Consider the following 288,358-nt stretch of genomic DNA (forward strand, 5'->3'; position numbering starts at 1 on the left):
ATATTGAATGGATTTTTATAAGTTGTGGTATGTATGGGTTCTTAGCGTAAGTATTTTACTGAAACATTAAAATTACTGCTAATCAAAACCACGACCTGACATTATCCGTGCAGTCGATAACAACGACGGGGATGACAGGTTATGGTTGTGCTTTGTATTTTGTCAAAAGCTAGGGGCTTACACTTTTCAATTACGCGGGGGCAGATAATCCTTAATTCCTCGTCGGTTATTCCCTAGTGAATATATACGCAGTCAAAGACGGTTAATCCTTTACAATCCTCGACGGGAACTGTGTCGATTGGGTACACATGGCGCATTTGGCAAATACACATGAAGTCCACGTGCACCGAGTCACTCTCAACCGCAGTCCCCTGTTCAAGGGAAATGGATTCATCCGTTGCACACAGACCGCCTGCTGACTCGAAACGCGGTGTTCACACAAATGTTTTTCTTTGTTGAGCAGCAATTTAATACATATGTATTTCAAACTGTTTTTCAAACATGCATCCTTGATGAATACTGCTTTTACCCCACATAAACACACTTGAATTGTTATTTTGCTGTTATAGATCTATATGACGCGGGCGGATCCAATTGATAATGAATATACTGTCGAATTGAAATTTATTGACTTAAAACCGAATTAAGAGTCATGTGTCCTGAAAACACAACCAGACAAACATTAAAATGAAACTGATGATTGAAATGTACAAAGGTTTTGTAACATCTGTCATCATTTTGGAACGCCGAGTTCAGGTTGCCATAGCAACTGCGACATTGATTATACCTGTTGCTGGGCTTCTCCTTGAATGTACGCACCTGTTCGGAATAATGACTTCTGACCCTTGTAAATGGGTCATGGGCGTGACTGGTCACATGTCACATAGGCGCCTCTCAAATTAAGCTATGCAAAGGTGATAGTTCACGGTCGTTCACAGAATGGAGTTGCACGAGTGGAGCAACGCGATCGCGCGGTAGGGGATTCCCCTCAGATTAGCAAACACTGGAAAAACCCAGACTCTCAACGGTGTCTTTCGTTATTGTCGATTTTTGGCCCCTAATATCCATATTAACAATAAATACAAGTATTTTTTACTGCTTTAATACACAAATAAGGGTTGGGATGCGTTTAAATACTTTCATCTGATATATGGCATAGAGTATTTTCCACTTATACTGTCGATATTTACTGCCGACCTCGATGGACAAGTGACAATACCCACGCGTTCGGAGAAATAGAATTATTACACATTCTCCAAAACATTTTATTTTTAAAACACGTAAGTGTCCATTGACTTCAAACTTAATTTTACACGTTTTACATTTATTTTCGATAATTTTTTAGACAAAGATTATATTGACGCTGTGCTAGAGGTTAAAGGTATTTGGGAATTCCCCAGAAAATTTCCCCGCCGAGGTTGTGTGGGAGTAGGTGTTTTGGGATGGGCTTTTAGAAGCGGATATTCAGCATGGAGACAAGGCACTGAGGTAATTTAAACCACGATCAAGCCAACTTCGGATCTAACGTTAGTAATACAAGTTAAAGGTGACTGCATGTCGCATAAAGATCTATATATAGATTGATATATGACGTCACTACTGAATGCTCCATGCACAGGTTGGGAGACGGCCATGTTTTTGCGCACTGAGACTGTGAACGTACACATTTCAGAAAGGTTTAACTTTTGAGGTGTACGTTATGTGAACATTTTCTTTATATATTTGGGAAGGGGTATATTTATTTTCAATGAATTAAATAACATACTTCTACCTGAAGCAAAGGAAATGATTGAATGCCCATGACGGATTGAAAAGGAATATGGGAGTGATACCAATACAGTATTACAGGCACTTTTTAATCTGAACTTTTGCACATACCGTCGATGTGGTCAGTGATTTTAACTGCAGCACAAGTGGTGTTACCGTTTAGATTTAAGTAAATGCACAGATCGAATTATTAAATTACTTGAGCGGCGCGGAATCATTTGGTAACACGTCACCAACAGAAATCACTATAGAGATACGTGTCAACCGACCTCAGGGAGATATATAGGGCTCTCGCCTAACATTGTGGATCGTGCAACGTAACTGACTATTAACAGTGTAGCGGGTTAATAGTCTGCGTAAATTTAAGATGTCATGAAATAGTTTTGCTTTTGCTGCCCATCAAGTTTAATTTGTGAGGATCAAATCCCAGAACCGGTCATTGAAAAATCCCCCATATACAACAAACTCATTTCAACTAAAATTGGTTTAAATATTTTTATGAATTTTTAATTTTGTGTAATGTATACATCTTTTCAAATTCGATGATTAATATAGCAAATTAAAACAGTCGAACATCGTGAAAAATCTCATTAAAACTCTCTTTCTCTATCCATCACAGATATATATTACACGCATGAAATTAAACTCACACACATTCTCTCCCATATCGCCATGAACATATATTAAGACACACAAACACCGACACACACAACTTCGTACATAAACGTATGCAACTGCATTTTTCGTAAACTTTACGCCCACTCGCATGCATATTATCACCTCCACTGCCAAATATACATACACAAAGTCACAAACATCCACTGTCGAACTTACAAACACGTACAACATTCATAAGCAGAAACAATAGCGAAACCCATAAGCATGAACGTGTATGTTAACACAGGCACAGGAATTCATAACCCCGTAGATGACAGACATAACGAAAATAAAATTTTGTTTATATGTGCATTGAATCAACATTGAACATATCATATTTATCCAAAAAGATCGTATTCACATTATCAGTATAAATATATGATGCATTTCACTCCTGTTGTATCCTGTCAACACAAGAGCGCAGTTTGACCTCGTAACCACACACACACACACACACGTACACACACACACACGCGCACGCGCAACTCACAACGGCCATCAAACTATCAGGTTAATATGCCAGGCGTTATATAGCAGGTATAGACAGAGTATTAGTGTTCATCTGTAAGGGTCACTCCCTTAGCAATACCAAACTTATATTCTACTTTCGTTTTGAACCTATACAAAATGGCGGACCTGTTACAATTTACAAATTGCACATTTGGCAATTAACATTGATCAGGTGAAAGGTATATTTAGGAAATATGTTATGCTGTTTTCTCTTGATGCTAAGACCGAGTTGAATTACATATCTTAAATGCTCACGTGGCGGCATTGTCTCAAGAAAGCGGATCAGTTTGAAGCAGATCCGGTTTAAGAGGTCGGATTGTTCAGGAAGTCGTTATGACCCGGATCTGGTTATGCATAAACAGTCACGAATACATGTAGAGTTATGTACACCAAGTTTTGTAGCTGTTTGATTTTGTGGCGAGTTTTTATGTTTTTTACTGTTTGCATGATAGCAGAGAGTGACAATTAGCTACTATAATGATATTGAAGCTACCGCAAATACAGCGGAGTTGATCCCGTAAATCAATTATGATTGTGGCGGGTATTATAAATGTACTGAAAGCATGCAGCATCGACTGTGACTGCCGCGGGTCTACATATTAGGTAGCAGTGGCACACTGATGTTGATGTTTGACTTGGGATGTTGTTGGTGTCGTGTTGGTGGGATGACTATGATGTTGTGGGAGTAGTAAATATTAATGGGTTCAGAAGTTGAGCAGATGTTAAGGTGGGTGTTGAGATTTGGTTAAATGTTCATGCTGATGTTAAAAAAGGGTGTTGAGATGGGGTTATGGAGCGATTGTGATGTTAAAGGTGGGTGTTGGGGTGACTTAGGGAGTGACTGTGATGTTAAAGGTGGGTGTTGAGATGGGGTTATGGAGCGATTGTGATGTTAAAGGTGGGTGTTGGGATGACTTAGGGAGCGACTGTGATGTTAAAGGTGGGTGTTGGGATGACTTAGGGAGCGATTGTGATGTTAAAGGTGGGTGTTGGGGTGACTTAGGGAGCGATTGTGATGTTAAAGGTGGGTGTTGGGATGACTTAGGGAGCGATTGTGATGTTAAAGGTGGGTGTTGGGGTGACATAGGGAGCGATTGTGATGTTAAAGGTGGGTGTTGGGATGACTTAGGGAGCGATTGTGATGTTAAAGGTGGGTGTTGGGATGACTTAGGGAGCGATTGTGATTTTAAAGGTGGGTGTTGGGGTGACATAGGGAGCGACTGTGATGTTAAAGATGGGTGTTGGGATGACTTAGGGAGTGATTGTGATGTTAAAGGTGGGTGTTGGGGTGACATAGGGAGCGACTGTGATGTTAAAGGTGGGTGTTGGGATGACTTAGGGAGCGATTGTGATGTTAAAGGTGGGTGTTGGGATGACTTAGGGAGCGATTGTGATGTTAAAGGTGGGTGTTGGGATGACTTAGAGAGCAATTGTGATGTTAAAGTTTGGTGTTGGGATGACTTAGGGAGTGATTGTGATGTTAAAGGTGGGTGTTGGGGTGACATAGGGAGCGACTGTGATGTTAAAGGTTGGTGTTGGGATGACTTAGGGAGCGATTGTGATGTTAAAGGTTGGTGTTGGGATGACTTAGGGAGCGATTGTGATGTTAAAGGTGGGTGTTGGGATGACTCAGGGAGCGGTTATGATGTTAAAGGTGGGTGTTGGGGTGACTTAGGGAGCGATTGTGATGTTAAAGGTGGGTGTTGGGATGACTTAGGGAGCGATTGTGATGTTAAAGGTGGGTGTTGGGATGACTTAGGGAGTGACTGGTGTTAAAGGTGGGTGTTGGGGTGACCTAGGGAGCGATTGTGATTTGAAAGGTGGGTGTTGGGGTGACTTAGGGAGTGATTGTGATGTTAAGGATGGGTGTTTGGATGACTTAGGGAGCGGTTGTGATGTTAAAGGTGGGTGTTGGGATGACCTAGGGAGCGATTGTGATGTTAAAGGTGGGCGTTGGGGTGACTTAGGGAGCGATTGTGATGTTAAAGGTGGGTGTTGGGATGACTTAGGGAGTGATTGTGATGTTAAAGGTGGGTGTTGGGGTGACTGTGATGTTAAATGTGGGCGTTTGGATGACTTAGAGAGCAATTGTGAAGTTAAAGGTGGGTGTTGGGGTGACTTAGGGAGTGATTGTGATGTTAAGGATGGGTGTTTGGATGACTTAGGGAGCGGTTGTGATGTTAAAGGTGGGTGTTGGGATGACCTAGGGAGCGATTGTGATGTTAAAGGTGGGCGTTGGGGTGACTTAGGGAGCGATTGTGATGTTAAAGGTGGGTGTTGGGATGACTTAGAGAGCGATTGTGATGTTAAAGGTGGGTGTTGGGATGACTTAGAGAGCAATTGTGAAGTTAAAGGTGGGTGTTGGGGTGACTTAGGGAGTGATTGTGATGTTAAGGATGGGTGTTTGGATGACTTAGGGAGCGGTTGTGATGTTAAAGGTGGGTGTTGGGATGACCTAGGGAGCGATTGTGATGTTAAAGGTGGGCGTTGGGGTGACTTAGGGAGCGATTGTGATGTTAAAGGTGGGTGTTGGGATGACTTAGGGAGTGATTGTGATGTTAAAGGTGGGTGTTGGGGTGACTGTGATGTTAAAGGTGGGCGTTTGGATGACTTAGAGAGCAATTGTGAAGTTAAAGGTGGGTGTTGGGATGACTTAGGGAGCGATTGTGATGTTAAAAGTAGGTGTCGGGAAACTAAGGAAGATAGTCTGATGGTAAAGGTGAGTGTCGTAATAAGTCAAAGCGGTGTTACACCAAACTCACACTAATATTAGAGTTAGCGTCGAGAGTTAATATAGATTGTATCTTTGTTGCGTTGAATTATATGTGGGGAATATTTAATGACAAGAAATATAAAAATCAACGTTGTTCATCTGGTATAAAACCGGCTTCATTGATAATAACTGGTTCATCATAACCCGGCACAGGGACAAGTCCGCGTTGTGCGTCAAGTATCAAATAGCCTTAGTTAAGCACCACGCCTATATCCGCCTATAAACGGAGCCTTGGTCGTAGCGGCGAAACGGTCATGGCACTTGTCGTGGCTTGCATTCTGAAACAAACCTGTGGAGGGATTAAGGAAGGTGTATCCACAGTGTTATGACACTCCTAGGTAGGCGACATACCCTTGTATGTAAAATCTTAATTTTGGAAAAAATAATAATTTTACATATGTGTACTTTTTCATATCGCGTCAATTATTTACATGCCGCCGTCATGTGTCTTGAATATGGAAGTCATCTGTGTTATGACAGTTATAGCACTACCACTGTTGCAAATCAATGCTAAAGTCATCTGTGTTATGACAGTTATAGCATTACCACTGTCGCAAGTCAATGCTCAAGTCATCTGTGGTTAGACAGTTATAGCACTACCACTGTCGCAAGTCAATGCTAAAGTCATCGGTGTTATGACAGTTATAGTGTTACCACTGTCGCAAGTCAATGCTAAAGTCATCGGTGTTATGACAGTTATAGTGTTACCACTGTCGCAAGTCAATGCTAAAGTCATCTGTGTTATGACAGTTATAGTGCTACCACTGTCGCAAGTCAATGCTAAAGTCATCTGTGTTATGACAGTTATAGCACTACCACTGTCGCAAATCAGTGCTAAAGTCATCTGAGGTGTGAGAGTAAAAGCGCTACCACTGTCGCAAGTCAATGCTGAAGTCATCTGTGTTATGACAGTTATAGCGCTACCACTGTCGCAAGTCAATGCTAAAGTCATCTGTGTTATGACCGTTATAGCGCTACCACTGTCGCAAGTCAATGCTTAAGTCATCTGTGTTATGACAGTTATAGCGCTACGACTGTCGCAAGTCAATGGTAAAGTCATCTGTGTTATGACAGTTATAGCACTACCACTGTTGCAAATCAATGCTAAAGTCATCTGTGTTATGACAGTTATAGCACTACCACTGTCGCAAGTCAATGGTAAAGTCATCTGTGTTATGACAGTTATAGCACTACCACTGTTGCAAATCAATGCTAAAGTCATCTGTGTTATGACAGTTATAGCACTACCACTGTCGCAAGTCAATGCTAAAGTCATCTGTGGTTAGACAGTTATAGCACTACCACTGTCGCAAGTCAATGCTAAAGTCATCGGTGTTATGACAGTTATAGTGTTACTACTGTCGCAAGTCAATGCTAAAGTCATCTGTGTTATGACAGTTATAGTGCTACCACTGTCGCAAGTCAATGCTAAAGTCATCTGTGTTATGACAGTTATAGCACTACCACTGTCGCAAGTCAATGCTCAAGTCATCTGTGGTTAGACAGTTATAGCACTACCACTGTCGCAAGTCAATGCTAAAGTCATCGGTGTTATGACAGTTATAGTGTTACCACTGTCGCAAGTCAATGCTAAAGTCATCTGTGTTATGACAGTTATAGTGCTACCACTGTCGCAAGTCAATGCTAAAGTCATCTGTGTTATGACAGTTATAGCACTACCACTGTCGCAAGTCAATGCTGAAGTCATCTGTGTTATGACAGTTATAGCACTGCCACTGTCGCAAGTCAATGCTGAAGTCATCTGTGTTATGACAGTTATAGCACTACCACTGTCGCAAGTCAATGCCAAAGTCATCTGTTGTAAGACAGTTATAGCACTACAACTGTCGCTAGTCAATGCTGAAGTCATCTATGTTATGACAGTTATAGCACTACCACTGTCGCTAGTCAATGCTAAAGTCATCTGTGTTATGACAGTTATAGCACTACCACTGTCGCAAGTCAATGCTAAAGTCATCTGTGTTATGACAGTTATAGCACTGCCACTGTCGCAAGTCAATGCTAAAGTCATCTGTGTTATGACAGTTATAGCACTACCACTGTCGCTAGTCAATGCTGAAGTCATCTGTGTTATGACAGTTATAGCACTACCACTGTCGCAAGTCAATGCCAAAGTCATCTGTGTTATGACCGTTATAGCGCTACCACTGTCGCAAGTCAATGCTAAAGTCATCTGTGTTATGACAGTTATAGCGCTACGACTGTCGCAAGTCAATGGTAAAGTCATCTGTGTTATGACAGTTATAGCACTACCACTGTTGCAAATCAATGCTAAAGTCATCTGTGTTATGACAGTTATAGCACTACCACTGTCGCAAGTCAATGGTAAAGTCATCTGTGTTATGACAGTTATAGCACTACCACTGTTGCAAATCAATGCTAAAGTCATCTGTGTTATGACAGTTATAGCACTACCACTGTCGCAAGTCAATGCTAAAGTCATCTGTGGTTAGACAGTTATAGCACTACCACTGTCGCAAGTCAATGCTAAAGTCATCGGTGTTATGACAGTTATAGTGTTACCACTGTCGCAAGTCAATGCTAAAGTCATCTGTGTTATGACAGTTATAGCACTACCACTGTCGCTAGTCAATGCTAAAGTCATCTGTGTTATGACAGTTATAGCACTACCACTGTCGCAAGTCAATGCTCAAGTCATCTGTGGTTAGACAGTTATAGCACTACCACTGTCGCAAGTCAATGCTAAAGTCATCGGTGTTATGACAGTTATAGTGTTACCACTGTCGCAAGTCAATGCTAAAGTCATCTGTGTTATGACAGTTATAGTGCTACCACTGTCGCAAGTCAATGCTAAAGTCATCTGTGTTATGACAGTTATAGCACTACCACTGTCGCAAGTCAATGCTGAAGTCATCTGTGTTATGACAGTTATAGCACTGCCACTGTCGCAAGTCAATGCTAAAGTCATCTGTGTTATGACAGTTATAGCACTACCACTGTCGCAAGTCAATGCTGAAGTCATCTGTGTTATGACAGTTATAGCACTGCCACTGTCGCAAGTCAATGCTGAAGTCATCTGTGTTATGACAGTTATAGCACTACCACTGTCGCAAGTCAATGCCAAAGTCATCTGTTGTAAGACAGTTATAGCACTACCACTGTCGCTAGTCAATGCTGAAGTCATCTATGTTATGACAGTTATAGCACTACCACTGTCGCTAGTCAATGCCAAAGTCATCTGTTGTAAGACAGTTATAGCACTACCACTGTCGCTAGTCAATGCTGAAGTCATCTATGTTATGACAGTTATAGCACTACCACTGTCGCTAGTCAATGCTAAAGTCATCTGTATTATGACAGTTATAGCACTACCACTGTCGCAAGTCAATGCTAAAGTCATCTGTGTTATGACAGTTATAGCACTGCCACTGTCGCAAGTCAATGCTAAAGTCATCTGTGTTATGACAGTTATAGCACTACCACTGTCGCTAGTCAATGCTGAAGTCATCTGTGTTATGACAGTTATAGCGCTACCACTGTCGCAAGTCAATGCCAAAGTCATCTGTGTTATGACCGTTATAGCGCTACCACTGTCGCAAGTCAATGCTAAAGTCATCTGTGTTATGGCAGTTATAGCGCTACGACTGTCGCAAGTCAATGGTAAAGTCATCTGTGTTATGACAGTTATAGCACTACCACTGTTGCAAATCAATGCTAAAGTCATCTGTGTTATGACAGTTATAGCACTACCACTGTCGCAAGTCAATGGTAAAGTCATCTGTGTTATGACAGTTATAGCACTACCACTGTTGCAAATCAATGCTAAAGTCATCTGTGTTATGACAGTTATAGCACTACCACTGTCGCAAGTCAATGCTAAAGTCATCTGTGGTTAGACAGTTATAGCACTACCACTGTCGCAAGTCAATGCTAAAGTCATCGGTGTTATGACAGTTATAGTGTTACCACTGTCGCAAGTCAATGCTAAAGTCATCTGTGTTATGACAGTTATAGCACTACCACTGTCGCAAGTCAATGCTAAAGTCATCTGTGTTATGACAGTTATAGCACTACCACTGTCGCAAGTCAATGCTCAAGTCATCTGTGGTTAGACAGTTATAGCACTACCACTGTCGCAAGTCAATGCTAAAGTCATCGGTGTTATGACAGTTATAGTGTTACCACTGTCGCAAGTCAATGCTAAAGTCATCTGTGTTATGACAGTTATAGTGCTACCACTGTCGCAAGTCAATGCTAAAGTCATCTGTGTTATGACAGTTATAGCACTACCACTGTCGCAAGTCAATGCTGAAGTCATCTGTGTTATGACAGTTATAGCACTGCCACTGTCGCAAGTCAATGCTGAAGTCATCTGTGTTATGACAGTTATAGCACTACCACTGTCGCAAGTCAATGCCAAAGTCATCTGTTGTAAGACAGTTATAGCACTACCACTGTCGCTAGTCAATGCTGAAGTCATCTATGTTATGACAGTTATAGCACTACCACTGTCGCTAGTCAATGCTAAAGTCATCTGTGTTATGACAGTTATAGCACTACCACTGTCGCAAGTCAATGCTAAAGTCATCTGTGTTATGACAGTTATAGCACTACCACTGTCGCAAGTCAATGCTAAAGTCATCTGTGTTATGACAGTTATAGCACTACCACTGTCGCTAGTCAATGCTGAAGTCATCTGTGTTATGACCGTTATAGCGCTACGACTTTTGCAAGTCAATACTAAAGTCATCTGTGTTATGACAGTTATAGCGCTACGACTTTTGCAAGTCAATGCTAAAGTCATCTGTGTTATGACAGTTATAGCGCTACCACTGTCGCAAGTCAATGCTGAAGTCATCTGTGTTATGACCGTTATAGCGCTACGACTTTTGCAAGTCAATGCTAAAGTCATCTGTGTTATGACAGTTATAGCACTACCACTGTCGCAAGTCAATGCTTAAGTCATCTGTGTTATGAAAGTTATAGCGCTACCACTGTCGCAAGTCAATGCTAAAGTCATCTGTGTTATGACAGTTATAGCACTACCACTGTCGCAAGTCAATGCTAAAGTCATCTGTGTTATGACAGTTATAGCACTACCACTGTCGCAAGGCAATGCTAAAGTCATCTGTGTTATGACAGTTATAGCAATACAACTGTCGCAAGTCAATGCTAAAGTCATCTGTGTTATGACAGTTATAGTGCTACCACTGTCGCAAGTCAATGCTAAAGTCATCTGTGTTATGACAGTTATAGCACTACCACTGTCGCTAGTCAATGCTAAAGTCATCTGTGTTATGACAGTTATAGCACTACCACTGTCGCAAGTCAATGCTAAAGTCATCTGTGTTATGACAGTTATAGCACTGCCACTGTCGCAAGTCAATGCTAAAGTCATCTGTGTTATGACAGTTATAGCACTACCACTGTCGCTAGTCAATGCTGAAGTCATCTGTGTTATGACAGTTATAGCGCTACGACTTTTGCAAGTCAATACTAAAGTCATCTGTGTTATGACAGTTATAGCGCTACGACTTTTGCAAGTCAATGCTAAAGTCATCTGTGTTATGACAGTTATAGCGCTACGACTTTTGCAAGTCAATGCTAAGGTAATCTGTGTGTTACGACAGTTATAGCACTACCCCTGTCACGAGTCAATGCTAAAGTAATATGTGTGTCACGACAGTTATAGCACTACCACTGTCACGAGTCAATGCTAAGGTAATCTGTGTGTTACGACAGTTATAGCACTACCCCTGTCGCGAGTCAATGCTAAAGTAATATGTGTGTTACGACAGTTATAGCGGTACCACTGATGCAAGTAAATGCTAAACTCTTTGAGTGACGAAAGCTTTTGCGCTACGATCCATGATGCATAAAACACAAGTGTGTGTCAATGCACCCCAACTGCGTGGACCGTTGCTCATACTTTTATGCACCGGTTTGCGTGGCCCAGATTCTGTTATTTGCAATCTGCCTTGATTAAGCCATAATTTGCTGTCTGTGACCCAAAACCTGATTCTCTCATTCACACCAAATGTACTTACTATGACCCTACCCATCACGAAGACATATTTCAACAGCGTAATGACTCCCTTTCTTAACCTCCAAAACGTGTTTTCTATTTCCCCAAGATTTGTCACACATGATTCTATTTTCGGGTATGCGTCATCCCTGTTACAAGCGGCAACGGTAATCTCTCGTATTCAACTCAACTTGACACGATCACTAGTAAACGTCATTGTCTAAAAATAGAATGACGTGGCACATCTCTTCACAACGCAATAAGCTCACCCTCACAAGTCCCAACTATTGCAGTTTCATGTCTATTGTGGTCCCAGAAAGTATGCCTGGATGGGTTTCAGCTTTCTCGAGGTAACTCCAAGTATTGCACAAACGCGATAAAGACCAAAATATAGCCAAAATGTATGCATGCGTCAGTTGAGGGAGACGTAAAGAAAACATGTTTTATGATTTCCTTGTTACTGCCTGCCATATGCAAGACATTTACAAAACTGCCAAACTCGGTTGCTATGGAATTCCAGACAATGACTGTGCTTACTGACACATAACGTTTAAATCTCGTTTCATAAAACAGTAAATTACAGTTCAACGAGTTAATGGGCTAAACATGAAATGATACTCGTTACTCAGATAAGACCAAATAATCTCTGATCAAAATTGTAAATAAAACAAATTCTAACGTTTTTGCGGTAAAACGAGCGTTTAGCAACGTATAACACATTGGTACTATACTAAAACTGCGTCCAATAGACAGCTGGTTCCGACCAACTCTACCACTGAAATAGTTATGAAAGCAGTGTTCAACCCTTCTTAGTCTCTGTATAAATTAAATCAAATTTGATTGAGTTTGCATTGTGATAAGATTGTTCACAACCGACCTATGCCATTCATATACTTCCTTGTAGTAACAATGCTTATAGTTAATTTCAATATATTTTCATTGCATCCTCTACAACTGTTATCACAAGGATGTTCCCGTCGAACCCGGCATTGTATTTTAGTGTATACATTTAGTCGAATCAATAGAAGAGAAAGGGAATGTCAAATGAAATGACAACATGACTGTAACTTATAATAGAAATACCGCATTTTGGGACCGACCATTCCATATTCGGGCAGGGGCTGGTGAAAACATATTGTGATTGTGTTTGGAGACTTAACCAGATATTCTATAAACATTGAAATGAGCCTAAATATTTTTTGTAAAAGCTATTATTTCGTTCAAACCTTCATATTAACCCGACATACAAACCATAGTTTTGACTGCATATGACCGTATTGGACGACGCACAGATTGAGTGTACTTCCGGGATTGGGGTACGAGGGTTGACTGATAAGTTCTGAGCCTCACATAGAAACACTTGACCTAAAGACATAAATTTGTGTTCTTTTCCTCATATAATTCCCTTTCACATTGATAAACTTAGGCCAACAATATTGGAGGGACTTTATCCCAGTTTCGTGGAAGTCTTTCTCTTGGCTGTTGGGACGGTCGGGTAGTCTAGTGGCCAAAGAGTTCGCTCTTCACGCCGAAGACCTGGTTCGATTCCCGACACGGGTACAATGTGTGAAACCCATTTCTGGTGTCCCCCGCCGTGATATTGCTGGATTATTGCTAACAACCATACTCACTCACTCACTCTCTTGGCTGTCCAAAAGGTCCTTCGCAGCTGCTATGCTGTTATCGTTCGAGTTGAAATGTGATCCGGTTGGAGCTTTCTTCAGGTTGGGAACAGATGGAAGTCTGACGGGGCCAGATCAGGAGAATAGGGTAGGGGCTGAAGGTGTTCAAAGCTACGCTCGTGTATTGTAGCCATGGCAATGACTGATTCGTGCACTAATGCATTGTCCCGTTGAAAGGGTACACCTTTTCTCAGCTTCCCACGTCTCTTCGTCATAATGTCATCCCGAAAGTGCCCCAAAAGTGCAGAATAATATCCGTTATTGTCTGGTCTGGAAGATAGTCCACCATGACAACAACCTCGACAATCCAGAAAAAACGGAGGCTATTGCCTTTCCAACTAATGGGACATACTTTGCCTTCTTTGGTGGTGGTGATGTCAAATGCTTCCAATGTTTTGATTGTTGTTTGGACATGGTCACAAATCGTTGCGAGAACCTTTTTGGATCAGCTTCAAACAGAGCCTGATTATCACGAGACATGTTGTACCCAACGAGCTGAAACTTTCTTCATTGCCAAAGTTTAATGGAATGTACTCTACCCAGGGAAATGCCTCCTGAACGAGCAATATGACGCTCAGTCATTCGCCGGTTATGCAGGATGGGGGTCGTCTTCAAGGCTCTTCTTGTCACGTTTAAACTCTGCTGCCCACCTCTTTATGGTATCCTTCCCAAGCGTTGTACTCATATCCCCACGAATGGCTTTTAGTGTTACTCAGCAACCCCACTCAACATATTCTGCAAGTACCTTATCACAGAACGTTCAAGTTCGTCCATTTTCCAAAGACCACAGACCCCGGCTCAATGTACTGGCTTGTCACAGCAATACGATTTGCTCAATTGTGGATATATCTCTTTGACCTCATGTAAAGTCCACAACAAAAGATTTCACTATGAAGCAACTCCTTCCCTGTGAGAGTCAAAACTTATCATCAGCACTATTCCATATGTCCGTCATACAGATGCCAGCTACCTCAGATCAGATGGAAACCTAGAAGGAAGACCATGACAAACGTTAAAATTACCAGTTTGTACATCACCATGACCACGAATGATAAATAACGTTATTACTGCTACCTTCGTGCCAAATGCGAAAATACATAGTGACATTATGTATTGTGTATAAAACTGATATGTTTTGACATAATACATAACCCACTCATAGGTTAAATTGCTTCAGTTTGTTTGTTTTTAAAAATGGTGATTTTATGATGACTGGCCATCATAAAACGATTTGTGTTGGCTACCTTGTTTGATAGAGTAATGAATAAAACGTTGTGAAAGCTAAACCTTCTATCTGTTTAATATAAAGACTACAGCTGTGTTAAAAAAGAAGACTGGATTCACTTATCATTATTAGTCATCACAACTATCGACTGTGACAAAGTTGCTCAAATATGTTTTTCAAAATGTGTGTCAGAACTTTTTGTCTGAATGTCTGAAGCATATCCCGGATATCATATGGTCGGCCCTACCCCTCGCCCCACCCCAGGTGGATGCAAACACTAAAATGTCTAATCGATGGTCATAAAACATCAATACCATGAAACACAGTTATTCATGGTGGTAATCACACATTTCCGAATAAACGAAACATACAGACATTTCATCTCACAGTCCTTCTTGATACAAACCAACTGTAATTAAAGTTTCAACAGCTAGATCTCCAACAATTATACAAAACAATTGCTTTGGTCATCAAGCGATCTCCATCGCTAACAACATCTAAAGCTGCTCTGTTCAGGCTGTTCTTCATCATCATTGATTGTACTACTACTACTCCTACTACGACAACGACGACGACGACAACTACTACTACTACTACTACTACTGCTACTACTACTCCTACTACGACAACGACGACGACAACTACTACTACTACTACGACTACTACTACTACGACTACTACTACTACTACTACGACGACAACTACTACTACTACTACTACGACTACGACTACGACTACTACTACGACTACTACTACTACTACTACTACTACGACTACTACTACGACTACTACTACTACTACTACTCCTACTACGACAACGACGACAACTACTACTACTACTACGACTACTACTACTACTACTACGACTACTACTTCTACTACGACTACAACTACTACTACTACTACGACGACGACGACCCCCTGGGAAGGTACGTAAGTCCGGTATCATTCAAAGTATTTTTTCATTTTGCTGTGATTTTAATCGTAGCATTTTTGTTGATTTAAACTGTTTGGCTAATCTTTCTGATCATCGCCAGTAGCCCGAGGGATGGTGTAAATCCTGCTGGGGACCATGTAGGTAGCAGAAGTACCGTAAGTCCCCATGGTCCCTAGTATGGTGGCCTAGCTTCGGTTGCTGGCGATCTACAGCCCGTTTTTATACTGTGTCGTCTGATTTAATTTGATCGTTTTATTGCTCTAAAATTAGTTTTTAAAATTATAATCTGTGATATATTGCTAATTGTTGTACTGTCCTTCGGCGACAGGTTTTTATATATAATATAAATGTTTAACTTGTTCAAGTCACGATATGGCTGAAATAGTGCCGATGTGACTTTAAATATTAACTCACTCACTCATTCACTCACTACGACGACGACGAAGACTACCACCACTACTACTACTACTACCACCACTACTACTACAGCCACTACTCCAGTCTTTGGGTATCGCTCGGTGGCATCACACAGACACTCGCATACAGTTGGTGTATGAAATATACTTTCAGGTCTGAAGATCTGCTCCGGCAGGGCAACCTGTGAAGGGCGGCATGTTAGACTGGAGCCGACTCGCATACTCTCACAGCCCAGACACTTCCAGTTATCCCGAGGTATAGTATTTGGTTATTAAGTTGCATATTTTCCTGCAGCACTTGGCGATTTTAGTGAGTGGTCGAAGTCACTTCAGCTTGACAACAGTGTAAGAAGCTAAATCGAAACGTCACTTAATGCAATAAACCAGTAGTTATCCATGAAGCTGTATACTCTTGTACTGTATACTCACCAACTTCTAAAATGCCAATAAAAAGTCATAAGATATGTTTTAAATTCATCCGTCCGTTTGAGGTGAGTTGGCATTATTTCGGGTTGAAGATGTAATGTGCATCTCAATATGAAGATTCTGTAATAATAATAACATTTTATGTTTCACCTCATTATGTTGAACATGTTCTGGGGCACATGTGGTCTAATGGTCTAATTTGCAGTGTTGAGTAGTGTCCCATAGCCATAGCAAAATCCGTTTGAATCCTAGATTCACCTGTCATCAATATACCACGTCTGTGATGTTCACTTAAAGTATGCCGTCATGCGGTGATATAACTGAAATACTGCTACTTTCATTTCCGTGTGACGCTTTCTAATGATTATACCTACCCTTCCTTTCAGCACAGGGGAAGAGATGGAAGCACCCCTTTTTATGAGTATCTCCTCGAATCTTCTGATTATAGAGATCGAGAAACCCGTCCTGGAGGAGTGATTATTTACCTAATACCTCTCTTTCACGCTTCCCGTATGTTGAGAGAGGAGGATGACACCACTGGCGAGCCATCCAAATTATCTCCATCAATTCCAACGTTGCCTAGTTTACCTGAGTTTGATAAGATTTTGTCTGATGATGTTCCTAAGCCTCGTCGTCGATCAAGATCTCCAAGGAAGGTGCTAAGAGTAGCTTCTGAGTCGAAATCTGTCCATAAAGTTAAAAAACAACGACAGCTCCTCCCTAAACCACCTGAGAAAACAACCTCACCATTAACTAGTCACTCTCCATCTTCCTTTTCTTTTGAGTCTTCGGGTATATTTGTAGACATATCCGATGTTGAATTTGATGAATCAGAACTCACGTCAACAATAATACCTCATGAGCTTTCAGACATATATGGTGAGTTCACGGAGCCCACACCCAGCACAAGTCAACACGATATAGATGTTTTCAAAGCAGTGACAGAGCCAGACTCAGAGGAAGATTCAGGCCCAAGTATCTCAGGCTTTAGCAGGAAAAGACACAGTGACATTCCTCTTATTTTGGACCTCTCTTCATCATCTACAGAGGCATATCCTGTGTTTGAACGAAGTTCAGATGAGGTTGTAAAGACTTTTGTACATGCAAAAGAGCAAGAAGGAAATCAAGAGCCAGGCCCAAGTGTCTCAGGTTTGAGCAAGGAAAGACCCAGTGACATACCTCTTACTTTTGATATCTCTTCATCAGAGGCAGAGGCGTCACCTGGGTTTGGAAGAACGTCGGATGAGGTAGTAAAGGTTTTCGTATATGAAGAGGACCAAGAGGTAAAGCAAGCAGCTGCTGAATCCGAAAAGTCTCAGTCTGTGTTGCCGTTGATTAAAGAAGAACTGAGGACCAGGATTCAACTGAGACGACTAATATCCGGGGATGGAGACACAGAACCCGATATTAAAAAACCTTATAAGGTGAATTACTGTCCCATAACTCATCTATCCCAACTTACCGATGTAGTCGTTCATCTTCTCCTTTGAATGTGTCACAAAACTAAACGTCACTACATCACTTTCAACACTTAACACTGAGAGCATAGCTTTGGAATCATACCACTCCACCGGATACCTGAACCATTATCATATCTGTATCAACATTAAAACACTTGTAGAGAAAATGCATGATAATTTAAAAAAGAAATGCACCATATAGCATATATATGCTTCCTATATGCCTATATTTCCCTCCTCTGAAATGGCACTCGCCTTTGTGGTACAAATATGTCATCACTACTAATTATGTATCATCCCTGATAACAATGCCATGCATCAATATATGGCTTGGGCTATGATTGGAAAGGGTGACAAATATTGTGAAAGAATTAAGGTAGTTGAGGGGAAGTTGTGTGTTTGACAGATAAAAGAAACGTATTTGCAGAGAAGGTATATTGCTGGGAATAACAGGATATCAAACACTCTGGGAAGTATGACACGGTTTTGCATGGCACGTGTTACCAGGCAAATGAGGCAACTGATGAAATACTACATAAATGGCCATTTCATGGTACAAATACCTTTATCACTCACTTTGAAATCTCTAGTATGGCTTTCTGAGGCAAGTAACTTCACTGTTAGGTGAAATGCTTGGTCATATATGCGTTAGTTATAGTGCCCTACAATCTTTTGTATGTGAATATTCTCCAACACATGCAACATGAGAAGATCGACAGGATGGAAACAGGTAAGCCTACACAAAGATAATGACAAGATGAAAACAGTAAGTATGAAATAGAATGGTTTGAACGCCGCCCGTTACTATATAGAGCCCCATTACTCTTTATGAGATTCCCACACAAAATGCTGTTATCTTTGGAGACAGTGGAGATATTGGTACAAACCAAACTGAGGAACAACGGATACATCCGATGGATAACCAAGGGAAATGCAAAGAAGTACACACATAAAGTTTAAATAAATCTAGAAAGGGATAAGTGAGGTACTTGATTTGAGGGAAGGTGGGAATGTAACCATCTGAAAGAAAGTATTGTATTTACTGCATTAAGATTTTAATTAATGTCTTCAGATGATGATACCCAAGATGGCAACGTTGAATGCATGGCTACACCGATTCAAAGTATAGTTGGTGTATTAGTGTTTTAAGTTGAAAAAAATACGCAAAATAAGGTTTCATAGTATTGCTGTGAAAAAAATGGCGTTCTTCATGGCAAGCTTTCAAACGAAGTGCGAAGCTCCCGGTTAAGCATACAGGTAACATAATTCTAAAGATACCAAACAAAAGAAATATCTTATGTGTTATTATTTGTCATCATATTTAAGGGACTGTGTGCATGTATGATATTGCCAAGCCAAAATCTCCGTGGAGCCAACGTTCTTAAGAAAGAAATCACGTTTGAATATGTTAGTACGACATGCTACTGGCTAAATAAAGTAATCGTCTCACAGGTGAGGTATGGTTACCTTGGGTAGGGCCGGGATGTGTTTATTTCCTATTTTGGGCACAGGTGTACAGAGATATCCGAGGTAAGAAGGGATGTTATGTTATTCTGTAGAAATATGGAATCATGTATGTATTGCATAAGGTATTGTATGTATGTTTTCATGCATGTTTCCCCTTTAATATCAGATGTTAATTATTGTGATGATGATAAAGAACAACGTGAAGGTTTCATACGCCGTGTCATGACACAAACGAGATCAAGCTATTGCTGAACATGACTTATTGCAAGTGAATTTAGGACTTCACATTGCCCTGAGACCATTGTATTGTGTGGATGTTGTGTTGTAGTCAGTTCACTCTTCTCAATGGTCTTACGTGTTACCACTGAAGCTGAAAGTGAACACTCTGATTCTATTTGAAATTCAAACTTACTGTTTCAGACTGAATATGTTGGATAAATCTTTGCTCTAGAGCTCGTTATTGTGTGCACTTACCTGTTTGCTGTTTATCACTGTTATTTTCGAACTCATTAACTTTGCTAAATGATCTAGGCAACGACATGGGGTTGCCCAATCTTGATTATTGTCAGCACTCCAACATGCTGCCAGTATCTGTGCTCCAATTTGAAATACATGTATGTCTTGATGTAATGACACAACTTGTATACATGTTTACAAGGTAAGTATATATGTATACTCACACGCAAAAGAAACGCAAGTCGAGTATGCAGTATACATGTTATTTATTTTCAACAGTAAAGACAAGAAATACTAATAGGGCAAGATTGACAAAAAATTGACTGAAGACAGTTTAATGGATTAAAAGGCAGATGACATAATTGTTTTTTTCAAATGTTAAGCGCTTACACAGTTTCGAGTCAATACCCAAAATGTCAGTCAATAACTGGTGTGACCACCATTAGCGTTGATCGCTGCCACACATCTTCTGTACATTGAGTGGATCAGACGATTTGTGAAGGCCCTAGGGATCCTCCTGCACACATCCAGAGCAGCTGTGCGTAGTTCATCGGCAGTTGTAGGGACTGGGCGCACATTGTGCAGACGCCTTTGAACCTCATCCCACAAGTGTTCGATGGGGTTCAGATCAGGGCTGTTGTGTTGTTGCAGAAAGGCCATGGTAGCTCTGGCAACATGGGGACGAGCGTTGTCCTGCTGGAAAATGTGTTGTTGATGTTGTGCAAAAAATGGAACAACGTGGGGTCTGATCACTTGGTCGATATACCGATGAGCATTGACGCCGCGTCCCCGACCTTGACCAACATTCAGAAAGCACATGGGTCCAAGTCTCGCATTAAGTCCAATCCCTGCCCATATCATGACGCTAGGTCCACCCGATGGATCCCTTTCCACAACGTTTCTGTCAGCGAAACAATCACCTCGACGCAGCCAAATTCTGACTCTTCCGTCTGCATGGGCGACACAAAAGCGACTTTCATCAGAGAAGATGACACGCCTCCACTCACGATGACGCCAATTATGTGATGACTCTGTGCCCACTGAAGTCGTGCTTGTCGATGCCGTGGTTGAAGAACAGGATGACGTGCTGGTCGGCGACATCTGAGGTTGTTGGAACGGAGACGTCGGATCACAGTGTCCCGGCTAATGTGTCGATTATGTGTTCCTATGGTCTGTCAAGCCCTTTCACTGCAGTTAGGAACGGATGCCGCTGGTGTTGACGGGTAAGCTACCGATCTTGTCGAGGTGTGCTGACCCTAGGACGACCGCTCCGAGGAAGGTCATCTGTGGTCTGTGTAGCATTGTATCGATGCAGGAGACGGTAAATTGTGGTTATGTTAACGTTGAAATGACGGGCAACATCTTGCACAGACTCTCCAGCTTCCAAACGTCCGATAGCCTGGTTTCTCCGAATTTGAGTTAGGCGTGGCATTGTTGACCAAGGAGTGGTAGGTCCAAGAATCGGCCACAGTTTTATACCCACTACAGTTCGTGACAGTTCGTGCATTTTCGATTTCGCGAGGAATGGGTGCATGATACCCACATATTCATTGAAATGGTGCGTTTTGGCGATTCGTTTTTTATGTTCCGTTTTTACTCGGGGCTTCCAAAATGCAACCAAAAATATTGATAACACCATCAGGTTTAACTACATGCTAAAACTCGTATCAATTTATGGTTCCGTGTTTGTTACCTATTTGCTTAAAACCACTTGCGTTTCTTTTGCGTGTGAGTATATATCATACAGCACCCCAAATGAAATGTATTTGCTCAAGCTATATGTATTGGGTATTGGGTATCCTGATATAAGAGAAAAAGTGCAGTTGAAAGAATATAGATAACTTGCCGATAGAGGCAGGATTGGCCACGGACCCTCAAGCTATGGATGAAATTTCTGAAAACAATCAAAGTCAGGCGACACCAATGATTGTATGGGCAGGCAATAAAGGTAGTTTCAGATTCCTTTATGATATTTAATGCACAGACAAGTGACTTTACACAAACATACATTCTGATTGATTAAGTAGCTGCTAATGATTAACCTTAAGGGTCATGTCGGTTCCAAAATTCTAAACCGAGGTAAGTGGGTAAACAAGTCTAGCAAATATAAGAATGGACTTTTGCCAGTGAGAATATTATGACATTATCATAAGTATGTAAACGAGGCGAGACGCATCTTTTTGAGACATGCAAAAAATGTGAATAACAATACGCTTGCAGCTCTTGCACATACATCATTCTCAATGGCGAGCGGTCGTGGTCATGCTACATTCAGGTGATTCAAGCTTGGAAACAAAGCTCCTTGAAATATAAGTTTCATTGAACTCTACTTGTAGCTGTAGCTGTAACTCTAAAGTCATTATCCCTATAACATTTTAAGTTGTACAGTATCTGATGTGACGAATGAGACAGCTGGATTTGATATCCATATAGAGAGTTATGATATACTGAATAAATCTATCGTTTAGTTTTAGTCTGCATTGAAAAAATGAAATTAATATGATAATAATTTGCAGTACCAGAAAGCTTGATTATGTAAAGGCTTGATAATGTGTGTCAATCTAGCCGTGGCACTTAATTCAACATCTTAACCTGGACTTACTACAGGCTGTGAATAAGAACCTCTTAACCAAGGCAAGACTCAAAAAGCAAAGAAGAGACTTACAAAGTGAGATCCAAACCATTCTAAAGAAACAAACTATCTATATGGGAATGCTTTGCCTATTTCCTTGTCCCAAGAATTGAATCCTTTGAAGTTTCACCTTGATATTCTTTGTTGTCTCTTATAAGAGGATAGAGAAGAAAAGAAACAGTTTAGTTTTGCCAGGTGAGTCAACGAAAGTAGGATGGCCAGGTCACCATAATGACATATGACATTATCTGGGACGAGATCACACTTTTGATGTGAGATTGTTCCTATTGGCATTGCGTTGATTTAGTAGACTTTGTTGAATTATGCATATTGTCACAGAGCTCCACCATCCCTAAATGACCAATCAATTGCTAATAGATAATTTGCATACACTCACATTGGAGTTGTTGAAGGGTGGCCTTACCCGTCACTTTACTAGGTATGCTACACGACTGAAGTCCTCGATTTACACGTCTTTGTGTATTTTGGTTTTCACCTTTTAGACAAAAGACCCCCCTGTTTCAGGTAAATCTGGCTGTATTGCCACCACAAATGATGATAATAATTGAGATCTATATGGATGGTGGCTAAAGGTCTGTGACAATAACTGACCATGTAGATAAATGTTTATTGTGTACAATGTTCGTTTGTATTGGTGTTACGAACACCACGGACGTTCATAAAAAATGAAGGATGTTTAGTTGCGTTTACACTTCAAAGAGTAAAGTGCCACTTAAAAAGGTTAGATGATATTGATTAAGATACCACGCTTTATCATGTATATATCATGTATATATCTACCCATCTTGCACATATTTACACGGGTTGATTGTGGACATTACATGCTGTCTAAGAGGTATATCCAGAAGGAAACTTTAGTCAGTTGAGCAAATTGTTTCGCAGTGACAAGTCAGTAAAATAAGCAGGGGCGTATTACCTTTGCAAAATGTGAGGAACGGTGATGATCAAGTTCTTGCCAATTGTTGTTTGGACTGGAAGAGGTGAATCAAGGTTTCATCCATAGTCACAAATCGTTACACTCGCCTTTCTGGATCAACTACAAACAGAGATAGATTACCATGAGAACTCCTTGTTTTTCTATCAGATGTCAAAAGATTGGAACCCAACGAGCTGATACTGTCTTCATTGCCAAAGTATGTGTGATAATGGAATCCTGGTAAATGCCCACTGAACTAACGATATGTCACTCGATCATTCTCTAGTCGGTCATCAACATATTATGGATTCTCTTGATAATTTCTCTTATTGGGGACGTAACAGGCTTACCAGCACAGGGTTACCTTCAAGGATCTGCCTAGTGACAGCGAAACAATTTGCTCAATTGACTCAAACTTTTGTTGATATACTTCCTTGACATCATATTATGTCCCAAACAAAACTATGCAATTCCTTCAATGTGAGGATTATAACTTAACAATCAACTCTTGTATATTAACAATAATCTTTCTGAGGGGCTGTTTTAGACGGGGCATTCCTTTCCCTTCTTTCTCTACCTGTATGCGAAGAAGATTCCTTTCAGTGTTGTGCCTTGTATATATCAACGTATAACAGCTATCTTTGTCAGTATTGCAACCTTCTTGTTGTGACAACTGCATGGGTACTATCATTCTGTTTCATTAATTATATGGTTTTGGATAACAGGCATTTTCAGACATTTCAGCGAGGTGAAATTTGAAAGTCCTCATTCCACAACTAATCTCTACTCTCCAGGCTCTAGATCTATATTAGGACCAACACAATCTGGCCTGTTTTATGAATTACCATGGGTTTAGGTTTGGTTGACATGGTGCACATATTTATCAATTCATTAAGTTAAGGGTTGAAAAATGTCTCTGAAGAAGATATGCATGAAGACAACTGTCATGAATCAAAACCACAGTTAATTCTGGATGTTTTGAAACTTCCAGGAAGCATTTTCACATTTACATGTAACATGAAAAGCACAACATGTAGTTGTTCAATCTCCTAGGAGACTATATTTCTTGCAAAACCTACATTATGATAGCATCACAATTGTACCTGTACAGTCTAGAAGAATATGCTACTTTGACAAAAACAATTGCAGCTGTACAGTCTAGAAGAATATGCTACTTCAACAAAATGTAAATGTCAGAAAAATGCACCTGTTTAGATTCTTTGAATAATGTCTTAGTTGAAATAGTGATTGTAGCTGTAGACTATATAACTCTAAAGTCTACTTACTCCGTATTTGATCTCACTGGGGACCTTTTTGTTGCAACTTTATCAGATGACATTAGATGAATTGAAAAAACGTGAGAGAAAGAAGGAACAGAACCGACGGGCGGCTCTGCGATCAAGACAGAAACAAACAGATCAAGAGATCGCGATCACACAGGTAGATATCGGCACTAGTTATCATAACTTATTTCTATGTCAGCAGCCGTCAAATAGCTGTAATATTGCTGATTCCTATGTTAATGTGAATGTAAGCTCACCATTCATCATGGATGTCTGTTAACAAAGGACGAAGCTGATTAAAAAATATATGTCATTATTTCTTTTTCAAAACCAATTTTACAAAACAGATGACGCATATGATCATCAAGGTAGCATTTTCAAAATTTCAGCTTGAAATATCGACACCCAGATTGTAGTTGTAGAGGTGTTGGAGTGGTAGATCTGAAACGCAAGCAATGCATTTAAGGAACTCAGTGAAAAGAGAATTGTAATATTATCTTATTTAAAAAAATATTAACTATAATCTAAAACTCACGTACCCGACTGCCTTGGAGCTTGGACAATTGGAGTCAAATTTACTTTCAATCTGTTATTTGAACAGAGGCACCGTGATCAGCTGAAACGGAATGGGGTTTTGGAAAAGGAAAAGGAAGAATTGAAAAAGGAACGCCATTGGTTGGTCAAGCAACTTGAGCATCATATCACTACTGAATGTGTGCTGCCACGTTGTGCCACAGATATGGTATATGTCCAATGTATCAAAAGTGGTCATCTTCAACAAAGTTAATGGTGTCACCAGCAATGCATATGTTCTGCACTCAAGCATGCACATTCATATACACCCATGCTGTTAGATACTTTATTGCTGTACTTACCGTTTTGCACACGGATGTCCTTTACCCCAAATAAGGAATCATCATTTAAGAATTGTGTCTGTACATTACGTAATGTCAGGAATTTATGAAACAGAAAATATATTTTTTACTAGTGGAATGGAGGTTGATGATAAGGATGTTATGAACCATATATATGTATCGTCTGCAGAATATATTGCCATTCTCAGGGACAACGATATGAATTCATTTATCAATTAGACACCTAGACAAAGAAAGGGCACCCAATGAAGCCAGTTTAGATCCTTAAAAGGATCACGTCAAGGTGTTACGCAGAACTAATACAAGGTCCAGAAGAACCTATTAGGAGATGAAAAGGAAAGACAAGAGCTGGCCACAGAAAGCAGACCCTGGTCATTAAACCATCCTATTACATCAACTCCAATGCTTCAAATACACCAGACACTACCAAGGATGGAAGGGCAGTTTTAACGGGCTGTTCTGGGTCTCGACAACACGAACAGAAGTGGAGGACCCGATGGAACAGAAGAAGCTGCATCTTCCCAGCTGCTTTAGGGATGGACCATTACATTTCTGAGAGTGGGAGGGCGTCCAGTGATCTTTTTAGAACTGAGTACAAATTATTCTTCCAACTCGTCAGCCCTAGAATATCCAATGGTCAGCTCCTTGGTTTCAGCTTGATATTCGTGGTATGCTTTTATTGTTACAATTCTTTATCAAGCAATGACTAAATTTAGAACATCATGCTTCAAGTCTAATACTGATCTCATCACCAGGTGATTGACATATTTTGTTAATAAATGCCATATGATGTTAATTTCTATGATTTCTAACAGTCTGCAGAACATGCTTATCCTTTTCGCAAACACCTGGTGTCACTTTACAGTGATTCATTGATATAATGTTCACCTATATTTTCCTTTTACGCCCAATGGGATCTGTTTCGTCAAATAATCGATAACTAATAATCTCGGGCGTTGACGTTTATATTCGCGCATGTGTTCTAAATGAAGTAGACATGGTTCAGCAAAGAACTGCATCTCAGATGTAAAATGTCATACACAACAAGTTTGATTTTATCCACAAAAGTAATAATCAAATATGAAATTAAAATGAAAAGAAAAGTACTTTGATGCATTCGTCTGGCATTTGAATATCAGGAAATTAATTTTGTTATGCTCAAATAATCAATACATTTATCAAGAACATATTATGAAAGCATGGTTTAGGGTCGTTTTAATAAGGGCTAAGCTCAACTATGTTTATGTAGGACATAGTTTCTGGAGCACCCTGGGTGGGTACATTGAATAATGTAGATATGGGTCTTCTTGAACTTGTGTAATAGTTTCGTTGGGTAATGGGATGTATTTGTTCATTCGTCATAACTTTATTAATGTGTTGAACATTTGTATATGATTATATAATGGTTTATTCGTAAATTTGACCAATATCTACGATGAAAACAGTAACTTCATTTATTGACATAATAGAAAACATACTCTGACATAAGCGACAGTGTCGTCACGCATTGTAAGGCACACTAACTCCACAATTAAAGATGTATCGTTCAATATTTTATTATCATGATTTATATCCTCTTATAGTTTAGATATTATTATTATTATTATTATTATTATTATTATTATTATTATTATTATTATTATCGTGTTACCACCAGAGTAAGAAATATTAAAAATATATTTCGAATCATATTACAATACGTAGAAATCAGTCGTGTCTGGTTGTCGAATATTAGGTGTTCCGTTAAAAGATGGCGTATGTTATTCAAGAAGGAATGTAATATATCAATTCAATACCGCGTAACACATGAACTGTTGGAGAATTGAACAAAATTCCCTTCCCGTCCTTTCTGTCCAATGTATTAAAGTTGAAATCTTTGGTTTGTAAAATCGGGTTATATAGTTTGAGCCACTAGTGATAAGAACATAGTATTGTGTTGTGACCTGTTATCAATAATAAACAAAGACTCATTAGTTAAGCTTAATGTTTGAAAACGCATATATGTAATAAGATTCGTTGACAAAAGCAAAGGAATTGTTTTGTTTTGAAATATTCATTTTGTTGTTGACATATTCTTTCTTCTGTTTCGTGTGAATTTTGTTGTGTTTGAACTTCGATTCAACAAATAGTAAAGATTGAATCCAGGTAAGGACATTTGGGAAAAATTAGGAATTAATGGAATATTTTGAATATAAGCATGCAGAGGTTTTTAACGTGGTCATTATTTTGTTAGTTTTAGTCATATATGACTTACATCGCGTACGAGATCCGAAGGGAAGTGTTTTATGTAAGTTATAAACTGGAAAATCTGAAACAATATTTATCAACAATTTTCTGTTTCATACTAGACTGACATTACGTCCCAGAAATAAAGTTAACTTATTTAGAAATATATATCTACAACATTTTTAAAACTCATCCAAATGAAGCCCAGAACAATCCTTGAGCCGAGGCAATCCACATATGCCAAATCTAGTCTTCTCTTTTATTAAACGTATTGTCTGGGGTCCTGGGGGACAGATTTTTTTCCAGATAATTTCCATGAAACGGCCATAAAATATCTCTTGATGGACGACATCTATTTGACAGAGAGATTTTGAAAAGCATGGTGAAGTATGAGCTTTTCAGTGGCCTAGTGGTTCGCCCACAAGGCTAAAGATACGAACGTTGCAAGTTCGATCCATGCAAATATAAAGAAAACTTTTGTTATTTGGTTTTACATCATTCCTCAGACATACATTGTATTCAAATGCAAAATATATCACTAGCGAGAGACATTAATGTGTCACAATATCACCAGAACTTGTTTCCATAAAATCCCTGGGGTGTTATATCATCCCAGTACATGTTATGTGATCCGATTGGATAACAAAGGACAACGTAACTGAAGGTTTAGAAGTTTAGTCAAGTCATGAAATATTTTACAGAAATTTTAAAAGATCAAAAATTGGGTTAAATATGAGAGTGAAAATACACGGTGGAAAGGATAACCCAATACAGTAAAAAACTCCGTGCTGGACTCAGTATTATATATTAATAGTGTTTACTGTGTGTGTGTTACTGCTAGTAGTTCGTTATGCAATTTCTATAGTGACAATGAAATTTCCAGAAATAATAATTATACTATTAATTTAGACATTGATTCAAACATATATAGGTAGATTCAATTTCAACATTTTATAGCTTCCTTAAGTTTGAATTAGTTAACAGACACAGTATTCAACTGATGTGTTTATTAACAACACATGACCAATTCTTAATGAGGTTTTGATGAGGTTAGGAGGTGAAACTGTGGGAAATTGATTGATGCTAGGCTCTTTCGAAGCATATTATGGTTGGTAGGATGGGTGTTAGTACCACTCTTCAATGATCTTCTATCGACCACAGGATAGACATTGGGCGAAGGGACAGAACTTCATGTGTGCAACATTCTGTTTGTGTGCTATTTGTTTTTTTCTGGTCAGAAATTGGCAACATATATTCTAATGTTTTACTATCTGGTTCTCAGGTTAAAATTAGGTTGAAAAATTCAGGTCAGAAATAAGAAAATATTATTTTTAGTTTTGCCTTACTACGGTCGTAGCAAAGAAGCAGGGGATCGTTATTCCAAGGGGACAGTTTTTTTATTTCTATTTTGTTAATAGTCAGCTTTCTTCCAAAGGCTGGATGGTGGTTCATGTCTGAGTCGGTCGGAATAAAACTTCTCAAATTTTAGTCTGATCAGTCTTACAAATCTATTTACACACCATGGCTATCACACAACTATGTTATCGTATATGCATCACTGCAAATCGGCAATTTTATATCTGAAAGTAATTACATTATAGTATATAAATTCATTTCTTTTGATAAGTTTAGCCTCACTGAATGTATTGTTATAAACAGTTTATTTTTATTATGATGATTAGCCAATGTGTTAATTTTATATCCTCAGCACATGTCAGATCTTGTTTTTGCATCGTGTTTCTTAATTGTCGTAATGTCAACAAATTTATCGATTTTCATTTCTTCCCGCTACAATGTTTTTCCTTTCAGAGAAACAATAACAATGCAACTCATGGGTGCCTTTCAATATTTAACATCATGAAACATTAGCTAACCAACTCTAAAGTCGTCTTCGGACCTGACGAACTTCAAGAAACATTCTCTTCACGCTGAAGTTAGTTTGTTTGTTGTTTAACGCCACACTCAGCAATATTCCAGCTATATGACGGCGGTCTGTAAATAATCGAGTCAATCCAGTGATTAACATTATGAGAATCGATCCACGCAATTGGGATACGGTTCAGCGAGCCTGTCCACCCGATCCCGTTAGTCGCATCTTACGACAAGCATAGTCGGCTTTTATTACGACCCATGTTCGATTCCCTACAGGTACAATGTAATGATTTTTCTGGAATATTGCTGGAATTTTTGGAATATACTCATTCACTGATTTGGTAGTGACGCCCCTGCAACTTTAGGTTTTGTTGTTGTTTGTTTTTTGTTTAACGCCGCACTCAGCAATATTCAAGCTGTATGACGGCCCCTGCAACTTTAATACCTTGACCTTGTTATCAGAGGATTCGATATATAAGTCTTCAAAATATCCGGATTTCGTTACGGGGATTTCCTTATATCAGAATGTCGTTACATCCGGACCTCGTTATACCGGTTTTTCGTTATATCTGGACCTCGTTATGCCGTTTTTTATTTATAACCGATATGTATCTATTTATGAGTATGCAAAAAAAACCCATAAAAATTCCGAATCCATCGTGCACACAACTAAAAAAGGAGCGTTGACATTCAGCATTCACTCCCGACATGACGAGGTCGTATGTGTAACGGAATGTAGGCGATAAGGACGTCGCCTGCAAAATCTTAACCGTCTCACTAAACTTATTTAGTCACTTTTATCACGATAATTAACCCGACATGCTTGATTGAACATGAAAAGGTTGACGCTAATCACTGAAGTGAGAACCCTTTGTTATCATTTTGAAAAAAAATAATGTTTTATTGCAATTGTAATAGAATTTTGATGTTTGAATTTGTATGAATTTTATTATTTCCTTACCTGACAGAGGTGTTGTGAAATAGGGCAAATTATGTGTTAATGATATGATGTTTGGTTTACATATGAGATCGATTATATTTTTGTATCGTAATGAAAGATCGAATGTTTGTTGGATGCCGTTTTAGGTATTTTTGATTCTATTTGATGCATTGTGCATTTGTTTTGTGTAAATATTTAAAGATGTGTGTCAATCACTGATATCATCACCCGAACTGTCAAATAGATTGTGTAGTCACCGTAAAAGGCGACTATGCTTGTCGTAAAAGGCGACTAACGGGATCGGGTGGTCAGCCCCGCTGACTTGGTTGATGCATGTCATCGATCCAAATTGCGTGGATCGATGCTCATGATGTCAATCACTGGATTCTCTGGTCCAGACTCGATTATTTACAGACCGCCGTCATATAGCTGGAATATTGCTGAGTGCGGCTTTAAACAACAAACCAACAAATGATGTATTTCACTGTGAAAAAGCAAAGTACGAAATTATAAGAAGAAAATATAATTATTGCAGTGATTGTCTGGAATGTTTCGAGATTGTCTTGTAATGTCTTTAAATTTTACATACACATTCCCAAGACTAATCCGGGGTGGAGTTTACTGATGAACAAAGTCCAGATTTACAATGACAATCAAGGAATCCCTGCATTCCGGACGTTTTGTAAAAAACGTCTCTCTTTATAAATACTTTCAAACTAATATTACTTTTTAGCTATGATTCATGCATCCGTCCGGATTAACGAAGTTTCAGTGTTTTTTGCTGTTTCTCCATTCAGCCTAATTTCAGCTATTCTACTCCGAAACGATACATGTAGTTCTCTTAGTGAAGATCTGAGAGCAACTCCATAGGGGAACGTTCAATTCAGGCTACAATTCTCGGTGCGAATATAACAGGGGGGGGGGATGATTAGTGATTATGGAAAGAATACATTTTTTGTTGCCTATTAGTCCTTATACATCCTCCATAAGTCAGTGTAATATATCTCCATTCTGTTATGATATATACCATGGATCAACTCGCTGCCACAGTTTTCTTCAATTGGAGAACATGGAAATTGTGACTTGCGGGTGTCTGTATTTGGTAGCGAATGGGTCCAGTATGGAAAACTGTAAGGGACATTCTCGCGATCTCGCATTCTCGTGTTTTCGGCATATTTACCTCGTTTCCAAAGGCCGAGATCGCGAGAATGCGAGATCGCGAGAATGTCCCTAACAGTATTCCATAGTCCAGGGTACTTATTACAATAGAATGGAGGTATAATACCCTGGATAACCAAGGATTTCATTTTAAGGAACATAATAGTTGGTATCGATGGGGATTAATTCTGAGAGATTTAATCTTGGTGCATGTGAGGCATGTTTTAGATTTGTACTAGTGTTCATTGGCGTCTTCAATTTTAGTATTTAATGTTAACATGTGATTAAAGTATGTGTACCGAAACAGGGAAACCGTAACACAATCTTACCTCGTATTTACTCTGCGTGAGTTAAAATTAAAATTTAACGCATATCAGAATTGTTTCAGCCACATAGCGATTCTTCCTCTTAGTATAGAACTATGCTTTTTCCCGAGGCAAGGGAGTTAAGGGTCTTTTAAAGTCAGTTAACTCCCTTGTCTCGGGAAGATGAAAACTATGTATAACATTCCCTTATTTACTACATAATTAAATAACAAAGTCGAATTAACATGATTTGTTAAACACCAATTTCTTTACATTTGTTTCTATTATAAATGAGATGGAAATAAGTGTATATAACACATGTCTTACGGCGGCCTGGGGGCAGGGGTGGCCCAGTCGTCTTAGGCGCCGCGATTCGCTGTGCAGAGTTGCGTCTCTTGGGCACGCCAAAAACCTATGAATGTGGGTTCGAATCCTGGTTCGCCCCAATTATGTTTCTAGGTTTGTCAGCACCATACCCGTGCTCTTGAGTTTCACCGAAGTAGTAAACGTCTGAGACCTGCATCACATCGGGCTTTCCTCCCATATTCAGCTGACACGCCGTGATATAACTGGAATACTGTTAAAAGCGGCGTTAAACCCAACTCACTCACTCACTACAGCGGCCTTGGATGGCGGACTAGCCTTGTGGTCAAAGCATTCGCTTGTCGCACCGAAAATCTGTGTTTGCTTCTCTTTCTGAATACAGGTGAAACCGCTACTGGCGACCCCTGTCGGGATTCTGCTGTGATATTGCTTCTTAAAGTCTTTTAAATATGTCCGAATACTCTAAATCGTCAACGTAAGAGCTGGATATAAATGCTGGTAGTCTGTTATCACACCCCAGCTTGGGATATTGATCATGTAAACAATAAATGGTTTTGCCTGTGTGAGAGTCCATTTTTTATACGCTCATATCATTTAACGTAGCTGGAATATTGATTCGGTGGCATTAAACCAATCACCATGAACTCGATATTGTAATTTTAACGCCACACTTAGCAATATTGTCTGGCCCAGATACGGCTACTTACTGACCGCCGTCATATAGCTTGAATATTGCCGCGTTAAGCAACAAACAAACAAACAAACATTGGGCGTAAAAGGCAAAATAGTGGTCAATATTTCATGAATGGATCGCTGAAGGTCCTGCTTGATAGGTAGCACCTCCACTTACATAATTTGCGTTAAGAAGCCAGTCTTTGTTTTTCATTATTTTAATCAGATTTGTGTTAAATTACATTCATATTCAAATTTAAACGGCAACAGAGAATTGAGTTGAAAAAGCTGATGCACAGATAAAACATGTACCAGAAAGCTGTATTATTTCAAGTTAGAGCAACACCTTCGTAAGAGCGTCCATGCTTCTGTGTGTGTTTCTCATCTCCCGCCGCCTGCAAAGATCCCTCCCACCGGAAGAATGAAATTATTGTTTAATCCTGAATTACCCGCCGTCCATCTTTATTTGTATGCCGCTTCTCGAAAAAAGTATCAATTTTCACAATGCGTTCAAAGTGCACTGTTGAAACTTGGAATGGAAGCAACTGTTTGCTACTCTTATTTCTGTGTTGCGATATAGGATTCGCCACCACTATAGTTCCGATATAAGGGGGGGGGGGGGGGGGGGGGGTTGGGGAGAGCTGTGTCGTTGTTTGAGAAAGTACATGGCATGAAAACCTGAGACAATTGCAATCACACAGACGGCCCCTCTGTTATTTGTGAAGTTCAGGGTTTGTGCAACCTTGGCAATGAAAGTAGACATAGGTTACTACCACTTTTGAAAACCTCTTGACTACTGCCTTCGGTGATTCTCTCAGCGAAAAGAGAGTTAAAGTAACTTTGTTCCTCAAAAGGCTTGACTCCAACCATCACAGCCTGTTCAGACGTCTCTTCCTCACCTGTACGCCTGGTTCACTTATAGTCAGCCAAATTGGTAACATTTGCAGTGATTCCATCTATTCATTTTGTCATTTATAACTTTATTATTACCAATATATACGAAACCGTAGCCGAAACATACCCGTTAGTTACCACTTTAAAAAAAAGCAGTGTGTGGTTCAGCTTACTGTCTTATTTCAAGAAGATTGCAGACATTGATTCCTATTTGTTTGCAGAAACTTCAGTGTAAATAGTGCTCATAACATTAAATAGTTCTGGGAGTTGCGAGACATCTGCGAGATGTAGTTTGTTCACTAAGTTGACTAGTTGTCCTATTTTCGTTCAGCTGTGAAAATCGAAAATCAACATTTGTATTACATCCATGTAAATATTGTAGGAATTTACTGTACGAATGCTTTTAAATATGAAATCTGCATCCTTTAGGAATGCATATTTTGCATTTCTTTGTTGTAAAATGTATACATTACTAGATCAGGGTCGTCTGTCATTCAAATTTGATAAATGAAAAACATGTATGAGAAACTATCTAGATCTAAACCTGTGTAGAAAGTTTTCGCCTTGTACAATATGTACAATAAATGTACAATATCCGGTTCCAATTGCCCGAGACTGCATGTCAGAAGATATATACTTGTTTTATAATTAAAGTTATTTCAGAACTGACGCGAACCGGTGTTTACTGACTTGGAATAGGACACCGGTAGGAATGTTTATTAATCACAATATGACTTTATGGTGATGATTTCTTTTTATCTACATGTGCTTTCCTCTTGGATAGATGTTTTTTTTCTACAAAGTGGGAAATTTCAGTTTTTCCGCTTCAGCTTGCTCACAATACTCGACCAGACATATTGTCTAGTAGCTAAAAGCAATTTTCGATTCTAACCCTGCATTGAGGTCCCTCAGTATTTTATTGCTGATTTTATAAGTTAAAGATATGTAGATCAAGAAACAACTAGATGCCAACTTGGCACCCTTGAGCATTTTGATTAAAATGTGTTTTATATATACCCTTGGAAATCTCAAGCAGAGGACCGTCTGGAGGCAAAAGAAGTTGTTTGGTAAGTAGCACAAAATGGAGTACTTCCTGTACAGATTGTTAACATTAGTTACTTTTTTCTACCTCATTTGCACAAATGATATGGCACAATGATAATTCATTTTTGTTGTCCAACTGATTTATGACATAAACATTGCAGGAATGCAGAGTAATTGAATGAGAGATAAGTGGGAAAAATAATTCAGATGAAAATGCAAACTAGTGAAGTGTCGTCTGCTAGGCTAAGCATACCAATGTTATCAAAAGCTGCATTAAACTTCATTTGTTGTTGAAATTTGAAACATCTATCTATATATGCATTATAATATTCATGTTTGCAAACGTGCATTTAAATTGTCAAATATTTCCTATTGATTGCCAAAGCCTTGAATAGGTATTGTGCAGCAAGGACCCTTGTTTTCCTTTTCTTCTTTTTTTCTGTGCACGTGTGTTGTAACAAAGTGATCAGCGTCTGAGACCAGCTTTACTGTTAGCATTCCACCGATACTGGACTTCAAGCCGTGACACTACTGAAATACTACTCGAACCTCACTCACCCAAATAGAATGTCTAAATCATTGACTGTACACTATGCTAATATATACTGCCAGGGAGTAGATAAAGCGCCTGCCCTGAGAGCGGAAGGTCGGTTGTTCGATCCCGGTCGCGTCATAACAAAATATGTCAAAAGATGGTACTTGTTGTTATCCTGCCTGGTTCTTGGCATTAAGGGGATATAACGAGAACTCATCGGTTAAACTACGCAATAGTATCTCAGTCTCAGCTAGTACGTTATAACCGGCATTATTCCGGACTAGTTCACGCACGCACGCGGCGCTATGGAAGTGCATTAATCTTAAATGGGAAACGCCATTTTACCTCACTTCACCTTATATATTACATGTTCATTTTTCCCCATTTGGATCATAAATAAAAGAAGCGGAAAAGGGAGCCGACATGAACAGGATAACCCTATTTCAAATAGGAATGGCCCAGTCGCCTAAGGTGCTGCGATTCGCTGTGCAGAGTTACTTCCCTTGGGCACGCCAGAAACCTATGATTGTGGGTTCAAATCCCGGTTCGCCCAAATTATGTTTCTAGGTTTGTCAGCACCATACCCGTGCTCGTGGGTTTCACCGAAGTTGTAAACGTCTGAAACTTGGTTCACTTCGGGCTTTCCTCCCACATTAAGCTGACACGCCGTGATAAAACTGTAATACTGCTAAAAGCGGCGTTAAACCCAACTCACTCACTCACTCACTATTTCATTGTGTTCGAGCGTGTGCAGGCAGAAAAAAAAGGTGACAAAAGCCTTTCGAAGTTTTTAGTGTCCTTGTGCAATAAAATATTACTTTGTTGTTTTGCGTGCAGATATTTGTTGAGGACTCTGCGGTGTACTGCAATATACAATTTCTGTTCCTCCAAGTTTCTTAAATGTTAGGCCTTTGTTTTGCTTTGACTTTGTTGATTGATCCGCCGACCCTTAATTTCACAAATGTGGAACTACATTATACATTTTTGGACAGTCATATTTTTCATATTCCGGTCGACTGTTATATTTCACAAGAAAAAACATACAGCGTCTTCTGGCTCCGTAACGTAAAGAGGGAAAGTCTGTAACATACGAAAATCTAATGGTGCCACTTTGGTAGTGTATATTTGGTTAAAATCGAATTTTCTCGTTATTTCAATTATTTTTTTATTTTCTCGAAATATCGAAGTAACGAGAAAAAAAACCTCGAAGTAACGAGAAAGAACCCAGACTTTCGAGAAAATAATTGAAATAACGAATTTTCTTTTAAAAATAACAGAAATTAATTCTACCAAAGTTCACCATTATGCTTAGTTGTAATACTCGTTTCAGCTGATTACTGGTTCCGGATGTGTTTGCTTTAATGGTTGTAAATCTGCTATTTATATCTTTACTCTTCCGACTTTACAATTACTTTAAAAAATATGTTTTTGGTAATTTTATTTTCTTCCACCTCCAATCCGATGTTTTTGAGAAAAAAAATCCGTATACTAAGTACTAAAAAATATAAGGCCTTGTCCTTACATGCTGTCAATAACAATTCATCTGTATAACTCGCCTGTTTTGTTGTTGTCATTATACATTGTTTATTGTGCCCAGTAACAGCGTTCGTGATTACAAGTGTATATTGTATACCATTCTTTGTCCTGTTTTCTTTTCCTAAACTCTCGACCCTTGAAGGTCCGGGGTAGCATAGGTCTTCAGTAACCCATACTTGCCGTAGAAGGCGACTATGCTTGTCGTAAGAAGCGACTAACGGGATCGGGTGGTTAGGCTCGCTGACTTGGTTGATGCATGTCATCGATCCAAATTGTGTGGATCGATGCTCTTGATGTCAATCACTGGATTGTCTGGTCCTGACTCGATTATTTACAGACCGCCGTCATATAGCTGGAATATTACTGAGTGCGGCGTAAAACAACAAACCAACCAACAACCTAAATTCTCATTTTGAAATGACAAATAAAACTATAATTGTATCATTTATAACGTTTCCCGATGAAACAAGACCATTATCGTGACGTGCATGACGATGGAATTATGATTCCATTTTGAGTTTTTGATAGAAACATAATTGTGTCTCAATTCTATTTTATTTGTGATACTTAATAAATGTAAAGCGTTTCAAAAGCCTTGTGGAGAAAACGTAGGCTTTTCGTGCCGGAAATCAGTGTTCGATTTACAACATTTATACAACATGCAAACTCTTGGAGTGTGAGTGAGTGAGTGAGTTGGGTTTAACGCCGCTTTTAACATTATTCCAGTTATATCGCGGCCCCAAACTCTTGGAAAGATTGATAACATACAAACCCAATACAATGTACCGTGATAAACCGCATGCATGGTTGCAGTGGCTTGCAATTCCTTGTATACTGATATAAAAATATGAGACAAGACATTGCAATAAATTACGGAAGCCTTTTATACGGAAACCTTTTAGGACCGTTTGTCTTTTTCTTTTTTTCTTTACATTTCAAGACACTAAGTTGAAATTTAAAGAAACTAAGTTGAAATTACAAGATACTAACTTGAATTTTTTCAGATACATAAGTTGAAATTTCAAGATACATAAGTTGAAATTTCAAGTTATAATCTTACAATTTCAAATTATTATTTTGAAATTTCAACTTAGTATGTATTTTGTAATTTAAGCGTAGTATCTTGAAATTTTGATATAACATCTTGGAATTTCAAGAAAAAAAGCCCCTAAAAGGCTTCCGTAACTTCGGGTGTGAACAGTCCCGGGTTGTTTTCGGGATACACACATGTACAAAGGGCGAGGTAGGATAAGAGCCCTGTTACGTTGGTTGGTTGGTTTGTTGTTTAACGCCGCACTCAGCAATTGTTACGACGTAAATTGTAATAAAAAGGTAAATTGTAATACTTGCAGCAAATTGTAATAATTTTGACGTAAATTGTAATAACAACGTAAATTGTAATGATATTTGACGTAAATTGTAATACGCAAATTGTAATAAAAATTGACGTAAATTGTAATAATCTCTACTTGCGGTAAAATGTAATAAATTCTTACGTAAATTGTAATAACCTTACTACCGTAGTGTCCAAGACGCCAATTAACTAGAAATGATCTTTGTCAGTTGAGCTTGCGTTTCACATGTACAATTCGAGAAATACTGTGTATGATGACACACGTACAAAACTCTTAAGTAAGGGATGGTTGGTATATGCTTTATCGTACAATCGTCATTAAAGGGTGGTGTCAACATCGATAAATTTAAATGACTGAAAGATCCATCCTAGGGTTCAAAATGATGGGTTACACAACCGTATATTCGACAAATAACTTAATTGTGACATATTGTTCAATACTCTTATAAGGCTATTCAAGATGTTTTTTGCATGACTTGCTTCAACAGTACTTTGACCAGTTCGACACGACTGAACGAGTGATGACGAAGTGTACAAACACAGGCTGATCAACCAGTGTGTCGATTTGCAGTGGAAACGCTATACGAGTTGATAAGGAGTACATGATCCTTTTCTTGAAACAAACGAGGGAATTTAATCATATTTATATTTTGACGAAGAATTCAAATACAACAAATGAGTTGACAGATCCCGTGCATACACAAATAACATCCGGTATCTTCGGAAAACTCTTGTACAGTTTGCAAGAGTATACGAATTATCATAAATTTCTTGCAATCAATTGCTGAAATATATCTGCTTGTATCCAAATGGAAATGAATTGAAAATTAATAATGAAAATATGTTTGTCACTAAAGTAAATTTTCTCTTTGACCTTGAAACGTACTTGAAGATCATTAAACTCGACAATCGTTGGTGGATTGCGCCAAGAAACCTTGATACGAAATATATACGTACAATAATCCCCTGAAAACATAACCTCCTCTGAAAGATTAAGAGGATTAAAGTAATTTGGGCTAACATCAAGCACTGTAATAACATACTCTCTTAAAATTCCAATGAAATGACTGTTAACTTACCAAAAAGTCAAATTATATTTTGCTCCGATTGTTCTAATTGCCTACCCTTATAAAAAAAATTCTGAAATTGAGTTAAAACTTCTTAATTTGAGACTGCAATATATGTCTTCAGAGGGTATTTCATACACTATGTAACAACTGTTTTACCCCATTTCAAACTTGGTTTCATGCTGAATCGCTCTTTTCAACTACGGCTAACACACTTTAAATTCAAGGAAAGCATCCTAAACATATATTTTTATAAATAAATACATTGTGTTGATAACCACTTACTTAACTTACAGAAATAACACTCCAGTGAGTTTATATATATACAACAATGTTCGATATATCAAGTTTCAAAAAGTTCTCACACCCCACACTAAGTCATATTTAATGACGATTGTACGATAAATGCTGTACCAAACTTCCCTAAACAGTTTTGTACCTTTGTATATATATGTACTCCAACTGTTCGGAGTATATCTACAGGTTTGTGTTTCTATTTTATCTTTTAAAATACGAGCTCGTATCTTACTTTGTTCATTTGCTTCATTTTGTATAACCTTTAATTGCTCGTATCAGCATTTTTGTGGGACCTCTCACAAAGTAATGTCACTCATCTTTCACTTTGAACTATATGAAGAAGTGCAGTCATAGATCTGATACCAATGACATTTAGAGGTCGTATTTACTGGCATACATACATACATACATACATACATACATACATACATACATACATACATACATACATACATACGTAAACACACACAAACACACACATACATACCTATGTGTGTATGTGTTGTTATGTGTGTGTGTTGGTGTGTATATGTGTGTTTGTGTGTATGTTTATATGTATGTGTGTGTGTATACTGATGAGGGCATAGTATCGGAGATAAATATAATTTGGTTTCTTAGTTAGTCACTATTCTTTTCATTGCATTGTTAAGAAGGTATGCCATAATTTCAATATTTTATTACAGTGCTTGCTGTTAGCTGGAATTATTTTAATCCTCTTAAACCCCCCGAGAAGATTATCCTCTGAGGTAATTTTTGTCCGTGACAAAACCCTTTTCATGATAGATTTTCCATCCTTTCAATTTTGATCAAAACAGATATATTTCAGCAATAATTGATTGCAACAAATTTATTATACATTCTGATGCTCTTTGAAACTCAACAAGACATGCCCGAAGATACCGGATATTATTTGTGTATGCTTTGAATTATGAGTTCGTGCCGTTATCATGATGGATTCTGTTTTTGTTGTTTGGGCAAGGAGTTATTATCCCAGCAAAAGTTGTCAGTAAGTTGTTGTTAGTTCTTCATGACATATGAAAGGAATCCAGACAGGTACATTTATTCATTAATTTAATTAAATATACTTCTTCCTATGAAAGGAAATATTTTATGTTATATTAATGATCCATATGTTAATCATACATTGCTACAAATATTGCATAAGTTAACATGGTTTGCATTTATTTATTATTATTTCTTTATCTGTGAGAAGTTCACAGAGATCGAGAGTACACAATACCTAATAGTATATGCAATGTAGGTAAGGAATATCCACGCCCCTCTTTTGATATTAATAAAAACATGGTATATAATTTTATGTATTAAGTATTCTCCTTTCCCATGCATGGGAAATCTATGCTGCATTTGCTGACGACTGTTTTTTTTCCTTTGACATTGCACAGGAGATCTGACACTCATTTGTTGAAATTTGAATTCTTTGTCAAAATATAATGTATAAATACGATTGAATTGTCTCGTTTGTTTCAAGGAAACGGTCATGTGCTCCTTACCAAATTAAGTAAACCTCCAATGCAAATCGACATAATTTCAGGGTCCGGTTGCACAGAGCTCTCTTCGGTAACTCGTAACTCAACGTTATTGCGATGGACGCCTAGCTAAGCTACTATTGGATGATAAATCAATTAACCTATTTGTCGAATAGACGTACCTAATGTAATCCATCATCTTTAACCCGAGGATTGATCTTTCAGTCATAAATTTCGATGTGTACAGTTGCTAGAGTATCATTCTAACAATACAGACATGACACAAGCTGCACGTAAAATAATTGATAAAGGTAGTCCTTGCGGGTTCAGATACCTACATGTACATCGCCAAGGACATTGTCATTATTTGCTTTACATCCTCCGAGCAACGTTAAAAAAAATTGAAACTTGAATAATAATAAATTGATATTATGTATGTGAACATGTATAAATCAGCTTGCACACAGACTACTGCAGAATGACATGTCATCCATTTGCTAGTTTAGTTTAGTTTAAACATATTTTATTCACAGAACAAAATCAGAATTTTATTGGGGGCAAGTTCTTGCAACTTAGTAAACCCCTCTCCGCATAAAAGATGTACAAATATACAGTTGCAAAATAAATAAATTTGCTTCAGTCAGTAAAAGTCAGACTTTCCACATTTACACATCAATATATTTGTGTAAGTTTGTTACGTTATAATTATTCCATTGTGTATATTACTACCTGCTTTACCAATTGAAATATGATTCCATTAGGTTAAATATGAACAATTATGATGAAAATCGTCAATAGGATATATATATATTACAATTAAGTACAAAACACAAGGAGTATTTCTCAAATAAATAAGAAAACTAAGTTCAATCTAGTAATAAATCCTTTTCTGGACAACCATAGAAATGAAATTCCAATGCGTTTATATATACATATAATTATACAACAATGTACGATAACGACCTCAATCCTCCCCCACACCCATACTTTAATGACGATTGTAACTTATAAGCATATTACAATTTACGTAAAAAGTTATTACATTTTACCGCAAGTTGAGATTATTACAGTTTACGTCAATTTTTATTACAATTTGCGTATTACAATTTACGTCAAATTTTATTACAATTTACGTTGTTATTACAATTTACGTCAAAATTATTACAATTTGCTGCAAGTATTACAATTTACCTTTTTATTACAATTTACGTCGTAACAAGCCCTTTTTGGCCCAACGGAAAAGATCAAATTTTAAAGTTTCGGAAAAACTTTCAAATATTTGTATAAAATTTATCAGACATGTAAAAATGGTTGCTTCCTTTTTACTTTTGGACTTTTGACTTGATCAAATATATAAATATTGTTTAAAGGAGTGAAAAAGTCAGAATTTGCGAACAACAAATGAGTTTTTTTATCACATATTTGAACTGTTTTTATCAACATGTCCTATGGAAATTAGCTGGGGTCAAAGACTTGCTCATGTTTAAATGTATAATTTAGAAAACGCTTCCTTGAAGCCTCTAAAATCAGCATTTTAACAGAGTTTATCTTTATCTATGCATTTTGCGTTGTCAAAAGTTACAAACATGTAATTGTTGGAATAAACAAAGTCTCCATATCTCATTCATATGTGAACAGATCAGATAAGTTTCATACCAATGTATATGCTATTTTTCTCAGTTCTATTATTATGCAGATTCTGTGGATCCAAAACGGCTCTTATACCACCTCGTCCTACATACTGCAGAGCAAGGATAAGTTGAGATATGACCTGACAATTAACCCCGTATGATTATGTATGAGTTCCGCCCACTGGTGCGGACCATTGTGAAGAAAGGGGTAGCGGATGGTCCGCGACAAATAGTACGATGGATATGTGCATGTCCTTTCTCGGATAACAACGAGTTCTAGTGGGGAGTTCAAAAGCACATAATACTACTACGGGGGCGGTCGGGTAGCCTAGTGGTTAAAGCGTTCGCTCGTCACGCCGAAGACACGGGTTCGATTCCCGACATGGGTACAATGTGTGAAGCCCATTTCTGTCCCCCCCCCCCCCCCCCCCCCCCCCCGTGATATTGCTGGAATATGGCTAAAAGCGGCGTAAAACCATACTCACTCATTCACTCACAAATAATACTACGTGCTGATGTGAGGTACCGGTGGCTGTGAAAACGATGACAGCAAATTTGCATAGATAACAACAACTGAGAAGTATCGTGACAACGAAGGGAATTCATTTGCTGTAAAAATGAAAAACATGCGTACACCCTCTCTACCTGTCACAAACCAAGCATGTTGTCCATATCCTGTGCACCGTCTTCTTGTCTCAAACGCGTTTCGCGAGTTGGTTCAACTTACCCTGCATTGCAAGTACCTTTCCGTTTTGGCCGTTCCCGTATTTCATTCCATGAGTAAAATCATATAAACAAACGGGACCAATCGTGTTCCGACGACCAGTCACTATCCAAAGTCGCCTTCCCTAAGTCTTGTTTGTTACTTCATTGTGTACAATGATAAAACAACAAGCTTGATAACGAATAAATATTTAATAACAACAACAGTGTATAGAACAGTACAACACAGCGGATCAGGGTAAACAGTCGTACTGGATATTACCTCCCCTGACCTTGCAGGAACAGAAGCGGTAGAGGGTTCGGCCCATCCTGTAGTGAAAGAACGTCCCGGCGTCATGGCAGTCGCCGTAAACGTCCCGGCAACCTGGATAACGAACATATTTTGTGGTGAGGCGAGGTGAAATGGGGTTCAACGTCGCGTCAAAGATTATTGCACTTACATAGCGACCACAGAGGCTGTCCACGTATTGTTAGGATATATAAGTGAGTGCGTGAGTGTGTTGGGTTTGACGCCGTTTAAATAGACGCTATGGTGTAACCTAAATATTGTTAAGATTGATATTAAAAGTGGCTTTAAACGCTACCGTAAATATTTAAAGAAAGGATGGATTATAATGGAATTTTGCATGACGATGTTGTTTGATATAACATGTAGATGATAATAACAAATACAGCGGTGAGTAAATTCATTACGAAATGCTCGTTAAACGTTAATAGAAATAGTACACGGTGTTATATTTTCAGCCAGAGCGTTGTAGCATTAAATTATGTTGATCAGTAAAGAATATAATGAAATATAATTTGTAAAGAATGTAAATGTTCATGGATATTACTGACAATAATAAAATAATTCGTAAAAAATGCTGAAGATATTCATTGTTTTTACACATGCGTTGAGGGATATTATTTGATGAGGATAAAAATGTGATAATGAAAAGTGTAAATAATACATAATTTATAAAAGACGTAAAATGGATTGCAGATAATAAGGACAATTTAATTATTCCTAAATGATGTAAAATAATCAAATGATATAAAGAGAACAATTTACAAAGGATGTAATATTCCCTCCATGTATTCATAAAAGAACAGAAAATATCCAAATTACAAAAATGGTAAAGGGAGTAAAATGAATTAAGGACATGATATATTGCAACGGGCGTAAAATATGTTCTTAAAAAAAGTGAGTGAGTGAGTTGGGGTTAACGTCGCTTTGAACAGTATTCCAGTTATATCACGGCGTGACAGCTTAATGTGGGAAAGCCCCGCAGGTCTCAGACGTTTACCACTTCGGTGAAACCCACGAGAAAGGGAATGGTGTTGACAAACCTAGAAACATAACCAACAACCATAGCTTTTTGGCGTTTCCAAGGGACGCAACTCTGCACAGCGAAATGCGGTGCATTAGACGACTGTATCCCCGTGGCCCGATCGTGAAAAAAATAATTATAATACTGAATTATTTTTTTTTCATGTAAACTATGTTAATATATGGAAATAGAAAAAATGAAGTTATAAACATTTAGTATATGAAGCTGACTCACGTCCCCCGAGCAGCACGGACTTGAAGACCACGCCCATGTGCATGTCCTCCTTTCTGCAGATATACAGGTAGCAGTTGTGTATCCAGGTGGTGCCTACCTTGTAGCACTTCCTCTCAAACTGACAGCCTGGGAGAGGGGACAACGATAGTTCGTCACAAACTCAATAAATATATATCTTTGCAATGTGAAATTATTCATTATTTCTATACACTAAGTGAGTGAGTGAGTTTGGTGTTACGCCGCTTTTAGCAATAGTCCAGCAATATCACGGCCGGGGACACCAGAAATGGGCTTCACACATTGTACCCATGTCGGGAATCGAACCCGGGTCTTCGGCGTGACGAGCGAACGCTTTAACCACTAGGCTACCCGACCGCCCCTCAATACACTAAGATGTAATTGTCTTAAGGATGTATGTTTTGTGCGGTAATACATTACGGGTCCCAGCTGTCATGAATATGTTTGTTTGTTTGTTGTTTAACGCCGCACTCACGCACTCAGCAATATTCCAGCTGTATGACGGCGGTCTGTAAGTAATCGAGCCTGGACCAGACAATCCAGTGATTGACATCATGAGCATCGATCCACGCAATTGGGATACGATGACATGCATCAGCCAAGTCAGCGAGCCTGATCACCCGATCCCGTGAGTCACCTGTTACGACAAGCATAGTCACCTTTTACGGCAAGCATGGGTTGATGAAGGCCTATTCTACCCCCGATCATGTACATATAATTATGTCAGTCTTTGTATGGTGCCAAACGGGTCAATATCTACCACATTTATCATAACGTAATCATCTATAATATCACATGATCGTTTTTTATTCAAAGTTTTTAAGATATTACATTTTTTCTGATACTACATCGATACGTTTTCAAGCGCGGATACAGTTTTTTGGAAAATGAGGGATGCATTTTTTAATGTGACAATTACCGTTCAGTAATCGTGTACTTTTGTCGAAACTATATATACATTTATCAAATGAATTTGGTCAAAGTATTGTAAAACTATTTCCTTTAGTATACCCGACCACCTATACCATTTCCGAATGTAAAAATGTTTAGTATGCTTTAAAAAAAGAGGGTACACGCTTCCAGATCCGCGTATGTAAAACCACGTATCAAAGAAAAGAAAGAGGACTTCTCAGGGTACCTTCACCAACAACGACGAACCTGACCCGGCCATCAATCTCCAGGCACTGTTCTAGTGTACACACACTGGTTCTGTAGGAGTGAAGGTCCCAGCATCGTCGTCCCTCCCGGCACTGAGAACCTGTCAGTATCAACAGGCATTGGTTTGTTATACAAAATACGTTTCATACAACCAGCAAACCATTTTGACACAAAGAACAGTCGCTAACAGAATTGTGTACTGTAGACAAAGAAATCATTATAAATTTTGTTGCAGAAAATTTAAATCCATTTCACGTAAGAAATCAGTTGAAAGATTGCATAGAAGCATAAATAGTCAATCTAGCTTTTGGAAACAGATAAGATCATTACAAAACAAACCCAGACAGAAGAATCATATAACGAAAGCAGAATGGCTGTGCCATTTTAGAGAGGTTTTTGAAAATGACAATGTTTTTTCTCCTCACTTAGATGATGAAAATGAACTCAGTTCTAATCAGTTTACAGATATTGATGCATTCATACTAAATTCTACGATAACTGAACATGAAATTACATCATCAATAAATAAGTTAAAAAAAGGAAAATCCGCCGGGCCCGATCAAGTGCTGATAGAAATGCTTAAATGTTCCCAATTAGATATTATGCCATTTCTTCATAAATGTTTCAACAAACTCTTTGATAATCAAATATTTCCAAACAGTTGGTCTTGTTCAGAAATAGTCCTTCTACATAAAAAAGGCGATCCGAGAAACCCTGATAACTACAGGGGGATCTCATTAATGAGTGTTCTGGGGAAAATTTTTACCTCTGTTTTGAATAACAGGCTTACTAACTGGGCAAATATGAGAGATAAGATACCGGAAGTTCAAGCTGGTTTTAGAAAAAATTATTCAACCGTAGATCATATTTTTACATTATATGCTGCAATTCAAAAATGTCTAACACGTCGTAAACACAAGGTTTACGTTGCTTTTATTGATTTTAAAAAGGCATTTGATACAGTTGATCGTTATAAATTATGGTGTTGTTTAAGAAAAGCTGGACTACAAGGGAAGATGTTTAATATAATACAATCAATGTATTCAAATATCAAGTCATGTGTACGTAGTGATTATGGTGTTACTGATTTTATCGATTGCCCATCTGGTTTACGTCAGGGATGTATACTGAGTCCTCTGTTATTTTCGTTTTTCATAAGCGAATTATATTATGAAATCTCAAGTAACGGCAAGCATGGTATACAGATGTATCCTGACATCCTTGAACTTCTTATGCTCCTTTTTGCCGATGATGTTATTTTACTATCTGACACTGTTATTGGTCTACAGAATCAGTTGAATGTATTAGATAAATATACTAAGGAATGGAATTTATCTGTAAATTTAGATAAGACAGAAATTATAGTATTCAGAAAAGGGGGTCCTTTAAATTTTAGGGAAAGATGGTACTTAAATGGACAACAAATTAATGTAGTTAATGGTTATAAGTATCTCGGCACAATGTTTAATTCAACACTAAATATGAACAAATGTGTATCTGACTTATCACTGCGAGGGAAACGAGCTTTACTTAATATAATGTCTGTTTCACATAAACTTGGAGTTATTACTCCAAAAGTATTTTTCAAATTATTTGATACTCAAATACAGCCAATTTTATTGTATGGATCTGAAGTGTGGGGTTACCGAAGATATGAATGTTTAGAAAGAATTCACCTACTGGCATGTAAAAAGTTTCTTCGCGTTGGAATAGCAACACCAAATAATATGATATATGGAGAATGTGGAAGATACCCACTTTACATTAATTCACAAATAAAGTGTTTAAAATATTGGTTTAATATCATCCGTATGCCAGAACATCGGCTTCCGAAAAAAGCTTATAACATGCTCTTTCATTTAGATAGTATCGGTAAGGTTACATGGGTATCGCATATTAGGACACTATTATTCTCACATGGATATGGGTATATATGGCTTAACCAATCTGTTGGTGATCAACATTTATTTCTAAATGATTTTCGTAAAATAGCAATAAATATGTTCTATCAAGGGTGGCAATGCAACTTGGAAAATAGTTCACGTTATGATTTGTACAGAACATTTAAGACTCTATTAGAGCCAGAAAAATATCTATCAGTTTTAACAAATAGTCACCTAAGAAATGGATATATTAAATACAGACTTGGCTTGTCAAAACTTATGATTAACTATGGACGGAATATATCACTTGAAAGAATACAAAGAATTTGTCCATTCTGTAACTCTGCAATAGAAGACGAAATACATTTTACCTTTGAATGTCCTTATTATGCAGAATTACGTACTAAATATATACCAGAATGTTTCTTATCTAAGACAAGTAGAATAGCTTTTGTTTCTATTTTGTCATCGAATGATGCCGATGTAATGTTTAAACTGTCTTTATTTGTAAAACATGGGATGGAACTACGAAATAACATGTTGAGTGGAAATTCATAATTTTAATTACCTCACCCTAGAAAGTCCTCATGATTATCACCGATTGTTAAATGAATGTTATATTTATATAATTTTTGTTGTATCTCCCAATCTGTAAATTCTCACCCACTGTATTTATCTGAACTTGTATATGGGCCGATGGCCTTTGATACAATAAACATCTTTGACTTGACTTTGACACCCAACGTTATAAATGAAACTCTTTAGGTTGGTTGGTTGGTTTATTGTTTAACGCCGCACTCAGCAATATTCCAGCTATATGACGACGGTCTGTAAATAATCGAGTCTGGACCAGACAATCCAGTGATTGAAATCATGAGCATCGATCCAAGCAATTGGGATCGATGACATGCATCAACCAAGTCAGCGAGCCTGACCACCCGATCCCGTTAGTCGCCTTTTACGACAAGCATAGTCACCTTTACGGCAAGCATGGGTTGCTGAAGACCTATTCTACCCCGGAATCTTCACGGGTCGAAACTCTTTAGGACGTTCACATAGTGCATATGGTATTCAGATAATTTGAACCTTGAATTCTGTTAATTAAAAAAAATGTGTAATTCGTTATTGAATTGGATACTCTTGTTAAAAGTCAATATATCCAACTTCGATTTATCCTGAGATGACTTTCTCCTAAACATTTTATAAATGCAAACATACTTTGTATCGTTGCGACATTGTTGTACACATCCCGTTTAAACATTATGCTACATGAATGAAAGGTAAACGGACGATAACTCATGACTTTAACATATTTGCGTTTATGAAGATATAAACGAAAAAAATGTCTAACATTACCGAAAATGTCTAAACTCGCAAATATACAGACCTATGTAAATCCTTGTTGTTCAATGTCAGGTTTTATCAAGCTAACTCGCTCAAACTACGTATAAAACTGGTTTGTTGTTTGTTTGTTGTTTAACGCCGCACTTAGCAATATTCAAGCTATATGACGACTGTCTATAAATAATCGAGTATGGCGCAGGCAATCCAGTGATTGACATCAGGAGCATCGATCGACGCAAGTGGGATAGATGACATTTATGAACCAAGACAGCGAGCCTGACCACCTGATCCCGTTAGTGGCTTCTTACAACAAGCATAGTGGCCTTTTGCTGGAGTGGTGAAGACCTGTTCTACCCCTAACATGAACAACTGTACCGTGGTTGATGACTTTGTAGCCGCCATACTGGCATCTGTATTTTACGCATGGCCCCGTCCTTTCCAACACGAACACCTGCCCGTGACGAAACGCCTTCGCCTCCACGTTACAATCGTCGTCTACAGCAGAAAATAAATGATCATATGTATTTTTGTACATTAAATCGGATTTACCATTATGTCCACTACATTGTTCCCTGAAGAAACAAAATATTTCTTCAAAATCTTCTTTTCAGAATGACTACATTTTTTTCGATTTTCTTCCCCGTGGGCAGAGCGCTAACTCAAACTCAAAAGCAATATGGCGGTTGAGTTAAGACAAGAAAAGATAACCCTCCCGTTAAATTCAGGACAATCTTGATCTTCAACATGCTGAAAATACTAAAATTAAAAACAAAATTTTGTCAATTAAAGCAAAATAATCTAAATGTATTGTCGCTCCGAAAATGAATTAGTTTTAAATGCATTATACAAAAAGACAACAAACTACAAGTGCCATTCATGAAGGCACTGTTGAATATTGTGAGCACAATAACGTTGTAGATAGATCAGCGACAGTGCCCCAATAGGATTAACATTCGTATCTCGGCTGCACATGTAGAGCGAGTGAGTGAGTGAGGTTGTTACGTCACATCGGCAATATTTTCAGCCATGTAGAGTCGAATGAAAAAGGATCAATTCGAGAAACCCCACCTTAAGCTGACACGCCGTGATATAACTGAAATACCGTTAAGAGTGCCGTTAAACTCACTCACTCATTCGACTAACTTGTTATCCAAGTCGTGCCTTAGTCACCCTTAGCGTAATCACTGCAATGACGTCATAATGTCTTACAAGTTCTGTTTTTCTTTTGTATGCGCTGGTATCTCCACCACCGTAGCTCTACACTGTTGGTCAGGCCGAAAACAGTTTGTAACACCAGCAGCAGTTGCAGCAGCATCACCCTCAGCAACGTCTCTGTGGCTGCAACATCACCATACGGGTGTCATACAACGCCACGAAATATCTCCGTCATACGTCGGAGTATTAAGGGTACCCATTGTCATATCCCCGCTTCATGGAAATGAAACACGTCTAACCAGAATTAGGACAAATGCATGCCTAAAGGTACTCCAGAATCATTGTTGACGTGTAAAGATTACACCAGGTGTGTCCATACATTGAGGAACAGGACAATGTGCACATCAAACTTGTTCATACACTTCGAGAAGTATATCCAACGATGAACACACAATGTCTTTTAGAAAGTGGTCAAATGTAAATAAAGCGACAAAACCCTTTCCATATCCAATAGAATTTTTTTGCATAAAGCAGAGTCGATTGTACGATTCCGACTTTATCATGAGCATGTGTTTATGAATCTCTATCAAATAGTAATGATACCAGGTGTTCGCGAAACAGTGAGCGTATCCTGCCCCACCCTGACACGCGTCACAAACACATGCAAATGCAAGTCAATTGTTCACCTGAAAAAACACGGGAACATATGGTACAAGTCAACATAGGGAATTGCATCGGACATCAATTTTGTCACTGATGCGTCAAATGGCTGAGCAGGTCAGATCGCTGACCTCGTGTGCTGTCGATTAGGTGTCGCCATCGTATTCCAACTTATGACACATGTTGCTCTTATTACTAATCACTGGATTGCCTGATCCAGACTCGATTTTTTTCGGGGGCGTCATCATATAGAAGGAATACTGACTGCAGCGTTAAACAAACAAACAAACAAACAAACAAACAAACAAACAAACAGCACATTCCAGAAGAAGGCACACCTTTTCCTGACCTCAAATATACCCAATCTTACCCTTGCTACTGCTACAGGTTAAACATGAATGCAAATATGGCAAAGATTTGTGCCTGCTACAGATTGCAAAATTACTCAAAACAAAAGTTCTTTGGTACTCAAGGAAGTAACGCATTTATGCAACAAGGAGGAGGCACATGCTGTTCACTGTTCACTGGAATAATCCAACAATGCTCACGACCTGTTCTGCAGTAGTACAATTGATACATCCACTCCTCCAAGCGTACACTCACAACGTAAAGAGAACCAGTCCTTTCTTCAGCAATACACTACATCAGATCATTCACACAATCCTCGACCATCTCTCAACACTGAGAAAAAGTGTACAACTTGAAGGTCTAGAAGCTGGCAACGTTTAAAACGTTTATCATGTTAATGTGTGTTCTCTGCTGTGTCTCGTACCTTACACCTGCAATGTTGTTAATGCTAGCGCGATAAACATTCCTGACAGCGTCTTGATACTAGGTGGATTGAAGATGTCAGACTTCAGTTTACTTTAATGTCCAAACAAAGCAGAACACGCGAAAGCAGGAAGATACGAACTGGGAGCGTTTTGAGTGTAAGCTTATTTTCTTTTATCTGTCCTGTTAAAGTGAAGAACTTTGCCCGCACCTAAAAGACGACCTTGTGTTTCCGAGTTTTTTTAACCCATTTTCTTTCGAGAATTCTGGAAAACATATTTCAAACATATTTTCGCTACACGTTTCTGTAGTAACAAAACTGACAGAATCTTGATACCTTAGGTAACGTCAGTCGTCCCCAGTATGGCTCAGAATAAATATTATTGCAGTGAAATCTTTTTAAACCTAACGGTACTGTTCTCAATGAATTCAGCCAGATAAACGAATACGTGGATTAAACAGCGTAATATTCTCTATACAGTAGATGATCCAAGCAGAATCGTTAGGAAAGCGGGATTTCCGGAGTAGCGGGGTCCGGACTAAGGGCGTTCACAGTATTCGCTACATGTTACCTCGGCAAAATATTACGTTTGAAATACCCAGTATCACTACAGTACCCTGTTCTCTTTGACCCGTTGTCTGTTCATGTAGGTAAAGGTATTTCTAGTAGGAACGGACTCACACAGAATAATTTGGATAGGCATTTGACTACCCTATTTTAATAACTTATATGGGAAAGTTAAAATTAGAATAATGTTACATTTACATCTATATGAAACAAAACGTTAGCAAGGATATTAAGATTTTTGTGAACGTCAGAGACTATACTTTTTGTTTACCATGAAAAATGCCGTGCCCCCATACACAAAGCAACATAAAAACCTATCCTTAAAATCAGAGTACATTGCCAGATTCTGATTCTGACTAATAACAGTGCCACAGTATCATGGGATAAATATTTTGGTTTGGGCATATATATCTTGTCTTCATGGTGTTATCAAGGTTCTTTTGAAACACGTTTTTATTAGGCGTCGTACGCATTTAGTTTTTGATGGGGATGTTGAATATGTAGTATATTATTTAACATAACTTGGTATACAACTTGTGTTGCACAGTGGGAGATTTATAATGCTTATTAACATTTTACCAAGTGACATATTTGCCGAGTTAAGCATATTTACAACACATTCGTGTTATATATCTCCGTCCCGCGACATGACACTCGGTGCGTCGCTAATGGTTTATTCTCTTCATGTTGAAGTGTTGTGTCAAATGAAAACTTAAAAGAAATACGATTTAAAAAATATAGCCTTGGTTCGGTCTCCTCATTATCATTTTGTTATTTGTTTATTCTAAATATGGTTATGTTTTCAGAGAAACAAAATATTGTTTACAAAATAAACTCCACGCTTTCATGTTCACATAAAGGTCATTGTAAGATAAGTTGATTAAACAAACGTTATAATTTCAATACGACTTACAGATACTCTATCTTGAATTTAAGAAATCTTGAAAAAATACAAAATTGTAATGTTCACATATCTAGAATAAAACAAACAAATATTTATCAAAATAATTTTTACTAAATAATGAATTTATTACAACAGTGACTGTCTCGAATAAAAAAATGACATATCTAGAATAAAACTTAAAATCTTTATCACAACGTTTTTACTTTATAATGCATTAACTTCCTCGAAGAATAAATTGAAAACTTAACATTGACCCAATTATAACATTTAATCTTTATCAATATTTTTGAAAATAACTAATTATTCTACAGCAAGTTACTTGACTGGAAAACAATGCTCTGTTTATTAACGGCGGCTGACCCAGTGGCCCCATTACAGATATGCTTGTCATCACAGTTGATCTTGTCACGGTAGTATTACACATGTAACGAGTCCTAAACTGTGACATAAATGTCAGCACTGGTACAGACCCTTGTGATACACCACGACCGGGAGCAGTGAAATACTATGCATTGATACGACACCTTCTTGGCCATACGGTGGAAACTATGTCACTTTAACACGTTATACTCAACCAATTACCTTAAACAATCGCTACACATTCTTTACATCTACTGTAAGTACAACACCGACCGGTGTACTACTACTACTACTACTACTACTACTACTACTACTACTACTACCACCGCCGGCGCCGCCCCTCTACTACTACTACTACTACTACTACTACTACTACTACTACTACTACAACCAATTCAACTACCATTATACCATCAATATTACTACTACTTCTACAACATGACCACATTTACAACAAACACAACAACAACAACTACTACTACTTCTACTACTACTACTACTACTACTACTACGACGACGACGACGACGTCCACTAAGTACATGTTCTTTCACTACTACTTCTTCAATAACAACTATCCAGATAACACTGACAATGTCGATACTACTTCTACTATTATAAAACGTACAGGCCACTCTTCTTCTACGCGTTCAACATACATAAAGAAAGAAAGATTTAATTACACTTAATTTGAAACACCCTACCCAAAACACACATTAAATAGACACAATCTTACTTTACCTTTTTCGCACGCTGAGGATGTACTCAAATGATGTCAAAAGAAAAAAAAACATATCTAAACTATAAACTTTAAAGGAAAAACGTCACCTTTCATTTCATGAAGCCTTTTCCTGTTTTCAAAAACCACAATAACCTCCAACAATGTTGTATCGTGTTTAAAGTGACTGTTTCGCCTGAGCGGTCCTTTTCTCTCGACACGCATTTAACCCTGCCATTGCCTCGTGGAATGATTCAAGGCAGTGTGACAATGAGTAGTAAGACTTGTTATAGATAATACCAGGAAACCGAATTGGGCGGTTCTTTATCTGTCATCGGGACGATGGAATAGGATGGCGTGTTGCTCTACTTTGGCCCTCTAGCCCCGCAACCAACAAAGCCTATATAAGACAATAATTACTGATGTTATCACAGAGACGGGTTATGTTAATGTTAGCTCTCCCTGAATATTTACATTCTTGTAATGGGAAAACCTTTGTGTGTCACATATTTGTACTTTGATCTTGGCGCTACATATATTTTGGGTATCTTTTTTAATGAATCTGGCACAGTGCAATGATTCTGATGCGAAAAATATTGTTAAATAGGCTTTGTGGACGTGTGTCACATTTATGTAATTATCAAAAACAATGATGATGATGACACGTGTCTTAAAAATAGAACAAACACAATGTACATTGGTACTATCATTTACTGACCAAGAAGCATGCGAAAAATGTTTAATGATGAAATTTGATCTTTGCTACCTAATGGTGTTGAAGACATTAAGTAAAACTTTCAGTGAAGCCCCGTTAGTCTTGGAACCTTTATTCTAGACGATTCTGGGGTAGTCTAGTGGTTAAAGCATTTTCTCGTCAAGCCGAAGACCCGGGCTCGATTCCTTACATGTGTAGAAAGTGTGAAGCCCATTTTTGGTGTCTTCTGTCGTGATATTGCAGGAATATTGCTAAAAGTGGTGTAAAACCATACTCACGCACTCAGTCACTCCAGACAAATTCTGTTTAAACCATATAACGTAATTAAACCGGACGATTTCACCTGGGACACAAGTCTGTCCGGGATAACGAGGTTAAACTGTAATAAACGATTGTGACATATGTTTTTTCTAATAAATTAAAGTATCGATTACTTATTCTGAATAAACATCCCCGACAGTGTGCGGGTTCACGCTGACAATATCAAGGTGAATTTACATAAGCGTCAGTCGACATATCACGTCACAGCGCAAGTACGGAAATTCGAATCTATCTTGTCATCCCTCCTATAACTAAAGGTTGTTTGTAGCCATTTCGAGCTCTTCAAATTATTTAGTTTGCATATCACAAAACCCATCTCTGTGTGGTGCCAACGCAGGTCAGCGTTAAATATACACTTCTTCCTCACAAGTGTGAGGTATGTTGCCACTGCATAAATGTCTCGATTTCCTGTTTCACATCATGGACGTTTTATTGAAATGGACAGACTGAAAAAAAGGGAATTGTTTTCGGCGTTTATTTCGGTCTAAACCAGATATTTGAGGCGTCACAAATTTGTAAAGAATGTTACATAAATGTCAAACATCACCTAACCTGTTTTAACCGAGACACATACCACGTCCACGTGAACTGAGTTTTTTGTGTATGCCAGTATATAGGTCAGTTGATATTGATAAACTCGGGTTTTCATTTAGAATGAGAGGTGGTGAGTTGTCTCGTGGTAAACGTCCGCACGTCACTCCTAACACCCAGGTTCGATTCCCATCGTGGGTACAACATATAAAATCAAGCGCGGATACAGCTTGTTTGAGCTGGATCTGCAACGTATGCAAATTCTTGGTCTTATCCGTCGTGATGTTTCTTGAACAAGGAGTGAGTGAGTGAGTGAGTGAGTGAGTATGGTTTTACGCCGATTTTTGCAATATTCCAGCAATATCACGGCGGGGGACAACAGAAATGGGCTTCACACATTGTACCCATGTCGGGATTCGCACCCGGGACTTCGGCGTGACGAGCGAACGCTTTAACCACCAGGCTACCCGACCGTCCCTCTTGAACAAGGATGAAAGTGGTGAAAGAAATCATTCGCTCAATTAAAAAAACAATTCCCCTTTTCCGTTACGTACCTTGATGAAGGTGAAGTTGTGTTAAAGAAATACCATTGAAGTTTTCTTTGTTGCCCAACCAGTAATCTGGAAAATGCTATCATGTTGCAGCAGCGGTTGTTTGTCAATAATACACAAGATGCAAAATATATAATATTAAGGCAAAATGCCTCATCTATCGCCGATTTAGACAAAATGTGTTTTAAAATGTATGCTTCGCGAAAACGCTTTTTAGACTTTGCTTAATCAAGTAAATTTACCAAATTTCTATTTTTTCCCTTATTGTACATTTCATGGTTATGTTAAAAATATAGAAAACATATGTACTATATGTTTAAATCTATAGTGTCTCGACCTATACTTGTCTTGAATAAAAATATAAACATGTTTGTATGATGTATACAACTCATGTAGTTTATGTGTGACACCCATTCATTCATTCATTCATTCATTCATTCATTCATTCATTCATTCATTCATTCATTCATTCATTCATTCATTCATTCGTTCATGAACACATTTCTGATTAACACGATTTCTGAAAAACGTACATAGTAATATCCCTATGATTATATATGGATGTCCCATTTGTAACCATTTGGAAAGAAGATTTCCGGATTAACGGGGCCCGGACTAACTTAAATACAGAACATGACGTAACAAACTCAAATATATTTATACTTACAGAAAGAAACGAAGATGTTTCAATATACAGTTTAGCATGAATACCCCACTCAGACACAGTATACTGACTCAGAGCCGACCAGTCCTTGTTTTAGTCCTTTAATGCCGAGCGCCAGGCAGGGTAAGATCAACTACCATCTGTAACGTCTTTTTCCGCTCTCCGGGCGGACGTTATATCACTACACCGCGGAGGCGGTCGATTAGAGTTCGGAACGTCTGCAAATATATAAATGGTCATTACTCATATCCGTGATTTGCTCATCGTGTTAATCCATTTGTTTTAACTGCAGACAACTCGGTCGGGGTACTAGAATCACAATATGAAAAAACCTTTTAGATCATCGATTCATTTTTGCCATTTTCTTTAAATCTTTGATGATTATGTGTGTTTGGTTTTTAGCATTATTCCATCAATATCATGACCGGAAACACTAAAACTGGCTTTATTGTTGTACCCATGTTGGGAATAGAACCGTAATTTGGACATGGCGAGCGAACGCTTTACCCATTAGGCTACTAAACGTCTGGCTATTGGTATACGCACTCGATTGAGTTTGACATCAGTTTTCAGATCAATGTACTGCAGCTTCAGTTTAAGGGTCAATGCAACGAGACACATAAAACCTGATTTGTTTGTTTTAACAAAAGAACAAGACATATATTTCTCCACATACCCAACATATACTACTCAAAGGAAGTAAAGTGTCACCCCATTCCTTCATATTACTAGACATGACAGACTTATTATAATAATATGAAATAATCGAGTGGTCCTTAACTTATTTTAGGAATTCACAGTGAATTAAAAAAACAACGTTGTTTGTTTGTTTGGTGTTTAACGCCGCACCTAGCAATATTCCAGCTAAATAACGGCGGCCTGTAAATATTCGATTCTGGACCAGACAATTCAGTGTTTGAGATCATGAGCATCGATCCACGCAATTGGGATACGATGATATGCATCAACCAAGGCAGCAGGCCTGACCACCCGATCCCGTTAGTCGCCCCTTACAACAAACATAGTCGCCTCTCAGGGCAAGTATGGGTTCCTGAAGATCAATTCTAACCCAGATCTTCACGGGTCTACAACATTGTAGTATTTTCAGCATTAATATATAAATGTAACAATAATGAGGCATTGGGGTAGCCCAATGGTTAAAAGATAGCTCCTCACGCCAAAGATCCGGGTTCGATTCTCAATATGTAAAGTGTTATTAAAAAACGGCATTAAACCTTACTCACTCCCTCACTATTACAAAAATAAATATTGAAAACAAAATGTTCGCCAATAAACCCGTTTCTGTCTTGAAGCACAAAACTATGCGTCTAATGGTATTCCTGTCATGTGCTGCTGTCCAGCGTCATTACATGGTTTCCCTTCTCAAAGGTCTAATGTAAACGATACATATTTCCACGAGCATTTCCTGCTATTTTCATATTGTCACTCATAAAGCAAATGTCACTAATTTAGGCTTCCGCTCGCCGTAACGGCCAATGCAGGCAAGTCGCGATGAGGCAACCATGGCTGGTGTTATGCAGCGTGGGGCAAAGGTAACGTATAAACTCATGCCTCACGTGCAAACAACGCCATTACGTGAATTGCCAGCACGTGCAAAGTTGAGCCATTTCCCTGATCGATTGACTGTTTGCACATAACGCATTGTGTTTAAGGTCGGGGATGTGAATTAAAATTAAAGTCGTTTAGAGGAACATTTCGGTGTGCATGAGCGTATGAATTTGTTATAATTGGAATGAGTTGACATCGTTGTATTTAAATGGTTGTTGGGGGATTGGTTTTGTTCAATTATCTTCCCACACTAATAATAGGATGCAAATTGTTAAGAGCATGTGAAGGTGAATCATTGTGAAATTATACCACGCACATGACGGTACGTAGATAATTTGTGGTGTAATGTAAATATATTATACAATTATGTTTTCAACTATAGAAAGATCTCTCTGTAATTCAAAACGTCATCATAGTTTTATGCTAAAAAGCTCAGAGAAAATTTAAACAGAACACAAAAAAACCTATTAGTCTTCTTCTCATATTCTTAGTGTCACGCGTATATTATGCAGTATATTTTCAACTGTAAAATGATATTCCAAACTTTATCATATGCAGATTTGTTTTTCTCATGTTAAGCTCAGGGACATTTTTGAAAAAAGACACCATCTTCCATCTCGTAATCATAGCGTTAGTTGGATTGTCTTCTTCTGGTGTAAAAACGTTCGTATCTCAGGATTTATGTGCGAATTTGTTGTCAAGCCGCTTTCAACAAATTTCAGCCATATCACAGCGAGATGGTGTGAAAACGTGGAAACTAAACCTGTCTTCGTTGGGAGGAGTCAAGGCTTTAACCGCTAGGCTAACCTATACTATCCTTCTATCACAAAGAACAAGTAATCAGTCACATCCCAAACTTATATATTCAAGCTAATTTGTTAAAGTAATGTTACTATGAGACTACATTTCTATCAGAATGTGTATTCAGTTCAGAATTAATCATATTGTTCAGGCATTTATCCATATCCGACTAGTCATCTGAAGCCAATAGAGGGCAAAATTGATTGCAGATGATATTTTTTGTATTTTTAATGTAAAGCTATCTATCATCTGTTTGAATAAAAAAATTACGTCGCATCGGCATTATTTCAGCCATATAGCGACGAGACCAAGTTCATATATTTACAATTTAGTTATTTATACAAAGTTTTAATTAAAAACAAGTTGTGAAACATATTTGACCATACAATATTTAAAAACAATTTATGAAACATATTTGAGCATAAGTTTAATAAATTTGTTGTTTTAAATATAGTGAGTAAAGTATAGATGAATTGTTCTGGGCTCATTTGGATTTTATTTTTCATTTTTTTTGTTCGACATAGTACAGAATTTCCAAAACCTATCGGGGGAGTTTGGGGATTTCTGTATTATCCCGTTTCTATTTCTAGATTAACGAAGAGAGGTTAAAATACTATGCTAGTAACCATACAATTTTGTTGATAAAACTGATAAAAAGTTGACATGTCCTGAGCTTTGGCTGAGACTGAACACGCTGAAACCACTTGTTATATTTCACTCCTTCCAGGTGCATAGTTGCTTATAACCTCACCAAGGGGGCTTATCATGGGCGTCGAGAACATAGTTCAGTCCAAAACAGTTAAAAACCTTTAAAACTTTACTTTCCCAGCGATTTACCTTTAGGTTTTGACCAGGAGTGGATTTTGGAAAAAGTTCTGGAATCAGATGTTCTTTCAAGTCAACATCAAAGTCTTGCAGCCTCAATATAAACTTTGTGCTGCGGATCTAACGAACCCATATCACCCCTGGAAGCGGGACAAGGCGTATTTCACAAACACCAAGAAAAGCTCTGCATGCTTTGTATTGCATTGTATATATTTCTCAGTATTTGTTAACGACAATTTGCATCATCCGGATTAACGAGGTTTCACTGTAGATGATTCGTGTTTAGACGTAACCTCGTACTTCCCATGATCTCTATTGACCTTACTTATTATGTCTAATCTCTCTGGCGAGAACAAAGTCCAAATTTCAGATAAAAATACATGTATATGGTAATTTACACAGCAGGGATACATGAAAGACTGATATTAAAGTGTTACTTTTCAATAGACGCTATGAATAGCACATACTTGCATTATTTATGGTGATGAGACATATTTGATAATAAATCACACTTAAAAAGAACATAGCAGTGCTTGCATTTTCTTTTTATACTGTAACTCATGTTATTGAAGCGTATATAGATTTAGTTTTAATATGAAGTTAATCATAGATAATAAATAAACTTTTAAAACGTATAAACAACACAATTAACTTTTGAAATTGTGATTTGAATTGAGAAATTTCGTTTTCAAAATTTCAGTAATGTATTAAACCCATTGCTAATGAACAGAATATTGAAGTCTTCACAATCAAGTATTGGAATTGATAGAACCATGGTATAAATATTTAATCATAATTTTTGGTCAGTGGGATAATTTTGTAACTAAAGTATATCAAAGAAACTATCAATTTATTCCCTCTTTAAAAACAGATTCTGTGGAGAGCAATACTTATTAGATGTGACACTAATAATATTTCGAATTGCACTTGCAAGATTCAGATGTGGTTCACACGAACTCTTTATCGAGACGGGAAGATATATGGGGGTCGTGAGAGAACACATAATTTGTTAGTTTTGTGATTTAAACACTGTAGAAAATGAATACCATTTCTTCCTACTTTGACTGTTGTATGCTGAACTCAGAAAAAGTTCAGTGATAAATATTATATCCGTTGTCGAAGTCCACATAAATTTGTTTCATTAATGTCAAGTATGAATGTAGTAAAAACGAAAAAGCTGTCAATGTACATATTGCATGCTATGAAGCTAAGAAGTTCCAAATGTGTCACCTTTTAAATGTATGTACACCCTTTACTATGTAACATGTATTATAGGCCTATGGCCTCTCAGTATTATGAATAAACAAATATACTAACTAAAGTGTAACCTCAGTCTTAAAAATAATCGGGTGCCCATACACCAAGGATCATAATCAGCGCGAATCTGGGAATCGAATCCAGGGCTAGATCAGCCAGGAATGGCGCACACTAGTAGAGCGACACCAAGCTATATATCCTGCTACTGAGTGAGCAAGTGAGTGAGTGTTTGTTGTTTAACGCCGCACTCAGCATTATTCCAGCTATATGATGACGGTTTGTAAATAATCGAGTCTGGTCCAGACAATCCAATGTCTGACATCATGAGAGTCGATCCATGCAATATGGATGCGATGACAAGCATCAACCAAATCAGGAAGCCTGACCACCCGATCCCGTTAGTCGCCTCTTACGACAAGCACAGTCGCCTTTTACGGCAAGAGTGAGTGAGTGAGTGAGTGTGAGTGAGTGAGTGAGTGAGTGAGTGAGTGATGCAGGTCTTAGGCGTTTACCACTTCGGTGAAACCTATTTACCCCTATGTACCCCTCGAGTCCTTCAATATCCACTTTTAAATCATGGAGATTTATAATACATATCGTTTGATGTGGCAGATCTCGGACGGTACACGAGGTGTTGTTTACAGGCACTTGTTACTGTATTGACAGACCCATCCTCACAGGTCTCTATAAAATGGGTGCCCCGTTGACAGTGAGTACTTTCCTACTCCCACTTCACAAGGTAAGGTCTATGATGTCGCATATACCCCGTGAGGTAATATACAAATGATACAAACTTACTCATAATCATAATTATGAAGTTAACTTAGTATTCTTATAGAGCTTGTATCGACGCTAGCAGTAAAATTCGCACACATAAATCTTAACTGTTAATTGCTTCGCTGAAATAGTATCAGTATTAGTAGTAGAAGTAGTAATAATAATAATAATAATAATAATAATAACAATTCGTTTATGATTTTGATCATTATTATCCCATCGTTATAATTATCATTATCATGATTACTTTCAATTCAATGCTATTCAGATAATGATTTGATTGTTATAATATGTTGCAGCATGGACCGCCGAACACTGCTACTGGTTACCCTGTTGAGCGTTGTTACCGTCGCTGTCGCCAAACCTCATTTCGAGGCCGCGGCGACGCACGACCGTGAGCATTACCGCATTAGCTTGTTCCACGATATCGCCATGGGGGGTTCTCGCAATGCCGGTGCAGCAGGCTCAAATCTGTCCCTTAAAAATCCACTCTTCAGTGCTTATAGCCTAGGCTCGGGCCAAAAACTCTCCGTCTCAGAATCGACCAGTGAAGATTCCGGGGTAGAATAGGTCTTCAGCAACCCATGATTGCCTTAAAAGGTGACTATGCTTGTTGATGCATGTCATCGATCCCAATTGCGTGGATCGATGCTCATGATATTAATCACTGGATTATCTGGTCCAGACTCGATTATTTACAGACCGCCGTCATATAGCTGGGATATTGCTGAGTGCGGCGTTAAACAAACCAACCAACCAACAACCAACCGTCTCAGACTCATAGTCCACATCTTAAACTACCATCGCTATTAGCTGACTTGTATGCTTGTGTCTGAGTCGCTGTTAATTATACATTACGCTTGAATGTTACTCAACAAGTGATTGAATGTACATTTTTAGTAACAATACTGACCCGTGAAAACCCGGGGTAGAATAGATCTTCAGCAACCCATACTAGCCGTAAAAGGCGACTATGCTTGTCGTAAGAGGTGACTAACGAGATCGGGTGGCCAGGATCGCTGACTTGGTTGATGCATGTCATCGGATCCCAATTGCTTGGATGGATGCTCTTGATGTCAGTCACTGGATAGTCTGGTTCAGACTCGATTATTTACGAGTGATGAAAAAAACGTGCTTTTGTGCATAATCGGTTTACATGTTCAAGTTCTGGGCTACTGAATGTCCTGCTAATTCTGACCCCGTTAATCCTCGTATGCGATTATCGCCATTTCAATGAGAACTGGACCATCTGGAAATCGTTTGACATCCCTTAGATGTGCCAGACTGCTATGGTCCTGGGTTCGAATCCATGGTTTGTCCTAGCTATCATAGGCGGATCCAGGGGGGGGGGGGAGGGGGTCCCGAGTCTCACCGTATAAAAACCAAATGTAATTTGTTGTAGGCAGTAAAATTGGCTGGGAGAGGATTTTGAGATATTTGGGACCCCACCCTTTTAAAATTGCTGGATCCGCCCATGCTATGACTCTTGTTTGTCGGCACTACACCGTGATCGTCGGTTTTGTCCAAAAGTGGCTGCATCAGTCAGGACTTTCCTCCCACATCAAGCTGAGACTCCGTGATATAACCGGAAAACTGGCCCATGCAGCTCACTCACGCTAATAGATTTTACTGATAACAGAATCTTCAAACTCCGCGAAGTACCTTACAATGACAGTTTGAAGTGTGAAGTTCCAGTATTAGCGAGGTCGGATTAATGAGAGTTGGATTAAAGGGTGTTCGATTAACAGGGTTTTACTGTACACCGTCCATATGAGGTTTCTACTTAAACACGTGAGGGCTGTATTGAAGGGTTTATATTTACGAAGTTCTGATGTATAACATATAATAGTAGACTATTAAACTCGTTCATGAAACACGTTCAAAGGTGAGGTGTCCGCAAAGACGAAGTAGGAGTAATGAGGCTAGATTAGAGGGGTCTGGATTAACGAGGGTCTGATGTATAAAATCTACGTGCAGAACCTGAAATCTCCTTCATGTAACAGTTCGAAAGATGAGGTTTCCGCATAGACGAAGCCAGATTAAAGACGGTTGTATTAAAGGTGTATGAAATAGCGAGGTTCTGATGTTTCCAAGTTGAGAATGTTATTGATTCCTGCATGACCGGTAGATGGCCACTGCATGATGGACGGCATCAAGATACAGCACGGGGACGAGTTCACCACCAAGATGAGCGGCCCCTGCATCGTATACATCTGTGAACACGGAGGATACCATCCTATTCGTTTCGGTCAGTATTCCCAGTCAAGTTTTCGATGTGATTTCATAGTTCCAGCTTCTGTAACCTATTTGCAACATTTGATGATGAAGATAGACTGAGGCTAGAGAAAGGTACCAACACATGCACCGAAACATCGCTTTAAAATCCATAATCTGTCGATCCTGTCTTTACATTTTCTCGAAAAAACCCTAACTTTTTCTGGTTTCTTTCTATTTTCTATTTATGAGATAGAATTTGGTGCTCTAAGACTGAACATGTTAGACTACAGTATACCGTTTCAATATCAGCCTTTGTCCAACCAAAATATGACGTTATCCATGAAGATTAAAACTCAAAAGTATATATCTCATATTTTAATCATAACTTGTGTGCAGTAAGGGTAGACCCTAAAGTATCATGCTGAATTAGCATTTATTTAGTTATTTATCATTTGTTCGTTCGTTCATTCATTCATTCATTCATTCATTCATTCGTTCATTCATTCATTCATTCATTCATTCATTCATTTATTTATTTATTTATTTATTTATTTATTTATTTATACAATGAAACTGACCATTCTTGTGTGCAGTAAGGGTAGACGTATCAAGCTGAATTAGCATTCATTCATTCATTCATTCATTCATTCATACAATGAAACTGACCATTCTTTCCACCCAGCTTGCGAGGACCAGAGCGGCACTTGTCGCCCCGAGGGCTACATCCGCACCATCGGCTGTTCCCGGCAACAGTGCATCAAGAGCAATTTCAACATCGGCTTCCGCAATCTCCAGGAAGGTAAGCACTAACTGTGTGCTCTCAATGTAAACTACAAGATCTATTTATAGCAAGAGGGATAGCGCCGGTGATAAACAACACTTCCGGCTGTCTGTCGTCTGTAACGCCTACAGACACTTTGAACGTCATTACAACGTGGACGACAGCGGTAAACATAAACATCACTTGGGATGCAGAAGCAATTAAAAGCAGATTTTTGTTAGATTAGGATTAGGGATTAAAGACACCGACGTAGATTTCCGTAAAAACAGATACTAAGGATAACATTAAGGGGTTATAATCTGGAGTTACCATTATCGAGGGTGCCAAACCCCACCTTCTAGGCATCCTACATACCACATAATTTGTCTTGGCATCCGATCTTATAACTCTTGAGTCATGTCAGTATACACAGACGGATTTTCACAGAGAATACATGACCATGCGCGCTCATACGACAAGGGCTAAATATTTTGACGATTTGTCACGCTTTGCAAGAAGAAAAAGACGAAAAATATATATCAATTTTGAAATATTGGCATACCAGAAACACATTTCATGGCATCCATCGTACTGCACTGTGGTATCCGGAATACCACTAACAGCGCCGGGCATCTGGTGTACCAAAAGGGGGACCGTCTCCGTGGTCTAGTGTCCGCCCGGTTCGATCCCCGGCCGCGTCATACCAAAAGGCGTTAAAAGATGGCACTTGTTATTATCCTGTCTGGGGCTCGGCATTAAAGGGCTAAAACAAGGACTGGTCGGCTCGGAGTCAGCATACTGTGTCTGAGTGGGGTATTCATGTTAAACTGGGGCATGGTATCTCAGTGGGCAAGCACTACAAATCGGCATCAGCCTGGACTAATACAAGCACTCTCTCTCTCTCTCTCTCTCTCTCTCTCTCTCTCTCTCTCTCTCTCTCTCTCTTTCTCTCTCTCACACACACACACACACACGTCGTTATAAAAGTGCAAAAATCTTGGACGCGACGGAAACTCATGTTCATCTCAAATCACATCACCAAAATGGGGTTCATTATTGCTCTAATCTACGTTATTTTCTATTCTTGACACTCCCAGTGGCTCAGTATCTAAAGACCCATATTTAAAAGAGTTCTGGGTATATTTTTCTCTGCTTGCATAGGGCCATAAACCATTAAGGGGCGGGGCGTTTCTCTTTATAAGCTTAAAATAAGCAGGCGTATTTTTTAGACTCGACACATGTTAGTTACACCCTTCAAAGATAACTGTCGGTGATACTCCACGATTTTTTCAGAGAAATGCCTATTTGTTTGTCATTAGAAATATAATAAACATTCCATTACATCAGGGCTTATTAAAATAGAAACCATTAATGCAACAGAATCACAGCTGGGGTCTCTTGTCCAACGAGAGATCGTCATTTGATCACGTGACGTACATTCCATTTCATATAATATGTCTTGGGTTGAACATTTAAGGTGCAGTTCATATAAATGGTGATATTTGTCTGTAATAAGATGAAATATTTACCGGAATATAAAGGTACTGCCTTGATAAAAGGAAATACACACGTTCGCCTGGAATCGTTTTCGGACGCTGTAGATTTATGTCTAAACAGTGTACTGTCACATTTCCTCTGTATATGGCTTTAAAGTGGAGGCCATGTCTTGAGCATTGGGTTTCATTTGACAATATGCTAAATAGAGTTATCTCCCTTTACACATTGTCTGTTTCGCATCATGAGTGAGGACCTTTTCACTTCATATTTAGTTGAAATGTATAAAATAACATTTTAAGAAGAATCACTTCAAAGGATGCGTATGGTTCATGAATTGACCGTAGACATATATTACCATGGGATGCATTTTATGTCAGTGTGATATCAAAATACATTTGTTTGTTAAAATATGACCGAAAATGAAAAGTCCGTCGTATTTACAAATAAAAAAAATAAATAAAAAATAATTGGTTAGCCTTTACAACACCCTTGCGTACTATATGCGGCATCTACAATAGTAATGTTGAAATGTATGAAATACCATCTTTAATCATTCTATATACTATATTTGCGTTTTTCAAGTTTCTGATATAGTTTTTTTTCATGTATATTTGTCAAATAGAATTTATTGTTTTAAAAATTCTTTGATGCAAATGTTTTAAAATCTTATACTTTACTTTCGGTTAATTCTTTCCGAAGTTCAAATTGTTTTAGAATGAAAAAGCGTATATATTCACGATTCCACATTATATATGAATTCAGAACAATGTAACAATATTTCGAAATACCAATGACATTTCATTACCAATGACAACAACTCCCCCCTTAAACAACAACACCACAACACGGAAACAAAAAACATCCCCCCCCCCCAATAAAATAAAATAAAATAAAATAAAATAAAATAAAATAAAATAAAATAAAATAAAATAAAATAAAATAAAATAAAATAAAATAAAATAAAATAAAATAAAATAAAATAAAATAAAATAAAAATAAAATAAAATAAATAAAAAATAATTAAAATAAAAAAACAACATTATTTTTAAAAATAAAATAACAATTTAAACAACAGAAATATCAACAATGAAAACACATTGAATTATTCAAATTAACAAACCTAATATAAACCAAACAATCCTCCCTCCGCCAAAACAAGAAATAAAATAAAAATAAACTATACAACAAACCAAAACGCCCTTTCAAGCTGATGACACAAGTATTTTTCTATCCTGTCTGTCGCTGATCCACAAAGTGTGATTGTTATACTTCTGATATGTTCTGTATCTTCCATGCATGAACTGTTGTGTGTTTCAGCGTGTCAGGCCCGGGACGGGTCCTGTGTTGATATCGGAGGTGTGTGGACCCACAGTTGCCTCACGTACAGATGCATCAAAGTGCTCTTGGGCACACAAGAATTCCCCGATCTTCAACTCTCCAGCTGGGGTAGGTTACTGTCGTTTATTCTCTGGAATATTCTGATTTTAATCAAAAGTTCAGCAGTATTACGGCGGGGGACACCAGAATTCACATTTAAGCCATTTTTTGATTGGACCTGGGTGTTTGGCGTGACGGTGAGAGTGCTCGAACAACTCTGTGTGATGGACCTATAGTTATATCATTCTTATACACGCACGGCTCACATGTACTGACACGTGTCTCTAATGTGAAACTACCCCCGAGTGAATTAGCAGTTCCAGCAGAGGACATGTACACATGTGGGCTGAGCTTTGGGGTCCGCGGAATCCACATAATGTTAGAAATAGGCAAAACATGTAGAAATCGTTTTGAAAATGATCACATGTGTTCATACAAGGGAGAATAACTTTTGAATCTTTTGTTCCTGTAACATACTAAATGTGCAGGCAAGGCTAAAACATTCCGATTTCAGAGGATTTCCTGAAGCATTGTAAAACTATTTCAATATAAACAAATCTGATTTCCTTAGGAGGTGTCGGTAAACACAGTACAGACACATGGTTAAACGGCAATCTTTGGTGAAGGAAATGTTCATTGTTAGATTGTTACTAAAATAATTCTTTTAAACTCATATTTGCCATACGTATGTACTGGATCATTAGACAAAGTATACGAAAGGAAAGAATGTTAGGTTCATATGTCTGATAACTTTCTTACATATATTTCAAAGTTTCCCGTAAATCGACTGTTCCAGTGGATCAAAGGGCTTTTTTTCTACCTCATTCTTTTATATTATTAATATAATCACATTTGCTTATTCGGAGCTCACATTTGACAAAAGCATAACAGTTTCTGATTACTCTAATGGCTTAGAGACAGTATCTCAGTTCCATGCACAAGGCAGTAATTACATCTTCTAGATCTATACTGGATATGCACAACAGCCCATGGAGCCTGACCCTCTTAATGGTTCAGACATATCCTTTGATGTTTCGCAGTTGAGGCGTGTGAATGCAACCACATGCCTCTCAACTGCACTGATTGTTTAGGTGTAAGTCGCCTGCATTTGAAGACTGCCCGTAAAACAGTGATGGGCGAAGCAGTGGTTTGGGGCTCTACGCCGTGTCAGAAGCTGACAAATACTCGGTGAAACCACGTTAATTCGCCTCCGTTGTCTGGTAGACAGAGCGTCTGCTCGGTGGTTCGATTCCCGGCCACGTCATATCAAAAGACGTTAAAAGATGGTACTTGTTCTTACCAGGTCTGACGCCCGCCATGAAGGAGATAAAAAATGACTGGTCAGCACACGCACGCACGCACGCACGCACGCACGCACTCACACACTCGTACATGCACGTGCAGTAACCTTGAACGTGACGTTAAACCTCGATCTGACAAATGAAATGATCGATTCTCATACATGAATTAAAATGTGGACAGAAATAGCGGTAGTTTTAATAATCTTTTTTCAGGCTGCCCCAGAAACGACCAGTGCATACCTGCCAACGCTACCACTATGGACGGATGTTCTATAATAAAGTGTGAACAGAGGGGACAGTACTATGGGTTGTATCCACAGAAGCACGGTAGGAAGCACGTTTTACTAGCCAAACTCCACCAAACCCCATCAAACTCCATCAAACCCCACCAAACCCCACCGTCAGTCTCCATCAAACCCCGCCAAATTCCATCAAACCCCATCAATCTCCGACAAACCCAATCAAACCCCGTCAAACCCCATCAGTCCTCATGAAACCCTGCCAAACCCCATCAAACTCCATCAAACCCTATCAATCTCCATCAAACCCAATCAAACCCCGCCAAACCCCATCAGTCCCCATGAAACCCTGCCAAACCCCATCAATCTCCAACAAACCCAATCAAACCCCGCCAAACCCAACCAAACCCCATCAGTCCTCATGAAACCCTGCCAAACCCAATCAAACCCCATCTAGCCCCGCCAAACCCTAATTAGTCTCCATCAAACCCCTTCAAACCACATCAAACCCCGCCAAACAGACACTTTCCCCTCGCCTTTATTTGTAAATGTATTAATGCTAAAATGGCCTAATTCATATACTCAAAAGTGTGTATGTAAACACGTCATTCATACGCACCGAGTGGGTTTTCTTGGCATGTCATCGTACCACAACGGCGTGGGAGTTGATAGTAAAATCAAACACTAGACTATAAGTTTATCCGGACTCGAATATTCACAGGCTGATGTCAAATAGCTAGAATACTGCTGAGTACGTGGTAAAAGACACAAACAAACTATAGGTATGTGTACCTCGCTTAAGCATTATGAGTGAGTGAGTATGGTTTAACGCCGCTTTTAGCAATATTCCAGCAATATCACGGCGGGGGACACCAGAAATGGGCTTCACACATTGTACCCATGTCGGCAATCGAACCCGGGTCTTCGGCGTGACGAGCGAACGCTTTAACCACTAGGCTTACCGACCGCCCTCTTAAGCATTAAGACACGACCTCTATTAATGGAGGTCATTATTACAAGATGGTGTATGCGGCCTTTAGATTATTTGTTGAATGAGTTTATTGTTATCGTGATGTATGATCGGCGTCTTGACACCCACACTGTATTTGAATCGATTTCTCTGCCGATCGATATCATAAATATCAGCAACAGAAGGGCTTTAACCTTGGCTGACACATATCGAGTCCTCTAACATTTCCCCAAGTAATATATCGATCACTGTTAACCTTAATTTAAAGGGTGAACATAATAGGATTTATTATTGATGGTAGCTGTGATAACGACAATTTGATCCGCTAATGTAGAGTTGAAAGGAATTTTGTTAACGTATGCAAAAACACCTTATAATAAGTACAGAGAAAATCCGTTATTTCAGTAGTCTTCCCTCTGAAATCGGCGGGGAAATATGATGTACATATTAACGAATGATGTTTACGGAGTAATGTCACTTTGTATACGGGGAATGTTTCCAGGGGTTTCCGGATTAACGAGGTCCGGACTAATGGGGTGTCACTGTATCTATGCAATATCAACTATCAACCGTTAGGTATGAATAACAGCGAATTTTGCTATTTATTTTGTAAAGGAAAAGATCGTTTAACAATCTTTTAGAATGGAATAAATGCCAAATTGTATTATATGACAATGTTAATATGTTTTCAAACCACGGACGCGAGTAATAAATGAAACACAGCGACTATGAAAATGTTACATGTTAAAATAATAACAGATCTCATAAAAATTGCAGATCGTGTTTACTGGAGTGTTACTATGACAACGTGGTCGCCACATCTTTGCCCGAGTGTGGGCCTCGTTAAACCTATGTTTAAAGGGACATTTCTTCGTGTGGTGATTCGGTCATTTGGTCAGTTTGACCTCGGACGGTACTGTCCGTATTTAAGAGGTTTCACTGTATGTCTGACATAACACATATGCGCTTTTTGTTACACATAGCAACATTGCCATCACCAACCAGATGACCCGAATACAACTACACATTTGCCCCCAGTGCAATCCTCACAGTTTTACAATGTAAGACATTTAAATTAAAATAGACTGTGGTCCACATAAATTATACCAGACGTAACCATCAAATATTATAATATATAAATAAATAGAAATTATTATGTAACTACGGTTATAACGAACTCAAAAGGACCACAAAATTTAGTTCGTTATAACCGTAGTTCGTTATAAGCACATTTACAGCATGGATATACAGCAAATGGACGGGTTCGTTACAAACGTAGTTTACTGCATTATTTATTTATTTATTTATTTATTTATTTGACCTCTGAAATTGGATGGTTCGATTTTTCGGTTGTTTCAAACTAATTGTGTAGTCCCAAATGAGAAATGCAAATACAAAATTACCCCGATTAGCCGAACCGAAAATATGAGAACCTACCGTGCACAACCATCAATGTCAAAATACAAATGCTATTTCACTTGCAGAGCGGGAAACATTCCGCATCCCATCTATGGGGGGATGCCGGAACATTAATTGAGTAGAGCTTTCATAGGCTAATTATCTCTGTGTACGATATAATTAATAGTGATTGGCGTTGAGAATCTATTTCGGATGTCTCAAACACTCGAATAATATAATTCGAAGTTTTTTGAGTCGTTTCGAAGTCGACACAACGGTGTTCGTATCTATTTATAATTCACCAATACCAATGAAATATACATTTATTTAATTAATGGAAAATTGGGAGCAATTTTGTTTCCAGTGCGGGGATATTTTTTCGCAAATATTTCCGGCTCCACTAGGTGATGAATTAATTGGCCCTTAAATTCAGTAACATTGTTCTTATAATTAAATCTTGGGTACAGGGAATGTTATAAAGTATTGGGGTAAAAATAAATTTCTAAAAATAGAGAACACTTTAAAAAAGAAATGCAAAATAAAGAGAAAGAAATATGATCAAAACATGATCAAAGTCTTACCTTATTTGAGTGGTTATCCTCTGTTGTACAGTGTATGTCCGATGCGCTCTTCAGGTATCGCGTCCAGAGGCGGTTACTTCGTACATGGTCAGACCAGGAGCCGCCTCACGACATCATGATCATCCTCATTCATTGCAGTTAACGTTAAGCTTAATATAGACCCTCTCCTGTATCAGAAACTTACGAAGTCTAACAAGCTACGTAAAGTGGAGTCATTATTTGAACTGACAAAACCATTCCTCCGCTCTTTTAAAAGTGGTAAATTTAATTCTACTTGGCGTGTAAGATTAACCCGGAGATTTGGGTCCCTTCACCGCGTATGAATGATAGGAACATCCGCACTTAGTCGCCTGCCTCTTCACCACTTCTGTGCATCTGCTACTTCCGCCAGACATGCTCCATTTCATCAGTGTCAGACGAGCTGCTTTAAATCAAAGCGGAACAGAAGATAAACCCCGTCATGCCTGTATTGGCCGTTCCCCTGGAATGTAGGTCACGGGGACGGTTAGTACGAACCACTTACATGATAGGTAAAGAAAACAGGTTGCTATACAAGGGATACAATTCTAAGAATCCCTTGTTGTTGTATACATCTGACGCAACACATGTTAATTTATATGACGGTAAATAGTGAGCGTTCCGACTCAATATGTGTTTTGGGTTTCACCGTTTTTTGACACTTGCGGAGTTGGTTAATTAGGCTGTGGAGATAACTGATGTTCTGGTTTCGAGAGCAATTATGAATCTGGAGTTTAAAAGTTGTTTGTGTCAGTTATGAAGGCACACCTGCGTCTTCATGTCACTTTGAGAGTAAACATACACACACATCACTATTCAGGTGTTTCGTTACGCTTATATATACTGGCGCACTGCCCCGTGTTTAGAAAACACCGCTGTTTCTAATGTGTTTCTGTTTAAAATGAAGTTTCCAGGTCGAAACTAGTTCATTTTCCTGATGTGAAAAAATCGGTCACAATACATTATTTGCCTGTTGTTTGTTGTTTTGTGGAATGTTAGACAGTGGTAGGTGAATAAATGTATATTGTTTCGTGACTAAGATATTGTTTATCGTTTCATCATAATTTCTCTCGAAGAGTGTTGTTTTCAAATAGAATTCAAATTGGCATGATTTAGTTTAGATGTTACAAGCTTGTTAGAGTAACATAACATATATGTAACAGACCTGTAATGTTACTCTAACACATTTTATACTTGTAACATGTATGTAATGTTACTCAAACAAACTTGAAACATCTGTTATGTTACCCTAACAAGCTTGTAATATGTATGTTATGTTACTGTAACAAGCTTGTAACATGGATGTTATGATACTCTAACAAACTTGTAACATATATGTTATGTTACCTCATCAAAATTGTAACATATATGTTATGTTACCCGAACAAGCTTGAAACAGGTTTATTATGTTACCCTAACAAGCTTGTAACATGTATATTACGTTACCCGAACAAGCTTGTAACATCTATATTATGTTACCCTAACAAGCTTGTAACATATATGTTAATATGTTACTCTCACGAACTTGAAACATATGTTATGTTACTCCAACAAACTTGAAACATATGTTATGTCACCCGAACAAGCATGTAACACCTATATCATGTTACCCCAACAAGCTTCTAACATATATGTTAGGTTACTCTCACAAACTTGAAACATATATGTTAGGTTACTCTAAAAAACTTGTAACATCTAAACTAAATGATTCTATTTATTCATGTATTACGCATCATATCAAAGGTCCAAACGGCTAGTTGCCAGCCATTTGAACATGTTTGACAATGTTCAGACCAATATATTACCTTTTCCTTTTCTGGATTGCTGAACCATGGCCTCTGTGTGTTTGTGAAGGCATCATTTTCGTCCGGATTATCGGGGTCCAGACTAACGGGGCTTTACTATAACGAGTTGAGGTAAAATCAGGTTTAACTTCGCGTTCAAGATTATTGCAGTTATATAGCGACGTGCATGCACGGGTGTGTATGTGGCTTCTTGTTCTATCCCAGACTAATTTTATAGTGCAAGGTCACTGAGCCGATCAGTCTTGTTTTCGCCCCCTTATTGCCGAGCACCGGGCAGGGTAAAAACAAGTACCATCTTTTAACGTTTTTTGGCATGATGCGGCCGGGGATCGAACCCGGACCTTCCCCTCTCTGGGCGGACGTTCTACCACTAGACCATGGAGGCTGTCTCACTATAACAAAACATTAGATATCAGTAGTTCCTACTTTTATAATGGTATTAAAGGGGATGTTGTAACTGTGTACTTTATGAAAATAGTCTTAAACGTTTTCGTATTTTCACTGAGGGTAGGGTACATACAGGTATAAGAAAGGAGCGATATATAGGGTCCACCGGAAGCGTTCGTTAAATCTCCGTAAGGTCACTTGAAGAACATTTGTTTGTACGGGCCTCACATGTTCTGTGTTTAGGATGTCGCCACGACGGATCATGTCATGATGTCGGCAGCAGATGGACGGTAGACTGCAACACCTACACCTGCCACGCCCTTGACAACCCCAACGGCGTTACAACATTGTCGGTAGAAAACGTGGATGCCAGTGAGTATATAGAGAGAAGTTGTTTATTTAGGTCTCACTTTCTGTACAGTCATATCCTTATTCCAGACGCAAGAAAGTCTTGAAAGTATTTATCAAAGTCTTGTTTCCACCCTTGCCACATCTAGCCCGCCTTCCTGTGCTAAATGTGATAAGACTATCGCACATATCAGAGAACGTTTCACAAAATCAACATCCACGACTGGTACACCTTCGTATGGAAGTGGGGGCACGGGTGGCCCAGTCGTCTAAGGCGCCACGATTCGCTGTGCGGGGTTGCGTCCCTTGGGCACGCCAGAAACCTATGATTGTGGGTTCGAATCCCGGTTCGCCCCGATTATGTTTCTAGGTTTGTCAGCACCATACCCGTGCTCGTGGGTTTCACCGAAGTGGTAAACGTCTTAGACCTGCATCACTTCGAGCTTTCCTCCCACATAAAGCTGACACGCCGCGATATAACAGGAATAATGTTAAAAGCGGCGTTAAACCCAACTCACTCGCTCACTCGTATGAAAGTGATTTACTACTGCCTGTCTTTGTTGGCCCACCTTTTCATCTTTTAACACCCAGCCTATGGTGCTGACAAACCTAGAAATATAATCGGTGCGAACCGGGATTCGAACTCACAATCATAGGTTTCTGGCGTGCCCAAAGGACGCAACTCTGCACAGCGAATCGCGGCGCCTTAGACGGCTGGGCCACACGTGTCCCCATACGAGATAAGAACAGCGATCTGATTGGATATCGCGTTTTCATTACAAGGGGCACAACTCATGTCCTACACGAGGTGGCGCCAGTGTCGAGCCCAGAAAAGTGGCCTTGATGTGGCAAGGGTAGAAACTAGACTTTGCTACAGGCTAGTGGACACCCTTGCCTCAAAAAGATGAGTTATATCATGCAGATTCTTCTTGGAATTAAAACAGGTTAATAATTCAGTAAATGGCTTAATGTACAGAAACCACCCGGAGGTTATGAGAGACTATATAACGCGTCCATGCAGCGAAGCACAACTTAGATAATGAACACATAGTCCCCGAAATACTCTTCTTCACGTCGGCCTTTAAGAGGTCACCAAACAGCTGACGTGCCCCTCTTTGGGACTCATGTATGTGAGTAGGGTGATATCTGTCTATTGGAATTTGAAAATAAAATAAGGTGAGGTGACATTGGGTTCAACGTCGCGTCCAAGATTATTGCACTTATATAGCGACATGCATGCACGTGTGTGTGTCTGCTTTTACTAGTCCGGACTGATGCCGATTTATAGTGCTATCACACTGAGATACCATGGATACCCCAACATGAATACCCCACACAGACACAGTGTACCGACTCCGAGCCGACCAGTCCTTGTTTTAGCCCCTTAATGCCGAGCGCCAACAAGGGTAACAATAAGTACCATCTTTTAACGTCCTATGGGATGACGCGACCAGGGATCGAACCCTGGATCTTCCGCTCTCCGGGCGGACGCTCTACCATTAGACCACGGAGGAAAATAAAACAAAGATATATATAAGGTTATATAAAGATTTTGTTATGCAACCGTCAAGCTGAGTCGAACCCTCAAGTCTCCCAAAGCTGAGTATAGGCTGCTAGAGCTGAGGAGGGGATGAGTATAGGCTGCTAGAGCTGATAAGGGGGACGAGTATAGTTTGCTTAAGTTGGCATGGGTGACTGTTCTGTAAAAGGAGGAGAGACAAGAGAATAACCCAAGCTACGATATACGAAATTCAACGATGAATTCACTCGGAACAGGGAATCAGTAACTCTGAGTAGCGACAGTTTGTTATTGGACGAATTTAACCTTTTTATCGATGAAAGAGTATTTAAAGTTATCTGATAAAAGACCAGGGTGTATTTTTAATTGTAATTTTCTGTACGTCTAGAGTGCAAAGATGTTCATGGATCCTGCCACGCTCCCGGAGACTCATTCGAGTTCGACATAGCTGGCACCGTGTGGCCGCACTGCACCTGCGCAGTCAACGGACCAACTATAGACTACAGCTGTCATTCCTAAACGCCGTCGCTTGACATAATATAAGGCCAACGTGACCTCTCAGAGTCCATTCCAATTCCTTATAGTATAAAGAAATGTTAATATTCATCATCCGATCTGTGATGTGTGACAACGGATTAGACGGCAGGACAAGTAATGTAATAAATATATTAAAGTCAGATTAAATCGCTTTGATTTATTTTCACGCGTTAAAGAGCTGTTAATTCTAATGTAAGTATAAAAGCATCAACTCAAGGCGTAACAAGCGGGAAAAGTACTCAACCTATTACTATATAAACTGTCGGGGTAAAAGAGAGTATACACCCATGTTTGAGTGTGGCTAAAAGGCAACAAACAGAAATGGTCATTCGATGGTGATGTATTTGATACGAGTGTCATAGATGTGTTTTGGAGCCTAAGTTTACAGTCTTTCGGCGACAGTTTTCAGCCTTATAACGTTTTGATAACGTTTGAAATGTGTTTGTAATTTTCAAGTGTTTATATTCTTTTGCCTGGCGGCTTTGTGTGATTATCATACACACATACACATTGACCTTCCTTTCAAACTGGGGCGGTCGGGTAGTCTAATGGAATGAATGCCATTATAGGCATATCTACACGGGGACATACATAATGGAAATGGGTTTTAAATTGCACTTGCAAAATTGATATACATGTCAGTCTTGGCATCGGCAGTGTTATGGGATTCGGGCGATAGGGTGGTCTTGTGGTTAAAGCGTTCGCTCGTCACGTGACCCGTATTCGAATCACCACATACTTACAATGTGTGAAGCCCATTTCTGGTGTCTCCCGCCGTGATATTGTTGGAATATTGCTAAAAGCGGCGTAAAACCATACTCACTCACTTCTTTAAAACTTTGAAAACTGTCCCGAAAGCGTTCCGATTCTCCCAAATACGATCCTACAGAGATCAGACAGTAACCGGACAGTGAACCGACAAAGACGGTTCTCATTCGGCAAGATCTGGACGCAATCTGGACTCAATCGACAAGAAACGGCAATGAACAATTCATGCCCGTTAATCACGACAGCGTCCTGATCCACAGGACACCCTCCAGACAACACAGGACATTGTTACGATTTAGATCCGATACAGCAGTATCTGTCACGACATAGTCACGAGTTTCCCGAATGTTACAGGACGCACCATACTGTCGGGAGTGCTTGGCCGACCACTCTGGACATTCCCGAACCGTAGGACTCTGTTACGAACGTATACGACTGCGTTCAAACAATGATAGGACATTCCAGATCACTTTTCGTGTCGTAGCGCTGTCTGATCTCAAACGGGAGCCATAATCGGCACTGTGTGAACCTGGCCTTAGCGAATCGAGTTGACAGGCGGTCGCCGATTTCTCGTAGGCTGCGATTCGATGACACTGAACGTAGCACTCCTTGGTCCTCGGTTTTGAATGAACACAAATAGCGGACTTTGCAGTCTTATTAAAACCAGATATTTTAATCTAATACAATACCTATATCCGTGAAGAGCCGAGGATATATCCATAGGAGGTGGCGTATAGGGACCTTTCTGATCAGCTCATCAGCGTCGAGGCTTCTCGGTACGAGCGAGTGTAGCATTCAGACAAGCACGTCATATTTCGAATATAAACGAATATAATCGGGATGTTCCGATTGCCAAAACAATAAACCCGGTGGATATTATTCTGGATATCTGTACACCCTGTCGTTTCTGAGCGTCACTGCAACTTTGCCCCAAAGGGTTCTAGGATCGAAATGGCTAAATCGAGGTGGTAAAGAATTGAAGACGAATTGTTTTACAAAACTGACGTCTGACTGGCTCAAGAATCCACCTATCCTTCATTTAGATTCCACCCGTCAAGATCCGGGGTAGAATAGGTCTTCAGCAACCCACGCTTGCCGTAAAAGGCGACTATGCCTGTCGTAAGAGACGACTTACGGGATCGGGTGGTCAGGCTCGCTGACTTGAGCATGTAATCGTATCCCAATTGTGTAGATCAATGCTCATGATATCGATCACTGTATTGTCTGATCCAGACTTATTATTTATATTCCAGCCATCATATGGCTGGAATATTACTTAGTGCGGCGTTTAGTATCAAACAAACAAACAAAATATCATTTGAGATTCGGCGGTCAAAGTTCGCCCACGGTTCACCTGACCTGACCGGTGTCGTTAAATAATCGAGGGGGCGGTCGGGTAGCCTATTGGTTAAAGCGTTCGCTCGTCACGCCGAAGACCCGGGTTCGATTCCCGACATGGGTACAATGTATGAAGCCCATTTCTTGTGTTCCCCGCCGTGATATTGCTGTAATATTGCTAAAAGCGCGTAAAACCATACTCACTCACTCACTTAAATAATCGAATCCGGGTTTCTCCACATAAATCAGTGGCTGACAAGGATACACGCCTTCGGATAACAGTGACACGTAATCAATCAGGTCACACAATGCAGACACATGGTTCCTGCCATTCACCTGCTTTTTACAGAAATGTATACCCGCCACCATGGACCATCAATTAGGCCTATATTTGAAATAGTTGGTTCTGGGTTATGTTTTTTAGCCGATGGTCAAAATGAATATAAAATGAATTTCATTAAACATTTTGTTTAGATTGTTGGACGGGTGAAATACGAGCAAATAAAGTAATGAAAGTGTTCAGGTTACTTCCTTCCAATCAGGGCGGTCGGGTAGCCTAGTGGTTAAGCGTTCGCTCGTCACGCCGAAGACCCGGGTTCGATTCCCGACATGGGTACAATGTATGAAGCCCATTTCTTGTGTTCCCCGCCGTGATATTGCTGTAATATTGCTAAAAGCGGCGTAAAACCATACTCACTCACTCACTTAAATAATCGAATCCGGGTTTCTCCACATAAATCAGTGGCTGACAAGGATACACGCCTTCGGATAACAGTGACACGTAATCAATCAGGTCACACAATGCAGACACATGGTTCCTGCCATTCACCTGCTTTTTACAGAAATGTATACCCGCCACCATGGACCATCAATTAGGCCTATATTTGAAATAGTTGGTTCTGGGTTATGTTTTTAAGCCGATGGTCAAAATGAATATAAAAAAAAATTTCATTAAACATTTTGTTTAGATTGTTGGACGGGTGAAATAAGCGCAAATAAAGTAATGAAAGTGTTCATGTTACATCCTTCCAATCACAAACATGACGAATAAAGAAATATTGTTTTGCACATATGTGAAATAATGTAACGGCGGACCCACAAACCAAGTAATTCAAATAAAACTACATGGATTCAGCGCATGTATGCCAACATCTGTGGACAAACACTCCAGATAAATAATGATTGACGCGCTGCAAATGTGTCGATATGTAGAACAATGTGTGTATGCAGATATCAATTACACTATGGACTGTATGTAATTAATATTGTTTGTGGCTTTACATTTGATATGTCAGTCTATCAAGCTGTTGATATATGTGAAAGAGACTGATTAATAGACTCAACTCTGAGCATGCTCATGTCAAACTCAGCAAATTTATATATCAGTGTGTAGATCTCAGACATTCAGAATCGGTTAGCGGACAGAGTGAGTGAATGAGTGAGTGAGTGAGTGAGTGAGTGAGTGTTGTGAATCCAGATGGAAGTGTATGATGCTGACAAACCTAGAAACATGATAGGGGAGAACCAGGATTCGGACCTACAATCCGGTTTCTGGAGTGCCAAATGGACGCAACTCTGCATAGTGAATTGCGGGGCCATCGACGACGGTACCACCAGTGCCCCCACAGTTTATTTGAAAGCGTTGAAAATGAAACAAAGGCTTGATATACTCTCCACAATTTTACAATGAGGTGGGTATGTGTCGGTGAGTGGGTGGCTTATGTTGTGTGACGCCTGTTAAACATCATGTCAGTAATATCACAGTGAGTCATCTGAATGCTTTCATTATAACTGTGAGTCATATGATTCCATATCACGTGTTTATCCATTGGGTAGGGGAGGTAGCTCTGGTCAGTTGATTGATCAATGATTCATCTATATTCCGGATTCCGGATATCCGTGTATCTAGAAACTGTTTTTTGAAAAGAGATAAGAGAGGTTTGACTGTACTCTTATCTCCACTATTAGTCTAAATCGAATAGCAGCCGCAAATACAAAATATTTATATTCAAGATTCTATGTTACCATGAAATCTAGGCTTAACTCTGGGGTAACTCCGGCAACCTATGCTTGTGCTAAGAACCGGTTAAGTAGATCTAGAAGCCAGGCTCGGAGATGGTTTGTATGCTCCACAGAGGGCTGAGAATGAAAATCGAGTGCACACTGATCCATTGACCGAGTAATACTAATTTAGCGCTACAAGCATCCACATGGTGAATGGAATTTGGCGCATTATACATGCACATATTATTAATTTATTTTTTTTTTTTGGGGGGGGGGGGGGGGGGGGGGAATTTGTGGTCACCAGCGGACGGGACTTGTCACCATCCTTGGCAACCTCAACGGCAAGGGAAGGCGTTCTCCTACTCTGCGCTATTACCAATCCTTCACCAACAACAACAGGGATTAAATACTGTTACAGCTTGATAACGCTATCCACACGTTGCAAGGGTCGTCCAGGATTTCTTGGCTGCGCACAACGTCGCCGTTATACCATGGTCAGCACGCTCACCACTCCATGGAAAACTTGTCGGATCATCTGGATCGCCAGATCAGAAGGCACCCTCATCCACATTAGAACAGTCACCACCTGAAACTGTGCTGACGGACGAGCGGCCACGGATTCCCAATGACGTCATCAGGCGGCCGACCATAACGATGAGACGGCGCGCAAGAGTTTGAGCTTTTCTCCAGATGGCTTGTGAAAAACGGAAGAAGCACACTTTCCCTTCTCCTCTTGCTACATTCTTCTGGTAACGGTAACAATCAAGAAAAATTGTGGTTTCCCCTTCTGAGACAAGACAAAGTCAACTGTTCTTAGCCAAAACTGATTAATTAAATGTTAAAAAGACAAATGCATAACGTGATTTTAGGATATTAAAATAAACTGGCTTCTAAATAATCTCATGCAACTGGTTTCCATAACAGGCCGCTGTAGTTCTTATGGGAGTAATCCTCTTGATGTGCATTCTTCATCCTAAAGCGAGGCTTACATTTTCGAGCTATTTCTCTTGGCTGGGTTTTTCTATACATCAATATTTAATGAATGTTTTAACAGCAGTGTCGTGTGTAAAAAAAGCCTTCCATGTGACGCTTTTAGATCGCGTGTTACTTTAGGTCTTCCTGTCTTAGAGAACTGCTCGATGGTTTCCTTTAACTCGAAGTACTGTTGAACAGCGAACATATACTACAGACCGCCTCCGTGGTCTAGTGGTAGAGCGTCCGCACGGAGAGCGGAAGGTCCGGGGTTCGATCCCCGGCCGCGTCATACCAAAAGACGTTAAAAGATGGTACTTGTTGTTACCCTGTCTGGCGCTCGACATTAAGGGGTTAAAACAAGGACTGGTCGGCTCGGAGTCAGTACGCTGTGTCTGAGTGGGGTATTCATGTTGAACTGCGGCATGGTATCTCAGTGTGCTAGCACTAAAAATCGGCATCAGTCCGGACTAGTACAAGCAGCCACACACTAACACACGTCAATGCACGTCGCTTGTAAGTGCAATAATCTTGGACGCGACGTTTAACTCAATTGCACCTCACCAACATATACTACACTGACGGCCAAAAGAAACTTAACCATATTTTTAAATCACTCTAGTTTAAAAACCACAGATAGATGCATGAAAAAACATGTATTGAAATGATCAAAATCTCATAGAAATCAACAGTTAAAATGACAGTCAGACATCATCCGATATTGGCATGACAGTTGCTCGAATTGAGGTGGTAGTAAAAACAAGCTTTATACGCAATGGGCAAAGGGCACACACATCTAAAATCGCCCAAGTTCAATGATGCGTCACATTAATAGCGTGTATGACCACCCTTTGCTACAAGACGCGCAAAACCATGATCAGTTCTTGTCGGTTAGCTGGAGAATGTGGTCGCTGTCGAACACGACGATCCATGACATCCCAGATGTGTTCTATGGGGGACATGTCTGGGAAGTGTGCAGGCCACGGCAACACGTTGACGTTGGCTACAAGGAAGTTCTGTACGATTCGGGGTGTATGGGATTAGGCGTTGTCATGCCGATAAAGGACACCACGCGGCAGCTGTTAGGACATGGTAGGACATTCGGACGAAAAATGTTATCCATGTAACGCTGAGGTGTCACATTTCCGTTAACGATAACCAGGGAGTTCACACCTGGCCAAAAATTCCTCCCCACACAATAACACCTCCTATACCATACGACCTGACCTCATGAACGCATCATGCCGCCGTTCGTTCTCCCCTTCGTTCATCTCAGAACAGACACAATCGGCATTCATAAGTGAAGACGACATTCTGCCTGTCACGTTGCTGCCAGCAACATACAGTCCGGGCCCATCTCAATCTTTGATGTTGCGCTGTCAATAACTGTCCTCTGTAAGATCTGAAAGCCATTATTCCTTGAACCCTTAGTCACACGCCCACTGTCTGTCGACTAACCATATGCCCTAAGGCATTCGTCGCTGAAGACATCGCTGTCAGGAACCTATTCCGAAGTTGCAAAGTATGCAAGTACCGGTGTTCATTGGGCGTAGTTACCCTGGGTCTGCCTGTTCTTGGCCTGTCCAATATCTACCCGATCTGTCTGCAACATTGCTGTCTGGTAGTTAAAGTGTTCGTCATGCCGAAGCCCAGGTTTCGATTCCCCACAATGGTACAATCGGTAAAGCCCATTTCTGGTGTCTGTTTTTCACATATCGATATCGAGTGAGGGAGAAAATATTTTTTTATGCCACGTCAGGAAAATTACAGCAAATGTTTCAAGAATTCAGCGTCGTGGGCCGCATCTCAGTTCACCCAGATTACTATTCTATATCAGACAGCACCATACCCGTGCTCGCGGGTTCCACCAAGGTGTCTACAACCTGCGTCAATTGGATGTTCCTCCCGCATAAAGCTGACACGCCGTGATATAACTGCAATTCTGTTAAAATTGGCGTCAATCAAATCTTACTCGCTCACCTCAAAAATATAATGAAACATTCTGTTCCATGAAACATCCAACCTTTTGTTCCAATTTTAGATACCGATACAACTGTTCAAGATTAAACAGTTAGATAAGATAACGACCAGGTGTCTCGGTGCTTGTGTAGGTAGTTCAGCAAGTCGATTTCGTACACAAAAACGTTCCAGCTGTTTTCATAACCATGGAATACTCTCATCAAAGGTATGGCTGTTGTTTGCCACTGGCGTTTTTGCTAATGTACAGGTTTTGATTAGCACTCAGTTTCATTGGAAATTGATGGGACAATCCAGGCATACAACACGTGTGCTATGACAGATACCTTCAGCCCGTCAATCAACACAGTACATGACAAAAAATGGCCACTTTACTAAGTCAATTTTGTTGAAGTATATTTCACGTATGTTACACACTATCAATTACGGAATGTTACAACATATTGAAGGTACTGAGTGTACATTAAACAGTCAATTCATTGTTTATGTACATAATGTATTTGTCAAATATTTGGTCAATTTGTGAATGGTTTTAGTATTGAAAGGGTCGTGATCATGTTACACAATACATGTATATAATAAATAATGAAAAATGGGTCCAACTTTAAAACAGAATAGTAACAAGTAAAATCAGATTATATGAAAATATCTAAGTCCGTGCCTCTACCAATCGGAAACCTTGCCTTACGGACGATTACTGGGGGGTGGCGGTGTGTGGGGTGTGGAAGTCACATACAGAAAGGCCATTAGATCTTACCCAGGTTGCGTTAATCCTATTCAGTGTTAATCCGGACGATTTTCTTGGAACTGTTCCGTTCGGATTAGTGGCCATGGCCTTCAACTGTACAAGGAATCTCGTTGACTCGAAGTCCTAAAGACTTTTAACAAATATCGAGTAATGCGTAATTCGAGTTGTGCCATATATATCATATGGCCAATAAGGATTATGTCGTGACAGACCAAATTACATCCTTTCAAGCGATCTATCGATTTTTAAAAGGGTTCGAAAAAAAAAGGTAAAATGCTGATGAATCATAAACTTTTCAAAGCTAACGTTCTTACGTTAATGATTATATTTTAACATAATTTGGTTTTATCATTTTGCTTACCAAGTATTTAAAACACATTGGCAAATCCCAGCGTTAAACAACAAACAAACAAACAAACATAGTGAAAATAAAAAAAACCAAGTTTAGCATCATTTTGATAAATACATGTATCTGCAATAGCATATTATATATGTGACTCGTGGATACTTCTATTAAATAACACAAAGGCAAATATAAATAACCCTTTAACATTTGTCTTGCTTCATCTAATTACTATTTCAGCTTGGTTTGGCTCGGGTTAACAATTTGTCTGTTTGGGCCACATTTTGCTGCTTGCTCGTCGGGAGACTCCGGTAAATATCACTAAACAACATCTGTGATTTGTGATACAAGCGATTGTGTACCTTAGCGGTGTCAAGATCTACTGTTTGTACAAGACATACGCATTTAAAGAAATATAATTTAGTTGATCATACCTCCATGTCAGAATGATGAGATCTGATTGGTCCACGTGATCTTGATAGAATAATGTGTAACCCGCCATATGTAATATATTTCTCAGGGGGGCATTACAGGAATCACGTGGATTTATGAAAGACAGAATAAATCCCTAACACTCCGCTTCAAAGCAAAATTCCGCACGCTTTTCCGAGTCAACGGAAGTTCCGTGACCTAGCACAAGTTGACCTCAGTTCAATCGGACATCTGTTTTTATCAATTTTGAATTTTGTGTTATTTCTTTACCAATGTCACATTATAACTGGTCGGTAAGATAAATTCGTTATAGCAGGACCACTCGGCGCCCCCCCCCCCCCCCCCCCCCGTTTTATCCTGCTTCAACTTAAAATATCGCTCTGACATTTATGTTTAACAATGCAACACACACACAAGTATTACGTACATAGATGCTGCTAATATCTAAACGTAATTTAACTCTCCCTCCTTCCCTGACACATCTTAAAATGTCACGGAACGGAATGCTTACATTCATGCATACTGTTCCAGTTTATGTAATTTACTAATATACGTTTATTGCAATCGGTTACAGGATGGACTTGTCAAGTCGATGGCAAAATATATAAGCAGGGCGAAAATTTCACAACCTCCCTGGCCGGTCCATGTGTCATCTATACGTGTTATGGTGGCGCTGTGCAGCAGGTCAAGGCCGGTAAGTCTAGGTCAAGGTCAAGGACAGAATCCAATGACAGTGAGTGAGTGTGGTTTTACGCCGCTTTTAGCAATATTCCAACGATATCACGGCGGGGGACACCAGGATTGGGCTTCACACATTGAAACTATGTACTAGGGATTCGAACCCGGGTCTCGTGACGAGCGAACGCTTTAACCACAAGCCACAAGCCATCTTCCCGAGGCAAGTGAGTGGACTGACTATAAAAGTCCAGTTTCCACCCTTGCTGATCTAGGCTGGTATTATGGAGTTACATTTTGGCTGGACTAACGAGTCTGCACATAGTCCAATCAAAATCGTGCAACCAAATCAAAATCCGGTTTGTAAACTGTCGTGCAGATTTCGGTCTATTGCAGGATTTGCAAATCATGTGCACCGCCAACTCGTTGTCAACAGATATTTTCCAAATCTTTTCATGTTTGTCATCAAGGTGCTCCCATGATTGGATGCACTTCGCGACCTTCGTTAGACCCGTTTTATCACAATGTAGATCTTGATTATCGTCTTGACTGGGCGCTGCCATTTTGTTTGAAGCAAATGCGAGTTATACGAGAGGTGGAATCTGATTGGTTCGTAGGAGAGGCATAGAAGGGACATTACTCGCAATAGCCACTAGTGGCGCTACGATCGAGCACAGGGATTCTAGCATAGTTTGGCAAGGGTGGAAACTAGACTTTTATTGCCAGTTAACTCACTTGCCTCGGGAAGATGATTGTAAGCGAGTCTCATGTGCTTGTATGACACGAAAACGTATTAAACAGATTCGACATGACAACATTTCTGTTGAAAATATATCCAGACCCTGTAAATACACTGCATTCTATACCTTCGATTGGCTGTTAAAATTGTATAGATCATGACACAGTTTATTGTTCGTGTGTTCGTTGTTTTGTAAACAATTCAGTGACTGATATTATGAGCGACGATCCACGCTGTCGGAGTACAACCATAACAAACAATCAACAAAGTCACCGAACCTGACCACCCGATCCATTAAGTTGCATTGTGCGACCAGGATAGGTGGTGACCAATTCTATCCCGGAATCACACGGGATCAGCAAAATTATTATTGTTACAAACCAACGCTTCGTGGCCTCTACTTGTGCTTCATCAACCAGCACGTTTGTATTTTAGGCTGTGATCACAACGGCGTATGCATGGACATTGGTCAGTCTTGGACCAGCCAGTGTTTGACCTTCCAGTGCCAAGTCAACAATGGCGTCATCGGAATCCATATCGTAAACGGAAGTATGTATTGCTGTGAATAACATTAGTATAAGTCACACATAGTATTTTGTTTATCAAACGTAAATTTTGAAATTTCCAACTAAAACTGTCTATCCTTACAAATATTGATGCAGAGTTCTTCTTAGACCTTCCAAAATGCTCAGTTACATGGAAGAATAACGGAAGCTTGACAGGTCTTTGATAGCCTTTGAGAAGTTGGTAGAGTACACATTGGGTAGGTAGATGCCCTGGTCTCTTTGCATATCTATTCTTTCTTGAAGGTTCCTTTAGTTCAATGGTTGATCTTGGTGTGAGAATGTCGGTTTGTTGCCAGAAAACATCGTGGTCAGGATTGTTGATGAGGTGTTTGACAGTTGACAGTTTGACAATTTACCTATACTCTATGCCTTTCTTCTTTTAATACCTCGAACATCCATGTAATTCTTTGGCAATATCTACACATGACATTGATGTCATTTTGTTAAATGTCTGAGATACCACCGACATACCTGCTGAAACGTTGGGACAAGAACACTGTGTGTTTCATAGCACATGATGAAAAAAAGCTGAAGCAGTAATTGAAAGGGTATTAATTGTGTAACTATTCTCGGGGACAGTCAGAAAACATGTCATGATGGTTATCGATTTCGGTTCCTTTAATTCGGTATGAATATGTCACTTCGTGAAAAAATTGAATGTTTTTCGTCAGAGAATCAATACAGGATGATATTTGATAATATTGCTTTATATATTGAAAAGTTTGTTTTATATGGTAAGCGGCGCTTAACCTTTCCAGGTGCATAACATTTTCAGTTATCCAAACGGCGTCCTGTCATTAATCCGGTGCGGACCAGTCAAACCAGTGGATGATAGCTTGAGTATACGCGGTGCGATTACACACAGTATACTATAATTGCATTCTGCTCATTTCGACATTGCCGTTGACATTTACCTTCATGCATTGTACACTATATTAGTCTATTGACTGTGTTTTTGTCAACTGTGACCATTTTACAAAACGCAGTTCCTTAAAGTGCTTAGAGTACCCAAACAATTTTTGCATTAAGGGTGCAAAGTTCATGAACCCGTGATGGGATGTTATAATTGCTATAATTATCTACTACAGGTTGTGCGATCGCCGGCACGTGTCTCGGAGTGAATGAGATCTTCCGCCAGGGCTGCTTCAACTACACCTGTGACCTTCACATGCACGGGCGACATCGTTCCTACAGGGTGCTGCTAAAAGAATGGGGTATAACCAAACTATAACAACTGTTGTCTGTTTACACTGATGTAAATATTTATTATCTGTAACAACAACAGAAGAGGATCTTTTTTATAATAATAATAATAATAATAATAATAATAATAATAATAATAATAATAATAATAATAATAATTTTCTGCTCTTCTATATTAAAACATATAGGTCTGTTATGTTATCTGTATAAAAGGAAATGAATAATGTATTACACCGCAGTCAGCGATATTCCAGCTATATGACCAAGGCCTTCAAGAATTCGAGTCTGGACGAGGCAAACCAGTCATGCTGTTGCTGTGCTGCCAACCTTTTAATACAGTAAACACAACTGAATTGGTTACTACATATATCGTAAATCATGACAGTAGATTACCGTAAGAAGTCAGTGACACACTGCCACCAGCTCTTTTCCCAAACTATACGATGGCGTGTCACATGAGCTTTGTACCTTTAGGTATGTTACTTCACGTTACTATGCAGGCAAGCAGCTCCAACACATACAGAGGTTTACTTATTAGAGATGAATGTGGTGGTGTATTGCTTGTGCCGATAATTGAGTGATGGTACATGCATTACACCACCCGGATCAGATGATGGACACAAGGTATTACATGACCAACATCAGCAACGCCACCTCCCTATCCCCGCCCCCCTCCCCTCCAACACATACAGAGGTTTACTTATTAGAGATGAATGTGGTGGTGTATTGCTTGTGCCGATAATTGAGTGATGGTACATGCACTACACCACCCAGATCAGATGATGGACACAAGGTATTACATGACCAACATCAGCAACGCCACCTCCCTATCCCCGCCCCCCTCCCTGATCAATTGAAAAAGGAAATTTATAAAGTTTCAAATATTTCTAATGAACATAAGTAGAACCATGTAAACATATCTATACATTTGTAAATCTAACATATATAACAATGGCGGCAATTAACTACAACGACCCCATAGTGCATCTGTGTATTGCGAAAACCAACCTCGTTCCCTGGGTATGCTGCGCTGGCGTTACACTGTAGCTTCAGCGCAGCATACCCAGGGAACCAGGCTGTGCGAAAACCTTAATAATATATACTGAACATTTAAAAACTTCACAATCCTAAAATTTTAACATTTTGACCAGTTATCATTGTGGGCCCTTATTGTGTATTTAAACAGTAATGGCCACGTATTGTCTTCAGATAACACCCGTTTTTGTGCAGGTGAATCGATCAAAATCATGTGCACAGCACTATAGTGGCAAAAGTGGTTTTTCACGTGCAACTGGTCACGTGGCCATAATACCGCACGTGTTTTCAGCCATACTTGTTAGCAGTCATTAACAAAAAAAGAAAAACACAGGAAAACAAAAGTCTTTACGGCCATTTATCATGCCACGCCTTTCAAATGTGCAACGTGAACGTGCCATCGGTATGTTGCAGACGGGAACGTCCGTAGCTGAAGTCGCAAGGACGATGGGTTGTAGTCGACGGACTGTTTATGATTTACAGACGCGTCTACAGCAAACGGGTACCACCGCTGATCGCCCTCGGCCAGGTCGACCACGTGTGACGTCACATGCAGAGGATCGTCAGATTGTCTTACGTCACCTCCGTAACCGATTTTTGACGGCTACATCAACCAGAAATGAACTGTTTAGGGGTAGACTGAGTGCGCAAACTGTTCGAAACCGTCTGAGAACTGCTCACCTTCAAGCACGACGGCCATACTGCGGGCCGATTCTGACTCAATTACACAGACGTCAACGTCAATTGTGGGCACAGCGACACTTACGATGGACTCAGAGGAATTGGAATCAAGTCGTCTTCAGTGATGAATCCCGATTGAATCTTCGATTTGCTCATGGTAGGGCGAGGGTATGGAGGCGCCGTCATGAACGTTACGCCCAGTGTTGTGTACAGGAAGTTGACAGATTTCGAGGCGGAAGTGTCATGGTGTGGGGTGCTTTCTGTGGCAATGCACGTTCCAGGCTTCTTGTCATCCGTGGCAACCTCAACGCTGCTGCTTACCGCAACCAGGTACTGGCACCAGAACTTCTGCCTTTTATGGCAGCACATGGACCCGGTTTGATCTTCCAACACGACAATGCCAGACCCCACACAGCAATTTTGACAAGGAATTTCCTTCAGAATGCGGGAGTTAACGTCATGGACTGGCCGTCAAGGTCTCCCGACTTCAATCCCATCGAACACGTCTTGGATGCTCTTGGCAGAAGTCTGCGCACTCTCCAGAACCAACCACAGAATTTGCAAGATTTTGGCACCATTTTGCAGCAACAATGGCGTCGTCTTCCCAATCATGTGTTCACAAGCATCACAAGGTCCATGCGGAGGCGTTGTGTGGCAGTTGTCAACGCACATGGTGGCCATACACGCTACTGAACTTGTGTGCCATCAGATTCTCGTGCTTTGGACTTATGATTTAAACTGTTGATGTTATTACCGAATACCGTAGGTGCTTGGAACAAATTATGGTTACCACCGTTAATTAAAATCCTTCTTTGGACATTAATGATTAAAAATTACCTTCTCTGATACATTTGTCCGTTGTATATCATATATGGGATTACTTTTAAAAATGTGAAGTTTTTAATTTGTTTTTAGTATATTCACGGACTTGTATATAGGTCCGTGGTATATTACAGACGGCGAAAAACGACAATTAGTGTTTAAGTTTGACAGTACTATACAGTTTAGTGATCTTACATTGATCTGTAGTATTCTACATGGTAAAAGTGCACCGTGTACGACAAGAATGAGGTGTTGGGAATCTCATGGGAAGGATGTTTTGTGGATCTATACTGGCCTGGGATCTCAGGGGAAGGATGTGTTGGGGATCTATACAGGCCTGGGATCTCATGGGAAGGATGTTTTGTGGATCTATACTGGCCTGGGATCTCACGGGAAGAATGTGTTGGGGATCTATACAGGCCTGGGATCTCACGGGAAGCATGTGTTGGGGATCTATACAGGCCTGGGATATCACGGGAAGGATGTGCTGGGGATCTATACTGGCCTTGGATCTCATGGGAAGCATGTGTTGGGGATCTATACTGGCCTGGGATCTCACAGAAGCATGTGTTGGGGATCTATTCAGGCCTGGGATATCACGGGAAGGATGTGCTGGGGATCTACACTGTCCTGGAATATCACGGAAAGGATGTTTTGTGGATCTATACTGGCCTGGGATCTCATGGGAAGCATGTGTTGGCGATCTATACAGGCCTGGGATCTCACAGAAGCATGTGTTGGGGATCTATACAGGCCTGGGATATGACGGGAAGGATGTGCTGGGGATCTATACTGTCCTGGGATATCACGGGAAGGATGTGTTGGTGTTCTATACTGGCCTGGGATATCATGGGAAGGATGTTTTGTGGATCTATACTGGCCTGGGATCTCATGGGAAGCATGTGTTGGGGATCTATACAGGCCTGGGATCTCACAGAAGCATGTGTTGGGGATCTATACTGGCCTGGGATCTCATGGGAAGGATGTGCTGGGGATCTATACTGGCCTAGGATATCACGGGAATGATGTGTTGGGGATCTATACTGGCCTGGGATATCATGGGAAGGACGTACAGTAGTAGAGAGTCCTAAATGTATGTTACCAGGTTTCACAGTTTGAAGTGTTATCAGTACAGACTTCTGTATGCATGTTACAGGATGTACCAATGGAGTCAAGTGCCTCCCCGCAAACTACACGGAGACCTCCAACTGTGTGACGAGGCGCTGTGAAGAGCGGAATGGCAGTGTAGGCCTGTTTGACATCAGTCAAGGTAAGATGCCGGACCAGACTCCCAAATGCCAAGCAGTTAATACAAATCACCTGGGTGAACAGGACCGGGCACTGATCCGACTCAATCATGAGAATATTGTCAAACAACGATCCTATCTAAGATGCCCATTCATGAAATACACCCCGCCCTTCGTTTCGAGAACGAGGTGATTCAGTTGTTTTAGTAAATAATTATTCTTGTTGATTGCGTTTCAGCATGTAATTATTTATAAGTTGTTTGTGATTTTTTTGTTATTAATATGTGTTTAACAAGAAGAAGAAGAAGAAGAACAACAACAACCACCTGTAAATAGGAAATGTAGATTATGTAATGATTTTTTTAGACTGTCCAATACCTTGTCAGTGGATGCCCAGCGGGACAATCACAGTATCTTAAGCGACACAGCGTGACTCCATCCTTTTATTACTATGATACGCCCCAGAATATTTAGAGTGCGTAATAGAAAATGATAATTATACAATTCTTTCGAATAGGGGCACATACAGCATCAGGCGTATTCAAGCCAACAAACCTGATCTTGTTACTATTGCTAAATCCAATGAACTAATTATAACTATTTAATTCTCTGTCCTTGACAAGCTTCAGGACAAACATGGCAACTATATGGATCTCGCTTACAAAATGTCACTCTTGCATCCCAAGTACGAACCCAGCGGGCAAAATAATGATGAATCAATGTTGAATAATGTTGAATCAATGTCAGTTTTAAACATATTTTCAATATAGAAAGGCCAGTGTCTAGTCAATGTTGGAAACAATGTCAGATTTCGACATGTTTTCAAATACCGAAACAAATGCCAATGTTGAAACAATGTTATTTTTCAACGTATCAGTCAAATTTCAGCATTGACTCCTCGTTGTTCTCGGCGCCTTAGGTTTGGAACCAGCCAAATCTGTTGACTGATATTGGGGGAGTACCCTGGTTTGCTGCCATGAATACAGCCCTCTGACCATCTGGGTAATGCAGAATGCTGCAGTGTTGGGGAGTCTTCACATTCTCCGAAAAGTCCAGGGTGCATTCGATTGGCAGCGCTTTCTGGGAAAGTCCAAATTGCTGTCTGGGCTGCGTGTAGAGGTGGAAGGGCCCTGAGCTGATGATAATATCATATTGTTTATCGCAGGTGTGTAACTAAACTTGCCAGCACTCGTTTGCTACGCCGGATGCCTAATACTTCAGTACATTTATACCTATAGTGGTATGCCGAATACACCAGTACAGTACGCTGGACGCCATGGCATGGCTATCTGTTGAAATTCACTTTTCGACTTTGTGTGTCGTTTATGGGCATACGTGGTCATGCATTCAATGTGAAAATCTGATTTACTTGTTCCAAATGCGTACACTGATATGATTCAAGAGTTCTTAATTGCAAATTAAGGGGCGTGTCGGATGCCTATAGAAGGGGACGGGGTGTGGGGTGTGCTCTTTTAGGGTGGGTAGTACGCCAGATGCACGTAAGTATTTGATTCCTATTTAATATCAATAATTTTATGGCAAGTAGTCGACAACAAAACACTACACAATCTGATTCCGTCATATGTGTAAGCATGTTTTCATGTCAACATTAAACCTGATACTTGTGTTGGAGTACCAGAAAGGTCACCATGATCTTGTTGCGACAGGTGATGCCTCCATATACCATCGAGGGACGTCAAGGTCGATACGTATAAGAGTAATATTTTGAAAAATGTCCAAGTTACGCAAAAGCCTTAAGAGAATGTCAGTACAGACGCCCAACCTTCTCTGCCAGATTTGTGCATTCGTCAATATGTCTTTCAACATGTAAGGGTCTCCTAGTTGTCAAAGTCAAGTTTTCTTTCAATAACCAAGAGACGACCTTCGTTTATTCATCAGTCGACAAGTGACAGTCTGTAGCTGGTCCCGAGCTCATACTGCACGTGCTTCACGTAATAATGTTTTCCAAACTGCTAATGATATTACATTAACGATGTCTGTTGACCAAACAAAACTATATATTTTACACTGAGGCGCAATAATTGTTAGAGTTTCGTCTCTTAAGGGTTGCTTTAAGCTCATGATCGTGAGTTCAAATCCGAGATTCCCCCTGATTATTTAAGGTTTTAAGTTTTAAGGTTTCTCAGCGTCATAGCCTTGCTCGTGGATACACTAAAGTAACGAGACCTTCATCTCTTCTGGCTTTCCTCTCACATCAGGCTGACACGCTGTTATATAACTGACACACTGTTCAAGGCGGCGTTATACCTACGTGTTATACATATATTATAAGGACCCATGTGGCTCTATAAGGCGTGACAGGACCCCAGGATGCGTGTTCGAATCCAAACTTCGCTCAGATTATGATCTTCCTTGGTCTTGCCACCAAACATCATTCCATTCTCAGTTCTAGCAGCCTATACTCAACCCCTTGAGGGTTCCTTAATACTCGTGGCCAGTGAAGATCTTGAGCAAACCAAGCTTGCCGTTAGAGGCGACTAACGGGCTCGCCGACTTGGGTGATGCATGTCATCGTATGCCAATTGCGTAGATCGATGCTCATGATGTCAATCACTGGATTGTCTGGTCCAGACTAGATTATTTACATCTTGCTAAAAGCCGCTAAGGCCAAACTCACTCACTGAAACTTAACCACACCTGTTTGAATATAATCATTAAAATAATTCTTCTACATAATTACTTAAATATTATGTGATGTCTTTACACTGATTTTTGATTGACGCACACTGTGAAAAGAAAATTACTAGTATCACAGGTAAGTTTTAGATTTTAAACACATATATTTAAAACTTTCTCAAAATGTCATCGTATCCCAATTGCATGGATAGATGCTCGTGATGTCAATCACTGTATTCTCTGGCCCAGACTCGATCATTCACAGACCGCCGTCATATAGCTGGAATATTGCTGAGTGCGGCGTTAAGAAAAACAAATTCTAAAAAAAAATCAAAGTAGTAATTTAATGTTTTATAAGTTCCTGCTTTCAACATTGACATGAAAAATATATTGAGCGGCGTAATGGTATACAGCTGAAGTATTTAATCATGCACAACCAGCACAGCTAGAGGGCTGCGACAGGCTCACGGTCGATTTTGGACCAATTACAAATGGTTCACGTGAAGTCGAGCCTGTCCTTTGTAAGACACCACCTGGTACTCATTGAGATCTCGATTACAAATACATTTCAAATATAAGTCAATATTTAAGTAAGCTTTAGATGATAACATATTAATTTCGAGTGAGGTTTTGCCTTCAAATCACAATCTGGCTGTTACACTATGTACAGAGAGCGGAGAATTAAATGATGCTTGGTAATGATGCTTCAAATATCAGTTCAGCTGATTTAGATACATAGCAGTATGTATGTCACATAATGCTGAGTTAAATAACCAATAGTTATCTGCAGACCGATAACCTTTAGGGATCCGAGTAAGTACAGGGGCTCACCACTCGAATGCTGGTCGTATGAGGCGACTATGTGAATCGGATGGTCAGACTCGGTGATTTGTTTCACTGTACTCATGTATGTACGAGGGGCGTATAATAAGTTTTGCAACTTCAATATAAGACCAAGTCATCATTATGTCCTCGTCATCCTGGAAGGGTCTTACACGTAGGGCAGATTTAATTTGCCGGAACAGGAAAAAGGCACTAAAAAGGGCTAAGTCTGGGTTGTACAGTTAAATCACCAACCCTACAGCCAAGACTTATCCCCCAGTGACTATTTCCTGTTCCGGGAAATGAAATCTGCGCTACGTGGAAGACGCGTCCAGGATGCCGAGGACATAAAGGCTGTATGTATGTATGTATGTATGTATGTATGTATGTATGTATGTATGTATGTATGTATGTATGTATGTATGTATGTATGTATGTATGTATGTAAATTGTTTTTGTGTATGAATTTTGTATGAAATTTCTAAACTTGTGATTATATTTTCGTATATTAAACCCCACTTCAGACCTGGATTTATTAGCCAATCTTATATTATATTAGATTCAAAATTTACCCCAGACACAAGAAAAGCCAAGTGGGAACCTTTAATAGGTAATCTCAGTGGTGCTACCACTAATTATACCTGTCATAAGTATAATTCATTAACTGAGCATCAAGCGAATAACAACAAACAGGGGTAAGGTTATAATTATGAGTATTTGAACTGAACTTCATTATTGCACGTATCAAATGTGTACACATGTTTGCTGTATACTAAAGTACATAACTGGTCATACCCATTTACTTTAATGGTCTGTTTTATTATGCCCTGCCCAAATGAAGTTTTGCAGGTGATGTAGACACGTGGTACGCCCGTCACGTTTCGTCTCCGGGGCATAACTCAAACACCATGCAATATTTATTCATGAAACTTTGTATACACATCAGGCATACACTGAACTTGAGCCTCGTGCTATTCAGGAAATTATTTGCCTTTCCATGACAACAAGTTTCATCATTCTGATGAAATACAAACATTGTTTGTCAGGCACGGGGAACATTGACAGTTTCACGAAGAACTATGTAAACAAAACGTCTGTTGAAGACTAAAACTGCTACTACACTATGAGACATCTCCAGTCCCAGCAAGACCGTCATACATGCTGTGACATTTGTTCCACTACCAGTAGTTGGCTATATAAATGTGACAGTCAGACGCAGTGTCAATGTGACAGTAAATGCAGTGGAAATATATCAATGTTTTGGAAGTGGATCACAACATGTCAGGAATCAAGTGATGATGGCAGTTTTTCTGATGACAGTGGCATTGATGCATTCACAACTCGCAGACTAATCATGTTAAACGGCTCGCAAAGTTGCGAAAAGCATGTCTGACAAACACCTCCAAGCCGTCGGAAATACAGTCTCGTACTTTGGACATGTCTTGTGACTTCATAGGATCTTTTAGTTTTGGGAGATATTCATGAACTCGTTCGTCATTCTTGAACCCTTGACCATTGTTATGGATCTGGACTGTCAACTTCAAGATGTCCTCTGCATGACCCATATCGGTGTGCCTCCCTTAACTCTTCCTTTCGTTAGCTGCTATGTCATACTGCCTGCAGATATATTTAGTTGTCTGTGAACTCTGTCCTTTCTGTAATTTCTTCCTCCCGATCCGGATGTTGCTTTGACTCATGTTTTTGCAGAGATATTGGTCTTTAGTAACTGCATTTGAGTTGCTTTGATGTGGATTCATATGTTGGAATAGATGTAACGTTTAAAATGTGTTAGTGTGATGAATATAGATAAGATTGCATATAAACTTGGAGAAGATTAGTCGTTTTATAGGCGTACGCTCTCAGCTCCAACAAGCTTTCTTCAGGCTTAACATACATACCAGGTTCATTAGACTGGTTTTTTTTACGGTCATTTCACTTTTATCAGGAAAGAAATATTGTATTGAGAAAATAAATATATGTTAAGAAAATCATAGATACAAATGAATGCACCTTATTTTATGCGTCGTATTTCTGTTCAAGCTTGCCAGACACCAAGCCATGAGTGCGTCAAGCCAGGGGAAACGTATGTCGATAAATGCCGCACTCACAAGTGCAAACAACAAGTATTCCTTGGCATAAAGGTCTTCTCCTTGGAACCTACGAGCGCATGTGAGTCTTTCGTAGTTGAGTGTTATCGCGACCGGACATTCTCGAACCGAGGACCACTTTATACCGAAAACTTCATCCACGGACATCCGTTGATTACATAGATCGGGTGTACAGGCATGTCCATGGTTTAAAGGTTGATGATGTGGATCGTTTTTGTTTTCATTCACTCTATCTCCTCGTCCAGTGACGATTATTTACAGGCCTCCGTTATATGGCTGTAATATTACTGACTAAACAACATTCGCCCACTTTCTCACTAAAAAACCTTGATCTGTCTTCAGTATGTTAGTTCTGTGCATTGCTCCGTTTTCAGTGTGCGAGGACGCTAACGGCAAGTGTCACGGCGCTGGCGACGTCTTCAGTGTCAGCATGAATAACCACCTTGTCCACAACTGCACCTGTCAATTGGCCGGCATCAGCCCCCACTACAAATGCAGTGATGCGGTACCTTAAGACAAAACCATGGCGGTCGTCTGTATGTGGGATATCTTTCGCATGTAATAATGAACAATAAAATAGCTTCCTTTCAACTCATAGTTAAACATTGTTTCATCTACATGCCAGTTTGAAATATCCAGTGTGTTATATCCATTCTTTTATGATAAATACCCTTGACCCATTCACCACCACAGCTTCGTTGCGGAAGTGACGTCAACACCCCCATATATCCAATCTCTAACTGAGCAGATAGATTCTCTCGCTTGTGAGAGTAATGTGATTGGACGGCTACTTTTAGCATCGTGCTATTCGAATCGTGCTCAGAACAAAGCTGTGCTAGCGAATGGGTCTTGGCTATATATTATAATAGAATGGAGATAAAACCAACGGTTTTGCTGGAGACAATGCCATTCGGCCCTTGTCATTATTTTAACAAAGGTTCATATGACTTTCTTCAAAATTATTACTGGGCGGTGGGGTAGCCTACTGGTTACAGTATTTGCTCGTCACGCCAAAGACCCGGGTTCGATTTTCCACATGGGTACCATGTGTGAAGCCCATTTCTGGTGTACCCTGTATATTGCTGAAATATTGCTGAAGCGGCGTAAAACCACACTCACTAATTCACTCTAAATATGAAAAATTATTTAACAGCAGTTAATCAATATCGTAGAAAATGAACCGATCTGGACGCTGATAGTCGAGATCATCGAGGATCAGGCCAGGTGAAAGAGTATTGAAGTATTTCAAGTTTACTTCTATCATATCAGTGAACATAACAACCAGTAAAGGTTGTTGATATTGTTATATGGCAGTGTGTTTTGTTGTTGGATAATAATTGTGGCTGCGTTGCAATGTTTCTGTTGAGATTCAGTAGAAGTTCATTGCATTGTATTTGGACAATGCTTAGTTGTCAGGAATGTAGTACAATTTAATGTAAGCAGTGGTGAGGAAGTTATTATATTTATGAGACGCTAGAATTATCTGTAAACTTCCGGAATAGTATGGATGGATGTCAAACGTTATGGAAACATGTGGAATATTCTGTGATGTGATGGCACTGTGTGGAAAGTTCTAGAAGCTAGTTGAATTATAGAAGTGGAGCGGACGCGTACATGTCTCATCTCACATTTGATCTGGCATTACATCAAGACCAGCTTTTTTTGTATGAAGATCACTATTCACCCAGGATTCCTAGCCGAGGCCTATCTCGGAAGCTTGACAACTGTTGCGGCGAGGTGATAATTATTCTTGTCTTGTCGTTTCCACTGCTCTCGCATTTTATACTGCCATGAAATATTGTACTTCCGCTCTATTGTGTCATTGTAATCGCTGTCAAGTAATTTGTTTTGATTTGTTACTCCTCGTTAATTTTGTAATACAAATATTGATTGTATACAATTTGTTGTTTGTTTGTTGGTTTGACACTTAATTCATATAAATTTGGGAAATCGACACGTAACAATGTAACTGCTTTCGTTCATATGTATAATGAGGTATGGATACAGCAGGAGTATAATGCGTTTTCAGAGTCACCCCCTACACTGTAAAAAATGTGTTTAGATTGTAAACACAGACATGACGTGTTTTGTTTAGATTTAAACTTGATTAGGAATGTGTTTATATCCTAAACGGAATACACACTTGGTGTGTTCTATCTAAACGGAGAAAACCATGACAATGAAAGTATATTTGATTACTAAAATGTCCCTTATACATGTGTATTTATATAGTTACCACTAACCTACTAAGCCACCGAGGCTTCCACAAAAATGAAAGTCCGACAACTGGTAGTCTAGATCAAGTACTTTGTGTACCCCTCTGATAAGCGTAAACTGGCAATTCTAAATGTCCTTGTGTATACGTACCTTTAACGTTGTTATTGATTTCTTCCGTAAATTGACATACACGTCTAAAGTATATGTTGTCCTCAAGCCAAATGTTTTTGGCCACCCATATTTTCAAACCAATAAACACTTAAATAATAATAAGAGATTAAATCTCTCATTCATTAATATTTATTTTTGCATCAACCACACGATGGTTATAAGTAAACAGAATGCATATTTGACTTAATTATTGATTTCATATATATCTTGACCCCATTTTAGCCTTTGATGTGTTATCCCAACAATTAATCCACCTGATTCGCCACAACAGTGAGACATTCTATGAAAATATCCATTATTACTGCAACAGTTAATCTATTCAGCTGTATTCTATGTGGCATCTTGGTCATTGATCTTTACTCTGAGTCGGAAGCTATGCAGCTACTGGCGACAGATGTCGCCGTCATTATGATTGGTTGAAAACAGGCATGTGACGCTATTTCAAGACTGCACATTAGTTCTTATCTTAACTTGCCTGGATAGTAGAACCCTTGCAAGTTGCATGTTATTTCCGCTGGAAAGGTAGGTACATACGTAATTAAATACTAGTATTTAATAATAACTTCCTGACATTTTAACTCGTTTACAAACTCGCACATGGTGTTTATGTTAATTAATAATTAGAAATATTCTGCAAATAAATTAAATAATGATTAAAAGTATGTTAGCCCTTTGTCTAACAGTCTAATGTAATCATGAAGTTTGCATGTGAAAATTATGCCTTTCCCGATTACGTGGAAGAGAAATATGATTGATTACAGAAAATGTGTACTTCGTGTATTTGGCTGTGACATATAACAGACACACATAACGGTCATAATCACGCTATTTATATTATTGTGACGTTTTCCTTGGAAGATTAAAACATCAATTTCAAGTTCTGAAATATAAACATCAACACGAGAGAATAACTAGTCTCGATTATCCAACGAAACAGATTCCGTTGGTTGTACAGGCTCAAGTAATACATGTTATGGTGAAATAACTGTTTATTATTTCCCTTATAGAGATAAACAATTTGACTTTTGTTTTAATTTAATAACAAAAACAGCATCTTACTTTAATATTAGTTTATGTGCAGTCAGAAGATTTATCAAGGCCATACAGTCACTAAATTATCAATTATGAATAAATGTGTGTGAACAGATGCGTTTGCCTTGCGGTATACAGTGTCAAGAGTGTAACCATTTCTATTCTACGATTCCTACTATATCATAAGCATAAGTATGAATCACTATCAAATAGTGATGATATCAAGTGTTCACTGAAAGGTGAGCTCATCCTGCCCTACCTGTGGCATCCCTCACAAATACATTCAAAGCAAAATCAAGAGAAGAAAAACACCACGGGAGCATATGGTACAAGTCAAAACTGGGAATTTCATCGGACATCATTGTTCTCATGGATGCGTCAACAAATTTCACTGATGCGGAAATGTCCTCCACATGTAAAATAAAATGATTTGAAAATTTTGCTGAGACCTTGCATGAAATACTGATGAAGAGACTTTTGATGAAGAGTCATATGTCATTCTTTGAAATCTTCATAGAATGATCATGCTTTAAATTTGTTGACGTATATTGTAGACTGAACATGCTCTTCCTCGTGCCACTCCTGGTCAACCTCATCGTGGTGAGCGGTCAGAGTGAGTATTTTACTTATATCTGTTTGTAACTAAACTCCCAGGCAAAAGAAATTATACGCCCAGGTTTGAAGGTGACTCAAAGTGAAAAAAATGAAATGGTTATTCGAGTGTGATGTATTTGATACAGGTACCACAGTTTTGTTGTGAACCTAAAATTGCAGTGTTTCAGCGACTGTTTTTAGCCTAGTAACGTTTTTTATAACGTTTGTAACTTTTGTGCAAAATCAAATGTTCAAGTGAATACTTTCTTTTACCCTGCAGTTTATATAAAATTCGTAAAATGTGTATACTTAACTTTAACTTTGTGCTTGATCAGTAACCCATGTATACTGTGAATCTTTGATTCGAATTCCCATAACTCGATATCGTATAAGACGATGTAAATGTTACTTCTAGGACTGTAATCGGGACTACGGTCTAAGCTGGACCAACTGTTGTCTCGAACTAGACATGTCTCGAAATATTGTCGATGATCCCCAGGATTTCGAGTTTAAGAGATTGTTCGCTATGTACCGAGGCGTACATATATATTATTGATGTGAACTGAAATAGTCACTCAACATTTCTTGTCCATTTAGTTTTAAATCTATATACATGTATATTTAGAACATTGGTTATAATTATGGTTTTGAAAACAAGAAGTAATACCATAAATATGAATTATTATGTCGGCAAATATTTGCATGAAGCATTGAAGTTTTGAATTAAAGACATTTGTACATCTCTGTACGGTTTATCCTCGATAATCCAGTGTTATATCTCCATTCTATTATAATAAATATGCTGGACCTTTTCGCCATTTTAGCCTCATTGAGACAGGTTAACGGGGTTCGAATGACACGACGATACAAATAGCCATCCAATCAACCATTTACTGTTCTTGTTTAATGAATTGAAAATATTTAATTTACGTATTGAAACAAGCGGCACATTCATCAGTACCAAATCCACTCGCCTTGTTGTATTACGTCTCAAATACAATGGAAATTCATTCGATGAAATATATTGAGGTCTCACTCGTACCAGGTACGATTTAAAGTATGGAGATATATGCCACACTCGCATTGAGAAGAGACATTTTCATTGGTTGTTGAAAGCTCACGAGCGAGAGAAATTGTATGCTAAGTAAATGATTGGAGGGACTGAGATGTGCCTGTTTGTTTAGCGGAGCCATGCAACATCGGCGGAGTTGTGTACCAGCCCGGAGAGAGGTACATGGCACCAGGAGGGATTCCATGTAAAATGGTAAAATGTGGAAATACGGCTGACATCGAGTACGGTATGTACTAGTATCTGTTTCCGTAGATTTGGTAGAAATCTGACAAGTTTTGTCTAATCGTCCCTGGATTTTATCGAAGGCGCTACATTGTGTTACCGTTGACGATTTGAATGTAGCATTCAAATGTTGAACATTAATTTTGTATAATTGAATATTTAAATTGGATCTTGGTGACAAATTCAGTAGCAGTATTACTTTCAGGACATTATCCCGTCGTGGTATAGTGTGTGTGTGTGTGTGTGTGAGTGTGTGTGGGTGTGAGTGTGAGTGTGTGTGTGTGTGTGTGCGTGCGCGCGCGCGCGTGTGTCTGCGTGTGTCTGTCTGTGTGTGTGTGCGCGTGCGTTTTCTATCAAGCTTCAATTAAGAACCTCCTGTTCAATTAAAGGTCATTTCCATGCGCGTTGTTGAAACTGATCAGCAGTACATACCTCAGTGCTATTTTGGTTGGTGCTTCGTAATGCACAAGCAAGATACTTTTTAGACAAAAGCTAAAATAGATGCACCAAAGGTTTTACGTCAACACGTCATCCACCTTGAATATACATGTGAATGTACCTACTTTACCATACACAAAAGGAAAAGCAACAATCAGAGTGACTTGCCGGGCGCGGATACAAGGCCCCACCAAATCCACCCCCTCCCCCACCCTTCCTTGCCCCCAGAAGGCCCGGGGCTTGAGCTGGACTCAGGAACATGTGCACTCTTGTTGTCTGCGTTCTGTTTGTGTTGTTGCCTGTGTTGTTTGTGTTGTTGTCTGTGGTGTGTGTCTTCTTTTCTGTGTTCCGGTTGTGTTAGACCGCTTCTGTGATATCATCAGGTTCTGTCAAAATGAAACATACGGAACAGATGCCATCTTACACTTTGCATCACCCGGTAAGATCTAAACGTTTATTATTGGAAACTGTCGCATTCCTGAGTTAGAAACAAAAGAGTAACTATGTGATGTACAGTTTCAACAAACCAGCTGAGACATCTCATGATTAGTCTCGCTTTCACTAAGGGGCCGATAATATCTTGTATGGGGTTGGAAGGCTGGGAGTTTGGTTAGATAATATTTAAGACAGAATACAATTACTTTCTCTGAAAGGAAGATACAAACTCATTTTTTACCCAAACAACAATTACAAAAAATGGTGTAAAACTGAGCCAAATTTTGTTTCTAGTATTACAACAAACCCCGACCCCACCTCCATAAACACGGAAATGGTCGATCCCTAAGTGGTAGTTGAGTTCATTGAAACTGGACTTTTATAGTCAGTTTACTCCCTTGTCTCGGGAAGATGGGTGCAGGGCGAAAAGAATGAATGTTGTTGAATGCCAAGGTCAGCAATATATGCAGCTATATCACGATGGCCCGTGAATAATCGAGTACGGATCAAGCAAACCAATGAAGGCAATCATGAACAACGCTCGGAGTACGATGACAAATTTAGCAAATTCCAGAGCTTGACCATCCGATTCCCATTTTTGTCTGCTCGAATGACAAACACGGGGTATTAGGGACTAATACTGACCCACACAGACGATGTACAATGTGTATTAGCACATCGTCAACCTAGATGTTTATGATAGACAAGTATAATCTGTGCTCTAATAATCTTGCGTAGCTGGTTGTTCGAGAAGATGTGTTTGAAAAAAAAATCTTCATTATTTCACCACTGTTCCTGAAAACAATAACCCTGGACAAAACCCAACGACTGCTAATTTTTCTTTAACGACTTCCGAGTGCCCAAGAAGCTGTAACCACTGAAAATAATCTTCATCCTCACTCCACCTGGATGAATACATTAAGAACCACGAGAATCACGTTTTCATATAATCCGAGCCAAGTTTAACGTTAAATACATTTTTTCAGTGTGTGTGTTTTCAACGGTGTTTATCAACGGAGGGAAACAAATACCATGAGTAGCCATCAGTACACGCGGGTTAGCCCTGGGAAGTTACTGTAGTCATGTTCTTGTATGTTGGTGGGTGAGAAGAAATATGACAGCAGCAAGCCAAAATGAGTGGCTTTTAATTAACATTGGAGCTTATCAACGATAGCATAGAATGTCGACCTACTGGACGATGTTGATCGATTAACATTAATAAAAAAAGATTGTACCATGTAATGTGTTGTTTAGTTGTCTTACACTTTCAAGTCACATTTTTCCTGAATTAATCATATGTTGTCATCTTTGGTGAGGATTTGAAAACTTGTGAAGAGGCTTGGCTTAAACGTTTCTCTCCCTGAAGACCATCAGTGTCTACCAGAATCCGGTCACAATTCTCTGCAACCACTGGTTACCTCTGTTGCCTTGTGTTTACCAGTGGTAGCCATTAGTACTCTGGGTATCTGTGTCTGGTAGCCATGGAAGTAACACGTGTTACGTCTTGTAACCAGGTTGTAGGAGCCAGCTGAACTCCACCCAGTGCCTGAAGCCTAACGATGTGGAGGAGATGGATTGTGTGACCTACACGTGCACCTATCACCCGGATGTGGCGCACGGTGTGCTGACAAAGGACCCCGTTCAAGAAACCCGTGAGTTTGAAAGTCAGGAATACCGTGTCAGAAGTTCCTTGTGGAATTTCCCGGGGTTCCAGTGTATGCCATTATAATGACATGTCGTTATGTATTGTGTACTGGTACATACCAAGATAATATCTAGCATAACGATCGTGTCCTTTTAAATAATTAAGGTCTAGCAATACTATAATATCCCTTTATTATCTACTATCACACGAATACCCTCAGTTATCTATCCTCACACGAATACCCCAGATTGTCTGTCCTCACACGAAAACTCCAGATTGTCTATCCTCACACGAATACCCTTGATTATCTATTATCACACGAATGCCCTTGATTATCTATCATCACACGAATGCCCTTAATTATCTATCATCAGACGAATATCCCTTAATTATCTATCATAACATGAATACCCTTGATTATCTATCCTCAAACGAATGCCCATAATTATCTATCCTCACACGAATGCCCTTGATTATCTATCATCACACGAATATCCCCTGATTATCTATCATCACACGAATACCCTTGATTATCTATCCTCACACGAATGTCCTTGATTATCTATCATCACACGAATATCCCTTGATTATCTATCCTCACACGAATGTCCTTGATTATCTATCATCACACGAATATCCCTTGATTATCTATCATCACACGAATACCCTTGATTATCTATCCTCACACGAATGCCCTTGATTATCTATCCTCACACGAATGCCCTTAATTATCTATCATCAGACGAATATCCCTTAATTATCTATCATCACACGAATACCCTTGATTATCTATCCTCACACGAATGTCCTTGATTATCTATCATCACACTAATATCCTTTAATTATCTATCATCACACGAATATCCTTGATTATCTATCATCACATGAATACCCTTGATTATCTATCATCACACGAATACTCTTAATTATCTATCATCAGACGAATATCCCTTAATTATCTATCATCACATGAATACCCTTGATTATCTATCCTCACACGAATGTCCTTGATTATCTATCATCAAACGAATATCCTTTAATTATCTATCATCACACGAATATCCTTGATTATCTATCATCACATGAATACCCTTGATTATCTATCATCACACGAATACTCTTAATTATCTATCATCAGACGAATATCCCTTAATTATCTATCATCAGACGAATATCCCTTAATTATCTATCATCACACGAATACCCTTGATTATCTATCCTCACACGAATGCCCTTGATTATCTATCATCACACGAATATCCCTTAATTATCTATCATCACACGAATACCCTTGATTATCTATCATCACACGAATGCCCTTAATTATCTATCATCACACGAATACCCTTGATTATCTATCATGACACGAGTACCCTTGATTATCTGTCATCACACGAATGCCCTTAATTATCTATCATCAGACGAATATCCCTTAATTATCTATCATCACACGAATATCCTTGATTATCTATCATCAGACGAATATCCCTTAATTATCTATTATCTCAAGAATACGTGTACAGTATTGATCATAATTATATAAAAGGCGATATCTTGCTCTCGCGAAAACGTATAAAGAGTCAACATTAATTACTCACGGATTTTAACATCACCATGTTACTCATTATATCAAAGTATTTCAATGTTGTTTTATTTCCTCGCCGTTTCAGCATGTACATGCTCACTATGGCTGATAATGTTTTGCTCTAGGTTGCAGCATCGACGGGAAGTGCTTCAGTGCTGGCGAGGGGCCCAATCTGTGCACCAAGTGCCTGAAGAATGACGATGGCACCACGGGAATACTGGCAGGTATGGTATTAATATATTCGTAGTGGCACGGATAGAGGAGAACATATTTCAGCAAGTCTTGCAGGTTAGGGAAATACATTATTTGCGTTTCACTGATTCCCTCCTTTTGTTCCACTGTGGGCGAAGCGGGCATTGGCAACTCTACTATATGAAGGTGACGTTGTCAATTCCTAATTATAATTGGCGTTATAGCCGCTTTTGAGTGACGTCGTGATAACAATGACTGATGTTAGTGATTGACATCCATCTAGATTTTCTTACGAAATTTTACTCAGGTAATAAACTCATATACAGAATATCGAATAATTAACTAATATTGCCATAACTAATATTGTCAATACGGAATTACTGATAACCTATCCCTGGTGACTTATGACTATGATGAAAGATAGTCTGTAATAACATGTACAGTAAAACCTCTTGAATGCGAACGGTAGCACTCCCCCTGAAATTAACACATTTCCAGACTAACGAAACTCTGTTTCCATGATCCATTCATATGATATTCACCACCATTTGGGCTTTTATGATACAATAGTATTTGTTTGGTCTGATAATCGAGACTTATTATTCTCTGGCTTTGACATTTTAAATATACATGGAAGCGTCCTCAGCGCTAATCGTTCGGAAGGATAGGTAGCCGGATTACCGAGGTTTCACTGTACATTAAAGTAGTTATATAACGGCGCAGTACCTTAATCAATGATGTTACAATACAAGCGAAGGGATAATATCCCAGCATCCATGCTTTTTGTCGTCATTTCGGAATCAACATAAAGGGATTTTGAGCCATTATATAAAGTTTTGTTAATAAAAAACTTTTATAAAATGATAATTTATTTTTATACATTTCTGTACAACAAATAGTTCATTGTACAGTAAACGTTCATTCATATGATGGAATCTGGGTCGTTGTCTGTGTACGTTTCATTTGACCCACAGGTTGTTTGCTCGAGGACGGCACGTGTGCATCACCGGGGTCAGAGGTCAAGGTCGGATGTGAGGTCAAGGCCTGTGCAGTTCGAAACAATGTCGTGACGATCCACACAGTCTCAACAACAGGTGCGATGATATTCTAACAATATGATGTCATCTGTTGGCACATATGCCTTTTAAATTCACGATCAGATAAGTTTATTTACATGCAGAGAAACAAATTCCCCAAATAAAGCTGAACAAAAGGGAAATCCCAACATACCTGCGGGCCAAATATTGATTCATTAAAATATATGACAATTTTATCATGAAAGTGATGCAGCGCAAATATGTCCAGGAACCAGTATTTGTAAGAGGATTTAATATTGCATTACTAGGGAGGGATGGGAGGGAGGGGTTCGTAGGGACCGATGTATAGTTATGAGGAACACAAAAGTAAAACGATGACGTCAGAATTTGTGTCGAATGTGGATGAATGAGGACTAGTCCTTAGTGTTGGATAAAACATGCTTAATGGCCGAAGAAATCCTTAAACACTTAAATCGTAGACGAAATATATTCTGATCACTTTTATGTTATTTGTCAAAGAAACAAATGTTGATCTTGCACCTTCAACTTCGCGTAAATAGAGTTTCAACTCTGTGTGTTTCTACACATATAATCAACTATGTGCTACTGCTGTATTTCCGCGTAAGGTCATTTTTGGATATTTTGATTACGAACATTAGGATAAAACCAGATGGCTTGCAATGTATGCAAACCGCAGCGAACGCTTTAACCACTCGACCACCCCGATTGAGCTAAATTACTTTGGGAAATAAACGCTATCAGTTGTGTTACCCGGGAAGATCTGTTACAATCGGTCTTAAGCAAACCATGCTAGTCGTAAGAGGCGACAAACGGGATCGGGTGGTCAGGCTCGCTGACTTGGTTGATGGATGTCATCGTACCCCAAATGCGTAGATCGATGCTCATGATATCAATCACTGGGATGTCTGGTCCAGACACGATTATTTTCATACCGACGTCATATAACTGGGTATTGCTGAGTGCAGCGTTAGACAATGAACCAAAAATCATTTGTGCTTGAATGAAATAATGTTATGTAGTTACTCCTCACGGCCTGTAAATTATTCATTCTAGATAGACCAGTTGCCAATAGCATAAAAGTTGAAAGGGGTTGGTTCTGCGGATGAGGATGCCGTGATACTATGTTCATTAGTTCGAATCCCACATTGGTTCTGGTTATGATTCATGGTTCGTAAGCACCGTGGCCGTGGTCAAGGTGAAAACCTGTGTCACTTTGGGCCATTTCCTCCATTAAACTTCCTTCTATCAACTTTTAGACCGCCTCCGTGGTCTAGTGGAGAGCGGAAGGTCCGGGGTTCGATTCCCGGCCGCGACATACCAAAAGACGTTAAAAGATGGTACTTGTTGTTACCCTGTCTGGCGCTCGGCATTAAGGGGCTAAAACAAGGAGTCAGTATACTGTCTCTGAGTGGGGTATTCATGTTAAACTTGCGGCATGGTATCTCAGTGGGCTAGCACTATAAATCGGCATCAGTCCGGTCTAGTACAAGCAGACACACACACACGTGCATGCACGTCGCTATATAAGTGCAATAATCTTGGACGCGACGTTAAACCCCATTTCACGTCACCATCTAACCATTTTTATGCTTTGTGTGTAGGATGTCGACTTCAGGGACAGTGCTATAAGGAAGGCACAACGAAGTACCGTATTGGATGCGTTACATGCAAGCGGAACTCAAAGACTGGGATGCACCACTGGGGCGCAGGTGAGATTTATTAAAATCTTTTTATAAATTCTTATTACTTTAAAAAAACCATTAACTAAACTGACAGCTTAAAGAAACTTGACCATAGTTTTTAAATCACTTTAGTTTAAAAAACACGAAAGATAAATGCGCGCAAAAAGTAAATTGTATTGATAAGACCAAAACCTCAACGAAATCAAAAGTTAAAATGACAGCCATACATCATCCGATACTGGCATGACAGTTTCAACGTAAATGGACACACATCTAAAATCGCTCAAGTTCAATGACATGTATTAATCAAATTATTTTTTTTTAAAGTTTTAAATCAAATTAAATTATACATAAGAAATAAAACCATGTAGACGTATTCTTTGATTGCTGCTTTAGCGCCAGTACAGTTCTTCTTTTGGATATATTATCGCTAACTTAAGATATTTTCAACTTCAAATCAACTGAGGTATAGATTAGTTTGCCCCTCAGTTTATATTTTGCCCAAAATAGTTCATTTCGGAGAAATCAATGCTTCCATTATGGAGGGACGATGGGGTAGCCTAGTGGTTAAAGCGTTCGTACATAGAGCTGAAGAACCGGGTTCGATTCCCCAGATGGGCACAATGTGTAAACCCATTTCTGGTGTCCCCGCTGTGATATTGCTGGAATATTGCTAAAAGCGGCGTAAAATCAAACTCACTCACTCATTCACTCCATCATGGACATTCAATGTAGTTGAAATTTCGTTTTATATTTGGTTCGGCTTCACATAATTGATTATCCGGTGTACATTTCCATTATATTGTGATATATACCCTGGACCTATTCGACACCATTCGCCCCTTTCCGTAAACTTCAAGAAAACTCGCCCCCCTATCGACGAAAGTTATAATAATGTGCGAAAATACGACAAACCAATCAGAATGCGTGTATGACATCAAGTACTTCGATCAAAGAATCCCTCGGGAATAATTTTTTAATTTACCAATGTCTTGCATCTAAAAATATACTTACAGTTAAATGTGTTCAGTCAAATTGTAAAAAATACCCGATGTGTTTTAAATAACATCTTGAATATATATAACATGGGGGAAATATACGTGAATCATTACGCAACGAGTTGAACATTCTTTTACTTATGCCCGTTTGCGCTTAGATGGAACCCAGTCGCAAAAAATGGCCACGAGAGGGGCACGAGTAGCTATTCGGCTTGTCCCGGAATAACACGAGTTGGTAACGAATGATTCGACACTTCCTTTCGGAAGTGACGTCACCATCTCCACCCCTCTTATCACTAACCTTGTACAGAGATTATCTCGCTCGTGAGCTCGAAAATCAACAACCAATCAGAATGCCAATGAGTTCAGCACAGATCAACATTCAAAATTGCGGCCACGAACGAGACAGGTCTTGATATATACTGCCGGGCAAAAGAAAGTATGCACCTGTGTTTGATGATGGCTAAAAATGAAACAAACAAGAAATGGTTATTCGATGGTGGTGTTTTTGAAACGTTATCATAGTTGTGTTTTGGATCTCAGGTTTGCAAAGTTTCGCGATTGTTTCCAGCTTAGTAACGTTTTGATAACGTTTGTAATTTTTGGTCAAATCTAGTTTTCAAGTTTATTCTTATATTTTATTTTGCATGATTGGTTTGTTGTTTTACGCCACACTCAGCAATATCCCAGCTATATGGCGGCGGTCTGTAAATAATCGAGAGACCAGACAATCCAGTGATTGGGATACGAAATTATGATTATGATATCATGAGTTATTTTGCATGGAATCAGAAGAATGTTATAAATGACAGTATAACTGAAAAGTATGATTCCTGAGTATTAAGACAGGGAAGGGATATCTTTCTGCTACAAGACGTTCTATGTTGTGTACAGCAGGGTATGGAACAAGGCGAGCACTGGTGATATCGCCAGTGTCTAATTTGATTGGATTAGCATCGTGTCATTCGAACATGACACAAAACGAAGCTATGGTGACGAATGGGCCCAGGTCATACATTATGATGGAATTATGATACACGACGATATATGTGCTCATTGGTTCCTACAAATTCCCCCCACATAACGAAGGCATACTAATACACGTTAAACTCACCCCACTTTCTCCGTTGTCTTCAGAGTGCCTGGACATTCGGAACTACCAGTGTTTCAAGGAAGGTGCGATACACGACTTCTTCTGCAACAGCCTCATCTGCTCCAACAGGGGCGGAATAGGATGGTGGTACCATGACGCCCGTAAGTCAGCTAGCACTGAGAACATGAATGTGTGTGTGAGTGTGTGAGTGAGTGTGTGAGTGAGTGAGTGAGTGAGAGAGTTTAACAGTTTTACAGTTATATCACGGCGTGTCAGCTTAATGTGGGATGAAAGCCCGAGGTGATGCAGGTGTAAGACGTTTCCCACCCGGTGAAACCCACGAGCACGGGTATGGTGCTGACAAACCTAGAAACATAATCGGGGCGAATCGGATTTGAACCCACAATCATAGGTTTCTGGCGCGTCCGAAGGGACGCAACTCTGCACAGCGAATCGCGGCGCCTTAGACGACTGGGCCACCCGTGCCCCCCTGAGAACATGAATACGGTAAGCCCCGTTAGTTCGGACTCTTCTAGTCTGGAATCCATCCTAACGGACAATATGGGAACGTCTACATATGTACACTTCAGCTCGCGTTAAAACGAGGTACTCGCGCGATGACCGCGTGTGTCGCCAGTACAGCACGCTTTCAGCTCTCGAAAGGAACGCGTTCTCCCATGGGGCACGGTAATTTACTTTTGAGTTGGTGTAGAGGGGAATTATTCTCTAACCTGTATTCGATAACCCGGTTACTTGATAATCCGGATATTTGTTTAATAAACGATTGTTAAACCGGACGATTTCACATGGAAAAATACTATAACGCGGTTTCAATCAACCAATACGCCTTATCCAGGATTCGCAATCCGAAAATTGCGGAATAATGGGGTTTCATTGTATAGTATTCCGTTGTATATGACTTTTCACTAGGCTTCTACAAATGATGTAAGAATGCACAGGTCAGACAGTTTGTTTGTTTGTGGGTTGCATAACGCCGCAATCAGCAATATTCCAACTACAGACGGCGGTCTGTAAATAATCGAGCCTGGACCAGACAATCCATTGATTGGGATACGAAATTGGGACACGATGACATGCATCAACCATGTCAGCGAGCCTGACAACCCGATCCCTATAACGACAAGCATAGTCGCCTTTTACGGCAAGCATTGGTTGCTGAAGACAGATTCTACCCGGATCTGCACGGGGCCAGGTCTGATCGTACTTGCATGGGAATTCCAAGTGCAGAATAAGCTGATACACCTACTGTGTTTTGAAATGTGAGGTAGTAAGTACCACACGCTTGTCGTTCGACCCGATTTTTATAGATCGTGTGGTTAAAATGCCTGACGAATACAAGCGGAACATCAACTCCACGTCACTCCGCCGCAGTCACCTATTCAATGGAAATGGATTCTTCCGTTGAACACGGAACACCCACTGTCTCTAAACTTGGTGTTCTCACAGATTTGTATGAAGTTTCCTTGGTAGGTATTCCTTCACTCTCAGTTGAAAAATAGTCAATTTGTGAGTATGAAAGAAGTGAAAATCATGGGGTTTAGGGGATTCTACGTGCGCTTCAATGTACCAAATATAACGTCTGAATATATATCTGGGGTCTGCACTATTAAAACCACAGAGCAACGTATTCACTGCGCCAACCGTTTTGGTGTGTGGTGGGTACACTTGATATATATATATGACAATTATTGGTCTATCTTTTGGCCTACACATGCAGAATTATATGCCATTTTATATACTTAGTATATATATAAAATGGCACATAATTCGAGATATAATTTGCATTTGTAAGCCCAAAGATAGACCAAAAATGTTCATTTAGTTGAAAACGAGACAAAATATGATTTTTTTATGTTTTATATGGGGTTGCGCACCCCTGCATTCCACCTCTCGATTCAGGTTTGTTTCTAATGATTTAAAGAAATCCACAACAAGTAATTATCCGATTAATCTCCGAACTAGCAGGGTCCGGAATCACGAGGTTTCGCTGTATTTCCACAGAGGATTCAGGATTCAGGATACATGAAGGTTTTACTCATAACAGTATTTAAGCGGCAATACCTTCTTTTTCGCAGGTAAAACCTAGACTCTTAAGTGCAGTTTATAAGATAAAAAAATGTTTTTAAGCAGGATTCGAACCCCTGAAATCTGAATAGTTTTCTTGATAAGTGTCATGTTTTCGCATTTGAAAAAAGTGGTATGAAAAAATATTGTTTCATTATAAAATGAATTTGAGAGAAGAGAGTATGTACTTCCGAAAACGTGCATTTGAAATGTCATTATCCGTTTACAGAATTGCCAGTGTTAGGAAGTATTTGATACGCGGAAGTACGTTCGTCGGCTTCGGGCAAGGAATGCACGATAACAAAGGCAAATCTGAAAAAGCAATTTGTTATCTCGTACATAATTTCTGATAATTCCAAGATGAAATACACTACTGATTTCATATGTCCTTTAAGCTGCAATCACACACAGAGTTGCGTCCCTTGGGCACGCCAGAAACCTATGATTGTGAGTTCGAATCCCGGTTCGCCCCGATTATGTTTCTTGGTTTGTCAGCACCATACCCGTGCTAAACGTGGTAAACGTCTGAGACTTGCATCACTTCGGACTTTCCTCCCACATTAAGCTGACACGAAGCGATATAACTGGAATACTGTTAAAAGCGGCGTTAAACCCAACTCACCCACTCACTCACATCGTTCTAACATTGTCTTTGCAGCCAGCTGCCAAGTGTCACCCCAAGACTGTGTGGTGTACAACACTACGTCAGTGAGGGAGGGGTTCTGTTACTACTGCGACCACCAGACAGGAGGCCCGCCCAGCGTAGGTGAGTAGATGTAGATGCTGCATCTATACGTTTCGCCCAAACTCGGGTACGATTCCCGCGAACAATTCTTTGCGTCCCTTCGTGACATTGGTACACAGTTGCTGAAGAGGAGTAAAATCACAACAATTGCCGCGTTTATCCTGGTCGTACTTTTGGAAAGCCTTCATGGCACTTAAGGCATAAGGAACATGTAACCTATTTGTGCTACGCTTTTGATATGTTACAGATATGATAAAGTGTGAAGCGACGAATTAATTTGTTAACCCATTATTGTGTCATGCTTGCAAAGTTATTTTAAAGGATATCAACATATTCTAAACGCATGTGTCAGTGTACGTACATGTAATCGCATGAGAGTATGTGCATGCGTGCGTGCGTTACGTGCATACACGTGCGTGTATTTCGGTTTGTAATCGGGCCTGAACCACTCTTCGCTTTCTCGAGGATCGATCCCCGCCAGTGAATCATTATATCAATCGCATCTAGTTGTTATTTTGTAATACAAATACAAATCTTGTCCCTTACCTATCGTACTGTATGTTTGAACATGTAACAAGCCTGTTGCACCACCCTGACTAACCCGCTGTTTTCTGTGTCTCCCACAGCCTGTAACCAGTGCGGCAAGTGCCTGCGCCCCGGAGAGTCTGTCAACTGCCCCGATGGCAAGAAGTACACTTGTGAGGACTCAACGATAGGCGCTTCTGAGAGTGAGTATACTACTAAAACTATTACTACTACTACTACTACTACTACTACTACTACTACTATTACTACTACTACTACTACTACTATTACTACTACAACTACTTCCACTACTACTACTGCTACTACTACTACTACTACTTCTTCTACTACAACAACTACTACTACGACTACGACTACAACTACTACTACTACTACTACTACTACAACTACTTCAACTACTACTACTGCTACTACTACTACTACTGCTGCTATCACTTCCACTACTACTAATATTGCTACTACTACTACTACTACTACTATTATTACTACTATTATTACTACTACAACAACTACTTCCACTACTACTACTACTACTACTACTACTACTGCTGCTATCACTCCCACTACTACTAATATTGCTACTACTACTACTTCTATTTCCACTACCGATACTACTACTACTAGTGCAACCACTTCTACTACTAATACTACTACTTCTACTACTACAACCAGTACTACTACTACTACTACTACTACCACCACTTCCACTACTACTACTACTACTACTACTACTACTACTACTACTACTACCACTACTTCTACTACTACAACCAGTACTACTACTACTACTACTACTACTACTACCACTTCCACTACTACTACTACTACTACTACCACTACTTCTTCTACTACTACTACTCCTACTACTACTACTACCACTTCCACTGCTACTTCTACTACCACCAGTACTACTGCTGCTACTACTACTACTACTACTACTACTACCATCACTTCCACTGCTACTACTACTACCACCACTACTACTACTACTACTACCACCACATCCACTACTACTACTATTGCTGCTTCTACTACCACCACTTCCACTACTACTACTACTACTACTACTGAATGCCGATATCTCACACTTTGCAACAGCCCTTTTTATAACCGATGCTGTAAAACCTGTCTTACTTCCTGTATTTTTGTTTCAGAGAAAGTCATTTGTAAAGTCAACGGTGAATCGTTTGCTGAAGACACGAACAAAACTATCGACTGCAACACCTTTCAGTGCACGAAATACGGCATCAAACGGCTAACAGCAGGTACATACACTTATTCCTTGCTTCGGGTAACCATTGCCAGTTTCCCGTGGATTTCGGGGTTTTACGTGGACTCCCCTAGGTAATTACGCTTACTGCCGATTTGTTTAGCCCTGTTTCAGATTAATTAGTAAAACATGTATCAATTTTCCTTCTGGTTTCTGCCAACCCTTGACGTTGACTGATTCGTAACTTAGTTTAATTGATTTTGTTTGTGTTTAGAATGTGGCCTCGGGGGCAAGTGTTACAAAGCGGGGGAGATGGTCGACAAGAGTCGATGTCTCACCTGTGTCGCAGAGGGAAATGAAACCCGTCTTGAAGAAGGTAACGTTACCACAAATTCGACGTCTTAAAGCAATCTGAATGTAATTCCCAGCTTATCGAGTAGTAGTAGTAGTAGTAGTAGTAGAGAGAGAGAGAGAGAGAGAGAGAGAGAGAGAGAGAGAGAGAGAGAGAGAGAGAGGCGCAGATGTTGATACAGGTTGTTCTGTTGGCAGGCTGCAAGCACCAGGACAAATGTTACAACGAAGGGGAGACAATCCGACTCAACTGTAAGACCATGCTGTGCGTCCGCCAGGCCAACGGCATGAGGTTCATAGAGGACGCAGACCAACCCACACGTGAGTGAACTCCATCCAGCTCGTAGCCAACCCACATAATTACTGTTCCAATGTAATCCAGCTCGCATGGCAGTCTCAGTAGTTACCGTAGACACTGCACTGTTACAGAATGGCACCTCTCCGAGGCAAGAGAATTAACTGACTTCAAAAGTCCAGTTTCAACCCTTGCCGAAATAGGCTGGAATTACTGGGCTCGATCGTAGCGCCACCAGTGGCTATTACCAGTTATGTCCCTTCTAAGCCTCTTATATGGACCAATCAGATTCCACCTCTCGTATCACTGGTTTACTTCACACAAAATGGTGGCGCCCGGTCAGGACGATCTGATCGATAATCAAGATCTATATTGTGACAAAACGGGTCTTACATCGCGAAATGCATCAAATCACGTGAGCACCTTGATTAAAAACATGAAAAGATTTGGAAAATATCTGCTGACAACGAGTTGGCGGTGAACATGCTTTGCAAATCCTGCAATCGACCGAAATCTGCACGACAGTTTACGAACCGGATTTCGATTTCGGTGCGCGATTTTGATTGGACTATGCATAGACTCGTTAGCCCAGCCTGGACTGGACTTTTATAGTCAGTTAACTCTCTTGCCTCGGGAAGATGCAGAATGGTAGCATATATGACAACTCCTTATCGGTGATAGTATCACGTAACGTATTGTGATAATGAGAGGATAGCAAACGACCGTCGAGGAAATACGAAATACAGAAATTTTGGCATTTTTCACGAACGATAGATCCAGATAATACGTCATTCCGAGTTTCGAGGTTTTTCTAAATATTACTTATTGACATTCTTATAAAGTAGACGAAGAAACACTTGTCAACCCTATTCTGTCAGCCTATTGGTCTTTTTTACGTTAAATGTTGTTAATTCGTGACGTAATGTTATCAATTTGTGACGTCATGATCAGTGGATGACGTCACATCGTATTATTCTCCCTAGTCAATGTGAGGTCATATCGCTTCCACTGACAACAACGAGAAGCGCTAAAATTCACATGTTGCAAATATCGAACGTTATCACACTGGATATATCTACTCTCACGTGCAGCGAGTGAGTTGGATTTAACGCCGCTTCTAGGTTTGTCAGCACCATACCCGTGCTCGTGGGTTTCGCCAAAGTGGTAAACGTCTGATACCTGCACTCGCTTGAGGCATTTCACGTCAGCTGATATCAATCACTGGATTGTCTGGTCCAGACTCAATTATGTACATCACTGGAATATCGCTGAGTGCAAACAAACAGTTACATCACGGCCCAGCATCCTAACATGAGAGAAAGCCATCAATGGGACACATCGTAATCGTTACAACACTTTGTTGAAAGCCTCGATACGGAAATGGTTGAGACAACAAGGTTCATAATAGGGGAGATCGGAGATTCGAACAACTTTGACCACAGCTTGACTACTGGGCCACCCCTTGCCACCATTTTATGATTTCATACAAAAATGTATTATTCAGGTGGAATAAGATCTATAATGAAGCCAGTGTTACTTTGTTACAGCGTGTCGCTGCCACAAGGAATGCTACCCAGTCGGTCCTTTCTCGTACGCCAACGACAAGATATGCGCCGTTTGCAGGCCAGACGGGAAAATTGATTATTGTGAGTACCTGTGTGACTGCAGTGTTAATAATATGGTTTCCTAGCTAAATGTGATAATTAATAGCGGCAAAAACATTTACCAGTCATAAGAAATGTCTGCTGAAAGCAGAATCCATGGTACATTTCTGACTCTACCATAAGCATGTTTTTATGAATGACTGTCAAATAATGGTGATACGTGTTGTTCGCGAACACATATGAATGCTTGTGTTTTTTATTGTTGTTGGTTTACTTTGCATGATGAGATGATCGTCAATTTTATCTTGAAATTTCAACTTAGAACGTATCTTGAAATTTCAAGAAAAAAACCTAATAAAACAAATGGCCCTAAAAAGCTTCCGTATATTAGGGCGATTTTTGAAAAAAATATTCTTAAAATTTCAGGATGTTATGTTGAAATTTCAAGATAATGATCTTGAAATTTCAAAATAAAAAGTTGAAGTTTTAAGATCATAACTTGAAATGTCAACTTAGTATCCTAAAATTTTAAGAAAAAAAACAAAAACAAATGGCCCTTAAAGGCTTCCATAATATTGTTCCCCCCAGCTTGCAAGATGTCCAACGGGGAATGTCTGCAGGTGAACCAGGAGGAGGAGAGTCCTGTGTTGGGATGCTACAGGATGAAGTGCACCTTTGAAAACAGCACCAGGACGCTGAAGATTGACAAGGCTCCGGGCCAACCTCTGCGTAAGCCCTTATCGTGGACTTCAAGATTGCTACTAACTTTCTTGATTGCTTGTTTGTTTGTTTGTTGTTTAACGCGCACTCTGCGATATTCCAGCTATATGACGGCGGCCTGTAAATAATCGGGTCTGGACCAGACAATCTACATTTTGTATTCATCGATATTGTGAGTAACGATCAGTGCCGTCGGGGTATGATTGTACGTTATCAGCCAAGTCACAGAACCTGACCACCCGATCCATTTGGTCGACTATTAGGACCAGCATAGGTTGCTGGGGACACTTTCTAACCCTGAATCCCCACGGCGTTAGTTGGTTGATTGCCATTAGTGAGTGAGTGAGTGAGTGAGTATGGTTTTACGCCGCTTTTAGCAATATTCCAGCAATATCACGGCGGGGGGCCCAGAAATGGGCTTCACACAGTGTACCCATGTGGGGAATCGATCTCGGATCTGCGGAGTGACGAGCAAAAGCTTTAACCACAAGGCTAACCAACCGCCCCTTTTAGAATACAGATATTTTGTCTTAAAGCGTTGTGAGATATGAGCGTTTGTTTGATGAAAACCCCAAATACGGTATTCCTGTTTACTTACTGTTTCCATTTGTCTTGAAAGTATTCCTGTAATTGCAAAATGTACGTTGATATTGTGACTGCGAGGCAATAATATGATTCACTGCTAGGCGCGTTGACAAACATTGAGATCATTTACTTTCAGTGCCGTTCACAAACACTGAGGTGATTCACTGTTTCGACAGTTAACAAACACTGAGATGATTCACTTTTAGTATCGTTAACAAACACTGAGATGATTCACTTTTAGTACCGTGAACAAACATTGAGATGATTCACTTTTAGTACCGTTAACAAACACTGAGATGATTCACTTTTAGTACCGTTAACAAACACTGAAATGATTCACTTCTACGAACGTTAACAAACACTTAGTTGTTTCCGTTTAAGTCACGTTTACAAACGATGGGAGTGTTCACAAGGAGCCGACGAACATGCTTATGTTTCGATTACCTGATATTTTCCCAGAATGTTTATACATATTACTCTGTTTCAAATGGATTTTCATCAAATGGAAAATACATATATAAGCAATTAACCCTCCGCTCCAAGAAACAAAGTTCCATCTACGCTTCTCGTACAAGGATCTCGACGGCTTGGATCCTTGCTCATAATATCAATCATTTGTTTATCTGGCCCAGAATCAATTCGTTACATGGAATGTGTAGCGATAAAAACACATACAACGTAAGTTGAACTTCTCGTACTTGAGTGAGTGAGTGAGTTGAATAAAAAAACAACGTTACTCACTGGGACGACATAGCATCTATTGATTTTAACACATGTATTTGTTGACAACATGGAAATACATTTCTGAGACGTATTAACGTTTTATCGATAAATGGTCACACTAAACTTTATCATGTAATTTAAATCAATTTATTGCTGCTCCGTTATCCAGAGTTACTTATCATCACAGTATATAAATTTTGTAGGTTAAAACTAAGCCGATCGTAAAGCAAGCCTCTTGTTCACAACAGAAGGGCTTAACACTTCGGCTAGATCTGTCTCGCTCACATCTCAGGGATCCCGCGGTGGTAGATCAACGGCTCACGTCAAAGGGCGCGGTGGTAGATCAACAGCTCACGTCAGTGCTGGGCGCCAGGGCTCCCTATGCACAGCGACTTTCCGCTGATCTATCGTATTAGAGTGACGCTAAAACTTGAAGCAAAAGCTTACGAAAATATCACCCCTTCTCACCATGTATACATTCCCTATAAACTAGATTTGGCTGAAACTGTTGCAGCGTTTTTGTGCTTTTTTCGGATAAAACAGGCTTGGTTCAACTAATCTTAGAATAATTTGGTGTAATGAAAAACTAATTTAAATATAATGCAAACATTTGGAAAGTGAACGGATTAAATAATCAATGACGTCAATTGGACATGTGTCTATGTGTTCATTTTTATATTATTGCATTCGTAAATGTGTGTGTGTGTGTGTGTGTGTGTGTGTGTGTGTGTGTGTGTGTGTGTGTGTGTGTGGTGATAGATTTACTGATAGATACATCGAGTGTAATTTACTGAATGATTAACTGATTTGTTTTAGAGTGTCTTCTTCCTGACAGCACATGCCTGAAGGAAGGCGAGAAGAAGGAGATCAATGGCCAACGATACAGGTGCACTGGAAAAGGTATAGTTTAAGTCGAACTACCCAAACAACATAAGGACTAGTTAGCGACTGAGCGTGTGTGAGTAGGTGCGAGAGTGTGCGTTTGTGAGTGAGTGAGTGAGTGAGTGCGAAAATGATACCACGTATAAGAGTAAATGAAACTGAATGTGCGAGTGAGTGAGTGAGTGAATGATAGATTGGGTGAATGGGTGATAGACTGAGAGCTTGAGAGAGTGCCTATATACTGAGTGATAGAGCATGTAGTTGACAGACTGAGAGTGATAGACAAGGTATTGATAAAATAAAAAATGCATCAAAGAGGGATTGGGTGATCCTGTCTAGTTATTATTATTATTATTATTATTATTATTCATAATAATGTTTCATAACCTGAATGAAGACCACTAAGGCTATATAGGGGATCGATGAGTAGTACTTTATGCCAACCCTTCTACTCCAGATATGTGCATTGTGGGGGACAAGGACCTCCCCCTAGGTGACTCCATGCAGTACTACTGCCACGAGCTGGTATGCGAGGAAGAAATGGTCAACGGCCGCAAGACTCTCCAAACGTTCATCAAAGAATATGGTCAGTAAAGATATGAGGTCTTCGTTATTGTTATTGTCCCAAAATGTTTCGAGTCTTCATGTTCTTCCAAATGCCAAATCTAGACTTCAATATGGTCAGTATATTCCCTTCTAACATAGTCGACCCATCCTCGATTATCTAGGGCATTATATCTCCATTCTATTTTGATTACCATCCTGGTCCCATTCGCTACTATAGCCTTGTTTGTGATATAATGTCACCATCTTCCTTATCAGTATTTCCCTCGCGCATAGTACATTTGATTTGACGGATATGAAACGTCGTCTCATTCGAATGGAAAAACGTTTGACGGCAGCTGGAACAGGGATATAATACCCTGGATTATCGATGATCAATCGACCCATTATCTAAAAGATCAGTAATTTAGAACCCTATGTGTAATATGAACAGAGAAAGGTCTGTCAAAGGCGAACTTAAAAATGTCTCGAGGAATTCGAAAGCGTACATTGTACTCTTGACAACGAGGATGGTGTTGTGCAGAGTTTGGTTCCAATAAATATGTATTACCCTCTCGTATTTCTTTGTTAAAATATTATTTGTTTAATCAGGATACGTATATATTTGTTCAGTAGAGTAATATCGACGTCATATAGACTAAATGCAGTTGAAAGTCGACTTCGGATGACAGGCACCGCAGTAAGAACCCGATCCATTTAGTCACCTCTGACAACAAGCATTGGTCATTGTGCACCTAACCCAGCCCGGACCCCCCAGTACATTGTCCGCCAGTGCTGGACAGCTCTACAGTAAAACCTAGTTTTTCCAGACGATACCGTTCCCAGTGAAATCATCTAAAATAACAAATGTCCCGATTAACGAATCTTGATACTTATCTGTTTAATGTAATACGTAGACGTTCCCAACAGTGCATCAAACGGAAAGCGGAACTTCCGGATTAATTGTGTGCGGCCTACCGCGGTTTTACTGTTGTCTTTCTATGTCCAGGTTGCAAGGTTGGAGACAGCTGCAAGAAGTTGAATGAGACGTTTGACATCAACTGTGACAAATACCAATGTAAGCTGGCGCCAGGAGACAAGTATGCCAAGCCTGCGAAGATTCAAGAATGTAAGTACAGCATCATACACTCGTACATTTAAGGCTATAACTGATAATTTTTGACCGCGTATCTAGGCAAACATATCGTTATTATTTCGTTTTGTTTTGTTTACGTAACCGCCATTAAAATTTGTAAAAACCCAATGAAGTGTCTAAAGCAGGTGTATCTATCTATTAGGGTTGTAAATCATGGCGTGACAGATTAACTCTAGTAATATGAAAGAATCGGAATCCTCAACTTCTTTTGAGTAGTATAGTTTGATCTTCATATGAAGCAATATTTTACACACAAAATCTTTTGAAAATATTCGATTTGAATTTTTTCCTTTATTCAGTTATTGTTGTTTTTATTATTGTTTTTAGTAATTCATTGTTATTTCCAGTGTGTTCATTTAATGGGAATTGCATCGAGAAAGGCAAGATGTACATGAGCGACAACTGCGTCAACAGAGAATGCAATTCAGATGCCAAGCTGGTGGTAAAAGACATAGGCAAGTCATAACTGAAGCCATTTAATTCTGTATATTATTTAAGACGTTGTCTCTTATTTCAAAGGGGCGGTCGGGTAGCCTAGTGGTTACAGCGTTCGCTCGTCACGCCGAAGACCCGGGTTCGATTCCCGACATGGGTACAATGTGTGAAGCCCATTTCTGGTGTCCCCCGCCGTGATATTGCTGGAATATTTCTAAAAGCGGCGTAAAACCATACTCAGTCAGTCAGTCAGTCTTATTTCAAAATAAAATGATTTTCAAGAGAAACAAATCAATTATATTTCTGCAGAGTCTTTTGAATATAAAACTACAATGCCAGAGAATGTTCAGACTCGATGATCTGGCGAAGCAGATTTCATTATAAGAAAACGATAGATATATGTCAAGACAAAAAAAAGTAGTTATACTCAACATCCAATGTCCCGTAGACGTATCGTCAAAACATCACATAAAAATGACGTGTTCAGAAAGAAATCAGTTTAGGTCTCAAATTGGCCATTTGCTCCTTTGGGTAGACAGGTAAAACATACGTTTTAAAGACCAAGACTAGTTTGATATATACGTGTATATTATTCTCTCGACATTTATGTAGAATTTCCTGTTTAAACAGGATGCAAATCTACGTTGACTGGCACCTGTTTGAAAGTTGGGGAGTCTGTGACTGTTGGTGGGAAGAAAGAGCAATGTGGGACCAACAGCAACAGCAACAGCAACAGCCAAACCGGATCAAGCAGTAGCACTACTTCAAGAAGTAAGTCTTCGAATATCGATGTGGATGGACCTTCATATTCGCATTAACCTGTAATAATGTTTCTTCGATTCATCGTTTTATATTTTACCTGGACGTAAACTGTCATAGACTCTTGTGAGTTTCACGTTCGTTTACCATTGGTGCTACCCTTTCGCTAATAACTGCAGATGATGTTATCATATTAAGGTTAAAATTATGCTTCTCAAAAGAACTTTTTCATTTGACTAGAATTAATCTGTCATGACATATGCAATATCCGGGTGTTCTTTAATTTCTTTTGAATAGTAACTATACAAGTAATATTATATTATATACAATAGATTGTTTCTATTTGATTGTTGGTCCGTCATGTTTGCTTTTCTACTTTCTACTCAAACTAAAAAATAATCAGTTTCCTTCCTGATCTAAGTATAGAAATTCGAGAAAGTAGACAGCGCTGCACACATACCTATGACGAAATTATGCAACATATCATTGGTATGTATAATAGTATTCTTTCAAGTAAATTCATGTACATAAACTTCGGTCTCAATTTCAGTGTGTAGAGTGAGCACTGGGCAAGACGTGGCCTACAACGACACCATCGATATATACTGCAACACCCGCATCTGCCAGACACGAAATGGCGTCACAAACCTTTACGTCGTGGGCAAACCGCGTAAGTATCGAGTTTATGTCATACCACGATACCCGTGAAGATCCGGGTTAGAATAGATCTACAGCAACCCGCTCTTGTCGTAAGAGGCGACTAACGGGATCGGGTGGTCAGGCTCGGTGACCTGGTTGATGCATGTCATCGTATCCCAAATGCGTAGATCGATGCTCATGATGCCAATCACTGGATTGTCTGGTTCAGACTCTATTATTTACAGACCGCCGTCATATAGCTGGGATATTGCTGAGTGCGGCGTTAAGAAACGAACAAATTATACCACGATGAAGGGAACGAAAGACCCGGTGATCAAAGACGCCATAACCACCTGCGCTGAATTGCAATCTACGATCCCCCAATCTCATTGAAGTCAGATCTTTTACTCCGATTCGATACCTCACTGGCAATCCGTTCTTGGGAGGTCGCATCGGGTGACGTTTCTTATCAGCGTCGAGGCTTCTAAATCCTCGGTATGAGCAGACTGACACAAGTCATTCAGAGGGACATATGTGATGTTTTACGTCGGAAACGTACATAACGGACAGTTTCGTGAAATTGGGTTTAATGTCGCTGCCAAGATTATAACACTTATATAGCGACGTGCATGCACGTGAATACCCCAGTCAGACACAATATACTAACTCCGATACGACCAGTCCTTGTCCCTTAATGCCGAGCGCCAGACAGGGTAACAAGTACCATCTTTTAACGTCTTTTGATATGACGCGGACGGGGATCGGACCCCGGACCTTCCGCTCTCCGGGCGGACGCTCTACCACTAGACCACAGAGGCTGTCGAATTGCAAACGACCGTCGAGGAAATACAGATAATGTCCAGAGTAAATGAATGGTATCAACATCGAAAGTTTGGCATTTATCACGAATGATAGATCTAGATAATCCGTCATTTCAAGTTTCGAGGTTATTCTAAATAATACTTATTGACATTCTAATAAAGTAGATGAAGAAAAGTAACACTTCTGAAATGTCATAAGGACGCTCTCCCACTGGACCACGGAGGCGGTCTCTGTATGTAAAATAATAACGCCACGCTTATAATATTATTGATATGTTACATGTTTATATTTTAACAGTAAACCTATTGTGTTCCCATAAACTGGATATTAATTTCACGAATGACTTAGTAGTCTGAGGCGCGTAGCTATGCAAAGCGAATTACGCCCCTTTTCAACCAGGATCCGCTGATCCAAGCTTGTCCATAAGTATCATTATTAGCTTGTGAGCATTATACCGGCGCTCGTGTGTTTCTCTAAACTGGTAAACGTCTACGACCAACGTCACTTAGTATGTTACGTCCTCATCAAGGGGTAACGCGGTGATGTAACGGTAACTGTTCAAAACGACGCCTTTAGAACCATAAAACAGCTGACATTCTGACGTTTACCATTCACTTCCAGAATGTCAAATCACGGCAAATAGCAAGAAGGAATGTTTCGATGCCGGAACCACCAAATACTGCGTCAAGTGCAACTTCAACTCCGTCACACAAAGCGTCAGCTTTGAACAAAGTAAGTGTAACCATGGTATATCTTTTATATCTACTTCTATATGCTGTTAAGCAGTTTCACGATTGGTTATCTTCACAGAACGTAATGGTAATTGTCAAACCGGGTTCCTTGTCCATTAAGTACGTAAGCGTCATTGATAAGTTCTTTTTCAAAAGAACCTTCCGTGATATAAAGATATCTCATTTGTTTTTAATACTTACTGTGTTGACCTGTATTGGCGAAATGAGGTTTAACGTCACGTTACATATAATTACGTGTGTGAGGCTGCTTGTTCTAGCCCGGACTTTACGGTGCTAGCGCACTGTGATAGTGCACGGATATTCTCAGACACAGTATACTGACTCCGAGCCGACCAGTCATTGGTTCATTTTCTTAATACCGAACGTCACGCAGGGTTACAAAAAGTACCACCTTTACATATTTTGGTATGATATGGCCAGGAGATCAAACCACCGACTATCTGCTCTCCGACTTGACACTCTGTCCTCTTGACCACGACGGTCGACGTTAAACTGACCGGCGTCTATTTCTTCCACCTAATTAAATTAGTAACGTCAATGTCTGAAGGTTTCAAATGGGAACAGCTCATTTACTGTCATAACTTGACCCAGAGTATTTTATTCTTCCAATTTGTTTCTCTCATTCTTCCCGTCTAACAACAATAACATCGGAATACATCTCCCAGACATCAATTCCTGGGTCTGTAAGAGGACACAATGAGGACAAAGAATTATAGTCCTGCTTGCAATACCAGGAACCAATCTCCGGGGTAGGACATTGTGTGTTTGGAACCATTGTCCGTAGGCCATTGGTTCCTGCTGACTATGAAAGCGTTTACCTAGGCGTCTATTGGACGTCCGACGTCTATTATAGGAAATCTGGTGATCAATACCTGCTGCTTCACTAACTGACAAGCTCAAGTCAAACTAATTGTGTAACATTCTGTAACATTATTGAGTATGTCGTTATAGAGTTATAAATCTTCAACGCTTGAGACATGTGCACCAATGTATATGGGGCATCAGTTAGGATTGTTCAATTCGAACAAAGCATAATTATTGTAAGCTGTCAGGACATCCAAAATATGCACAAATCATGATTTATTTTTCATGAATTCTTCTAACGCGGATAACGAATAAGTCAAAGGTGAGAAGATATGAAATGACATTTTTCAGGAGGTGGAAATATGGTATTATGGTTTCCTTGACAGCTAGATCTGTTCCAAGTACAGCTCTTGCTGCCTTTGAATTCCACTGGTGTCTGACTCGGGTCCTAAGACAGACAGAAACCGTTCAAAGCTTCTCATCACGTTTGTTTCAAAATGCATCGAGGGTTTTACCTCCTTAAGTGCTCCCCAGACACCACATGAGTCAAATCCCTGCAAGACTTTCAATGACGCAAAATTCAAAGAACAGTTTATGGCATGACATAAAGTGGTAGGTTATTTGGCATTAACTTTTACGACATCCCGAACAGTCAAATAAGGCGTGATGTAATGGTAGAAGCGAAGGTTTTCTTTCAAAAACAGCGGATGACGTATGTATCTTTTAATCTGAGGTTCACACTGTTTTGTGGCGAGAGTGGCGAGAGTTAGGCAGATGTGCTTTGCACAGATGTGACATTTTATAGTTTAACTGCATCTTAAAATTTTATGACAAACTTTATGTTATTCTCTGTATAATGAATGGGATACACCAGTCACAGTGCCGCTCGTCATTATGAGAACATGAGAGGAGAAATGTATTAAGTGTGTGAAGCGTACGTACAATCAGGATCGATGAGCGAGATGGGCGAGGTGAAATAATGGTTTAACGTCGCGTTCAAGATTATTCTTTTATGTAGCGATGTGTGTGTGTGTGTGTGTGTGTGTGTGTGTGTGTGTGTGTGTGTGTGTGTGTGTGTGACCGATTGTACTGCTGTCGGTTTTATAGTGCTAGTCCACTGAGATACCAAGTCGCAGTTTAACATGGATACCCCACTCAGTCACAGTATCCTGACTCTCAGTCCAGTCCTTGCCCAGTTTTATGCTCTACTGCCAGACGCCAGACGTTCTTCAAACGCCTTTCAAAACAAAATCTCAAGCCAAACATATGTTTTGTTGTATTTTGTCAATGAGTAACTTGCCGTCTTTACTCTGGCATACTGATTTATTCTAACTATCATCCACAGCCTGTATTGGTGACAACGGAGCCTGTGTGGCGCCTGGGGAGACGGCTCCGTACAGGTGTGGAACAGCTATTTGCAACAGCGCCACCTACAAGATGGATAAAGTGGAGAAGAAACGTACGTTGTTATCTGACCTTGGCAGTTCGGACAAGGCCACGTCACATCAACTGTTTGTTCCATGGAATAGCCTTAATGCATAGATTAAACTAGTCACCTTGAATACAATTGGCTCGAAAAACAGAACACCATGTAACTCTTTGCTTTGTCTAAACAGATGGGAAATACACTACATCTAAGGAGAGACGTGTGGCCGTGTATATCGCTGAGCAAAGTTGCGCTCCTTGGGCATGGCTTTAGTTTGATTCCCTAACATTATGGTACTAGGTTTGACAGCTCCATACACCTGCTCGTGGGTTTCATCAGAGGTTTTCGTCCTCTCACAGAAAGCTGACACGCTGTGATGTAACAGTAATACTATTTCTCATTCAAAGCGACGTTTTTGTTTGTTTGTTTGTTGTTTAACAGCGCTCTCAGCAATATTCCAGCTATATGACGGCAGTCTGTAAATAATCGAGTCTGGACCAGACAATTCAGTGATTGACATCATGAGCATCGATCTCCGCAATTGGGATGCGATTACATGCATCAACCATTTTAGCGAGCCTGACCACCCGATCCCGTTAGTCGCCTCTTAAGACAATCAATGTGTGAAGCCAATCTATGGCGCCCTCTGTCTTGATGTTGCTGGAATATTGCTAAAAGCAGCGTAAAACTATACTCACTCACTCACTCACTCTTACGACAACTACAGTCTTCTTATACGATATTTCAAACATGCAATTTTCCCACTCTTTGAAAAAAGCAATGATCCGAAGAACAAATAATAAATTTCTGTGGCCTAAAGTGTAATTCGTATACGATAAATAAAGCGTAAGCGCGTGTGCAAAATTTTGACAATTCCATCATCGGAAGCTACTCCGCCCTGTTTCCGTGATTAACGGTTGGGTAGTCAACGATATACTGTTGTGACAGTGGAAACAAGTTCCGCTATCGATTCCTGCCAGCGCAGGATGAGATGGAGTTTGTGAGGCGTGTTTAGTGATCATAGCATAACCAACCTCACCGACTTGCTGGCGATGCTCTGTAGAGTAGGATATTGGGGTAGTACAATGGTTACAGCAGTGTCTCTCACGCCGAAGTCCCAGGTTCGATTACGAAATGCATACACTGTGTAAATCAAATCTTATATAACTAAAAGCTAAAACTTTACACTAAACACACTGCGATGTTCCCGTGCAGGTTTAGGACAAGCTGTTTCGCTAACGCTATTTAAAAACAGTAAAACCCGGTTCATCCGGACGGTTGACTCCAAATGAAATCATCCGGATTAACAAATGTCCGGATTAACGAATCGTTGGTGTATTTTATAAGTTTTTAACGCTTTTCCGGATTAACGGTGTCCGGACTAACGAGGTTCCACTGTATACAAGTCTAAAACATCTCCTTTCTCTTCCAGAATGTGCTTTCTCAAATGGAGTTTCCACCAAGTGTATCCCTGCGGACGGGTTTGCTCCGATCACCAGCGGTGGGAAAACATATGATAAATGTACATGCAAGAACCCAGACACTAACTCTGTAAAATGTTTCTTTTGAGGTGGCAGGTTTTACCGCTATGAAACCCAGTGTTAACGAGATTCGGATATTTGGAAACGAAACAAAACTGTTCTTGAATTTAGTAGGAGGATTCTTAAACATGTCTTCTGCTACATTGACAATTTACGTTGTTTCTTGCTGACAGCGGCAGAAAAATTAATAACGTGTCTAATAATTGTTGTCTAGGGAAGGTTTAAGTACTGAGTCTAAGTTTTGTGAACATATAAAAATAAACATGGCCTCAAGACATATGACTTCAGTCTTTGTTATTTTACGCAACAGTCAGAAATATTCCAGGTCTATCGCGGCGGCATTAGTTCTAGTCTGGACGAGAAAATCAATGGTTGATGTTATGAACAAAGTTCCATGCCGTCGGGGTATTATTGCACACGACGAACAAGTCACCAAGCCCTGAACACCCGATCGCAGCTATGTGGAAGCATTTGGGAGGATCTGGTCATTGTAGACGGGGTCCCCAAGAGGATGTGTATGATAGCTGCGTTCTTGTTTGATAAATACCTTGGACCCTTTCTTCATTTTCCCGTCCTTCATTCACCACCACCACCTCCACCACCACCACCACCACCGCCAACAACAACAACAATAACAACACTACCACCACTATCATCACCAATAACGCCACCACCATCAATACCACCACCACTTTCACCACTATCACCACCACCACCAACAACACCACCACCAACAACAATAACAACACTACCACTACTACCACCACTATCAACACCACCACCACCAACAACACTACCACCATCATCAATACCACCACTATCACGACCACCACCACCAACACTACCACCACCATCAATACCACTACTATCACCACCACCACCACCAACAACAACACTACCAACACCTTCAATACAACTACTATCACCACCACCAACAACATCAACAACAGCACCACTACAACCACCACTATCACCACTACAACCACCACCACCACCACAACAACAATACTACCACCACCATCAATACCATCACCACCACCACCACCACCACCAACAACAACAACAACACTACCAACACCTTCAATACAACTACTATCACCACCACCAACAACATCAACAACAGCACCACTACAACCACCACTATCACCACTACAACCACCACCACAACAACAACAATACTACCACCACCATCAATACCATCACCACCACCACCACCACCACCACCACCACCACCAACAACAACAACAACAACACGTACTTCCACTACTACCACCACTATCACCACCACCACCAACAACAAAAACAAAACCACCACCGTCATCACCACCACCATCACCACCCCCACCACCACTACCACCACCTCCACAATCAATACCACCACTATCATCATCAATACCCTCCCTATCACCTCCACAATCATCACCACCACCACCAACAACAATACCACCACCACTACTACTACTGCCACCATCAATACCGCCACTACCACCATCACCAACAACAATACCACCACCACCAACAACAACAATACAACCACCACCACCACCACCACCACCACCACAACAACAACAACAACAACAACACTACCACCACCACCACCACTACTACTACCACCACTACCAATACCGCCAATACCACACCACCATCACCACTACCACCAACAACAACACTACCACCACCACTACTACTACCAGTGAGAGTGAGTGAGTGAGATGGATTTAACGCCGCCTTTAACAGTATTCCAGTTATATCGCGACGTGTCAACTTAATGTGGGAAAAAGCCCGAAGTGATGCAGGTCTCAGACGTTTACCACTTCGGTAAAAACCCACGAGCGCGGGTATGGTGCTGACAAACCTAGAACCATTATCCGGGCGAACCGGGGTTCAACACCCCCCCCCCCCCCCCCCCCCCCCCCCCCGCCCCCATGCCAGGGTAGGATGCTTATTGGAGTGAGTGAGTGAGTTTGGTTTAACGCCCCTTGGGATTACATTTCATATTACGGAGCGTGGTGCCGGCATAGGCATGTACCACTTATGAAACCCACGGGCACGGACATGGTACTGACAAACCAAGACAATCAGGTCTAACCGTGATTGGAACCCACGATAATAGGAGGACAATAAGGGGAGCAACTCGCAACAACGAATTGTGGCGCCTTTGACGAATGGGCCACCAGTGCCATACTTGTAACCAAAGCGGAAAAACAAGTCGAAGAAACGAAAAATCGTTTTTTTTGTTACATTAGCATCAGCCTCTTTTGACAGATACAAGGTTCTGACCTGCCTTATATTATTTCTTCCTCATATATTTTCCCACACGTCGTACACGGGATCATGCACTGGCTACCACGTGGCGTTGTCAATTCATTTAGGACGTTTTAGACGTCCTTAGGCGATCTAATGTTCAAATGAAAAGTGGGGAACGCCTACCAGACGTAATACATCAGAAGAAGGCACATACGTCCACAGAGATTGGCTCCTAAATCGAATCATGCAAAGAAAAAACGTTTTTCGATTTTTTTGGCTGGCGCAAAACTAAAGCAATTGCGATCATGTATTTTTCATGATTTATCTGGCTTTGTAGAAGGGCGAGATCTACATACCGACTCGCAACTGTTATGTAATCCAGGCAGCAGAAATGTCCTTACACTCATGCGTGCCAGTTGATCATTTTAGCAAAACAACATAAGATTTTTTGTTTTGTTTTTATTGATGCAGGTTCCTTTTCTCTGTGCTGGAGTGCACATGTATATGCAGCTTAGGTCCTAAAGAGATTACCCATCAGAACATGTAATTATATCAAGATATGGAAGTTTATAAAATCTATTTGAAGCACTTGTTGACGTAATGCGGCTATCACTGTTACATGACGTCACAATTTGACATGATAACCTGCATGTATCATTGGACACGGGTGGCCCAGTGGTGCATGGCGCCTATATTCGCAGTGTTGAGTTACGTCCCTTGGGAGCGCCAGAATCCAATGATCGTGGGTTCTTATATCAGTTCGCCTGTTGTCAGCACGATATCCGTACTTGTGGCTTTCACCAACTTGGTAAACGTCTGAGACCTGCACCACTTAGGGCAGGGAGATATAGAATCTCTGCCTAGGGCTTTACTCCAAAACTAACCCGACACGCCTTGATATAACTGAAAAACTGTTCAAAGAGTCGCCTATCACAACCTGTATCCATGATGGCGTAATGCAACTGGCTTTCTGGTAAGATACAACAAATGATGGCACCATGCCCTATCTATTATTGTTCGCGTAAGACAGAAACTATTATTGACGTAATTCGGATATGATTATTGACGTGACGTCTAATGGCGTCACGGTGAGATGGGTGACGTTATATCAACGCTGGTAACTTCTCCACGCAGTTATCGACAAACAAAACACTTCATCATCACAATACACCTATTCCTTACTTGCATACAGGTATGATAAATAAAGAGTCTATAACAGACGTGTGTGTATCACGAATTAGTGTGGACATTCTTGTCATGAAGCGAGTTGTAGACGTTAACATGATGTTCTTGGTTCTGTTTATAGCTGACGGGTCCTACTAAACCAACATCTGCATCTCCACGAACATCTGTAATATAATATAACTCCGCGGAACCAGCACAATCAATTAATCATTTCTAACATCCTTTATTATTCTGCCATTATTACCACACTTTGGGAATAACAAGTTTTGTTTGTCGAGGCCTACCACTCGTAATTATTTGTAGATGTGTGGACATGTAACATCATTTGGGCCCTTTCCACAAAGCAATCTTAGCACCCATGTCCTAAATTATTTACGACATTCGTAATGTTTTTCGGAAGTGGACCCAGGTCGTCAAGTTATGAATCCTAATTTCCATCTCTCGGGGATAATTGTATATTTACATAAGTACCGATTCTGGCATTTCTTCGCGCTGGGAGGTATTCAGGGGCATTCCAAGAACATGGTTTTGTGTCGTTTGACCCGACACATCTTTGGAGGTGTTCACGTGTTCTTTATGTGTTACCTTGTTGTTTGAGGACGTGGATATACCGTCTGCCTGGAGAGCGGAAGGTCAATGGTTCGATCCCCGACCGCATTATACAAAAATACGTTAAAAGATGGTACTTGTTGTTACTATGCCTGGCGCTAAGCATTTCGGGGAGAAAACAAGGACTGGTCGGTACGGAGTCAGTATACTGTATCTGAGTTTACTAATACAAGCAGCCAAAATACAGCCACAGACACATACGGACAGACAGATAGACAGACACACACACCGCGCGCGCGTCGCTATATAACGCGAGGTTCAATCCCATACAGCCTCACCTCTAGCAGCTTACACGTCACTGTCACTCGCCCAGCTACCATATTTAGTATGGGAGGTATATAATCCGGACAGAACACAGGGTGTAAAGAGCTGTATGCCACATATCTGGAACACGAGAGAGTCTGCAGAACCTTGTAACGTCAAAATATTACCGTATGGTTTAGAACTCAACCCTGCAACATTCGCTCCAATTAGCAGGTGGATTTCTGGTAGTGGGAATAAATCCCTTATACCCCGCTCCGAAGCAAAAGTCCGCACGCTTTTTCCGTCTCAATGAAAGTCACGTGACATAATACAAATTAACCTCAGCTTAACATAACAGCTGTTTTCGATCAATTTTGAATTAGTTTTAATTCTTATACAATGTCATAATAAAACATGTCGGTAAGATAAATTCGTTGTAGCAGTATCACTATGGGTACATGTGGTTTAATGCGTCCCTCGGAGGCGGGTGGTATAAAACCGAATCAGGGACGCAAAAAAACACATGTACCCCGAGAAATTTGGCTGACCTGGAACCCCGAGTGATACTGATATTTTGTTCTGCTTATATTGTACCGCACCCGAAAGCTTTCGGCCAAAGGGAATGCTTCATTTCTTGATCTTGACTGGTGAAGTCCGTTATACCACTTGACATTCGGCCGATAACAGGCCAACCTCTCACAACGCTCGAGGTCTGAGGCCCATAATCGGTAACGTGGTGTGGTATAAATATTTGTTTGTGTGTATACAGCAACATAGTCGTTTGAAGGCTCTTATCGTTGGTCATGCTTTAATTTAAATCGAGACCCTACTCAAACATTAGACTCAACCTATTTTGTCATGGTAACGTGGAGATAAGCTAATAAGCGTGATTTCAGTGGAGAGATGTTACCTCTAGATTTGACGGAACTAGATTAAAAATTTAGATCCTTCCAGTGCGCGTTTGATTACAAATCGAGTTAGTCTGTAGGAAACACAGATCTTCATTGAATCACAGTGTGCTGCCCCTTAATTCTCCCATTCCTGGCCTTTTCAAAGCGCAGGACCAAGAGCATAATCGAAAATGACCGTCTCAGCAAAAAAATCGTTTATTGATTGAACCGATTTTAAACCGCTTTTATCAAAGATTACAGCAATATCACAGCGGAGATATCAGAAATGGGCTTCACAAATTGTACCCCTATAGGGAATCGAATTCGGGCCTTCGGCGTGACGAGCGAACGCTTTAACCTTTAGGCTATCAAGCCGCCCCAAAGCCAAACGTGAGTGAGTGAGTGAGTACGGTTTTACGCCGCTTTTAGCAATATTCGAACAATATCACGGCGGGGGTACCAGAAATGGGCTTCACACATTGTACCCATCTTGGGAATCGAACCCGGGTCTTCGGCGTGACGAGCGAACGTTTTAACCACTAGGCTATCCTACCGCCCCAAAGCCAAACGTAAGTGAGTGAGTACGGTTTTCCGCCGCTTTTTAGCAATATTCCAACAATATCACGACGGGGGACACCAGAAATGGGATTCACACATTGTACCCATCTTGGGAATCGAACCCGGGTCTTCGGCGTGACGAGCGAACGCTTAAACCACTTGGCTATCCTAACGCCCCAAAGCCAAAATTAGAATCCTTACAAATTTTAGGTATCAGTACAGGTTCGTTTTAACAGACGGAGCATGGTAAACGTGAAGGGCACTATCCTGGAGTAGTGTTTTGTTATGGTAGACATTACATTAAATAGAGGTTCAGGTGGATAGTTTATATATTTTTCAGAAAATATACATTGTTCTTAATTCGTATAAATAGTTTCACATGACAATAAAGTGAAATTCATCTTCTACACTTTTCGGGTACAGCATGTACATACGTAAATTCCATTTAATTAAATTTAATGAAACATTAGGTCATGTTGGTCGGAACGGAGCAAGTGATGAAAATACTTCTATTACTTTTCATTGACAGATAATTAACTCTTCACATAAGCTGCTTAAGCAGAGAGTAAGTATATATACAGGAGCTTTTTTGTATTTTTTTCATTGACATGATTTTAAAAAAATAAATATTTTGCTCTTGAGAACAAACTCCCTTTACGTTTGATCGTGGCATTGCCTCATGCATACTACGCGACAGGTGACAGTTCATTTTCAGGATAGAAAAGCTTTGGCTCAAAAACAATGCGATGCGAAGTATTAGCTTTATATCCCGACAATGTACTGTTCTTAAATGACGTATTGTATCAAAATAAAGCCACACACACCAACCATAATCCTAAGAAATCTCCACTGTACGATTCCGACAATGTCATGAGCATGTGTTTATGAATCACTAATAGTGATGATACCAGTTGTTCGCGAAAGGTGAGCGTATCCTGCCTACCCAATGTCACCCGTCACAAACACATGCAAAGGCAAGTTAATTACTCACCTAAAAAAACAACACAGGAACACGTCAAAAAAGAGAACTGTATTTGATACACTTCGTCTCTGACGCCCCAAATTAAATGTGGAAGTGTCCTCCACGTGTCCATCATACAACTGTTTGAAAGTTTTACAAAAGTCTCGAATGGTGATCACTGATCAAACAACTTTTGAGAAAGAGTCTTCGTAAAGAGCATGTTCAATCGTACTTCAGAAGTTGTGAAATGTAGACACCAAGGCTGGAGCTGCTGGAATATTGCCCGTCCTATAGGGAAGTTTGACTGATGGAAAGTTAAAGACATCACTCTTGTCATACAGTTTTGTATCTTGTACATACAATCACCCTGGAACGTTAGTCACAGATCTAACAATGAAACAGATGATGGTGTTTCACTGGTCTCTGTTCTCTGTCCTCTAAACGTAGTGTTTGCAGTAGAATAAAAAGGACATGATCAACGATTATTCATTGGACACAGCTATGATTAATGCAACCTAGTCTGTACATCTAGGATAACAATCAACAAGCAGTGTTATGTTGTGACGCTCTGTAAAGCAAATATGTCTAAAAAGCCTTGAAGGTAACTGCAGGTGTGCGATGCAATCGTCGCAGTTGATGACGTTGATGGATGTATACATTGAGACTCTATAGAGGTTGTCATGTGGCCGTGGTGGGCAATTCATCTGGCCAAAGTTGCGTCCATAACAAATCGGTCTGGTGCGAATATACTAGATTGATCTTCTAGACGGTTTCAAATACAGGGAGATTTATCTCATAGGTCAACCAGGAAACGAAGGAAATCGGTACCACGTTCAGATTGCGAGAATCACTTATCTACACCCATTAACTCTCATGTGCGACAATTGTTTGTTCCTTTGGGCGATTACAACATAGTATCTGAACCAGGGGTAAAAAGCCACAATGTCGGCCTGGATGAAAATAAAGACGGGAAACTCTCTTTTTTTGTCCACATCATCAATCACTGCTTTACAGTGGTTACGTACGAAGTCGTTATCTAATTCTCTCCAAAAACACTGAGATGGAACTGCACTCTTTTTATGACGTTTAAACTTTTTTGCTTTCCATTGTTAGTAATGAACACAGATTTGGCATAAGGATTTCAACTTTTTTATGCTCTCAATGCAACGTTTCGGTACAGATCATGGTATCTGTATCAAGCAAGACACTTGAAATCCATATCAACTCTGTCTTCATGGATGCAACAGCTTCTAAATACCACTTAGAGATCTTAATTACCATTAATGGAATTGTTAAGAGTAACTTAATTATTCATCATTGCAGGTATGTCATTTAATACACAATCAGAGGAAGGAAACCAGGAGGAAGCCTCTTAATAGAGCTTCGTACTTAGTTCAATAGGCATTAGTTGCAGTGTATTTATTCCAAAATTACCTCCAGGTTCGGTGACCCCCGTGGATTACTTTTCAAGTACATACTAATGGTGAAAAATAGTTAAAAAGGACGATTTGACAAGAGAAAATCTAACTCTGAGCAAGTTCTACGAGATGTTTTTACTGTCCTTATCTATGGCTCCTAATATAATCAGTTTGGATCAAATACTTGCTCATGTTCAATGGGTGAAATGGGGTTTAACGTCGCGTCCAAGATTATTGCATATAGCGACATGCATGTACGTGTGTGTGTTTTTGTGGCTGCTTGTACTCGCTCGGACTGATGCCGATTTATAGTGCTAGCTCACTGAGATACCATGCCGCAGTTTAACATGAATACCCCACTCAGACACAGTATGCTGACTCCGAGCCGACCAGCTCCTCAATGCCGAGCGCCAGACAGGGTAACAACAAGTACCATATTTTATCGTCTTTTGGATGACGCGGCCGGGGATCCAACCCCGGACCTTCCGCTCTCCGGGCGGACGCTCTACCACGAGGCCAAGGAGGCCAATTTGTATGAAGTTGCTTCCTGAAAACCTTTAAAGTCAGACTTTTCGACACATTTTAGCTTAACGTATAACGTATACATTTAGTGATATAAGATGGAGACATGCAAGTTGCGTGAGAAATATATTCATCTTCAATCATAATTGAAGACATTGTTATCTTAATACAGAATCTGAGGTGAGGTGCTGTGAGGTGAAATAGGGTTTAACGTCGCGTCCAAGATTTTATAGCGACGTGTGCGTGCGTGCGTGCGTGCGTGCGTGCGTGCGTGCGTGCGTGCGTGTGTTAGCGTGCGTGCGTGCGATCTCGAACCCCAAATCTTCCGCGGACGCTCTAACGCCAGACCACGGAGGCGATACTTATTATAGAAATAAGAGAAGGTGAACATTTATCAGTACTAAACCATGCCTAACAATCCTCATCTCACCCTTTTTCCCGTTCCTATTATTGTCCTGTAAGATAACGGATCGACTTATCTAATCCTCATTCTATTAAGAAAATCTATCTATCTATCTATCTATCTATCTATCTATCTATCTATCTATCACTTCCGAAACGAAGCTTTAGTAGTGTTTGATTGTTTGTTGTATAACGCCGCACTCAACAATATTCCAGCTATCCAATATTCAAGTTTTCTTGACCAGACAATCCAGTGATTGACATCATGAGCATCGATCCTCGCAATTTGGATATGATTAAAATGCATCAACTAAGTCAACCGAGCCTGACCACAATATCCCGTCAGTCGCCTCTTACGACAAGCATCGTCGCCCTCTACCCCGGATCTTCACGGGTGCTATGGTGGTGATTAGGTCAGGGCATGTATCATAAAGGAAAAGTAACACACTGGATACCTCAAGGATGGATGTATTCCTGTACTGAGTTTATTTAGGAAGGAAATGAAGCGAAGCTTGCAAGGTCTAATTCAAAACCATACACCACCATACAACGCTCATTATAACGTCACAGCTAGCGACCAAGTTTCCCAAACAATTTCACCCCTCTGCCCGCACATACTTTGAATATTGTATGAAACGTACATGTATTTCTGTGTTTTAGAAACTAGACAATAATATAGCACTATTTCAAATCGCCTACTTACAGGTATTGAGAAGCATGTTCCTACATTGGTCAATGCGTTGGTGCAGCCTCCAAAAAACTGTTTTAATCAGAGGTTATTATTATGATTTGAAACCTCAGATTGGATTTTTTTCAAAAGCTTTGGAGGAATGTTTTATATATTTGAAACGTTACGGTTGTATATTAGTGTTGGAGTTACTGGATTATAATATTCCAAACAACGATAAAGTGTTATCATCGTAGTTACCAAGATTTTCTAACGGTATCGACTACAATTAAACGTGATTATTTGATAGTGACATCAGGGCACAGATCACGAGGAAGGAGTATTGGGTGTTCATTAGGGAATACCTTTCGTCGTATGAAAATCCAATTAGAAATAGTGATTCGTTGTTATATCATTGCAACTCAATGTACCTTGCACATAACCTGGAAGTACTTGCAGTTTTCAACGGCAAATTATTCCCCTAACTACTTTTGATAATAGATTACAAGCAACATTCGCCTGCCAGTCGATGACGTTTTGATCACTTTTTGATCATATCAATTACCAAGGACACATATATCGCCATTCAAATTACACCACACACGTTAATTCAGGTTCGGGGATTTGAAAGTTGCATTTATGGTTGCGCTGGGGACATGTCTTCGCATTATTTAACAACATTGCACTCAGCAGTGTTAGGAATGTAATTATGTGGCGTTCTAAATCAGTCCCTCAAATGAACTCAAGTCTCATAAAAGACGTTTACCATTCCTGGAAATGTACCGCCCTCTTGACGAATAACGATATTTCATTTAGATCTAGTTAAACGTAACGCGATCTGCGAGATTGTATGGATTGCCGTGAGAAATCAACGAGATTATACGGATTGTCAAACGTTATCAACGATTGTATTGATACAATGCACAATAGTAGATTGGTGATCTGGGCAGTTTGACCTAAACGATAGATCAAAGCACCGCTTGATGGAATTCCTGGATTGTTTCGAGGATATAGATTATGCTGTGCACTCAGCCAAACTGACTCCAAGATGGGTGCATGCACTGACGTAGGAACCCGTGAAGATCCGCGTAAGAATATGTCTTCAGGAACCCATACTTGACGTAAACTAAGCGAAAAACGGAATCGGGTGATCAGGATCGCTGACTTGGTTGATGCATGTCATCGTATCCCAATTGCGTAGATTGATGCTCATGATGTCAATCACTTGATTCTCTGGCCTCTTGTCCATTATTTACAGACCGCCGTCATATAGCTGGGATATCGCTAAAAACCATTGACATTATTAGGACAAGAATAGTATAAAAGTGTAAATGTCATAGATTCGATTTGATTTATTGTCATAAGATTAAAGTTTAACATTTTTTTCACATTCTTATTGGTGTGTGAGGGCTTCACTCATTTTAACGATGTTGGGAATCGAACCCGGGTCTTTAGGCTGATGAGCGAATGTCTTGACCAGTAGGCGGACCAACAATCCTCATCCCACTACGTTATGCTTCCCATCTTAAGTGAGTATATGAAAGGGTGTAGAACAGAGCGCCAATTATATCACCGCATTTCAGCTCGATGTGGGAGAACAGCACATCCTGACACAAGTCGCTGATGTTTACAATTTTGGAAAAAAGAGGAGCACAGCATGGCAGAGACAAACCAAAATTCATAATCCGGGCGAGTTTGGATTCAAACCCACAAACAGCGGATCCTGGCAAAACTGATGTTCGCAACTATGCGCAATGAATTGCAATAATATAGACCACTGTCACAATTCTATGACGGGTTATTTCGATATGAACAAACCTCTGGTCATAATCTATATGCATTTTGTCGATCCACAAATTACAAGAAAAATATTTATTATTTTCATTTATTATTTCCCTACAATTAGGAATCTAGCGTACTTGATGAAACCAAAACATACCCCTTATATATCCCTTCAATGCTGTTTTCATAAACATCTTGGTGGTAAACATCCACATTATGTACACACCCATCCCCTCCTTATACAAATTGGTACAATTTCAAGTGACATCTTTCCTTATTTACGACGCTCATGTAATAACCAGGCAATCGATAGCTTATTATATACGTGGGTGAGGGTATATTACTTACTGGAACTTTCCTGCCTCAGGTCAGAGGGATGAATACAGGCAAAACACGACATGCACTTCATATCCTCTCTTAGGGATTGTTATCTGGCAAATAGCGAATGATTGATATGTATGTAATACCGTCTGTCGTAAGTAAGCTCCACCGAAAACATTCTAGATTTATTTAGGGCTAATTGGTATTGTTACACAATTACATCCCTTGGGTTCACTCGGCTTTTTTATTCCGTTACCTTCGTGTCACCTCCGGCACCAGGAGCATGGATATTGCATATTATTCTATAATTATTACAACTAGATACCGCCGCATAAAGTTCGTATAACACGACAGTCAATTTTGAAAAATATATATACTCTGCAAAAAAAGTAACGCAAAAGTAGTAAAATCGTATTTATCTGACAGACTTTGCCGACATCAATACAAAATCAATACCAAAATGAATTGGTCATTGCTGCATGAATTGGGATTGATTTGTGTGGAAAGAATGAGGTATTGCGGGTATTTGGTGAAAAATCGCAAAAACACAACCACGTGAGAGGCTGGCGGTGGAACACACCAACATGACATGCACCTCCAGCTGCACAACATCCATAGAATGCCATGACCAGCAATAGGCCTAGATCTTTCACCCATTGAACTCTGGGACAGGATGGAGAAAAGTTGTGTGCGTCCACGGCATAGGGCGCCGACCACGTTGCCAACGTTGGCTGGACTTGGCCAGGCGCGGCAAGAAGAGTGGGACAGACTCCCTCAAATTGCCTTTGGGCGACTCATACGCAGTATCCCTCGTCGAGTGAATGAATGTTTGACAAATCGTGGCGGTAGTACGCACTACTGATCCAAAAACGTCAAATTTGAAACTTCCCATTTAACCCCTATCGTCCGTCAAAATCGGTCATAGCATCTACTGTCATACTTCACTATAGCTACCGCTTGTAATATGTCGCCACGTCATTCATTATTATCATACAACTATTACCAAATTACATTTATTTACAGATTAAAATAAATAAATGCACTAAAGAAGGTTTGAGTGATCCTGGCAGTCAGGCTGTTAGGCTTATCACCAGCTCAGGGCCCTTGCCCCATCTACACGTAGCCTAAGCAGCCAATTGGACTTCTCCGAGAAAGCGCTGGCTAGGAACTTTCAATGACATAAATGATTTTATTGAATTTATCAAAAAGGGCAAGATCAGATTTTTTGGCCTGGATAGGTCTGAGGCTGTATACGGGCCTATTCCAAAGATTTTTGCATTTATCATTTTCCATGACGCCCTCTACATATTCTGGGTCGTACCATGGATGGACCCTGTTTCAAAAGCACTAGCATGGCGAAGACGGTAATAAAGGATCGAGTAACTCCATCATGTCGCTTAAGATACTGTGCCAAAGCTGTGAATCCACTGATAATGTGTCGGACAGACTCATTTAATGTATTGCATAATCCCCCCCCCCCCCCCCCCCCCCCCCCAAAAAAAATAAAATAACACTGCCCCAGAATCGTTTTGAAAAAAACTAATTAGGCTTCAGACTGTTGAAAGAAGGAAAAAAATTGTCAGCCACAAAAGTTACATTGTTACAAGGTGTTTTCTTAAAAAGAATGTCCAGGCTCACAGTTACATTAAAACAAGTATCTGGTTGTGCATAAAAAATCTCCATACAATATTCCAGGCTCCCCAACACAGCATCAAATGGTCGGTCACTAAACTCGATTGCTGTGGTCGTTCAGAGAGCCTTCCCTCGAGAAATAGAGCAGGAGAGTGGAACGTTTGGGGTTCAGTCCCTGGCTGAATCACCCTAAAAGACGTGAAAAGACGCTACTTATTCTTACCCTGTCTGGCGCTCGGCATTAATGAGCTAAAACAAATACTGGTCGTCTCGGAGTCACTGTGTCTGAGTGAGATATTTATGTTAAACTGCGGCATGTAATCTCAGTGGGCTAGCACTATAAAATCGCCATTAGTCAGGACTAGTACAAGCAGCCACACACACGAGCACACACACACACACACACACGAACACACACACATACACACACACACGTGCATACACTTGCAATACATTTGGACGCGACGTTAAACCCCATTTCACCTCACCTCACCCTGTGTCACCGTTGCTATGTCCGCATTTCATAAATAGTTCTGACATTTGATGACATAAAAACTTTGTTCTTACCAACATTTGCGGAAAATTGTTTAAAAATATATGACATGATTTCATAATGTTGTTTATTTGACACATTGTACATGTATTATATAGGAACGTATCTAAAAAGTATCTCATTTTGGAGAGTAACGTTGGTTTCAAATGAAATTTCCATGTAGCGTATACTCCATAACACCCGAAAAAAACACATACTGTTTACCGACATTGTAAAATACAAAGTTAATCAATAATTTTCCACTCTCTCTCTACGTGAACTCTCACAGTAGTGAGACAGGCATGATGCTACTCTGGAATTTTATATGATGTCACAGTGGAATGCTTCGATATCATGACAAAAAGTGTTAAATTAAATGTAATAAATGCAGTAATCATTTCACCACGCCCATTTTCTTTCAAGTTTTGGATTTGAAAAAAAACACTGATCAAGAAAAATATTCATACGCTAAGAAAAGTTAAAGATTTTCATGATCCAATCCAATTTAACAACGTTTTTCAATCAATACAATAGCAGCACACCACAGATTGCACAGGAATAAACTCTCTCTACGTCTCGAGTACGCTGAAACCCCCCCACACACCATTCCATTCATTCTACAATGCTGATTTATATCATACGGTTTTGGAGAACCTGGCAATGCACACATATTGATATCCACAATATTGATGTTATATTATCTTCAAGAGCTTAAAACAAGAAGATCCCTTACCTAGCTAAAATTAGCACTGCTACGCTAAGCAATATTAACGCGCATACTACATTCCAGTAAATTAAATGCCGTTGTAATATACGAATTCTCTCTTGGCTGAAGTATGATGCTCGACCCAGAAGGACGCATTAATAATCGTTATGCGAAAGCCTACTCCATTTGCATTCTTTAAATGTTAAACTACAAAGCCCAGGAATTAGCTGACAAAACTAGATCTAAAACAGACATGAAGAAATTCTCTTGTGATCTGTTGTGTCTGAGTGTCGGTTTCCTGAATTGATCCGAAGATGTTGAGGGAGATGCTGAAGTGATTGCTTCAAGTGCATTGTCCCTTCATGAGTAGCTACAGAGAAACGACTCAAAGACTTCAAATTGAATAACTGAACAGACAAGTGCCTTGCCAGATGTAAAGCAAAGGGCGGGAGGTGAGTCTACACTAGTCATGTCAACCACCTTTGAATTAACTTTGTTTTATGTTCCAGTTAGGTGACAGTGTCGGAGATGAACTGTGTGTTGTGAACTGATAAAATAACTAATCTGTTCCTGGTGTATACATTTGTAATAATAACAACAAAACCATTTCAATAATTATAATTATAATTATAATTATATCTGTATCCCGATAATGACGTTGTTTTCTTTTCTTTATTTCTTAAGGTTTGAATTATATATAATAATAATAATAAAATAAATAAATAAATAAATAAATAAATAAATAAATAAATAAATAAATAACATTTCAGACATTGTACAATTCTTATGTACATTGTCCAGGGTAACAACCAGTATGCAGTCATCACGTACGCGATGACCGACCGGATTCGGCGTACCGGCAACTGCACAGGAAAATGATAAATGGTAAACGGCCCCACGTGTCTGTCATTTAACATCAGTAATCAATATTAACATAACCCATATGACACTGCACTCTCAAACGGCTAATATTAAATGGTACGTAAGCATACACACCAGGTGGGGCTACATACATGAACCCATCCCATTCACTTAATTAACATTACCTTAAGGAGAGACTCCTTATCCTTCAGTCAGCCTACACGAGCCTCTGCTCATTTGGATACAATACACAGGCTGATATTGATTGACACCAGTGAACGCTAAGTCTCATGCCGACAAGTAGCACAACGGCCTCCGTCACTGATATGTAACCGCTGGTTCCGTATTCCGCTTCATTTGCATTCCACATTTTTGTAGGTAAAAGAGCAGAGGCAAGGCTTATCGTAAAGAGTTTCCAACTTTAACAATGTGAGGATTTCAGGTTCGAAAATGGAGGAAAACTTAGGAAATGGATCTTTGAGAATGAATGGTAATGTTTCTAACGAAGTTGTTGCTGGATTGGAAACCGGTGCTCGAGCCACCCTTATCTGTCTGTACAGTGTGGTGTGTGTTACCGCCGTCGTTGGAAACACAGCTGTGTGTTACCTCGTTTTTGTTCTACGACGTATGAGGACTGTTACCAATTTCTTTATAGCAAGCCTGGCTGTCAGTGACATGCTCATGGCACTAGTTTGCATCCCATTCACGTTTGTGGCAAATGTTCTTTTGGACCATTGGCCTTTCGGATATGCCTTTTGTCCGCTTGTGACGTATCTTCAAGCTGTGGTAGTATTTCAAAACGCTTATACTCTTTTATCCATGAGCATGGAGCGGTATATTGCAATAATGTACCCCTTCAGACCGCGGCTTGGAAAGCGGAAGTGCTTGTACGTTATCGTAGTGTGCTGGGTGCTGGCATTTCTGACGCCGTTGCCCACGGCTGTGACATCCCATGTTGTGGCCAGTACCAGTAATGACTCCAACCAGACTCTGTACCTATGTAGGGAGGAATGGTCCGACACTCAGAGATTCTCCTACACACTCACCATCATGGTACTGCAATACTTTGTCCCACTTCTTGTTCTTCTCTACACGTATATCAGGATCGTCCACGTGGTATGGCTCAAGGACATCCCGGCTCTCGAGTCAAGGGAAGGGCTGCAGGACCCTAGAAAGAAGGTAAGCTATCGTCTTGTGTTTGGTGGGATGGTCGTAGAAGTCATGACAATTCTCCCTCTGTGCAGTGTCGTGTCCTTTAACAGTGAAAGGCTCCGATGCCCGCGGGTTCTCCCTGATTATGATCCTCGGTTTTACCTGCGTCACTCTTCGTTTTCATTCCACTTTTAGTCGACACGCCCTGAAATAATGTCCAAAGCGCCGTTATACTTATCTCACCCTAGCGGTCGGGTAGCCTAGTGGTTAATGCGTTCGCTCGTTACGCCGAAGACCCGGGTTCGATTCCCGACATGGGTACCATGTATGAAGCCCGTTTCTGGTGTCCCCGCCTTGATACAACTCTGGTGTTTTGTTTATGATACTGAATATAAATCTTAGAATAATATCGAAAAGGTTTATCTAAATTCAATTCACATTTGAAATTTAAGTGATTGATATAGCCTTAGTTATTGATGAATGCATAGATTCAAAACCATTTATATTCCGATTGGTAAATAAAATAATTATAGCTTATCTCATTAAAACACATTTCTACCTGTTGGCATGGAAACATACACTAAGAAAAGTTATCTTATTGCAATTATCCTCATTTGAAAGCAGGGATTATCAATAAATCGTTAACTAGCAAAGATTTAATTAAATTAATGTCCCATGTTCTCACCGTTGGTGGTATGGTATAAAGCCACGCCCAACATATAGACCTCATTCTAATGAACTTGCCTTTATATCATTGTTATTTCAATCAGCGTGTTAACACAGGCACCAACATGGCTTTCTGGTGTGTAAAGATCAATTTCTCTCTCCTTCTATATCCACGTTCCAGCCCCTTTAGTCTGACAATTGTATGATTGCTTCTCGATAGACTTTGACGCGCACGGAACGAACATCAGATCAATAGTCAGAAAAATAATACTTTCCTTTCTCCGAACTGATTTTGCTTCTGTCATGCTTTAAAATGAAATAAATCACCCTGATGTGAAAATAAAAGGCTCGGGTGACGCTTTGGCGAGATATTGACATATTATGAATGATGACTAATTTGTGAAAATGCATATGTCAGCGATCAATGGGGTATCATACAGTTGCCTCTTCTGACATATTGACCAACAAATTCTTTTGTGGCTGATGAATTTGGTCTGCAGGTTTCCTCGTGGCAGGTCACCTTTTCACAAATCGGATAATTGATGATGGATGCTCACATCCCGTTTCTTCGAAGAAAGCCATAAGTTGACTTATTTTTTTACAAAACGCATGCTAAACTTCTAGTTGTAAGGTATGCTGTAACGGTAATAAATATGCATATTTAAATGAATTACCCCAAAATCATACTGATTATTTCATATTTATTCCATTACATGACCGCATCACGTCTTTAAGACGTTCAAATCTTAATAAGACGTGTGAAATTTAACATACTTCGAAATAATTAGACATTTTAAATCAATCGTTGAATGCTCAGTGTGTCATATCGGTTTGGTCTTGAAGATGCTTACTTTGTTTTGCTGTTTGCTTTATATTATGTATAATCGATTTTTACTTTCAGTATGTTTGATTGTCTTCAATGGGTTTGCTTTTATAACGTGTTGGTACTCGTTTCTTTTAATAATGTACGAAAACGGTTATAGTGTTTTATTTCAATATGTGTCATCGTGTCTTTTACCATCACTACATGTGTATATGCATTTTTTGGTCGCCAATGCTTTAAGTCCTTAATGTTTGCTTGCTGTTAATTATATTTTTTTACGAGTGATGTAATCTAATCAAAAAGGGGTGTAATTTAATAAAAAAAATATGTTCACTTGTTTTGTCTCTCGGATTTTCAAAATATAAACCGGGAATTTAACAAAGAAGCTGCAAATATATCGATGATCTGATATCGTTGAATATTGTCAAAGAGCTAAGTCCCTTCAACTGATTTACCCTCCTGAACTAGAGATAAAAGAGACCAGTCAAACGGCCTCATCTGTTTCATATTTAGATGTGTGCATAAAGATTCAGAGTGGCAATAAAGTATCCACAATAGTGTGCGACAAGACGGATAGTCCAATAGTCAACTTTCCGTTTAAGTCGAGCAATATTCCAGCAGCTCCAGCCTTTGGTGTCTACATTTTCCAACTTGTAAGAACAAGGGAGCACGCTCTTTTTTCGAAGATTTCAAAGAGCTTCATACAAATCTTGCTCAAAAGTTGTTCGAGCAGGGTTACAAAATTCAAAGCCTCAGAAAAGTTTTCAAAACGTTTCATGGTTGACATGGGGAGGCCATTTCCAAATTTAATACACCAGTAACAATATTACATGTATGTCCAATGCAATTCCCTCTTTTGGTTTATATCATGAAAATGTTTCCATGTTTGTTAGGGTGAACACACTTGGCTTGCCTTTGCATGTGCATAATGATGGGTGCCACCGATGGTAGGGTATACACTCACCATTTCGCGAATGCCAGGAATTATCACAAACTGACAGTGATTCATAAACATTATGATTTAGTCAGAATCGTACAAAGGACTTTGCTTTTAGCAGATTCTCCTTATGGTTATGGAATTTCGTTTGCTTTAATTTCGTGGTCCTTTAATGTGTGCGGTCATTTTTTCTTTTATGTACGCAACCATGCTGGATTGGGATTTGTGTTATTTGATTTGGCATGGATAAGAAAATTATATGAACCCGAAAGTACTGCTGTCTACTCGGTTGCTGGTGGTCCAGACAAATCAATGATGTCAGAATACGTTTTGTGACGGAAATACGAATATATATATGACCCTACGACATATGTATTTAATCAGGTAAACAATGTAGTTAGATTTAGAAGTTACTGCTGCTATTTTTATTACAGTTAATTGCATTTTTGACAGGTAATACGTACTGCTCAAAACCATTAAAACCCTTATACATTAGAGATCTGTTACATTTGTAAATCTATACCCAAAGATATTGCTAGGTTTCACAAATTGTTTCCGACGACAATCAGACAATCAAATTCAGATGCTAATTCAGGTTTTCGTTTTCAGTGCCAGATGCTTCATTACAGGGAATTAGGGAGAACATAGATTAGCATGGGAATTGGCATGGGAAAACATACATTAGCATGATGACAACTAATTAAGATATCGCATGATACGAAAATTGATGTCAATCTGACAATACCCTAAATGTAGACGATGTCTTTACAATATTCACACCATTTTGTGTAATTGTAGATATTTTTTACATAACCCCTAACTGGGACCTGGGATTGAAATGGTCCAAAGTAACCATTGCGTGTCGTACACCAATATCAAATGGACGGTCCCTAGGGGCACCACATGTACGTTACTGATATTGAGAAGTCTTGGATTATTCGAACAGTGTAGGGCCTGGCTGCCTCCTGAGAAAGAGAAGGACAACTGCCTGCAGAATGACATCGTATAACGTTTGGCTGCAAATTTCCATGGATAATAACAAGACGTGTCTTCCTTACCACACCCTGACGCCATAGGCCCAATCGTTCACTTCTCCATAGATACATTCGCATCGGAAAACCAGGATGGAATAAGTTGAACCTGCTCTCGTCGCTGAACAGTACCCATGACCAATCACGTCGCTACCAACGTCGCACCGTTCGAGCCTGTTGGCGGGTCACTAGTTGTGACCGTGATTATGAAAATTGGTTCGCCACCACTAAACCCACGCTCGTGATTTTCACAAAAGTGGTAAACTCAGCAACGTATGTTCCGAACAGCCGGGCAAACGAAAGTATGCACCAATGTTTGATGGTGGCTAAAAACGAAGCAAACGAGAAATTGCTATTCAATGGTGATGTATTTGATAAGAGTATCATAGGTGTGTTTTGGACGTTAAGTTTTCATTGTTTCGGCGACTGTTTTCCGCCTAGTAAATGTTTTGGTCAAGTCCAATTTTCAAGTGTAGCCTTCCTTTCGCCCGGCAGTTAAACACACTAAGTTCTCGGATTCAATGCGGCATAAACCGCTTGTCCAAAGAATACAGATAAGACAAGACAATGTCTGATTATGCAGAAGTTTACCAATGTCGCCGGGGCACCGTGACACACAGCAGTGACATCATGACGCACAAATTAATTTATCTCGCGTATACCCAAACACAGATTGAACACAGGCAGTTGTGTTGACCATCCGATTTTCATTTTGGACACCTTTTACGACGAGCATGGGACAAACTTTGAACGCTCAAGGGATGGCAGCTAGGAAATTAAGCTTCATACCAAAGCTTCTCACTGATAGCTATATTATGGGAAGACACCTAGGTTCATTTGATGTCCAGGATAACAATCTCTAAATGCCTATGGCATAATGGTGAAGCCTTGGCTACACTATATTTTTTTGTGAATTTAGTTTTTACGTTTCACTCAGAGGAAAGTAATTTAAGAAAATTGTTTATTATTCATGAGAAAATGCCATGCCTTTTCGAACGTAACTACCTTATCGCTTTTTTCAACGTCTCCAAATGAAAATACTTGGAAATGGCTAGTTATAGACCCACAGTCGTGTAAATCATGAAAAAACCCATCAAGATTACTTTTCCCCTCCACACAGAACCATTCCTTATTCACAGACAAAGACGTTGGCATGCCTAAGCATGAGGGCTCAAGTGCTATTCTACAAGTAGAAATTACAGCATAATTTCGCAGAACTTCGGATATATGGATAATGCACGTGGTTAAGTCAATCCAAACATCTGTTCCCATACACAGATCTATGGCGATGATGGGTCATCAACTTCGCATAATGCTTATGAAAATTGCCTACTTATACTAACGAGTTTTCTATCTACTTTACGGTGCATCGTTACAAATATACGTGACAAGAAATGCGTAATATTCTGTGAGTGCGTTTCTGAAGCCAACCACCATGATACAGTATGCACAAAATATCTCATGCATTTTCCTTACTTCGACGATCATGAACTACAAGACAAGATTTGAACTGCACCGACTGTTTTGCTTTCTGGTACGACGCTGTAGAATAGGTCCCCAGCTGTAAGCTGGTTTGCCTTTTATGCGCTATGGAATCTGTATCGGCAAATAATCGAGACTGCTTATTTTTTGGCTTTGCGTTTTATATTTATAATATAAATCATTGGTTCGTCTGGTCCAGACTCGATTATTTACAGAACGGCGTCATGTCGCTGGTTTATGGCTGAACAACAAACAAATATCCGGTGGAGGATCCGAGGCATTGGAAAACTTTTGTCTGTCCAGGGTGGTTTGCTCAGCTGCCTCATAACAAAATACGTTTAAAATATGCAAACGGTACTTATTGTTACCTTGCCTGGTGCTAGGCATTAAGGGGATAAAACAAGATCCTGTCCGTTCGGAGTCAGTTTAATGTGTCTGAGTGGGGTATTCCTGTTAAACTGCGGCATGGTATCTCAGTGGGCTAACATTATAAAGCCGAGTTAGTCCGTGCTATTGCAAGCAGCGACAAACGATGCAAGCAGCGATGTTAAGACCCGTTTCACCTCACCTTGTACAGGGGCACGGGTGGCCCAGTCGTCTAAGGTGCACGCCAGAAACCTATGATCGTTAGTTTAAATCCCGGTTTATGTTCCTGTTTTTTGTCAGCACCATACCCGTGCTCGTGGGTTTCACCAAACATCTGAGACCTGCATCACTTCGGTCTTTCCTCCTACATCAAGCTGACACGCCGTGATATGATTGGAATACTGTTCAACATACTGTCTTATATAGGATTACACTTATACGTCATTGTGACACTGGGCCATTTAATCTTTTTATACTTCGTTTCGGCAATGGTTCTAATACTAATATGAAGCAGTTCAGCTTGTACTTGCTTTATAGTCATAATTATGCTTAGAAAAGTAAACTTGCGAAAGGCTTCACAAATGATACCAAGTGGAGATTCGAACCCCTGCAATGTGTAGTTCCGGTTCGCCGTCAGTTCGAAATCCGATGTCGGATAATTTCCTAATGATTTGAGACAAACCCCAATACTCATCCACATTGTGTAGACAATGTTGTAGACAATGTTCAGGAAAGAAAGACACACAAAATATTGTACCATTTCATATTATCAACACCTTGCACCAAACTTTGTGGATTAACACCGACATTAACAAACCATGAACGTTCTTGAAATGACACGACATCACTTGTATTTACCTTAGATAGTGATGTTTTTATTGTAAACATATGTCGGTTATAGCTCTTTTTACTTCAACAGTAAATCCCTTTAAAAGACTTCATTCAACAGACTTGTCTCGGCACCAGTGTATTGCGAAAATAGCAAGACGCTATATTAAGTAATTGCAGACACTGATGTTTTTGATACATGTGTGTTTTGCTTCTTTATTGAAGCACAATGTGCTTACTAAACAGGAGCGGTCGATGAATAAAATGGAAAAAATATAAGTAACAATATGGAGGCTTTGCACAAATGCTTACCACAGGACAAGTTACCTTTCTCGAAGACTCTTTATTGTGAGGTTCTATTATATGAATGTGAAGTGTAGGGTTTTGGAAATTATTCATCAGATAACTCAAAATGCATGTATACAGTATATACACATATGTAGTAGAAGTAGATGCACTATTTTGCACCAGTTTTTACAAAACAGACTATTCATTCATGCATGTGGGATACCAAGGTTGAGATTCAGATGGAAAATCCACAAGTATAATTAAAGTGAAGGTCGACAAGTACAGAATTGATTCTCTGATAAATTCGATACACACTAAGTGAAAATAAAATACAGAAGGTTAATAACAGATAGAATTCGGAAATTACTTAATGATTCTGACTAAAATTGGATTAAATTCAATATCACTATTATGAAAGGGCAAACGCCGGTAAAGTATGTCTTTTTCAGAAACTGTCGGCTTTGTGTAACCAATATCTTACAGACCTAATATGAAGGGAACTGATGAAATGATAGTGAATTGTAATGACGCGAAATGTCTGTAAAATTAATTTCGGTCGCGTAGATCTGTATTTGGTGTGTCCACGTTTGACGGTACCCCAAGTTCGAGAAATTACACTTTTTGATTTGCCAATGATTCGGGGGACTTGGGCCATACTTTGTATAAAGGCTGTTATCGGTGCCTAATCAATTCAGGTCGCAAACCCATTCAAAACATTGGACCATTGTCGCTTCACTAAACACCTTCGCTGAGAGGTAAAATCAACTGCCGGGTAAAAGAATGTATACACTTGAAAATTGGATTTAACCAGGAAATTACAAAAGTTAACATTGATTCTATTATGATTCTGCACTTGTCAATATATTCTGTGAAATTTCACGGACAGGATTGCCAAGATCAGATGATTCTCAAGCTTCAAACTTTTCAGATCAGGTTTTGCCTCTTTATAGTCTCTGTAATTTTCTGAAAGTGGTAATAAAAATCATTTTGGATTCAAAACCAACTTTTTAAAATCTTGACCCGATGCCAACTAAGCTATTATTTGATTGTATGGAGGTCCTATTACCAAAAGTGACAAAAATCATCAATACGAGTATTGATACTGGTTATGTATTCAAGTCAGGTGTTATTAAGCCTTTTTTGAAAACGTCTAACTTCGATTCCAGTTTGATGAAAAACTACCGACGAGAATCAAATCTAACATTCATCTAAAACGTTCCGGAAACTAATGAAGCTAATAGAAATGCTCATGGAACAAAGACGGCATTCAACCGTTTTCATACCATGTTAACTACTTATGTCGTAGTTGCTATAATTACAATTTGAGGAACATCGGAGCCATACGTCACCTTCTGACAGAGAATGCCACAGCAGCACTAATATCAAAGAATAACACCAACAGGCACCTGAATATCCAAAAGTCTGCAGCAAGGATTTTAACAAGGTCACCTGTAAGAACACACATATTCCCAGAGTTACGATCCCTTCAGTGGCTGCCTTTTGCAAAGAGAGTTGACTTCAAGTTGCTAACCCTAGTGTACATGTGTAAATTGAAGAGCTCAATCTTATCTCAACGACCTAGTCCATGTGTACCAGCCATCTAGGAACTTGCGGTCTGGTGACAAACTTCAGCTGGTCACTCACACATGAAACTTGGTACCCGAACTTTTGCTCTTTCAAATGTACTCAGATCAGCCCCATCAATAGATATTTTCAAGTCAAGACTTAAAACATTTTGGTTTGATAAATATTAAATGTCAATACAAGAGAATAACCAGCCTAAATTTTCTGCCGAAACAGATTCCACTTCCCATAAAGGGCAAATAGCTGTGGTCATTATATGAATAACTCTTGTTTACATATGTATGCATGTTGTCAGCGTTTTGAGCATGATTTGTTGCGTGGAAGTTAGCGCAATATAAGAATTCTTATTATTATTTATGACGTGGTCAATAAAATGTCTCTCCACGTTACAAATTGACATAAGTAAATACGTCTGTCTTTATCGATTTGCGAATAAAATATATATAAATTATGATTTTTGTTTAATATATAATCTTAATATCCAATTTGGTTAAATTGTTAAACAGTTAAATACTATAAAGTATTCTTTTATGCGAAACTGTTAACATGGTGAATGATTTCCCTATATGACTAAATGGTAAAGTGTGATTTGGGCCGTCTGGCAAGGATAAAATACACACTAACCTTCCTTTTTACTTGGACAGATTTTGTTCAAAACGGCTTTAAACCCAACTAGGTTATTCACTCACTCAACTCAGCTGTAACATGTTTTGTATCATGCATGAAAGTTTGCTATTAAGAGTAAGTGTTGCATCCCTTAGTCCTATGCTCGTTCGATTCCAGGTTCGCCCTGATTACAATTTTTTGTCAACACTATACCCGTGATTGTGGCTATGGATTTCACCAAAGTGGTAAATAAATCACTTCGGGTTCCCAGACGAGCTGTGAAAAAAACCCCATTTAAACGGTGTTAAACCCAACTCACACACACAATTACTTTTTTGTCCCTTGATTTTTCGGAGTGGAATACACTTTTTGAATGACACTTTCAGTGAACAGAGCAAAGACACAAATACACGTTACATAAGACAACAAGGTTCTGATCTTTTCTAAATATTTACCCTCACATATTATCTCGGATAAATAGCCCTCGGGGGAAGGATATTTGTTTTACTCAGGACTGAACGAAAATTCTTGTGTAAACATTTGGTTATGACAATACAGTCATGGTCAAAGCGGAATACATCACGGTTGTAGATACACAAACATATAGCAAATACAATATCAACAGTCTCTTATAACGCGAGGACAGTTTACACCTGTCAACACTGTCAATTCGTTGTTTTAAAAAAAAATATTCCAACATCATGTTTATTTCACATGGCACAACTGTTTTAAGTCATGTTGTTCTTTGAGAACGCCCGATTTGACATACTGTATACACAATTCATTTCAACATAGAAGATGAAAAGGAAACAATTTTAAAGTTCAATGACATTTAAGAATATTGAGAAAATGAAAGAAATATACTGCCCTTGAGATAAAGCGGGGAATCAGTTGTTAACAAAAACAAACACGGTACTTTAACTATTAGAAATCTTAAAAATTTCACTTCCTTCGAAAGAGGTTAAGCAATTTTAACATGCTGTCACCGTCAAAGAAGCAATTACAATGCCAGGTGTTTTTGCTGCAATATTAAATGTAACAATTTCATCCATCTCGAAAGAACTTCCACAGACAGATTTGTTCCAATGTGCCAAACTGGCAATGTCGTACATATCGTTAACTGTTCAACCAAATCGTACATGAAGTTGGGGTGAATGTACTTTGTTTAGCGAAATATTGAAGACCAATAAGTCATACACCGACACAGGACAATAACACATTTTAGACACCCTTGGCAATTCCGATAGGAATATAGGTCCCCAGCAACCCATGCTTATAAGAGGCGACTAAATGAATAAAGTAGTCAGGCTCGGTGTGCTTGTTGATTGCATGTCATCGTATCCCCAATTGCGCGGATTGATGCTCATGATGTCAAGGATTGTCTGGTCCAGACCCAATATATTACAGACCGCCGCCATATAGCTGGGATATTACCGAGTGCAGCGTCAAATGTAGAATATCATGATCATCAATGACTTTAGATCAAAAGAAAAAATAAATTGACTCGGACACAGGATTGTCAGGTCAGAATTGAGTACTTACAGAGTACATACCGCCGACAAATGGTTTGAATATCGCTGAGTGCAGCGTTTTATGCAACACAAATATACGAACTACACATTTTAGAATTTGTGAAACCAACAAATCGTTGCTGTAACATTCAATGAAAATATCAAAACAAATGACAACAGTCAGTCTTTCTGTTGTACCCAGGGATATAGTTCCAGAACTGAAAAGGTGCAAGAACTACATGCTTGTCATAAGAACGACTACTGACGGTTGGTTACAATATGTGACAAGACTTATCGAATATGTCAATTATATACCAACTTTAAATTTCCTATTACCACAACAAAACGTATTTCAAATTCAGCCCTCAAGTTTTAAGAAAAATATATGAGGCTCGATCGACATGCTGTTTACAGTGAAATCATATCATATCAATACTCCATTGATGCCCAGTCTAACGGGATATGCCGACCGGGCTCGAATGAATCATTCGTCCCCTTCCGTAACCTGCAAGAAGACTTCCCACCCTATCGATGAATGTTATGTGCGAAAATACGAAAGACCAATTTGACTGCGCCTATGTCTTCAAGTACTTCAGTCAACGAATCCTTCAGGAATAATTTTTGACGATACATATGTCTTGCATCTAGAAATATCCCCAACATACATTTAAGTATGTTCAAACATGCTGTCCAATACCGTAAGTCCCGATGTGTTTTAAATACCATCTGGAAAATATATATATGGGGGAAACATACGTGTATCATTACGCAACGAGTTGACAATTCTTTTAGCTATGCTTGTTTGCGCTTAGACGGAATCTGGTCGCAAAAATGGCCACGAGAGCTAGACGAGTCGCCATTCGGCATGTCCTGGAATAACACAAGTTGGTCACGAATGCGAATGATTGTGACGATAAGTTAACGAAATTATCCGAGTCGGTCCGAATGCATGGAAAGAACTATTTGTCATATTTATGAATAACTATGAGGCTATGGCCCAAATTGAAACATTCACCAATGTACTTTATCTCCAGAAATTCCGCGTGCTTCAACGATTTTCTAATATTAAAAATGTGTTCTGAAAAAACTTGTCGATAAAAACATCACAGGAATTCATAATTCTAAATTACAAGCATGACGTACACGAAGCTCATACAGGTGACAATATACAGATTTTCACGTCCAATTAAGAAGTACAAAGTATGCTAAGGGCTCTCTTCGATCCATAAGAAAATCATATTATTTTTTTTGGTCATATTTTAGTTGCAGAAAAAGTTGTTTTGAAACGTATCAGCGACCTCACATGACTGGCAACTAGCCTTTTTCTTCTTACGTTTGCAAGTACATGTGTTCGTATGTCTGAAATAAGTGAAAGTGCTATCTGTGGTAACTACAAGAAAAAAGATATCTAACGTTTAGCAAATCCATGTCCAAGATGAATCCGGACCCGTGAAGATTCCGGGGTAGAATAGATCTTCAGCAACCCATGCTTGCCGTGAAAGGTGACTATGCTTGTCGTAAAAGGCGACTAACGGGATCGGGTGGTCAGGCTCGCTGACTTGGTTGATGCATGTCATCGATCCAAATTGCGTGGATCGATGCTCATGATATTAATCACTGGATCGTCTGGTCCAGACTCGATTATTTACAGACCGCCGTCATATAGCTGGAATATTGCTAAGTGCGGCGTTAAACAACAAACCAACCAACCAACCAACCAAGATGAATCCTTTAATTTGTCTTTGTACTTTGCAATTTGTACTGTCTTAACCAGCAAGTAAAGAAACAAGCTTTTGTTCAAAAATAAAAGAAAAAAAATCTTCGAAATTGAGACTATGTATCTTAGACACATTTTGTCCTAACGTGTACCTCTCCATTTAGTGTGAGATTATTAACAGCCCCTAAAAGGTAAGCTTTCAAAAGACAAGGTGTCTTATCATATACCTTTCAAAAGGATGTTTAATGTATTTTTGTGTGCATAACCAGGACCAAAACGAGCACTTTCCATACCTTGTGGTTTTACCGAATAGCTACGATATGGCGTCTTAGACCGTGTTTAACCTCACCAGACTCATCCATGCTTCCGATAAGTAATTTGAAAAGCACATTTCCGTAAAAATATACCCATTGCCTTTACTGTGAAGGTATAATGATTTCATGTTCGTCCAACTTCTCAATACCATTCAAAGACTTATATATAATTATTAATAGTTAAAAAATACTATCATTTTGAAAAGTCTGTGGACATTGCTTTTAAGATACGGTGGCAACTGAAGTCCAAACAGAGCATGAATGGATCTGATATGAGAAGATCCGATGGCAATTTTTTTGTCGAGATTGTGGACATTGTGATGTGAACGCGCGAAAGGATAAGTGAAGCCGACACGACACTGATTATATCTATTAAACCTAAAGGTTATATATAATTTTATACTCGGTAAGATGTGCATCTATATAGATTTGATTGGTTTAATGACACTGTTATTAAATACGTATCTTGTTGGTGTCTCAAGGTTATTGATCACGGGTGACCAGTTGGCTGAAACACGTCAGCTCTCGGAGGATAATTGCGCCCGTTGACTGTCTGGATCTACACGTATTGGAAGTAATCACCCTCACTGGGGCATACCCGTCTTCATGGCTTTCACCGAAGGCGGAAACGGCATTGGACCGCATTACCTTTGTATTTGGTTTTATATTAGGCCGCGGTGAAATAACAGACGTACTATTCATAACGCCAATCAATCTCCCCTCATACATTGGACTCTGTGTTTCTTCAGGAGAAGACGTCCTTTTTGACTACTATATCTATACGAAAGCAATCAACAATACTCCGGTTTTCAGATTAACGGGGATCCGCTGTACTCTAATATAAACTAATATTGTCAACCATTGCTATATCAAGGGAGTACCAGAAACACATGCAATAATATCACAGAGTCCCAATTCAAGTTCTAATTATAATTCTTTGACACACATTTTGTATAGGTATTTATAAGACACTCATTTTCTTGGCTTTGTTTTAAAAGAACAATCAATTAAACTCTATAATATTGGACATTTGCATTAAGTATACATTCACATCCTTTCAAAGGCATTTAATTATAATATATGAACAATTCGTGCATATCAGAATTCATGATATTGCGATAATGTCAAAGGACACTATTTGAGTGTAAGATCAATTACAACAGTTGATTTTGAATTTGATCACCGTGTGAATATATTCAGTGTATTAGCTAACATTTGTTGAACTCTACAAGAGGTCAGTGCACTTGTTTGACGATACCACTGCAATTATAGTGGGTACATTGAAATATATAATGCAATCTTTACTTTTGTGTCAGGGGATGACCGTTTGAATCAATGTTATAATTAGTATACAGACAGACAGACAGACAGACAGAACTAGTATAATACCATATCATAGTGAATATTCTGATAACCATATTTTTGTATGATCGCGACAAAAGGCCGAGATGTAGACAGCCTATTCTTATCATAACACATACATTGAGTTGCTAAGTGTCTGGTAGCGATGAGGAAAGAAATATTCACATCGTGTTTCAAAAGGGAGCAAGGATGTGGCGTTGGTTGTGATGTTTGCAGTATTTAGCCCGTTGACTGGAAGGAGCTACTGGTCGGGGAAATGAATCTGATATTCAATCGTATCACCTTTGTCAGCACCACAGTCAACCATCAACCAAGACAGCGGGCCTGACCACCCGAACCTGTGAGTCGCCTATCACGACAAGCATTGGTTGCTGAAAAACAGCGTACCCTTGTTGATGTGTATATGTCACGTGAATACGGTGAAACCCGGATTAGTCCGGAAACCCTGCATCTCGGACGATCTTGTTCTGAACGTTTACATTGCTACGAACCATTACTAGTCCGGATTAATTTCGTTTTTCTAGATCTGCACTTAGTTTAGCATAAACCGTATTTTGACTATTAAAATATCAAGGGAGTAGCTGCGATATTATTTTCAACATCATCCACTGGAGTCAAAATTCAAGCTCTAATTCGAATTCTAGCATCAATGATAAACGTTAAGTTCATGTATATATCAGACACAATAGAACATTAAACTTGTATTAGGTATTCGTCAAGGAAAGTTCGTTATATGTTATTAATTAGTGTACATCTGATGAACCTATCGGAATTCATGCAGTTTGATCCCTGCGTCAATATATTCGGTGAACATGATAACATTCATGAACTGCACACTTGCCGCAAAGAGGCAACGCTACAATTATAGCGGACCCATTGAAGAGGCAATATGCCGGGTTTTTTTCATTCTGAAAACGGGTAGCTCTTGTGGTATTTGGTGTTGGGTCCTGAAATAACCACTAAACGTTCGAATCAATCGTTTGATTACCTTATGCCACGGGCATACTACAAACATAAAGACAGTCTGTTCTAACCATAACATCATACATACTGTGTCCGGCAGCGGCAAGAAAAGAAATATTCATCAATATTCTCAAGGGAGCAGGAATACGACATATGTTTTATGGTGTGGCGACCAACAGAACGATTGAAACCCTTCGAGTCTTGACCAAACTGATCAAATAGGAACCGATGTATTCGTTTCTTAATCAGTTTACTGATCTGACACATTGTGTCTCTTATGTGCTTAGTTGTATGCTGATTCGATTGTATGAATAAGGACATAGCGTCAAGTGTGTACTGTACAAACATTGAACACATTGGCGTTTACGGATAGTTGTCATTGAATTGCATTTTCATACGTACCGTTTTGCACATACATGTTTCTACAGCTGCAAGGTGTTATCGGTATTAAGTTATAGGAATATTATCAACATTTGATACATAAATTACTCCTATTCTATATGGAGTAAATGCTTCGGGTCTTAATGAATTCAGATGTACAGTTATTGCACCTCTCCATCTATATGCTTGTTAAAGATCCTTGGCGTATCTTTAAATATTGGTTCATAATTCTTAAACAACATATTGGTAGATTACTAAGAACATGCTAATATATGATGTTATTGCATGAAAAACATGGAATTCGTAATTGGGTAGTTGATGTAAAATCCTTGTTAAATTAATGCGGCTGTGTATATGTTTGGCGTAAGCAGTGTGTACCCAGTAATCCAGATTCGTTCTTATTATATGTTGTTATATATAAGACACGCAAGTTTTATGTTTAGATGATAACGTGAGACACATATTTCCCCAGAATACTACTTGCTCGACATACTAAATTATTTAGAATAGCCTTAGCACAATTTAGATGCAGCTCTCATAGATTTATGATTACAGTAGGCAGACATAGAAACATAGCCAGATAAATGAGAATTTGTGATTTACTGAATATGATCGAAGATGACCCCTGTTTCTATCTGTACAAGGGGGGCACGGGTGGCCCAGTCGTCTAAGGGGCCGCGATTCGCTGTGCAGAGTTGCGTCCCTTGGGCACGCCAGAAACCTATGATTGTGGGTTCGAATCCCGGTTCGCCCCGATTATGTTTCTAGGTTTGTCAGCACCATACCCGTGCTCGTGGGTTTCACCGAAGTGGTAAACGTCTGAGACCTGCATCACTTCGGGCTTTCCTCCCACTTTAAGCTGACACGCCGTGATACAACTCACTCACTCACTATCTGTACAATCTTAAGTAATAGTAGCTTTAGAGATACAGGGAAAAGAACGACAAACACAATGTCATGATCCAAATGTTTCAAGACATTCATACACTCATGCATTTGGCATCATACCATGTGTCATATTCTAAAGGAATAACAGTGTAGATCCAGAGATTTGTTATCACCACATCTAGAGAGGAAATGCCGTGTTTCCTTAATCTCAACTAGAACCATGAAATGACAATATGTTCGCAAAAAGGAAAAGTCGAAGAAGGTCGAAAAGAAAGTCGAAATTGACACAGTTTTGAGTGTTACCAGTGACAAACCAAGGAGCGTAATAGGTGTATATATATCTGGGGTTTAAACCCAAAGATGTTTGGAATAAGGGTATAATGATAGATATTTAAGCGTTATCATGTGTCAACTTCGATGGGTTACACTTATTATAGTTGAAAATTTAACTATCGTTTATGATCATGCAGGGCAATGTTGCAGTCTGAACCGTCATTTTATTTCCTTGTATACTTTTTGACGGATACATTTACTAAATGCTTAATTTATAAGAATTCCAACATTCTAGTGCATTACTAAGCCCCACCGGGAACAATTCAATAATGAAAGGGGCCGCGTTCTTGCATTCCCGCGATCTTGACCTGTTTGGTTGAAATGTTCTTTGAGTGAAGTAAGAGTGTGTGTGAATGTTATGTTAATAGGGATGAGCTTCATTGGAGCTTCATTGTGATATTGTTAATTTAGCCCGACTAGCATTTTTCTGTTACAGATTAATAAATCAAGCCAGTTATGCCAAGTGCAGTGCTATGTAATAATTTACATTTTTCTTTTTCTTCAAAGTCACAGTTTTATTAATGTGTATTCCCTGGATGTAACAGACTCCCCTCTTTAGTCTCCGAAACACGTTAATATTGATTAACATTAGTTACAGTGATTCTCCATTTTCAAATAATTCATATTTAGCTGTCTTAATGAAAACGATGTGAAATAACATTTGTGTTTGTTAAATGAGGTTGAATGTCATAGGAGCAGCTTTGGGTGAATATTGACGTTTTGATGTGATAGAACCTCACAGGCGTTAACTGTCTATGGTTGAGTATTAAATATTAAACTTTCCTTGAATTCCACCGAGAGTGAAATCCTTATGAGAATAAATACACGTCATTTCTACAAATAGTTAAATTAATCTGGAGAAATACTCGATTTGAAACTTCTTGGCAAATAAATATTTATATTTTTCGGAAAGTTTATCATGCACAGTATGACATGTTGCAATTGTTCAAAACAGGTTAGTGATTAATGAACAATTTCCGTGTAAAGCACAGATATTTCTTTTTGATATTTTGACGTACAACCCATTAATTGATTAATTATGTATTGGTCTCTGACCCGGTTCTTCATAATGATAACGGTATGGTATATGTCTGCAATATCATGAGCATATTTAGGCTTATAAAACCGGCCTGTGGGGATGTCGTGTATGAAGGACAGATGGAGCAGTGAATGTTGGTTAATGTATCTCAACGTTGTTGAGGGGCGGTCGGGTAGCCTAGTGTTCGCTCGTCACGCCGAAGACCCGGGTTCGATTCCCGACATGGGTACAATGTGTGAAGCCCATGTCTGGTGTCCCCCGCCGTGATATTGCTGGGATATTGCTAAAAGCGGCGTAAAATCAAACTCCATCACGGACTCACTCACTCACTCACTCACTCAACGTTGTTGAGCCACGTTCAGCTGTATTCTAGTTAAAACAACGGCTATTTGTCCAGAATAGAGTTTGGGGGAGCAAATAAGTGATTGAAAGAATATGATGAATATGTATAGCGCACTTTCCAATTTTTACTGCTCAAATGCGCTTAGAGCAAATCTTATTTTCACTCCGGTCATTAGTTCAATGTGCACCCTTTCATTTTCAGCTCCCTTGTGAGTATAGTCTCATTACAATCGAAGAAAGATATTCTAAAATTTCAGATTCACTATTGGAAAATGAGCATTATTCATGATCACTTTTTCAAACATGTCAAAATCGATTAGGTTGTTGTAATCTTAATTATTTATATACGAATTTAATAATGGTATAGTGACAGCATATCTGAGAATATTTGACAGTGTTTATTCTTATTATTTCCTTCTACAAACTCACCATTTGCAAGTGCTATCCAAGAATGTGGTTTCAAGTTTGTTAGTTTAAAATATAGAAGCATGTTCTAATTTTAGATTTGCCCAGTGCCTAGTATTTGTCAAAATACCTTTCATACATGTATATCTAACACCACTTCTTCACCACATAAACATTGTTCAGTATTTCTGAGTGATATAAAATATAATACATGAAGGGACATGAACTCTTTAATACTTTGGAGTTCTGGTAATTTAAGACGGTTGTAATTGGACAGCACAATTTTTTTCCGAAAGACACTTTATATTTCCCTTCTACTATTGTGTGTAAACTACTAGGTATACCGTCTTCATGTTCTTCCAACTTCTCAATTCCTATCAAAGACTTAAGGAAGAGAATTTATGGAGGTCAACATCTTTATTATGAACGTTCTTACAGGTTCATATATATGTTCTCTGCTTCACCATATGAAGGAGTAAGTATATACCCCGAAACGTTGTGTTCCTTATAATAAATATTTTGACACCCATAAATTCTCTTCCTAATGTGTGGGGGCACGGGTGGCCCAGTCGTCTAAGGCGCCGCGATTCGCTGTGCAGAGTTGCGTCCCTTGGGCACGCCAGAGACCTATGATTGTGGGTTCGAATCCCGGTTCGCCCCAATTATGTTTCTAGGTTTGTCAGCACCATACCCGTGCTCGTGGGTTTCACCGAAGTGGTAAACGTCTGAGACCTGCATCACTTCGGGCTTTCCTCCCACATTAAGCTGACACGCCGTGATATAACTGGAATAATGTTAAAAGCGGCGTTAAACCCAACTCACTCACTCACTCACTCTTCCTAATGTGTATAACTTATACATATCAATCAAGGACTTATCAAAGACTTAGTTAAAAATCCTATTATTTGGACAAGTCTGTGGACAATAGCTATTAATGAATACGACTGCAACTGTAAAGTCCCGAGTAGACCCGATGGCAAACCTTTATCGAGTTTGTGGACACTGATCATGTAATCTTAAGACGCCCTCGCGCGTCCAGCCGACATGGCACTGTTTATATCTAATTACACTTGAAGATTATATATAATTATATACCAAGTAAGATGTGTATATACGTAGACTCAACTAGTTAAATGACAATGTTATTAAATACGTATCTTGTTGGTGTCTCAAGGTTTTATTGGTCACGGGTGACCAGTTGGCTGAAACCCGTCAGCTCTCGGAGCATAATTGCGCCCGTTGACTGTCTGGATCTATACGTCTTTGAAGCAATCACCCTCACTGGGGCATACCCGTGTTTATGGCTTTCACTGAAGGGGGAAACGGTATTGGCCCGCATCACCTTTGTATTTGGTTTTACATTTAAAAATTAGGCCGCGGTGATATAACAAACGTACTATTCCAAAGGACGATCAATCTCCCCTCATACATTGGACTCTGTGTTTCTTCTGGAGAAGACGTCCTTTTGGACTACTATATCTATACGGAAACAATCCACAATACTCCGGATTTCAGATTAACGGAGATCTGCTGTACTCTAATAAAAACTAATATTGTCGACCTTTGGAATTAGCTGACACACAATTGCGATAATATGACGACATCCTTTTATGGAGTCCAAATTGAAGTTCCAGTTGGAATTGTAGCATCTTCGACAAACGTTTTGTGCATGAAAATATCAAGCCATCAGTTTCTTTGTACAAAAAGAACATAACATACAACTCGATAATATTTGACATTTGTATTAAGTTAACATTCACATCCTTTCAAAGACATTTAATTATATAGGAACAATACGTGCATATCCGATAAACCTATAGATATCAGTATTCACGATATTGCCATAACGTCAAAGAAAACTAATTGAGTAGCAAGATCGATTACAACAGTTGATTTATATAATCAGCTAATTTTCTGATTACCATATTTTTTATGATCGCGACGAAATGCCGAAATGTAGAAATCCTATTCTAATCATAATATATACATAAACGTGCTGAGAGTTTGGTAGCGATTAGAAAAGAAATATTCCCTTCGAGTTTCAGAAGGGAACAATAATGTGACCAATGTTGTGTTGTTTTTGTGTGCAGTATTTATTTGTTGAAACAACTTGATGTAACTGAAGTATTGTTAACAAATACCATGAACCTGATTCTCTCATACTTTGGATGCTTTGGTTCTGTGTTTCTGCTATGAGAGACAAATGTTTGTTTGTCGTTAAGGGCCGCTGTCAGCAATATTCAAGCTGAATGACGGCAGTCTATAAATATTCTAGTCTGGACCAGACAATCCAGTGATTGGCATCATGAGTATCGATCTACGCATTGAGATACGATGACATGCATCAACAAAGTCAGCGAGCCTGAACATCCGATCCAGTTAGTCGCGTCTTACGAGAAGCACGGGTTGCTGAAGAACATTCAACCGCTGATGTACCGCTGTTGATGTGTACATGTCCCATGTGTACGGTGAAACCTGAATAATCCGGAAACCCTGCAATAAGGGCGATCTTTTTCTGACAGTTTACATTTCTATGAGCCATTACTAGACCAGAATAATGGGATTTCGCTGTACCAGAATAAACTATAAACTGTTTTGACAGTTCGAATTGTCATTCTAATTCTAGCATCTTTGAAAAACGTTTAGTTCATTTAGGAGATAAGCCTACTGTGTTTTGAAATTTGATGTAGTCCCACTGTAGAGTAGATACCCCGTATTGTGTAATTTGGAACCGAGCGCTTTAGCGCGAAGTTTCAAATGTATAAATAAGAGAACTAATAAGCAGTGTCTTAAGTGTAAAAAAGGTACTGCTGTCAGCTTCAGTAGCGGAGCCATTAGTGATGTCATTTGATTGTGACACCATGGTAAGTAATGACGTCACAATGGTCTGCAAAGCATTGTTATGCAAATTCATTGCTGCGTTATCTACAATGTAGATATTGCTTGACCTCACCCAGGCGATATCTCCTGTATGAGCCAGTTTTGGAGGATAAAGTTCTATAATTCTACTATTTATTTTGCATGTGCAAGTCTGATTAGTTAGTTAGCAAATAGCAAGTAAATAATAAAATATCAAAATAAACGCCTCTTCACCCCGAACTTGGATGTGGCAGAACTTGACCTACATCAGAGCTACTCACACTTCAAAGCTGTCAATATGGCTGCCAATGTTATATTTTCCGTGCTTCAGAAGACAGGTTACGAAGCCAGATGACAACACCGATCTATGATGTGGTTCAACATTAACCTGTAGATTCACTGGGAATGAGCCTGTTGGTACAATGTGATTACCAATGGAACTGGAGTATGACTGAACAGCTGCTTTTTAGGCTGCAGACAAGACGCTTTTACGACTACAGACAAGCCGGAATCTGCATGATTTGACCTGACAATTTGAAGTTTTCATGGATTCACGCAAGCGTGTGACAGAAAATTACAGTGGTTCGTGTATGATTTTCTAATTGTTCGTGCTCTGAAATGAATCTCATCTAGTTTGATAAGTTGCTATGATCAAGTGTGCTTTGACTTCAGTGATGTCGGGACATTGTTGTCGCCTTTCGAAGGGAGCTAGAGAATCTGGGAGTGTTTTCTGATGGACTTTTAAATCCTCTCCTGCCAAATCCTTACGGTGGTGATAGACGGAGATGGCAGTGAATATCACAAAACAAATTTTAAAACAACATGTTGTCATGAATAAAATTTCTTCAAACATGTTTTATAATGTTTTATTTTACTGTCATTGTCGGTTGTTTCAATGAGGAAATTACCTGTTCCGATTCTCGAAGCCATAGAATGTCCCTAACAGTTTGTTAAACAATTTCATTTGTATGGAAAAGATATGCCTTCGTTAAATCTAGTAATGTCATCAACGTAGCAGTCAGGGTTGCAGCTTTGAACGCCAAAAACATCCGATATCAAATTACCGCATTCCCTCTATTAGACGCTAGGCCGTTTATCAATTTCGCGAGAGCCCTTGACTCGGCGTGTATCAGAGACCTGCCTTGTATTTGAGACCCAGCGTGTAATAGAGGAAATATAGATACGTTTTACAGTTCATATGGGGGGTGATCGATCGGCAGCCATTTTTTTATGTATCGGTATATGGTCTCTGCTTAAAATATATGAAATGGGTTTCCGTAGCAAAAAGGAAACCTCTTTTTAACCAATCAGAATCAAGCATTCATCAATGTCATGGTAGAATTCGAATTCTTGCATCTTTGACAAACGTTTAGTACATGACACCCGATTTCATGGCTTTGTTTCAACACAATATAACATTAAACTTGTATTAGGTATACGTTCACATCCTTCCACGGAAAGGTCGTTAAACATCAATAATTAGTGTGCATCTGATAAACCCATTGTTATCGGATTTCATGCAATTTGATCTCCGCGGGAATATACACGATGTATAAGATAACATTTATTGAACTATACAAATGCCATAAAGATGTCAATACCATTTCATTGATGAAATATCACAATTATAACGGGTCAATTGAAGGGACGTTATGTCGTTTTTTATTCTGAAAACGGGTGGCTCTTGTGGTATTTTGGTATGGGTCCTTGAAATCACCACTTAACGTAAGATTACCATGTGATATTGACAAATTACAGACATAAAGACAGCCTGCTCCAACTATAGGATGCTACATATTGACTTGTTTGGACTCTGGTAGCGGCGAGAAAAAAACATTCACTTACAGTTCTCAAGGGAGCAGGAATACGGCATATGTTGAGTGATGTGGTGAATACGCGAATTATTGGAACCCTCATAGTCGCGACCAAACTGATCAAATATGAACTGAGGTATTCGTTTCATAATCAATTTACTGATCTGGGACATTGTGTCTCCTATGTGCTTAGTTGTATGCTGATTCGATTGCATGAATAATAACCTCGCGTCAAGTGTGTCCTGTTCAAACATTGAACACAATGGCGTTTACTGATACAGTTGTCATTGCACACACATGTTTCTTCAGCTGCAAGGTGTATCTGTATTTAGTTAACGGAACATTACAAGTGGAAGTAAAGCTTCTTTCTAAGCTTTGACAAACGTTCATTTGAAACCACCGCGCTTAGAAGGAGCGCTTATTCTTAATCTGTTCAAGAACTGAATAAATATTCAAGAATACTTTTATAAATGAATTAAAATTTTATATTAGATTAGGCTTGGTTGTACTGGGCAAATGCGGTTGCGTACGTTGTGTTGTGTAGTGGGCGACGGAGACGATTTATATAGTTACAAGTGATATATAAAAGTAACATAACTTTGAAAGAGGGTATTATTATTTTGAAAAGAGACTGACATTATATATTTTCATATTAGCCCGAGGTTACAAATGATTGAATTTCGGCGCATCAAATCTGAAAAATCATTATATGTTTCAATATTGTAAAATACAAAAGTTATTAAATTCTGTTGCACTCTCTTTCTACGAGAATTCTCACAGTTGTGACTCTGAAATACTATGACGCCATATGCTCTGTAACAACTGAGCCCACGCGGTAAGCAGAAAGTGGAAAAGAACAACAAATCGAAAGTGTTCTGATACGTATTGATCAAAAGTCATATATTCTTAATGCTCTATCCATTTTGCAAAGGCGAATGCCAAGCTTTTCATAATATGGGTTTGAGGGAAAGAATTCTTATCAAAACACATTCTTCATAATCCTTTTATATCTTGATTTAAATTGGATTAAGCTTGATTGCATTGGGCATTTTCTATTGCTGTGTTGTTATGTGGGCGACAGAGAGTATTTTGTTTCCTTACAAGTGATATATAATATAACATAACAGTGAAAGAGGGTATTTTTGTTTGGAAAATGAAACCGACTTTATGAGTTTTCAATTTTGCGAGTGTAATCTGAGGTTTCTAATGATAGAATTTCAGGTTTTCAAAAGTTATCAGTGATTTCTCCCCTTCCTTTGCCAGTTGTCCTGATACGTATTGATGAAATGTAAGATATTCGTTATGCGGTGTCCATTTTGCCACGCTTTTTCTAAAATATGGGGTTCATTGAAAGAATGCCTATAAGAAAATATATTCACACTCAGATTTCCGGGTTTTCATCCCAATAACATCTTTATTCAATCTATAAGATTGGAGCGCACATGCCTATTCATTTTACAAAAAACAATTTCGGTTAACTTTGTATTGATGAGTTTCATAGAAAGCAATGTTGTTTGCCATGCTGTTACTGAATATGTACATGCATGTTCTGTAGTTCTGCAGTGGCAGAAAACACATGGTGGTCAACTCTGGCGCCATTCAGTGTTTCATGTATTCATTCTTCTCAGACAATAATGGTAATGCTGGACAGGGAGTTGTTTCATTGAAATAAACAATTGCCATATACAGTTTGTCCACGTCTCTCTAATATTGAGTAACATCCTATTCTAGATTAAGATGCTGGAATTTTTAAGCTTGCTGTTGAGACAGATATGAAAACACAATTTATAACGAATTGCATGTCATACAAGCTTAAAGGCTATTTTGCTGTTGACGAATCTTCTATGTATGTGGCCCCTACTACTCTGAATTAAGAAACAAGCACATTAATTATATTGTAAGATATGTTGGTAAATGTAATATATTTCTATCACGCAGAGTAAAAGCACTGATATAATCAGAACTGTACGTCTATTTCTATATATATATACAGAGAAATATCCATTTGTAAATCTGGCAATATAAAATGCACATGCATGATCATTGTTTTGTATGTATATTGTGCCTTCAGGTCTGTCTCATCTTGAGTAATCATAGATTTAATGAATAAGGAAAAGAAGGACATACGCAATGTTCAACACAATGTTATGTACCAAATGTTCCTGGATATTCCTGCCAGTTGGCATCATAGTCAGGTTACTGACTGTCAATTGTTTTCACAAGAAAGGGAAACGATGAAACCTGTTTGGTTGAAATGTTCTTTGCGTGAACTGAGGGAGTGTATGAATGTTATGTTATGGGCTTAAATTCGAGATTTATGTGATATTTTTAACGGTGCCCGACTGGCAGTTATTGTTGATTGTCTCTGTTACAGATAAATAAATCATGTCAGTTATACCCTGTGCAGAACAATGTAATGATTTTTTTTTTCAATTTATCTTCAAAGTCACAGTTTTATTAATGTATATTCCCTGGATGTAACAGAATCCCCTCTTTAGTCTCCGAAACACGTTAATATTGATTAACGTTAGTTACCGTGATTCTCCATTTTCAAATATTTCATATTTAGCTGTCTTAATGAAAACGATGTAAAATAACATTTGCGTTTGTTAAATGAGGTTGAATGTGATGGGAGCGGCGTTGAGTGATTATTGACGTTTTGATGTGATAGATCCTTACAGGCGTTAACTGTCTATGGTTGAGTATTAAATATTAAACTTTCCTTGAATTCCACTGACAGTGAAAACCATTTTGAGAATAATGACACGTCATTTCTACAAATAGTTAAATTTGTCTGGAGGATTACCAGATTTGAAACCGCTTGGAGAAAGTATATTGCGCATAGAGTCAACAAGTCAGTGATTAATGAACAATGTTCGTGTTTATTACAACTATTTCTTTTTGATATTTTGACGCATAACCCATTAATTGATTAATTATGTACTGGTGTATGAACCAACGCTCGTTCTTCATATTGATTACGGTAAGATATACGGCTGCAATACCATTAGTGTTTTTATGAAGTTATTTAAACAGGTTTGTGGGGATGCCGCGTGTAATTGAAAGATGGGAAAATGAATGTTGTATAATGTCTCCTAACGTTGTAAAGCCACCCCCAGCATTATTCTAGTGAAATCTATTCTGGTATCGGTTTGTCGATAATAGAGTCTTGGGAATCAAACTAGTGTTTGAAAGCATTTTATATTATTATATTATGAATTCGTACAACGCACTTTCCAATTTAGAACTATTCAACTGCCCTAGGACCGTGACAGATCTTATTTTGTTTCCGGACATTACTGGATAGATAGATAGATAGATATTCTTTGTTTCTTCCACAACTTGGAGATGACAGCATCTATAATATGTGTAGTTTTACCACAAGTGATAAATTAATGGTAGTGAAAATCAACAATAGCAGTATATATCCATAGTTATATAAGTGACGCCCATTTTCTTTGTGTGCAACATATGGCGAGAATCATCTGCTGCCATACATGGAAATTTAAACTTCTTTCACATTGAGCAGGTATACCCCCTAGCAATAGAGATAAAAATAGGCCACCTTCATCTTCCCATAATTATAGTATTTCAAAGATGTTAACATCATGTAAATCACAAATTACATTAAAAAGTAGGCATATTTTGAGGAGGTTGATTTGACATGACATAAAAACATGTATAACAATGTCACTGGCAACCGTGCCACATTGATATTCTTTACACTGTATAGAAGATGATCCTATCCGTGCTAATCTAGCGTTGTCACCAATGTAATCTGGGTGTAATTTAGCAAGTTCCAAACGTCTTTGCACTACCGGACCCCCCTTCGTTCTCAGCTCCCTGCGCAGTATACAGCCTGTGAGGTGCTAGAAAGTTAACAGTCACATTACAATCTCCTCCTACCGGGTACCCATTCGTTGATGGGCGAACAGAGGCATATTTCGAAGGATACACCACATGTAACACGTGTTTCAGTTTGGGCATGACCGAAACCCTAGAAACTCACAGGAGTCAAGCTGCCGAACAAAGTCACCTATCCAACTCCGCCACCGACGTTCCTTAACACAATTTATTTGTGACTTGTGCCTTGTACACAGGACCACGTACCACCACAAATGCATGGGCCACGTTACGATAACACGCACACGATCAGCCATATCACAAAGCCTGATCATCCAATCTCCAGTTCAGTCGGCTCCTACAAGAAGCGTGACATATTCTGTCCCTGAATCCCCACGAGAGACAAATACCAGTGTGTAGGTTCATCAACAAACTCTTTTAATGCATTATATTAAGGCTAAGTTGTTTCATTTGGCCGAAGAGGCTCGGGCAAGAGGCAATTCGTCGCGTTCCTTAGGGGTTACCAGAAACCTCTGATCACGGATCCGAATCTCGGCCTGGTAATATTTCTCGGTTTGTCAGGACCGTGCTTGTTGATATACTGAAGTTGTGTTTGTTTGTTTGTTTGACGGCGGTCTGTAAATAATCATCAAAGACAGCAAACCTGACCAACCAATCCCGTTAACCGCCTCTTACGACAAGCATAGTCGCCGTTTACGGCAAGAATGGGTTGCTGAAGACCTATTCTACCCCGGATCTTCACGGATAGATCTTAGACGTTTACTGATTTTACTGAAGTAGTAAACGTCTAAGACCAGCATCACTTCGGGCTTTCTTCCAACATCACACTGACATCACGTCATGTAATTGAAATTGTTCAGAGGGGCGTTAAACCGAACTCATTCACTACAGCAGGGCGAAATGAAATGGCCTTTGCTACGGTTGTTGCTCGGGTCGTTGGGTAGCCATGCATTCGTCACGCCAAAGGTCAACACGAAACTGTGTGAAGCTCAGGTTTGTTTTTTCGTAACATTGGAATACTGCTTCAAATTTCACTCACTCACTCGTATTCGCCGGTGTCATTTTCAACTCTGCGATTTAGTTTCTTAAGGATTTTCATACATACGGAACTGTACCGCGTTTGAATGTTATGACTACACTTATTTGTATGTAGAGTGAACCCTAATTTGGAGTCTCATCATCGGACAAACTAAAACATTACAGCACCGTCGTTTCGATTCCACTCAAACGAACAACCAGCTGGTTTTTACGCGAATTTCAAAGAGTTATTGTGAGAGAATTAAATCTACTGCGGTAATCTATGTCGAGCTTTCGAATCAGAAATGTTCATTTTGTGCAGTGCCACTGAACGAGCGAGGAGATGTATTATTAATGTCAGGATTTCAGGCGATAAGCCTTTCGTGATGGAAATCCATGCATCAATCTCATTAATCTTTCCTATTCGTAATCCAGTCAATGCCAGAGATGACAGTCGAGTATATTGTGGAATAATAGGAACGCACCATAGATATTGGAATAACAAATAGACAATACTACACTTTTCTGACACATGGCGAATAAATGAGTTTTGATATTCCGAAAGGTAATTCCCTTCAAATGTAACATGAACGTGAGAATGATCGATGGAATGAATATCTATAAGCACTTGAAACATAATTCCACATTTCCTTTTAGAGCGGCGTGGTAGCTATAGCCTTGTGGTTAAAGCGTTTGCTTGTCACGCTGACAGCTCTGGTTCGATTCCCAACTTAGATGCAATTAGACTAACATTTAGTCCCAGAAATAAAGTTATCTAATAAAAACATATATACCTACAAAATAAGATAAATCAAATCCAAATGCTTAATTTGAAGCTAAGGCTATCTAGACTTTTCAAATCTTTCTAGACTTGAGCTATATTCATTTTGTTCAATGAAATTCTCAAGGGTCTGGGAGACAGACTAGGGTACAGTGTGTGAAGCCGATTTCTAGGTCCTCCGTCGTGATATTGCTGAAATGTTCATAAAAGCGACCTAAACAATACTCTTCGCTACGCTCGTTTACATATTCTTAAACCTACGATGACTTAAACACAAAGGTAATTGTCAGGTTTCCTCTCTTTTTCTTTGAAGACTTAAATTTATAAAGTTTGTATTTAGGCTAAAGTTTGAGCACATGAACTCGACAAAAGTCGACTGATACAAGCTTTATGGACTGATTGTACGTCGCTTTTCAACACTACCACTACCGTGAACTATTGCTACGTTAGTCCTCTTGGTTGAAAACTGTCCGTTATATTGAAGCAATGAACATTTGAAGGATAGTCTTTTCGCACTGAACGCAACTCGAGAATCCCCACCTAGGTTGACCACTATCCGTGCACTAACGCTACAATGATAGCCATAAGTTGACAACTATCCGTGCACTATCGCTACATTGGTTCTCCTAGCTTGTACACTGTCCATACATTATTGATACTTTTGTCCTCCAGGGCTGAACACTATCCGTGCAAAGAGGATCTCTGTCTGACGCCCTGGGAACTTCTCTACATTCGTTTATGAGATACATTCGGAGGTCAACTATGTCGACAGGGCATGCGCGTTTCCATCATTAATTCAGTCGATCCCAATGTGATTTATTTACGTCGACTATATTTGGAAACCTGTATATCAGAGAGGTAGCTAAGTATTAGACGACATGTGAAAACGAAGCTATATCAATCAAAAGGGTTAATACAAAATATACAAAACTTCAATGGCATTGCATAACAACCTGTAAATATATGACACATTATAAATAAATATACAACGACAGTTACGTTCTCATAACGGGCGACTACATGTAGGTTAGAAGCAGTTACGATCATCACACTATAACTTAAACATAAATACATCTCCGTGCATTCGAAAACTAGCCAGATAGCGTTCCTTCGTGGTCGATATCAACTGCAGCAGCTTTGTTGTGGGCGCGTGTCACAGACGGACTAGTGCCACCTGGTTCGGCTGCTCAACACGTTATACTTGCCACATCTTAGCGCCAATAACACTTACCCATTGATTAATTTGGCACACTGATACAAAAGAAACTATTCTTCAGAGATATAAACATAGTTTATCCTTTAACCTTCGTGATGCCTGGCCGTCAACCGGCTTGTACAACGCTCAGTGCTGCACTTTGAAGACTTAACGGTTTCAAAATCGTGGACGTTGTACAAGTGTTACAACGTATTTATTTATTCACAAGTGTAACCAAATGGAGTTAATTATCTTTTCAACGGTGTCTAAACTCATTAGGTCTTAAAGGTATATATGCACTGTCTAGTCAAAGGTGAAAGTGCTGGTATTCTAAGTTAGCGCCCTTGTTTGAAATCTGGATGCCCAATATACCTCTTCTCACAGGGTACATATCATAACGATAATAAACATATCACATTTATGTCAAAGTATAGTTCATCGAGAATTGATCCTAAGTTTAATTGACCAATATAACATATCGATCACATTGTCAGTTTTTTTCACATCAAAACAAAACTGACGGAAGTGGTCGTAGTTTTCTTCATACTGTTTCAAAGATTAGGTTACAATAAAAATGACAGTTTGGATAAAATATATCCAAGTATTGTCCAATGTATATAGTTTATGTGCTCAACAATATATTTTGTGTAAAGGTCCAAGTAAGGCAGTCACGCGCGAAATGCAAGGTAAGGCGAGGATGTATGTCGTCTTGAGGGCTTACTGAAACGAAATTGTTCAGATTGTTTAGCACATGAAGATATATTTATTGCCCAATACTTTGACAGAAGTAATTCATATTTTCGTAATTTTCTCTTTCACTTAATCTTGAAACTTAGTGTACTTGTGCTGTAAAAACAATAATATGTCATTCCTTCACAACGCAAGCGACCGCCTCCGTGGTCTAGTATGAGATCTAGAGCGTCCGCCTGGGGAGCGGAAGGTCCGGGGTTCGCTATATAAGTGCAATAATCTTGGACGCGACGTTTTGCCCAATTTCACCTCACCTCACCTACGCAAGCTATCGTTTTCCTTGTATCAAAAGTAATCTCCAGCTCTTGATGCATAGAAGACACCATTAATGCTCATTTAAAATATTCAGATGCCTACTAGCATGCTGCCCCTTTACAACTCGGTGCTGTTGAAGTGGAACAAATTGTTGCTCAAGGGACGGCCGGGTAGCCTAGTGGTTAAAGCGTTAGTTCGTCGCGCCGAAGACCCGGGTTCGGTTCCCGACATGGGTTCAATGTGTGAAACGCATATTTCTGGTGTCCCCCGCCGTGACATTGCTTGAATATTGCTAAAAGCGGCGTAAAACCTACTCACTCACTCATTCTTGTTCGAATGAAATTATTAAACAAATTATTTTCATCTTTCACGCTGCCCAATTTTTCAACATATACGATCTTTATGATTTTAACTTGAAACATAAACCACAGGTCCACGCTGACATCTGACAATGTGTAATTACTTCCAAAAATTGGTTGTTTTCAAATGTTTATGGGCCGGACTATTGTTTTCGTAAAGAATCACATGGTCGGTCCAGAACGCACTGACAGTACTGACATTCACTGTTGATACATTTTGTTTGTTTGTTTGTTGTTTAACGCCGCACTCAGCAATATTCCAGCTATATGACGGCGGTCTGGTTAAAATCGAGTCTGGACATGACAATCCAGTGATTAATATCATGAGCATCGATCCACGCAATTGGGATTCATGACATACATCAACCAAGTCAGCGAACCTGACCACCCGATCCCGTTAGTCGCCTCTTACGACAAGCATAGTCGCCTTTTATGGCAAGCATGGATTGCTGAAGACCTATTCTACCCCGGATCTTCACATGTTGTCACATGGGTTGTTGTACCCTCTTTGTTAGTATTTCCACGAGTCAGAAGGGCGAGGGAAGATAAACTTAAATATCTTTTCAACATCAATCCATGTCACCCCAGGGACAGGTAATTTATTTTACCACACAGCTTATGTTGCAGTTATGTCTTAAACATGAATTATTTGATCTGAATCGGCAAGAATACCACAGTCAGTCGTGTATCCACTAAGCAGACGACAGAAAACAAGTTAGAATTATTACCCCTAGTTCTGTTTCGTTCGGACAATATCGTAAATATCCGGAGAATAGCGTTACATCATTACTAAGAGATAAAAAATGCGGTTAGTATGATGCAAAATAATGTAACCTTTGGCAATTCGAGCGGGGATTATAGCAAATGAACCTTACATGTTAGCTGGGTATATTGAAAATAACAGAATAGATCTCAGCCGATCGGAATCCGACATCCGCTTACCCAGTGTATAGAACCACTGCTGTTCACACAAGCCTCAGGAATTGGTTTCTCCCCAGCCTTGAAAATATAGATTTGTAATCTATCGCTAGTTGAGTGGCGTAATCTGCCCCGTTCAGTGAACAGATTGATTGGCAGTGCTTTATAGATAAATTAATGATATTCATTAACACGTTGTCCAGTGTGTATTTGCTAACACGCCTCTCTCTATCGCAGGCAATCTTGATGATGATTACTGTCGTGGGCATCTACGGCATCTGCTGGCTGCCTCTGCACGTCATCACCATCGTTGGCGACGTCAACCCTACCATCTACGACTACAGCTACATGAGAACCATCTGGATTGGCGCTCACTGGCTGGCCATGAGCAGCTGTGCATATAACCCCTTCATCTACTGGTGGATGAACTCAAAGTTCAGGGAGGGTTATGTGAACATCTTGAGATCCTTCAGGGCCTGTCTGTCAGGAAGGGATAGGACCTTCTACATCAACAAGACAAGAGGCTACTCCAGCACTGATGACCACCGGGGCAAGCAGAACGGAGATATCGGAATGCGGGATATTGGACGCAGGCGAGATGTCAATTCGCACACGGAATCCGAGGAGCACAAACATTCGCAAATTGTGGATCCTAATCTCGAACTTGAACCTGATAAAGTGCCGCTGAATGTGTAGAGCTGCGTCACAGAAAGATGACGTATATAGGTTGGCCTTACAAAGTGCCACTGAGTGTGTAGAGGTACGTCACAAAGTGATGACGTATATTTGCTAGTCTTACATAGTACCGCTCAGTGTGTAGAACTACGTCACAAATTGATGACGTATATCGGTTGGCCTTACAAAGTGCCGCCCATTGTGTGAGGTACGTGACAAGCTTGTGACGTATATTGGCTGATCTTACGAAGTATCGCTCATTGTGTAGAGCTACGTTACAAACTACAAACGAATATGGATTGGTCTTACAAAGTACCGCTCAGTGTGTAGAGATACGTCACGAAGTGATAACGTATAAGGGTTTGTCTTACAAAGTGCCGCCAATTGTTGTGAGGTACGTGACAAGCTTGTGACGTATATTGGCTGATCTTACGAAGTATCGCTCATTGTGTAGAGCTACGTTACTAACTACAAACGAATATGGATTGGTCTTACAAAGTACCGCTCAGTGTGTAGAGATACGTCACGAAGTGATAACGTATAAGGGTTTGTCTTACAAAGTGCCGCCAATGTTGTGAGGTACGTCATAATTATAAACTGATGACGTATATGGGTTGGTCTTACAAAGTAACGCTCAGTATGTAGAGCCACGTCACAAACGATGACGTATATTTGTTGGTGTTACAAAGTGACGTTTAAAGTAGTGCGCTACATCATAAACGGATGACGTATATTGGTTGGTGTTACAAAGTGACGCTCAATGCGTAGAGCTCTGTCCCACATATGACGTTTTCGGCTTGATGTACTAGTAATTGCTTTTCAGTGTAAAGTGATGACGTTAAGTTGCTCAGTGTACAGTGTCAATCGAACTCTGATGACGTATACGATCGACGTCCCGATCCTTGTAAACATGGACGTCAAACATTTGCTGGACCACAGTGCTCTATCACAGTGGTACGTCACAAAATGATGGCGTATATGATTGCTGTCAGACAGTACCGCTCATTTAAGGATGTGCATCCCAAACATATAAAGCATAAAGTTTGGGGTTGTAAAAATGCCAATACGTCCCATAATGATACTAGTTAGCGAGACCCACAAGAGCCGCCTAATGTGAAGAGGTACGCCTCAAACTAATGACGTAACACGCTTTGGTTCTGACAAATACCGCTTCGTTGAGATGTACCTCTATCTGAGAATGTGTGAACAATTTCGACTCACATGTTGAAACAAAAGAGAATCAGATAGTCCGATTGAGCACATGAAATATATCACGACCCCATTATACCTCTAACTCATTGATGAGAAATAACTTTAAGGGCAAACGGTTTTGCATGACGTTGTAACAAGCGTTTTAACTGAACACCAGACTGTATTGTTTTGTTTGCTTGTTGCTTAACGCACTCAGAAATATTCCAGGTATATGACGGCAGCTCGGCCATAATAGAGTCTGGATCAGAAAAAACAGTGATTGATGAGCACCGTCCCACGCCTTCCAGGCACGATGACAGGAGCGCCACCACTCGAGCCGACCACGGAGATTCGTGTCCCGTGATCCGAGACTGATCACCAGATTCAAATTGCAGCCTCTGGTATGACAAGCATAGGATATATAATTCTAACCAAGAATCTCCACGGACTGTAACAAATGCGCCATTTTGTTGATAGAATGGTGAAGTGGTGAAAGGAGTGACGGGCAAATAAGATCACATTATAGAAGTATAAGTAAGAAAATCTTGATTGAATATCCAGTTATCCCCGTCCACACGCAATCACGTCTAGGCACGTTTTAAGCACATTTATCAGGAAGCAAAGGAACCTCGATAAAAAGAGCAACCAATAGCGACCAAACTCTCTGAAGTAGTTAAGTGTATAATAAGACAATAATCACATTGTCATTCAGATACTTTTTCCAAGGATGACATCTTAGATTATCCTTGCTCTTGATCATGGAATTGTCCACCTATCCTTTAAGGAGCAAACATGACTTTGGGTGATTCCATTGGGTTTTTAATCGATATCTGAACCGGATGAATACTGCTATTAGAAATCAGGTTTCTGAACCGTTATGCTGTGAAGTCATTCAATCCTGATTCAATGCCGACATTGACGTCAAGAGAAGTGGGCATTTTCGATACGGATGGAAACCTAATAATTAATTCATTTTGCCCCTGCTTTGATCGAGATGGACCTAAGCTGTGCCATGTCTGGCACGTTTCTTGGGGACTTCATCATTAAACACGAACCATTGCCACTGATAACTTGTATGTCTGAAGCAATAATTGACGGTGCATTTGACCTATCACCTGTATCGCTATCGTTTGTCAAGGGCCCCGTATTACATGACAATCTTACTTGGAAACACCCTCTGTGTTTAATGGCTTTATCTTCTATTGCTTGCTGAGCATTCGTTCTAGAAATGAAACGCCAGAAATCTATGATTGTGGGTTCGAATCCCGGTTCGCCCCGATTCTGTGCTAGGTTTTGCAGTACCATACCCGTGCTCGTGGGTTTCACCGAAGTTGTAAACATCTGAGCCCTGCATCACTTCGGACTTTCCTACAACATTAAGCTGACATGCCGTGATATAACTGGAATACAGTTAAAAGCGGCGTTAAACCCAACTCACTCACTCACCTCCAAGATTCATGAGTATAGGTGCCCGTGTGGATTCTGGGCTGGAAAGGTCCCCAGCAATCAATGCTGGTCGCAAGAAGAGACTGATGGATCGGATGGTCAGGCTAACTGTCTTGGTTGGTTGCGTCGTACCCCGGCGGCTTGCATCGTTGCTGATATCAATCACGTGATTGTCTGGTCTGGTTATTTTCATGCCGCTTTCATATAGCTGGAATATTGCTGAGGGCAGCGTTAAAAACAAAACAAAAGAACTCATCTTTATTTAGACTGTTTGTGCTTTCGTATTTATAACAGAGAAAGGAAGGTGAATACCTTCTGAAAACCTCAAAATGATGAGTCAAATGTATATATCAGTGATAAATGGAAGACCCTAGCCGGGCTTGTAATAGACGATTCACTGCACTACCTTTATCAATATGCTATTGTGTTCGTGAGTTGTTGAAAACTGTTATATTTTTTATTGTGTTACCAAATAAAAGATATCGAATGCATAAATATGTTAAATGTTTGATGAATCCTTTTTTCATTCTGTTCAATAAATATTGAATTCTTATATCACGTCGTGAAAAGTTTGATTTGTTAGGATTTTGAATATGTAGGATATTAATGAAAGAACACAATTATCCATTTTAAATCTTTTTCATTAAGGGGTGGTTGGAAATATCCTGGGAAATTGTTTCTTTATCTGTTGAGGATGTTTAGATAAATTTCTATATATTTGATGTAAATGGAAATTAAATACCCTTTTGTTTACATTAATGAAATGGTCTCTTACATAAAGAGAGACTCATGCAATAGTTTACGATTTATTTCACATTAACAATCTCTTTGTCTTTAGCCTGTGTGTACCTATAAGAATGACATTGTCCGGAAGGAAATCTATTGGCACTATTCTGTACAGACGTACAGTGTACAGTTGTGAGGCCGACAGCAATATCGACACACATACCTGAGCGTTTACATTTCAGACGTATAATTTCTGTACATACACGCACCATGAATCAATTTGATTAAATTGAAATTTCCTGATACGTTTACTCAGAAAGAAGTCTTATCAGGACTCAACATTTCTCGCACCAGATAACCTAAATTCATGATTGTTGACCAATATATTTGATTACATTGATTTCTTGTTTAGACATACAATGGACAAGAATGTTCATTTTGTCTGATTGTAACAAACATATTACTATCACATATGTTATGTGTTCATTGATCAGTACATGACATTTGTAATCTTAATTTCAACACATTCGTAACAGATATATCAACAAGTCATTCAGGCATAACGTTGTCTTTACGGATTCAGCCAAGGAAATGATACTCACGATAAGCCTCCGAATAGTTGTTCCTACAAAACCAATGCCAGATCCCCACGTTATTCCTCCCAATCGATAGTATATACAATTGTAGAGTATAGCATAACGGTCCTTATTGGGAGGTCGACAGTGGCAGAAGTACAAGAGCAGGCATGACGCTGAAGAACATAACGTCATTTCCCTTGGCCTACTACCTCCGTGGTAATATTTAAGAAGTAAACATGTCGTGTATTTCTAATATGAGATATTAACATTTTGAACAGCACCTGCAAGGATATTAATAAAATGTACAAGCTTTTACAAAGTATTTATCCGTATTTAAATAATGATGAATCCCAGAATACAACCCGACTTCTATCCGACAAGTCTATTGTATCAACAGGGGATTAGGTTTGGTATTTCCCGGATATTCTCACAATTGCCACGTCGATTATCTGTACTTTTTCTTCCCAAAACCGATTGACATATCTCTCCCACTTTAGAATGCTATCGTTGGGCCGTTGCAATTATCTATGTTGCCTGCTACATCTATACGGACCAACTCACAAGACTCTCCCCTCTCAAAAATAACGTCATCAAATTAACGACGTCATCAAGACTTAGTTGCGAGCGGATGTTCGAATCTCAAGAAATAACGTCATGATAGAACAATATTTTATTGTGAAATAAACCACGCTTCGTGCTTCGTTGTTCTTTGCGATTAATCGCGTAGAAATCTTGTATATTATGATAATATATATTTATATATTGAAGACATGAAACTATTATGGTTAACAGATTCTTTATTGTCTGTGAAGAAGTTTCTGGGCTACATCGGGTGAATGAAGAAGCATGATGAAAGAGGCAAGAAGTAGCCTGGAACTGTCTCTATTTGATAGTGATTCATAAACACATGCTCATCATATAGTTAGAATCGTACTATCGACTCTGCTTCCCCTATGCAGGGAGTTCTATTTGATATGGAAAGGGTTCTGTCGCTTTATTTACAAACAATACAGACGTTGTTAATATCCCATACAAGTTTCGAGTCTTCATGATTGTTTTTCTTCTAAATGCCACCAGAAACTAAATCTGTTCTTGTACATTAAAAACGTCAAAGTAAATAAACAATTTCCATAATCACAAGAAATATCAGATTCTGCTATAAGCAGAGCCCATTGTACTATTCCGAGTATATCGTAAGCATGTCTTGATGAATCACTATGAAATAGACATGATGCCAGGTGTTGGCGAAAGTCAACATGTAAACGGCGTTGTGATGAATGTCCTTGTAAGGTTTGGAATTGTGGACAAGAAAAAGGATTCAGGATTCAACATTTTGCCTCGGATTGTCATGGAAACATATCACTTGAATCAGCTATCACTTAGATACTTGATGTAGCTTCAGAGGGTGGCTGAAAAGCTCATATATGTATGCGTATCACTTTGTAGATTAATATAAAATTACATGCACTTCATGTATTTACTTCAGTGAAAACTCTACACTTTTTCAAAAGTTAATTAAAACGATAAGTGAAGATTGATTGTTTTTTTAAGCTGTCTGCAATATTCGACATGCAGGCGATCTCGAACGTAACAAAACCCCGGTATTGTCGAACTCAGCCAGGTCCCAGCAAACTCTTACTCTATGTTTCCAATTATTAACCGGATGTATCGAATTCCCGGAATGCTTTATCGCGTGATTGCCAAAAATGTGAAATATGTGAGAAGAATCAGGTTTATGTTTGTTAATCTGTGATTCTTACTACGGTATTTAATAGTATCGTTAGTTGGTGTTCATCAATACGGGTAGAAACATGACTGAGCAGTCCAGTAAAGGACCTACTTCACCGGGGAATCGGAAAAGGACGGTATCTGTGAAGACAATGAAAGTATTGTGACAGTTGAGACGTCTGGGAAGTCTAAATCCGAAGTTGTTGGAATTTGGAGTCAAGTTCGTGTCAAAGGTGATATAAACATATATTCTAATCAAAATGAAAATACTTTATGTATTAGTAAACCAGCCGTGTCGACTCATGTGAATGCCACTCAATTACAAAAAAAAATATAGTATTTCTTTCAAAATAGAAACATAATGGGGAAATTACAGTGAGTGAGCGAGTGAGTGAGTGAGATTACGTGTGTACTTTAATGCAAACCACTTTCATATAAACGGAATCTGATATTGCTAAATCCTCCAATGGACGTGTGCGTTGACGTTGCATTTGCGACAAGTGTATTCTTTGACGGCCTAAAATGATCTATTATTCATTGTTACTTTTCCAGTCAATTTAATTGTGTGTCCTAAGATTCAGGTTAATCAATGAATGAATGTGTGAAAGTCCACGTGAATGACACAAAATCTTTCTTCACAATTCCTCGTTTTGCAAATGGAAATGGGTTTTCGAAAGCCTAAGAAAAACAACTCGCGCCATGGTTATCGATCCAATTCCTCCATCAATACCAAAACTAAACGCCAGTCGTGCAAAAGATGCTTGTTGATTACGAACTATCTCAACTTGAAGCCAAATGTTTGGGTTGTATGCGAAACTACACACAGAATACAATCTTCCAGCACTTTAGGTCATATTGTGAAATCTCGAAGCGCTATAGCACTGACGTACATGTATGTTTAGTGCTATATTTGTCTTCTATGATAAGGGGACTGTGTGACAGCTGACTGTATAAGTGTGAGTCTAGATGAACTGGTGTGGCATTGGAATTGAAATTGACCGTTTCCTTATCTATCGGCAATTTGTGTATTTTTGACACAGTTTTATATGGAATTGGAATATATTCTTAAGTAAATATTTATGATATTCGAGATTGATATGATTTTAAATTTCTTTTCGAAATTAATTTTAGAGAATTATAACAGTTGCTTTATGACTGAAATATTACAACTAATTCACGTACCGAGTATTAGTAAGTTCAGTTTTAAAGGCAAAATTTTGACTGAAGTAATTTCTACATGGGTAGTCCCAACCAAAGCGAAGCTCCACAAAGCCATCTTTCCTATTAGACGATCGTAATTCCCACACTTTAACATAGCCTTACGACAATCATAGCGCTGAGACCCCTTTGTGGAAGCGTGCCAAGGCTGGTAACTGTTAAAATATGGCATCACTTAGGTTACACTCCAAAATTACTTCCAATCGTCTTTGATTGGTGTGGGTCACTATATAATTACATTGATGAATATGAAAGTTGTCCACAATTTATACATAATATGTGCCCTGTAAGATGTTTGAATATGGAAATATCTGTCATTGCAATGTAACTGACTGGGTTTGGATTCCATAATAATCCACAGATGGATCTTCTATATCCAATTAACGTGAATCGTACGGCAATGTTTTAAACTGCTACTGACTTCGACAGGGGTATTGACAATGACCGATTGATATGCACTGCGAGGATCAACAGTGTTTGGTTTCACGTCAAAGCCACAAAGCCACTGGGTAACAAATTGCGGTCATTGGTGTCCTGTGGCATGTCGTATTCTCCTCGTGATTCTCAGAGGATGAGATACCATATCACCCTCATAAAAACAGTTGTTTTTAATTTGGGAGATCTCTGCATGTGATGAAAGGCCATCGCTAAGGAGTGATCAATCTCTTTGCGCTTGACACGGTGGAATAAATATTAAGATTGTCAAAACCCATTATTGGTCACAAACATATTCACCAAAACAAGTATTTAGCGAAACGCTTGATGATGTAGTCTAAAGATAACATATTCTGATGGGCTATGGACCCTTTTGCGGATGCAAACATTAACAATTAGAGTAGTCATGTTGGCGGAAGCAACAGAGTTTCCCGACATTTGTCACCCGTTGTTACTGCATAAGTAAGTTCAGAATTCAGCGAGCGCGTGCGTTCCGAGTTCAGTGTAAGTTGAGGGTGAGTTAAGAGTGAATTGGGGGTGAGTTAAGGGTGAGTTATGGGAGAGTTCAGAGTTCAGATTGAGCTCAGGGTGAGTTCTGAGTGATTTAAAATTGTGGTGAGAGTGAGTTCAAATTGAGATGAGATTGATGTCAGATTGCGCTAAAGGTGGGTTCAGATTGAGCTCAGGCTGAGTTGAGGTTGCGTTCAGAGTTAAGATTCAGCTTAGATTCGGCGTCATCTTATCTTCCGACAAGCATGTACAGTGGGGACTTATTCAGATGGGACGTTCCGCCGGACATTCGTGTTACTGATTGGAAATAGCTACCTCTCGTCGTTAGCCATGTGTTTTTTTGTACGTCTTTTTTATTTTACAAATAATTTTGTTTTTTTCCAAATTTAGACAGGCACAGCAATGTCAAACAATTTGCGTGTATATTGTTTGTTTGTTGGTTAACGCCGCACTCAGCAATATTCCAGCGATATGACGGCAGTCTGTAAAATAATCGAGTCTGTACCAGACAATCCAGTGATTGACATCATGAGCATCGATCCACGCAATTAAGATCGATGACAAGTCAGCGAGCTTGACCACCCGATCCCGTTAGCGTGTATATAATACATTACTTAGTTTATTGATTTGTCGTCATATACAAAAGTGGAATAATGTGGATAATTGATAAAACCTTTTTCTTCTGTTATTAAGTTTCATGAAAAATACCAACGAACGTTTATGAATAACGACATCAAAGCAGCTACTTACCACACTTCAGACATAATAATCCTTTTTGCAATTCTATTTCCTCGTAGACAATCAACCCAATGGCATAGAAATGATTAAAGCAGTCTATATGTAATGTTACTAATATTGTACATGTACACTTTATCAAAGGAGAGGTGGTGGTGAAGCCAAGAGGTGGAAGCGTTGACTCGCGACACTGAAGACATGAGGCTAGGTGAAATGGGGTTTAATGTTGCGTTCAACATTATTTCAATTATATAGCGACGTGCTTATAGCTGCTGATACTAGTCTGAACCTGTGTCGGTTTTATAGTGGTAGTCCACTCCGAGCAATCCAGTCCTTGTTGTAAATTTGTAAATTACCAGGGACAGGACAATCTAAGTTGGAAGAACTTACTCCCCAATTCTGTTCCTTTCTTGTGAATAAAATATGTTTAAATAAAAAAACAAACAGTCCTTGTTGTATGCCCTTTATGCCAAACACTATGCAGGGTAAAAACAAGTACAATCTTTGCACGTCTTTTGGTATGACGCGCCCAGGAGATCGAACCATTGACCTTCCGCTCTCTTGGCAGACCCGAGATATCAGCACAATGAGCAAAGTGTATTCTTGGTGATATGGCTAGAACATTTTTCATTTTATTGAAGGATGCAACTATCAACTACACAACTAAATATGTACATGACTTCGGTTGTCATTGAATAACCATCAAAAGGGTGACTTTGATGTTCAAGAACGTTTATCGAGTCTGTTGCATCTATTTCATGTGATGAAAGTCGGATTGTGGCTAGCATCACAGAATTAAATCTAAAGGAAGCAATAGAGCGATACCCAAAGACTGAAAGTAGCACGTGACCTAAAACGTCATAATGGAATTCCCTTTCTGCTCACACCATTGCTACAACCAGGAAGACAGTTGTGTATGACATCCAAGTGATGCTAAAAGCAGCATGATGATGTCAGCCTCGCTTTGCCATTAAGCAGCGTTTGGAGTGCTCGATAGCTACGCCTTTATTAAAAAGATGCTGATCTCGGACCAACTGGCAGTTTCAGGATGTTTGTTATAAATTTCCTAAATTGAAATCATTTATATTTTATGATGCATAACATCTGTCTAGCAATTAATCAATACCCCAATTACAAACAGACAAGGCCTCCAACAACAACGTCCAGATCTATACAGAACATTAACCAAGCGGTTGAGCACCGACCCTCTTCGAACGCTGTGGAGCCAAACCGCTTCTCTGACAATACTACAAAATCTATCCCTACCTATTGATAAATATCGTCTACTTTCCATTTATCAGAAATATCAGAATCACAATCCGTATCTCTGCAAACATATTGTTAGGTTGGAGTCACGGTCGGAACCGCTTTATGGGATTTTAATAGGGCAAGTATGGAAGTGACAACGGGAAATGACTTCAAGAACACATTCTAGAGATTGTTGTGCATGCTGTTGCGATTTCTATGTGTTGTGAGATAATCCGGACATTCCCATAGCGAACATAGCAGCAAAGGTCATAAATAACATGATACAACACGTCCGCATCCCAGCAGAGTCTATCAGCCCGCCTGTAGGATGTCGGTTAACGTGCGTGACGAATACTAATCAGAGACCTCTAGGAACAAGACATTGGGAATAATTTATTACAAGAACGATTAAAAAATCTTTTATTTAATTACGTTGTTTGTTCTGTTCTATAGCGCATATTTTAAAGCGTGAATGTTGTTTTATGCAGTAGTCAACAATATTCAGTCGTATCATGGTGGTTTGTAAAAAGAAGGAAAGCCTCCGTGGTGTAGTGGTAGAGCGTCTGCCCGGAGAGCGGAAGGTCGGGGATTCGATCCCCTGCCGCGTCATAAAGAAAGACGTTAAAAGATGACACTTCTTTTTACCCTAGGGGCTAAAACAAGGACTGGTCGGCTCCGAGTCAGTATACTGTGTTGGGTATTCATATTAAACTGCGGCATGGTATGGCTAGCAGTGGGCTAGCACTGTAAAATCGGCATTAGTTCGGGCTAGTACAAACAGCCACACACAGAGAAACGCACATGCACGTCGTTATGTAAGTACAGTAATTGTGAACGCGACGTTAAATCCCATTTCACCTCATCCCACATTGTACAAAGTTGGTTGGTTGGTAGGTTGGTAGGTTGGTAGGTTTTAAGTTTAACGCCGCACTCGGCATGTTCCAGCTATATTCCAGCGGTCTAAAATAATCGAGTCTGGACCAGACAATCCAGTGATTGATATCATGAGCATCGATCCACGCAAATTGGGATCAATGGCATGCATCAACCAAGTCAGCGAACCTGACCACCCGATCCCGTTAGTCGCCTTTTACGACAAGCATAGTCACCTTTTACGGCAAGCATGGGTTGCTGAAGACCTATTCTACCATTGTACAAAGAAGTGTCGGGGACAGGCAAACCAGTTTTGAAGCGTAAGCAATAGGTGAGTGAGTGATTGTGGTTTTACGCCGCTTTTAGCAATATTCCAGCAATATCACGGCGGGGGACACCAGAAATGGGCTTCACACATTGTACCCATGTCGGGAATCGAACCCGGGTCTTCGGCGTGACGAGCGAACGCTTTAACCACTAGGCTACCCGACCGCCCCCGTAAGCAATAGGGATAGTATGACACACACAAAGCCTTACCCCGGGGTAATTCTGGGTTAGAATTGATTCTCAGCAACCAAGGCTGTCCAAAGAGGCGACTTAATGAACGGGTCGGTAAGGCTCGATGAATTGATTTGATGGCGTGCCATCGTACACCGACGGCGTGGATCGTTACTCATAATATCAATCAGTGGATTGTCTGATCCAGACTCGATTATTACTTTATACATTTAGGCCGACGGCATATAGGTGGAATATTGCGTAATGTGGCGTTAAGCCACACGCACGGACGAGCGCACGCACTTTCGTACGTACACATACAAAGTCAGACCGGTCATTCGATCATAGTTAGCCAGGTCTTATGACAAGCATGAGTTACTTGGGACTTATCTTGTCCGAGAATTGCCAGGGATCGATTTCACTCCAGTGCAAGACATAGTACGATAACGGTGAACGGATATGTGTTAATTCGGAGCGCATTCTCAGCTCCCTGGGCAGTATACGGCATAGTAAGCGGATATACATCAAATCACCTTTCGAATCTTATACGCATTAATTTCACTTTTAATTCTCTTCAAGTGACATACAAGTGTCGAATAATTTCTTTAATGTTAAAATAATAAATCAATGAGAAATAAATAAGAAATAAATTATATCTTATATTTCAAGAGGCCTTTTTTAAATAGTATTTTCAAAGAATAATGCTTAATTTTGACACCCAGGAACGTGAATATAAGTACAAACCTTTGGTTAATGTATTTTTTCTACTATACAGGGCATTCTGTAAGACAGACATATATTCATGTACCATCCTATATTATCCAGGCTCACAAGTGAGTATAAAATGGAAAAAAAATACATTTACATTTTACTACCGAATTAGAAACCAGTAGGAAAAAATATATGATGTATTTAAAATTCAGACAGACTCCCTCAGTTCCTTAGCAGTTTTTTTAAATTGACGGATGTAAGAGATGTGCGGGAAAAACCATGACTCGATTAACGAAGCGTGCACGTGTTACCATCCCTCACTACTTCATGAATATTCCTATATTGGTCATTTGGACCTTCCATCAAACCTGACACCGACGTCATATTCCAGTGTGTCCTCTCATTAAGATGTTCTTATCATCGTCTCATGCTGAGATCCCGTTATGTTGAGTGGCCGATTACAGACCTTGTGATCAGCCACAGCGCGTAATTATCAACGGAAACACAGACTGTATGTCCTTTGAAAACGTTAACGATGAATGGGTGCTTTCATCATAATTTTCTGTTAGGATTTCATTTACCGGACTGATGTGGAGTTGGTTTGACTGATTTGATCGCTTGGGTAACTGGTATTTGGTGAAAATCAAAGTAAAATATCTGCCATGGAGACACCAGCTGTGGCAGATGCTACCGGTAGGGCAGGTCATGCTCACCGCTATTCTGACTTGGACGCCCAATGGAATCCCTTTCGGCGAATAATCGAAACTTGTTAATCTCTGGCGTTGCCGTTTATATTTGTGTGTTGTGGATATGCGGTGTGAAGATCGGTGAACTGAGAATATATTCGATTATTTCTATCAAAATTCAAAATTCTTTTTTTGAGACGTGTTTCTCATTTGGTTTCATTGCAATTTAAATTCTAAAAGCAGGTTGAAAATGTAGACAAAGGACAAACTAGCAAATAGAGCCCAATCGACGAAAGCGACCCACCTTGTGCAGAGCTGTGTCCCTTAGCCAAGCGAGGGTAGGATAATCGGTAGTCCGAGTTCCATATTCGCCCTGATTATAATCTTTGGTTTGTCAGAACCACGCCAATGATGATGTTTTTCACAAAAACAACCCGCCGCATCAATATGGAGGTTCTGCCACATTGACCTGACACGTCGTGATATAAATAAAATACTGATAAGAGGGATGGTGAAACCCAACGCATTTAGCGATGTATTATGGACGCCAATATAAGTCAATTGAACCTTGATTAATATGGATCGATTTGATTAGGTATCTGAACCACTAACACGCTAAATAAAGTTGAGATCTAAGATACTGCAGTCGCTTTATATTGACACAGCTTGCAGATATCAACAAGCACAAAACAGACCCATCATGACACTTTGGAAGAGGTATGTCACGTAACACGAAATTATATGTCACTGACGAGAAGATATAAGCTCTGAATTCAAAATTGATGAAAATGTATGAACATAATGTCATAATAGAATATTCTAATGACACAACCAGAACACGCTTTTACTATTTACAGTATACGTTTCCAGAATCCTGGAATACAATACATGAATTAATATTTGAAATACAAAATAATTAAACAAATATGTAAAAGCTCTTTTTCCAGATGCTTTAATTGAATAACCTTTTTAAAAATTCGTTTAACATGTTGGAATGTAGAGAAGATATAATGTCAAGTTTTTTAAGAATGCAAATATCTGGAACCCTGACTATATTTTACCATTCTGCTCAAGAACAGCAACAGGGCACGGATACCCCAGTCTAGTCTGGGCACTACAATTCGCTGTGTAGAGTTGCGTGATCGTGGGTTCGAATCCCGGTTCGCCCTGATTATGTTCCAAGGTTTGTCAGCACCATACCCGTGCCCGTGGGTTTCACCAAAGTAGTAAATGTCTGAGACTTGTTACACTTTGGGCTTATCTCTCAAATTAAGCTGACACGTCATGATATGACTGCAATACTGTTCACAGCGGCGTTCAACCCAACTCACTAACTCACTAAGAACAGGAGCACGCTCTCTTCAAAGAAACAAATGTTGCCACAAGGAGACCGAGGGCTGAGTCAGAAACTTTCCATATGCATTTATGCGTTGTATATCTCCTACGACAAATGTGTGACCTCGCTCTAGAGATAATATTTCTGTCGCAGTAAAATAGTTCGAAAACACAGAGCCATAAAAATCGCATTTACATATTTTTCTGGAAGATTTTCGTTTATTTTTTATTGATAAATCCTCTGTTTTATAAAATGACATTTAAAGGTTAAAATCAAAATAAAAACATGTTTTGGCATGCAACCTTTGATTCATGTTATTTCAGTAGCTTCAGAGAAAACTTGCCCCTATTTGCACAAAGCTGAAAAAGCACGTATCAAAGGCCATAACTCTGTAATAAAAGTAATTTATGACGCCAGTTTTCGAACTCATTTGAGATCGTGACCGGTAATACCAGTATGAAAACATTATTTCTCTGATAGTTTTTGAGAACATTTGTCCCCATTGAGAATCGGACGGACGGACTTCGTGGCGGGGAATACTAATTAAATTATGATATCATGCAAAGAGTATTGTGCTTTATTTCATTATAAAACAAACAAGTTATATGAACATAATAGCATTTGCTATCACACTCAAAATATTCACATGATTAGAAAACAAAACCACAAGTCTAATTCCAAGTGATTTTCTTTGGGCTCATTTTTATATTAATACAACCATGCGTATGATACGTATCATAATGTGATACTCGTATATATTGTTACACAGCCTATATATGATTTCTGTGATCAATTGCAGCTCTAATCACTTCATTACAAGTATTAATGTCCATTGGTATATCCCTTGATGTTCTTGTATGTTAGTGTACGCAATCAGTGCATCTACAGACTTATTTGCTAGCCACAAACTTCACATATTTTATATATACATTTATACTTCAGGTGGGGTGTATTTCATGTACAGGAATTATAAGTTTCTGGTCATCCGGGGTATGTTATTTCGCTGCACATATTGCCACTAATGGTTCAGCTACTGTCAAGATGGGCAACCACGTTGTCTGCTTCTGCAGAACGAACAACATCGAAGGTGAGAACCAGCTTCAACTACGATTGTGGAGACAGTCAAATGAACAATTGAAAATTTAATTTGTAAATTAGTGCCGAATTTAAAAAAAAAATGATTTTCAAAGGTAGGATGTCTAAGATGCAATCAGTAGTTGTGAATAATATTTTTTTAAACTTTTTAAATTAAAAAACCCTCAAATAATCACATAGAAGTGTTCTATGAGTGCTAACTTACCACCAGTGCAGTTCATTTTTGGATATAAAATACTGAACCGCTAAAGAAACGCCACCCCAAGTACAATTGCATGAAAAGTTGTCATTTAAATATCTGGGCAATTTTTGTCAAAGTTTCTATAATTTAACATTAGCTTGGCCGGAAAAACGAAATTTGATGCTAAACCTAGAACAGATGACAATTAAACCGATCGCCCAAAGGCATCACGGCCTCTACTGTCACAGGCCACACCGAGGACCCATTCTGACACCACGTCATCGCCGGGACCGTCTTCAGTGGGCAACACAGCACCAGCATTGGCGCCACCAGCAGTTGAGAAGAGTACTCTTCTCAGACGATAGCCGTTACTGTATCTCAACAGCAGGTGACACAGAGAGAGAGAGGGAGAGAGTCAGGCGACGCCGTGGGGAACATTATTCGGGTGCGTGTGTTGTCGAGAGAGACTCGTGAGGTGGTCCGAGCATCATGGTGTGGGGTGGAATTGGTCTTGCACAGAGTGTCGGCCCTGTGGTCTTCCAGAACATCGGTCCAGGGAGAGGCAATGGTGTCACAGCAGCTCGATACATTGATCAAGTCTTACCTCATTTGGCACGTCGCCGCAACCACGAGTTTCAGCATGATAACGCCATAGCCCACACTGCGAGAACAACAAGAGACCTCCTCCAGCAGAATGGCATCAGAACCATGCAGTGGTCTGCCCTCAATCCCGATTTAAATCCCATTGAGCACACGTGGGACGAGATTCAGAGACGGATGAATGACGTCCGACCAAGGCCGACAACTGCAAGTGAATTGCGTCAGGCGTTCCTCAGAGTGTGGGCTCAAGTGCCTATGGCCTTCATCAACCGCCTCATCCATTCCATTTATCGACGTTGCACGGCAGTCATCAATGCACATGGCGGACACACGAGATGCTGACTTGTGATGACATTTTCTCAGAGACTAGTGTTGTGTTTCACTTTAAGAACATTTGACACTTTAATTTCAACCTTGATGATCAGTTAAGCCAAGTTTCATCTTTTTAATATGTCTCAACGTATGTTTACAGTGTTTGGACAAACAAGGTTTCTCATATATCTATCCATGGTGAGGTTTCTTTTGCGGTTCAGTATATAACCAACTCAAGATATTATTAATTGAATATCAAATATATGATAAAATCAATTGAGAGTATAGTTTCTTTCGCGTCTCAGTTTATGAAAACTCATCTGCAGGAGTCCATGTAGGCAAATAAAGTTATTTTATCTCTGAATATAAAAATAAATACACAGCTGTATGGGGCTGTCATTTGGTATTCTGGGATGCTGGAATTTTGTCTAAAAAAAATATAATGTCCCCGAAAATACTTTAAATTTAGTTTTATATTCATATTGTTGAAGAAAAAATGATATTGTTTGCCACCAAAATTACATTGTTGCAATGTATTACCTAAAAACAATTAGTTTGGCTCATAGTTTTAATTGTAAAAAGTAAATGGTTTCGCAGCTGTAGCTGAAGAAATATATGGGCGTAAGACAAAATCCAAGAATATCAAATGATCGGTCCCTTAGGACAGATGCAGACAAATAAAGAATTATTATATCAATTACAGGCTCAACTCTATGGGCAGCCTAACCGATATTTTGGACGAAAGCCCTGTACATACCGAGGATTGGTTTGTGATCTAACTGTTTGAGGTAAGAATTTGAACACTTATAATCGTGTACAATTACCAAGTCAAAACATTTCTTTTTGATTCAAATTCAATGCAGATACAGATGCAGAAGATACTTAAGCAACATATTCATGCCTTTTGTTTTAAATCCCCTGTAAAAGGTGAGGTGAAATGGGGTTTAACGTCGCGTCCAAGATTATTGCACTTATATAGCGACGTGCATGTACGTGTGGCTGCTTGTACTCGTCCTGACTGATGCTGATTAATAGTGCTAGCTCACTGAGATGCCATGCCGCAGTTTAACATGAATACCCCACACACTATACTGACACCGAGCCGACAAGTCCTTGTTTAACCCCTTAATGCCGAGCGCCAGACAGGGTAACAACAAGTACCATCTTTTAACGTCTTTTGGTATGACGCGGTCGGGGATCGAAACCCGGACCTTCCGCGCTCCGGGCGGACGCTCTACTACTAGACCACGCAGGCGGTCCGCTGTTAAAGGTTCTTTGTTACATTATTAATTGACCGACTTTAGTTCTAGACGATGACTATGATGACTTGGCCATGATTAAAATTTAAGTCACCAGGACCTGTCATCAGAGAGACGTATATGATACATCTAACACGTACACATGCTTACTGTTTAAATGACTGGTAATTAGATAACTCCGTAATCAATAGCCCTTGTTAGGAAATAAAACGTGTTAACGGACATTAACCCACATGCAGTTATCCTTTGGCAACTTCAAGTAATTATAAGGAAACGTGTCTGTATACCATGACCCGTGAAGATCCGGGGTAGAATAGGTCTTCAGCAACCCATGCTTGCTGTAAAAGGCGACTATGACCCGTGAAGATCCGGGGTAAATAGGTCTTCAGCAACCCATGCTTGCCGTAAAAGGCTACATGTAAAGGCAGGCCAATTATTCACCTCAACAAATACGGGAATATATGGTACAAGACAAAGTAGGGAAATGATTCCGACATCATTTTGGTCAATTCCTCTTGCTGAGTATACGACAGGTTTACCGCTCAATGGTAATTACCCATACACTGTATATTGCGTTTTTTCCGCTGACAACCAATTTTAGTTCTACCCCTCACTGTCAACTAAATACAACTTCTATTTTGCTAAAGTCTCATGATTAGTCTCCTTTGTCCTCTTGGGGATTCGGGATCCGAGGTCCCCAGTATCTCATGCTTGTAAGTGCCGACCTAAATACTAGGCAAAAGAAGGTAATCGATTATTGCATGTCGTGTCGTGTATCGATACGCATATTTCGGTGGTTTGTCTGGTCATGACTCGCTTACTTACAGGTCGCCGTCATACGGCTGGGATATTCCTGTCGGTGCCGTAAAGTACAAGTACCTTTCACTGCCACGTGATGTTTCACTACCCTGCGTTCAAATTGACAAAATACAATATTGTAGCATCGTGGTAAACATGATTAATTATGCGACCGAGTCTTTGTTTGTTTGTTTGTTGTTTAACGTCGCACTCAGCAATATTCCAGCTTTATGATGGCGGTCTGTAAATAGTCGAGTCTGGATCAGACAATCTAGTGATTGACATCATGAGCATCGATCGACACAATTGGGATCTATGACATGCATCAACCAAGTCAGCAAGCCTGACCACCCGATCCCGTAAGTCGCCTCTTACGGCAAGCAGGGTCGCCTTTTACGGCAAGAATGGGTTCCTGAAGACCTGTTCTATCCCGGATCTTCACGGGGGATTAAACATCAAGACTGTTAAGGGTCGAGCGTTTGTGGCGACTGTTTGGTGGCCCAGTCTTCCTTCCAAAGCGCCGAAATTCACTGCGCAGAGTTGCGTACCTTAAGCATAGCTTCCCATTAACCTGTATGATCGTGGGTTCGAATCCAAAGGGTTTCTCCTTGTTATGTTTCTAGGTTTACCAATGCCCGTGGGTTTCACAAAAGTAGTTAACGCCTAGAGCCTGCATCCCTTCGGTGTTTCCTTGAACATCAAGGTCAGTTACAAATCTATGATTAAATTCATCTAAATTAATAGCTCGGTAGGATAAATCGTACGTGCTTGCTTGCCGGTGGTAAGTAAATACGGCATCAAGTGTATGGGTGTACGGGTATACAATGAAGTCAATACTGACATAATTAGTTTCGACCACTAGAAGATATTTTTATTGTTGATTGCACAGAAAACAAATAATTAGTGAGTGAGTGAGTACGGTTTTACGCCGCTTTTAAGCAATATTCCGGCAATATCACGGTGGGGACACCAGGAATGGGCTTCACACATTGTACCCATGTCAGGAATTGAACCCGGGTCTTCAGCGTGACGAGCGAACGCTTTAACCACTAGGCTACCCGACCGCCCCAAACAAATAATTAAAAGGTCACTAGATTATGTGCTGCCATTGAAAGAGTCAAGAATAGCTGACTGGAGAGTGAAAGATAGTAGTTACCTCACAGACAATATAGATCTACCAACACAACTTCTATACGTCGATTGAAGGAAAGCTTCTATGTTAGTTCTCGTAATAGGCGGACAGGCACATGAGGACGGCAATTAATAGGAGCGTGTAGGCCAAGGCTTTGACGTAATTAAAACAAGGAGCTAGTGGGAATGGGAGATTTCCAGTCCAATTCCCAAAGTCTTCAGGGTTCAATTGATCCTCTGACACACATTCTGTAAGATTAGACGAGTACCAATCAAGTTAAATGATATTCACCTCTTCCTGATTGGTACATGGCAAACTCGGGATCGGGTGGTCAGACTCCCTGACTTGGTTGATGCATGTCATCGATCCCAATTGCGTGGATCGATGCTCATGACATCAATCACTGGATTGTCTGGCCCAGACTCGATTATTTTACAGACCGCCGCCATATAGCTGGACTATTACTAAGTGCGGCGTTAAACAACAAACAAACAAAACATGGCAATCTGTTTACTGACATGTGACGATCGATTGTAAATTATCTGGCTGGGCCATCAACACAAAACGTGTTTCATTTTCAAATGTAGCAATTGACGTTTGATACTTCGAAAAGTTTCTTCCCAGTGTTAATGCGGGAACGTAAGGTATAGAAAGCTAAGAGGTAAACAGTTAAATGTTTGTGCAGGATTGCTTTCCAGAATACAACAATACGTGCACCAGAAATGATAGATTTTAGAATACTAATATTTGGAGATAAATTTGAGTATGTTATGGATTAAGCACGACAATGGCCCTGTTAGAGCCTCGGGATCTGCATAATTTGGAATGTGTTATGAAAGTTTGTTGTTTAACGCCGCACTCAGCAATACTCCAGTTATATGATGGCGGTCTGTAAATCATCGGGTCTGGACCAGACAATCATGTGATTGACATCATGAGCGTCGATCTACACATGGGATACGACATACATTAACCACGTCAACGATTCTGACCACCCGATCCCGTAAGTTGCCTCTTATAAGGATAATCGCCTCTTACGGCAAGAATGGGTTGCTGAAGACCTATTTTCTACCTGGATCTTCGTTGGTCTGGTATGTGAAAGAAATCAGATGTGTTCAGGGTACAAGTAATATATGAAACCAAAAGAGCATTCTGGAATGTCTAACAGATGGATGAGTTGGCTTTGCAGCACTTTCCCAAGGGCTATGGAAAATCTTTTCCGCTTCAAATATTTATCCTATCTGTCGTTCAGAATATCTATTGTTAACCATTTCGAGGCTGCATGGTTAGAAAACACATTCCGATTGCTATTTTCCTGATCTGGCAAGCGACGCTCTTATTGGTCGGATGAAAAATTGTGCTGACGTGACCCGTAATGGGATGTCCTCAGGCCTTTGTTTTCATTTTAATGAGATTGAGATATTACTGATTTGGTAGTAAAGTTTATTCACTTACTCCATAAAGACGAGTTATACTTTTGTTCACAAATCATGTAAAGTCACATACTTGATCATGGTGAGATTTTCATTTTAGCACTTCGTATGTAGTTGATCATTATGTCTAAAGTTTGGAAGCTAGTCTGGTGTTTTTCAAGTTTTCCGTAATTGTTAAAAATGTGTCATTACCAGTGTTTAAAAGTGTGCTTATCTCGTCCTTTACCAGAATAATGGTGTTTGGTAACGGTTGGTTGGTTTGTTGTTTAACGCCGCACTCAGTAATATTCCAGCTATATGACGGCGGTCTGTAAACAGTCGAGTCTGGACCAGACAATCCAGTGATTAATATCATGAGCATCGATCCACGCAACTGGGATCGATGACATGTATCAACCAAGTCAGCGAGCCTGATCCCGTTAGTCGCCTTTTACGACAGGCATAGTCACCTTTTACGGCAAGCATGGGTTGCTGAAGACCTATTCTACCCCGGAATCTTCACGGGTGTTTGGTAACGGAGATTCTGATGGACAACAGTAAAAATAAATGATTATTTCTGGAAGAGAGTGCTGTTCCAACCAAACGGGCACAATAGTGACTAAAGAACTCATGAAATCCCTTTGACGTTTTGATTGATGGACATTTGGATAGTCTTGAAGATTCGGATACCATCGGGTTATAATTACATACAAATTCGGGTATGTAATAACATACACATTGCTTGCCGTAAATTGCGACTATGAGGCGTGTTACGACGTAAATTGTAATAAAAAGGTAAATTGTAATACTTGCAGCAAATTGTAATAATTTTGACGTAATTTGTAATAATATTTTACGTAAATTGTAATACGTAAATTGTAATAAAAATTGACGTAAATTGTAATAATCTCTACTTGCGGTAAAATGTAATAAATTCTTACGTAAATTGTAATAACCTTACTACCGTAGTGTCCAAGACGCCAATTGACTAGAAATGATCTTTGTCAGTTGATCTTGCGTTTCACATGTACAATTCGAGAAATACTGTGTATGAAGACAAACGTACAAAACTGTTAAGTTAGGGATGGTTGGTAAAGGCTTTATCGTACAATCGTCATTAAAGGGTGGTGTCAACATCGATAAATTTAAATGACTGAAAGATCCATCCTCGGGTTCAAAATGATGGGTTACACAACCGTATATTCGACAAATAACTTAATTGTGACAAATTGTTCAATACTCTTATAAGGCTATTCAAGATGTTTTTTTGCATGACTTGCTTCAACAGTACGTTGACCAGTTCGACACGACTGAACGAGAGATGACGAAGGGTACAAACACAGGCTGGTCAACCAGTGTATCGATTTCCAGTGGAAACGCTATATGAGTTGATAAGGAGTACATGATCCTTTTCTTGAAACAACGAGGGAATTTAGTCATATTTATACAATTCATTTTATTTTGACGAAGAATTCAAATACAACAAATGAGTTGACAGATCCCTTACATACACAAATAACATCCGGTATCTTCGGATAACTCTTGTACAGTTTCAAAGAGTATACGAATTATCATAAATTTCTTGCAATCAATTGCTGAAATATATCTGCTTGTATCCAAATAGAAAGGAATTGAAAATTTACAATGAAAAGATGTTTGTCACTAAAGTAAATTTTCTCTTTGACCTTGAAACGTACTTGAAGATCATTAAACTCGACAATCGTTGGTGGATTGCGCCAAGAAACCTTGATACGAAATATATACGTACAATAATCCCCTGAAAACATAACCTCCTCTGAAAGATTAAGAGGATTAAAGTAATTTGGGCTAACATCAAGCACTGTAATAACATACTCTCTTGAAATTCCAATGAAATGACTGGTGACTTACCAAAAAGTAAAATTATATTTTGCTCCGATTTTTTTTACCTAGTTCTAATTGCCTACCCTTATCGCTTTTTATCTGAAATTGAGTTAAAACTTCTAAATTTGAGACTGCAATATATGTCTTCAGAGGGTATTTCATACACTATGTAACAACTGTTTTACCCCATTTCAAATTTGGTTTCATGCTGAATCGCTCTTTTCAACTACTGCTAACACAAGTAAATGCAACGAAAGCATCACAAACATATATTTATATATATAAATACATTGTGTTGATAACCACGTACTTAACATACAGAAATAACACTCCAGTGAGTTTATATACATACAACTATGTTCGATACATCAAGTTTCAAAAAGTTCTCACACCCCACACTAAGTCATATTTAATGACGATTGTACGATAAATGCTGTACCAAACTTCCCTAAACAGTTTTGTACCTTTGTATATATATATATATACAAAAGTACAAAACAGTTTAGGGAAGTTTGGTACAGCATTTATCGTACAATCGTCATTAAATTGTATTATATATATATATATATATATATATATATATATATATATATATATATAGTGTCCAAACTAGTGTCCAAAAGAAACGATACCAACTTATTTTCAAAATTGTTTTTTACTAAGTGAATTGTCAAGTATGAAAACATGCCAATTCGTATTGCACGTCCCAAACACAGCATAGGCGATAAAAAATACCGGGAACACGTGATCACTTCCGGGAAAAAACGTAAATTTCGTGAAAGTGACATTTCCCTCTCTAGCATGTTCTGCACGTGCAGAAAAACTGTATAAAACGGCTGATCAGACACGTTGATATCACAGCAACAAAAAGAACACAAGATATGCCACGTTTGACAGCCATCGAGAGAGAGAGAGCCGTTGGAATGGTCCAACAAGGAGCGTCACACGTCGACGTCGCCAGAAGGTTGGGCTGCGCACGCATCACTATCACCAGGTTGATGCGGCGGTTACGTCAGACAGGTCAGACGTCAGACAGGCCCAGGAGTGGAAGACCACGAGTAACAACGCCCCGTGAAGATCGTTACATCCGGGTATTACACCTGAGGAACCGCACCGTAACAGCGACGTCCACGGCGGCTACAGCACTGGGACACAGGATCAGTCGACAGACCGTCTACAGGAGACTACGGCAGTATGGTATCCGGCCACGTCATCCCTACCGCCGACCGCTCCTGACGCCTCGACAGGGGAACAACAGACTGATCTGGGCCAGGCGAGTTCGACGTTGGCAACGGCGGGACTGGGCACGTGTTATGTTCTCTGATGAGAGCAGATTCCTCATCTTCAGAAACGATGGACGGCAGCTTGTATACCGACGATTTGGTGAACGTTTGGCGCCTAACTGTATCCAACAGGTCCGGCCGTTTGGAGGTGGAGGGTTAATGGTTTGGGGTGGCATATGTGGTGACGTCAAAACGATGCTTGTCGTTATGCACAGCGTTATTTTGGTGACATCCTACGGCCTGTTGTGGTGCCCTTTATTCAGCAACAGCCTCGTGGACTCCTTTTCCAACATGACAATGCAAGGCCACACACAGCAAGATTGACACAGAACTTCCTTGCCAACGCCAACGTACAGGTTTTGCCATGGCCCGCATGTTCACCGGACATGAATCCCATCGAGCACTTATGGGACCACCTTGATCGGCAAATCCGACGTCGCCGTGTGCCTCCAGTCAACGTCCAGGACTTGGAACGATGTCTCCTCGAGGAATGGCAACGCATCACTCCCAACGTCATCAGACGTTTGACGTCATCAGTCCGTAGGCGTGTTCTGGCATGTATTGATGCTCACGGTGGACATACCCGCTACTGACTTGACTTTGAGACGTGTGGTGTGACATTTCCCGTTGTTTCTGTGATCAGTGCTCTAACGAAATGTTCATTTTTCGACCCCACCCATATTTATAGGCTTGTCATACTGGTTGTACAGATTTTATTGAAATGAAATTTTTGTACAGATGTTGTGAAAGGATTTCTCAAAAGCATAACACCAATCCTAAACTTCTGCATTGTTTAGTTTTTCTTTTATGTCGTTGTAAACAGGTGGTATCGTTTCTTTTGGACACTAGTTTATATATATATATATATATATATATATATATATATATACTGAACAGCATTGAAAACGCACCACCATGAAAATGGCTGATTTTTATCCGGGCTTAAGTCATATGAAAATAAATTATATAAGTGAATGAGTAATATACGACGTTCTGGACGAAACATGAAGAAGAACAGCTCGTCAAAACACATTCCTAAATTTTTTGTGAGCGACATCGCCAAAACGCAACAAATTGCGTGCACATCATGGAAAACGTGTTTTGTTTCACGGGAAGCATGCAGAATGGGGCTATAAAAGACAGACTTGGGCATGCTTCAAGTTCGTACGTCAAGTAGAGTCGTTGCACAACGGTTTCAATGCCATCATTCAACAGTCCTCAGGCTAATGAGCAGATACCAGCAGACAAGAACCACCAGAGATCGACTACGTCCGGGTCAACGTCGTGTATCTACACCACGTCAGGATCGCTATATTGTTCGTCGGCATCTTCGTGATCGTACACTTACGTCTACCAGGACCGCAGCAACCGTACAAGGCCGACGGGGTTTGATCAGCGCTGACACCGTACGTCGACGTCTCCGCTCAGCAGGGCTACGTGCTCGACGTCCATATGTTGGACCCATACTCACTGATCGACATCGAAATGAACGTCTGCGTTGGGCCAAAAGGCATCGTCATTGGAGATTGCGGCAGTGGCATGGTGTGCTGTTCTCTGATGAGTCCCGTTTTCATTTACGGAATGCTGACGGTCGATTGCGTGTGTGGCGTCGACGTGGAGAACGTTACCACAATGACAGCGTTGTACAGACAGATCGGGGGGGGGGGGGGGGGGGGGGGGGGGGAGAAGAGGGAGTGTCATTGGTGGGGGGGGGGGGGGGGGGGGGGAAAGAGGGAGTGTCATTGGTGTGTGTGTGGGGGGGGCATCAGTCATAACCATCGAACAGAGCTCCATGTTTCTCGTGGAAGAGTTAATGCCCTTTACTACAGGAATAACATATTGGCAACTCACGTCATCCCATTCTTTCATCCGCACCAGGACATGCACACCTTCATGCTTCCATGGCCAGCCCTGTCATCCGATCTATCGCCAATTGAACATCTATGGGATTACCTGGGTCAACGCCTCGCACGTCGTCCGCAAGTACAGAACCTGAGAGAACTTGAAGATACACTACGTCAAGAGTGGAATGCCCCAGAACAGTATTCGCAGACTTCTTCGATCAATGAGAAGACGTTGCATGGCCTGTGTTGCTGCCAATGGCGGACATACCAGATATTGACTTTTCATTTTAACCCTATGTGTCTTCCTTACACTGATGACGTAAATGTAATTACTGTGTGGTATTACTGTTTCCTTTGTCGTCTTTCTTAATAATCCGTCTATGTCTGTTCTAATTAAAATCGGTCATTGCTCAAGTTGTTTTTGTAATATTTCAAGATTTATTGCTGGTGCGTCTTCAATGCTGTTCATTATATAATTTTTCGGTACGAATATAGCTCGAGATACTTTTGTGATGCAGTAATCCTTATACAACTATTGATATGTAAAGGGACCTTGAGTAGTAAACTTTGATATATACATCTTTACTTAATCCGTTACTTGTTGGGGAGAATACACAATATCTAATAGTATATGCAATGTAGGTAAAGAATATCCACGCCCCTCTTTTGATATTAATAAAAGCATTGTATATATTGTTATGTATTCAGTATTCTCCTTTCCCTTGCATGGGAAATCTATGCTGCATTTTCCCACGACTATTTTTTCCCTTTGACATTGCACAGGAGACTCATTTGTTGTATTTGTATTCTTCGTCAAAATATAATGTATAAATACGATTGAATTGTCTTGTTTGTTTCAAGGAAACGGTCATTTGCTCCTTATCAAATTAAGTAAACCTCCAATGCAAGTCGACATAATTTCAGGGTCCGGTTGCACAGACCTCTCTTCGTTTACTCGTAACTCTATGTTATTGCAATGGACTCCTAGCTAAGCTACTATTGGATGATAAATCAATTAACCTATTTGTCGAATAGACGTACCTAATGTAATCCATCATTTTTAACCCGAGGTCATAAATTTCGATGTGTACAGTTGCTAGAGTATCATTCTAACAATACAGACATGACACAAGCTGCACGTAAAATAATTGATAAAGGTAGTCCTTCCGGGTTCACATACCTACATGTACATCGCCAAGGACATTGTCATTATTTGCTTTACATCCTCCGCGCAACGTTAAAAAAATTGAAACTTGAATAATAATAAATTGATATTATGTATATGAACATGTATAAATCAGCTTGCACACAGACTACTGCAGAATGACATGTTATCCATTTGCTGGTTTAGTTTAGTTTAAACATATTTTATTCACAGAACAAAATGAGAATTGTATTGGGGACAAGTTCTTGCAACTGAATAAACCCCTCTCCGCATAAAATATGTACAAATATACAGTTGCAAAATATATAAATTTGCTTCAGTCAGTAAAAGTCAGACTTTCCACATTTACACATCAATATATTTGTGTAAGTTTGTTACGTTATAATTATTCCATTGTTTATATTACTACCTACTTTACCAATTGAAATCTGATTCCATTAGGTTAAATATGAACAATTATGATGAAAATCGTCAATAGGATATATTACAATTCAGTACAAAACACACAGAGTATTTCTCAAATAAATAAGAAAACTAAGTTCATTCTAGTAATTAATCCTCTTCTGGACAACCATAGAAATGAAATACCAATGCGTTTATACATACATATAATTATACAACAATGTACGATAACGACCTCAATCCTCCCCCACACCCATACTTTAATGACGATTGTACGACAAACCCTGTACCAACCCTGACAAGGATAGGTTCTAGTCATTTAACGCCTTTGACACTAAACTTATAAGTTTATTACAATTTACGTAAAAAGTTATTACATTTTACCGAAAGTTGAGATTATTACAATTTACGTCAATTTTATTACAATTTGCGTATTACAATTTACGTCAAATTGTATTACAATTTACGTTGTTATTACAATTTACGTCAAAATTATTACAATTTGCTGCAAGTATTACAATTTACCTTTTTATTACAATTTACGTCGTAACAAGGCGTCTAACGGGATTGGGTGGTCAGGCCCGCTGACTTCGTTAATGCATGTCATCGTATCCCAATTGCGTGTATAGATGCTCATGATGTCAATCACTCGATTATTTACAGACCGCCGTCATATACACTATATCATAACCTTACATGTGACAAAATATTTCAGACTGATATAACAAAAAAAGAGAAACTCACCATCCCTAAGTTTCTGAGAGTAGCCTAGACCAACCTGACTGGAATTATTTACTTTAGCCTGAAACAAATAACATTCATAAATCATTCAAGTAAGCAGCAAATGATCATATGGGAATTATTAATAAATTATTCACGAAAAATGCAAATCTTAAACAGTGGTCAAGCACAGACGTCAGTCTTGCAATGGATGTTAGTCAGAATTTCGTAGAAATTTTAATTCACTAAATTAGCATTTCAATATGAAAATACTGTTAAACTAAATCTATTTTCATGGTAATGGTGAAGACAAAAACATATATTATTTCATGTTTGACTGAACCTATATGTAAGTGTTTATGAAGAAAAGGAAATAAGAACTGAAAAGGTTAACAATGTCTATTCTCACTTGACAGGTACAACAGACTGAGGATCTTGAACAGGTCATCGTCGATGCAACTGTTGCCTTGGAGGAGTGTCACAGCGTCAGATGGCTTCCCTTCATGAGGCTATCCTGGCCTGGTTATCAGTAATCCAGTAATCAGCATCATACAATCCGGTGGCCAGGGGCTTGTCGCGAGACCTTCTCCTTCGTGACTTATACCTGTATTTTACATAGTGCACTCCCTCTCTCATCGAAGACAAAGACGAAGCACAGTTACTATGGTGACTTGGCCATGATGCCCCTTTGAAGTCACCGGAAGCTGTATCAGACAGTCGTTTATGAAACATTTAACACTCATGCTTGCTGTTTAAAAGACTTGTAATGAAGTTTTGCCGAAATCCATAGCCCTAGTTAAGAAATATTTTTTTGTTTTGTTTGTTGGTTAACGCCCCACTCAGCAATATTCCAGCTGTATGATGCCGTGACAATCCAGTGATTAACATCATGTACATCAATCCACACAACTGGGATACGATGACATGCATTAACCAAGTCAGCGAGCCTGACAACCCGATCCCGTTAGTCGCCTCTTACGGCAAGGACATAGTCGCCTTTTACGGCAATCATGGGTTAATGAACACCTATTCTACCCCGGATCTTCATGGGTCTGTCGCAAAAGGTGGACGTGTTCTGCCCCACTGGTGACACCCATCACAAACACATGTGAAGGCAAGTCAATTATTCAACTGAAGAAACACGGGAACATATGGTACAAGTCAAAGTAGGAACCCGATTCCGACATCATTTTGGTCAAAGATGCATCAAATTCCTTAGCTGAGTATACGACAGGTTTACCGCACAATGGTAATTAATTACCCACACCCTGTAAATTGCGCCTTTTCCCGTTGACAACCAATTTTAGTTCTGCCCCTGCCTAAATACAACTTTTATTTTGCTAAAGTCTCATAATTAGTCTCCTTTTGCCCTCGTGGGGATTCGGGATCCGAGGTCCCCACTATATCATGCTTGTAAGTGCCGACCTAAATTAGGTAAAGGAATGTAATCGATTATTGCATGCCATCTTACCCCCGTGTCTTGTATCGTTGCGCATATTTCGGTGTTTTTTTCTGGTCTATACTCGATTACGTACATATCACCGTCATAAGGCTGAGATATTCCCGTAGGTGGCGTAAAGTACAAGTACCTTTCACTGCCTCGTGATGTTTCATTACCCTGCGTTGAAATTGACAAAGTACAATATTGTAGCAGGTGAAAGCAAGTTTGTTGACTGGTTTGACATCGTGGTAAACATGTCTTTGCTAATGATTATGCTGATAATTATCTCTCCTAATCCTCAGATATACATGGAAGTAAACCAATCGGACATCTGTTTCGTTGATATATAGAAAACATTTCACAAGAGAAACATGATTCTCTTGGAGTGCCTAGTAATGCTGTCTTTTCTCTTGTTAAATCGTTGCCTTGTGTATTTGTCGACTTTATCATTTATTTTGTATTTATCTTTCGCGTGGTATAGCACATTTTGGACATTAAAGACGACGACTGAAAGATGGCATTTTAATCTTAATGAAGAAGCGTGACGGTGCACTTCCATGTATGTAGTCAATACAGAATCAGGAAGATTAAGGGATCACTCTGAAAACGTGGGCCCAGTCGTTTTAGGCGCTGCAGTTCGGGAGAAATGTCCCTTAGACGTGAAGAGATCCTTTTCTAATTCCAGATTAGCCTTAATTATGCTCCCTGTTTTGTCAGCACCATGACCTCGCTCGTAGATTTCATGCTGATGCTGAGAGACCAAAGATAGTAATCATGGTAGATCTGGAATCAGCGCATCCTGACACGACTAAGTGGTGCAAGCCTGCATACCGACGTCACACATGTATATTTGGGCAGTTCATTTGTGATCGTCTTCCATGATTGAATATAGCGAATATCAAAGTTCGCATGTTTGTTTTGACTTGCTTTGCGAGTTGCTCAGTCTTCCAAAGGGCCGAAATTCCCTCGCAGTGTGGCGTTCTTTAGCATGGCTTGCCATGAAGCTATGATCGTGAGTTCCTTTCCCAGATGTCTCCTTGTTATGTTTCTAGGTTTGTCAGTACATGCTTGTGGTGAATGTCTAGGGCCTGCATCACATCTGGCTTTCCTTGCACTTCAAGGTAACACGCCTAAAGTTACATATCTACGATAACATTCATCTAAATTAATAGTTATATCGTACGTGCTTGCCGGTCATGATGGTAACTATATACGTCATGGGGGCGGTCAGGTAGCCTGGTGGTTAAAGTGTTCGCTCGTCACGCCGAAGCCCCGGATTCGATTCCCGACATGGGTACAATGTGTGAAGCCCATTTCTGGTGTCCCCCGCCGTGATATTGCTGGAATATTGCTAAAAGCGGCGTAAAACCATACTCACATAAGTCATGGCAAGTCCTTGAATGGGTGGAGGAGTATACAATGAAGTCAATACACTGTAAAAATCCCTGTAATTAATACAGTCAAAACGTCGTAAATAATTCACACATGTCATCGTAAACGAAAATAGCGTCGAAATGCACGTAAACGTTGCATCGTGGGATACTAATCCGGGTCACTGCGCTCCCGCGCAGCAGAGGCAACGGCCCGCCATATTGTGCGTCAAAGAAGTTGGCTACCGCTGGAGTTAAAAATTCATTATGAATAGCAGGAAAAGGCATAGGGCGTGACAGAAAGAGACTTTCCATGGGGATGTTGTACATGTTATTGAATGTTTGTTGTTTATTGTCGAGTATTTTATCTGTGTTTGATCATCAGTTTGACAATTGTACAGCTTATCAGTTCCGTGCAGATAGTGACCAATATCTAGGCCTAGTCATGTATCAATGCAAACACTGTTCACACGTAGCTAGAACTCAAAGAAAATACGTTTCCCACTGTCAATACCATCGCAGTGATGCCAATGTCAGAAGCCCATGCTGTTTCGGCGAACGTAGACGCGAATTTAATACATATTCAGCGTTCAAATCGTAGTTAGAGATCACTTATACCCTGGACAGAATGTGCAGCGCAGTGGTAGATCTAGTGCGACCATGCAAGGCAACATACTTGCGTGCAGTATCTGATTGTTCAGAAAGCTTTGCCAAATTTCACGATTTCATAAAACATTTGAAACTTCATATGGCAAGGCATGATAGTGTTGAATGTCCCTACAAAACATGTAATTCCTGCTTCACCAAAGTGTCTACCTTTACAAGTCACATATCTAGAAATCATAGGTCACAAGGTTCAAAACATATGGAAAATGATTTCATTGTGTCATTGATAGATGAAAAAACAAGGGACTATGGCAGTTGATGTTAGATGGAGGAATCATCCCTTCTGATGAAATCATTGACATAAATGAAGAATTTGAACCAGATGTTACTGATGACACAAAACATCAGTACTAGTATTAAAGAAATCTTGAATGCTTTAACATGAAACTGTAGAGGAAGAATCTGTTGCCAGTTAGTACGTAACAACAAATTGTGGCTGATCATGAATTCCATGAAATGCAGCTGCCAGTAGAGGTTATGAGTGACATTATTGATGAAATAATGATATATTCTCATCCTGCAATAAAGGCCCTTTGAAAACAAACCAGAAAAGGAAAACCTTTTATAAACAAAACTTTGCCTATGTTGAACCAACAGAGACTTATCTTGGTTTGGATAACAATAAGAAGACATCCTGATACCACTCTGTGTCAAATAGGGAAACAATTGAGATGTTGTATCAGCATTTTCCAGAGTTTCAACTTTGAACCATCAAACGTAGAAAATAATTGTGCATGATGGGGAAATCTACAAATCAAACACCCTTATAAGCAGCAGGGAAAAACATTTACGATATTCCTTTATCAGGATGCATTAGAAGTAGTTAATCCATTGTATTCAGCAAAGAAAAAGCATAAACTGATTAGAGCATACTACACTTTAGCCAACTTTGATGTCCACAATAGTTCAAATATAGATCATATGCAGTTAGCTGTTTTGTGCAAGGAAAGCTACCTGAGCGTATTTGGTGGCCAAAATGTATTGTCAAAACTTGTTGGAGAAATCCGAAAGCTGGAATCAATTGGTATAAGAGTTGGGGAAGATGATTTCATTGAAGGTATATTATTATGTGTAGCAGGAAACTACCTTGGATCTCACACGTTATGTGGGTTTGTAGAAAACGTTAACGCTACTTATTTCTGTAGATACTCTTCTATTACAAAGGCAGACTTTCAAGAGACTGATGGTTCAGCTAAAGGGTGCAGGAGAACAATTGAACTCTACAATATCCCAGGGACAATCCAGACATGGCAAATCATATGGGTATAAAAGCAGACAGCATTATGAACGCTTTGGCCTGAGGCCAGGTTTGCCTCAGTGTATTATTGATCATGACTTGTTTGAAGGGGTAGTTCCCCATGACATGACATTGATGATCCGCTATTTTGCAACAAAGAAACTCATTTTTTTACCTGTGATCAGTTGAATAGGATTTTTTTTCTTTCTTGCAAACACACTGACGCTTTAGATCGTTCATGCACAGTGAATCGCCATGGTGACAAAGCAGGAGGTCAAGCTATACAGAACTGGGGTTTTGCTCTGTTGGTTGGCATTCAACACACTGGTTTGGTTCGTTGTTTAACACCGCACTCAGCAATATTCCAGCTATATGACGGCGGTCTGTACATAATCGAGTCTTTACCAGACAATCCAGTGATTAATATCGTGAGCCTCGGACCACGCAATTGGGATCGATGACATGCATCAACCAAGTCAGCGAGCCTGACCACCCGATCCTGTTAGTCGCCATTTACGACAAGCATGGGTTGCTGAAGACCTATTCTACCCCGGATCTTCACGGTTGGTTTTGGTTGGTTGGCTGGTTTGTTGTTTAACGCCGCACTCAGCAATATTCCAGCTTATGACGGCGGTCTGTAAATAATCGAGTCTGGACCAGACAATCCAGTGATTGATATCATGATGGATCCGCGCAATTGGGATCGATGACCGTGCATCAACCAAGTCGGCGAGCCTACCACCCGATCCCGTTAATCGTCTTTTACGACAAGCATAGTCACCTGTTACATAGTCTACCCCGGATCTGCACGGGTCGTGGCAGGTTTGCATTGAGGGTCCTGAAGGTTTGCATTGAGGAATATAACTGTGATTGGATTTGAGAGTAAACATTCCTACTTTAAACAGTGTGTGAGAAAATTTCATAACTACAAAAACATCACCGAAACACTAGCTTGTAGGCATCAACATTTGCAAACCTAACACTCTTCAGGTAGTTTGTTTTCAAATGAATTTCGCTGTGATGATGGCATCCCTTTTATTACAAAAAAATACTGCAAAGAATTTCAGGAAGCTGTTAAAGGAAAGTCTTTACTGAGCTGAACAATATTTCCAACAAACTGGTGTATAGAGGAACAAAATATCAGACTGGCATGATATAAGGGCTATCCGTTGCTGGAACTGACAGTAATAGTTAGAAGAGTAGGCTCTATCAAAGGGATTCTTGTGAAGGACTTATCTGTTTTCTTTCTATTGCATCTTGAAAAGTCTCTTACTGTTCCGACAGTTGGCCTTTATGCTCTGAAATTTGAACTAACATTTTCAATCATATGTGTTGATACATCTGATGTTGCAGATCTACATTCTCTCAGTGAAGAGTGTTATAGAAGTCCAATAAAAGCAGTAATTGTAATCATTTAGTAAACCTTGTCCATCATAAGTGTCACCTATTTTCGTTATATCACGATCTATCTGCAAATGTCCATTCACAATTTTCACATTAAAGCAAATAATAAGATTATAGTATCATAGATAGTTACCTGGAAATGTACTTCATCTATCTGAATCAACTTCGTGGGTCATGTTCACTATTGATAGCTAAGTTTATCTATCACTGAACGTTCGCACGAGCAGCACTTGTCAGGCATGACCTGATTACCACTGAGTTGCCACTACGCTATTTACATCAATAAATAATATACCTACTGTTATCATAATGCACTATTATTGTACAGGTTGATGCATTCCATGTTACCTTGTGATTATATTTGTACACTGTTTGGATTCATGATGTATTTTGAGAGATAAGAACAGTGTTTGTCAGGGACTATTTCTTGTATACACTCTTGCATCGTTGCTATTTTTAGACAGTAAGTTGACATTTGATCTAGATAAACAATGACCTAATAATACACTGGTTATTGAAGATTTTCCGATAACTTTCCCTCTCTTAAATGATTCAAAGTATATTTCACTTTGGATATTAATGATAACTACACTTGATCGCACTGAATAACTAATTTGATCTGTTTGACATTTCTGAGGTTACGGTGACCTGTCAATTATGTTTACGCTTGGCATAGTGACTGTTTATAACTTGAACGTCCGTTTTCACATAAAAGTCATAGATTCATGATAAAGTATTTTCCTGCAGTCTAAACTAGATTTGCAATATTCAGACACATGGAGGACAACATATACGTTCCCATATTTCTTGCATTTGTACCTGCAATATGACAGACGTTCTGTGTTATGTTATTGCCGACAGTTCAAGGCAATATTGACAATCTGTTTGTCCGTTTCTCTGTTAATATTTGCCAAGTATTTTAATGAATCGTGTTACTGTCCGAATTATTAAAGGACATATAGGACAACATCAATACTTGGAATGAGGGCATATTTTTCTCCTAAAGGCCTATATTTGCCAATGGTCTTAGCGTACGTTTGACGTCTGTCAAACTGTCCTCCCAGTCGTTTGGTCTGAATCTTTCCTTGCCCTATATATCATAGTTTCAGATATTAGCACAAATTCTGTTTGTTCAACATGTTCGATCTATTCGGACACTTTGTACAGTATAAGGACAATACCAATCAATAAGAGAAACTGATTGTTTTGTAAATTTCACTTGTAACGGAGATGACCACCAACCAAGATGGCGGCCACTGACGCCTCGTTGGCGAAAGATATTGTCCATTTAATTATAACACATTGTCTACATGTCCTGGTTATTTCTACTGTGTCCTTATTGTATTCGGTGAGTGAGTGAGTTGTGTTTAACGCCGCTTTTAACAGTATTCCAGTTATATCATGGCGTGTTACCTTAATGTGGGAGGAAAGCCCGAAGTGATGCAGGTCTCAGACGTTTACCACTTCGGTGAAACCCACGAGCACGGGTATGGTGCTGACAAACCTAGAAACATAATCGGGGCGAACCGGGATTCGAACCCACAATCATAGGTTTCTGGCGTGGCCAAGGGACGCAACTCTGCACAGCGAATCGCGGCGCCTTAGACGACTTGGCCACCCGTGCCCCTAATTGTATTCGGACAAATAGGACAAAACAAGGACATTTTGTAATCACTTACTTGTGTTGGAAATGACATTACCTATGCCATGCTTGTGATATGAAAGCCATCCAACTTGTGTTCTGATTGGCTAAAAAAGGTCACATGACCTGTTAATGGTGCCTTTAAATACGATCACGGGTAAAGGTCTAGGACACTTCTACTTATCATTCACTACCACTAGGTACATATTTTGATACATTTTTAGGCCAAATTTAGAAGAAATCTCTTGACATTTTATTACTTATAATTACATTTTCTCAAAATAATAGAGCTAATATAACTTAATATTATTACTTCTTTGGAGACTGAGTCCTGTTGATAAAATCTAATAGACTTAATAGTAGTTGATCAAAACTGGGGGTATTTATTGGCATCATTTTTCATCACATTGTTAATAATTTGTGTCCACATTGTTGACAATTAAAACCCAAATTAAACATAAAGTTTTTAAACGCCATTACAAACATGGACTGCCAAACTTCATCTTTGCTTGTGTTTTTTGTGCTTTCACTAGCACCCTAAGGGTGTTACAATTTTGGTGTCAGAAGTGGGATACTAATTTTCTTAATTTCTTAAGCTTGCTTTGATTTCATGTCCCAAGGCAAGAAGTTCATTCTGGACACAGATGCTAGTGACAATGCAATGGGGGCAGTACTGTCTCAGGAACAAGATGGGTCAGAAAAGGTTATTGCCTATGTGAGCAAAGCAATGAACAATCATGAAAGGTCTTATTGCATCACGAGGAAAGAGCTTCTTGCGGTTGTTACAGCTCTAAAACACTTTCACGCATACCTGTATGGGCAAGAAGTACTGCTTAGGACTGACAATGCTGCAGTTTCATGGATGAAGAACCTCAAGAATCCAACTGGACAGGTAGCAAGATGACTTCAAGAGCTGGGAAATTATAACCTGTTGGTCACCAATCGCCCAGGCAGACAGCATGGGAATGCTGATGCCCTCTCAAGATTACCATGTGCCACATGCACAAGGCAGAGTTCTAATGACGTTGATGATGATGATGCTGAGCCAGCGCAAGGTAGCATCAAATTTGTTGCTGTCAATGCTTCTATGGAAACAAGCAACCATGTCTCACGGGCTATTACAAGACAAAAGTCTACAGAGGGTGGATGCCTCACCAAAGCTGGTCTTCGTCTGCTCGATGGATGGCAGGTAACACAACTGAGACAAGAGCAGTTACAGGACAAAAACATAGGTATTCTTCTTACTGCTAAAGAAGATGGCTTGCAAATACCAGAATGGGATACGATGTCCCATCTTACCTCTTCTCTGAAAACTCTGTGGAGACACTGGGAAAGACTTGAGGTTCACATGGGACTACTGTATCACAGTTGGGGAAGTGAAGATGAGGATCAGGAAGTTCTGCAACTAATAGTACCTGAATTAAAAGACCGCTTCGGTGGTCTAGTGGTAGAGTGTCCGCCCGGAGAGCGGAAGGTCCGGGTTTCGATCCCCGGCCGCGTCATACCAAAAGACATTAAAAGATGGTACTTGTTGTTACCCTGTCTGGCGCTCGGCATTAAGGGCTCAGTGTCAGTATAGTGTGTGGGGTATTCATGTTAAACTGCGGCATGGCATCTCAGTGAGCTAGCACTATAAATCAGCATCAGTCAGGACTAGTACAAGCAGCCACACGTACATGCACGTAGCTATATATGTGCAAGAATCTTGGACGCGACGTTAAACCCCATTTCACCTCACCTTTTACAGGGGATTTAAAACAAAAGGCATGAATATTTTGTCTAAGTATCTTCTGCATCTGCATTGAATTTGAATTAAAAAGAAATGTTTTGACCTGGTAATTGTACACGATTACAAGTGTTCAAATTCTCACCTCAAACAGTTAGATCACAAACCAATCCTCGGTATGTACACGGCTTTCGTCCAAAATTTTGGTTAGGCTGCCCACAGAATTGAGCCTGTAATCGAAATAATAATTCTTTATTTAATTTGTCTGCATCTGTCCTAAGAGACCGATCATTTGATATTCTTGGATTTTGTATTACGCCCACATATTTCCTCAGCTACAGCTGCGAAACCATTTACTTTTTTCAATTAAAACTATGAGACAAACTATTTTTTTTCTAGGTAATACATTGCAACAATGTAATTTTGGTGGCAAACAATATCATTTTTTTCCAACAATATGAAGTATAAAACTAAGTTTAAAGAATTTTCGGGGACATTTTTTTTTTAAGACAAAATTCCAGCATCCCAGAATACCAAATGACAGCCCAATACAGCTGTGTATTTATTTTTATATTCTGAGATAAAATATAAAACATAGGTATTCTTCTTACTGCTAAAGAAGATGGCTTGCAAAGACCAGAATGGGATACGATGTCCCATCTTACCTCTTCTCTGAAAACTCTGTGGAGACACTGGGAAAGACTTGAGGTTCACATGGGACTACTGTATCACAGTTGGGGAAGTGAAGATGAGGATCAGGAAGTTCTGCAACTAATAGTACCTGAATTAAAAGACCGCCTCGGTGGTCTAGTGGTAGAGCGTCCGCCCGGAGAGCGGAAGGTCCGGGTTTCGATCCCCGGCCGCGTCATACCAAAAGACGTTAAAAGATGGTACTTGTTGTTACCCTGTCTGGCGCTCGGCATTAAGGGGCTAAAACAAGGAATGGTCGGCTCAGAGTCAGTATACTGTGTCTGAGTGGGGTATTCATGTTAAACTGCGGCATGGTATCTCAGTGAGCTAGCACTATAAATCGGCATTAGTCCGGACTAGTACAAGCAGCCACACACACACACACACGTACATGCTCGTCGCTATATAAGTGCAATAATCTTGGACGCGACGTTAAACCCCATTTCACCTCACCTGACCTGAATTAAAAAGGGATGACGTCTTGAGATGTTGTCATGATGTTCCTTCCTCTGGGCATTTGGGCTCTGAAGAGACTTTGGGGAAAGTCAGACAATTATTTTATTGGCCAGCAATAATAGAGGATATATCTACATCCTGTTCTATTTGTGACTGGTGCTCTGCCAGAAAATCTACCCTCCAGAGGTCTCCACTGGATTCATACCAGGTTGGTGAACCAATGGAACGCGTAGCCATTGACATAGTAGGACCTCTACCCAAATCTCGGAATGGTAACAGATTCAATTTGGTAAAGGTTGACCATTTTACAAAGTGGGTAGAAGCTGCTGCATTACCAGACCAAGAGGCAAAGACTGTTGCCGAAAGCCTTTATCGACACCTTTATTAGTCGTTTTGGTGTACCACTGCAACTGCACTCTGACCAAGGGTCAAATTTTGAGTCTGCTGTTTTCAAGGAAATGTGTGACCTGTTCTACAGTGATAAGACTAGAGCAACAAGCTTGCATCCACAGTCTAATGGTTGTGTGGAGCGGTGTAACCGCACCCTAAAACAGATGCTGACCATGTATGCAGAATCCGACCAACAGTCGTGGGACGAATTCCTACCTCAAGTCCTGATGGCTTACCGAGCTTCAGAACATTCAACAACTGGTAAGACCCCAAACATGATGGTCTTAGGCATAGAGACTACTCTTCCGTCCAAACTCTGATAGTACGCCCCAAAGATAAGGATCAGGAGCATGAGACCCCCGCCACCTACATCAGTCATCTGAAGCAAAAGCTAGTCAACATCCACAATATTAGCAGAGAATGCATGAAGAAGAGAACAACTTACCAGAAGCGTCACTATGACCTCACCACTGGACAACCTTTTTGGCTTCTAAATCCAGTTAGGAAGGTTGGCATCTGCAGCAAACTTACCTCACCCATATGTTAAGGTAGATGATCTCACTTACCTAGTGAAGAAGTCACAACATCAGATGGCTAAGGCAATCCACATTGACAGACTACTTCCCTACCTGTGCCTAGGTGGATAAGCAGACACAAACCAAAAGACTAGGCTCATGATGTTATGAGATTCTGCCGACTGTTGCTGTTAATGTTAGTTCAATAATCTTTTTTTTTTCATTTGACCAAATTCTTACATTCGCTTGACTAATTCGCCCTGATTTACCTGGTTGTTCACATATCTGGAGATGTTCCATCGGCAACAATACGAGGAGGCCATGTTCACGTGTTCTTGACTGAGACGATGATGTTATCCTGGGCTATATTGGAGAAGCAACTTTTACTGTTGTTCATCATTTTGAACATTATGGCTTAATGGCGAGTGCAACTCACAGGGACAAATATACCCTTTTACCCAAATATATGAGAGGGCGCCTACCAGGTTATAAACACATCTGGAAGTAAAAATGGATATTATATTTAGAGCTTCTTCAGGGAACAGATTTTTTTTTTTTTTGTCAGGGATAATGTTAGGAAAAAACAGAACTATGGCACTTAAAGTGGGCAAATTGAACATACTTGAAAGGGCTCTTGTCTCCGTGAACATTACATGTGCTGACTGTATCAACCATGGTCAACTGGTAATATTTTCAAAAATCTTTTTTCGGTAATGAGGAAGTTCACATGTTGGTTGTGTGATACCACCTGTGCCTCCAGGAGGGAGCTGAAAAATCATGTCGCTCGTGTCGACCATGGTGCACTGCGTGTTTTATGCGTATGGTGTGACGACGAAAGAACGTTTCGACGATCGTGTGATCTTAAACTTCATGTTCAGGCTGAACATCATGATGAAAGAATAGAGTCCGCCCTACTCACAGAGGCCACAGGGTTCTGGTTTGCCTTACAGCCCAAGAATTACATGCGTATAGTAGATTAAACACCAGCTACAGCTCCATCAGCTATCAAGGCAAGGGAGCTTGTGGCTCGAGGATGGTAATGTAGATGAGCCCATGCACCGCACGAGGAGGGACTGGGAGATATGTTGGAACCTCTTCTCTCGGGACGAAGATGTTTTGTCCATCGAGGTCGCACCGGAAGATCTGGCGATAGATGAAGACATCCGCATGAACCCTACTGTACAGGCTTACGATCCGGAGTCACCAAACATCGAACGCCCAAAATATACCCTCCAGGCTCTACTTGTGGGAAAGGTTTATATAACCATGGATTACCAAGTCACAGGAAGCCCCATCAGTTCAGCTGGATCTCACCATATTACGGGAGTGGTCCTGGCAAGGAACCTTTTTCACTTGGTTGGAAAAGAAGTCCCTCCATGACCGTCAAAGCCTGGGATTCCAGTAGATCTGATGCAGCTTGGAAGATCTTGGATGGTTGTAGCCAGGTGATAGGGTTTGGAATTTGACAAACCATCGTTAGACGTGCTTTCTCCTGGACATTTGACAACACTATTACATCACGTCCCACGAAGTGCCATGCCCAGAGAGAGAGAGGAGTGCCACAGGTTCAAAGAAGTCATGCACAGTGTCTTCAACAGTGTCTTCATCAGCACCTTCATAAGAAATTCGACCAACCACGATGAAGAAGGCACAAGGTCTTCTGAAGACGGGAGCTATGCCGCAAATCCAATCAGGCAGGCGGGAATGGACCAGACGTGGGAACCCCCTTCACCTGGGCAAGACTTCAAATCCTTTGGCCACCTAAGGGATGGACGGCAATGACGCCAGACCAGAAGTTACTTAACTCGGAGTATGCTGCCATGAGATTCGAAGATGAAATACAGGGGGGCCCACCTACCATAGGCAGACAGGACCTGTTGGACAGAAATAATTTTCTTGGACTCCCTGGAACTGGCGATGCTAAAGTGGAGTTGACAGAACTACATAAGATGAGACTGTACCAATACAAGTTTCTCGTGATGGTAGCGCATGCCGACCAGGAGACAGACCTGCCCCCCACAGCAGCCAAGCAAGTAGACAAGATGGTTTCTCTAGCCACCCTTAGGGATACTGACCCCCTCTCTTGCAGCAGCTGAATGATGTCCCACTCCGCCTTGATGTTTAAGTGAAGGATTTATCCAAATACAGGAGTATTTAAGATCTTTAGTGGGATGGGGGGAAAGTGTTATAGAAGTCCAATAAAAGCAGTAATTGTAATCAGAGTACATTAGTAAACCTTGTCCATCATAAGTGTCACCTATTTTCGCTATATCACGATCTTTCTGCAAATGTCCATTCACAATTTTCACATTAAAGCACATAATAAAATTATAGTATCATAGATAGTTACCTGGAAATGTACTTCATCTATCTGAATCAACTTCGTGGGTCATGTTCACTGTTGATAGCTATGTTAATCTATCACTGAACATTCGCGCGAGCAGCACTTGTCAGGCATGACCTGATTACCACTGTGTGTCACTACGCTATTTACATCCATGAATAATATACCTACTGTTATCATAATGCACTATTATTGTACAGGTTGATGCCTTCCATGTTACCTTGTGATTATATTTGTACACTGTTTGGATTCATATGTATTTTGAGAGATAAGAACAGTGTTTGTCAGGGACTATTTCTTGTATACACTCTTGCATCGTGGCTATTTTTAGACAGTAATTTGACCTAATAATACACTGGTTATTGAAGATTTTCCGATAACTTTCTTTATCATAAAATGGGTAGGTTTCTCGGCAGGATAAAGCCAACGGATAAAAACGATATCCGTTGGGGTCATATGCGGATAGAGATGCAAATATCAAAGGTCAAGTAGGGACTACTTTGACTGTTTATAAACAAACATGGCGTCGCCCTCATCATTCGGGGATCGAGTCAGAATTAACCATCGGGAATCTGGATAAACTACAGGGAAAATTGCTATCATTATCAAAAGAACAGTCTAATATACTGAAAATCAGTCTCTAACTGTGACGTAGCTAAGGCATTTTATAAGTTTGGGCAACTTTGGAGATATAAATTTCGAAACAATTTTGCGAGGGCACGAGGCCCAGCCAAGCAGGATCAGTAGCCATATCTGTGCTTGTAGACCTCTGCGGCTTGAAACCTGCTCCACAATTTAAAATAGTTGGATTTGTCCGAAATATGTTTGAATTGTTACCTTGTTTCGTTTTGTCGCTGTGTGTACATCTAACTGCACTTCTTAACGTTACGACAGGACAGACCGACTCTCAACAACGTCTGACCGTGGCCGTGACGTCTCATAGACTAGGGTTAGAGTAGCTTCCCTTTGACAAAGGGCAGTTACTCTAACGGACAGACAGATGGATTGCCGCGAAAGGTGAGGTGAGGTGAAATTGGGTTTAACGTCGCGTCCAAGATTATTGCACTTATATAGCGACGTGCATGCACGTGTATGTGTGTGTGTGGCTGCTTGTACTAGTCCGGACTAATGCCGATTTATAGTGCTAGCTCACTGAGATATCATGCCGCAGTTTAACATGAATACCCCACTCAGACACAGTATACTGACTCCGAGCCGACCAGTCCTTGTTTTAGCCCCTTAATGCCGAGCGCCAGACAGGGTAACAACAAGTACAATCTTTTAAGTTTCGCAGCCATGCTGTCAGTGATTTCGTTCTAAGGTTACACAATTTCTGTAAAATTACAGAAACACTGTAAATTATATAATACATTTTGAATGTTAATTCACGACGAAAGTTTGGCAACCATGCTCTCAGTGATTTCGTCGTAAATTTACGTGAGCATTTTTACAGTGTTATATGACATAATTACAGTGTCGAAGAACCCTGTAGAAGATTTTATCGTTGATTGCAATGTAGACAAATAATTAAAAGGTTGTTTGTCATTAGATTATGTGCTGTCGTTGAAAGAGTCAAGAATAGCTGACTGGAGAGTGAAAGATAGTTATTACGTCACAGACAATATAGATTAACCGACACAATTGCTACATGTCGATTGAAGGAAAACTCCCATGTTAGTTCTTGTTCGAGACAGAGAGGCACGCGAGGATGGCAATTAATAGGAGCGTGTAGGCCAAGCCTTTGACGTAATTAAAACAAGGGAGAACGTGAGGGGAAATGGGAGATTTCCAGCCCAATTCCCAAAGTCTTCAAGGTTCAATTGATCCTCTAACACAGATGCTGTACGTTGAGGCTGGTCGGTTGGTGCAAAGTACCACAAGAAGATATAAACCCTTCTACGCAGGTGATATATAGTAATTCCCTTGTTATGACAGACATTGCTTCATTTAATCCCAATGTCCATGATATCTCTAGTAGGTAATAACGTTTGGCTTTTTACATGAACTATTTTCGGCGGACTTAATTCTTTGTAGCGTAACGAAACACACATCCAGCCTTATAGTTCTTACATGCTGCCTGTGTCATCATTCGTATATATGGACAAATAAGTTGTAAGTGAGATGGAGACATTTTAATCATATTTGCGAAATGTCACATACTTGTAGCCTGAAATGAATTAAAATATAAAGAGTAAAATTATGTCGTGATGATTGTTTTATTAATTTCTTTACAGAAAGAGAATGAGAGTAAGTTAAGTATTTACTGTAACTAACAATGGGTCAGTCCACCACATAGCTATTGTCACAGTCGTAAACAAAATGCTTAGCTGAGAATCGAACTAATCAGGAAATCACGTTAACAAAATAAAATAAAATATTCACGGTAACCTGACTGGTACATTTTGGCAATCTGTTCACTGACATGTGACGCTCGAGCTACTGTAAATGATCTGATTAGGGGCATTAACACAAAACGTGTTTCATTTTCATATGTAGTAATTGACGATTGATGCTTCGAAAAGTATCTTTCCAGTGTTAATGTGGGAACATAAGGTATGGAAAACTAAGAGGTAAAACAGTTAAATGTTTGTGCAGGCTTACTTTCCAGAATACGTCAACAATACGTACACAAGAAAATATAAATCTTTGAATACTTTTATTTGGAGATAAATGTGAGCATGGTTTGGATCAGACACCATAATGTCCCTATCTGTCCCTCGGGATCTGCACAATTTGGAACGTGTTCAGAGTACTAGTAATATATTAACATGATGAAGCCTTTTGACGAAGTTGATTTTCTTGTAGATAAAAACTGGAGAATACAACGTAGCTGAAATATTACTGATTCGGGAAAGTATTCACTCACTCGACAAAAGAGACAGTTAAACTTTTGTAAACAAATCATGTGGAGTGAAATACTTGCTCATTGTTAGATTTTCTCTTGACGTTGACATTTCATTCATTTTAGCCCTTTGTATGTACATGTGTAGTTGATCATAATGTCAAAAGTTAGGAAGCTAGTCTGGTGTTTTAAAAATATTGTATTAATTCTTCGGGAAGTTTTATAAATATGTCATTTCCAGTGTCTCAAAATGTGCATACCACGTCCTTTACCGGAATATTAATGCTTGGTAACGGAGATTCAGATGGACAACGGGGGGAATAAATAATTATTTCTGGAAGAGAGTGGTGTTCCAACCAAACGGGCACCATAGTGACAAAGACGTCATGAAATCCCTTTGACGGTTTGATGAATGGACTTCTGGATTGTCTTGAACATTCGGATACCATCGGGTAATCACACACACATTGCATGAACGGAGAGAGGCATCACAGTAGATTTAATGCTAACGATTTTCAAATTAATGTCAAGAGTCAATGAATGGGACAGCAATGTATTTCACAGTAGCATATACTCTTCTTTCATGTTTAGGTTTAGACTGAATTAACTTTTTCTATTTCCTGCTAACTGTTATCACTATAATCACTAGCTATGACTTAATATGCTTTATGACGTCAAAAGCATAACGTTTGCTGTCGCCTAGGACTACGTTTTACTTCTCCCTCTATTGTCACTGTTAAAACAAAGGCATTATGACGCCACAAATACTACTGTTGTGCGTCGCCTAGGACTACAATGTAAGTTTAAGTTTTCATTACACCTGAAGAGTCGTTGAACGGCGACAGATCTTGTGTGGATAAAGGAGTTTTGACAAGCACGAATATCTGGATATTTTTAACGCCGCGCTCAGCAATATTCCACCTGTATGACGCCGGTCTGTAAATAATTAATTAATTAATCAATTAGTCTGGACCAGACAATCCAGTGATTGAAATCATGAGCATCGATCTACGCAATTGGGATATGATGACATTCATCAACCAAGTCAGCGAGCCTGACCACCCGATCCCGTTAGTCGCCTCTTACAGCAAGCATGGGTTGTTGAAGACAATTCTACCCCGGATCTCCACAGGTCTTGTATTAATTGGTATGCACATAAACAATACGGGGACAGAGTGCAGAAATGTATTTGTTAAATTAGTTGACATTGTTATATCATTATTGTCACCAATCTTATGCCAGTTTCCTTTCCATAAACATGATAAAGTATCATCCTTAAATTGTCGCTTTGTATTAGTTGATGTTAGTAATAGTATATATTCTTGTTTCTTTCTACTGAAAAGTATATTGATTATATCCGATGTACATGTGGGAAAAATAGTGTATATTTCAAGGCATGATGTCGTGCACAGATGAAGTTCGGTGTATCGTATGTGATTGACATCACCTGTAGTGATCAGGGTGGTGACATTTTGGAATCACAGTGTGAGTGTGCTGCTTGTATGGGACAAGGAGCACACTCTAAGCATGTTTGTGCTGTTTGGTTTGGATTATCCCAGTTTTTATTAACCAAGGTGTTTACAACTTTTTTAACCATGCACAGATAGATTGCCAGGTTTTAATAAGAGCAGGAGGCATCTTGGATCACCCCTGAAATCTGAAAATGTTTCTGTCAGTGTTAGCGAAAATCAAATTATTGATTTTGATCCAAGACCACGTTTTTATCGGAATACTGAAGGTTATGGAGATTATTTCAGAAATGTTTGTCTCAATTTTAAAGGCATGTCAACAGCACCAATTGTTCAACTAATTATTCCAGCTAATCCACATGCTGTTGTCAATGACCATGTTTACTTAAGTTTATTCCCTGAAGAATATTTCCTTAAAGTTATAGGTGTATCAGAAATCTCTGATGATGCTCTTTCAGAATTGGAGAGGTTGACTCGGCTACAGTCTAAATGTGGTTTGAAGTGAGGTGAGGTAAATGGGGTTTAGCGTCGCGTCCAAGATTATTGCACTTATATAGCACCGTGCATGCACGTGTGTGTGTGTGTCACTGCTTGTACTTGACCGGACTGATGCCGATTTATAGTGCTAGCCCACTGAGATACCATGCCGTAGTTTAACATGAATACCCCACTGAGCCGACCAGTCCTTGTTTTAGCCCCTTTAACGCCGCACTCAGCTATATTTCTGCTATATGACGGCTACTATGGTTTGAACAAAAACAGATTAGAATTGGGCCGTCATTGTTTCGTAAAAGTTGCAATGCCACTGAGAGAGCAGATTTAAAAGACTTTGTCTGACAAGTTTGACAGATATGAATGACTTTTCATCTCTCAAGTCTATTGCACATGGTAGGCATTGTGAAGCTAAAGCAGTTAAAGGTTTTGAAGAAGTGTCAAATTGTAAAACTAAAAAGTGTGGTTTGTTTGTTTGTAAGGACAACCCATACCTTTTCAAGTTCTCCAGACCGAGTTGTTATAATAAATATTTGGAGGACAATGAGAATATTCCACAAGTGGCATTTAATCTTCATTTAAAACTTTACATATACTATCACCCTTACCAGGGCAGTTTGTTGGTTAGCTGGTTGGTTGTTTAACGCCACATTCAGCAATATTCCAGCTATATGACGGCGGTCTGTAAAATAATCGAGTCTGGACCAGACAATCCAGTGACTGACATCATAAGCATCGACCCACACAATTGGGATCGATGGCATGTATCAACCAAGTCAGCTAGCCTTGCAACCCGATGCCGTTAGTCGCCTTTTACGAGAAGCATATAGTCACCTGTTACGGCAAGTATGGGTTGCTGAAGACCTATTCTACCCGGTTTCTTCACGGGGAAAAACATTTGAATGAGTATTAAAACTGTTATGAATGATCGACGCATTTCTAGCAAGAGGTCACGCATTGAAAGATTTATTGGTGGTATGAAAACTTACAAGATTCTTACAGAAATTGAATACAGAAATGAAATTAGCTTCTCGTATCACTTTCATCTGTGCCATGCTATTCAATTTCAGAAATCTTTCCTCCGGAGGATGTAGCCGGGGCGCTCTAACTACGAGCAGCCATGGTGGTCAGCTGTTGACGGGGAGCCTTTCCTCCAGTGGATTTAGCCGGGGCGATCTTACTACGAGCAACCTTGGTGGTCAGCTTCCTAGGACCTGAGGAAAGGCTCCCCCCGTCAACAGCTGCCCCGGCTACAACCACCGGAGGAAAGGCTCCCCGTAAGAGCACCCCGGCTACATTATCCGGAGGAAAGGCTACAGGTCGTGTTAAGATTCGTATAGTGACCTACCCACCCGGTGAAGAATCAGAGACGATGTTGTCACCATCGGAGTGACTCCAATCGCTGAGGAACGAGATCAACCCAGAATCCAACAAGACTCCATGCTACAACTCTCAAGCAAACAAGCAAACAAAAGAACCCCACACCGTCCCCGTCTTGTATATATAACAAACTTTTGTCTGTCATTATAGTTTTTGTTTTGGGTCACACATAGAACGTAGAGCAGAACGTTCAATAATTTGTCGGATGCAGAACCAACATATGCAGGTGAAAGATAAGAAATCAAGCCATGGGGTTGTTTGTTGTCTAACACCACGACCAGCAATATGGCGGCGGTCTGTAAATAATCGAGTCTGGACCAGACAATCCAGTGATTGACATCATATGATCAACGCAATATTCGGACCGATGCCATGCCATGCCATCCTATAGCTGGAATATTGCTGAGTGCAGCGTTAAACAACAAACAAACATGGTTAATCTTGAAAGACGATTTTCGAAAAAATGACCAAAGTTGTTACATTGATATCTAAAATAGGAACCAGAAATTTCCTTGCTTAGTGATGGTCAATAAGATTAAGATTAGACATAAAAGTTACTGATTTCCAATAAGTTCACCTCCCTCAACTTTTGATGCAATAAACTGAGATCAAACTGATGGTTAATTAGATCATTCTTTGACATAAAAGTTACCGATTTCCAATACGTTCACCTCAGTCAACTTTAGATTTAATAATATAATTCTATATGTTTAATTTCCAATTGGAAATATTTTAGACATATTGTATCCAAAAAAATAAACGACCTGTAGATCTACGAGCACTTAAACAATACTTCAACATCGACTATGCTTGTCATATGAGGGGATTTACGGGATCGGGTGGTAAGGCGTTCTTTGGCTGATGCATGTCATCGTATCCCAATTGCGTGCATGGATGGATGCTCATGTTGTCAATCACTGGATTGTGTGGTCCAGACTAGATTATTTACAGAAGCGTTAAAAAACCCCAAAACAAACAAACTTCAAAATGGTTCCCTTTTTTTTTACATTAGCAACCAATATGTGTCCTTTGAAACAACTAATGGGATCGGGGGTTCAAGGTCACGGACTCGGTTTATTGATGCATGTCATCAATCCCAATACAAACCGCCGTCATATAGATTTACGGAAGCCTCTTAGGGCCATTTTAATTTTTTTTTTATATACAATAGGTCTTCAGCAACCCATGCTTGCCGTAAAAGGCGACTATGGGGATCGGGTGGTCAGGCTCGCTGACTTGGTTGATATATGTCATCGATCCCAATTGCGTGGATCAATGCTCATGATATCAATCACTGGATTGTCTTGTCCAGACTTGATTATTTACAGACAGCCGTCATATAGCTGCAATATTGCTGAGTGGGGCGTTAAACAAGAAACCAACTAACCAATTGCGTGGATCATTGCTCATGACATTAATCACTGGATTGTCTGGTCCAGACTCGATTATTCATAGACAGCAGTCATACAGCTGGAATATTGCCGAAGTGCGGCGTTAAACAACAAAGAAAACCAATATTCCAGTAGCTCCAGCCTTTGATGTCTAAATTTAACACCTTTTGAGGAACTATCAAGCGTGCTATTTCAAACAGCGTCATACAACACTTGCTCAAAAGTTCATCAATTTTTTGGCTACAACCTTCAAGGCCTCAGCAAATCTTTCAGAAAATCTTTACGGTAGACTTGTGGATGACATTCGAGAGAATTCCCAAGTTTGACTTGCACCCTAAGTTCCCGTGTGTTTTAGGTGAACAATTGACTAGTCATGCCTTTGCATGTTTTTATCTTTGCATGTTTTTATGATGGATGCCCTTGGTTAAGAGATAGGTTGGAATAGGAAATCCGATTGTAATTGATGTGTCGAGTTTCAAACTGCTTCATGAATGTTTTATGAATGGTTATATGTTATTATTCACGTTTTATAATTAAAACTTGCTTGCACTATTAAAATAGATGTTAACGCAAAAGAAATTGGTTTGTCATATCTGAAATCTCTATGCATAAATGAAAAATGAGTGAGTTAAGTTAAGTCACATCGGCAGTATTTCAGCAGTATATCGTGACGACAACAATTTAAACATACATACGAAATATGTGTAAACTTTCTAAAATACCTGGCAGCAAAGGACAGTAAATTAACTAGAGTATCACAAACAAACAAAATAAAACTAGTATGGCACGATAAAACGATATTATTATACATAACAAAACATGATAAACACGAGCTAGAGATCGCCAGCAACCAAAGTTAGGCCACCATACTCGGGACCGTGCATGGGGACTTGCAGTACTTCTGCTTCCTTCACGGCTCCCCAGCAGGATTTACACCATGCCTTCAGCCGCTGGTGAATATATTCAATTGTAGTAAATGAAAAATGAGTGGACGAAGATTAAGCTTATGGTTAAAATACACACATAAAAACAGACACCGAAAGATTTTAACCAGACGCAGCTACCGCGTTATTTGGTGTCATATATCTTGCATCAGTCTCGCTTACTTCTACCTAGTGCTTATTATGCAAAATGCTCCCGAGTGGGATGAATTATATCATTTATCGCCCGATGATTTTGTTCATAATGCGAAAAGAAACTTGGTGTGAGCTCACAACCAACCACCAGTTTAGTCGTCGTGTCGGCAATAGAAACAGCCGCTAAGACTTTTTTATGTGTCGAGATAGAAATTAAATAATGTCCACCAATTACACAAACATTACACATTTACATACCTAAAATATTGATTGATAGAACAATTTCATATATTTGGTGACCAATGTCGCTTTATATAACTGACCAGGCACATCACGGGGATTTTGCACAGGGCGACTTGATTTCTTTAAAAAAACCAAAGTTTGTATCATACAACCCAGTGAGCAATCAGACACGTCATCAGACAAGACCACGGTTCTGATTTGGTTTGTTTTATGCCGCACTCAGCAATATTCCAGCTACATGACGGCGGTCTGTAAATAATCGAGTCTGGACCAGACAATCCAGTGATCAATATCATGAGCATCGATCCACGCATTTAGGACCGATGACATGCATCAACCAAGTCAGCGAGCCTTACCACCCGATCCCGTTAGTCGCCTTTTACGACAAGCATAGTCACCTTTTACGGCAAGCATGGGTTGCTGAAGACCTATTCACGGGTCCCTTGGCTGATGGAGGATAGGAACAACACTGTTGATACGCAAAGTAGGAAGGTTGCTTTCTGCCCTGGAGTATTTGTAGGGTTCTATTAGAATTCATCCAAGTTACCTTCCTGTCACGTACCGAAATGTACCCCAGCTGACCACTGCGCATGGTGTGAGCGAAACCGGTTTCGGTTGTAAACGTTTTGGTTTGGTTTGTTGTTTAACGCCCCACTCAGCAATATTCCAGCTATATGACGGCGGTCTATAAATAATCGAGTCTGGACCAGACAATCCAGTGATTAATATCATGCGCATCGATCCACGCAATTTGGATCGATGACATGCATCAACCAAGTCAGCGAGCCTGACCACCCGACCCCGTTGGTCGCCTTTTACGACAAGCATAGTCACCTTTTACGGCAAGCATGGGCATGGGTTGCTAAAGACCTATTCTACCCCGGGAACTTCACAGGTCGGTTGTAAAGGTAACGTAATAAATAGATTGTTGTTAAATGCATTCGTCCAATGGCACAAGTGCTGTGCAGTGTCCAACTAAGGTGGAGTTTTGCGTTTAGAAGGTACCCGTAACCCTTGTCTGTGGCACCCTGCACGACAACCCCTTCTACGTAACTTTGTTGAATACTTCTATATATTATCATAGATGTTGCATTCATGGAATTTGCTCACATGAGGCATTCATCAGCTGATGAACGTCAACAAATACAACTTCAATCCTTAATTATTTACGTAATACATTGAAAGCGTCAGTATGTTACGTCAGAACTCCCATGTCGGGGGTTCGAATCCCAGATTTGTCTTAATTATATTTTCTTTGGTCTCATGACATACCCAGACTCAAGGTGGTAAGCGTCTAAGACTTGCTTTCTTTCGGGTTTGACCGCAGGAAGCCCAAGTCAAACTACAATCTTATATATTCAAAATGATTTCTGTTTGAGCTTTAAGGTTATTCAGAACAGCACGAAAGCTTATTAACAATACAAAATATCTACTTTAAAAAGGATGATATCCCCAAACATGCCGAGAAGGCGCCTCAAAATTGCTAATCTGATCACAGATGTAATAAATAAAAGGAAAATATATTCATTTGCGGATTATTTTTCCCCTGCTGAAAATTCTCACGTTTATCCATTTTAGCAAGTTTGCAAACATTCAACGAATTCAGTACATTTTACTCACTATACTAACAATTTATTCGATAATGACAGATGTAGTGTATTTCTAAACCGAACATTTCCCACATGAACCTGAAGACAATTGTTCAGTTTGAAGAATAGCCAAGGTATAATATTAAGCAGCCAATGTGGCGATACAGGATATGACATATGAGATTGAAACTAGAGGAATTCTCGGAGCAAATTAGCTGTATAGGTGAATCAATATTCCAAGTGCTCTTGTGACATGTTAATAAATTTCTTACTATTGTCAGTGTTTCTGAGCGTTATGATGCCAAACAAAGAATAGACATTTGTCGGAAACAGATACCAGAGACTTTGCGTTCATGTATCGATGGCCATCTACGATTCAAGAATTGGCATCAGTGGAAATCGGTATGTGTGTATAAACATAGCATTCAGTTGAATAAATGAAATATTAATTGGAAATACTATCTTATCGTTATATTTCAGATATTTAAAGACTTGTGTGTATTGAATGGACATATGTATGTGCTGTATCGATAATATGTGCTGATTATAATTCGTTATGCATATTATATTTGTAAGTAGGGAGAAGGGCTACTTCATTGGATATGTAATGTCAGTGAGCAGTATTCCATTGAGATGATATGGGAAAAAGCGCACAAGGAATTTCGTACCATATACATGTATATTATCATATTCATCAATCATATATGAATAGGCAACATTATAAATTGAATTGATCGTACATTCTCAAGAGACAAATGAACGAAATATCATTAAAATGATAAATATGACAAATAATTTAATATTTAAAATATTTCGGCATATAGATGAAATATACTAGGGAAATAGTTAACTAGTTAATATGTGTAATGTTTGTTTATTTGTTGTTTAACGCAGCAGTCAGCAATATTCCAGCTAAATAATCGAGTTTGGACCAGACAATCCAGTGATCGATATAATGAGCATCGATCTACGGAATTTGGACCGATGATTTGCATCAACCAAGTCAGCGAGCCTTACCACCCGATCCCGTTAGTCGCCTCTTACGACAAGCAAAGAACAGCCATGGTCGTTTCAGTTTACTCAGAGTGATGGGGTTGGTTGTCGAATTTGTGCAATTACCTGTTTCCACAAGCCTCTCCCCCAAGAGCAGAGAAGTGACGGAGTGTATTAATCTTATCATTAGTTTACATAAAGATGCCCTGTACAATATTTCAACCATATCAGGGCGGTCGGGTAGCCTGGTGGTTAAAGCGTTCGCTCGTCACGCCAAAGACCCGGGTTCGAATCCCGACATGGGTACAATGTGTGAAGCCCATTTCTGGTGTCCCCCGCCGTGATATTGCTGGAATATTGCTAAAAGCGGCGTAAAACCATATTCACTCACTCACTCAACCATATCACGGCATGTAAACTTGCTGTTTGCGGAAAGTACGATGTGATGCGGACCTTACTTCTTTACCATTTTCGCGAAAGGGAGGGGTGCTAAACATAACAAGCACGTATGTGGGACTCGAACCTACGATCGTGGTTTTATGGCACGCCAAAGGAACGCAACTCCGAGATTGGACGACTGATTACCCCCAAAGCAGTTTAATCATACACTTGTGAGTGAGTGAGTGAGTATGGTTTTAGGCCGCTTTGTGCAATGTTCCAGCAATATCACGGCGGGGGACACCAGAAATGGGCTTTACACATTGTACCCATGTCGGGAATCGAACCCGGGTCTTCGACGCTTTAACCACTTGGCTGCCCGACCTTCCCACAAACACATGTATGCTACTCTTGACATTCATTATTTTGACTGATTTGGGTGGATATCGAAATTGACCTATTCTTATATATATATTATTCGTGATAGTTGTTTGTTATTTTACGCCGCACTCAGCAATATTCCAGCTATATGACGGCGGTCTGTAAATAATCGAATCTCGACCAGACGATCCAGTGATTGACATCCCGAGCATCGATCCACACAATTGGGATCGGTGACATGCATTAACCAAGTCAGCGAGCCTGACCACCCGCTCCACTTAGTCGCCTCTTACGACAAGCATACTCGCTGAAGACCTGTACTTCCCCGGATATTCACGATCCGTTAATGCCGGATTCGAATTTTGATCTTTGACTTTTCTCACCAGGATGTTGTAGTACATTAAAAATTATTGCCCCCCTGTGTGACACGTAATCCTATCATAATCGACGTGAGAATCATCAACCAGTGTTTTAACTCTTTGCTAAGTATTTTTTAATATTGGCTAGGATTGTGCAGTAGCTAAAGTAAATCCTACTGGGGTATCATGCAGGAAGCCGAGGTACTGCAAGTCCCAATGATCCCCAGCGAGGTGTCCTAGCTTTGGTTACTGGTGTCCTGTAGCCCGTGTTTTAAACTGTATTAATGATATATTTATGTGTTTTAAAAAATGTGTTTTAAACAATGCCGATGCGATGTTAAATTTTTACTCGCTCTCAGTACCGTAGCCTTGCTCATGGTTTCACCATAGTTTGTTGTTTAACTCCGCACTCAGTAATATTCCAGCTATACGACGGAGGTCTGTAAATAATCGAGTTTGGACAAGACAATCCACGGATTGATATCATGAGCATCGATCCACGCAATTGGGATCTATGACAGGCATTAAACAAGTCAGCGAGCCTGACCACCCGATCCCGTGAGTCGCCTCTTACGACATTGTGTATCTAATACATTTCTACGAGCTCATGCTTTATAAATATATATTTTACATATTTCAAAATTGTTGAAATCGTCCGAAAACCTATCAAAGGTTAAAGATTATAAATACTAGTACTTTAAAACGTATAAAAACCTGCCAACGAAGGGCAGTAAAATAAATAGACTTATCACAGTGAGTGAGTGAGTTGTTTAAATTTTACGTCACATCTGCAATATTTCAGCCATATAGTGACGAGAACATTAATACAATTTAAACTTAGATGAATAAAAACCTGTCAACGACGGACAGTATAATAAGTAGACTATCACAGTTTAGAAGTAACTAATTGCGAACAATTAAAAGAATAATCTATGATTCGACAATACATTATAAAAACGGGCTATAGATCGCCAGCAACCAAAGTTAGGCCACCATACTAGGGACCGTGGGGACTTACGCTACTTCTGCTACCTACACGGTTCCCCAGCGGGATTTACACCATCGCTTCAGCTGCTGGTGAGGAATAACAAACTGAATGATTTGGTCTTATGATACCCTCTCAGGGCAATAATTTTACGCTACTTCAACCCCCTTCGAGGGCACAGCCACAAACAATCTAGGTTAATAATTATACACTACCATTTCGTAAAAAATTACTACATGCACATTTATCAATTAATTCTACTACTTTTAAAAAACTTATTACTAAATGAGAACTTGATTAAAAAGATCCTTTATGGATGAAATATTGATCCCTTGTAATGGCAAAATCAATACAGTCAAGCAGTACCTGCTTGTATGGAATCATAAAATGGATATTGCGATACATTACAATAGATGATAAAAACAGGCTATTGATCTCCAACAACTGAAGGTAGATCACCATACTGGGGACCATGGGGACTTACAGTACTTTAGCTACCTGCATGGACCCAAGCTGGATTTACATCATCCCTTCAGGTGTCGGCGACTATTAACACATTTAGCCTTATTAAAACAACATATATTCTACGGTTAAAAGATGTGGTATGAATAAATCTACTTTGAATGACGTGGTCTTACATACCCTCTCCAGGGCTCCGTGGAAAAAATACATACTGATAAAGTTGGTTGATATCATTACAGCGTAGTAGTCAAGGTAGTCAAGCCTCATACCAGTTTGATCCCGATCTTTGACCCATTTACACCAATAATGAATAAAGATCTTGTAGGCTCTCATAGTTTTAGAAGTATTTTGATCATTATTAAATCCCATTCCCCAAGTCTACTTGAGGAATCTATGTGCCCGTTAATTGGTAATACAGGTCCACATTTATATTTGAACAAGATATGTTTACAGAATGAAATTAAAGCCTACAATCGTCCAGTTTCTTCTGACTGCATCTCCTTACAAACGAGGCACTGAAAGCAAGAAAAATACGATCGAATTAATTTTTTCCACGGATAGCATTTTCCGGTACCGAGTCTCCAAGTGTCCAATATTGTGTGACCTCGTACCTAATTGAACACGCAAACAGTTTTTTAAATTATCGACTAGTCATTCAAACTCTGGAAAACGTGCTGTGGTGTAATGCATTGTGAAGAGGTCATCACTTTAACTCGCTTACCACTGTGCGCATGATCACTCTTTAAAAAACGCTATTTTTGGCAAAACATTCGGCACACCTTTTTCAGAGTTTATAATCAGAAAAGATTTTAAACAGACCAACTGCCAGTTGCTATGTGCAGACCCGTGAAGATCCGGAGTAGTGTAGGTCTTCAGCAGCCCATGCTTGCCGTAAAAGGCGACTAATGGGATCGGGTGGTCGGGCTCGCTGACTTGCAATTGGTTGATGCATGTCATCGATCCCAATTGTGTGGAAACCCGTGAAGATCCGGGGTAGAATAGGTCTTCAGCAACCCATTCTTGGTGTAATAGGCGACTATGCTTGTCGTAAGAAGCGACTAACGGGATCGGGTGGTCAGGCTCGCTGACTTAGTTGATACATGTCATCGATCCCAATTGCGTGGATCGATGCTCATGATGTCAATCACTGGATTGTCTGGTCCAGACTCGGTTATTTATAGACCGTCGTCATATAGCTGGAACATTGCTGAATGCGGCGTTAAACAACAAACAAAAACAAACCTAATAGGTAGGCCACTTTACCCAACTCACGAAGGTATTCTGGTATCTGACAGCATGATCAGTGTCATGGAAACCGTGCCTTTGACAGTTTGAATAGGCATTTAATTAGGCAAGATTTGCAGGTTGAAATTTGGAAAATCTATGCTATGAATATATTTTTAAACGTGAAATTTATTTTAGTATATTGTATTTATATATATTGTTTTAGTAATTGTCGTACTTAAAAACCCAGTCGTGAAACTTAAAATTTAATAGGCACTATTTTTGGTCCTATTTACTCTGTCTCACACGTTTAATTAAGTAAATAAATTTCCATTAAGAAATGTGTTAGTTTTGAGTAGAAACTTATTTCTTAATATTTGTTCATGAAGGAGACAAGAGGGTTTTTATGTAATGTAGAAAGCCTGGACATAAATTGTTTAATTATCAAAATTAGTTTGTATATTTAATGTGAATATTATATAATATAATATATATTATCCCCCGCCCCAACGAAGTTGGCGGGGGATATAGAAATGGGTTCCGTCCGTGTGTGTGTGTGTGTGTGCGCGTGTGCGTGTGCGTGTGCGTGTCCCGATATCGTTTCCGGAGCATAACTCAGAAACCGTTAAATATTTCTCTACGAAACTTTGCATGTCTATCAGACTCATGCTGAACTGGTGCCTTTTGCTATTTGGGAATTTTATAAATTTATATTTTTTACATTTCCATGGCAACAAGTTGGACTTAGGTTCTATAAGGGTGGTGTTCGTTTCCGGAGCGTAACTAAAAAACCATTAAATCCTTTCTTACAAAACTTTGCATGTCTACTAGGCACATACTGAACTGGTGCCTTTTGCTATTTAGGAATTTTATAATTTTTTATTTTTTACGTTTCCATTGCAACAAGTTGGACTAAGGTTCTTTAGGGTAGAGTTTCTTTCCGGAGCATAACTCAAAACCCATGCAATACTTTCCAACAAAAACTGTGCATGTTTACCAGACACATACTGGACTGGTGCCTCTTGCTATTTAGGAATTTTAGACATTTTTATTTTTCACGTTTCCATGGCAATACGTTGGACTTAGGTTCTACAGGGGTGGTGTTCGTTTCCAGAGTGTAACTCAAAAACCGTTAAATACTTTCTTACAAAACTTTGCATGTCTACCAGGCACTTACTGAACTGGCGCCTTTTGATATATAGCCCTTTTAGACATTTTTATTGTTTATGTTTCCATGACAAGAAGTTGGATTTAAGTTTTAATATAGGATTGGTTTACTTAAGTAGTATAACAAATAAACTGTTAAATATTTCCTTGCCAAACATTGCATGTCTATATATAAAGCGCATACTGAACTAGTGCCATTTGATATTAAGGAGTTTTAGAAATGTTTAGTTTAGAATTTCCATTGCAGCTATTTTGACATGGGCTAAGAGAAATGTTGGGTCAGTTACCTGGTTTGGGACCATAACGTGTTAAAATGGGCGGGGGATATAGATGACTTTGTCAACTATACGCTTGTTATAATGCAGATGTACTATTTCTTGCACTATAAGTTTACTCTCATCTTCATGTAGTGGATGACTGTATGGAAGTGCGGATGTCAGAAATTAAAAAGGACTCAAAAGACTACCCCCCTGCCTGTAAATATACTCACACGCAAAAGAAACGCAAGTGGTTTTAACCAAATAGGTAACAAACACGGAACCATTTTGGAAGCCCCGAGTAAAAACGCAACATAAAAAACGAATCGTCAAAACGCACCATTTCAATGAATATGTTTGTATCATGCACCCATTTCTCGGGAAATCGAAAATACACGAACTGTCACGAATTTTAGTGGGTATAAAACTGTGGCCGATTCTTGGACCTACCACTCCTTGGTCTACAATGCCACGCCTAACTCAAATTCAGAGAAACCAGGCTATCGGACGTTTGGAAGCTGGAGAGTCTGACCAAGATGTTGCCCGTCATTTCAACGTTTACATAAGCACAATTTACCTTCTCCTGCATCGATACTCCCCGTGGGGACCCGGGGAAGATAAACAAGAATGTGTCCTCAGTCCCCCAATGCTGGTCGTAAAAGGCGACCTAATTGGGCAGCCTGTTTGCCGTGGGCTGCAACCCTGTGTCGGCAGAGGAAGGGATTCTTGTGGTTGAGGGCGACGGAGCCGGCAAATAGTGCTCCTTAGTCCAACACACCACTTCGACCCTAACTTTGCCTAGACGGGCGGTAGAATGGGCCCGATTCTATCAATCGGCTGGTCACGTCATGCCCTGTGCATAAAATATTTCATGCACACTTTTGATGTTAAAAAAATTAATTTAACCTAAATGTATATCATATCTAACAATCTATAAAACTTGCTTAGAGCCCTATGCCCAGAAGGCGGGTGGCTCATGGGCCAATCTGGTGATGCTGACCTCCGAATTCTGTACTTCTCCAATTGATTGTCATGGGCCGAACCAGCCTGACCTTTAATTTGGTAGAATTCTATAGCTCTTCGTGTCAAATTTGCTGGAGTATACCACCCCTTTATCCCCAGTCTTTGCAGCTTGGAAATCCGCTGCAGCATAAGACTGTCCTTGTAGACATTCCATGGTGGGTGGGGAAAAGGGGTGCCGAATCATTTTCCTTTCGACATGGCTTCCCAACACCCTGGTTCAAAACGTAGATACATAGAATCTGACAATTCACCTGACGAAAATACCACCAACCGATCTGACTATTGGCCACGTTTTTTGATTATCGAAGCTTGTGACAAAGAACCAATAAAACTAAATCCGTTTGCAATCTCCAAAGGTATCGCTGGTGCCTGCGGAAAGGTTACAAATGTCACCAAGCTTCGATCCGGTTCTCTCCTTGTGGAATGTGCACAGAGACAGCAATCCATCAATCTTCTCGGTTTGAAAGAGTTTGTAAATATCAAGGTTGCTGTCTCTGAACACAGGACACTGAACTCATACAAGGGAATTGTCCGTGACAGGGCTCGCTGCCTGTCCGGCATGACCGAGGATGAAATAGTCAAAGAACTTGTCCAGCAGTCTGTCACAGCTGTTAAACGATTCACGGTCAAAAAGGATGGTTTGGTTGTAGATACCAACACCTATCTCTTCACTTTCGCCCGTTCGAAGATTCCACAATCGATCAAAGCCGGTTATTGTAACATCGGAGTGGAGGTGTATATCCCCAATCCACTCCGGTGCTACACCTGCCAAGCGTTTGGACATGGATCCAAGTCCTGCCGTGCCTCTGCTGTCTGTTACCGCTGCGGTGACAAGCATGAGGCCACTGACTGCAGGAAGGATGTGAAGTGTTCGAACTGTGGTGGGAGCCATATGGCATCTTCCAAATCCTGCCCTGTCTGGCAACATGAATTACAGATCATGAAAATCAAGACTGAGCAAAACCTCTCCTACTATGAAGCTAAGAAGAGGGTTGCAGGTTCTACTGCAACCACTTCTTCTATCTCTTACTCTGCTGCTGTCTCTCGTCCTCCTGTCACCACTGCCTCTATCGACTGCCAGACTGATCTGACATGGGTCAAGTCTGTGCAGCCACTTCCTACTGCTTCACTCGTTAAACCAGCTGTGACACCTACGTCTGTGACTCCTAAAAAAAAAACTGTAAAAAATGTTGAGTCTCAGACTCCTAAAGCAACATCAGAATCAGAACCAGAACCAGTTAAACTGTCAAACAGGGAAAAGAAATTATTGAAAAAGAAGCAGCTGAGAGAACAGCTGCAAACACCAAAGGCCACCTCTCCTTTAGAGGTCCCAGTAGAGGTCCATAACTCCTTTGGTCCTCTGGACATGGAGGTAACTCCATCTCCTCATGATACCAATAGGAGTACCACAAAGTCTTCCTCACGTTCGCGTGACATTTCTCCCGTGGAAGCACCACCATGAATCCACAAAATATAATACAATGGAATTGCAGAGGTCTTAAGAAGAATTTTAATGAAATACAACTTTTAATTCAAGATTTTAAACCGTCAGCTTTTTGTCTCCAAGAAACATATCTAAAAAACACAGATCTATTTGATATCCGTCAGTACAGTTCTTACCACTCGTTTTCCCCTCCTGGTGATAAAGCTACAGGAGGTGCCTCTATCCTGGTGAAGCAGGGCACTATCCATGGCCCTGTTCCACTCAATACTACGCTACAAGCCGTTGCTGTCCGTGTTACTTTAAACATAGTGTTTACATTATGTTCATTGTATCTTCCACCTTCCTCAACTATCCGTCAATCAGATCTTCAGACTTTGTACGATCAGCTCCCGAAGCCCTGTATCATCATGGGCGATTTAAACGGTCATAATCCCCTATGGGGGAGTACTGACATAAATAAAAAGGGAAAAGTCCTTGAAGATTTTATCTCAAACAATGATTTATGTATCTTCAATGATGGTAATACCACATATCTTCATCCCGCCACTGGCACATACTCTGCCCTTGACCTTTCACTGACAGATTCAAATATTTTAAATGAATTCGAATGGTCTGTCCATGATGACCTTTGTGGAAGTGACCATTTTCCAACAATACTTAAAACTATAAATCCGTCTGACGAACCACCTTCAACAAGGTGGAACTTTACAAAGGCCGATTGGTCTTTATTCCAAACACTTTGTTCTGAAAAACTAAAACCTGAAAGTTTCAGGAATGTTCCTGATCCTATACAACTTTTTTCAGATAAATTAAATGATATTGGAGACGAAAGCATTCCTAAGTCCTCTGCAAACCCCCATATACGTAAACCATGGTTCGATAACACTTGTAAACAAGCTAGGAAAAATAGGAAGAAAGCTGAAAAATATTTCCGACGACATCCTACCGTCCACAATTTGAATAACGTTAAAATCACGGGCGCTAAAGCGAGACGTACCTTTAAACAGAATAAACGTCAATCATGGAGGAACTATGTTTCAAAAATTAATTCCCGCACACCTATGTCCAAGGTGTGGAACATGATTCAAAAGATTAAGGGGAAAGGGTCAAAATCTGGAGTTCACCATCTCAAAGATGGTAATACACTTTTAACAACTAAATCTGAAATAGGCAACAAACTTGGTGACACTTTGGCAAATCATTCCTCATCATCAAACTATAATCCTCAATTCCAGAGGTTTCAAAAACAGCAGGAAAAGAAAACAGTAAATTTTAACTCTGATAATGGTGAGGACTATAACGAAACATTTTCACTCAATGAATTATATACTGCCCTAGGACAATCTCATGACACTGCAGCAGGAGCAGACAACATCCACTATCAGCTCCTGAAACACTTGCCCGATTCATGTTTGGAAACTTTACTTAATATATTTGATGAAATATGGACAACCGGAAATTTCCCTCCTTCGTGGCACAATGCTATTATTATTCCTATTCCAAAGCCTGGACGGGATCACACAGATCCATCCAACTACCGTCCAATATCATTAACTAGCTGTGTTTGCAAAACCATGGAGCGAATGGTCAACAATCGATTAGTCTGGTACCTGGAGACCAATAACCTCCTGAGTGACATCCAGTGTGGTTTCCGAAAAAACAGAAGTACCATTGACCATTTGGTGCGTTTAGAATCGTTTATTAAAAATTCCATTGTCAACAAACAACATACTGTATCAATCTTTTTCGATCTAGAGAAAGCATTTGATACAACGTGGAAACATGGTGTTTTAAAAGATTTGCATGAATTTGGATTGAGGGGCAGATTACCTCAGTTCATATCTAAATTTTTAAACAACAGACAATTTCACGTACGAGTGGGCTCTACCCTGTCTGATCAATTTGATCAAGACCAGGGCGTCCCTCAAGGCAGCATACTGTCAGTCACCCTTTTCAGCATCAAAATTAATAGTCTCACTAAAGTATTAAACAAAAGCGTTGATGGTTCACTTTTTGTGGATGATTTCAATATTTCTTGTCGTGGTAAGAATATGAATACAATAGAAAGACAGCTACAGCTCTGTCTTAACAAAATTCAAAAATGGGCCAACGAAAACGGCTTCAAATTTTCTAAATCCAAAACAAACTGTATTCACTTTTGTCGTAAATACAAACCTCACAAGGATCCAGATTTATTTTTAGATGGTACTCCTGTCAAGGTAGTAGAGGAGGCCAAATTCCTGGGCCTTATATTTGACCGTCACCTCACATTCTTACCACACATTAAATATCTCAAGGCAAAGTGCCTGAAGGCTCTCGACTTGTTAAAAGTCGTTTCAAATTCCGAGTGGGGAGGGGATCAGACCACCCTCCTTCACTTGTACAGATCGTTAATACGCTCCAAACTGGACTATGGTTCCATTGTCTATGGTGGAGCCTGCAAAAGCAATTTAGAAAAATTGGACACTGTACACCATCAAGGCCTAAGACTCTGTCTTGGAGCTTTTAGGACCTCTCCTGTGGACAGTTTGTATGTGGAGGCCGATGAACCTTCACTCGAACTGCGCCGCATTAAACTTTCACTGCAATATATCACTAAATTGCACTCAAATAAATCTAATCCAGCATACAATTGTGTGTTCCACCCTCAATATGAAAACCTGTTTCAAAATCTCTCAAACCTGGTTCCACCACTTGGAATCAGAATTCAAACACACATCACTACAGCTAAATTGGATTTAAATATTATTTCACCTCACCGTCTTCTGTCTTCTCCTCCCTGGCAGATGGTGAAGCCAGAAGTAGACCTCACTCTAACCAATCTAAAAAAGTCGGATACCAATCCTTTGGTATATCAACAATCATATAACCAATTACGCTCCAAATATAATTCTCACAGGTCCATTTTTACAGACGGGTCCAAGGATGGTGGCAAAGTTGCAAGTGCCACCGTCATTGGATCCAGAACTGTCTCCTCAAGAATACCAGATACTAGTTCAATTTTTACTGCTGAGGCCAAAGCTATCTTTACAGCTTTGACCTATATCAAACATCAAAACCAATCCAAAAATTTCATCATTTTCTCCGATTCATTATCATGCCTTCAGGCACTTAAAAGTATCTCCTCAAATCATCCTATAATCCTTGACATTTTAGAACTCTATAATGATCTTTCTACTGGCCAATGTGACATCGTCTTTTGCTGGTTACCAAGTCATGTAGGCATAACAGGTAACTCAAAAGCCGATACTGCAGCTAAAGCAGCTCTTGAAAAACCGTTGTCTCCACTCTTTATCCCGTACAGTGATTTCAAACCAACCATCAAATCTTATACTCGGGATCTCATGCAAAAGAGGTGGGACACCCAAGTAGGAAGCAATAAACTACACGAATTGAAACCAACAATCGGTCATAACTACTTGGGTTGTCAGTCAAGACATGACGAGATCGTTTTACGACGGTGTCGTATTGGCCACAGTCGGTTTACACACGAATATCTGCTGAAGACAGATGAGGACGAACCTCCTAAGTGTATCCCTTGCGATGAAAGGTTCACCGTCAAGCATATATTGCTTGACTGTGTGGACTTTGCAATCGCAAGGGATTCACATTATCAAAGTGTAAATCTAAAAGATCTCTTTTCCCGTGTCAACGGGCATCTCATCATAAATTACTTGAAAGAAATTGGTCTGTATAATAAATTTTAAATATGTATGTGAATAATTAAATGCTTGTTTTTAAATTTGGTGTAATGCTATTAGCAACTGACATTATTAAAGGCTCTGTCCATTAATTGTCATCAATTGTTTTTAAATATGACATTGTATAAATAACTAAATTGTGTATATATTAGCTTGGTCTCGTCGCTATATGGCTGAAATAATGCCGATGCGACGTTAAATTTTAACTCACTCACTCACTGCATCGATACAATGCTACACAGATGAACTTCCTCCGAACGGTCGTCCTAGGGTCACCACACCTCGACAAGATCGGCAGATTACCCGTAAACACCAGCGACATCCGTTCCTAACTGCAAGTGAAAGTGCTCGACAGACCATAGGAACACATAATCGACACATTAGCCGGGACACCGTGATCCGACGTCTCCGTTCCAACAACCTCAGATGTCGCCGACCAGCTCGTCGTCCTGTTCTCCAACCACGGTATCGAGAAACACGACTTCAGTGGGCACAGGGTCATCGCAATTGGCGTCATCGTGAGTAGAGGTGTGTCACCTTCTCTGATGAATGTCGCTTTTGTGTCTCCCATGCAGACGGAAGAGTCCGAATTTGGCGGCGTCGAGGAGATCGTTTCGCTGACAGAAACGTGGAAAGGGATCCATGGGGTGGACCTAGCGTCATGATATGGGCAGGGATTGGACTTAATGCGAGACTTGGACCCATGTGCTTTCTGAATGTTGGTCATGTTCCATTTTTTGCACAACATCAACAACACATTTTCCAGCAGGACAACGCTCGTCCCTATGTTGCCAGAGCTACAATGGCCTTTCTGCAACAACACAACATCCGTATTCTAGTGTGGCCAGCCCTAAACTCTGATCTGAACCCCATCCACCACTTGTGGGATGAGGTTCAAAGGCGTCTGCACAATGTGCGCCCAGTCCCTACATCTGCCGATGAACTCCGCACAGCTGCTCTGGATGTGTGCAGGAAGATCCCTAGGGCCTTCACAAATCGTCTGATCCACTCAATGTACAGGAGATGTGTGGCAGTGACCAATGCTAATGGTGGTCACACCAGGTATTGACTGACATTTTGGGTATTGACCCGAAACTGTGTCAGCCCTTAACATTTGAAAAAAACCCAATTATGTCATCTGCCTTTTAATCCATTAAACTGTCTTCAGTCAAATTTTTGTCAATCTTGCTCTATTAGTATTTCTTGTCTTTACTGATGAAAATAAATAAAATGTATACTGCATACTCGACTTCCGTTTCTTTTGCGTGTGAGTATATATTGATCCCCACAATAATTATCCAAATTAAATAAAATAAAGGTCTTCTCAACATATGCACCAAAAAAAGAATATATGGGAAAATAAACATAAAAAATCAGAGTGTCACAAATCACCCAACAGTTAATCAAATAAACATGACAGCAAGTCAATACATTATATTGAAATAAATATATCAAACCCTAACCTGTAAAACACACATACCCCTTAATTTTGAATTCCATTTAAATTTTCATTATCTTGGTTATAATAAAAGTATTTATGGTAAATTGTTTTATTTTAATCGCATATTTCAATGAAAGACCTCTTAGTCTCATGTGTTTTCAGGTTTGTGCAAAAAGTAACTGCTGTCAGTATTCCATATTAAAATTCACAGTGATATACATGTGCCTATGTATCAAATTGTGTAAATAGTATTTGTTAAGTCCGGTGATGAATAGATCTGGTGTTGGACAATGGTAATTTTACACTGTGTATGTACTTGATGTCTAGTTCTATGTTGTTGCAGAACATGAAAGTTTTTTTCTGGTCATGCAGGAGTGAATTTCTGCTGTATAGCAACCAAAAGATGAAGCAGCACGCAGCAACTTCAAGTCAGATCTAGAAGTGGCCAAATGGCAAGACACATACACCGAATTATGGAAGCAATCACTAATGACATGTCCTACATTAAGAAATATACTTACTGATAAATGAAGTGTAATGTTATTCTGCTGTCAGTATTCCATATTAAAATTCACAGTGATATACATGTGCCTATGTATCAAATTGTGTAAATAGTATTTGTTAAGTCCGGTGATGAATAGATCTGGTGTTGGACAATGGTAATTTTACACTGTGTATGTACTTGATGTCTAGTTCTATGTTGTTGCAGAACATGAAAGTTTTTTTCTGGTCATGCAGGAGTGAATTTCTGCTGTATAGCAACCAAAAGATGAAGCAGCACGCAGCAACTTCAAGTCAGATCTAGAAGTGGCCAAATGGCAAGACACATACACCGAATTATGGAAGCAATCACTAATGACATGTCCTACATTAAGAAATATACTTACTGATAAATGAAGTGTAATGTTATTCTCAGGGAAGAAATAAAAGTGTTACACTACGGCAGCAAGATAATTGTTATAAAACTGCAGCCTGTGATTGATAGCGGGGGCAAGATTAATTGTGATGAACGGTAGTGTTTTTTAAATTAATATTTCTGGTTGCCACAAAGTCAAAAACATTAAAACATTCAACTTATCACTCAGTCAACATTGATAAAAACAATTTAGGGCAACCATATTGACTTGATGCAGAGATATAAACAATTGCACCTACTTTTCATATATTTGTGTATTTCAAATATTCTGCCAATAAATCCAAGTCAAACAAATGAGGTAACTGACATTTCCCATTTTCCACTATCCATTTGGACCAATTTGTTTTAAGATTACTAGTTTAGCTAAGGTTTTAAATGACTCTGTTGATGGTTGCTTGGGCAGAGCAGAGCAAACATTTCTGTCGAAAATATAAACCACATAAGGACCAAGATTTACATCTAGCTGGAACTCCAATTAAAGTTGTTAAAGAAGCTAATTTTTTAGGATTAATTTTTACGTTTTTACCACATATTAAATATTTGAAAGCTAAATGTCTGAAGGCATTAGATTTATTAAAAGTCGTTTCTAATTCCATGTGGGGAGGAGATCAAACGACCCTCGTTCACTTATATAGTTCACTTGTCCATTCTAAGCTCGATTATGGCTCCATCATCTATGGTGGAGCCTGTAAAAGCAACCTTAAATTACTCGATCCCATACATCACCAGGGTCTGAGGCTTTGCCTTGGATCTTTCAGAACTTCTCCCATTGACAGTCTATATGTTGAGGCCGATGGGCCATCACTTAAACAACGCCGTATTAAACTATCTCTACAGTACATCACAAAATAATATTCTAATCGGTCTAACGCTGCATACAATTGTGTATTTAATGCTCTTTATGGGGATCTGTACAGTAAGAAGTCATCTCTTATTCCGCCTCCCGGAATAAGAATTAAACCTTTCATAAATGCTGCAAATATTGATCTCGAAAATATAGCTACTTTTCGCCTGCTTTCTTCTCCTCCTTGGCAGTTGGTAAATCTATCTAATCTAAACTTAAAAAAGCTGACATTAATCAACTACAGTATCAACAAGAATATATTCTGTTAAGAAGTGAATATGATACTTACAAATCTATTTTTACTGATGGATCCAAGGATGGTGATGCTGTTGCCAGCGCCACTATAATTGGATCAAGAACTTTATCAAATCGATTACCTGATATTAAAAATACTTCGTGTCAGCATCCATATTTACTCGACATCATAGAACTACATAATAACCTTGCTACTGGCCAATACGACATCGTCTTTTGTGTCCAAGCCATGTTGGAATTGTTGGTAATACAATCGCTGGTGCTGATGCAAAGGCGGCACTCGACAAATCTGTGACACCAATTCTTATACCATACAGTGATTATAAACCTGTCATTAGATCTTACATCAAAGTTCTAATGCAGTAGTGGGACACCTAAGTGGTTATAAATAAATTACATGCAATAAATGCAAATATCGGTTATACCTACTTGGGTTGTCAGTCCAGATTTGAAGAGGTTGTTGGTTGGTAGGTTTGTTGTTTAAGCCGCACTCAGCAATATTCCAGCTATATGACGGCGGTCTGTAAAAAAATCGAGTCTGGACGAGACAATCCAGTGGTTAATATCCACGCAATTGGGATCGATTGCATGCATCAATCAAGTCAGCGAGTCCGACCACCCGATCCCGTTAGTCGCCTTTTACGACAAGGATGGGTTGCTCAAGACCTATTCTACCCCGGAATTTTGAAGAGGTTGTATTAAGACGATGTCGTATTGGTCATTCTCGTTATACTCATGAACATTTGTTAAAAGGTGAGGATCCTCCATTTTGTATCCCTTGTGATGAAAGAATCACGGTCAAGCATGTCCTGCTTGACTGCATTGATTTCTCCATCACATTGGCTAAATATACTGAACACCAAAAGAAACGCGAAATCTTCAATTTCCCATTTAATATTGGAAAATGGTTGTGAAAACGGTTGGCTGCTATGGTTCCATTGTAATGGGCTTTAATTGTTTCAAAATGACCCTAACCAGAGTTAAGGTCAGTGAACTCTTAATCCATAGCGCTCAAACGCACCGACGTTGAAGTCAGTGTGGGATGGATACGCACGAAATGCAAGTGCTGCTTATGCCGCAAAAACTGTCCGTGAAGATGTTGTCTTTAAAAGCCACGTAAGTGTCACTGTGAATCATTCACTCATCAACGTCAGTGACAATGCCACGTCTGTCACAGATCGATCGAGAGAGAGAGCTATTGGGCAACTTCAAGCTGGTGAGAGTGTTGAGAGAGGTGCAAACACCTTTAACGTCCACGTTTCCACCATCTACCGTCTGCAGGAAAGATTCCAGACAACCAACAGCACCAGAGACAGGCATCGTACCGGCAGACCACGTGTGACAACACAACGTCAGGACCGTCACATTCACATCTGCAAGAACGTTTCCTGTCGGCCAGTGAAACTGCTATGAACGTCGTTGGAAACCACGGGAGGGCTGTAAGTTCCAACACAGTAAGACGGCGACTTCGTGACAGAGGTCTTCAGTGTAGGCGAACATCACAAGGTCCTGTTCTCACTCAACGTCACCGTCTCCTGAGACTACAGTGGGCCCAAGCACGCTTGAATTGGCGTCATCAGCAGTGGAGAAGAGTTCTGTTCTCTGATGAAAGTCGGTTGACAGTCGCTATCATGACCAGTGTGTCCTTGAACAGGACTCGTGGGGTGGTCCTAGTGTCATGGTTTGGTGTGGAATAGGGTTAAATCAGAGAACTGACCTTGTAATCTTTCAGAACGTTGGAGCTGGTAGGGGCAATGGTGTCACTGCTCAGCGTTACATCGATCAGGTGTTGAGGCCCAAGTTGTACCGTTGCAAGACATGGCAACTTCCAATTTCAACAGGATAACGCTCGTCTCACACCGCCAGGATTACTCAAGCCTTCTTGCAACAGCACAATATCAACACCATGCCCTGGCCGGCTCTTAGTCCTGATCTCAACCCTATTGAACACTTGTGGGATGAAGTTCAGAGACGTTTGAACATGGCGCGTCCGAGGCCAAGGACGTTAAAGCAGTGTAAAATTATTGTCCCCCTGAGAGGATATTTAAGACCACGTCTTTCAAAGTATATTTATTTCAGCCACGTTTTTAATCGTTTTATATATGTTCCTTTAAATTGTTGCTAAATTTATCAGTAATCGCCAACAGCTGAGGGGATGATGTAAATCCGGCTGGGGTCCATGCAGGTAGCAAAAGTACTGTAAGTCCCCATGGACCCTAGCATGGTGATCTACCTTCATATTCTGGCGATCTGTAGCCCGTTTTTATATTGTACCGTTGCTTATAGTGATATGCTTTTTTAAAGTGGTATGCTAGATTATATACACATGTACTCTGGGCTGGATGCCTTTATTACAGAATAAAAGAGTCTTGAAGTCTTGAAGCTAGTTTTAAATATTAATCTGTGATATTCTAGTAATTTTACTGTAAATCGATGACAGGTTTTTATTTAGTTTAAATATATGTATTAAAAATGAATAATTTCTCGTCCCGATGTGGCTGAAATATTGCCGATGTGACGTAAAGCATAAACTCACTCACTCACTTTAAGATTACTGGTCAAGAAATATTAATGTTTATTGGCTATTGTTCTATGAATCAGTGTAATTTGCATACTAAACCCTAAAACAGCGATGCAAAAACAAGACGTTGATATTTCAACAAAGAATTAATTTCATAAAGCAACAACTGCTATATGCCATTGGTTAATTTAAATTTTCATTTGTAAGCATCTGTTGTATTTTCTTGGAAACATTTGACCCATAAACTGATAATATATTATCATACATTCAATTGCATTATATTCAATATCAATTCAGTATCATGGCTGATACCAGAAATTTTAAAAAACCTATTTTTTTGTATGGCATTATCCCAGACAAAAAAACAATAAATAAGCTTCAGATTTATTCAGTAATTTTATTCCAAGGCCATGATTATTAAACATTCATGGCAACTATTCCCAAATGCCAAGCCTGAAGAAATAACTCTGCCAGTGTGCCAGCATGCACTGTTACTGGTGATTCACACTGGACTTTATGTGAGTGCCCCAGGATATTCTGCAACACCATGTTGATGACAATTAGGTCCTATTCTACCAAGTGTCCAGTGTATGGTGTATTCTGGTAGTCACAGACATCATTTACAGAACCAGTGCTTCAGATAGGACTTTAATATGTTAACACCTGTATACACAACAAGAGTTGTACTTTCATAGGCAATGTAATGCTTGACCACAAAATATTCCAAGATATCTGAAGGTATGTTACAGTCCGAGATGCTCTTGAGGTTCAGTTATGCTTGGCATCAAGGTAATTCTGGTGATCCATATGCATGAACTCGTGAGTAAGATGAGAAAATCTTTCTCCCCTCAAACATGGAAATATGGCCCAACTGCAAAAGAAAAATAACACTTATGAGAACATATGATATATATAAAATACCAACAATTTCTTACAATGCCTACTTCAAGATAATTAGTAAATGAAGCATGTACATTGTGTTGCGTGAATGCCACTTATGGTATGTTGTACCTGTGACATATTGGGAGTTATCTCCCTTGGATAAATGCGCTGTATGTCGGTAGCCATTAAAGTGAGTTGTCTGAAAGACACACGTGCGTCTCTGTCTCGTGACTATATTACGTGGCATAGAGCACGTAACACATTGTACCTTCAACTGAATAGGCTAAACAAATGCTAAATGGGAGTGTAATGATCAAGTCTATTCACATCATACAGAATACATTTAAGTGGTCACTTTTCAGAGATCTTAAAATTAAAACAGACACTGCAAGGATTTAACATTATTTACAAATTAGATTAATAATATTTTGTGTCTGAATAAAGCCTGATTTTTCAGTGCAAACAACATTATCATCGTGATATTAGCACATATCCTTATTTATTAAAACACGCACCCCATAAGTCCCTTTGCACAACTTTAAGTATTGACAAAAATTCACAACAATTTGTATTGCCAACATGCACATAATAGGCCTTCTTATGACTATAGTTTGTGTCATCTCCCCTGGACCTACAAATATGATTCTGTGACGTTCCTTATCAGAGCTGAGCATTTATTATTGGAAAAGGCTCAGGACAGATGTAATGGAAATTTGCCATAACATTGTATGTTGCAATTGCAAATATCTTCAGAACGACTGTTTATGCTCATTGTACGTGTGATGATGAACCGATCAGTATTGACTTATGAACACTGACAATTATACCAGCTTATCCGAAGTGTACGAAAACCTCATTACTTATGAACAGGTAGCGGCAAGTTTGTCATCGACCATTCGACGTCTTGACAACACTGCAACTGCTTTGAGAAGCCAACACTTGCTTTTCATGCTACCTAACTCGAAGTGTTTTAATGCCTGTGACAATGTCATGTTTTTCTTAGTTACACCAGCGTGTTCCAAATATGATACGCCGGGCCCTGTCCGACGTATCACTGCTGTCGCCATTGCAGCGAGACGTTGTTTGTCACCGGAAGTGCTAAATAACGTAAGGTCTCGCGTAGTCCCGTGACCTACTTACACCCCCTATAGTACACCACGCGCAGAAACAAGAACTTCGGATTTTTGGCGGAACATACGTAGGTCACTTCCGTGTTTTTATTTAACAAAGCAAAATAACACGTAAGTGCCCTATGTTTGTTCCGCCAAAAATCAACGTTACACCAGCGATTTTATTGTAAGATTTGTCGCTACCTAATACCTGCCAGTTGTTGCGAGATCGACTGCATTGGTCTTTCGAATTCCGAAAGATGAAGATGTTCCAAAGATATAGAGTCTTGCCATTCGCTGTAAGGACTGGATACCCACCGGGTATTCCCTCGTATGAAACAAGCATTTTCAGAATTTGTCTGTTTGGATGCAATATTCCAGCTAAATGACGACGGGTAGTCAGGCTCGCTGACTCGGTTAAAGAATGTCATCGATCCCAACTGCGATATCAGTCACTGGATTGTCTGGTCCAGACTCGATTATTGTAGACCGCCGTCATATAGCTGGAATATTGCTGAGTGCTGCGTTAAACAACAAACTAACTAATTATATGACGGCGGTCTGTAAATAATCGAGAACCCGTGAAGATCCGGGGTAGAAAAGGTCTTCAGCAACCCATGCTTGCCGTAAATGGCTTTGGTTGGTTGGTTGTTTTACGCCGCACTTAGCAATATTCCAGCTATATGACGGCGGTCTGTAAATAATCGAGTCTGGACAAGACAATCCAGTGGTTGATATCATGAGCATTAATCCACGCAATTGGGATCGATGACATGCATCAACCAAGTCAGCGAGCCTTACCACCCGATCCCGTTAGTCGCCTTTTACGACAAGCATGAGTTGCTGAAGACCTATTCTACCCCGGAATCTTCACGGGTGCCGCACTTAGCAATATTCCAGCCGCACTTACCAATATTCCAGCTATATGTCATGTCCTTTATGGGAGTGAGTTCCTCGTTTACAACGTGCACTCAATGTTGCATTTTGCAGCCACTGCACAGGAACACGACAGTCTTGACAAAATTGTTTAGCCTTTCCTTTTGGACCTGTGAAGATTCCGGGGTAGAATAGGTCTTCTGCAACCCATGCTTGCCGTAAAAGGCAACTATGCTTGTCGTAAAAGGCGACTAAGGGGATCGGGTGGTCAGGCTCGCTGAATTGGTTAATACATATCATCGATCCCAATTGCGTGGATCGATGCTCATGATGTCAATCACTGGATTGTCCGGTCCAGATTCGATTATTCACAGACCGCCGTCATATTGCTGAGTGCGGCGTTAAACAACAATCAATCAACCAAACCTTTCCTTTCGCGGGTTAACTTCAGCAGTTAAAAAAGATGGTTAGATCAGGGAGAATCCCATTAGTTCATGTTGATGAAAAGGCTTCGTGAACACGAGAACATTTCACAACATCTGCAACAACGGAATCCATTTAGGGTATCACAAAGAGAGCCAGACAATGCTTACATTAGTGGAGATTCTTGCCTTGCAGAATGTATGAAGACCACCTACTTTGAAGAACATATGAGAGAACAACTTATGAGAGAACAGAGTGTTTCTTCAGATATCCTTGTGACTCACGACTTGTATGCTGCTTTCGTGCCAATGAAAGGTATTCCCACATGGTAAGCAAATCAGGACAAGACCTCGACACATGGAAGCATGCTATTATTATGAAAAGTGAACATGACACCAGCGTTGTCTTCATGAGTATACTTCATGACATTTAATTTTGGTAAATATGACAGGAAGTGAATGATAAATTGTAAAACAGTAATATGAAAGGGTAATTTATGAAAAGCGTTTGTTTAAAATATCCACAAATGTATGTAATCTATTTTGTAATTGTAATGGTTGTAAAAAAGAGAAATGTCAACATTCAAACTCTGACAACTTATATGTATTTAGAAGATTTTAGTTAACTTCTCCACGCAAGAACCTTGAATGGCCAGACATGAAACCTTTTAGCCTTCGAAATACTCAAATTAGTAAACTACGGAATAATATTTCAAGAAATATTCACTTCACACTTTAAGCACACTTTTTAGCAAGTTCATGACATCCAGCGAAAGAACAAGGTACCCTCCGACTGATACCTTGTATCCTGAAACCATCATGATATTTATCTTTAAACAAGTTTCAAATGTACTAATTTTGACAAGATGTAAGACCCGTGAAGATTCCGGGGTAGAATAGGTCTTCAGTAACCCATGCTTGTCGTAACAGGTGACTATGCTTCTCGTAAACGGCGACTAACGGGATCGGGTGGTCAGGCTCGCTGACTTGGTTGATGCATGTCATTGATCCCAATTGCATGGATCGATGCTCATGATATCAATCACTGGATTGTCTGGTCCAGACTAGATTATTTTACAGACCGCCGTCACATAGCTGGGATATTGCTGTTTGTTTGTTGTTTAACGCCGCATCCAGCAATATTTCAGCTATATGACGGCGGTCTGTAAATAATCAAGTCTGGACCAGACAATCCAGTGATTTCCATCATGAACATCAATCCACGCAATTAATTGGGATCGATGACATATGCATCAACCAAGTCAGCGAGCCTGATCCCGTTAGTCCCCTTTACGGCAAGCATGGGTTGCTGAAGACCTATTCTACCCCGGATCTTCACGGGTCGGAATATTGCTGAGTGCGGCGTTAAACAACAAACCAAACCAAATCATTGTTACCATGGCGTCACGAGCAAATGCCATCTTATAATATATTTGTACTTGCAGAAGTTGTTTATAATGTACTGGCCTCAAACCAATGCAGAATCAAGAGTGAGAAGAAAGGAAATGCCTGACAATGATAACTCGGGCTGCCATGAAATAAGGGTTTTCTCTTATACCGGTAAGAATTAGAGTTTGGCGAGTGAGTAACCAGTACAACTATTTTTATAATAAAAGTGATTTGATTAGTACCTAACATGAAATTGCCACGGTTAAGTTTTGAAATACCTCCATTTAAAAAGTTGCATAGCCTGTTTCAATTTATTTTCACGTACATGTATTCTTACCAACAAGCTCTTAAAGAGGGCAAAGAGAGCGGAAGAAACATCGAATGTTGAATGCGATACTCAGAACGCATTGTCATCTTGTAAGAAAAAGGCCAAGCCGTTTTGAATCATCCGACGATGGTGGTGGTAAGACAGTAGTTGTTTGTTTGTTGTTGTTAACACCGCACTCAGCAATATTCTAGCTGTATGACGGAGGTCTGAAAATAATCAAGTCTGGACGAGACAAACTAGTAATTGATATCGTGAGCATCAATAAACGCAATTGGTGAGGTGAAATGGGGTTTAACATCGCGTCCAAGATTATTACACTAACATAGGGGCGTGTATGCACATGGGTGTTTGTGTGGCTGCTTGTACTAGTCCGGACTGATGCCGATTTTATAGTGCTAGCTCAATGAGATACCATGCCATAGCTTAACAAGATTACCCCACTCAGTCTCAGAGCCGACCAGTCGTTGTTCTATTCCTTAAGGCGAGCGCCAGACAGGGTAATAACAAGTACCATCTTTTATGTCACAATGTACATAACTCAGACGACTAACGGGATCGGGTGGTCAGGCTAGCTGACTTGGTTGATGCATGTCATCGATCCCAATTGCGTGGATCGATGCTCATCACTGCATTGTCTGGTCCATACTCGATTATTAACAGGCCGCCGTCATATAGCTGGAATATTGCTGAGTGCGGCGTTAAAAAAACAACCAACCAACATAACTCAGATGAGGATACGTCGCAAAAACAGAGTAACATTGAAGTGTTTTTTTACCTTTACCGCCTGCGTATTCGAGAAATTCACCCGGGGATAATCTTCTTGCCGCTAATGTGCTACAGGTCTTAACGACTGAATATTCATTTCGGAGGCCTGAACAGGAAAGCACGCTAAATCATCTTCAGGGTGTAGAGTCTGATTCGGACCAGGACTATATGTCTTCCAACCTCGGCGTCAAGAAAAGAGGACAACATTTTAAGATATGCGAGAACAAGTAGTCTTAGATTACCGTGGCGAATATCCCGACCAGGACCCCGTTAGAACGGATCAGTCAACCCCACGGTCTCAATAGACTGTTACCAAACGTCAGCTTGCTCTTCCCCATCATCAACGAGTTGTTCCCCAGCTTCAAGAGACTGACTCCATATCAAAATGGTCGCCATGTTCAATACACAAGGAAGGAGGTTATCCAAGCAAAGGAGCCCGCAACATCAAGTCTTTTTGTTTGGTTTGTTGTTTAACGCCGCACTCTGCAATATTCCAGCTATATATATATGACGGCGGTCTGTAAAGAATCGAGTCTGGACCAGACAATCCAGTGATTCACATCATGAACATCGACCAAGTCACCGAGCCTGACCACCCGATCCCGTTAGTCGCCTTTTACGGCAAGTATTGGTTGCTGAAGACCTATTCTACCCCGGAATCTTCACAAGTCTTGTATTCTCAAGGTAGGCCTAATAACTTGGAGAAAAAAATAGTGTTTTCAATGTAGATTTACCGCGCTAAATTGAATTTGGAACCGAACACGCAGCTATATGACCGTGGTCTGTAAATAATGCTGAAGACCTATTCTACCCTGGAATCTTCCCGGGTCTGGAAAGATGGTCAAAGTATGTGCAGCTCTTGTGTACCGCTGTGCTCTAATACTGGAATGTCTGTCTACATAATATATATGCTAAATATATTACGTTTTGTTTGTTGTTTAAAGCCGCACTCAGCAATATATTCCAGCTATTTGACGACGGTCTGTAAATAATCGATTCTGAACCAGACAATCCAGTGATAAATATCATGAGCATCGATCCACGCAATTGGGATCGATGACATGCATCAACCAAGTCAGCGAGTATATTACATAAGTATTGGTAATGAAGTTGTGCTGAGTAGTGTGACATTTGCCAAATCCACAGGTTTGGTTGGTTGGCTTAACGCCACACTCAGCAATATTCCAGCTATATGATAGCGGTTTGTAAATAATCGCGTCTGGACCAGATAATCCAGTGATCAATATCATAAGCATCTATCCACGCGGAGCGATGACATGCATCAACCAAGTCAGCGAACCTGACCACCCTATCCCGTTAGTCGCCTCTCACGACAAGCATAGTCGTCTTAGACCTATTCGATCTATCCATTATTTTTACGGGTCACTCTTAACGGTTGGGACCAGACAATCCACTCGATCTTAATAGTGGAGTTTTATTTTATTTAACAATGAAATGTCTTGGGGGAAAGTGCCTTATTTTATTTAACAATGAAATGGGGAGGGGGGAGTGCCTATCAGCCTGAAATTTAAACCTTCAAAACACATTTGCAAATATTCTATATGATATTTTATAGGTCATAAATGCAATTCAACAATAAACTATTTCTTAACATCAATTATCAATTTGCTCAAAACGTGAAAAGGGAATATGGGACATACTTTTGTTTAAAATCAACACCAATATATATTTTGCTCTTGCAATTTCAAGATACTATACTTCTATTTCGAGATACTATCTTGAAATTTCAAGATAGTATCGAAAAAAACAAATGACCCTAAAAGGCTTCCGTAGGATTATGAAAGAATTTAAATAAAATATTCACTTCGATGTCTTGGTACATTGTACTTGGTATGAGAAAGGTTGTACCTGATGAGACAGACCCGTGAAGATTCCGGGGTAGAATTGGTCTTTAGCAACCCATACTTGCCGTAAAAGGCGACTATGCTTGTCGTAAAAGGCGACTAACGGGATCGGGTGGTCAGGCTCGCTGACTTGGTTGATACATATCATCGATCACAATATTGCGTGTATCGATGCTCATGATGTCAATCACTGGATTGTCTGGTCCAGACTCGATTATTTACAGACCGCCGTTATATAGCTGGAATATTGCAGAGTGCGGCGTTAAACAACAAACAAACAACAACAAACCTGATGAGACATGTGTGACAAAATATAGGCCCCAAATGACAGAAAACATTGTAAACTCTTTCTTGTGAAATGACCAGGCGAATCTGTGACATATATGTGTACAGGTCGCCATCCTGCAAGTTTGGCCACTGGGAAACGTCTTCAAACCAGTGCTTATTAAATTCTATATGGTTCCCAATTTAGCGAAATCCAAGTTAAGTTAGTTTTTCGTGTTTACCGAAGTTTGTCTTCAGTACAAAGATGTTTGTAGTTTAAACTCATGAAGTTTAACGTCTAACCTTCAGGTCGCGGTGAACTTTTGACACGTGAAGATCCGGGAGAGAATAGATCTACAGCAACCTATGCTTGCCGTAAAAGGCAGGGGTAGGGTGGTCAGGCTCGCTACGCGTCATCGATCCCAATTGCATGGAACGATGCTCATGATGTCAATCACTGGATCGCCTGGTCCAGACTCGATTATATACAGACCGCCGGTAGAGTAATAAAATGCAATAGATACAAAAGTATCAAATTCTCACCTGCTTTTGGGACCTACCATATAATTTCACCTACCTGAGACTGTCAAGTGACTGCCTATAGGGAAACAATGAATTCATAGCCACTCCCAACTAATAGACACAATTTATGGTGAATCTGAATTAAGACAAACCGGGTGTGAATTTGTAGCGACACTTTTCTATATTGGAAATGAATTATATAAAATAAATTTGCATCGTAGATGATTGGTTGTTAAAGACACATTTTCATTGGTTGCAAGTTTAACTGTATGTTTCTTGGTGTTTTGTTTTCACAGTATCTTTTGTGAATATAGTATAAAATACAAAATTGGTAAGTATAAGACTTTCTTTACCAGAATCAAAATCATACATAAATAATTTGGTAAGTATGAACAGGCTGGGGCACAAGGGGTTCATTCGGTAAGTGGTGGGTGGAGTAGATGACTACATTATTATATAGACAGGATTTGCAAGATTGTTTGTAACTTCTATGATATACAAATAATGAGATAAGCGTACCATCCCATAAACATGATAAAGGACAATTGGTGAGTGTCGTATGTGAATACCCATGGATTCAAGGTGAGGAGATTATTTTCGGCATCTGGCGGTACGTCACGCCAGGACATAATGCATCTTGTATTTGCATCTGAAATTTAAACATTTGAAACACATTTGACTAGTATTAACTCAATACTTATATGAAAAATAATCATTATTCAGTTCTATTTCTCTATTGTGATTGTTTTGTCTACGAGTTCACCGTGTATTTTTTCTACGAGTTGGGAGTAACTACGAATTCTCCATGGTTTGGTAACGTATATTTACCTACAGCCTGCACAACCTACCTCCACTTAGTACGACCTGTCACGCATAGACGCCTGAACAACAGCACTGACGTGAGAACATTTCCTGTCGTAAAGAAACTTCAACACATGGTCGCTGTGTACAGCATCTTCGGACTTCCTCATGAGCTTGACCTTATCCCGTGTATAATTTGCCCAAAACATGATGGAAAGCGCCATTGCGGACAGCGTTTTAGCGTTGTTTGTCACCGGAAGTAGAGAATAACGGATATTCTCGCATAGTCCCGTGACCTACTTACGCGCCCTAATAGCTGGAATATTGCTGAGTGCGACGTTAAACAAAATTGTTTTTTATCTCAATACATGCATTTCAGGCAATCAACATGTAGTTACTCAATTTAGATATTGAGAACGTACTTTCTGTGTTCTTGATTCAAAGTAATTAAAAGATTACATGTTTATTTGCTGCGTTGAATAAATGTTATTCCAGTTTGTAAGTTATCCAAAGCTTGATATGGTATAGTTGTTACCTGCCCATACCATTCCGTTTCCGTTTTCTCGACAAAGTTATTTTTTTCTATGTAAGAAGGATATTAAGATTTGAATTTTGACAGTTTAAGCTGCGTTTTAGTGGTATCTTTGGGAAATTCGATTTTAACGCAAATAATAGAGAGGATGCACGTAGATAACAAAACACTAAAAGTTAAGGAACCTTAGAAATAATGCTTATTTCCAATAGCTATTTGCCACCAAAGATAATATTGGAAATAATACCTGACGGTGCATGCATCAAATTTGCCCAAGCTGAATATCGTTTTACGCCACATTTACTTTTTTGTATTTTATTCAAGAAATGAAAATATCTTTTTAGGAAAGAAACTAATAAGAGACCTCGAGCTGTTGTTGAAGAAAAAAAAAATCTTCATTTGAAATTTACTTCACGAGATCATTTAGAAGGGATTACTGTCATTACTGTGCGATGATGCCAGGTTTATGTGATTGGTTTGTCTGTGTTTGTAAAAGGATTTCATAATTTAGAAAATGCTCCTAAAATCGAACGGATTCGTTGATAAATAAAAACAGGTCTGGTTCTATTTTCAAGTTCAGTATATGTACTTGATGATTATCGACGTATTTATGGTACTGCTTGGGCGGTCGGGTAGCCTCGTGGTTAAAGCGTTCGCTCGTCACGCCGAGTGAGTGAGTGAGTGAGTGAGTTAATATTTAACGTCACATCGGCAGTATTTCAGCCATATCGTGAGGTGAACAAGTTGATTATAATAAAATTCCTGTCGACAAAGGACAGTAAAACAGTAAGGAAAATATCACAGTTTAGATATAAAACAAACTTTATCTATATAAAAACAAAGCATTGTTCGTTCAATTAGTTAATATACATTAAAACCAGGCTATAGGCCACTGGCATTCAAAGCTAGACCACCTAACCCCAATGGGAATCATGGGGACTTACATTACTTTGCTTCCTGCATGATTCATAGCAGGATTTATGCCATAACTTTGGTCACCAGAAGTTGAAGGTAATGCTAGCCAATATTAAAAAAACCCAAACTATAATCAAGAAAATAAAACACTAGTCAATACTATATACTTCAGTATCGATGGACTCGCGTGCCACTGTTGGGGACAATAATTTTACACTACTTTAACCCCCTGAGTGGCACTGCCTTCCATAACATCCGTTGATGATAATATTACACTATTCTAAAATAATTCAAAATGTATCATATAATTCAATATCTCTTAAAAAAGCAAGAATTAAACGAACACTGCCATTAGTACAAAGATCCTTTAATGAAGTTGAATTATAAATGTTATCCCTGTCACGCCGAGAGGACCCGGGTTCGATTCCGGACATAGGTACAATGTGTGAAGCCCATTTCTGGTGTCCCCGCCGTGATACTGCTGGAATATTGCTAAATGCGGCGTAAAACCAGACTCACTCACTATGGTACTGCCAAATGTCATACTGAAATGTACAATTAACTCATTTGAGCACATTTAATACTGGCTGTCAACACCAAACGGAAAAGTGAAACGTTTACTGCATTTGAAAACATGCTTAGATCAGGTGGTCGCAAAACTGAAGAGCAACTGTCCTCTACGAAGGTCAAAACTACGAAACAGTTTGTTTTCATGTACATTAGAAGTCTCAAAGCAAATTGGTAGTTTAATCCACGGGACTTTGGTAATAAAAAATCCCAGCCATTATTGGAAATGTGTACACCATCCATCGTTACACCAGACTTTAGATAATGGATTTAATTTACCTCCTACTTGAACCAGTGTGACTAACTCCCCCTCATAACTAATGACACCTAATATGAAATATTACACCGACACATTAATGATATATTTACCCTATGAGTCAAAATTAATTAACACAACTGTCATTTTTTAGGAAGACACACGCTAGCAACTATAGTTTATACTTCCCAGCTTTATTTGACAAATGCTTATTTGAACATGATCTCATTTGCTACATTTACTGCATTGCGGTGCAGCAGACTATAACGAAACGATTTTATCCTTTCGTTCAGTCTCTGTCGGGGGTTATGCTATCCCCACTCTCCAGCAAAGTGCCAAGAATGTAGATTTTGCAGAATGCATGGATTGCTGTTATATTCGAGCGCCTTACAGATTAGTCATTGGAAGATTAAATCTAAACGATCATGGACAAATTGGAGATGATATTGTATATACTGCGTGACTGCAGATATTAACTTAGATCATAAATTGGGTAAAGTGAAAACCTCGATGCCATGTATATTAGTTTCTGCATCTTCATCACTTTCAACCACATGATGTGTTCATTAAATTGTTCATGAACCGACCTTGTGTATCTTCTCTGGTCTCAGTGATTTGTATGAAAATCATGATCGTTACCATACAGACATATTTCTTTTTCGACAGCAGCCATGACTGTCCTGTCACCAAAACAATAAAAAAACACCCTTACCAATATTAATGAATGAATAATGCATGTCGTGATTTTTTCCTCAAAGAGATGTGTGAATTGCCGATGGCGCCACTGGTGGATATGTCGCTGATGGAAAGGAAATATGTGTCAGTGATGCTTCGTCAAGGAACCGAGATGACTTGACTAAAGTTTTTATGCAGTCTCACAATATAATTCTATAACAGGATAAAAAAACCCGGAACACATGGAGAATGACATAGATTCAAGCAATGGTGTGATCAAAGGAGTGTTGTTTTCGAGGAAGGTCTAAGGGCTTATGTGCACATTAACTCTACTCATCATTGTGAACAACAGTGTTGGGTTTCTGTTCTTAAAATTAAGATGCAAGTATCCTCGTGTCATGTCTAAAATATGTTCCTATGATATATGGGATTTTTAATGCAGCTGATATTTTTTTACATGAACGTTGGTTGGTTGGTTGTTTAACGCCGCACTCAGCAATATTCCAGCTCTATGACGGCGGTCTAAATAATAGAGTCTGGACCAGGCAATCCAGTGATCAATATCATGAGCATCGATCCACGCAAATGGTTGGTTGGTTTGTTCTTTAACGCCGCACTCTGCAATATTGCAGCTATATGACGGCGGTCTGTAAATAATCGAGTCTGGACCAGACAATCCAGTGATTAATATCATGAGCATCGATCCACGCAGTTGGGATCGATGACATGCATCAACCAAGTCAGCGAACCTGACCACCCGATCCCGTTAGTCGCCTTTTACGACAAGCATAGTCATAGGTAACTCTACATTGAAAACACAGTATGTTTTTCTCCAAATCATTAGGCCTACCTTGAGAATACAAGACCCGTGAAGATCCGGGGTAGAAAAGGTCTTCAGCAACCCATGCTTGCCGTAAAGGGCGACTAACGGGATCGGGTGGTCAGGCTCGCTGACTTGGTTGATGCATGTCATCGAGCCCACATTGCGTGGATCGATGCTCATGGTGTCAATCACTGGATTCTCTGGTCCAGGCTCGATTATTTACAGACCGCCATCATATAGCTGCAATATTGCTGAGTGCGGCGTTAAACAACAAACAAACAAATCAAGATTCTACCCAATAAAATGTTATCCGGTAGATGAATGCAGGCACAGGACGTGTGTGTTAACCATGACAACAGGATACTCCGTGAATCGGCATCTGTCGGTTAATTGTGTAAGCATACTGAATATTATATGTCATCGTTGTCAAGCCTCTGTCAACAGGACGCCTCAGTTCATTCCAAGAAGCCACTAGAATAGAACAATGCTGGCATTTGATTGATTGAATGTCCCATTGGTATGTACCGAAAAAGAATAATGTTTTAATCGGATCAACACCATCACGCGTCTGTTTGTTGTCACCTAGAAAGCAAATGATGTCATATGCCATACATGGCTGATCGGGAATTAGCAGCTGTCGGAATGTTGTTTAACCGATTATCAGACCCAGTGTGCCAAGATGCAGTAAGAACTTATAATTGAGTCGGATTGCCTGTAGTCACCCCGAGTGGATCGGTATGATAACACTGAATAATGCTATTTACGAGTATTTAAAAGGACTATAACCTAGGTGCTAAAATTGCCGCAGCCTATAGCCTAATTAGTTCCTGAGATTTACCGCTTCTAGTCTGTCTGGAATTTCTTTCTTAGTCTTGTGACAAAAATGTGCATATGTATACCCCAAATTAAATTGCCGTCAAATAGAACCAATTGCCTGCTGCTAGACGCAGGTATCCATTTCGGTATCGACCCGCGAAGATCCAAGGTAGAATATGTCTTCAGTTACTCATCCCAATTGCGTAGATCGATGCTCATGATGTCAATCACTGGATCGTCTGGTCCTCACTCGATTATTTACATATAGCTGTAATGTTGCTGAGTGCGGCGTAAAACAACAACCAAACCAAACCGTATTCTATTGCAGCTCGTACGTTCCGCTGCGAGACTGGAGACGGAACAGCAAGTCTGCCGCAACTCATCTGTATCATAACTATATATATCGTCTGCAAGCTCTCCACGTTTGCCCCAACTATCCGACGAACATGGATGCTCACATATCGATGCTCATGATGTCAATCATTGGATAGTCTGGACCAAACTCGATTATTTACAGACCGCCGTCATATAGTTGGAATAAAGCTGAGTGCGGCGTTTAACAAAAAAGAAAGAAAAGCAAACAATAAAATATTTCGCCTTCCATATACTTTACAGGTTATGTTAACTTGCTTTGGTTTTACAAATATTATTATTCCTGTTTTCACAAACAGTTCCCTTATAAAACACATTCGTTAGTATGAAGCCCAGCAAACATTTCTGATTCTGTTTTGGTTTTATTGATATATTCCATTATATTTCAAGGGAAAAACATCATTAGGGATAGGACAATAGGCATTTTTAGTGAGTGAGTGAGTGAGTAAGGTTGGTTTTACGCCGCCTTTAGCAATATTCCAGCAATATCACGGCGGGGGACACCAGAAATGGGCTTCACACATTGTACCCATGTCGGGATTCGAACCCGGGTCTTCGGCGTGACGAGCGAACGCTTTAACCACTAGGCTACCCGACCGCCCCATAAGCATTTTTAATATGCATAGGAAAAAAATTAAGACCAGTGAAGATCCGGGGAAGAATATATAGGTCTTCAGCAACCCATGCTTGCCGTAAAAGGCGACTATGCTTGTAAAAGGCGACTAACGGGATCGGGTGGTCAGACTCGCTGTCTTTGTTGATGCATGTCATCGATCCTAATTGCGTGGATCGATGGTCATGATGTCAATCACTGGATAGTTTGGTTCAGACTCGATTATTTTACAGACCGCCGTCATATAGCTACAATATTGCTGATTGCGGCGTTAAACAACAAACAAACAAAACATTTACTGTATTATGATGCAGCAGACGATGATGAAATGATTTTATCCTTCCGTTCAGTCGCTGTCAGGGGTTATGCTACTCTTTACTCACCAGCAAATTGCCAATCATGTAAATTTGGCGGGACGCACGGAAGCTGCTATTCTGTACGATCAAGTTCCAAATTAGTCGTTGGGGAAATACATCTGAACGATTTTGATAAAATGGAGATGATGTTGTATATACTGTCTGACTGCATACAGAGACAGAGGCCAAATATTGGGTAATATGAACATATATCCTATTCTTCAATGTTATATATGTTATTATCCTCTCCGAGTACATGCCATGATTCTGAAAATTGATAAGTGATAAAAATATCGCCCTTGCGTCATTCCTGTATCTTCAACACTTTTAACCACATGATGAGTACCATTTCACGAACAGACCCTGTGGATCTAGATCTTTTCTTTCGGAAGTAATGTTTCATGAAATTCACGATCCGTATACAGACATATTTCTTTTTCGGGTGCTGCAATATGACCTCACTGTCACCAAAATTGTTAAAAACACCAGAACGATAAATGCATAATGTCGTCATTTCTTTCTCAAAGAGATGAATGAATTCCTGATGGCGCCGCTGGTGTATGTCTCTGATTGGAAGAAAATACCCGTCAGTGATGCTTCTTGCAGAAAACTTAAATACAGTGTTTATGCATTATCACACTATTATTCTTGAACAGAATAAATAAGACCGGAACATGGTATATATTTAAGCCACGGCGTGGGTCTTATGAAGCAGCTGATATTTCTTTATACAAGATAACTTTGATCCAGAGATTCAATACGGCGCAAAGAAGTTTTATAGGACATTTTTAAACTTTCCTTTGGATGCAAGAACCTATACTGTCATTACGCGCACATGTGTAACCAAGAAGGTAAAACAAATTGCAATTTGCATGTGGTACTTTCAGGATCAGGAATGAGGATACGGCTCATTTCAGCTTAAATATTTTTGCAACATAAAAGTAGAAAACAAACATATGAAAACAAAACTCACAATGTGTTTTCACAACAATAACAGTTGTTATTGTTTTCAAGAAACAAGGGGCATTAAGTTGACACAATCATAGTGGAATACATGTTCCTGTTAACAATGATATATCTACAGTGAATAATTATAAGATATGAATGTTATTTTGATATGTTTGAATCTCCAGAAATGACCTCATGATAGAAAAATGTTTTATCGTGAAAAAGTTCACGCCTTGTTCCTCTCTGTTCTTTGCGATTTATCGCGTAGCTGTCTATTTTATGCATAATTATGGTACTAATTTTGTATGGATGTCGGCATCACTGTTAGATATTGCACTGGATATGCGATCAAGAGGTTTTGATAAAACCGAATGTCAATTAAGGATATCGAAAGAACTCTATATCGCAATATCACAGTATATACGAACAATTTTGTATTTAATCACTCCAAAATATCGTCGAACGAGTAGATTTGTGGTCATGATTACTATGATACCATAATAAGTTCATGATCCTTATTGATTGTTCTCAGAGGCATACTCGTTTTGACATTTAGCTCAGCTTCTGATTAATTAATTATTTTGTTCCTGCTGTCATATAGCTGGAATATTGCTGAGTGCGGCTTCAAAACAACAAGCAAACAAAAACAAATATTTTTGTTCCTGGCGAGGTTAATGTTGAGCAATAAAGGCGTCCGAAGAAGGTTATACATATGAACGTTCATATGATGGAAGTTAGAGTTGACAGTTAGTTCCCACTGGACATTGATCAGCTAGACACCGAGAAGTGATAATTATATAAGGAGTCTTATAACGTTAGATTTAGACAATTACGCCTCATTTTAATTTGAATACCATTTAAGACTTAATTGGAACATGGCCATTGCGTGCACTTTGATCAAAATGATCATCAAAAGGAAATTAAAGGTTACTCAAAATCGACGTCAATGCAGTTAACAGACAAATAGACATTTTAGAATATGTCACCCGTGTATTAATACAATTATACAACTAAATCCACGCCAAGTAGTTCCAATTGAACATATCTTATTCATGATATATATGATTGTCTCAGATGTGCCTCTGAGGTGTTATTGACCTTCATGGGTCAGTATGCCCGCATACAATATCTCAACACCAATAGATGAGTCTTAGCTCGTCAAATGATCTGTATATATTTCAATCACATATGACAAAACATTATCTAAGGAAGCAGTAGAGAAATAATAACGTAACCGCGGATTTCATGTCATTTATTGTCTCAAGCCACCCTTCTTGCTAACACGCCACAGTTGTACACAAGATAACGATGTGTGTAAATACATGTAGCATCGCCTCAAAAAAGTAATGTTTTGCTCACGGAATCACCACTTGCTTTTGTAAATCTTTTTGGATTGTACCTCATTTATGAGGCTCACAACCTACCAAAAGAAACAAAATATCCAACCTTATGAAACGTATAACATTATCTGTTCATTGTTTTGCTGAAGAACCCTTTCAAAATCTGATTCAATTCTGTAATGCACACTATTTCGTTACTCAAATTGTTAGGATGATATACATAATACAGTTCCATTTGTATACAAAAACTTCACAAACATTAACATATGAAACTAAAACAGAGTAGGGAACGCATAATGCTAATGGGAAATATACGTCATAGGTAGATCATATGTACCAACATATTAATAAGACATGGATTTAATTTTCAATCTTCTGAAACACATTGCACCAATTCTATATTATTGGAAAAAATCTATTTCCATTTTAGATTACGCCTGATCTGTGCCAGACACAGTTAGAAATGTATTTGCAGTGATGCAACCAATACCTCTTTCAACACCAACGATTGTTTTGAATAATTACAGCAGAATGTTTTATAGCCTGGAGATAGCTATAACCAGGAAAGCCAATCCTAGATCGCGCTACCGCTTCAATCTACTGCCACTTGGAACAGGAATCCGTCATATATGTTCTATTTTCAGAAGCACTGCAATTTGGGATAATGTTTAAAAAGGTAGTTCCAGTCATTATAGGTTCTCGACGAATCGTCTGACCGAGGGACGTTTACAAATGGCGCCATGAGAATTCGCGCGCGATGTAATTAAGGCAAAGATATTAATTTATCGATAATACGAAGGGTAGTATTTTAGGATTTTGGCGACAGGAAGGTCATTACTGTTTGGGAATAAAGATCTAAAACTTTCTGATGCCAAGCCAACCATGAGGCCAGTCCATAAACATAAACCTGATAAAGTTATAACGAAAACGTGATGAAGCATGCGAGAATATTTCAAAAATTCCGTTAAAAGTTTAAAAACATGACAGAGTGATTATGACAGTGAAGGATTATGTTACATTATTACGCCAATATCATCCTAAAATCGATACATACGATCAAAGTAATAGATGCGTTTTCAGTTGAACTGTTTCACAAACCAGTGTCGCATGTGTCTTGAGTCAGAGGCTGTTATAAATATACATTTCCGATTTTCAATAAGCTTGCAGAATAATGGGCTTTATTTTCACAGTTGGAAGAAGCTCTAAGATGATGGTTCTGACAAACCTACAATATTTGCCATCTGCTGTTGAATTAAGAGCAACATAACCTCCAAAACGGCGGAACGGGATGATAACATGGATTCATTATAGTCTACCGCACTGTAATAACAAAAAACCCACACATGCTTAATATTTCTGTTTGTCTGTTTGATGTTTAAAGCCGCTCCCCGCAATATTCCAGCTATGTGACGGCGGTCTGTAAATAATCGAGTCTGGCACAGACAATTCAGTGATTGACAGCATGAGCATCGATCCACGCATTTGGGATACAATGACATGCTGAAGACCTATTCTACCCCGGATCTTCACGGGTCACTTGATTAATAAGTATTTATTCCGGGGTAGAATAGATCTTCAGCAACCTATGCTTGTCGTAAAAGGCGACTAACGGGATATATCATGAGCATCGATCCACGCAAGTGGGATCGATGACATGCATCAACCAAGTCAGCGAGCCTGACCACCCGATCCCATTAGTCGCCTTTTACGACAAGCATAGTCACCTTTTACGGCAAGCATGGGTTACTGAAGGCCTATTCTACCCCGGAATCATACCACGGGTCATATATAATTATGTGAGTTAAGCTAGCTTCGTCAGCACTGAACCTTTGTTCCGTGATGGCTACACCACAATTGGTTGTGAAGTTTATGTGATCTTTTACTATCCTCGTATTCTTAAAATAAAAAAGTTTTCGAAACTTTATAAAATCAAACAGTTTTAACAATTTCGTAGAATAGATCCGTGCAAATTGTTTTACTGTCTTTTACTACTGAACACCTTATATTTTGAAACTAGCGTAACGAGAAGCAAGCCATAAAACTATTTTGGATAACCCACGCAAAATAAATCTACAATACCAATGTAATGCTTTCTGACAAGCGATATATAACAAAAACAATGATATTATCATTTTATAGCAACTTTGAAAATCACTGTGCAAAATAAGTAGATTAGACCCAATGAATCTCATCAGGACAAGAACGTAAAACTGTTTTGTTGTAAAACGTTGACGTCTATATTTCACAATACATGTAAGAAATCAAGTTTTAATTCCATTCTCAGTGGAAGATGTGACATGCTCCTTATACATAGTGTGTTTATGAGGGGGGTAGATTGGGAGTTATTTCGCAAATAAATACATAGGAGAACGAAGATTCACTCTCAATCCAGCATTCTGTAAACATTGCACTTCTGCTACTATTGTCGTATGTGTTTTTTATCAGGCCGAAACCCGATGTGAGTAAAATGAAATGGTTACTTGGATGAAAACGTTATCCATCTTAATCACATGGTATTTGTATGTTATCTCAAACTAGCCTTATATTGTGGCAGTTGGACAAAGCATCTCTTTTGATGTTGTCATTAAAACGAGTAGTAAAGTCTCGACTTTTGAAAATGTCCATGGGTTGATCTCACGCCTGAGGAATATCACGACAATAAAAAGTATGTTTTATCACACCGCGTTTTTACCGAACATGTAAAGGAATATGTTAAGGCTATTAAGGCTGTATTCTTGGTGATATAACGGCTTGGTTTATCAAAAACAAACATCCTTACGTAACTGAATAAGTTTCTTTTGAAACGGACTTCTGAACTTGTGGAATCTGTTTAGGCAGATATTCAAGACTGAGTGTTCTCCGGCATTGACGTTTCAAATTCACATCTTATCACAGATCTGCTGAAGCATCTAGAAAGAGCTCCTGTGGTGCGAAGAAAGAAAAACATTTTTTTTTTCGAAATGCATCTGTAATTTAAGAATAGAGACATGAAATGAGTGGGCGTCTCAACACATCCTGGCATCTGGCTCAAAGATAGTTTTCGGTAATGTAGTACCTTCTTGTTCGTGGACAGATTGGCAGGTGCCAACTGGGACAAACTTTCAGAGACCCGCTGTTCGTCAGCTAGGGAGCTTAACAAACCCGCTGTTTCTCTTGAAACCAATATACTGTTCTCCAAAACATACGAATATACCTGTTCTTATATAAACTTTTAAGGTATTGCATATTTGGTTAAGGTTGGTTGGTTTGTTGTTTAACGCCGTATTCAGCAATATTCCAGCTATATGACAGCGGTCTGTAAATAATCGAGTCGGGACCAGACAATCCAGTGATTAATATCATGAGCATCGATCCACGTAACTGGGATTCTCTTATCGCATGGACACATCACACAGAATCTTCTTCCCACATTATTATTACAAGCTACACTTGGAACTGAAATTTCAACAGATGTGCCTCTCTACTTGCCGGATGCTTATTATAAGCTGATCATGATATAAATAGAAATCACGACCAGAAAGTCACAATTTAACGAAACGGAGCACACTGCTGTGGTTCTTTACAATCCTTGAACATCATTCTGTATCTTCAATAAAGGTTCACATTTTATATAGCTTAATTCATTCCTCGAATTTTACGTATATGTTACATGAATATGCAAATGGAACAATTGTCATTCCCCCCTGAGTTTGAAGATGAACACGTGTCATAGTAATGGCTGGTTCGACAGCCGTAGAATGTATCTTGAGCGAACTACTTTTTGATCTAGATGTTTGCGATTTAAATGGGTTTATCGCCGGGTCAGGCCATCTGATAGGCGTAACCCTTTGCCAAAAAAAATGATCAGACAGTGTGCTGTATATGAATACTTATTTCTGATATGTGAACATTAATACGCTTAAGGTTCGAAAGTATTAATCTAACCCAAGAGGTCTACAGAATACAACATAGATGTTCTAAATCGGTTTAAAAGAATGCACAACGCACATCTCGTAACGTGTAATGGCCAACTCAAGATCTCGTAGCATTTACTTCCACATCACGGACTCGACGGCAAAGCTAATTTCCAGGATTAAAGAGGGCAGCATAGTTCCGGCGTGACATTCAGAACCAAATGATACAGTCCGGAAACCGTCTTGTTGGCGGTTCCGATTGAAGCGGGTCTGTTCAGCTTGCATTAAACACATCATTTGAAAATATTTTCATTGAATTGAAACGTACACATGCAAATACGTAGTTTAATTTGATGTACGTAGATATGTTTAGATTTTTTAAGCATGAGCTCCCACAGCGGACGCTCAGAGAGGTTGGCACTCTAAGGTCGGTTGGTTTGTTGTTTTACGACGCACTCAGCAATATTCCAGCTATATGACGGCGATCTGTAAATAATCGAGTCGGGACCAGACAATCCAGTTATTAATATCACGAGCATCGATCCACGCAAATGGGATCAATGACATGCTTCAACTAAGTCAGCGAGCCTAACCACCCGATCTCCTTAGTCGCCTCTTACGACAAGCATGTGTTGCTGAAGACCTATTCTAACCCCGGATCTTCACGGGTCCAAGGAGATTGTTAGTTGTAAAAGTTTGTTTCAAGCATACACTTTAACCCCCTCAACTCTAACTTAATGTCTTATCTGAATATCTTTGGAGGCTTATACTTGACAGTCGAATGCATTTACAGCAAAATCATGACCAGGCTTTGAACTCATACATGTCGGGTGCTACCTATCGGGTAATTGTTGCTTTGACTATTTTTTACATCCAGGGATTAAGAGGTGTTAAAGGAAAGAAAATTGACATAAATTATAAGGATATCCAGAAGGATTCACTATTAACTTAATGCTTTCACATGCCGCCATTCCTTATGACGTTATTTGCTCGAAAGTTAAAAAAAGGATTGAATTTCTCTTTCTGTGTCAACAGGCAGGGTTAAATCATTACTCTTTCGCAGGTACCCGAATAAACCTGAATTATATTAGTCAAATGCCAGCGTTATTGTATTAGATTGAACACAGAATACATAGAAAAGCTATTCTCGGCGCTTGACAGCTGCTAGACAACGATGATTCAATATTGAGTATGTTCATATTCTCTAGGATGAGTTGTATAATGTAGAATGTGAGTATCATGTACATGTAGTCGTGGTTTCCCTTTATGTGAGCAATGTTGCCTTTCAGCTCCAGCCCGTTGTGTCTACATTTCACAACTTTAGAGGTACAATCGAGCATGCCCTTTATACGAAGGTTTCAAAGAGCTTCATATGCATGACTCTTGCTCTGAAGTTGTTTGATCAAGGTTACAACATTCAAAACCTCAGTTATTCTTTCAAAACGTTTGGTGGTAGATATGTGGAGGACAAATTGTTCGCTTCAGTGACAAAAATGACGCCCGATGCATATCCCTATTTTGACCTGTTTCATATGTTTGGTTGGTTGGTTGGTTGTTTAACGCCGCACTCAGCAATATTCCAGCTATATGGCGGCGGTCTGTAAATAATCGAGTCTGGACCAGACAATCCAGTGATTAATATCATAAGCATCGATCCACGCAATTGGGATCGATGACATGCATCAACCAAGTCAGCGAGCCTGACCATGCGATCCCGTCGCCTTTTACGACAAGCATAGTCACCTTTTACGGCAAGCATGGGTTGCTGAAGACCTATTCTACCCCGGAATTTTCACGGGTCTTTAGCTGAAGAATTGACTTGCCTTTACATGCGACTTGCCTTTACCGGTGGGGAAGGATAGGCTCAACTGTTCGCCAACACCTGGTATCCTCACTAAATGAAGGCAATTCATAAACACAATAGTCGGAATCATACATGAATATGGAAAAGGTTTTGTAGCTTTTACTTAAATTAGAATTATGTCAAGATGTCTGCACTGAATACCGGATAAAGGGTAATAAGATTTATCTCATATTAGCAATATTTTATAAGGGGGAAATGTCGAATTTGAACTGTAATAATAAGGTTATATGCACAATATGTACAAGGTGGCTCTATTGTGGTGCGAGTCTTACCTTCTAGATGGAGGATATAGTTGATGACCAGTTTTAGTACGCTGTAAATGTTTGACACAATATCAATTTCATGACGACACAAAGTCACATCTAATCAGATACAAACAATTTTCATTAACTGCCCCTTGGCATGCATAGATGCATCTAGGTGGGTCGCAAAGCTGTTTCTTTATCAAATCCAAGTCATGTGCAAATATTAAAAGCGACAAAACCAGTTCCATATTCATAAGAAGTCTCTGCTTAAAGCAGAGTCGATTGTACGATTCCGATTATATCATGAGCATGTGTCTATTATTCGCTATCAAATAGCCGTCATATAGCTGGAATATTGCTGAGTGCGGCGTTAAACAACAAACTTACCAACCAACCACTATCAAATAATGATATCAATGATACCAAGTGTTCGCAAAAAGGTGCGGGTATCCTGCACCACCGGTATCACATGCAAACACATGCAAAGGCAAGTCAATTGTCCGCCAAAAATAGACATAATGTGGTACATGTTAAGATGGGGAAAACGTTATCGTGAAGCTTGCCGTAAAAGGTGACTATGCTTGTCGTAAAAGGCGACTAACGGGATCGGGTGGTCAGGCTCGCTGCATGTCATCGATCCCAATTGCGTGGATCGATGCTCATGATATCAATCACTGGATTGTCTGGTCCAGACTAGATTATTTACAGAACGCCGTCATATAGCTGGGTTATTGCTGAGTGCGGCGTTAAACAACAAACCAACAACAATGATACATTAGTGCAAACACGAAGAACCAATCCATAAGATCATTGATCACAATATCAGTGGAGAGTACAGTATGTGTTGTGTGTGTGGCCCTTTAGCATCACACTTAAATATTCTGCCCACGACCGCGCCAGGGCTTCGATCTATATCATCATTCATATGTTCCTGCCGTGTGCAGTATATTCTAGGATTATAGCATATTGTGATAATATAAAAAAACCGTAAATTCCAGTTATTACGGATTCCGAAGGACACATCAAGCAGAGATATTTTCCTTTCTATTAGTGACGTTCAGAATTGACGCAAATAGCACTTCGTGCGATCTCATTCAGAATGCCACAGCATGCATTATGCATTTATTGACACCACTAAGGGTATTTGTAATGATTTGTGTTATAAGGCGGTCAAGACTGTAACTCAAAAGAAGAAATATGGCCGTGTGATAATGATTGTGATTCAAATAAAATAAAATAAGCCCTATAATAAACATTTCGTGTGGTTAGAAGTGCATGACGATAAAGTGAATAAGGAAAAGGACACTATTTAGCATATGTCGTCGCGTTAAAGTGTTATAAATTGTAACAGAGTGGTTGCAAGTCTGATTACTGTTTTACATTTACCAGAGCGGATACACGCGTCCTCCTGTTTAACTCCAGCATTTAGCAGGCAGTTAGAGGCATTATATAATGACCTAAACGTATCCCCAACTTGGAATCTTGTCATTATTTCCCTTCTTTTATCAATAATTTAACTGAAATATGAAATATAACGAATAATTAATAATGTTAAAATACATCACGATCCCTTTTTAGCAAGCCTCGACGAGACGAAACCAAATCTCAAACCACAATAAGACCAAGGCGAATTTGCCAATGCTTATATACCCATGCATGCATCAATGTGTCTACCATATACCCCATTTACTATAGTACAATGTAGCAAACTACAAAGAACGCATTTTATCTCCCCTTACTCTCGATGAATTGGCATCACAGAGTTTATGAAAATCAATGACATGATCGATACAATACATGTGTCTTCTCTTTCATAATAATCTTCTTGCAGCCAAAAATATAAATACTCTAACCCTTTCTGATATCAATAAATGAATAATACATGTTGTGAAGTTGACCTTAAAGTTGGTGCGAACAATAATAATCATGATGATCTCCAGAAACAGATTCCATTGGGCGTACGTGTACATGTGGTTAAAATAGAATGTCCAATGATAATTTATGGTGACACCGGGTAAAATGCGGATATGGTGAGCCTGTTCTGCTGTACGGTGTAAGAGGGTGCAAATATGAACATCAGTCTGTATGAGAAGTTTTTTTCAGAAACAAAAATAACTGGACTTTGTTTTTATGCATTCCGGAGTTTTGTTACAATAAGCAATGATTCTGAGAAAAACCCATATGAGGAACATGTGGAGTGGAGTGTGGTCTTTCACTGAATTCGTTTGGAGACCGAAGGGACACTGGATGTCCTACCCATACATCAAGTGCACTTTTCACATGCGTATCCCTTCTTACTAAACTTTGCATTCATCTACGTGTCGTGATTCAAATCCGAACTTATGATGTATGAGACCTATGGGAAATTTTCATACTAAGATAGTGACTTTAGGTATGGTATTAATGCAGATTTGGTAGACACTGTGAATCAATGAATGAGAGTTCTATTTCCTCCAGTCACAACCGAGAAGATCAAAAGATGAAAACAGGTCCATAGTGGCATAATAGATCGAATAGAAATTATAGCACACACACACACACACACACACACACACACACACACACACTGGCAATAGTTTACATGAGGATGCACTTTTTGAGTGGCGGCTACCATTAGAGCTTACCATTTTCACGAACACCTGGCTTCATCATTGATTTTGGTGATCCCTTCATATAATTTCCATCACTAATTGGCCATTTTCGCCCCATGGAGTCTGTTTAATCAAGATTGATTATTCTTCGGTGTTGACGTTTTGAATTTACTGTTTTAGGATATGTTGCCCAGCTGTCAATACTCATGCCATGTCGGATATCAGTGACATCACATAGGTGTTTCACAATATTCTTCTCGGAAGACTCACATTTCGAAAACTAGAAGTTACAGTTGGCACTACACTGGAACAGTCTTGCATGTGTTACACATATAAATCTCAATATAACAATTTGAATTCGTTAAATAAACCCTGTGAATCATGTTTACAATTCGATCTTTTTTCTCTTTATGCAGATTTTAATATCCATAATGAGATTCGTACGAAAAAGGCTCAACCATCTGGACATAATTCTTGTGTGAAGAACACAATAGTCTACAACACATTCCAGTAGATCGGCGTCTGTCGGGTGCATCTCCGTAGTAAAGGCTAAGTGAGTGGGTTGATTGAACGCAGCATTGAAGAGTATTTCAGTTATATCTGTTGTTCTATATCTGGTGTGTTAGCTTCATGCCGTATCATTCTGTTATATTTTTAATCTACAATACTGTCTTTTGGACAACTCATCTCTGTCGTCTTTCTTGGTTGTTTGCGCCATGTTCTGATGATTGTCCTTTTACCCCACTGTAATCCTTCTTTTTTGTATCCATCCATTATCTTCGTGCGACACATCTTTGTATTTCCGTTTTCATCTTCTTTATTTGGAGAGTATCTATTAATTAACAAGGATCCAGCTGACAAGGATCTATTCCGAGAACAGACTCCAGAGAAAGAGAAAGAACGGATTTATTTGGAATCCACGGCGAGCAATAGCGGGTTCCTTGAAACTGATCATTGTTCCCTATGGATTAGAACTGTCCGCATGCAATTGCATACTACATTACAGAACACTCATCGATTCCAGCGGACATTGACCTATCAGCCAGACACAAGTGTTGAGAAGCCCGCTTACCATAAGGCGCGATTCTTATATTATAGATACAGAATAGATATAGAAATAAAAAAAATATGAGGTGTCTTTGCAGGTACATGCTTACTCGTTATGGTTGATCACACGTGTCCCGTCATGAAATTCATTAACGTATACTTAACCCCATTGCATTTTCATTTAATGTGTTTTGTCGTAAAATCAGCCTGATATCACTTAGATATATCATCCGGACCATGCATGCAGTATTTGCACCGATCGCGATACAGTCAACGTTAACTGTACGTCTGACAAATGTATTTGAACTTATTGTCTTATGTAATTAGGTTAGTTGGTAAGATTGGTTTGGTTTGGTTTGTTGTTTAACGCCGCACTCAGCAATATTTCAGCTATATGACGGTGGTCTGTAAAAAAAACGAGTCTGGACCAGACAATCCAGTGATTAATATCATGGGGATCGATCCACGCAATTGGGATTGATGACATGCATCAACAAAGTCAGCGAGCCTGACCATCCGATCCCGTTAGTCGCCTTTTACGGCAAGCATGGTCACCTTTTACGTCAAGTATGGATTGCTGAAGACCTATTCTATCCCGGAATCTTCACGGTTGGTAATAAGTGTCATTAAGTTAGAACGAGATAACGAGATAAGTTAAATGGAAACTAAAGGGCATTTTCTTGTGTTTCGGGATATCCTAAAGAAATCCTCGTATTCCGGTTAATTATCTTAGTCTGTCCACTTCTTCCTTTTTGGCTTACTAACTTCCACTTTTTCTGCTGTTATACCGGTTGCTCACACGCAACCCCCAACCCGTGACGTGTTATTCATATTATTAACATATGTAATATATATAATTTATCATTTAGGTGAAACCCACAAACAGAAAGAAGGATACAACTAACTCGGAAAATGATCTGATCCGTACCATTTTATTGTTGTACGTTACAGCTGGTAGAGGTAAGAGGCGACTAACGGGATCGGGTGGTCAGGCACGCTGACTTGGCTGATGCATATGTCATCGATCCCAATTGCGTGGATCGATGCTCACGATATTAATCACTGGATTGTCTGGTCCAGACTGGATTATTTACAGACCGATGGAATATAGCTGGAATATTGCTGAGTGCGGCGTTAAACAACAAAGAAACCAACTAATTGCAACCAACCAAGCTAGTAGAGAATTACCAGCCGTCAGTGAAAAAATCAAATCTCAGAGCCATATAAGTATTCAGAAGATCCCGGGGTAGAATAGGTCTTCAGCAACCCATGCTTGCCGTAAAAGGCGTCTAACGGGATCGGGTGGTCAGGCTCGCTGACTTGGTTGATGCATGTTGATGATGCTGGAGAGCTGTTATAATACTCATTGGTATAATTGTGTTTACTATCACATGTGTTTTGTAGACCCGTGAAGTTCCGGGGCAGAATAGGTCTTCAGCAACCCATGCTTGCTGTAAAAGGCGGCTATGCTTGTCGTAAAAGGCGACTAACGGGATCGGGTGGTCAGGCTCGCTGACTTGGTTGATACTTGTCATCGATTCCAATTGCGTGGATCGAAGATCATGATATCAATCACTGGATTGTCTGGTCCAGACTCGATTATTTACAGACCACCGTCATATAGCTGGAATATTGCTGAGTGCGGCGTAATACAACAAACCAACTACTTGAAACCACGTGTACAACTTCACGTCATACATAATATTAATGATAATACAATATATGACATGTTACAACAAATTATTAAGAATATATTTACGGCCTAGAGCCTTCAGAATACGTTGTATATATGTTTGCATTTCATTGGCTACACAGTGTACAGTTGGCTGCAGAGCCATTAGAATACTTGGACTTGGAAATGTTCGGTTGGCAGAACCATTATAATACTGCTGTATTGGGTGTGTGTGTGACCAATGTTTGCGTGATGATCGATCACTGGATTGTCTGGTCCAGACTCGATTATTTACAGACCGCCGTCATACAGCTGGGATAATGGCGAGTGCGGCGTAAAACAACAAATCAACCAACCAACTACTTGAAACCACGTGTACAACTTCACGTCATACATAATATTAATGAGCATGCTCCATTGTCCATCGAAAGTAGTGAAATGTGGACACCAAGGGCTGGAGCTGCTGGAATACCGCTCTACGTAAGTTGACTATTGGAAAGCAGAAGTCATCCCTCTTGACATACAATCTTGTGGATAGTTTGTCTTTCTGAATATTTATACATAGACCTAAATATGAAACAGATGAGGCGATTTCACTAGTCCCTTCTATTTCTAGCTCAAGTTGGTAAATCAGTGGATGGGAATTGGCTGTTTAATGAGGCCTGATAATCCAGACTGTAAAATTCCTTGTGGAATAGTTTGTATTGACCAATTTCCGTATGCCCAATGGTCAGTACATGTATTAACATTTTAACCTTATCTAAGACAGGCATTGTAAAAATCTTTGTTATATAATCTAATTGCTCAAATACAGAAAGAAAGGTGTTAGTATGCTGGGCGCATTGATATATTGCCAAACAGGCATGTTGTGAAATCACCGTGTTAACAGTTTCGCAGAAAGGTAATATTGATGGTATTAATTTTTTATTATATTTTTACCACAAATGGATAAATCGGTTTTATCTGTTAGGTAAAATAATATAATATATATGTTCGAAATTTGCAAGTTTCACTCAATTTCAAACCTGCAGCGATGTGCCATGGATGACGTAAAATAGTGTTATCATTTCACGCAACGAGGTTAAAAATTTAATGTAGTAACCTTATATTTTAAGAACGTTACGGCTTTACTGCTATCGTCAATTCCTTTTTAGGTTTTATATATAACGCCGCATCTTTGACGATGTGACATAAAGCCACAGAGCATGATTACCGATTCAGTGATAGCTTGACTTGATAGGTATATTATGGCAATACGTTTTATTGCTTTTATTAATTACGTCGTTTGAACATTCCCATACACGACCGTTTGAGTTGCGCTGTTATTACAAAATTTTACCAGCATACATCCTTGAGGTTATAGGAACAATTTTTTTCTTCATAAAAGATTATTGCAATTTACAAACTTAGGTAACATAAATCTGCCACATAAAACAGATCGATAAGCTCATACAAATTACCCCGTCACTAGTATAGCGGTTTTATAGACGTCTGTAAATCAAAAAATGAAATAACGCTTCATAAAAGAAATCTGTAACTGGAAAGACTAAAAATATATGGTTTTCCTTATACATTATGGCAATATAAAATCCCGGCGGCTTTAAGTATTGTTACGTTGAAGCTGTATATGCGTCCTTAAGTCCAGAAATGTTTAACTAACCCATATATCACCCAAACACTTATTTTATTATATTAGTTATATGTTATACATGAACGAGTCATGATATTATGCATATCAAAGTAAGGTGAGACTGATAAATGTATCCAAAGGCAGCCGGATGCATTCCAAATTCTTTAGCAAGAACCCACCTAAAATAAACTACATCTTTTTGTGGGTGGTCCACACGTGCACTGTAGGAATGGTCGTCAACGCTTAAAAAACAATGTACAAAGTAGATACTCTACATCTACAAACAGATGTGTCTGTTAATTTATCGGCAACCTATATATTTGGTACCACCAGTAAGTTAGGCACCTGTTTTCGCCTATTTTTTTTATATTTTGCAAATCACGACACAGCTGAAGCCTCGAGATACAGATTTAATTATGAACATGTAAAATTTGTGTAACTTTGGAATGAATATACTTGGTTAACTTCGACATAACCAGAGCTTTAGATGAGTGATCTTTATGAACATGTATACAGTCGTTGAGGTTATGAGATAATTAGGATCAACTGCGATGTAGTGAGGGCTATGCCATGTTTTCCAAGGAGGTCACTTTTTTTTTAAGAATTAAAAGTTAGATATTTTCGAGATTTACATGTACGCAGTCGTTGAATTTTGTCTTGGGCCAAATGTAGATCTACAGTGACCGAGATCGGTATTGGTGGAGTTAGTTCCTATAGGTAAGGTCATGCTCGCCCTTTTCGGGAATTCAGGTAGCACAGTAACTGTTCAGTCATTCATAAATACAGGCGCTTGAATTTGTCGTTTCCAGTTTGTTCTTTTGCCAAGACATTAAGTGGACAATAAGGTAAATACAGAGTAAAATGAAAGTATTTAATGTAACTGTAGAGTTTTAAAATACAGAGGGTGTTGTTCATCAGTTCGAGAACACGTGAAAATCCGGGGTAGAATTGCTCTTCAGCAACCCATGTTTGCCGAAACTTAAATACATGTCCTACGAACATTACACATTTACGATGTGTAAAACACTTGATTGCCAAGACATGCCTTGTCAGTGATAACAACTTTATTCAGCACAAGGGGCGGTCGGGTAGCCTATTGGTTAACGCGTTAGCTTATCACGCCGAAGACCCGGGTTCGATTCCCGACATGGGTACAATGTGTGAAGCCCATTTCTGGTGTCCCCCGCCGTGATATCGCTTGAAAATTGCTAAAAGCGGCGTAAAACCATACTCACTCACTCGCTATTCAGCACATCCATTTTGTGTTAACCTTCTGACTGACCCGTCGGACTTCCCGTCGGCGCAGGTGTCAACATATCTTCAGTTTTGAATAGACATTAAATTCATTAAGGAAATATGAAGACGAAAATTCAATGTATTGCATAGTTGTTGATGTTTCAGGGTGAATGCGAGTTATTCGTTCTTGAAATAGTCCGAATATAAATTTAGTCAATTTTGTTTTTCGATATTGGTTTTATGCAAAATAAACGAGATGGTGATTTATTGAGGATACCGAATTCAAATTACAAAACGTTTACCGTATTCCCGTCCGGAGATATATAATAGTTTATATCTATTCATTAAATATAAATTAAACTGATACTAGTTTTTCTCTTATATGATTAGAGGATAAATATAACGAGGAACAAGAGCTCAGTGCTGCAGTTATTTCCAGTTAAACATGTGCCTCTATCAAACACGTTTACCGTTAATCAAATATAGAGACTCAGAAAGAACAGATTTATTTAGAACCGCAGGTGAGAATTAGAGGATGCCGTGAAAATGACTATTTGTCCTGATGGATGATCACTTGGACAACTCTCCGCGAGCAAGTACGTTCTTCGTCACAGGACATCTATCGATTCCGGATTACATTGATACATCGGCCAGACACGTGGAAGTGTGTAGAAACCCCCTAACTACATGACGCGATTAGTAGATTTTAGAAGCACTTTAAATAAGACGAATTCAAATAATATCATATATGAATATAAAGAATTCTTCACAAACATATATGTAATCCCTCCACGGCTACGTCTCGCACAGTACATGCACTGTTATTGTAATTAAATTAGACCTAGATTTACCCTTTTGACGTTTACATAGAAAACAGGACTAATCTTTATTACAGGCGTTGAAGAGTTAGACAACAATAACGGGGTTCATTGCTCGACCAGCTTTCGCTTTATAGTAGGTAGCTTTTAGACACTTTTCTCAGTCATTGTTGATTAGTGCTTTTATGTCGATTTGATGTGGTGTTTATATGTGTTTCGATGTATTTAACTTAAATCATGAACCTGTTAATTGGTTCTCTATGCTTTGACGATGTGACCCTTATTTCCTTCGAGGTAATAAAGTATTATCTTGTCTTATAGAACAGTGAGGAATAACCTGCAAATATAATGCGAGTAAAATTAATTATATATTTTCAACGATACGAACCGATAACAAATAATAGTGTTTTTGACAATTGAGACAAAAATAATGTTCATTATGCGAAGTTTTTGGTGGAGCAATGTGGGAACAAACGGGAAGACGTTTTTTACACTGAATACGAAAATACGGAATTCAAACTTGATTTTCATTTCATTCATTTAATTAAGACAACGAAGGAGGTTTACGTTCTAGTTCTTACATGTATGTCTTGCTAAATGGGCCAAAAGAGAAGAAGAACATGTTGAATATGTTTCAGAGTGGGTTACGTCAGTGTGTGATGTAGAATGAAAAAGAGGAAACAGAAAAGGAAGAAACCCATTCTGTCCCAGCCAGCTGTCATCCAAAGTCCGGCTGCACTGCATGAAACGTTGGGAATTGTTTCCACTGAGAAGGCCTCACATAACATAACCATTATATGTAAGCATCACTACATTATTTTTTCTATCAAAGAACTTGGTATAAGTGACACATCAAATAATGTCACATATAAGTCCAGTATGTTAGTTGAGGAGAAATCTACCAAAACCATTCCTCGATTCAAAAGCAATACATATATTGTTGGGTCCAGCAAATGTACCACCAAATTCCTGTTTTAAAGATTAACCATAACCATTAATACAATAAAAGAAGGACTATTTATATTCACAGAACGTTTTACTTTACTATCTCAGAAAAGAACAAGGTTCAATTCTGTCTGAAGATTTAATTTTTCAACTATGTACATCACTATCCCACATTACAAACTCAAGTGAAAACTACATTCCTTGATCCATGGGGCTAGTTCTACAAAACGTGGTGACCATAGGTATAGTTACAGACCCGTGAAGATTCCGGGGTAGAATAGGTCTTCAGCAACCCATGCTTGCCGTAAAAGGCGACTATGCTTGTCGTAAAAGGCGACTAACGGGATCGGGTGGTCAGGCTCGCTGACTTGGTTGATAAATGTCATCGATCCCAATTGCGTGGATCGATGCTCATAATATTAATCACTGGATTGTCTGGTCTAGACTCGATTATTTACAGACCGCCGTCATATAGCTGGAATATTGCTGAGTGCGGCGTTAAACAACAAACCAACCAACCAACCAGCATATCTATCCTCAGAGTTTCAGGTCAATTTGTCAAATGAATGGAAATGCAGTCTGAAGTTTACCGAGAAAATAATACGTGAAATGCTGGACTTTCTCATAACATATATGTGAAGTTTAGGGGTAAGACACTTAGGCATGTGTACCAACTGTGCTTCCTTTCTTGTGGATCTGTTTCTTTAAGCATACGAATCAGAATTTTTGCTCAGATTGGCAAAGTAAAAACAAGGTAATTGGCCTAAAAGTTTGACTTAAGCATCAGGTATATCGATGATCTGATATCTTTTAATAACCATCAAATAGCCAATTCTCTTCCACTGATTTACTCACCTAAACTATAAATAAAGGAGACTAATGAGACCGTCTTATCTGTTTCATACTTAGATCTATGCATAGATCCAGAGTGACAAAACACTCTCCACAATTCTGTATGACAAGAGAGATAGCTTCAACTTTCCTATCGTCAACTTTCCCTTTATGTCGAGCAATATTCCAGCAGCTCCAGCCCTTGGTCTACATTTCACAACTTTTGAGGAACAATCGTGCATGCCCTTTCTACGAAGATTTCAGAGAGCGTCATATAACTTTTGCTCTGAAAATCAAGGTTACAACTTCCAAAGTTTATGCTCGACATGTGGAGGAAATTTCCAAATTTGACAAAAATTCCCTATGTATTATTGTTTTTCAGCTTAACAATTGACTTGCGTTTGCATGTGTTTGTGACGGGTTCCACTGGTGGGGCAGGATACGCTCATCTTTTCGCGAACACCAGATATCAGCACTATTTCACAGTGATGGTCAGAATCGTACATCGACAGAGATTTAATCAGTGATGCTTTTATTATTAAATCTATTTTTACTTTAACACAGACTGTTTGAAAATAAGATGATCATGATGCTTTAAGGTCCTAAAAAAGCTTCCAATGACTTTATTATATTCATAACTGTAGTCTATTTCCAGGTACCACATATAGGATACTTAAGTGGTGTGTAGGTTGCATCCCAATCTTAAGTGGTGTGTAGGTTGCATCCCAATCTTAAGTGGTGTGTAGGATGCATCTCAATCTTAAGTGGTGTGTAGGTTGCATCTCAATCTAAAGTGGTGTGTAGGTTGCATCTCAATCTTAAGTGTTGTGTAGGTTGCATCTCAATCTTAAGTGGTGTGTAGGTTGCATCTCAATCTTAAGTGGTGTGTAGGTTGCATCTCAATCTTAAGTGGTGTGTAGGTTGCATCTCAATCTAAAGTGGTGTGTAGGTTGCATCTCAATCTTAAGTGTTGTGTAGGTTGCATCTCAATCTTAAGTGTTGTGTAGGTTGCATCTCAATCTTAAGTGGTGTGTAGGATGCATCTCAATCTTAAGTGGTGTGTAGGTTGCATCTCAATCTAAAGTGGTGTGTAGGTTGCATCTCAATCTTAAGTGTTGTGTAGGTTGCATCTCAATCTTAAGTGTTGTGTAGGTTGCATCTCAATCTTAAGTGGTGTGTAGGATGCATCTCAATCTTAAGTGGTGTGTAGGTTGCATCTCAATCTTAAGTGGTGTGTAGGTTGCATCTCAATCTTAAGTGGTGTGTAGGTTGCATCTCAATCTCAAGTGGTGTGTAGGTTGCGTCTCAATCATTAGTCTTGGTGAAAGTTTCAAAGTTTAAGCTTAAGGTGCTCATTGATAAATTAATTAAACAGATGATTATAGAATTTCAAGGAAAAATACATCATGTGGCATGTTTTTGAAAGTCGACAAATGTGGAAGAACTCACCAACTTAAATATAAATTCAGGTGAAGTAATAAGGCCATGAAGGATCGGTTCTGACTAGACTTAGTGAAGTCCTCATTTGGAGCCCCCTCGAGAGCTTTAACCAATAGATTTGACAAATAAAAATCCAATCTTGTGTGTCAAATAATTGGTGTTTCTACCCCTAGATCTGAGTCACACTAAACACAGAGGTCAAACAAAATAGAGGCTGCAAATTCATAAACTACACTACAACTCCGTGAATCATTGTAAAAATAAATTGATTCCACGAGGTGTTCGTACAATGGAAGAGCACGTCATGTCCATCCGCTGTGCGTGATGATCATGCTCACAGTTAGCGACCAAGACCATTAAGCGACAATCCGGGAAATGGTTATTTTGCAAGTAATATGAGGATGACAATAAGTTCAGTGGTTGGTGTGTCTATTAGCAACATTGGCAGGTGTATCCTTGACTCGATACAAAGTAGTTCTGAGATCAAGAACAGGTCGGAAATGTCATTTGCACACAGTAATGCTCGGAGGAGTTGCGTATCACGGAAATGCGCAGATTGGTTGACCATCCGTCTTTGTTGTCATGTCATGGAAGATAAGTCTGAAGGCAATATCTCTTGGGTACAGTCGTGCTACGGCTAAAGAATTAACAGATATTGCTTCCGACACATGTACAACAGGTTACACGATAGTACCAAATACATTACACCATCTGCCAATCTATACAAACGTTTATGGAAGCTCTGCGGCTTTTTAAAATATCCTTCCCAAAGTACCCAGGGCACAGGGCGAAACAAAATACGCCCGACTACGAGATAGATTCTTTATAACAGTAACATAACTTGACGGTAGTGATTCTATATTTGAATAGATTGTTATGGTGTACAGTTTGGAGAAAATATATATACGCATAGAAAGAAGAGTATTGTGACTTCGTTGTTACTTTTTTCTATTTAGTGCGTACACAATAAGATATATTATTTATATGTTTGTTAAATTCTATTCTATAGCTAAACAGTGTTATTTGGGCTTTGTATGTCCACTCAAAACCAATTTTACTATAATGTATTCATCATGATATGAAATTTTCCTCAAAAATACTTTCCTCACCCTTCCATGAATATTCTGTTACTCTTTTGTACAACCCGAAGTTACATACATCCTTGGTAGCGATTC

General features: G+C 39.6%; 7 protein-coding genes across 13 annotated transcripts; 6 read left to right on the forward strand and 1 right to left on the reverse strand.

Moving 5' to 3' along the window:
- The first annotated feature begins 1,383 nt into the window (after positions 1-1,383).
- On the forward strand, positions 1,384-29,794 carry LOC124134314. 2 transcript variants are annotated; one of them, XM_046499061.2, is made up of 5 exons: positions 1,384-1,488; positions 16,129-16,230; positions 16,787-17,824; positions 24,685-24,792; positions 25,237-29,794. In XM_046499061.2, exons 2-5 carry the CDS (start codon positions 16,171-16,173, stop codon positions 25,420-25,422), a joined length of 1,392 nt encoding a protein of 463 aa, XP_046355017.1. In that variant the 5' UTR covers positions 1,384-1,488; positions 16,129-16,170; the 3' UTR covers positions 25,423-29,794. The 2 variants fall into 2 exon arrangements, with proteins under 2 accessions (XP_046355017.1, XP_046355019.1); XM_046499063.2 differs by lacking the exon at positions 1,384-1,488 and adding an exon at positions 11,961-12,064.
- A 13,958-nt stretch (positions 29,795-43,752) lies between these two features.
- On the reverse strand, positions 43,753-73,508 carry LOC124134313. Of its 5 annotated transcripts, XM_048392135.1 has the most exons (7): positions 73,008-73,508; positions 57,442-57,656; positions 50,732-50,860; positions 49,898-50,017; positions 46,276-46,395; positions 45,120-45,245; positions 43,753-43,939 (listed from the first exon to the last, which is right to left on the reverse strand). In XM_048392135.1, exons 3-7 carry the CDS (start codon positions 50,835-50,837, stop codon positions 43,809-43,811), a joined length of 603 nt encoding a protein of 200 aa, XP_048248092.1. In that variant the 5' UTR covers positions 50,838-50,860; positions 57,442-57,656; positions 73,008-73,508; the 3' UTR covers positions 43,753-43,808. The 5 variants fall into 5 exon arrangements, with proteins under 5 accessions (XP_048248092.1, XP_048248091.1, XP_048248090.1 ...); XM_048392134.1 differs by lacking the exon at positions 57,442-57,656 and having other exon boundaries at positions 73,008-73,507; XM_048392133.1 differs by lacking the exons at positions 57,442-57,656; positions 73,008-73,508 and adding an exon at positions 54,767-55,004.
- LOC124134312 lies at positions 62,613-77,768 on the forward strand. The gene is made up of 8 exons (XM_046499059.2): positions 62,613-62,629; positions 62,967-63,061; positions 64,796-64,915; positions 65,567-65,683; positions 68,459-68,587; positions 70,033-70,146; positions 75,461-75,589; positions 77,473-77,768. Exons 2-8 carry the CDS (start codon positions 62,968-62,970, stop codon positions 77,601-77,603), a joined length of 834 nt encoding a protein of 277 aa, XP_046355015.2. The 5' UTR covers positions 62,613-62,629; position 62,967; the 3' UTR covers positions 77,604-77,768.
- Positions 77,769-84,765: 6,997 nt separating this feature from the next.
- Positions 84,766-99,329, forward strand: LOC124134368. The gene is made up of 8 exons (XM_046499137.2): positions 84,766-84,888; positions 86,012-86,082; positions 86,778-86,897; positions 88,053-88,166; positions 89,272-89,397; positions 93,081-93,194; positions 98,671-98,799; positions 99,113-99,329. Exons 1-8 carry the CDS (start codon positions 84,869-84,871, stop codon positions 99,250-99,252), a joined length of 834 nt encoding a protein of 277 aa, XP_046355093.2. The 5' UTR covers positions 84,766-84,868; the 3' UTR covers positions 99,253-99,329.
- A 2,209-nt stretch (positions 99,330-101,538) lies between these two features.
- On the forward strand, positions 101,539-132,077 carry LOC124134310. Its single transcript, XM_046499058.2, has 24 exons — positions 101,539-101,648; positions 102,713-102,771; positions 103,937-104,050; positions 106,434-106,571; positions 108,275-108,373; positions 109,316-109,435; positions 111,001-111,108; positions 113,217-113,333; positions 115,916-116,023; positions 116,629-116,730; positions 117,703-117,813; positions 118,033-118,134; positions 118,308-118,430; positions 119,952-120,050; positions 120,597-120,737; positions 122,853-122,936; positions 123,376-123,504; positions 124,471-124,590; positions 124,965-125,072; positions 125,683-125,823; positions 126,362-126,481; positions 127,894-128,004; positions 130,174-130,287; positions 131,687-132,077. The coding sequence occupies exons 1-24, from the start codon at positions 101,629-101,631 to the stop codon at positions 131,821-131,823; spliced, it is 2,625 nt and encodes an 874-aa protein (XP_046355014.2). The 5' UTR covers positions 101,539-101,628; the 3' UTR covers positions 131,824-132,077.
- A 15,524-nt stretch (positions 132,078-147,601) lies between these two features.
- LOC124134309 (RYamide receptor-like) lies at positions 147,602-184,026 on the forward strand. Of its 2 annotated transcripts, XR_006861078.2 has the most exons (3): positions 147,602-148,510; positions 180,399-181,230; positions 181,416-184,026. XR_006861078.2 is itself a non-coding variant. In XM_046499057.2 (2 exons), the coding sequence occupies exons 1-2, from the start codon at positions 147,782-147,784 to the stop codon at positions 180,855-180,857; spliced, it is 1,188 nt and encodes a 395-aa protein (XP_046355013.1). In that variant the 5' UTR covers positions 147,602-147,781; the 3' UTR covers positions 180,858-184,026. The 2 variants fall into 2 exon arrangements, 1 of the variants encoding a protein (XP_046355013.1); XM_046499057.2 differs by having other exon boundaries at positions 180,399-184,026.
- A 56,583-nt stretch (positions 184,027-240,609) lies between these two features.
- Positions 240,610-241,875, forward strand: LOC125378050. The gene is made up of 2 exons (XM_048392852.1): positions 240,610-241,411; positions 241,556-241,875. Exons 1-2 carry the CDS (start codon positions 240,610-240,612, stop codon positions 241,873-241,875), a joined length of 1,122 nt encoding a protein of 373 aa, XP_048248809.1.
- Positions 241,876-288,358: the final 46,483 nt, after the last annotated feature.

Source organism: Haliotis rufescens, unplaced genomic scaffold, assembly GCF_023055435.1.
Source record: "Haliotis rufescens isolate VD_foot unplaced genomic scaffold, xgHalRufe1.0.p SCAF_11, whole genome shotgun sequence".
NCBI classification, from domain to species: Eukaryota; Metazoa; Mollusca; class Gastropoda; order Lepetellida; family Haliotidae; genus Haliotis; species Haliotis rufescens.

Bases quoted from the DNA above. Each gene is read 5' to 3' on its own strand.
- LOC124134314 (XM_046499061.2), top strand. From the start codon at position 16,171: ATGTTAGACTGGAGCCGACTCGCATACTCTCACAGCCCAGACACTTCC. The intron at 16,231-16,786 runs GTATAGTATTTG...CCTTCCTTTCAG, and splicing joins ACACTTCCAGTTATCCCGAG to CACAGGGGAAGAGATGGAAG. The intron at 17,825-24,684 runs GTGAATTACTGT...CAACTTTATCAG, and splicing joins ATATTAAAAAACCTTATAAG to ATGACATTAGATGAATTGAA.
- LOC124134313 (XM_048392133.1), bottom strand. From the start codon at position 54,881: ATGCGTGTCGAGAGAAAAGGACCGCTCAGGCGAAACAGTCACTTTAAA. The intron at 46,396-49,897 runs GTACAGTTGTTC...TGATACTGACAG, and splicing joins CTACAAAGTCATCAACCACG to GTTCTCAGTGCCGGGAGGGA. The intron at 43,940-45,119 runs GTGAGTCAGCTT...TTCGTTATCCAG, and splicing joins GTCCGTGCTGCTCGGGGGAC to GTTGCCGGGACGTTTACGGC.
- LOC124134312 (XM_046499059.2), top strand. From the start codon at position 62,968: ATGGACCGCCGAACACTGCTACTGGTTACCCTGTTGAGCGTTGTTACC. The intron at 63,062-64,795 runs GTGAGCATTACC...CATGACCGGTAG, and splicing joins GGCCGCGGCGACGCACGACC to ATGGCCACTGCATGATGGAC. The intron at 70,147-75,460 runs GTAGGAAGCACG...TTCTGTGTTTAG, and splicing joins GTTGTATCCACAGAAGCACG to GATGTCGCCACGACGGATCA.
- LOC124134368 (XM_046499137.2), top strand. From the start codon at position 84,869: ATGGAATACTCTCATCAAAG. The intron at 88,167-89,271 runs GTATGTATTGCT...TATCTACTACAG, and splicing joins AATCCATATCGTAAACGGAA to GTTGTGCGATCGCCGGCACG. The intron at 93,195-98,670 runs GTAAGATGCCGG...TTTCTGTTCAAG, and splicing joins CCTGTTTGACATCAGTCAAG to CTTGCCAGACACCAAGCCAT.
- LOC124134310 (XM_046499058.2), top strand. From the start codon at position 101,629: ATGTTATTTCCGCTGGAAAG. The intron at 102,772-103,936 runs GTGAGTATTTTA...CTGTTTGTTTAG, and splicing joins CATCGTGGTGAGCGGTCAGA to CGGAGCCATGCAACATCGGC. The intron at 118,135-118,307 runs GTAACGTTACCA...TTCTGTTGGCAG, and splicing joins TGAAACCCGTCTTGAAGAAG to GCTGCAAGCACCAGGACAAA.
- LOC124134309 (XM_046499057.2), top strand. From the start codon at position 147,782: ATGGAGGAAAACTTAGGAAATGGATCTTTGAGAATGAATGGTAATGTT. The intron at 148,511-180,398 runs GTAAGCTATCGT...TCTCTATCGCAG, and splicing joins TGCAGGACCCTAGAAAGAAG to GCAATCTTGATGATGATTAC.
- LOC125378050 (XM_048392852.1), top strand. From the start codon at position 240,610: ATGGCTTCCCAACACCCTGGTTCAAAACGTAGATACATAGAATCTGAC. The intron at 241,412-241,555 runs GTTCTACTGCAA...TCGTTAAACCAG, and splicing joins AGCTAAGAAGAGGGTTGCAG to CTGTGACACCTACGTCTGTG.